General features: G+C 40.5%; 1 protein-coding gene across 2 annotated transcripts; it reads left to right on the forward strand.

Moving 5' to 3' along the window:
- Positions 1 to 95,946: 95,946 nt before the first annotated feature.
- On the forward strand, positions 95,947 to 220,893 carry ANKRD28 (ankyrin repeat domain 28). 2 transcript variants are annotated; one of them, XM_065397814.1, is made up of 28 exons: positions 95,947 to 96,072; positions 97,243 to 97,326; positions 125,287 to 125,365; positions 150,780 to 150,850; positions 155,750 to 155,950; positions 156,731 to 156,818; positions 162,623 to 162,765; positions 165,282 to 165,494; positions 170,760 to 170,838; positions 172,653 to 172,767; positions 173,216 to 173,298; positions 175,258 to 175,321; positions 178,520 to 178,588; positions 180,940 to 181,080; positions 185,181 to 185,292; positions 186,587 to 186,613; positions 188,393 to 188,467; positions 191,909 to 192,110; positions 194,346 to 194,433; positions 194,961 to 195,078; positions 195,733 to 195,952; positions 203,247 to 203,334; positions 203,430 to 203,513; positions 204,087 to 204,232; positions 204,449 to 204,531; positions 204,712 to 204,794; positions 212,576 to 212,667; positions 220,400 to 220,893. In XM_065397814.1, the coding sequence occupies exons 1-28, from the start codon at positions 95,947 to 95,949 to the stop codon at positions 220,684 to 220,686; spliced, it is 3,261 nt and encodes a 1,086-aa protein (XP_065253886.1). In that variant the 3' UTR covers positions 220,687 to 220,893. The 2 variants fall into 2 exon arrangements, with proteins under 2 accessions (XP_065253886.1, XP_065253887.1); XM_065397815.1 differs by having other exon boundaries at positions 95,947 to 96,063.
- The last annotated feature ends 17,354 nt before the right edge of the window (positions 220,894 to 238,247 follow it).

Genomic DNA, 238,247 nt, shown 5'->3' on the forward strand with positions numbered 1-238,247 from the left:
TGCAATTTATTATACCTGCTTGAAAGTAACTGAAAAAGCCACTTAATTTGTCTATTTAAACTTTATTTTGTTTCTATACAATCACTTTTATCTAATTTCAAAATATCAAACAATATATTGAAGGACTGTAAATAAAATAACAGCTGAACTGCAGTGAAATATTTCCAGTTACACAAGCCATTTCCATTGTGATTTAGAATGTCCCCAGAATTCTGATATGGATAGATTTATTGGGTTTATTCTTGCCCATTTTAAAAAACACATATACCTATAGCTTCTGCACTTTTTCTCCTACCAGTAACATTTCCTTGTGCTGAGGCATGAGCACTCTCCTTGCAACTGCCATTTAAGGGACTATAGCTTGCACTGGAATCAATGCAAACTCTGCCAGAGTAATGAGAATCAAAATGAAGCTCTCTAACGAATATTTCTAAACAAATCTTATTTAATAGCAAGGAGCTGAAGCCAAATATAATCGTACTTTTAATTTTTCAAGCAAGAGCTAGAATATATACATATATTCGCATTATCCAAATGTTATAAGCCAATAATATCAGTAGTTAAACCATTTTCCTCATAATTTCAATATTTGTGTTATTTACATCAATTATTACTTCTTAATGTTTTATATAGGAAGTTAAAACTTGATAGCTGTACATACACCAGGATATTTAAAAGACCAAATTAAACAAAAGTATGTTTAATTATATTTCAAGTTTGATAATGGAATTATTTGGGGAAGAATAAATCAGAAAGTTTTCTAGACAGGGCTGACGCTACCCTGGAGTGGCCTTGCACACAAAAATAAACAAACAAACAAAAATCCAAAAGCTGAGCAGCAGGCATTGCTGTGTGATGCCCCCTGAAAGTTGGTGCATAGGTGACCACGTTGCTTGCCCACCCTGCTGAAAACTGGCCCTGTTTCTACAGATCACCAACAACCACCCCAAATGGAAACTTCATTTCTAAATAATAATACTTTATGATTATATAGCACCCATTCAGATGAGGAGCTCAAAGTACTTTGTAAATATTAAATATCACAGCACATCTGTGAAATAAATAAGAATCATTAGCCTACTTTTAAAGATGAGGAAATTGAGATATAAAGAACGTATTTCCCAAATTCACACACTGAATCAGTGGCAGAGTTGAGAACAGAAGCCAGGTGTGCTGGATTCCAGTCCCCTGCTCTAATCAGTAGATGAACTGCCACCCATTAACAGCAACATTAATACCAAATATTTGTAGTATTTCACAAACACTGTTTGGTTGGCAAGAATCCCTTTCTTGCCAACCAAACTGGCTGGTAGGATGGAAAAAACACATAAACAGATTATTATTTTGTAAACAGTAAACAAATGGCTAAAGATTTCATAGGTTTTTATTGATCTTATAAAAAGGAGGGTTTGCTGCAATTGTGAAGCCCTACAAAGAGCCCAAAGAACTGCAAGCAGAATCCTTTGTACAATGGAGACTTCAAAGCAGTCATGAGATTTCCATGAGACTGTTATGGCTGTGTCTGAAGAACTGATGAAGGGGCTTTCAAAATACTGTATAATCAGTTTTGGAACTGTAACAGTCCTGATAGGATTTAATTAAAAGAATTCCTGAGGCATAATTCTCCAGACATACAATATGTTATAGAATTATTAGCCCAGAGCCAGGGGACAGTCACTGTACTTTCATAGAGACAGTATGTCTATGGTATGCTACTGAGACGCTTCTAAGGGGCTGATGGAAAGAGTCTAAACTCAGATGAGTGGTTCACATTGCTGCATAATTTATATGAACATATATTATTGCACAGCTGATATTAAAATCTGGACTTGAGACTTTGGTCTATAGTGCTGCCTTGAGGGCTGTATACCACTGCCCTCTACTAAAATTTAAGTCACTGCTTCTTATGTATGTGTTAGCTCAATTGATTAGCTAGCTAGTGGATTTACTTCTTCAGCCTACTGGACAGGGGCGGGATATGTGTTTTGGAGCTATAAGTCCTTCAGGGTATGTTTACACTGCACACTAAGCCTGGGTCTGTGGAACCCAGGCTTGTGGACTTGGTATTTTCAAGCCTGTGCTTTAGCATACACGCTGCATTTTAAATCTGGATTTACAATTGCTGGACCCGGGTCTCACACCTGTGCTAACGCGTCCATATTGCACTACATAGACCTTCTGACTTGGTCTGTGGTTTCAGCTGCATCCACACTGCAAAATGAAAGGGCTTGGGTCACAGTGAGACTCGGACTCTACCTCCGCCACGCAGGATTTTAGGAACTGGGTCCTGAGTGCATCCTGACTTGAGTAAGACTAATTTGTGTGTGGACGGAAGGGGGTCTTGGGCTCAAACCTGAGTCAGAGCCCAGGCTTAACATGCTTTGTAGACATACCCACAAAACATTTATCTAAGCTGTGACTCAAAGGCTACTTGGGGCCTTTAAGGGTGACTATATGAAGAAAATTTGCATCTGATTACAAATAGAAAATGTTCCCTCAGCCACATCCTCTGATTTCTAATTAGAAATGTTTGAATCAGCTTGCTTCCCTTCCGGTCAGTAGGAGCCCCAGGGTGAGCAAACTAGGAGCCTGACTGGTTCTGCCTGAGCCTAGGGGAGTGCCTGGCAAAGAATGGCTCCTCTCCCCCATGAAGCTAATCTGGACAGCCCAGGAGAGAGAATAAAGAAGAGAAAGTGAGAACCAGCATCCTCTCATGGCTTCATGTTTCTCTGCACCAGCCCAGGTGAGAGCAGAGCTTTCACAAGCTGGCTATTGGTCCCCCAATGAGATAATTGGAGTCCAGAACACTCCAGCCACTCCCCCTTCCCACTCTGGACACACCTGCTGCACTAGGGGCTGTAGGCAGGAAGGTGTGGGAGCTGGATATCTTGGCTCTGCACCTATTGGAGCCTTCCCCACTTTAGGGACTCTTCAGCAGGAAACTTGGGGGAATTTTCCATTCCCTTTGCTTCACCTCAGCAGTGCAAAGGGAGCAGACCAGGGCGAAGAATCTGCTCCAAATTATTGACTGTGGCCTTCTTGACCTTTTGAAATAATATGCTAGGCCTCAGGCTGTGAAAATATCGAACACCACTATCGTACAGTGAATTTGAATGTAGCCTCCATGTGATCTTATGCATGATGATGCAGCATTGTTAGAGAGCCTCTCTAGGACTACAAGAAATGCAGTCCCCTTGCAGCTTCATTAACGTAATTGGAATCAGCACTTATATGGATTTACCACGACCGAAGTTGTTTCAAAGGGATTGATTATGTGCTGTGTCCCTTGGAGCAGTATTTCAGGCTGAGGTCCCACTGGGATATAGGCAGATTTGAACAAAAACCTGAAATAGCCCTAAAATATGTATTGCTGTGGTGGTGCTTCTACATGAGGAAGGGCTGTGTTATCTTAAATATGATTTACGCACAACCAGCGTATTAATGTATCAGCGCTCTACTGCAGTTTCCCTTCATCTTCTAAGAAGTTTGTTCCTTTCTAAGGAACTGAAGAGAACTTCAGTATATTTTGTTTATTCTGTTGCTTTCACAAAAAATGTTTCTGATTTTGTGGTTTTTGGAATAGAGAGGTAGCGTTCTTACTGCAGTGAATTGAATGGCTATTTTAACAGAAATTTTCTTGGATTTTAAAAAATATTGCTCACCATTTTGCAACAAATTTCAAGACTGCCAGATGCTCCACTACTGCCGAGATGCCCTTAGTGTGAGATTAGAGTATAGGGATCAAGGTGATCTTAGGCCACCTCTGTGACGGTGTATGATCCTTGGGTTGCTTAGCATCAAGGACAGTCTCATCATTCACAGCAGCTTGAAAGTCTCTTTAAATTGCACATTTCCAATAGTCCCTGGAGGTTGTTCTCACAGCTTGAGATTGCGGTGTATGGGAATATCCCAGCTGCACTCCCTTTCCCCTGAACATGCCCCTTAAACTGGGGACTCCACATCACTGGTGGATTTCTTTATATAGGAAGAATTTTCCAATGATTGGGCAACTTTGCACTGTGAGGCAAGTGCAACGCTGCTGTAAGAGACTGAAAAATCTGATCCCCTTTTCTTAAAGAGACTTTTAAATGGTTTGTTTTATGTAACATGGAATAGCAGAAATATTGAACATTTTGATTGTGCTACGGGTTCCCCAGTATGTGTCTTTACAAACACACATCTACCGTCAAGCAAAGGGGCATTGCAGCTGTGACATTAGTGCTGGATTTTAGAAAGACAAGGTGGGTGAGGTAATATCTTTTATTGTACCAAACTGTGTTAGTGAAGGAGACAAGATTTTGAACTTACACAGAGCTCTTCCTCAGGTCACGGGTCTGGATTTGTCTCATGCTGATGGGCTCTCTTACTGCCTTTATTTCAACTTATCCTTGATCTGGAAGAATATGCATATTTTCACCAGTGCAGCTACATCTGTAGCTAAAACCCCAGTGTAGATACGGCCTTAGAGCAGCACCAAGGCCTTTCCAATTTACACTTGAATTGTAACAGCTAATTTAGATTGCATCATTTTGTATGTATAGTTGGGATTATGTTTTCCAATGTGCATTACTTTGCATTTATCAACATTGAATTTCATTTGCCATTTTGTTGCACAGTCACCCAGTTTTGTGAGATCCCCTTGTAACTCCTCATAGTCTAGTTTGGATTTAACTATCCTGAGTAATTTTGTATTGTCTGCACATTTTGCCATCTCACTGTTTACCCTTTCTACAGATCATTTAGGAATATGTTGAACAGCACTGGTCCCAGTACAGATCCCGGGAGGACACCAATATTTACTTCTCTTCATTCTGAAAACTGACCGTGTATTCCTACCCTTTGTTTCCTGTCTTTTAGCCAGTTACTGATCCATGAGAGGACCTTCCCTCTTATCCCATGACTGCTTGCTTTGCTTAAGAGCCTTTGGTGAAGGACCTTGTCAAAGATTTTCTTAAAGTCCAAGTACAGTATCTCCACTGATAACCCTTGTCCACATGTTTGTTGACCCCTCAAAGAATTCAAATAGGTTGGTGAGGCATAATTTCCCTTTACAAAAGCCATGTTGACTCTTCCCAAACATATCTCATTCATCTATGTGTCTGATAATTCTGTGCTTTACTGTAGTTTCAACCAATTTGCCTGGTACTGAAGTTAGGCTTACTGGCTTTTAATTATCAGGATCACCTCTGGAGCTTTTTTTTTTTTAAATTGGTGTCACATTAGCTATCCTCCAGTCATCTGGTACTGATGATGATTTAAGTGACAGGTTATATACCAAAGTTAGTAGTTCTGCAATTTCATATTTCAGTTCTTTCAGAACTCTTGGGTCAATACCATCCGGACTGGTGACTTATTACTAAGGCTACGTTTTAGTCACGGGTATTTTTAGTAAAAATCATGGACAGGTCACAGGCAGTAAACAAAAATTCACGGCCCGTGACCTGTCCATGACTTTTACTATATACCCCTGACTAAAATTTGTGGGGGGGGGGGCAGCTCAGGGAAGTGGCCTGGGGGGGGGTGCCATAGGTGCTGGGGGGGAGCACGGCCTGGGAAGGGTGCTGTGCGTACAGGAGGGTGCAGCCAGGGGGGTTCCGCGGGTCCTGCGGGGAAGGGGAGGTGGAGGATTGGCGAGGCTGGGGTAGGTTCCCTACCCGGCTCCTGAGAAGTAGCGACCTCCAGCTCCACACCCCAATCACCAGTCTTGAGCCCCCCCAAACCCAAACTCCTGCTGCTGGGGGGGGCGGTCCTGAGACTGCCCCAGCAGCAGCCAGTGCAGCTGGCTCTGGGGCTGCCCAAGTTGCTCAGGTGCCAGCCGCACGGGCCACAGCAGAAGTCACAGAGGTCACAGAAAGTCACAGGGAGCTTTACTTATTACTATTTCATTTATCAATTTATTCCAAAATTGCCTCTCTTGACACCTCAATCTTGGACAGTTCCTCAGATTTGTCACCTAAAAAGAATGGCTCAGCTGTGGGAGTCTTGCCGTGGTATGTCATCTGCACGGGTAACCCAGGAAAAAAGGCGAGAAATGATTTTTTGCTGTTGCTTTCATGGGGGGGAGCTGACGACATGTACCCAGAACCACCAGCGACAATGTTTTTGCCCCATCAGGCATTGGGAGCTCAACCCAGAATTCCAATGGGCGGCAGAGATTGCGGGAACTGTGGGATAGCTACCCACAGTGCAACGCTCCGAAAGTCGACGCTAGCCTCGGTACTGTGGACGCACTCCGCCAACTTAATGGTCTTAAGTGGGGACACACATAATCGACTGTATCAAATCGATGTCTAAAAAATCGACTTAATTGACCTAATTTCGTAGCGTAGACATACCCTTCCTCTCATCCTCTGCAGTGAAGACCGATGCAAAGAATTCATTTAGCTCCTCCGCAATGGCCTTATCTTCCTTTAGTGCTCCGTTAGCACCTTGTTGTCCAGTGGCCTTCCTGATTGTTTGGCAGCTTTCTGCTTCTTATGTACTTTAAAAAATGTTTGCTGTTAGTTTTTGAGACTTTTTCTAGTTGATCTTCAAATTCTTTTTTGGCCTGCCTAATTATACTTTTACACTTGATTTGCTAGAGCTTATGCTCCTTTCTATTTTCCTCATTACAATTTGACTTCCAGTTTTTAAAGGATGCTTTTTTGGTCTCTAATCGCTGCTTCTACTTTGTTGTTTAGCCATGATGGCACTCTTTTGGTTCTCTTAGTGTGTTTTTTTTATTTTGGGGTATACATTTAATTTGAGCCTTTATTATGGTTTTTTATATCAAAGTGTTTGTTCTGACATGAACAGAACATTAGTTGTCTCCAACTTTTTACATTGTTTCAGTAGGAAGAGAAACTGTCTACAAGGCTCACAAAAAGTACACTAAAACAATTAAACTGCTTTTTTGTTTGTTTTGGTTAAACGTTTGGGGCTAAACTCTGCTCTCAGTAACATGGGGGTAAATCCGGAGGACAGAATTTTGCCCTTAAACTTTTTCACCATTGCCTCCCAATGGCACAAACATCATCACAACACGTTCAAAGTATCTGTTTTGCTACTGGCACATACATCATCAGCCCCTAGTATGAGGGCAAAGTTATAGTGGTCTAAGCTAAAGTGTGAATTTAAACCAATATAGTTACATCAATATAATCCCATACGGACACTCTTATTCCAGTATAAGAGGGCATTTCTTTGGTTTAGCTCATGTTCCTTGGGAAGGGATTTAAACTAAACCAAAAAAGTCATTTTTATACTGGAATAAGAGTGTCTGTATGGGTTTATTAGAGAGACAAGGTGGGTGAGGTAATATCTTTTATTGGACCAACTTCTGTTGGTGAGAGATACAAGCTTACTCACCAGTAGAAGTTGGTCCAATAAAAGATATTACCTCACCCACCTGGGACTGACACAACTACAACAACACTGCACACAACATATGAGTTTATATCAGTTCAAGTATACCGGTATAATTATACTGGTATAAGTAATAAAACTTTCCTATGTATAACAGCCCTAAGTTAGAGCATCCTCAGAGCTGATCTGATGTCTCCAGGATCCCTAAAGCCCAAGGGGTAGCTGTTCCGGTAGCCACAGTATAGACATGTTCTAGCCCCATTTTTAGCTACACACTTCTATACTGGTGGATAGGAAAGGGTTAATGTAGAGCACGTATATCAATTCTACACCATCTGGAATTTCCCTTAGCTGCTATCTTTATGTCCCATTTGCTCTGGTGAATCAGAACAAAAAGACTGGAAGAACTGCAGTATTGCCAACGCCATGTCTTCAAAAATCATAAAGTTATTTCAAAATAATAAATGTAAGGTTCTTTTTATTGCCTACTGGTCTGTTAGCCTTTAGGCTACACTAAATTCATGTTTTCAGGCTTTTCTCTGCAAACATGAGGAAAAGAAATTTGTTTTTTGTTAATTGAAGGCTGAGCTGCAATGTAACCTGGGGCTTTAAAAACAAACCAACCCACCCCTATATCGTGAGACTTGTGATAAAATCATGAAAGTTGGCAATACTGGAACCTGGCCCCATGTTTATAAATGAAGCTATAAAAGCACCTAAAGGAGACTAATTTTAATAGGACTATATGGAAAAAAAAATCCATTTGGAGCAATGAGAACTAAATGAAAATTGGTCTTAGCTATCAGGTCTTAGCTAATTATTTCACACATTCTAAGGCCTTCTGCAAGCAGGCTGGAAAGCCCAATGAAAGAGTTAAATCTACCAGCTATAAAAAGCATAAATATTTTTACATAAAAATACCATTCTTAACACATGCTAAGTATGCATTACTGATTTATCAATTTGGGGGGGAAATATAAAAGACTATGCTGCTTTTTGAAACTTTAGAGCTATCCCACTTGATACGTTGCATTTTAAAAAAACGAGGAGTCCGGTGGCACCTTAAAGACTAACAGATTTATTTGGGCATAAGCTTTCGTGGGTAAAAAACCCACTTCTTTAGATGCATCCGAAGAGAGGTAGCTGTGTTTTTGTTGTCGTTGTTTTTGTGGATACAGACTAGCATGGCTACCCCTCTGATACAGTTGGATTTTAATACACTTAGGGCTTGTCTACATTACCTGCTGGATCAACGGGCAGCGATCGATCCAGCGGGGGTCGAGTTATCGCGTCTAGTCTAGATGCAATAAATCGACTACCAAGCGCTCTCCTGTCGACTCCAGTACTCCACCAGGACGAGAGGCACAGGCGGAGTCGATGGGAGAGCATCAGCCATCAACTTACTGCAGTGAAGACACCGCAGTAAGTAGATCTAAGTACGTCAACTTCAGCTACGTTATTCACGTAGCTGAAGTTGCATAACTTAGATCAATTCCCCCCCATCCCCAGTGTAGACCGGGCCTTATATGTGCATTGGACAAGAGAATAGCTAGCCTTTTTAACTGGTAGTTTAGAGAAAGGTATTCATATTATACCATACTGTAATACAGCAGAAGACATAAAATGGGTGAAATTTGCCTCTGTGTAGACAGCCATCAGAAGGCCTAGGCACCACTTAAGCCTGTTCAGAGGCGAATTTCACCCAACCTGCATATTCTCCTCCCTGCACCCTACAGGGTAACTTTCTCTTTCCTAGCAGAAATCCTTTTGGATAATAGTTGTATGTAACTGTATAAGGAATTCCAATTTGTACATTTTTGTTATCTTGGAACTTTTAAAGTCAGTTCTTTTCTGTGGTTTATAGGCATTCCTGCTACATTGTGCAAACCACAGCTCTGACACTATTTGCATGTGATTGGATAAGCCTTTTCAATCATGCCCCCGACCTAGAATTCTGAGCAGAGTTAATCTTATTCCTTTTCCTTGGAGGCTGAAGGTTACTTTCCCTCTTGTGTGACAGAGTCCATGAACTTCCTTTACAAAACAATTTGGGTGAAATCCTGGCCCCATTGAAGTCAATGGTAAAACTCCCACTGACTTCAATGGGACCCGGATTTCATCCTGTAAAACTGGCTGAATCTTATTAAAGAACACTTTTTTAGAAACAGAGAAAGAAAAATCATATCAAAACTAGGGCTGTCAATTGATTAAAAAAATTAATCGTGTAATTAAAAAAAATAATCGTGATTAATTGCACTGTTAAACAATAATAGAATGCCATTTATTTAAATATTTTTGGATGTTTTCTACATTTTCAAATGTGAGAACAGGCATTCACATGGCACTCTTGTAGCCACCGTCACAAGATATTTACGTGCCAGATGTGCTAAAGATTCATATGTCCCTTCATGCTTCAACCACCATTCCAGAAGGCATGCGTCCATGCTGAGGATGGGTTCTGCTCGATAATGATCCAAAGCAGTGTGGACCGACGCATGTTCACGTTCATCGTCTGAGTCAGATGCCACCAGCAGAAAGTTGATTTTCTTTTTTGGTGGTTCGAGTTCTGTAGTTTCCGCATTGGAGTGCTGCTCTTTTAAGACTTCTGAAAGCATGCTCCACAGCTCATCCCTCTCAGATTTTGGAAGGCACTTCAGATTCTTAAATCTTGGGTTGAGTGCTGTAGCTATCTTTAGAAATCTCACATTGGTACCTTCTTTGCGTTTTGTGAAATCTGCAGTGAAAGTGTTCTTAAAATGCACAACATGTGCTGGGTCGAGATTGCTATAACATGAAATATATGGCTGAATGTGGGTAAAACAGAGCAGGGGACGTACAATTCTCCCCCAAGGAGTTCAGTCACAAATTTAATTAAAACGAATTATTTTTTTAACGAGTGTCATCTGCATGGAAGCATGTCCTCTGGAATGGTGGCCAAAGCATGAATGGGCATTACGACTGTTTAGCATATCTGGCATGTAATGCCGGCTAGAAAAGTGCCATGCAAATGCCTGTTCTTACTTTCTGATGACATTGTAACTAAGAAGAGCGCAGCATTATCTCCCGTAAATGTAAAGAAACTTGTTTGTCTTAGTGATTGGCTGAACAAGAAGTAGGACTGAGTGGATTTATAGGCTCAGAAGTTTAACATACACCTCTACCCCGATATAACGCTGTCCTCGGGAGCCAAAAAATCTTACTGCATTATAGGTGAAACCGTGTTATATCGAACTTGCTTTGCTCCACCGGAGTGCGCAGCCCCGCCCCTCCGCCCCGGAGCACTGCTTTACCGTGTTATATCCGAATTCGTGTTATATCGGGGTAGAGGTGTAGTTTTGTTTTTGAATGCAGTTATTTAACAAAAAAAATCTACATTTGTAAGTTGCACTTTCACAACAAAGAGATTGCACTACAATACTTGTATGAGGTGAACTGAAAAATACTATTTCTTTTGTTTATCTTTTACAGTGCAAATTAGTTGAAAGCATGTCCTGCCTTTTAATTCATCTAAACAGGTACAAACGTATAGATAAGAAAGGAAAAATCAGAAAATAACCTGATCACATCTTTTAGCCTTCTGTTTCAGTCCTTCATAGTCTAGCAATGTCTAATCCTGGCTTTCTCGCTGTCCAGAACTGCATCAGCCTGGCAGTTTTTGAGATCTAATTACCTCCCTCTGCTGGACAACATCCCCAACGTGCCCCTCAGCTACTAGGTAAAGGTGTAACCTTGCAGTACTATATTGACAAAGGAGTTTGCAGACACTTCTTATCTTAGGAAATATATTAACCTCCTTTTTCCTCAGCAAACAGTGTGGTTTCTGTCTTCTGTCTTCTCCAAGGATAATTTCAAAAGCTTCTTTGAACTTGTTGAGGTGTCTGCTAATTATGCACATCTGGTCTTAGCTTAGTCATTGCTCAGAGTAAAGATAAATTTGTGTTACTATTATTATTTTATAGTTATGTTATTGTAACATTAAGAGACCTTAGAATGGGCACTGTATATAGACAAATATGAATACATGCTCCTTGACCTGCAGAGTTTACAGTGTAAGAAGTCAAGTAACCTGCTGTATGAAAGGTTTTGGGGAAAGTATTCAATCAAATATATATATTTATAGACATATTGTACATATATTTGTAACTTTTAATTATTATAAATCAAGTGTCAACTACCCCTTTCTGCTCCTGTATAGCGTGATATATTTTTGTTTGTTTCAGCCTTAAATTAGGCCGTAAGTAATTCTTGATATCTCATCCCAAATTAGCTTTCTCTTCCCCGAGTGTGACCGTCTTTTCTGGCTGAAATCCTTTTTGGATGTTAATTTAGTTTCCATTTACTTGACTCATGAGGCCCGAATCCCCACTACCTTACACGCTGTTTAGTTATATATACCTGTAAAAAAGTGATGAAAACTCTCTGCTCTCTTTTTTTACTGGTTCCGACCAACTCAATAAAGAGTGGATGTAATATGCTTCTATTCTGATAGAACAATGCTTTAGACTTTCTTTGTAAAGATGTAAATGACTGCATCAGGTACCAAGTGAAAGGTTTTGTTTTGTTTTGTTTTAAGTCTAATGGATGTTTATTGTGAATTCTCAGATTCCAGGGGCTGAATGCATAGACTCTTTAACAAAGGCTTCCTTTATTTAAAAGGTGAATTAGTTATTGAAGTTAAACAAACAAAAAACAAAAGGTGAAATTCTGTGCTATGCCTCTAAGAGGCACAGCTTAAAATTCACAGCCCAGTGGGAGGAGGATCTAAAAATGTCTTTTGGAGGAGCCAGTCTCACCAGTTTCTAGAATTGCTCTGTCTAGTCTAGCAGTTCTCATTACTACTCTGACACTATTCTGTTTCCAGACAATATTAACTGCATTAATTAAAATAGCTGCAGTTTAGAAAATTAGTTGCAACAATGTATCATATCTTGTCTCTTCCCAGGCATTTATGGATGAAAAAAACACAGTGTCTCACCTGGAGTGCAGATTTGTCCTTGTCCACAACCCAGTGGCTGCAGTTCACTGTTCCCGGCCAATGGGAGCTGCGGGAAGCGGCGGCCAGCGCGTCCTTGCAGCCCATGCTGCTTCCCACAGCTCCCATTGGCCAGGAACAGCGAACCACGGCCACTGGGAGCTGCGGGTGGCCGTGCCTGAGGACGGTCAATGTAAACAAACTGTCTCACGGCCCGCCAGTGGAGTATCCTGGCAGGCTGTGTGCGGCCCACAGATTGTACACCACTGCTCTAGGTCATCACATCCATGTCTAAATCTTAACAATTCCCTCTGCATAACATCTCTAAGATACAGCCTTTCCTTTCCATCCACCATCATAGCTAAAACTCACATCCAGGCTCTCATCATTCCACATCTCAATTACTGCACCATCCTTTTGTTTGGCTTTGACAAATGCAATCTTGCTCTACTCATATCCATACAGAATACTGCTGCAAAGATAATTTCCTAGCACTGTTGTTCTGAAAATGTCTCCCCTTTCTGCTTCCCTCCACTGGCTCCCCCTTCTCTAGTGCATCAGACATAAGCTACTTGTCCTCATGGGCGGCATCGCGCATAGGCTGGGGAAGGCTATGCCTCCGCAAACAGCCCGGCGTGGCTCTGCCCACAGTCCTCCCTGAAGCCCTGCTTGCCCTTCCCCCTTGGCCCCAGCCCAGGCAGGCTGCTCCTCTTCAGGGAAGTCTGCTGGGGCTGGGGCTAGGGCGATTGGGACTTGGGGTGGCTGGGGCTGCCCAGCACAGGGGGGCCCTGGGTTCTGGGGCTGCACCACCCGGCACTGGGGTGCAGTGGACTGGAGGGGGACTGGAGGCGCTGGGGCTGCCTGCCCTGTGCTTGGGGGGAATGGGGAGGGGCATGCCGTGCGCCCACCCTGTGCTCGGGGGCTGGGGCGGGCCATGTGCTGCCCACCCGCCCTGCACTCGGAGGCCGGGGGGGCACATGCCACCCACCCACCATGCACTCAGGGGCAGGGGCTGCGCGCCGCCGACCCTGTGCTCGCGGGCCACTGCGCACCACCCACCCAGCACTCTGGGACTGGGGTGGGAGGGGGGCTAGTGGCCACAGGGAAGGGGGGGCTCCGGTGGTGGAAGGAGGGTGGGTCCTCGGGTGGGGCTGGCTAGGGGAGGCTAGTCGGCAATTCACCCATCACCCATGCTTGTCCTCATTTTCCAAATCCTTCATGGCCTACTCCAGCCTACCTAACATCTTTCATTCACTATTGAGAAGCCAACTCTCGCCTCTGATTGGCCCAAAATACTGGTCTCCATCACCCACTTATAAAAATCTGAAACAAGCACCTTCATGCTTTCTCCCATGCTTTCCCTCACACTTGGGAGAAGCTCCCCATAAATATCTGCAAAGGCACTTCATTACCCTCCTTCAAATCCCTTCTTCATACTCTCCTTTGCTGTGATGCCTACAAAAAAATTGACAATAGACCATGGCCTATTACCACAACCAATATTGTCTCATTGTTTTCTTGTACTTCCCCATTCATCAGTCTGTATCCACTAGTTGTTGCTAGTCTCATACTTAGATTGTAAGCTCTCTTGGGCAGGGACCATATTTTTTGTTCTATGTTTGTACAGCACCTAGCACCGTGGAGTTCTGGTCCATGACTAAGGGGCTACAGTAATACAACTAATAATAATAATTAATAAAGAAGTCAAAACTGTGTGCACAGTCCAATGCCATACCAAACATTATAGCGGTAAGATTTTTTTACATTTCCTTAATCATACTTCAAATAAGATGAGGCTGCTATATAGTACTGTTTACACAACAGGGCTTATGGGTGATCAAGTCTTTCCACAGATTAATTTTTCACAGTGTGTTGATTTTATAACCTACTATTACAACAAGAGAATGTCTATTATTAAAAGATAGAATTTGATTATATCACATAAATCTTGAAGCCTGTACATTCAGATTTGGTATATCGTACAAACCTGAGAAGTATGGACTTTTAGAGAACAAATGCATTTTAAAGCATTTTCAAGGTGCGGTCATGTTCTGCTGTGTGTGTGTGTGTGTGTGTGTGTGTGTGTGTGTTTTTTCCTATAAGTCCTGGCCAATAGCTTGTAAGTAACCACTGTCAAAATATGTGCTAGGGACTGGTTCCAGCTTTTCAGTTTCATTATGCTATCTCCGTATATATACGTTTAAATTTAGCCAAGTTACCTTATGGCAATGTAGAACACTACATCCAGTACTTTAGGGAATATTTTGTGTTAACATCTGCAGTAAATTATTTTAATTACACTCATTCCTATGCTGTCAGATTCATAAGTCATTTTCTGAAAGTATGTTATTTTCATTTTTTTAAAAAGTTACAAAATATATAAAACATCATGCTAAAAATGTGTGTTGATCTAAACACGACTGAACAAATTCGTAGGATGTCCTACAGTTACCTACAAAATAGAGAACAATTTTATATTGCAAAGGGGTCCTAACTTCTGCAAAAAATACACAAGATGGAGCTTTTTTCTGGTGTACTAGAATAATACTGCCATAACTTGCATTTTATGTGTTAGGGCTCTTATCTTTCTTACAGAAGTTAATATATGGCTTAGTGTTGTATTGTTGTAGACTCTCTGAGGCAGGAACTATCATTCTTTTTATAATTGTGCAGTGCCCAGCATAACGAGACTCCAATCCTGGGCACTGCTGTAATATTTATTTATTTAAATTCATATATAATAGATGGGGACCTACATAGCTAGAGGCACCTATCGTATGCTCTGTGCACCTAGCCCATAGATTAAACCACACAAAGTAAAAAAATCACTGACCAGGAATTTAACCACTATTCTATTCTATATAGGGTTTTATACCTCACTCATCACTATAACCATGTCTCAGCCCAACCCCTCAAAGTCTAAGAAAATATGGGCTTTGTAGCATGCCCAGTAAGTGAACAAACCCAGGCTCTGGCAGACCAAGGTGGGACTCAAATTCCAAAATCAAGGACCCTTCACAGAGAACACACTGCCAGCAACTCCCTCTCATTTAGGGCTCGATCTTGTGCCCATTGAGTCAATGATCTTCGCTGATCTCAACTGTGATATTGGGTCACTAGGGGAGAGGTGAGATTATCATTTATTAAATCATAATTAATAGTAAATTTTTTGATATTTAGAAAAGTTCTTCCTGTATCTCTTGGCTCTATGGTCAAAACAAAGGGTAAAGTCAGTACAAGTGAAATGCATCTGACTAAAGTTTCTGTAGCCAATTTTGAATGACAAGGATGACAAGCCTTTCTAATTGAATTCCTTTTCTTGTTAATATTTCATACAAGTGAAAACACCTTAGTGGGAGAATGAAGAAAACAAGATAAAAACAGGAATAAGGTTGTCTATTAAGATGCAAAGATAAATACAAACTATTTGCTTCGTTCTCGCTTCTTTGAGTTACAGTTTTTCACCGTCATGGAAATGCTTTTCATCTTCCCTGAAATTCATCACAATTGCACTCAGTTGACAAATATATTCATCACAGAGGTGTATATACAAGAGATTCCTGTCTTCTGCCTCAAGCTCTTTATCTCTTAAGATGATAAAAGTATTTATCTGAGAAGAGTTTACATATATCTATGTGGCTCTAGGCATACATAAATTATTAAAGGTATTCATAAATATTTCTAATCAGAGAAAAGTCAGATTTTTAAAAAGGTGAATTTCCTTTATGAGATTGTATTTCAGTTAACAGCAGCAAGAAATTAACATAAAATGTGAGGAAATTACATTTTTCAAGAAATGTGTTTCTAAGCTGTGCTCAGATAATGTTCTCATTTTAGGAGGTAAAATATGAAAGAGGAAACAAAAAGTTTACTTACCTTTTTCTCATAGGTAGATTTCCAATTCCACTACTGAAGTGTAGTAATACTTACAGAACCAGTCCATTGGGTGCTTGCATTTCATGTGTGGGAAGTGAAGTGGCCCTCGGCAGTAGCGATTTCAGCAACCTGTAAATATATTTTAAAAAATAAAAAGTTGTAACCAAATTTCTCAGTATGAGGCCATTCAGCTGTGTATTTTGTATAACATAAGGTTTTGTTCATCTTTACACCATTCCTTTACAACATGAGACATCTGTCCACATTTCCACTGCATTTGTTACTACAGTAGCTAGGTGACAAATTGACCTTCATTTCTTCCTGTTAGTAATACTGTATTACAATTATATAGGGGCTAATTTTCAGGGGGGCTGAGCACCTGCAGCTCCTGTACACAACTGGAGTTCTGGGTACTCACCCCCTCTAAAAATTAGGCTCACATCCCAAAGGATCCCGAAGTGCTTTATAAACTAATTTACAAACTATAAATAGGAATCACTTCGTCCACAACTGAAATCAAGCCACCTCTAAAGCAAAATACAAAAAGTACGCAATAGTGCATATGCAGCTGAATCTGCAGGTGAAATTTACTTGGCCATAAAGTGTTTTAACACAGGGGTTCTCAACCTTTTTCTTGCTGAGGCCCCCCTCAACTTTGAGGGAAATGGTGCACAGAAGGTGCCAAATTCTAACAGCTATTATGTCTTAGGCCTGGTCTACACTAGGAAATTAGGTCAGCATACCTACATTACTTGGGGATGTGACAAATCCACACCCCTAAGTGACGCATTATACCAACCTAATCCCCAGTGTAGCCAGGAGAATTTTGCCATCAACCTAGTTACTGCTTCTTGGGGAGCTGGAGAACCTACACTGAGTGGAGAAGCCCTCCTATGGGCATAGGTAGTGTCTTCACTGAAGTACTACTGTGGCGCAGCTGTAACACTTTGAGTGTAGACAAGCTCTAAGATGTCCTCCCCGCCACCCAGTAAGCTCAATGGCTTGTTTTCACTCTGGTAATTATTAATTGTATTCCTAGGAATAATTTTGATTTTACAGCTAGTTAGTAGTAAATATATATGGTAGCGTAAAAAATCTTTTATCAAAGTCCTAAATGGGATTTTCAACTTTTTCTAGTGTGCACTAGCTTTCCAGATTTGTTCAATGCTGAAAAACAGCACAAAGCATTATGGATGACATTCTCCCTGTGCTGAAGGCTAGCAGAATGTTTATGTATCCCTTACATCCCTTGTAGACCCTAATGAGATCGTGTGCTGGCCTTCACTGAACAAGAGTGAATTTCACACTATGGAGAAAAAACATTATCTGTAACTTAAACCAGAAAAGTAAACAAAATTTCTACCAAGAAAGTTCAAACTAGAACAAAGTTACTTTTGTAAAACAATCTGGCCCTATTGTCACATATGCCTTTTACTGTTGGAACTGCCAGTAACCTGGTAGTATTTGCTTTGTTCAGCTTGTATTTCAAACATCCAACACCATCTTCTGCACCAAAATGCAGATGATGCCATTGTTCATCGCTGATTTCTTTCTCTGTCTTCTCACTTTTCTCTCACCTTTATTGGAAAGAGGAATTTCCTTGTAGATGGTGCAAGACTATGGAGTGACTATCAAGGGAACTCATGCCTGTGTGGCCCTCAGGGTTGTCCTCGCTTGCTCTAGGGGTTGAACTGGCCCCTTGAATAAGGAAGGCATAAGCCACCACCTTCTGTCCCTGTACCAGGGCAGGGATGAAACTGGCCCGAAGAGCACCTACATTCTATTTTGAGAGGCACTTTAGATGATAGACTAGGTCAGATAGATGACGCCATTATGGTATCAATTATGGTTCCATTACAACTAGAAACTATGAAGGTCAAATGATTCAAAAACAAATTGGTAGAGCCAGAGTTACAAAACTTGTGTTGGATTTTGACAGACAAAGTATTTCAAAGCACTATGAAAACCTTGTGATGACGCTATTATAAAATGAGAATGATTTACACTCGAAGACTAGATTCCTGACAATGCCAGTATAGCATTGCAGTGATGTATGCACCCCTGTGATATGAGATTATAAAGTTTCATTGATTTCAGATCCATTCTACTCTGTGCAAAAATGAAATCAGTCCTGCCTAGATACAGGAAGATAGTCTAGTGGTTGGAACAGGGCACTAGAAATCTGGTCTTGTTATATTGTATTCCTAGCTCTGTCAGTGACACACCTTATGTAAGTCACTTAGCCTTTCTGTGCTTGTTTACTCATCTAAAAAGTATAAAAATAATAAATACCTATTTTGCAGGTTTTTGCCAGGTGTAAGTAATGTTTATGCAGTGCTTTAAAATCCTTTGAAAAGATGCATTTTTATCAACAAATGAAACCAATCACAAAAACTGTTAAAATAATATGGGCATAGGTAGTGTCTTCACTGAAGTGCTACAAACTCACAAAATATCTCAGACATGAGGCTTCTACAGAATCTTTATACATTCAGTCCCCTTATGTCTTTCAATTGCAGCACATATGGTCCTGTTTCAAAAACAATGGATAATGTTACATATCATGGGGTAAGATTTCAGCATGGGGATTTAACATTAATATGAAGGGGAGCCATGTAGTCAGATCCTTGCGCACACGGCTAAAAGTGTGCCCTTAGGTGTGCTGCATTGCTATTTACAAAATTGGTTATATAAGGGTGTTGTGGAATTTTCTAAATTTGTGGATTCAAAAATCTTAATGTTATCAGTGCCACTGTTTCTTATTTTATATATACTTCAAATCCAAAGCACTTTCAAAATCCTGTTAAGGTTGCTAAGAGACAACAGTATAGTTATCTACCATATCATTTACAAAACCAAAGCACTTAAAAATAAAAAATAGAATATAGTTTAGGCTGACCTAAATTGTATGATGTCTGCATAACAAACAAGAAACGCTTATTTCCTCACAACCACCTTAACTCTGATCTATGCAATTTTGAGATTTTATATGTATTTTTTCTAGGGTTTTTTTATTTGAGAATCAAAACATTTTATTCTTAAGTGATACTGTCAAGTGGGAAACATTAATGTATTTATCAAATTCTATATTTTTGTTAAAGTACTAAGACTTATTTCTTGAAACTATTGTTTATCGAATTTAATAAGAAAAGTGTATAACATTATTAATGAAAAATATGTAAGATGGATAGACCTGCATTTGAAGTTGATCTACATGTCAATTTGTATTTTGTCTGTGTGCATATAATATGTATATAATGCCACAATCCTGCAAACACTTATGCATGTCCCATTAACTACACATTTACTTAAATTTAAGCATATAGGTGTTTCCAGGATCAGTTTTGTAATTTTTATGTTTAGTTTTGTAAAGACTTTTGTGTTGTGTTTATATTTTGTGTTTACTGATGAAAGAAATGCAATAATTTTAGTACCTATGCTGACTCTCTGCCCAACGGTGAATTTCATGTATCGTGAAATAACTTTTTTCCATTTAGGAAGAGAACCCTCTTCCTCATATGCCTTTTTGTATGCATATTCCCATCTGAATGTTTTGTTAGAACCTGAAAACCTCTCTCTCTTTCCCCTTTTATTAGACGTATTCAGAGAGATTTGCAATGCTTCCTAAATACCCGTTTTAGTGCCACTTTCCTATGGGTTAAGAAGTTACATTACATAAAACCTACATGCATTCACTAGGTGAACTGGTCAGATAATATGGACTCAAGTGACACACAGTTCTATCTATCCTTCACCACATACAACCACACCAATATCACCCTGATGGCCCAGTGCTTGCATGAGATCAGCTTCTGGATGAAGAAAAGGTGTCTGAAGCTGAACCTGAGTAAGACAGAGCTGATGGGGTGGGAAGAGGAAAGCATTGTAAAGAGTTTACAGCCATAGAGCAGTCTCCTTTAGTTGAAGGTACACATCCACAATTGGTCAACTACTCTGTCTGTAGTTTAGGAATACTCTTGGATTCCTCATTGACACTGTCATGCTTGTCTAGGAAACTTCATCTCTTCCTGATGGATGATGATCTGGCCTCTGTTATTCACGCCCTTGTCCAGGGTAGATTGATTTAATTCAAAGTGATTTAAATCAGTAAGTAGAAAACCTTGATTTAAATCTATTTTAATCTTGTTTTGCATTTGTTTAGTTTTGTAGTTATTTTCCTAAAGAAAGGTGGATTGTCATTGATTGGTAACCATTAAAGCACGTTGATTTGCGACTAAATATAATCTTTACACAATTTTTTTATGTCAGAAAATGGTGAATAATATTTAATTACTAGACGATTAATAATTTTTAACTCATGATTTGTGTCAAGCTGCATTTGGATGGATATTAGTAATCACTTAAAATGCACAAAACAGCTTTTCAAATTTGTTTATTAGTTAAATAAGACTACTTTAAATGTGCTGGACAAATAAGATCAAAAAGCTTATCAAAATATCTTCTGCATTTAAAACTAACTTATTTTTATTAAATAAAGTATATGTAGTTAGTGAATTGAATTGATTTTTCTGGTAGTGATGTCCTTCAAGATTAGAACTAGTAGAGCTCATCTTTCCACACCTCATTTTAATCATAGATGGCAAGAAGAAAACAAGCTATACTGCTTTTTCAACTCCTGACTGGTTTATCAACTTTGAAAAAAATAATAATTGAACTGAACTAACTGGATAAATTGAAATGAAGAAAACATTTTCTCTGCACCTGCAGAACCAGCTATTGCTTTCAAAAGCTGGTTTAGCACTTCAACAAACTCTGATTCCAGGTACTTAGCCAGTGATTTCCACAAGTTTCATGGTTTGACTGCCTTTAAAACTTTGGCAGCAAACATGTACTGCTTGACTATGATTTTTTAATTTAACTGAAATTACTTTAATAGATTATAGTAAGTTTGGGCTTTACTATAGGTTGTCATAATTTCAAATTCAATTTTAGATCGACTTTTAAAAAAAACAAACGTAACTTTAATCAGAAAAATCCATTTTAAATAAAAATCATTTTTAAAAATTATTGTTTTTTACCCACTGTGCCTTTATCACTTCTTGGCTGGCTACAGCAATGAAATATACCAGGTCATGATGCCTTCAGCTCTTAGAAAACTCCAGCTAGTACAGAATGTTGTAGCGTGTCTCCTCAGGAACATAGGCTATTGCAAAAACATCTGACTTGTCCTCCATTCCCTATACTGGCTTCTGGTAGAATTTTAAATCAAGTTCAAAGTCTCTCTGCCCTTATCTTTAAGGCACTCAGTGGCCTGGGCTCAGGATATCTAAGGGCTCGCCTACACGGTGCCTTAGTGTATACCATCTGGGATGTAAATTCTACTGCCCACCAGAGTGTCATGCACTAACTGGCATGGGTGGACCTTGCTGATGTGCACTAAAATTTCCTTAGTGTACATTACTGTAGTGTAGTCCTATTTCAAGCAGCACTCTCTTTACTGCCTAAAGTACTGGGATGAAGACTCTGGTTGATAACTATGCTTATCTAGGGTGATCAGATCACAGAGGTGAAATATCGGGACGCGGGGGGGGGGGAAGGGGGCGGAGTCAAAAAATAAAAAAGCTGGTGGGGAGGGAAAAAAAAAAGCACGAACAAGCGGGAAGCACCTAGGCTGGCGCCGGCCACACGCAGATGTAAACAGCGGCCCCCGGGTCCCGGGACGCAACAACCCCCGCCCGGAGCCCGAGGACTGACACCCCGATGCCGCGGAGATGGGCACGGACAGGGGGAGCGCCCCCGCCAGGTTCCTGCACGGAGACTGGCCTGGGCTGGCCGCGGGCGCACCAGCGTGGGGCAGCCCCTTCCCTGGCGGGCTCCAGCTCCCCGCGGGCCCGGGAGTGAGGAGCTGTAGTGATCTTCGCGCCACTGGGCTACACCCCGCTGGAGAAGCGGGACCTTGCCACGGCCCCCAGGCCGCGACTCGCCCAAGCACCACGGGACGGGATCTCCTCACCTAAGGTCGCACACCCAACCAGGCACGCACTGCTCCCCCGAAGTCAGACAGACTCACAGATTCTAATTATCCCCAGCACCGCGGCGGAGCCGCCGCCCGACTGGCCCTTCCAGCCGCTCCTCCGCCTCTCCCTCGCTGCGTGTCAGGCAGAGGCATGCGCCTGGCACCCGGCGCCAACTACACCCCTCCGGGGCCGGAGCGCATGTGGCGGAGGTGAAACCCCGAGGAACCGGAGTCCCCACTCGGGCAGCTGCTGCCCCCCCAACCCCCACCCATGGGCACGTAGGGAGCCGGTTCCCCAGGCCGGACCCAGGGCTGCCCTCCTGCAGGTACCGCCCCGCCCTCCTGCCTGCGCTCGGGCCAGGGCCAGGCCGGACTCACCCCGCCGTACCCGGGCCTCCTCCCTCCAGCGCTTGCCTGGGAGGGAGGAGGAATGCGGTGTGCTTTGGAAAGAGGTGGGGATTTGGGGAGGGATCCAATGGGGCAGTGAGGGGGTGGGGCCAGGGCGGGGATTTGGGGAGCTATCCAATGGGTGAAGGAGGGGGTGGAGTTGGGGCGAGGGAGGGGGCGCGAGCCGGAGTGGAGGGCAAAAATTGCTTGTTTGTCCAGTGTCCCGACCAAACATTGGTTGGGACGTGGGACAAACGAGCAAATATTGGGATAGTCCCGATAAAATCGGGACGTCTGGTCACCCTATGCTTATCTGGCATAATGGAACTAGCTATAATAAGAACATAGCTCTTCTGTGTGTGAGAGAAAGAGAACATTTCTCAGGAGCTGGTCTGAGAGCGTGGAATGAACTCCCCTGGGAACTAAGGACTATCACAAACCTTTCCACCTTCCTTGCTAAGTGAATGGCTCCTTTCTTTGACCTTCTTTAACATAAATACATAGCAACATATATATTAAAAATAACCAGCTCCTAAAAATAGCCCCTTTTTGGTATGTGTATGTCTGTGGCCCCTGGAAGATAAGCATCATATCAGAGACCTAACATATCTTAACATAGGACTCTGCAAAATCTAGAACTGACCCGAGCATTCAGAGTTAATAACAAAGCTATTTGTTCATGCTTGTGCCTAGAGGCTCTTCCCTCTAAAACCTTACCAAATCAGGACATTCCACTGCATGTACTTCTCCCTTTGGGGAGAGGATGAGAGTAGTAACACGTGACATATGTTAATCAAGATGCTGAGTTACAATGGTGATGAGTGCAGTTTAAGTAGCACCTTCTCACTTCAGTGACCACCTGGAGCTCAGCTGTATTGGGCTAAATGGGGCCACTGGTGGAGTGAGATGCTGTTGAGTATAAATAAAGGGCTTGGTATCTGACCCTAAATGAATCCCAAGTTAGAATTTGGTTGTTTTCAATAAAAGTTTCACAAAGTAGTTCTGGTTTCTTCCCACATTACTTAACTTCTCTGACAGTCTCTGGAAAAATATCTTCCATATCTTCTGAAACTTTGCCTTAAAATCCAGGCAACATAAACAGTTCCCCTCTCCACCCCAGACATAGAGGAGACTCCAATTGGCCTCATGACAGCACCTTGGTTGCCACCTCCACACTCCAAACCTCACTCTATGACAAGTAAGGTGCCCATATTAACCAAAGTAAAATTGGGACACTCTGTGGGGCTGGCCTGAGGTGCCTTACATCTAGGGTGACCAGATGTCCCGATTTTATAGGGACAGTCCTGATATTTGGGGCTTTTTCTTATATAGGCTCCTATTACCCCCCACCCCCATCCTGATTTTTCACACTTGCTGTCTGGTCACCCTACTGACATCACAGTTCACCTGCACCTCCGCACAGGGCTGTCCCCAGCCACCTGGTATTGCTGCTCGCTCCAGCCCCATGCGACAGGGATTGGGGCTGACCACCTGATCCCTGCACTGCCCTGGGCTGACTGCTTGAGCCCCGCTGCTCAGTACTTCATGTCACCACTGGCCTCCCCAAATGTTTTGCTGCACCCCGCCAAGGGGGGCACAACTCACTTTCTTGGCAAAACTGGGCATTTGTTCCGTTTGCTCTTGGCGACTGATCAGAGCCACGTGCAACTGGCAAGAGCAAAGGGGACAAATGGCCATTCTTGCCAAAAAAAGTCAGGGTTTAAAAAAGGGGACTGTCCTGCCCAAATGGTCACCCTAATGACAAACCTCACGCCTGCCAGGTGCCAGACGGGCTAGTACAGGAGCTCACGGTCACTGGGGCAGCCGGAGGCTGGGTCCCAGTTCCCATGCGAGTCACTGCTCGGGGGGAGGGAGATGAACCCGCATCTGGTGGCAGCAGCGACAAGCCCGGCGCCTTCGGGGTTTTCTCCCCAGGCGGTGGAGGGGCAGAAGGGGGGATAATTGCAGTTACTGATACAGGCTCAGCCCCTCCCCCCGCTCCCGCCCGTCACCCTCTCTCCTGCCCACCTCCGTGTCTTCGCCTCCCGCCCTGTGCCCCGAACCTGCCTCGCCCACCCCCGCTGCTGCTCCTGGCCAATCACACGCTAGCTTCCCCTGCCCGGCCAATCGGCGCTGCCCTTACTCTGCCCCGACCCTTGCTCCCGGCCCAATAAGCGCCGCCCTTGATGGTGAGTGACGGTGGCGGGGGTGGTGGCTGGGGAGCGGCTTTGATGCCGTCCGAGTCTAATTCCGGAAGCTGCCTCTGAGAACGGGGCGGGGCAGAAGGGGGCGGGGCAGGAGGGGGACTTCCCCCCCCTCCTCATCCCCGCGCGCGCGTTTCCTCAAGGCCCACGGCTTCCCCCTCGGCGCCCGGCGCGGAGCCCGGGCTGGGCTGGGCGGGGCGCGGGGAGTGGCCTGCGCACGGGCTGATCGGCCCCTGGGAGGAGGCGGGGCAGCCGGAGTCAGTTGGCGGCCGGAGGCGGCGGCTGGTCGGTGCGGCGGCCTCGCCATGGTTTTCCTTAAACTCCGCGAGCAGGTGGGTGTGAAGCGGCGGCTGCTGCCTCCCTCCTCCATTCCCGGCCCGGGCGCGCCCCCTCCGTGTGCGGGTGTGACAGGCTCCGGGGGAGGCCCCGTGGCTGCGGCGGGGAGGGGGCCGCCGTGCCCTGTGTGCACGGCCGGGCTCAGTGCCCGCCGCTCCGCGCTGGGGGCCCATGTGCTCGGTGCGGGCGAGTCTCTGTTACCCTGCGGCGTATCTGTGAGGGGAGCGAGCGGACTCGGCGCTGCTTGTCCCCGCCCCCCGTCTTCTCCCGGGTAACTGGCCCAGGCCGAACAGGTGGCGGCGGGTGTCTGCCCCTGCCCGCCCACATGCCCAGCCGCCCTCCTTCCCGGCCACACGCCCGTTGGCCACCCTGTGAGGTGTGAGAGTGTCTAAGGGGATTAAATAACACGCTGACGTGTGACTGCCTTTCACCAGGATCACTTTAAAAAGATACCTGCCTTGCTCTCTCCGGCTCGTGTGTCCCTGACACTTGAAGTCTGCCCTGTTTTAATGGCGTGGTTCTATTCCTGATCATCCGAACCATTCAGTTTCTGTAAAATGCTTTGGAGAAGGAAGGTATTATGTTAGTGGCGAGCATTGACATTGGTCTGGCGCTGTGTCTAAATCTTGCCTGCTTCCCATGTAACACTTCCAAGATTCGGTCTGTCTTCTCAAGCTGTACAGCTAAAGCTCTGGTTCAGGCCTTCATTTCTTTCCTTGACTTCAGCAAACTCCTCCTTGCTGGCCTTGACAAATCTCATCTTGTTCCATGTACCCAAGTAAAATGCTGCTACAAAGATAACTTTCCTGGCTTGTTGCTTTAACCACATTACAGACCTTTGTGTCCCTTCACTGGCTCTCTCTTCTCCACCCCATCAAACACAAACTACTTGTCTTCACTTCTGAGGCCCTCTCTGGCTTACCTCTCTTTTCTTATACAGTAGGAAGATGCTGACCTCCCACCTATGTTCTGCAAATAGTGCCAGTTTTGATTTAGGATGTTTGTGTTTTCTACCATGCTGCCTTTTGTGCATCAGTCGTCTCAATACAAAATCCACAAAGCCCACTATATTGTCCGCCTTAAAACAGTCTGCTGTGATGCCTACAAAAAAAACTTGGCAGTGGTGAAGCAGCTGGTTTGCTGTGGACCACTGCTTATCATGCTAACCAGTATCTCATCATTACATTGCACTCTCTGTATATTTGTATCCATGTCCATCATGTTTTACACTTAGATTGTAAGCTCTTTCAGGCAGGGGCCCTCTGTGTGTTTGTACAGTGCCTACCAAGATGGGGCTGAGGCTACTGAATTATAAATAATAGTCTTGATTGTTGTCAGTAAGTTAACAAAAACTCAGTTTTAATGGAAGACCTGAAATTTTATTAGTAAGTCTTATAAGACCTCAAATACATTTAATATTCTCAATAGTTATTTTGGGCTTTAATTTTATGATCACTTTATATTGATTTCTTTTAACTAAGCAGAGAAGAGGAGGCCGATTTGTACATATTTGTGACATGTAAGCACTTCATACTAGAGATTCCACGCTGTCAGGTGTACATGTACAGTATGAATAGGGCCCTACCAAATTCATGGCCATGGAAAAACGCCTCACAAAACGTGAAATTTGGTTCCCTCCCCGTGAAATCGGGTCTTGTGTGATTTTTATCCTATATTGTACAGATTTCATGGGGGGGACACCAATGTTTCTCAAAGTGGGGGTCCTGACCCAAAAGGGAGTTGCAGGAGGGTCACAAGGTTATTTTAGGGGGTCATGGTATTGTCACCCTTACTTCTGTGCTGACTTCAGAACTGGGCGGCATACCATACCATGCTGTCCATACTTCTACGCTGTTGCTGGCAGTGGCTCTGCCTTCAGAGTTGGGCTCCTGGCCAGCAGCCACCTTCTCCAGCTGCTCAGCTCTGAAGGCAGTGCCACCGCCAGCAGCAGCGCAGAAGTAAGAGTAGCAGTACCACACCCCCTCTACAATAACCTTGTGACCCTCCTGACAACAACTTTTTGCATCCGGACCCCTACAATTACAACACCATGAAATTTCAGATTTAAATAGGTGAAATCATGAAATTTACCATTTTAAAAATCCTCTGACAGTGAAATTGACCAAAATGGACCATGAATTTGCTAGGGCCCTAAGTATGAAATAATTTCTGGAGTAATAATCACATCAGTGCAATAGCATGCAAATATCTCTTTGAATTTCATCACTGTGCAGCAGGACAAAATAGCAGTGTGGTTGGAGTCTGGCCTTTGGGTACTACCATAATTCGAATAATAATTAATTTGGAGAAATGAAACAGATTTATAGGAATGTCAGTTTGCATAGATATTTTGGTATGAAAGTATACTTTCATTCCAAAGAGCGAGGGATAGAAGCATCTTTTGAAGAAAAGATGTTGTTAAAAAGATATATTAATATTTGGAGTTGTGTAGTGTTTAACAATTGAGTGCCAGTTGTCGTTGAAATCAGTGCATGAAAATGTGAAAGATGCTGCATGTTGCTATGGCGTGTAATTTTTTAAGCCCATTTATTGAGTTGCATGCATAATTGTTAAATAATAGAAAATTTGTTTTCTTTTTATAGTAAGAATAACCTTTGGATACACTGCTACTTAGCAAAATGAAGATTTATGAGATGAAAGATCTTGCTCTCTTCCCAGCTGGTGGCATGATGCTCTCACCTTGCTACTCAAACAGTCATCTTTTGGATTGGTCTCAGTGATCTGCTGTGATAGCATCTCACATGCCTCATTTAGAGTTTGTGATGCTCTACCAGTTAGGTGCCCCATTAAAGTGTGTTAGGTTTTTTGTTTTAAATTGGTATTGACCAGCCCCACCTGAAAAATTAATGCATATTTTTGGGGGGATAGTGTTTGGAGGAAGAAGTTATTCTAGGGTACCAAATTAATAGAAGTGTCAAATGCTGCATCATTTCTAGTATTGGCTGCCGAGCTGTAAACTCCAGCATTCAGTAACTGTAAATTGTGGTTATAATTAAATCTGTTATGTATGAAGTTATTATTTATGTATATATGTATTTATGAGTCTTGTACTTTCACAAGGAAGAGTACTGACTAGCTTTATTTTATCAAATTAATATTATGCTAATGGAACTACATAGATCATAGTGCTGGTAATAGGTACCTAAAGTGAAGAACTGAATATCCTGACTAGTTCTGTTAGTAGCAGTCAAACTAAAGGTCTTCTCTAGCATTCATTAAAATAAATGCCAATTCTGTTAACTTCAATGGGTGTTGGGTCAAGTCTTTAGTTGCTATCTGTCTTTTCTTTGTTCTATGAGAAACACATTGATTTCAGTCTAGTTTCTAGTTTCTACTGGACATCTGTCTAGATTAGTTAGTGCAACCTTGTCAACTTTAACAGAAATTATTCCTTACTCTAAGTTTTTCAATCCTTAATGTAGTTTATTCTTCTCCATCAGTGATCCTTCCTTAGAGGCCTTAGGTATATTTGTAGTAGAATGGCAAAATGTTTGTAGTGTTGATAATCTTGTAACTCTTGTGGATAGAGAACTTCAGTTTCTAGAGTATCACATCTGCACCTCCTACAAATACTAAAACAATTGTCTAACAAACTTGTTTTGGACTGAAACTTTTCTTCTTTAATCCTAATGTGGAACTCTTCTTGCTGGGTCAGCACTGACCCATCGTTCCAGACCAGGGGCACTATGCTAGAGGAGATAGTATCTTTTGAATGAGATGTGAAAATGGTGTCCCCAATCTTCTGCTCATTTTAAAAAACAAACAAACTAACCTTCATAAGAATAGAGATGTTCATCTTCATTATCCTGGCAGAAGACCATTTTGATATGTAAATTAGTTATGTTAACTTATGACAAATTTATATTGAAGTTATTTGTGTGCTGTTAGAGGTTCTGTGTTTTATTCCAGTGATGGCGTCATGTCATTGGTGGGCAAAGTGATTGCCATGGATTGTTGTACAATCCAATTAATAAAATATTAGATAAATGCAAAGTCATTCTCATTCGTTCAGCAGAGATTGGTAACTTTCCCTAGGCAATGCAGCTAGAAATGTGACTTGCTTCTTTGGACATCAGCCTATTGTGTAAATGTTGCAGAGCACTTCTGATACTCTTCTTAGGTTGATTTCTGTTGGGGTTAATTTAGGTTTCACATATGACAATCTTGAGTTGTGTTAAGCTTTCAGACGATCTAGAAGGGATGTATGTTAACTCTGTAACTGTCACTCTATTCTCCAGCAGAGCTAACAATAGAAAGGAAAGGGGTTACAGGATGAAGGGAACAGTAGTAAGGTTACATAAACCAACAGTGCACACGTTTTTATTGTTCCTTATCATTTAAACATGTTTAGTTTCGGTTTCTGGGCCACTGTCCTAGCTACTATTAGTTACAGCAGAAGTGGGTCTTGAGGACACATTTGGAGGAGGAAAGGGTTGTGAAGTCATCCAGTGTGTAATATGGCAACACTTGTGGTCAGAAATCCCTCCTTCAGGATATTTGTTGAACTCACGGTGAAATCCTGGCCCCATCGAAGTCAATGGCAAGACTCCCACTGACTACGGGGGGAGGGGAGAGCGAGGATTTCACCTATAGAGTCAAACTGGGCTGTGCAGTTCTAGCTGACTCAGCTGTGGTGTCTCATAGGGCCAGAATTTGGTCCAAAATGCTTCTTCATGGCAGTTTTAGAGATGTAATAGTTTAGGCTCAGATCCTGCATGTGATGAATGTAGTGCACTTTTGAACTGTGTAAATGTTTTTCTATTACAACCAAGCAAATGATGAGAAAACAACTTGATGTTTAACTTGCATAGCAGAGTATCTGCAAATCATTGTGGAAAGTAGATCCTTTCAGTATATTGAGTCCTTTCTTAGTTCCAGGCTGCTTGACTAGGGGGGAGGGGCTTCTGTACAAATTTATGCTGTACTTTACGCACCTTGGTGGGTGGCATCCTAAACACATCTGGCACCAGTCAGTGTTCTGTTTTTTTGTGCCCATCGCTATCCTGTGCCCATCACTCTGGTGCGAGAGTGCCACATTTTCTGGAAGAAGCTAGAACGGCTTAACAATTTTCGAGGGTAATGGAAGGCAGATATGAATACCAACCCTCCACTTGTAATGAAGGTGACAATGCTACAGACTGCATTTACTTGTAGTTGCAGTTTACTCTGCGTTCTGGTATGCCTCGATTAATGAATAAAACTTCTTTGTTAATCTTCGTAACTCTTTTTAGTTGTCTGAGAGAATATTTTGAGTTGTGGACTTGGTATCTTGAAAGCCAAATAGTGGGGTGGTTTTTTTTTTTTTTTTTTTGTCTCCTTTTGAGTTCAGTCATAGAAGTATTAGGAAACCATTGATACATTGAGCAAGTAAGCAAGAGTTTACTTGTTCTATGAACTAAATTTTACAAAATTCTAAACATTAAGGTCTTGTGCATGCACCAGAATGTTTTGTCAAGTATTGCTTATTCTAAACAGGTAGATGATTTTTAATTTCAGAAGACCTGCAAGACCATACTTTCCACAATAGTCTGTTACATGCCTGTCAGTACATTTAATTTCAGTACACTTTTTTTTTTTTTTAACTGAAACTTGGAGACCTCTTCCATCAAAATCTATAGCCACTCATCCTGTTCTATTCTAGCAACAGGCTACTTGTGGCAAAACTCATTGAACACTGCTTCATTGTAACTGTTAAAGACCTGGCTCCTCCTTTAAGACATCAGTATTTAATTGATCCACATCCTGGGGTTTTTTCTTCCCCCAGCGAAGGGGAGAAGGTTAAGACCTGTGATAGTGGCCATTGAAGGCCATCTGTGCACTGCATACTTGCCAACATATATTTTACTTTTCTGTTGGACTACTCATTAGGCTATGTTTAGGATGCATTATTTCCCAGAAATCAGACTCTGCTTAATGGAGTAAGGCAGAGAATAAGAAGTGGCTGCATGAGGCTATTAGGTTGACCACTTATCTCAAAAGTGAGCGCCCTGATTTTTTTATTGCTCATTTATATCTTTCTCTTCGCGAAGATGGATCTTATTCATTTGGCAGTTAAACAAATGTTTGCAGTGTCCTCGTGAACAGTGAATGCTTACATGGTTGCTATTTTCATTACTGCTAGTGTTAAACTTTATTTTTGGCATGAATTCTAAAAAGGATTAACATCCAAACTAGTTCCTTATTGGACGAGAAGATAAATTGTCTCACTGCGATGGGGGAGGGGGAGGAGAGGAACTGTTGTTCTGAGGGGGGCAATGGAAATACCAGTTTTCGCTCTTACTTTAAACCCTGTGCAAATGTCAAATTTTGGAGAATTCATGTCTCTTCCTATTAGATTTAAGAGGTTGTAGTTGGGTTAAAAAATTATCTAAAATACCAAGCAGCAACAAAAACTAACAACCCCCCTTCCAGTCTCTTAAGAACTTTTTTTGGTTGCTTTAAAAAAAAAAAAAAACCCAACCCAATCCCCCATACTTAAAACTTGCATCTAAACTACATTAGACATCAAAAACAATATCCAAATATTTTCCTTTCTTAGTATTTTCCTCAGACTTTCTGATAATTGTTGCCCTTGGGTTCAGAATCCATGTGCATTGACCAGATGATGTCCGGGCTCAGGTAGCTCAAAGAACGTTTCTCTTTATGGAAGAGATAGCTGATCCAGCCCAGTACACAGAGCTCAGGATTGCTTCCACTCCATGGTCCTTACATATAAAGCTATTAAGGAGTGCCTAGTGTCACAGGTTTTTACTGTCTTTGAGTAAATGGACCCCAACGGGAAAGGGGGAGGATTTTGAGAGCCTGACTTGGAAACAAGACCTTCTCCTCAGATAAGAAGAGAGATTAAAAAAAAAACAAAAACTGAACAAACCCTAAACAAAAGCCCTGGGCCTGCAGTCTAATCTGCAGAGCAGATCCTGTTGACCTCACTGAGGTCATAAGGGTCCATTTGTGCAGATCCATTTGAAGGTTTGCAGGTGGTGTTAGTAGCCAAGGATCTGGAAACAAAATAAGGCGAACCAAACCGTGCCTATCATGCAATAAAAAGCTAACTTCATAAAAGCTTGTAGAAAAATTGCCAGTATCTGCTGGAGTCTGAAAGTCACTGTGAACTTTGAACTAGCAAACTGTCCCTCCTTCCTGTACGGATATTGACATCCCCAAAACTGTTAGTCTGTTAATTGACCAGACTGGGGAAGAAATGCATCTACTCTTTTACTGCACTCCTTGTATATCTTCCACTTTCTCATCTCTTTCAACATTTGGCCACAGTCTTTTTCCTCATCCACTGGAATTTTGTGAAGCCAAACTACTACTGGATATGATCAGTTTTACTGTTCCTACCAACTTCTTTCTACTATATTTCTTTTATTTTCCTCTTGCTTTTATTCCTGTCTTTCCTATTTCTGGAACTTGAGTGGGAGACTGAAGCTGCCTTAGTTACAGTGGCTAACCGCTTTTTAAAGTTATTTATGATGTTTGTGTTTACATAACTTACAGTATAATACAAATCATACTACTAAATTATTTGGCATATTAAAACTGCAAATCTAAATAAAGCAGCTCCTCATCTTTGAGTGCAACCGATATCCTACTGTATATATTGTAAGACTAATAGACTTCAAGGCCAGAAGGGACCATCAAGATATCTAGTCTAACTTCCTTCACATCACAGATTACAGAACCTCATCCATCCACTTCGGCAATAGGCCCAAAACCTCTGTCTGAGTTACTGAAGTCTTCAAATCTTGTTAAAGACTTCAAGTTATAGAGAATTTACCCTTCACCCTAGTTCAAACCAGCAAGTGACCTATGCCCCACGTGGCTGAGGCAAGCAAAATTTACCCAGAGTCTGTGCCAGTTTGACCTGTGTGAAAATGTCTTCCTGACTCCAAATATGGTGATCAGTTAGACCCCGATTATGTAGGTGAGACCCACCAGCCAGACACCTGGGAAATAATCCCCTGTAGTATCTCAGAGCTCTCTGCATATAGTGTCCCATCTCTGGCCGTTTTAGAGATATTTGCAAATAGCAGTTGTGGATGGGCTATGTGCCATTGTGGACACCCTTCTCATACTGTGCCCTCCATAAACTTATCAAGCTCTTTCTTAAAAGCAGGTTTTTAGCCCCCACTACTCCCTTTGGAAGGCTGTTGCAGAACTTAACTCCTCTGATAGTTAGAAATGTTTGTCTAATTTCAACCCAAAACTTGTTGATGGCTAGTTTAAATCCATTTGTTCTTGTGCCAATATTAACCCTTAACTTAAATAACTCCTCTTCCTCCCTGGTGTTTATTCCTCTTATGTATGTATAGAAGGCAATCATATCTTCCCTCAGCCTTCGTTTTGTTAGGCTAAACAAAGCTCATTAAGTCTCCTTTTGTAAGGCAGGTTCTCCATTCTTCTGATCATCCTGGTAGCTCTTCTCTCTACCTGTACCAATTTGAATTAATCTTTCTTAAACTGCAGAGACCAGAGTTGCACACAGTATTCCAGATGAGTGCCTTATATGGTGCCTTGTACAGTGGGAACAACACTTCCCTATAGGGTGGATAAAAATCAATGATTTAAAAAAAAAAAATTGGATTTTTTTATTTAAATCAGATTTTTTTGATAAAATGCTTTTTGAGGAAAAATCCTATCTAAAGATGGTTTTAATTAAGATACATTATAGCTCAAAGATATCTCATCATGAAATAGGGGTTATAAATTCTGATTCTATAGTATAAAACAATATATTCATGTTAATGTTTAAGAAAAAGTTTGTAAATGAGTTCCAATAGTTCATGGATTAGGGACCCAATCTCATGAGGTTCCAGGGGTTTCTGTATAGATTATTTAGGTTAATCTTTCTATCTACCAAATTTGACTCCGTGCTCAGTCTAGAAGATACCATCAGAGATGCTTAGTTTTTCAGTTCTCAGATTGTATATTTGTGTCTCCAGAGATAACATGCTTGTTAACAGCAAAAATGTTTTTAAATAAATAAAATGTAGAGGTGATAAATAACAGACCTCAACCCTATTGTCCCTCTGCAAATTTGTGTACACAGAGTCAATCCCTTACCTCTATCTAGAAGTGCAAAGTTTCAAAAAGTTCAACGAACAGAAGGTTGTTGGGGGCGGAATAGATCTGGACAAGGAAAAAGTCTGGAGATAAATGTGAGAATGGAGGGACAGGCAGAGAAACAAAAGTGAAACTGTTTGAGCAGCATATTCCAGAAGTCTTGAGGTCTTTCTGAGTGTAGCCTTCATTGATTTGAGATCTACCATACCGGTCTCTCACTAGAAGGGAAAACCTATAATGGCAGCAGGCGGTAAAAGAGACCCCGTTTGGGAATAGTTTAATGAAGTTCCTCTAACTGTGGGTAAGACTGGCATGTGTGCAAAATGCAAACAGTGCAACAAAGAAATGCAAGGCCTGGTTTCCCTAATGGAACAACATCATGAGAAGTATTCCTTCTCAGGAGGAAGCTGCGTTGAAGATGATGAAAGGAACATGTCTGAACAAGCAGGATCTTCAGGTTGGTAAACTTTTTTATTTCATACTTCTTTCTTAAGGACTGCCTGTCTTCCTTCTGGACTGTTCTTGAATTCTCATGTCTGAGCAAAAGATAGAGTAACAACTATATGGTACTATCATTTTAGATGCAGTTGTGATTTAAAAAAAAAAAAAAGCTGAAATAGGCAGATCTTCCTTTTACAATTTCACCTTTAAAGTAGTACTGAGTGTCAGTGAATGCAATGAGTAATATTAAATGAGCAGTATGGTAATAATAATTAAATAACTGCATTGACTTATTTTGTTTAGGAGAATCCATCCTCAACATACAGGATTCTGAAGATTATCCACCTTCAAGATCACCATCATTTTCTATAGTTTCAGAGTTATCTGCCAATGATAGTGTTTCAGTCACATAGCCCCAGTATATCACCTGTAGCAAAAAATAAAAAAAATAAAATCTCCATCATCCAGAAACAACCATAGATCAGTTTGTGATGAGAACCAGCAGATTAAAAAAGAGGTAGTTGATGGAAAAAATTGCCCGGTTTGTTTATGCAACAAACTCTCCTTTTTGTATGATTGAGAATCCACACTTCATTAACATGGTTCAGTCACTAAGACCAGGATACAATCCATCCAACAGAGCAGATGTCGTAGGCAAATTGCTGGATAAAGTGAGAGAAATTGAGCAGTGTGCAAAAGGTCTAGAGGGTAAAATTGTTAACCTGAGTCTTGATGGGTGGAGTAGTGTCCACAATGATCCTGTTGTATGTGCTTGTGTGACAACAGAAGAAGGGAATGTCTTCCTTACAGAAACAATTGATACATCAGGAAATGCACACACAGCAGAATACTTACAAAAAGTAGCAGTAAAAGCTATAAGAAACTGTGAAGAAAAATTCAAATGCTTAGTATGCAGCTTGGTCACAGACAATGCTGCGAATGTATCCAAGATGAGAAGAAATGATTTAGAAGAGAGTGAAGAGAGTCCCAAGCTAATAACATACGGTTGCAGTGCTCATTTGATGCACCTCCTAGCCAAAGACTTCAGTGTTCCAGAAATAAAGGCTAATGTTGAAATTGCAAAATACTTCCATAACAACCACTTTGCAGCAGCTGCTCTGAAAAAAGTGGGAGGAACCAAGCTAACTCTCCCACAAGACGTGCGATGGAACTCAGAAGTGGACTGTTTTGAGCACTATATCAAGAACTGGCCTAATCTGATGACAGTTTGTGAACAAAATCGTGAAAAAATAGATGGCACTGTCATAGCCAAAGTTCTCAACATTGGGCTTAAGAGAAATGTTGAAGACGTGCCAAGTACCCTGAAGCCTATTTCTGTAGCCTTGAACAAAATGCAGGGAAATAGCTGTTTTATTGCTGACGCTGTTGAAATTTGGAAGGAACTGAGTGAGATCTTTAAAAAGAGAAATATGCAATGACAGAGTTAAATAACAAGTATTAAGAAAACGAATGGGACAAGCACTATCTCCAGCTCATTTTCTTGCAAATATTCTCAATACTCAGTACCAGGATTAAACCTTAACTGCTGAAGAAGAGGAGTTGGCTATGACATGGACATCCAGCAATCATCCCTCCATAATGCCAACTGTAATAAACTTCAGAGCTAAGGGTGAACCATTCAAGAAATATGTTTGCTGGTGATGTTTTAAAGAGAGTCACACCAGTGAACTGGTGGAAGTCACTTAAGCATTTGGATTTAGAGACTGTTGAAGTGATAATCTCACTTTTAACAGCAGTATCTTCTTCTGACGGTGTAAAAAGAATATTTTCTTCCTTTGGACTAATTCATTCCAAATTGAGAAATCGTTTGGGACCTGAAAAAGCAGGAAAGCTTGTTTTTCTTTTCCAGGTTATGAACGAACAGGAAAATGAAGGTGAAGACGACTGAGTTAGCCTCAGAAGCCAATATTTTAAGTTTCTCATGTTGACCTGGCTGACATAGGCGATTTAATTTTTTTAATTCATTTAACAATTTGAGTTAAAAACAATTTTAACAAAAACAAACCTAATTTTAAAAAACTTGAATGTTTAACTAAATTCAAAAATTCATATGCTTGTTTTGTTAAAATATTATATGTTTGCTGTTGAAGAAAAAAATCCAGAATACATAACGTTGTTGTTTTAGTTAAATAAAACAATTTAAATGTCTGTCTGGTGATGTTCTCCTCCTAATACAGCATGGCAAGAAAATCCTCCAAATATTAATGATTAACCTGTTGAATTGGAGATAGTTCACCTCCCAATGACTTCATAAATATCTGCTTCAGTTACCTTTGGTAAATGAAATAACCAAACAATCATTCATTTTCTGATATAGCTGTTTAATCTGAAAATTTTTCAAAATAAATCACTTAAAAAATGTATAGTGTGTACCTTCTAAAAATGAAACCTACATCTATCTCTGAGTTGTGAAGAATATGTAATAAGGTTCTAACAACCAACAAGAATGCACTTTTATGTACAAATCCATGATTAAATTGAGTCTTCCTGTCTAGTGATTTAAATCAATTTGATTTAAATCAAATCCACCCTGCTTTCCTATCTCTATTGGAAACGCCTCACCTAATGCATCCTAGGATTGCATTAGTCTTTTTCATGACAGCATCGCACTGGTGGCTCATAGTCATCCTGTGATTGACCAATACACCCAGGTCTTTCCCCTCCTCTATTGCTTCCAACTAGTAAATCTGCAGTTTATAGCAAATATTTGTTAGTCCCTAAATGCATGATTTGCACTATTACATTTCATTCAATTTCTGTTACTCCACTATTCAGGGTCATCCAGATCTTGTATAATACTCTGGTCCTCCTCTGTATTGGCAGTACTTCCCAACTTTTTGTCATCTGCAAATTTTATTAGAGTACTCCCACTTTTTGTGCCAATATCATTAATGCAAATGTTAAATAAGATTGGACCCAAGACCAATCCTCCATGAACTCCACTAGTAACCGCCCTTCAGCCAGACAATTCTCCTTTCGATATGACCTGTTGTAGTTTCCCCTTTTAATCATTTCCTTACCCACCTTTGGATTAATCCCTGTCTTCTCCAATTTAACTAACAATTTCCAGACCTAGGTGGAACAATAGCTGATGCTTTGCTGAAATCAAGGTAGATTAGGTCTACTGTATTTCCTTTTTCTAAAACATTGGTTATCTTCCCAAAGAAAGATCAGGTTGGTCTGGCAAAATCTACCTTTTGTAAACCATGTTATATTATCCCAGTTACTGTTTACCTCCATGTATTTAATTACTCTCTCTCTCAAAATTTGCTCTAAGATCTTGTGTACAATTGAAGTCAATTTAACAGGCCTGTAGTTGCCTGGGTCAGGCTTTTTTCCTTTCTTATATTAGCAATTTTTCAGTCATCTAGGGTATGACACCCCCACCCACCCCGAATTTAAAGATTCATTAAAAAATCTTGCTATTGGATTTGCAATTTCATATGCCAATTCCTTTAATATTCTTGGAAGATGATTATCTGGGGCACCTGATTTGGTCCCATGATTTTGGCTTCCATGTTGAATGTAATTTCTGAGGGTTGCCAACTCTGACTGAAGCTATTCTGGGAAATATTTTTTCCCCAACATGATATATTGTGATTTTCTTAAAATATCCTATTAAAATCTCCTGGATTGCTTTCAATTGTCACTGGGAGATGGATGCTGATTTCGGTAGTCTCCAGGCCAATCCTGGAGGGTTGGCAACCCTATAATTTCTATTTCCATATCCTTGTTCCTATTAGCCATCCTGCCACTGCCCCCAAGTTCTTATTAAAAACTGAGGCAAAGTATTCATTTAGGTGTTGGGCCAAAGCTAGAATATCTTTAATCTCTACCCCATCTGCAGTGCTTAGTGGTTCCACCACTTCGTTTTCTTTTTATTTATATGGGTGTAAGAGTTCTCTCTCTCTAAGTGCATCTGAGAGCCAAGTTCTACCCTAGGTTTCAGAGATGTGATTTCATTGAAGCCAATCACTTTTGATTTAAATGGAATTTCATGGATGTAACAGAGGGCAGAATTTGGTTTATAGTATGTGTCCAGATCTGCTGGAGGAAATTTTGTTTTAATCTCAGTGCATACAATGGTGCATTGTGTCCAGTCAAGGTGTCGGAGTCCATAATGCCCAGATGTTTTATATATCCTTTTAAAAGGCTTTTTTGATGGAAATGTTGATCAGTGGTTGCCTAATGCAGCGATAATATAAATCTGCCAATGTATATAAGGAGGACTAATTTGAGTGAGTGTTAATGTGTCTGTCTCTGTTCTATGTGTAAGGTTTTTAAGTCTAGATGACCTATATTTCAGAACTACTTGAGTTCATAGATTTAAGGAAATCCAAAGGTTTCAGAATTCCTTGAAATCTAGTATCTTATCTTTTCCCAGGCAACTAAATTACTAATAAACTATGCTGAATTTACTGGGAAACATTTAATCTCTGGTGTTCCTAACTTTTTAAGTGTTATGCCTCCCGCTTGCTACCCCATGAGAGAAGTGAAGATTTTAACTGCATATTAGGAGTTTAACAGACTACTTGGCACAAGATAGGCCAAAGTTTTCATATCCTGGCACTTTCTTACTGGATAGGAAGAGGAAGCATGCAGCCTTTGGACATCCCAGGACTATTCAACCAGATTAGTGCTCTTCTGGTACAGGAAAGTAGCTGTTGTGGTGGAAGGAGACAATGGAGAGAATAATTTTCCCCCCTGATAAATACTAAAGTTTAAAGTGTGGTGAGGGAAGTAATCATTAGCAGGAAGATGTATGGGAGCCTAGGACATATCTCCTTGTCAGCTACCCTCATACTGCTTTTACTCAAATTTAATTATTTATTTTTGTGGAGTACCTAGCTGTAATGATAGGCATATTGGTCTCTAGAGGTATCCAATCTAGGTAGAAACTACTAATTCCTGTTACAGTTTACACAAACATTCATTTACCTCTGCCTTCAGAGGTATATTTTCACATGAACAAAGAACTTGCCTTGCCATGTGAGAACACTGTTTCTGAAAGGAGAAAGGTAGACATGGCTTTTCACAAGCGCTCTTAAAATTCTTCAGGAAATGTGTTTGAAACTTTAGTAGTGACCCTATTTTTAGAATGTTGTTTTTAATTTTTTTTTTTTTAAAGTTAGAATGGGTTCAAGGCTGAGTAAGGAAGTGTCTCAACTTTTTTGCCTGGTAGCTAATCTGTTACTATTTGGTACTAATGTGTTTTTTGTTTTGGTTGTGGATTGTTTTTAATTGTCAGGGCACCTAATGTCTAATATGTTTCTTGTGTGTTTGTGTTTTCAATCTAAATATTTAGCTTTAAACTAATGGAGGAAAACTCCAAAACAATAATAGCACTTTACATTTGCAACACACCTACCACTTTTCAGGGTCTTTCCCCCCCCCCCCCCCCCCATTGTCCCCATACTACCATTCAAAGCCAGTTTCCTCTCAGCACCTTCTGGGTAGGGGCTTGGAGTCTTTCCTTGGACTGGGTACTCATGTCCATTATCTCAGTCCCATTTTTGGCTTCCTTTTTGATCTGAAGACAGTTGCCTTCTGTTTGAAGAGGCCTAAGAGTGCCCAAACAAGCTATCACATGGAGTTCAGGTTGTCTTTATGGAAATAAAGCTTTTTTTTTTTTTTTTTAGTACAAACTATAAAATGTTAAATATACTTTTAAACTAATATGACTAAGCAGTCAGAGTATTACCTATGGCATGGGAGGGAAAAATCTGTCCAATTCTCAGTTCAAAAACCTGTCATTTCTGCCTCTGTGTCTCAGCAATTCTCTCTCTGGCCCAAGGAGAATCTTTGTGCCTTCTAGGATAGCTGGGTTGCTTTGTTTTCCTATTACCATTGTTTAAATTTGTATTCAGGTTAATACCTGGAGGCTCCAGTTCCATTATACCACATGTATGAAAAGATAGTGGTCCCCCGCCCACCCAGAGTTTACAGTATCTTTCCCGGGTAGTTTGGGCCTGCCACATCATCTTCTCAATCCATCGTAGGTATGGACAATAAATCTTGTAGTCTTTGACTTCCCCTTTGTAGTTGTTGATACATAGTCATAACTCCAAGAACACACAGAAGCTGTGCCTGTTATACCTGGTGAATTCTGATATTTTTGTGTAGCTGAACATGTGTATATTTTTACCTATGCACACCTTTACTTAGTAACTTTCTGTTCCCACCAGTAAGTTATTTATAAAGAAATAACAAATTCTCAACTGTAATACAAAATGAAAATTGGATGTAGCTATCTTTCTCTGCTATACAAATATTAAATACTGTAGGGGAACACAGATAATTGGACATCAGTCTCTAAGGAGAGGTGGCAGTTTCTGGTAATTTGCAGAAAATGTATTTAACCTCAGCTCGAAAGGAAGCAGGAATATCAAATCATATATGGGCTAGTTTATGCTTCATGTCCGTATAGCATCCATTGTTGTTAAAAGGACACCAATTGAATTGCTCTTGTGTGCAAATGTTTTATTTGCTTAACATGTATTTCATTGAATCCCAATAAATTAGAGGTTTTTGTAGAGGGAGAAAAATCTTTTTTTTTTTTTTTTTTTTTGCAGTTTTGACTTGATCCAAAAGTCAATTAGTCTTTAAAATGGACTTTGGATTAGGGCCTTTGAATATCTGATAATACTTTAAATGTTTGGAAACGAGAATGTGATTATCAAACAACAAAAATCAGTTGGAGGATTGCAGGGTAGGTGTAGTACAGAGGTCCCCAAACTGAGGTGTGCCCCTCTTGGGGGGCGTGGAGGAATGTTTGTGGGGGGCGTGGCTGAGGCCTGGGCCAGCCCCTCTGGGGGGGCGGGGAGGGAGTGCCACCCAGCTCGGCTCCTGGCCCCACTCATACCCCCAGCTGTGGCCCCAGCCTGTCTGTCTCTCCCCACTCCCCCCGGAGCTGCCCTGGGGAGGAGGGGGGGCAAACACAGTTAAGGGGGGGTGTGACCCTGAAAAGTTTGGGGACCACTGGTGTACTACAATGAGTAGATTTCAAGATGAGTTGCTTTAATGAGCTCCATGCACATTGAGAGTAGTTGCCCCTGAAAAAGCAGGCATGATAAAGCTGCAGCTTGGCAATCTCTCAATGAATATAGTAGAACCTCACTGTTATGAACACCTCAGGAATGGTGGCCGTTTGTAACGCTGAACAAAACATTATCAAAAATTTACAACTGGACATTGACTTAATACAGCTTTGAAACTTTACTATGCAGAAGAAAAATGCTGGTTTTAACCATCTTAATTTAAATGATGAAACAAGCACAAACAGTTTCCTTATCTTGTCAAATAGTTTTTTAAATTTTCAATTTTTTAAAAGTAGTTTCCGTTTAACACAGTACTGTACTGTATTTGCCTTTTTTTGTCTCTGCTGCTGCCTGATTGCATACTTGCAGTTCCAAATGAGGTCTTTGATTGACCGGTCAGTTTATAACTCTGGTGTTTGTAACTCCTGAGGTTGTACTGTGCAAGTGTTGGCATAACACTGGTATTCAATCAAAGTTACCCTCTTTTCAGAATGCCTTCTCCTTATAGATATGCTGAAGTGAAGAACAAAGAATAAGAAGGGTCAAAAATGAAGATGTGAAAGGTGCAGTGATTGAGTGTGATTATTAATACATACTGTAAAACAGAAGCTGACAAATGGACACTGATAACTAACTATAGTTATAGAGAAGGAAAAGCTGGGTTAACAGCTTTATTTGGGTAAGGGATTATTTTGGGCGATGTGAGTTGGAAAAGGTGGTTTTGCATAAAATAGACTTGCCTACAATATCTAACTAAAAGAAAATCCTGAACACTTGAAAATCTAACAGAATAGCAAAATCTGGAGTAGCTTACTGGTCTGAAGAAAGTGACAACAGTAGAAAAGAGTCTGTAAAAGTATACGACTATGAGAATCCATGGACTACCTATTTTGGCTATTCATGTTTGAGGAATTAATCTCCGCATATTAAATGACATACATATGGTGATAAATGATATGCTACTCCTAATATTGTATTAATTTCTTTTACAAGATGCAGTATGCTTTGTGGTGTTTCTAACAGTGTTGCAAAAAAGTCAAGTCAGTTCTAAGATAAAAAATAAGATGTTTGAAGCGCATTTTCAGCAGGTGGGTTTAGTTGTTTGTGTGCATGTGGGAATATTCAACATGGGGTAGCACAAGGGAAGTGTCTAAAGAACATGGTAAATACCCTCTCCCCCCCTCTTGCCCCCCCCCCGCCCAAAAAGGTAAACAGGTTGGCAAACCAGGCCATGATAATATGGTCTTTGGGAAGTTTCAAAACTAGAGCTGCAATTTTGGTGAATGATAGAGATTGTAGTCCTATTTCTTATCCAGAAAAGTCTATTCATAGCAGACTTCCTGAAATTATGGAGAGTCAAGGTAGAGGTTGTTTGCAGTAGTTGAAAGGGAGATGACCAACACAAGAATAAGGATTTAAGAAGAGGCATTGTTATTTTAATGGTGACAAACTGTCATTGTTGGAAAAAGAAGGGTGAAATGGAAATTCTCTTTAGCGTTGAAAGCAAAGTTTAAGGTCCGAATTAAGGGCTTTGGCATTGACAGCAGAAGACACGTCCATCAGTTCTCTGTACTTGGGGGAGGGAAAACGAAGTGACACAGAGGGTGCTCGAACACTGGTTAGAGAGAAAGCTACAGAGCATTGCCATTACTGTGGAGTGGGCTTGTACCCCAGAGGAACTTCCCACTGCACAGCATGGCTGCTTGTGCTGTGTGGTGGGGCCAGGATTTGGGCATTAGGCACTTCACACTTTTCTTGTTTCAAACTTTGTTTGCAGATTGAGTTAAACAGTCCTGCATTAATTCACGTTTAGTTCACATCTAGAGGGTCATCAACAATCGATAAAGGTAGGCTTTGCTGGCAGAACTGGATTTTTATATTTTTATAATTTTGACAGTTGCTTAAAAATAGATGTAGATATTTATTTTGTTAATTTTTATGGATTTAAATTTTTAGTTGGGGGGGATATTATGGGGGGGGTGTCATTTAATGACTTGATGTTGAGATTGAAAAAGTTACAAGCTATAACTGTTAAAACACAAACTGTCAACATCACTTCAGTTTGATTTAAGATTTTTCTTTATATGTTTTAAGTTCTCAAGTAGGATTTTCTTTGCCTATATGTAAATGTAGATTATTGTTGATGGAAATAATTTTTGTCAGTTGATGTATGTACAGTGAAATTGTTCACTGACATTTATTGATAAAAATCTAATCCTTCCAAGCCTAAATAAAGGCAGTACACTTTTAAAAAAAAGTAAGCTTAAATTTGGCAGAAATTGGTATGTAAGCTCCCATTTGCCAAGGAAAATTTTTTATTTATTTTTGTCAAACCCTGCCCTTATCCTTGTTGTCTGGACCATTTTAAGTGAAACCTAACTATTTGGAGGCTACTTTTAAAATATTTGTTAAGGGATAAACAATTGCGTGTACATGAGAGTACATACTATTATTCTATAGGTTCTTGAGTGTCTTCCCTCTTACACTTATTTGCCTAGTATTTCAGCTGGACTCAGGTGCTTTTTGTTCTGCTTGTTATACTGCTCATTACAACTACTCTCGGTCTCTTTATGATAATTCCCATAGTTATCTGCAGTACTGAAGCTCTGTGGTCACTAAAGAAAGCAAATCGAGCGTAGTGCTGATGTGACATAATCATGCCTCGATTTGTTCTTTCACTATACCATTTTCTACCCGAGTAGAATTGGTTTTGTAACAAGTGCTGAACTTTGTTTTATATACAAGTTGAACATTTTGTCTTTGAGAAACCTGGACTCTATCAACACTTGCTGCCCTCCCCATCTTGTTTTATGTATTATGTATGTATATATTTATTGTTGAAAGTTTCTTAATTCTCAATATAGGCAGAGTTGGTCTTAAAATTTGATTAACCTCTTTGTGTCTGGTCCAAGAATGTGTGAGGTTCTGCTATTTAGAACTTAGTAAACTTTCAGTAAGGCATTTTCTTTCTTTTTTTCTTTTTCTTTTGTCCTGCGAAGAATGCTTTTTTCTTATCAAAAACATATCCAGGAGAACATGCTAGAGTTGTCTTCTGATACCAGGACAGTCATCAAACTAATTAGGTATTCATATCATGCTTATCACTCATATTTGAGCTGGCAATCATTGGCTAAGCCTTTAGGAGGATGCAGCTTCATCTGTAGCTCAGCATTTCTGCCTCTAGAGTTGCTGGCAGGCAGTCTTTCAAAGCTTGCATTTTTTTGCAGGGATAATTCCTGTAAATCATGACACAATTATATTAATGCCTAATCAGTGATACTGCTCTTGAAACTGGTATTTTTCGGTGGGAGTGAGGAATTGGATTCCATTTAGTTTTTTTCTCAAAGGCATGTCTTTGTCTCCTAGTAGCAGTATGAAGGTTGATGAGACAAAGAAAATGAGTGTGAAATCACAATGTTGCAGTTCATGTGAGTGTTTTCAGGTTCTCCAAGTCTACTCAGAGAGAGAGCACAGTTTTGCTCCCCCCATCTTTAAGTGTGCTCTTCAAAGGGCTTTTTATTATAGGAAAACTTAGGTGGCATCCTCTTCCATAAAAGAAGAGCATTAAGAAGATAAACGCTGTTTTATTTACTTGCCTTAATAGTAAAGAAATGACTGCAATGTGTTTAATTCCTTCTGAATAATCATAGCTTATTAGAACAATTATTGAAAATTTTACTATTGTTTCTACTGGAATATTGTTGAGAAAAAATCAGTTTTGTTAATTCTCTTTCCATTGCTTTAGAACAAAATTCATTAATGTGTCAACCATTTTCCATTAAAGACACTATCAGGCAACTTGGTCCCACACTCTGTTTTGTTTTTATAAGTATATATTATTGTAAAACAATATGAATAGGAATGTTCTTATGGATTTTAACTAGTGTTTTCACTTTTTCTTGAAAATTTTCTTCTACAATGCTTGTAACTCTAATATTGTATCATTGGTAATGCACGAGAACCTAAAAATAACTGATAGGCCATTATCATTACTCTTAGCACTTAGGTATATCTCCATATATTTAATATTTATCTCATAGAACTGGAAGGGACCCCGAAAGGTCATCGAGTCCAGCCCCCTGCCTTCACAAGCAGGACCAAGGCCTGATTTTGCCCCAGATCTCTAAGTGGCCCCCTCAAGGATTGAACTCACAACCGTGGGTTTAGCAGGCCAGTGCTTAAACCACTGAGCTATTCCTCCCCTCATTGCTTGGACAAACAATATTTGTGAAATGGAAACAACTTATATTTTGGTCTTTCTCACTGATTACTGTGAACCTACATGCCAGTCTCATCAAACTCATACTATGCTCTGAAACCTCACCAGCATTCTTTTTCTTTCTCACCTTAAGCGATTGTGGCTGATAAAACTGAATTTGCTGTATTCAAAGATGCAAAAGTTAAAAATATAGTAATACAAGTTTGAATGTTTACATTTTATAAATGCTACTTCAGACTACATTTGAAATAAGGATACATAGTCAATATTCATAACTTTAGGTAAAAAAAGATACATGCTTGCAAATAGGATAATCATATTCAGCAAATCATAACTTTTCCAATGACCCCTTACATGACCCATCTTGTACAAAATGCATCATAATTATGCCATAATTATATCATATATAAAATAATATTACTAGTTTGAGTATGAAGGGTAGTGTCACAGAGTGTTCTCTCCATCTGGCCTCAGATCAAGGCCAGGATGTTCCCCTGGACATTGGTCAATCCACATGGGAGCAAATTACATTGGACAAATGGTTGCTGGAGGTTAGAAGAGTGGGGTACTCCATCCTCCCTTCCCCATCCCTCTTCAGGGACCCCTATCACAAGTTCTTTCTAAGGCAGGAAGCTGAATCCCTTCTGCACATAGGAGCCATAAAAACAGTTTCAGTTTAGCACAGAGGGAGAGACATGTACACCAACTGTTTCCTGGTCCCGAAAAAGAATAGGGGATGGAGATCTGCTTCAGATCTAAGACTCCAAAAATTTAGGCTGGTGACTCTTGCAGCTATAATTCTATAGTTGGACAGGCGGATTGGTTTTCGGGTCCCAACCTTCAGGACACCTGTTTCCATATCACAATTCATCTGTCTCACAAGTGATTCAAGCTTGTTTTGATACGTCAGGATCACTACCAGTAGTAAACACCCATTCGGTGTCTCTTCTACTTTTTTTTTTTTTGGAAGGTGTTAGGGGATGCAGCTTATGCAGTTACCTCCTACACCTGGGGGTATTTCCATATTTGACAATTGGCTATTCAAGGGCCAGTCTTACAAGGTTCTCTCTGCAGTACGGATAGCTCTGTTCCTGTTCTGTGAGCTAGGGTTCCATCTCAACATTGAGAAATCTACTTTAACCCTGATACAACAGATTGAGTTTATTAGGGGCGTTCTTAAATGCAATATCAGCCAGGGCTTACCCTCCTACTTGTAAGTTTCTTGATGCTAACAGGTCTAATCTCAACAAGTCAAATCAGCCCACGGACTTCCATAGGAAATTGTCTTCAACAGCTTAGACAAATGGCAGCGGGTACCTTTGTGACACATTATGCCAGGCTATACCGTCAGTGTTTCCAGGGCTGGCTCAGAACTATTTATGCTACAAACTGTCTGAACAAGCTGGTGTCAGTCCCATGTCAAGTATGAGATTCTCTTAATTGGTCAAAAGACCCAGACTAGGTTTGTGTGGGAATTCCATTCATTCTACCTTCTCCTCCCATCACCATAATGACAGATGCATCCCTGATAGGCCGGGGAGCGAATTTATGGCCTACACAACTCAGGGCAAATGGACCAAGAGGCACGACTGCACTTCATCCGTTTCCTTGAGAAATGCCTGAATCTGTTTCCTACCCTTAATCAGAAACAAGTCCATAAAGAACTTGAAAATGTAGTGTTCATGTTCTATATCAACTGACAAGGAAGGGCCAGATCATCTTCTCTTTGTGCTGAAGTGATAAAGCGCTGGAGCTGGCGCCTAAACAGCAGAGATTAGGATACAATTGGCTATCTTCCAGGGGTACAGAATCCAACTTCAGCAGGTACTTCTCCCAGGACTGTGAATGGGAATTGGACCCTCAGATACTCAAACAAATCTTTCTGATTTGGAGAGTTCTGGAAATAGACCTCTTTGCCACTGTTACCAACAAGAAAGTGTAAATGTTTTTGTTTGGGTGGGGTGTTAGACCCTCTCACTGGGAGACCCCTTTCTTGTTCCGTGGACAAGAAGTCTTCTATATGCATCTCCTCCGATGCTCCTGATTCTGAGGATAGTAAACAAAGTCAAGCATGACAAGGGCAAAATCATATTAGTAGTTCTGACATGCCCCAGACAGACCTGGTAGCCTTACCTAATTCACCTAGCTGTTTGACAGGCAATCACTCTTCCATCCATTCCTCATTTCCTGTCTCAAGATGTCGGTTGGATGTTTCACCCCAACCTGAGGATCCTTCTTTGTCTCAAAGCATGGTTTCTAAGTGGCTCATGGGAATAGAGACTTACTGTTCTGAGGAGGTACAACAGGTATTATTGAACAGTAGACAAGAGTTCATGAGATATACTTTTCCTTCACAAATGGAAGAGGTTCATCATTTGGTGTGATCAGAGATGTTTTCTACCTGCTCACTCATCCATCTTGACAGTTTTGGACTACCTTCTTGAGTTTTAAAAAACTAGGATATCTATGAGTTGTATCAGGGTACGCCTAGCAGCTATTATAGCCTTTCATTCCCCTGTTCAGGGACTCTCAGTTTTTGCTCATCCCACAACTCTGAGTTTCTTGAAGGACTGTGGAACCTTTCCCTCAAGTTAAGGAACCCACTCCAACTCGAGAGATGAACCTAATACTTAAATGCCTTAAAAATCCTCGATTTTTGAGCCAGTGGCTACGTCTTAACTCATTAACTTATCTATGAAGATGGAGTGGAGATTAAGGATAATCTAGGCATGGCACAATATCTAAATGAATATTTTGCGTCGGTGTTTAATAAGGCTAATGAAGGGCCTAGGAATAGAGGGAGCGAGACAGAGGGGAATAAAGGAGGGGCGATTGCAATTACAGTATCAGAGGTGGAAGCCAAACTTGACCAGCTAAATGGGACTAAATCGGGCGGACCGGATGATCTCCATCCTAGAATATTGAAGGAGCTGGCGCGAGAAATTGCAAGCCCCTTGGCGATAATTTTTAATAAATCTGTAAACTCGGGGGTGGTACCGATGGACTGGAAAATAGCTAATGTGGTTCCTATTTTTAAGAAGGGGAAAAAAAGTGACCCGGGTAACTACAGGCCTGTTAGTTTAACTTCTGTAGTATGCAAGGTCTTGGAAAAATTTTGAAGGAAAAAGTAGTTAAGGACCTTGAGGTGAATGGCAATTGGGACAAATTACAACATGGGTTTACGAAAGGCAGATCGTGCCAAACCAACTTGATCTCCTTCTTTGAGAAAGTAACAGACCTTCTAGATAAAGGAAATGCGGTGGATCTAATTTACCTCGATTTTAGTAAAGCGTTTGATACTGTGCCGCACGAGGAATTATTGGTTAAATTGGAAAAGATGGGGATCGATATGAAATTCCAGAGGTGGATAAAGAACTGGTTAAAGGGGAGACTGCAGCGGGTAGTACTGAAAGGTGAACTGTCGGGTTGGAGGGAGGTCACCAGTGGGGTTCCTCAAGGTTCGGTTTTGGGTCCGATTTTATTCAATCTATTCGTTACTGACCTCGGAACCGAATGTAGGAGTGGGCTGATAAAGTTTGCGGATGACACAAAGTTGGGAGGTATTGCCAATTCGGAGAAGGATCGGGATATTCTGCAGGGAGACTTGGATGACCTTGTAAATTGGAGTAACAATAATAGGATGAAATTTAATAGTGAGAAGTGTAAGGTAATGCATTTAGGGATGACTAATAAAAATTTTAGTTATAAGTTAGGGACGCATAGGTTGGAAGTGACGGAGGAGGAGAAGGACCTCGGAGTCCTGGTTGATCGCAGGATGACTATGAGTCGGCAATGTGACGTGGCTGTGAAAAAAGCTAATGCAATTTTGGGATGCGTTAGGCGAGGTATTTCTAGTAGGGACAGGGAGGTGCTGCTTCCGTTATACAAGGCGCTGGTGAGACCTCATTTGGAGTACTGTGTGCAGTTCTGGTCTCCTATGTTTAAAAAGGATGAACTCAAACTGGAACGGGTACAGAGAAGGGCCACTAGGATGATCCGAGGAATGGAAAACCTTTCCTATGAAAGGAGACTCGAGGAGCTCGGTTTGTTTAGCCTAACCAAAAGAAGGCTGAGGGGGGATATGATTGCTCTCTTTAAATATATCAAAGGGATTAATACCAAGGAGGGAGAGGAATTATTTCAGCTCAGTAGTAATGTGGACACGAGAACGAATGGATATAAACTGGCCGTGGGGAAGTTTAGGCTTGAAATTAGACAAAGGTTTCTAACCGTCAGAGGGGTGAAATTTTGGAACAGCCTTCCGAGGGAAACGGTGGGGGCGAAAGACCTTTCTGGCTTCAAGATTAGGCTTGATAAGTTTATGGAGGGAATGGTTTGAAGGGATAACGTGATTTTAGTCAATTAGGCATTAACGTGCCATCGCGGGTAAAATGAGGGTCCGGCTGTAGAATCTTGCCTGTATGCTCGGGGTTCTGCTGATCGCCATATTTGGGGTCGGGAAGGAATTTTCCTCCAGGGTAGATTGGCAGAGGCCCTGGAGGTTTTTCGCCTTCCTCCGCAGCATAGGGCAGGGGTCGCAGGCTGGAAGATTCTGTTGTGGGTGGGTCAGCTTTTGTGGCCTGCATCATGCGGGAGGTCAGACTAGATGACCATATTGGTCCCTTCTGACCTTAAAGTCTATGAGTCTGAGTCTTTCTGGTGGCTATCCTCTCTGCCTGAAGGACTGATGAAATAGGTGCTCAAAAGGCGGGACTTCCATTTACTTATTCGATGACAAAGTTTTCTTACATCCACGTTCTCATTTGTCGTCTGAATTTCAAATTAACCAAGTCCTCTACCTTCCGGTCACTTTTTCTAAAACCTCATCAGTCCAGCGGAATGCTGCTTTACGCACCTTGGTTGTTAGGAGGACATTGTCCTTTTATCTGGACAGAACCAGGTCATTTAGGAACTCACTCAAGCTGTGTCCATTTGTGGATAGATCTAAAGATTTGTCAGGTGCCACCCAAAGACTCTCAAGGGGGATTTGATAGTATGATATAACAATGAATCTGCTGACATTCACCCTCCTCCTATAGTGTTGGGCCATTCCACAAGATCTCTACTTCTATGGCATTGTTCAAATGCATTCCTGTTCTGGACAGTTGCAAGGCAGCAATTTGGATTTCAACTCGCATCTTTTCCAGACATTACGTGGTAATCCAGTCTTCAAGCTTGGATGCTGCTTTCGGGAATGCAGTCTTATCAGTCTAGGATGTGATTCCAAAGCCCCCTTCTCCAGCTAGGTGCTGCTTGGTAGTCACTAGAGATGGAGCACCCATGGGGACAGTACTTGAGGAAGAGGTACTTACCCTGTGCAGTAACGGGAGTTTTTTTGAGATGTTGACCCATGGGTGTTCCACTACCTGCCCTCCTTCCCCTCTGCTTCAGTGTTTCCATTGAGACTTTGTGGTGGAGAAGGAACTGAGGGTGGTTTGATTGCGCAGCCCTATAGAGCCTCGATGCAGGGTAAGAGGATGTGTAGGGCGCATGCAGGGGTTGAATGGGCACTTCTACCAAAAATCTCTGATCAAAGGGCATGAGGTATAAGTGCAGCTGAAGTGGAGCACCCATGGGGGAGGGGAGCACATCTTGAACTCCAGTTACTGCATAGGGTGAGTAATCTCTCCTTATCTGATAACTCAGGCTCAGTTTATTTAAAAAATAAAGCGGGGTGGAGGGGTGGAGCTCTTTCCCAGGGTTTCAAAACTAGTACAGCTGTGTGTGTGTGGTAAATGATGCTTTAAAAATTGTAAAAATAAAAAAATCAAAAAGGGGTATAAAGTCTATACCTTGGAAAATCTTTGTAAAAGGTGGAATGTTTTAACTTGCTGAATGATCCAATAAAAAGAAACTTTACAGTGGGTTTTAGATTGGGGAAGCACAGTGACTTAATGAAAAGGCACTGTTACTGTCTTCATTCTCCATGAAACAATAGATTGTTTGGTTCGGCATAGTAGGTGCTGTTCTATTGTAGCTTTATTATGTCTTAATTTTATGTCTTTTGTAGAAACCTGAATTGTGTTTTTACTCGTAAGTATTTTGGATACAAAGCAAACATTAAAACTGATAGCTAGGGGGGAGAGAAATTGAGTTAGAGGTAAGGGAAGAAAGAGTCATGGTAGAAACAGCAAATATGGTGTTCCTGGCCAGCTTAATGGCAAATAGATTCCCTATTCTGTGTGGGAAGTACCAGGACTGAAGCAGAGAACTGTAAAAGAGTACAGTAACATGAGGAACTTGGATTCCTCCACCTCAGAGCCAGGTGAAGCACATATTACCCTCCTTAACTGCATTTATGGAGCACTGGTTTGTGATTCTTCTTCAGCACCAGAAAGGCCTTGGGATCAGGTAGTAGTGGTTATTCCCCTTTCCGTGTGCTTCCATTTCATGACACCAAGGAAATAGTGTGGAAATTCTGGGAGACACCTGGTGCCCACTCTGCCTTCTCCAACACAATGTTTTGTTTTGATTAGCTCCCCCGGACACTAATAGTATACCAGCAACCTGAATTGTAATAGCGATTGCAATTCTGTTGAGAGAAGTTCCAGACAAAATAGAAGCTACTGACTCTTGTTTTAACTGAGAAGATTTGGATGAGGCTCTGCAGTAGTTGTGTGGTGAAAACTGCCCCTCATGAAAAGTTGAAGAAATCTTTTCTCTTTCCCATTCCAGGTTTTTGATCTCCCTGTGGATTTTAGTTCCAGATACCTACCAGAAGAAATCTCCCACAAACAGAAGTAATCTAGCAGCATCTACTCCAGAAGTAAACTGGTGGGGAGTCTGTTAGGGGGAAGTAGGCCTCCCTTTTCCTTCTTATGGTGCAGGCTTTGGATGTCTTCTTAGCAATGGGGGCACATCAGAGGACCAATGTGTACTTCCATTGATCTCATTAGGATACTTCATAGACTTAGATCTTTTTTCAGATATGTAGATTCATCCTTTAACCTCTCCCTCTCTTGCCCGAAGAAGAGGCTGTAGGGTCAAGTGCTGTGCTTTCTTCTGAATGTCAAAGCATTAACAAAGGTTCCATAGCAGGAGTGTTTTGCAGGAATCCACTCTTAGCTGTCAGTAATGCCAAATGTCATCAGGTCTCTGTCTAGTGTTCGATCTTAAATGGCTTAACTCCTTTGTGTAGCCTTCAGAAAAGTCAGATAGACAGATATCATAGCTGTAGAACCAGGAGACTTTCTTGTAATCCATGGACTTCTGACTTCTGAGACATTTACTTTCATGTTTCCATTGTGCACATTCATTAAAAATACCTCTGCTTTGCTCTGGGCCAAGAACGATTTCAGTACATTGTCAGCATTACCTTAGTCTGCAGGGACTTTACAAAAACTATGATTGAGGTAGTAGAGCCTCTCTTTTGTCTGAAATTTTGAATATTCTTTACATTGATGACTGCTTTTAAGGCTCCATTGTATGACAGCAAGGAATCCAGAAGCCTGTGTCCCTAGTAACTGCCCCAAGGCTTGTAGTTAATTTCAGGAAAAGTATATTAGTCCTTTGAGAATTGTCCCCTTGGAGGGCAGTCTGACCTAATTCTTGACATAATGCCTCCTTCAGAGAAGTCCTACTGACCAGGAAATGGGCAGAAAGACTTTACTTAGTTCTTTTAGCCCAGTCGTTTTCAGCCTTGTCCATACTGGGGCTGTCCTGATTCCCTTCCTGTTTATCAATATGGGAAGCGCAAAGTGCTGACACTTTGTTCAATGAAAAAAATCATTTAGAGCAAACCAGTTGTGATGCTTCCCAGGGGTACCTGTGCTGAGTCACATCGCTACCACCTGCCCTTAGCATGAGGAAGCCGTATCTGTGCCTGCTGTGGGTCAGCTCGCTAACTCCATTGGCCACAGGCAACACAAGTACTCCCCTCTAGTCCTCACAGGGCTCGCTGTTACTTTAACAGTTAGAGATTGGCACACATGAAGACTCAAGCTCTCTGAGCGTCTCCGTGGAATGTCCAGCCCCATGTTCACTAGGTGCTCGTAATGTTCAGACTCATTGTTTGCAAAGAAACAGTACCCCAGCTTCTCAATTCCAGCTCAGATCACCACTCCACATAACATGCAGCACTTAGATATGTTCATAGTGAAATCAAGTATAACTTTATATAACAAAGCATAGACATTCAAGTAATAGCAAATAGAAGTATTGGAAACCGGTGGTTACATATAAAAGCATAACATGCATTCTAGTGCCTAGACTTATTTAACTAGGTACTCTTGTGTCTCATAGAGTAGTTCTCATCCAAAATCCTTGTAGCACTTCATAGCCAGGCTGTCTGACTTTCCTTTCATGAGACAAGTATGATGTCAGCTTGCTTTCTCAGTGAAGGACACCCGGATGTTTTCTTGCATCCCAAGATATACCAGAACAATCCTTTGTCTTTACGTATAAACAGGACTCCATCTGACATTCATTTCATCTTGTGGATTTCCTTTCTTGTAGATTTCACAATCTCCTATTTCGGGTGGGGGTCAATATGCAAGTAGGTATACACTGAGGCATGCAATATGTAAACAACCAGACAGGGAGATAGGTGTCTGTTACCTCCTGGATGACAGGAATCTTTTTGAGGTGTGCCTTAACTTCAATATAGTTTTCAGTATAAATACATAACTCCTTAAATATTATCCATACATACATTTCACAGTGATTCTGATGACTAGTGGGCTACTGGCTTTCGATAGAGACCTCACATGCTTCGGTGAACTCCTTATGCATATATCCGACCTGGAGAAAACCCTCTGCCAGTTGTCATCATGGGGTCCCCTGGTTCACACTGGTGTTGGTAAGTGAAATATTCAGCAAGGACAGCCTATGTCTTCCTGAGTTCAAACAAGTGGTATAAAGTTGTCATGTGAAAACCAATCAACTTTGGTGTGGAAGAAAAGTTGCTGTTGTTGAATGCCCAGTTATTCACAAGTTAGTGGAAAGATGTGTGTGTATTGGTGGGTTTATTTCTAATTAAGTTCACAGATTTGTGTCATCAAGTAACTCTTTCAGTTCCACCACATCATCTTTACCACCAAAGCTTGCTAGTGAGTTAAACAGTGTGCCCAAATAGCTTTGGGGTGAAAGAGTCTAATCATGAGGCCACTCTGTTTTCTGGTCGTAGTTGTTTTTTGCTAATGGGGCCCAAAGCTAATACAACACTATCAGCCGAACCCAGTTACAAGAACTGATTGCTGGAGAGCCTCAAAGACTATTTTTACTTTCCTAAGTCAGTGGAAAGCAAAATGGGAAGTCCTCAATATGGATCTTTTCCCACTCATACTGGACAAATGTTTCACTTTTTGCAAAACTTTAAACTGTAGTTTCATTCAGCTTGTACTGAGAAGTACTGGCTTTCCTTATAAACAACTGATCCTGAACATCTGCCACCATAGTATGAATTCATTTAGCTGATTGTGTGAGTGGAGTGGGGAATTGCCTTAACTTGACCTGGCAGCAGCAGCAGCTCCCAGCACAACATTAACACCATCCAACATATGGAATGCAATCAGTGTTTCCCCAATTATGAGGTTTGGCAGCTTTTCTACTTGCAGTGATGCCAAGTATGATGGCCAGAGGGCTTTTATGTTTCAGTATTGCCATTTATTAAAACAGTGTTCTGATTTTTAAATTCATAAGCTTTTGCATGAAGAATTCAGTGGATTTCTTTTTTCAAGATGGTTGATCTCCAAATTGCTCAGTACTTCCTCTGTTTTAATGGCCACATACATGTTCCTGAATCCTTTGTCAGCTACTGCAACAACTTGTTTGAAATACTGTAGCAGCTGAGAAGCATTCAGTTGTGTGTGTTTTGGTTTGAGTCTTCCAGCGAGGAGAGTCAGGCTCAAGAGGTAGATTCAGAGAAGAGGGAAAGAAGGGAAGAACGGTCGTGAGTGTTCTCCTCCTTGGCTTCACAAAATATCTTATGCACTGTAATAGTTTAATTTCCCCTTGGAGGTGGGCGGGAGGGGGGAATGCAGGAGGTAACTGCAGGCTGGTCCCTGCAGGGCAGGAAGACCGAACAAAATGTTTGGTGCCTAGATGCAGTAAAATGGCAAACTTCATGGCAGATATACTGAACTTTTCAACATACTGGAACAATTCTGTTTGTGGCTATAGAATCAAAGTCAACAGGCCTAGAGATGAATGGGACAAGTCATACTTCCTAGACCTATTGTCTTGGACTGACTGCAGAATCAGGCAGGCATCACTGCGTTGGTTTATACTCAGTTTACATTTTTAAGGTTATTTTTGTAACCATAAAGGCTATAAATATAACTTCCTTTTTTCACCCTTTTGTTTTGGAAAAAGAGCATGGTTGTGACCCACAGGTTGAGAAACACCTGTTCTACCTCAGTCATAGCACAGTGGAGATTTATAAGACCGATTTGTCCTGACTCCAGTTGCCAGTCTCTCTCAGATGTTGGGGGGGGGGGGGGAATCCAGTGATTTTTCTTCAGAGATGCCCCTGCAGAAGTTGCAGGTACCAGTCATCATCACTGCTGCAGGCCTCTGGGGTAGAGGGACCACCCGGTGATCGTTCTGTCATATGGCCAACAGGAAATCAGTGTTAAACCTCAGTGTCGCTGTGCTTTAAGCAGTGTAGCTGCCCCCCATGGTCCCCACTAGCATTCCAAACATAAGAGGAAAACCAGGGGGCGCTGATAACATTGGAAAACGTGGTTGTGTGATATCTTTATATCTGTTAGAAATTGGTCGTGGGAGCTGTGATTCTGACTGGGCAGAATGCCTTCCAAATCAATCCACACTTGGCCTGAATGTTCAATCTGAAGGCAGGCTGGCTAAGGGGAAGATCTCTTATCTTGGGTGTAACTCCTGTTCCCCCAGAAGACTTCCAGAGAGTCTGAAAAATTGGAGGATGCCATCACAGACCTGTTTGCCTGAGCCAAGACTCATCAGGCTTTCCAGGTTTTGTTGCTGATAAGAAGATAGTGCCTGGAGGACCATTGTCTTTTCTATTCTTTGGGGGAACTCCGTCATGTATATGTCGTCTTCCATATCCTTTATCCATGTTCCTTCAAGATGTGAGCAGAAAGGGCAACAATGATTTTGATTGCCTCAGATTGTTCCTCTGGTCATGCTACTCTGAGGTTCTGACTTGAGCAGTTTGAGAAGATGATGAGAACGTCTCATCCTCAACTTCCTGTCTCTTGGTATAGTGACTCATGAGTCCCTCATTTAAATTCTGTATATAGGGCTGACATGTGGGAGGAAGTCCCTAATTCACTGTGATTTGCCATATATGGCAATCTCCGCCCTTCTGAAGTCTAGAAAGGCTCTGTTAGTTGGAGCCTATCACCATTCTTGGGAAATAGATCAATGGTTCCTGCTCCTTCTAGCCTCTGAGTGTAGGCAAGGAAGAGTTGGCGGGCCCTAGAGCATCAACAGGAAGCATACTTTGACTCGTTCTCTTCTACCTTCCTCCTCCTATACATTTCTGCCTACAAGGCTGTTCAGAAGCAGTGGGTAAGGTATAGAAATACTTCTTCGCTGGGTAGCCCATTATTTCCTAGCCCTGTGCAAAGGCCTTTCCCAGTTTTCAGTTGCTTCCTGGCATCAGGGAGTGAGCTCCAGCTCTTCCCCTTCCCCCTCTTGCTCCTGTTGGTTGCATTGTGAAGAGGTCTAGATAATTAAGGGGGTTACCTCAGTTATGGCCCTCCTCCTCCACAGCTTTTGTCTCCCCCTGATTCTATGGAGGGAAATGCTCTTATGGTCCACAAATTGAACATCAGCTGTGATTCTGTGCCACTGGTAAAAACCCTGTTGCAGAACATGTGGAAGAGCATGAATGGGACCACCCCTCAGAGCATTTTATGAGTGATGTCCTCCTCATGTTAGTGTATGAGGCAAAAAACAGTGAAACTGAAAAATAATTGTGGATTTTTATAGTAATTTTTTTAGCTATTTTCAACTATAGTGAGTACAAAATCTTCAGATATACTTTTTTCAAGTTGACAGTGTGCCTTTAACATTTTTACATATGTTTGAGTTTAATTCCTTAGATTTCTGGTGTAATATATAGTACTTAATTAAAAGATGACTTTTAAAGATGTGCAAATTTATGGTGCTAGTTGAATGATGATTATCAAGAAACCAAAAATAGTTTGCTTCTCAAATTTGTTTATACATATGCTTTTCTCTAGACAATGACTTTCACTGGACTATCATTGTCAAGGCTGCTTCCCCACTTTGAACTTTAGGGTACAAATGTGGGGGCCTGCATGAAAACTTCTAAGCTTAACTACCAGCTTAGATCTGGTCCGCTGCCACCATCCCAAAGCTAATTCCCTTCCCTGGGTAGCCTTGAGAGACATTCACCAATTCCCTGGTGAATACAGATCCAAACCCCTTGGATCTTAAAACAAGGAAAACTTAACCATCCCCCCTCCTTCCTTTCACCAACTCCTGGTGAATACAGATCCAACCCCCTTGGATCTAAAAACAAGGAAAAATCAATCAGGTTCTTAAAAAGAAGGCTTTTAATAAAAGAAAAAGGTAAAAATCATCTCTGTAAAATCAGGATGGAAAATAACTTTACAGGGTAATCAAACTTAAAGAGCTCAGAGGATTCCCCTCTAGCCTCAGGTTCAAAGTACAGCAAACAGAGATAAACACTCTAGTAAAAGGTACATTTACAAGTTGAGAAAACAAAGTAAAACTAACACGTCTTGCCTGGCTATTTACTTACAAGTTTGAAATATGAGAGACTTGTTAGAAAGATGTGGAGAACTTGGATTGATGTCTGGTCCCTCTCAGTCCCAAGAGCGAACAACCCCCAAAACCAAGAGCACAAACAAAAGCCTTTTCCCCCCCCCAAGATTTGAAAGTATCTTGTCCCCTTATTGGTCCTTTGGGTCAGGTGTCAGCCAGGTTACCCGAGCTTCTTAACCCTTTACAGGTAAAAGGATTTTGGAGTCTCTGGCCAGGAGGGATTTTATAGTACTGTACACAGGAGAGATGTTACCCTTCCCTTTATAGTTATGACAATCATTAACTACCTTTTCCACATTTAGTGTACTAGTAATACAGACATGAATAAACATAGCTGGAATGTAAACAAAGGGAATCTAAGTAAAGAGATGAGAGGAATTGAGGGCAAAATTTTAATAAATATTGAAAAACAAGAAGGATTTTGTTTCATGGGGCTTGGGAGTAGACCGAGGACATCATGGAGGAACATTCAGTACTTTTAAGTCAGTTCTTACAAAAGAGAAAGTAGATTAACTTGGAAAAATTGCTTTCTATTACATAGAATACAAAGAGTGAAAAGGTAATGTAACTTTTACAGCCCTTTAACCTCTCTAATATATATGTCAAACTAATATGGTGTATGTTGACCTGAAATCTATTTTGTTTAAAAATACTCTTATTGCAATTTAACATTCACTCACTAATCTGTTTTCTTAGAGTACCCATCACCATATACTCCTGAGGGCATTCTGTGCCAAAAAATTAAAAATTCTGTACCAAAAAAATTAAAATTCTTCACACTATTTTAAAAATTCTGCAAATGTTATTTGTCAATTAAATGTGGAGGCTCCAGCGTGGTATTGGGGAGCACAGATCACTGGGCAGCTCCCCCCGCCCCCGGGACATGGACTCAGTGGTGAGGCTGCATCCTACCCTGACACAATGCAAGGACTGGGCCTGTCCCAGAAACATCACAGGTGTAGGAGGCAGGCTCAGCAAGGCAGGATCCAAACGTGGAGGGGCTTAGTGTGGGGGGATCCAGGTGTGGGTTGAGAGGATTTTGTGTGGGGCAATCTGAGTGCAGGCGACTCAGTGAGGGATCCAGGTGCGGAGGAGATCTGGATGCACAGGGGCTTGTTGTGGGGTTCTGGGTGCAGTGGTAATGAAACTCTGCAGGGGGCTCCAGGTGAAGATGGTTGGGGCTCAGCATGGGGGGGGGTCTAGATGTGGGGGGATAGAGCTTGTCAGAGGGGTCTGGGGGTAGGGCTCAGTGGGGTGGTGATCCAAGTGCAACTGGGGCTCAGTGGTGTGGGGATCTAGGTCCGGGTGGCTTGTAGGGGTGGTCCAGGTGGAGGGGGAGTGTGGGGCTCATCATGGGGGGTTCTGAGTGGAGGGGGATGAGGCTTGGCGGGAGAGTTTGGGTGTGAGGGGGGGTCTGGATGCACAGGGGTTGGGTGGATGGGGAGCAGCTCCCTGTAAAGGAGTCCCTCCCCCTGCAGCTGAAGAGTGATGGGCACAGGAAGTGGGGGGAGGGGCGGGAAGAGTTTGCAGATCTTCCTGCAGCCGGGGGAGAAATCTGGAGTTGGGTCTGACCTGGCCTTGGATGCTATGCAGGGGAAGAGGAAGTCCCGTCCTCCCCAGCCTAGCCTGGACTAGTAGCTGAGCTCGGTGCAGGGTAGGAACCACCAGCCAGGTCTTCCCCAGTCCCGCCTCCTGCCCCACAGTAATTTATCTTTCTGCTGGCTGCCCTGGGCACCGGAAACATACTGCTGGGGAGGGTTGCATGACCGCTCTTGTAGCTTTCCTTTGCTTCCCAGTCAGAAAGTCATTTTTCTGTGGGGAAGCAAAGAAATCTGCGGAGGACATACATTCTGCGCATGCGCAGTGCCACAGAATTCCCCCAGGAGTAACCATAGCATCTGAGCACTATTAATACATTCAGTGGAATGATTAGATAAAGACAGCAAACATTCTAAACAATCAAATGAATACACCATAATTTATTCATCAGAACTCATTTGTAAGATCATTTCATGCAATATTGATATGCCTACACTAGGGCAGGAAAACTGCATGGAAAAAACCTTTAGTGATTTTTATTTTAAATTGGTAACATTTATATTGCTAACACTTTTCTCAAAGCTGGGTGCAAATGTAAAATAATCCCCACAACAACCCTGGTAAGATGGGTAGGTATCTTCAGTTTGCAGATGATCATAGTATCATAAAACTGGAAGGGACCTCGAGAGGTCATCTAGTCCAGTCCCCTGCACTCAGGATAGAACTATGTATTATCTAGACCAGGGGTAGGCAACCTATGGCACGTGTGCCGAAGGCGGCACCCGAGCTGATTTTTCAGTGGCACTCACACTGCCTGGGTCCTGGCCACCGGTCCAGGGGGCTCTGCATTTTAATTTAATTTTAAATGAAGCTTCTTAAACATTTTAAAAACCTTTATTTACATACAACAATAGTTTAGTTATATATTATAGACTTATAGAAAGAGACCTTCTAAAAACGTTAAAATGTATTACTGGCACGCAAAACCTTAAATTAGAGTGAATAAATGACAGGTTTCAGAGTAGCAGCCGTGTTAGTCTGTATCCGCAAAAATAACAGGAGTACTTGTGGCACCTTAGAGACTAACAAATTTATTAGAGCATAAGCTTTCGTGGGCTACAACCCACTTCTTCGGATATGCATCCGAAGAAGTGGGTTGTAGCCCACGAAAGCTTATGCTCTAATAAATTTGTTAGTCTCTAAGGTGCCACAAGTACTCCTGTTATTTTTAGTGAATAAATGAAGACTCGGCATACCACTTATGAAAAGTTGCTGACCCCTGATCTAGACCATCCATGACAGGTGTTTGTCCAACCTGCTTTTAAAAATCCCCAATGATGGAGATTCCACAACCCCCCTAGGCAATTTATTCCAGTGCTTAATTACTCTGACAGGAACTTTTTCCTAATGTCCAACCTAAACTGCCTTTGCTGCAATTTAAGCCCATTGCTTCTTGTCCTATCCTCAGAAGTAAAGAAGAACAATTTTTCTCCCTCCTCCTTGTAACAACCTTTTATGTACTTGTAAACTGTTATCATGTCCCCTCTCAGTCTAAACAAACCCAATTTTTTCAATCTTCCCTCATAGGTCATGTTTTCTAGACCGTTAATTTTTGTTGCTCTTCTCTGGACTTTCTCCAGTTTGTCCACATCTTTCCTGAAATATGGCGCCCACAACTGGACACAATACTCCAGTTGAGGCCTAATCAGCGTGGAGTAGAATGGAAGAATTACTTCTCGTGTCTTGCTTACAGTACTCCTGCTAATACATCCCAGAATGATGTTTGCTTTTTCTGCAACAGCGTTACACAGTTGACTCATATTTAGCTTGTGATCCGCTATGACCCCGAGATCCCTTTCTGCAGTACTCCTTCCTAGACAGTCATTTCCCATTTTGTATGTGTGCAACTGATTGTTCCTTCCTATGTGGAGTACTTTGCATTTATCCTTATTGAGTTTCATCCTATTTACTTCATACCATTTCTCCAGTTTGTCCAGATCATTTTGATTCTTAATTCTATCCTCCAAAGTACTTGCAACCCCTCCCAGCTTGGTATCGTCCGCAAACTTTATAAGTGTACTCTCTATGCCATTATCTAAATAATTGATGAAGATATTGAACGGAACTGGACCCAGAACCAATCCCTGCGGGACCCCACTCGTTATGCCTTTCCAGCATGACTTTGAACCACTGATAATTACTTTCTGGGAATGATTTTCCTGCCAGTTATGCACCCACCTTATAGTAGCTCCATCTAGGTTGTATTTCTAGGTTGTATCTCCCTAGTTTGTTTATGAGGAAACTGAGGTATACAGAAGTGAGATGTCTTGTCTTGTCCAAGGCTATTCAGGAATTAGTGGGAAAACAAGGATTAAACTCAAAGGTGTATAACTCGAAGTACTGTGCTCTGTCAAAGGATACATCTGCACAGTAAATATTGGTGTGATTGTAGTGTGGATAGCTAGCTAGTAATAGTAGTGAAGAGATGGCACCATAGGATTCAATATAGCCTAGCAACCCAAGTACGTGTCCAGGGTTCTTGTCAGGCTTGTACTCAGGTTGTCTCATGCCACCACTTGTTCACTACTATTGTTATCCAGATTGGCTAGATTAAAGTTTTAGATCACACGCTCATTTGCTCTTTAGATGTACCCCAAGTGTAACAATCAGGAAAAATCAGGTTCTTGTCATTCTGATGCAGATTTTGTAGCATTTTTTGTAGATTCAGAACTTAGAAACTCTGATTTGAGGGGTATGGTTTCTAGCAACCAAGAAGGTTGGACTTGTATATGCTCAACTCTCAAGATGCATCTTTCTATGGAATATTTCAGATATAACTTTCACCAGAGCAAAAGCAACTTATTTTGGTTATCCCCCTCCCCTTTAATCGTGGTTTGTATAACGCTTTGTCTATTTAAAAATGCTGAACTAGCTATCACTCTGGTATTACATTTTGAGTAAAAAAAAAAAAAAAAACAAACAAAAAAAACCCCAACATCATAAAATTAACATAGCACATGTTAAATGGATTAAAAGCTGGCTAACTGATAAGCCTGAAAATGTGATTGTTAACTGGGAATCATCAAGCAGGTGTTTCCAGTGGGGTCCTGCAGGGATCAGTTGTTGGCTATTTAACATTTTTATCAGTGACTTGGAAGAAAATATGAAATCATCATTGATAAAGTTTACACTTCATCACAAAAATTGCCAGAGTGGTAAATAATGAAGAGAACAAGTCACTGATAAAGTGATCTGGGATGCTGGGTAAACTGGGCATAAGCAAACAATGTGTTTTAATATGACTAAATTTATACATCTAGGAACAAAGAATGTTGGCCATATTTACAGGATGGGGGACTCTATCCTGGGAAGCAGTGACTCCAAAAAAAGATTTGGGGATCATAGTGGATAATCCAATGAATATGAGCTACCAGTGTGATGCTGTCACCAAAAGTCCTAATGCGACCTGTGGATGCATGAACAGGGGAATTTTGAGTAGGAGTAGGTAGGTTGTTATCTTTTCATGTTGAACTAATGCGACTGCTGCTGGAATATTGTGCCCTGTTCTGGTGTCTGTAGTTCAAGAAGGATGGGAGAGGGTTCAGAGAAGAGCCACAAGAATGATTAAAGTATTAGAAAATATGCCTTATAGGGATGGACTCAAGGATAGACTCTATCTATTTGGTTTTACACTTCTTTTTGTTAAGTGTGACTTCGATTGGTCTGTTAGTATCTACATGGGAAACAAAAATTTGATAATGGGCTCTTCAGTCTATCAGAGAAAGATACAACACAATCCAATTGTTGAAGCTAGACAAATTCAGGCTGTAAATAAAGCATGCATTTTTAACAGTGAGAATAAATAGCCATTGGAACAATTTACCAAAGGTCACAGTGGATTCTCCATGATTGGCAATTTTTAAATCCAGATTGGATGTTTTTCTAAAAGATATGCACGAAGAATTATTTTAGGGGACGTTCTGTGAACTCTATACAGGTCAGATTAGACAACAATGGTCCCTTCTGGCCTTGGCATCTATGAAAGGTGGTGAAGATGTCACAGTTTCAGGGTAACTACACTTATTCCTCCTCCTGCGCTCCCTTGAGTGCACCCACTTAAAGGTTTCTGGCTCCCAGCCATCATCTCTTTTGGGTGGAGATCTGTCTCTCTCTCTCCCTCCTGACCGGGGGTTTAAGGCTGTACTGATCCCTGATCCACACCGTGATATCCTCAGTAAGGCAGTCTGCCTAAAAAGGTCAGCACCTGCACTTTGCTTTCTCTCTAAAGGCTACAAGCAGTATAATTGCCAGCAATTACAAGCTACCACACAGTTCTTTCTAAGCAAGCACATTTATTCTTCAGATAAAACCATTAAAGAGGAAAAGATATAAAAAATCCTGTGTGCATGCTAAAACTCACCAGAGGTTACCTATCAATCTTATGGGGCCTTAATAGGCCAAAGTCTTTCCAACCCTTCCACAAAGATTGGGTCCCACCTGGGCCAGACAGTCCTATCGATCTTCTGGATGAGGAAGAAGAGCCCCGAGTCATTTTAAAACTCAGACTGTTTATCCAAAAGTCCTTTCTTTGTCTCTTGGTCTCTGGAGAATCCAGTTTAAATTAATGACCTCTCTGGGGCTATATAATATATAACTAAACTATTGCTTACCCCGTTATAGACTTATAGAAAGAGACCTTTTTAAAACGTTAAAATGTATTACTGGCACGTGAAACCTTTAAATTAGAGTGAATAAATGAAGACTCGGCACACCACTTCTGAAAGGTTGCCGACTCCTGGTGTACAGTGACATGATCTTTTATTTACCTGGAATATTCAGTTAAAGTGCTGTCTCGAAGATAACCGGGTATTTAATTAGTAATTATAGTTCAAATAACTTCTGTTTAGGTCACTTTCTACCTCAGCATCACTACTTATGTGTGTGCAACTATAACTGCGGATGATAGCAATATTAATCAGTCTGCAATGGCTTTAAATCTAATTATGTCAGGTAATTTTGTAGTACTATTGATTAGCTAGTAGTATTTTACTATTAATTGTAAATTTGTATAGTAAGGACTTTAGCAGTCTGTTAATGTAGATAGTTCTTATTTCTAAATTGCACCTCCTCTCCCTGCACACTTAATGCTTCCGTAATGCTTTGAAGGGAATATCATGTTGCTTTGTGTTCTCAGTTCCAGCTATCTGCCAGGCTATATTGTGAAAGTGAGTGCAGATGGTACATGACTCGTTTATACTTGTCCTTTGTAGACTGGATATTTAACACTGTATCTTCATGCCTGCAGCCCTTGTTTTTAGTAAAGAAAGAGGCAAATGTATTTTCTTTAATAATTCAAGTGCTTTTTAGCTGACCTTTATTTTAAATTGTGCATGTATTTGGCTTTTCTAACAGAACGTGACAAGTGGCTAACTTTCAAAATAGAAATTGTAGGGCAGATTTCTTTGGTAATGTGTATTTTCTCTCTAAAAGTGACCTGTCCAGAGTCAGCAAAAATTCTACATCTTTCAAACATACAGTTCTAAATGTTGAAGGGTAAAGATATTCAACAGATAACTCATTTAAAAAAACTGCAGCACTTCCTTCAAAAAGGAGGGGAGAAACCCAACAAAAATCAAATGCACAAATAAAAATGGAGAATGGCTAGGCAGCAGTACCGCAGAAAAGGATCTGGGGGGTATAGCTGTTGCAAAAAAGGCAAATATAATTCTGGGATGTAATAACAGGAGTGCTGTATGTAAGACTTGGAAGGCAGTCATTCCACTCTGCATGGCATTGGAGAGCCCTCAGCTTTATTGTGTCCAGTTTTAGATACCATACTTGAAGAAAGATACGAACAAATTAGAGAGATTCCAGAGGAGAGGAACAAAATTGAGAGGTTTAAAAAACATGATCTATGATGAATGGTTGAAGGAATTGGGCATGTTAATTTCAGGGAAAAGAAAGCTGAGGTGGGACAAGTCTTCAAACATGTTAAGGGCTATTATAAAAAGGGTGGTGATCAGTTGTTTCCAAATCCACCAAAGGTAGGACAAGAAATAATGGTCTTAATCTGCAGCCAGAGAGAGAACTGGTTTTCATACTGTGTTGGGAATGGTCTGGTGAATAGGGCACGAGACTGGGGCGTCAGAAGACCTGGATTTTATTCCTGGCTCTGCGCCTGACTTTCTATGCGACCTTGGCCAAATCACTTCATCTTTGTGACTTTCTCTTCTCCCCCCCCCCTTATCTATTTATATTGTAAACTCTTTTGGGCAAGGACCCCTTTTATACACTGTGCCTAGCACGATGGAGCTCCAGTCTTGATTGGGGCCTAAGTCAGTGGGTCTCAAACTTCTCATGCCGTGACCCTCTCTATGCTCCAGCAGAGTTCTCTGATTGGTGCAGTGTCACCTACATAGTGTATGCTGGTGGGTTGTAATAAGTGAAGTCCAAATTGCTAGACATCAGGGATCCTGAAAAAAAAGTTCACATTTAACAAAGACAAAAGGGTCATTACTGTAAACAGTATTGTACAATGCTGCTGATTTTTTTTTAGATTTTGTAACTATTAACTTAGTCTCTAAAATTACCTTAGTTTTAGTTAGAATAAATATTGAAAATGCATATTTGAAACCTTTATCTTACAATATAAATATTAAAAAATAATCTTTAAAGCCCCTCCCCAGTTTCTGGACATTCTGTAGTGTGTGAGCACCCGGCTTTCTTTACACCAATTCCCACAGCGGACAAATTTCTAAAAGTAGTAACTCGTGCACTCAACATCTGCTTTCAGTAGGTTTTACCGTTCCCGTACTTTTATTGACATTATACTGTGGAAGCCTGGGTGGACCTTGTGTACTGAACCATGCTGCATGTGGTGAACCCTGGGCCATTCTTCTGAATCACTGGATTTTCTAGTACAACAGTGTAAGATCGTAGTGATTTTGAATCTGTACCAAAATAGCAGGTATGTTGGACTTTTTCAAAAAGTTTCTTGTCTATATGCTTTACCAAAAATGCTAAATTGGAAAACTGTCTAATCCATGAGATAAGGTCTTGGAGTCTTAATCTTGTATAAATCTTTTGGAACAGTGGGCAGTCAAGAATGCTATAAAGAACCTTTCCCCAGAATTTTGATTCAAATAAAATGAAAATTGCACTAGCATTGCATATATAGATTGGCAGAGCACTGGTTTTCTTCTTGGTCGATGCCATATCTTGTCATGAGGTTACAGAAACTATTCTGGGACGGTGAACCGCGGCCAGTGGGAGCCGCGATCAGCCGAACCTGTGGAGGCGGCAGGTAAACAAACTGGCCCGGCCCGCCAGGGTTCTTACCCGGGTGAGCCGCGTGCCAAAGGTTGCCGATCCCTGGTCTAGCCTATAACGGGGGTTCTCAACCTTTTTCTTTGAGTCCCTCCCACAACATGCTATAAAGAATCCAGGGCCCAGCGGGGGAGGAGAGGAATGGGGGCATGCGCCTTGGGCATACGTGTAGTTTGACTTGTATTCGGGGGGGGGGAGGGGCCTGTAGGGCTTGATCCAGCTCTGCATGTGGGGTCTGGGAAGAGAGCACCATCTCTACCCCCTGACTCACCTCAGAAGGCCACCCACCCTGTCTGGGTTGTGGGGGATTGGGTGCAACCAAAAATTATAACTCGGGGGGGAAGGGGAGCTCAGCTCAAAAATTTTGAAAACAGTTCAGGGTGTAGGGAGAGAGGTAGCTAGAGGCTGTGTGCGGACAGGCGGGTAGCTCAGGGCTAGGGATTTTAACCGATTTAAGCATTAGTCTTACTGGTTAACCTGCCTTAATTGTTAAACCCCGGGCCGGCCAGCCCCAGTGGCCCTGCACCAGCTAGCCCGCCGACCCCAGCAGCCCCGTGCCAGCCGGAGCGGCCGCGGCCCCAAACGTGTTGGCCAAAGTTGCCCCTTTAATCAGTTAACCATTTCAATGAAATATTTTTTTTAATCGTTTAAACCAGGACTGGGCAAACTTTTTGGCCCGAGGGCCACATCTGGGGCCAGAAATGAGGAGTTCAGGGTGCAGGAGGGGGCTCCGGGATGGGGTGGGGTGAGGGCTCCAGCTGGGGGTGCAGGCTCTGAGGTGGGCCTAGGGATGACTATTTTTGAGTGTAGGAGGGTGCTCTGGGCTGGGACCAAGGGGTTTGGAGGGCAGGAGGGGGATCAGGGTTGGGGCAAGGAGTTGGGTGCAGGAAGGGGTGCAGGCTTCGGCAGGGGGTGCGGGCTCAAGCGGCTCCCGGAAGCAGCGGCCATGTCCCCACTCCAGCTCCTATGAGTAGCAGTGTCCAGGCAGCTCTGCACGCCAGGCATGTAGGAGCAGGGCCATGCCGCCGCTTCTGGGAGCGGCGTGGAGCGGCTCCTGACCCTGCTCCCCGGCTGGAGTGCTGGAGCGGGGCAAGTCCCAGACCCTGTTCCTCAGCGGGAGCTCGAGGCCCGGCTTTAAACGGCTGGCGGGCTGTAGTTTGCCCACCCCTGGTTTAAATGTTTAACTTTTTAAACAATATTTACATCCCTACTCAGGGTGCAGGGAGAGGAGTAGCTAGGAGTTCTGTCCCGGGAGGGCTCCCCTCCGGTTGCTGTTCCCTGAGGGCTCTGCGAACCACGAGCCGGGTCCCCCCCACCCGGGCAGCTCTTAGTGGCTGCATAAGCAAAGGGGTCTGGGAGCTGAGGAGCAGCTTCAATCCCGGGCACCAACAGCAGCAGGAGACAAGGGAATGCAGCAGCTGTCTATTTCATGGCACCAGCCAGAGCAGTAGTTTCCCTGTACTCCCCAGTTCTGGCTTCCTGCCTCCAAGCTGGCCAGGGGGTGGGGAGAGGAGGTGGTGTGTGGGTGGAACTGCCCCCAGGACTGCCCTGCTCTTGCACTTCAGTTTGGAGGGGGCAATGCCTCCATTTCCCCCCCCCCCAACTCCTCCCAGGGGATCGGGGCTTCAGGACCGCGGCTCCTGGCTTTTTCCCCGCGGGGGTCGCTGGGGTTCGGGCTCTGGGTTTCAGCTGTGGGGCCCAGCGGTTCCCCTGAAAGGGCTCGCAGACCCTCAGGAGGCCTCGGACCCCCAGCTGAGAACCTCTGACCTATAACATTTCAATATTATTTTTCCAAAAAATAATTTTAACTTAGTGTTGAAGACATAATCGTAGAAATATGCATAAACACACTTTTTAACTAATTTGCTATTTCCCCATAACCATTCAACACCTGTATACAAAAGTGTTTACTTCAAATTAAATAAATTAATTGCACAGACTTCTGAAAGCGTGTATAAAGATAGCTAGCAAATCTGATACAAAGGCACCTTACATTAGAGAGAGTTTAAAGGCATGTACATATGTGATGTGCTATAAAGGTTTTATTAGCATAGATTTGATGGAGAGCTTGTTATAATTTGTGATATCAAACCTTAAGTGTCACTGGGTAAAGATTTAATATGGCAAGTGGAAGTTTCAGTTCCTGCTTTTGTGTGTTTGACACTTGAGGGATGAAAAATATTTGGCAGTTTTAAATTTATTTATATCAACAGGTAATTTAGAATGTTAGAAGTAGCTCTGGCAGAGATTGGGCAGAGTGCAGGTGGTGATGCAAAATAAAGCTATTTATCACATGGTTACAGAAATAAAACTTTATTCCATGGATTGCATGACAGGATGACTGTACGCAGATAGGATTATATTTAGGTATGTCATATGGCTAACAATTCTGTTATATTTTCTAGCTAGAGTAGAACAAATTTATTTAAAACAATAAATAAATAGCAGTTCACGTTTAATACACTTTGCTATTACCTTTTCTTCCCGCTTTAGTAACACTGTCATACATTTCTTGGATGTAATGATTGAACAGAGATGTAAGAAATTCAATACTAGATTATTTAGACAGTTAACGGCTAGAAATAACTTATTGGAGGTTGGGAGTTCTCATTGTCACTGACTGTAACACTACCTTTACAATCAAATGATTAGAATACATGGAATTGCATTTGATGGGTAATGCAGGGAACAATTCTAGGAAATGGTAGAGAGATACTGTAATAGAAGTTGAAACAGATAAATTGCAGAACTGGGAATGGTAAAATCATTATCGTGTAATTGGGCCGAATTGTTAAAGGAACATGATGTGGATCAACAATAATACTACTTAACTATGGGACTGTTTATACTCTGTTTAGTACAAAACTGAAGATAATTAACTGGGCTCCAGTTTTATTTTTGTCTGCTTGGGGAACTCTATCTTACTCTTACAAGACCAGTGTTAAGAAAAACATACTGGGACTTCAGGTATTGGTACTGCTCTGCCAAAGTGTTTCCAGATCTCTGAGATCATGAGAGATTTAATTTTGAAATATCCTTATTACCCTTTGGCTTTTCTTGCCCTTTTTATTTTTTTATTAAACACTTCAATTCCAACACAATATCAGCAGCTGATATTTCTTGAACAGCTAAAGTTAGAGATTGAAAGATTTCCAACAGTACAACAAACAGCATACAGCAAAGGTTTCTAGCTCCAGCAGTTCTTGAGATTGCCTTTATGATTTTAAGACAGCTATGAAGTAAGAGGGGAAGCAAGACAGTAAACAAAATGTTTTGTTTATAAAGATCTGGTATCTTGCTAATTGCCAAGTCACTTAGCCTCTGCCTCAGTTCCCCATCTGTAAACTTTAGAGTGCACAGAACTATTTTGATCTATTTGAAATCCTTTCAGACAAATAAATGTTTCAAAGGTAGAATCAAGACTGTTTCAGCATATTGGATATGTCAGTATGCGAGGCTGCTCTTTTCTCTTTTGTCATTTGCCTTATAAGCTGTAAAGGTGATTTTAAAGGTTTTTACTTAGTGCTGCTTATGTTGGAGGCAGATGAAACTGAAAGCCAACATGAGGGAAGATCAGAGTTGATCTGTAAGTAAACTTGACCCTTGTATCTCATGTATCTTTTCCCACAGAAATTCAGCAACATTAAATCTTTAAGCATCTATCTGTTGATGATTGTGCAATGGTTACAAAGATTTCTTTCCAATTATCTTTACATTATAGAGGATTGCAGGATGTTCACGAATTGATTTTGTGGTTTCTTTCTCAAATATTTGGTTTTCTTTGGTTTGGTGCCACCAAGTGACAAAAGTGTGTACTGCCACTTTTAATTAGCAATGCATAATTTTGACCAAACTTACTTTCTGTAACGTGATGGCACATGATGTCTGTTATGACACAATACTGGCTTTGTGCTCTGTATACTTGCATTGTGAAATATATCACTGATAAATTAGAAGTAGAAATCTGTGGAATCACTCCTTTAAAATTTATGGAAATCCGCAGGATAGAGGAGTTATCAAGACAAGGATTGTTTACATCTGTCCTACTCTTTCTTACAAGGAAAATAATTTTAAACATTTATTTTAAATCATTTAAAATATTTTTTAATTTTTTTAAATTGGAGCAAATTTTCCATGAAGTAACATAAAATCATTTATGCTGGAAGGACAGGCAGTGCCCACACAGGAGGAATTGACTTCATGCTGTCAGAAAACTTTTCAGTTCTTTGAAAACATATAGGTCACACACAATGAATATTAAACCAAAGGAAAGGGATGAGAAACATGGCCAGTAGCTATCGTAGAAGTATATATACCTGCAACAATGCAGAAGACCGTATCATAAACCAACTTTACAATAGAATTCAAGCAGAGATTTCCTGGACCCCATGTAGAGATCTTTTTGCTCATGATGGGAGACTTTAATACCAAGATTAGGAGTCTAATACAGACTGGGAGAACATCATGGGGACAGAAGGAGTAGGATTAAGAAATGACCGAGGCTATAGATTGCTTCAATTCTGTACTATCAGTAATTTGTTTATAATGAACACGATACTTCAACACAGATGAGTTAATAAAGAAGCATGGATTTCTAATGATGGTACTACCAAAAAACATGATTGACTTCATCTTGTAGGACAATGTCGGGAAATAAGTGTATTAGACTGCAGGATCTACAGAAGCTTGATCTGACTCGACAGTTGGGCAGAGATCACTGCAGTCAGGATCAGACTTAATACATTAAAACATGTGTGTGGGGGTGTAGTGTTGAAGCTTTGAAAATACAGACACAGTGGTAACCATTTAGAACATCATTGGTGGCTGTTTTGTCCCCCTCTTGAATCTAGAGGACATAACAGTAGAACAACTCTGGGCACAAGCGAAGGATGATATTCATGCCAGGAGCAAGGAAGTTTTAGGGAAGAGGTTATATGCAAAAAGGAAAGACTGGGTGACACCAGAGATTTAAAACCTATCAAGAAGAAGAAAGGAAGACTATCCAGAACATTTTGAAAGCTAAAGATTGTTTTGAGTGGAAGAACAAATATGGACAGCTCAGCGAGGAATGAAAAAGAATGGTTTCAAAGGCTAAGAGAGACTGGCTTGCGAGAGACGGCAAAGAGCTGGAACAACGCTTTCAAAAAAAGTAATTCAAGAGGGCTTTTTCAGAAATTCAGATGCCTTCTTTGATAGTAAAGATCAAAAATCAAGAAACAGAGGCTAAACTAGTAATTATTGCGTAGGCATCAAACAAGTAAACCATTTCTGCTACCTTGGTTCCATCATAAAATGACAACTGCTATACAGAAGACCTCAACAAGCAGATAGCTACTGCCAGCAGAAGAGTTGAGTGCCACGCTCATGATGCAGTATATCATGGGCCGCCGTCCCTACACCCTCTCAGTTCCTTCTTACCGCACATGGTGGTTAGTATGAGCGCCTCTCTCCTTTGCTTTGCAAGTGGTTAGCGGTTGCTCTCGCCTCGTTAAGAGTTCTTCAGCCTTCGGGCTTTGTAAATAGTTTTCATTGTTTCTTTCTGGTTAGATAGTTGTAGTTAGTTAATAGTTAGAGTCCCCAGTGGTCAAACCTCGAATGGACGGGTAACAGGCCTATGCCTGTTAGTGATCCCCACAGCAGCTGTCTCAAGTGCTAGGGCGAATCACATGTCAAGGAGAAATGCCGTATCTGTAAGAACTTCTGGCCACAAGCTCAGAAATAGTGGGATATTAGACTTCGAGCCTTTCTCATGGAGTCCGCCCTTCGCCCGGCATCTGAGCCCTCCCGCCAGGAATCGGCAAGTACTTTGGCGTCAGTGCCTAGTGCACCCCCGGCACCGGGCTCTGCTTGGCACCGATCAATTTCCCCAGAGCCTAAGAAGAAGGCCCAGAAGCACAGCTCCCCCGCACCACTCAAAAATGCCCAAGGGTCTTCAGAAAAGGGACCTGGTTCGGCCCACCCGGCCATCCCGGAGCTGTGAGTGCACACCTCTCCAGCTGAAACTCGGAGCCACTCGAAAGATCCACCACCAACTCGGGAGTGGTTTAGGACCCAAGTCCTCATCTGCACCGGCACCTGCCCAGGCCTCCCCGGCGCAAAGAGAGCAGAGACCTCCGCCAACACCGTATGCGCAGCAGGAAGCGGCAAAGGCTCCCCAGGAGGGCAAGCCAGCCACTGTGACCTCGGGGGAGGGGGGGGGAAGTAGGGCGACGTTGATCCTCTGAAACAAAACAGCGCTCCCCACCCCAGTGTTGCAAATCCCCGGAGCAGCACCCCAGACCCTCCGGTGCTTACCCCCATGGTCGCTGGCACCGCGTTCATGGTCACCGCTACCCAGGTGAGGTTCGCCTAGAGATCGACATCAGTCTCTGTACTACTGGCACCGCTCGCCTTCTTACTGGTCTACATCGTCATCATATCACTGTTCCCCATCATCTGCCACGTGGGAACGATCCCCATCCAGGCTCTGGTCTCCTAGAAATCGCTACTGTTTGCCCCGGTACCGTTACCGATCATCCCGCTCTAGTCACCGATCTCCGACGGCGACTGTCAGCAGACACACTCAGGCATCGACGACTCCTCTGTGGTCGCCGGAAGGGGATTCCTCCGGCACGGAGGCCCGGTTTAGCCCCCCGCCGAGATCCAACCGGCGTGATTGTGGTCCTGACACCACATCAGCCGTGACATTGCAGCAAGGGCACCAAGGACAGTGGCCAGCCCAGGGGCCTTATTGGGGCTCATGGGAAATGCCGGTCATGGCTATGCCCATTCCCAGCGATTTTTCGGCTGCTGCCTCGGAGCAACAGCAGACGGCACTGGCTGCGCCAGCGGAACTGGTGATACCAATGGCACCGGGCTTGGTGCGTGCCAATTGCTCAGAGGCCAGAGTTGAAGAGGGGGTACCCACCCCTAAACCTCCCTCCCCTGGAGGGGAAGAAGCCACAGATCCTCCTCCAGTAACCCAGTTATACTCGTTGTCCTCAGACGAGGGGGTGGTGGGTCCTTCGAGAGCTAGCCCGCCCACTGACTTCAAGGAGCATCAGGCTCTGCTCTAGAGAGTCGCAGACAATCTGGGCTTAGAGGTGGAGGAGATGGCTGAGCAGACTGACTCACAGTTCAATGTCCTCTCTGCTTCCACGTAGCCCGCGTCGCTTTGCCAGTCCACGAAGGGGTCTTAAACATTGCCAAGGTCTTGTGGCAAACTCCCTCGTCTATCCCTCCCACTTCAAAGAGGGCAGAGAAATAATACGAGGCGAGCAGGAAGAAGAAGGGTGACGCCAGCTGGAGCTACTGTCCCTTCTTACAGAACCCTGGCAGGGCTGTTAAGAAAAAATTGTCTTAACTTCAAAACAATCAAATGTCTAACAGTCTGTTAAAATTAAAAGAGGAAGCTCTGTTTCTTTCCTAGTAAACAGAGAAACAAATCAGCCTTCAGGGTGTAAATAAAGGCAATACTATCTTTTACAGCCAAGATGACTAAAACACTTTTAAATGACAGCTTTGATACTAAAAACAGTGGAAATAATATAAATTCTTTGGTTTGGATTGCCCCAGTAGTTGGGTTCCTGCTGAATGCATGGTACCTTTCTTCATCTTAGTTTCAACCTTCATAGACACGTGGAAGTGAAATTTGAAAAGCAGCAAAAATAAACTTATATACAAAAAAAACTTCCAAGGCTTAGCGTAGCATGATTTGGAAACGTGTTTTAACATAGATTCCCATCTGCAGTACAAAGTGGAAGCACGTCTTAACTTGCATCGAGAAATAATGAAGTTATAAGAGTTTCATAACATGGCAACTTCCTAGGGTACAGATTGCCAAAATTGCTGTGCTATGCCTAGAATGTGATGGGATAAATCCAAATAATCATACAGTACTATCTACACTGAAATCTTATAGTATGGCTGCTGAAACAAAAATAACTACTTGGAAGAATACTTTAACGAAATTGAAAGATGTCCAAGATCTCGTTACTCTTACCACATTAAAAAGCAGCAACAGTTAACTTGCTTGTTGTGCCCATACAGGATATGAATACATAAAATCGATCTTCGGTTCAACATACTAATTTTCTGATTCGTTTTCAATCCTTGCATTTAGAATGTCAAAAAGGTACTTTGGAAACAGTCAAAGGCTATATTGTGTATAGTCTTACATTGTGATGAATTCAAGCAAGCAAGCAAACAAAAAACCTAGGAGGAATATGGCTGACAGATTCCCTTACCGGAAATCTTAGGAAGCCTCCATTTTGATCCACTATATTGCAAAAAATAAACTTTTTAATGGAAACTTTCTCATTGACTGTACCATTTAGCTAGGAGATTAATAGAATTGCAACCTTTCGTTGATCCTTCTCCCCTCCCTTATTTTAAACTTTCAAGGATTGGCTATCTCCATTCTTCAGGTGGTAAACTTGAACATTAGTGCATCTCAGTGCTCATGTTTCTTGTTGCTATTTGAAACATAGGCATGCTTAATTAAACTACAAGTACGTAAGTTTAACACAGCAATTTCAAAGTTGTGGGCAGGGAGTTTAACACCAGAAGGGACCACCAGATGTTCTAATTTGATCTCCTGTATATCAAAGACCACTAAACATAATATAGCAAAGCCTAACCACCAGAATTAGACCAAAGTAATAAAGTATTAAAGCTCTGTTGGCTGAACTATTGTGTGCCACACATGGAGAACAGGAGGGACCAAGGTGCACCAATCTCCAGGCCCCTGCAATGGCAGGGAAATCAGTTTAACTACATGGTCCCCTAGAAAACCGATTTTTTTTTCTGGGTAAAGGGGAAAAAGGGTTAGGATTTTTATCATTCATATCATATCATTTTGCTTCTGTATTGGAGAGAATTCACAACGTAGTGCCCACTGTGAGAACACACGAAGAAAACAACAAGGAGCTTTCTGGCTTTTTAGCAGTTTTTTTTTTCTGCCAGTTTGCTTGCTTGGTTGCTTCTCTCCTCTCCCCAACAGCGTGCAATCCAGAGTCAAGATGCAGGTACATAAGAGGGAAAGAAAATATTTGGACTTGTACACTGCATAATGCAGGTGTCATGTGGGGGGAAAATAGTATTTGATCATGTAACTAAAGATTGTCATAATGAATACACAGAAGGAGCAGAATTCTTGCATTTCATAAGAACATAATGGCCATACTGTGTCGGACCAATGGTCCATCTAGCCCTAGTATCCTATCTTCTGACAGTGGTCAGTGCCAGATGCTTCAGGAAGAATGAACAAAGGAGGGCAATTATTGAGTGATGTTGTCCAGTCCCAACTTCTGGCTTCTGCAACTTGACTTTGCATCCTTAAAGTTTTAATAGTTTTTAATGTAGTTAAATAAAAAGTTGGCTGATGTACTATAATTAAATAGAACTGACACTTTTTGCACTGTATTGCGCCACTGAGAGGTTATCATGGGATGTCAGTTAGAACAAGAGGCATTCATTTAATGTAAATCCAATTTATAAACTATCAGAACTTTAACTTTTCCTGAGTCTCTTTTGGGTGTGTTCCTACTGTATCTTGGATTAAGATTCACCATATATCCTGCATCACTGAAGTTCCCAAGAGCCTTTGCTTTGTACCTCCAACTTCAAAACTGCACATCATAGCTATCCTCCCTCTGCTTGAAATGGCACTGGACTTTCTTTGGAGTCCATTGGCATTGTTGCTCAGAGTGGTGACTCTTGAATGGATCATTCCTGTCCATTATAGGTTGTGATCCTTTTTGGTCATCTGCTTTTGAGATCTCCTCAAACAGTTTATTGTAGTGGTTGTCCACAAGAGCTGCCTGCCCTGTTGCTACTCCCCATATGGCGAAGAGATCAAGGATCTCTCCACCGCTCCATTCAGCTTCTCAAGGCATGTTGTAGGGCTAGTATAGTAATATCGCTGCAATGCTGATTTATTAGAACCCAGGAGCAAATGGGTCTGTCCTGCGTCTGTGCCAATTTTTAAACAGTGATGAGGAAGTCCAATCAACTCTGGAGCAGTGGAGGGTATACGGAAGGGTCAGTCATGGATCCCTGCTAAGTAGTGTGGGTTATCAGTTGGAGGATTGCTCAAGTAGTGCACAGCAGCATTGTGGGCACATGAACAGCAGTCTGCACTAACTCATTTTGCACTGAATTTAGTATACTTTTGAAGAGCACTCCCAGAATTCACACCAAACAGTGAGTTAGTGTGCTTTAAGGGTTTACATCAGAGGAGGGCAAACTACGGCCTGCGGGCTGGATCCAGCCTGTCAGGGCTTTCAGTCGGGCCCGCGGGATTGTCAGCCCCATGGTACAGTGGGGCTCAGGCAGGCTCCCTGCCTGCCCTGGACCCGCGCCGCTCCCGGAAGCGGCTGGCACCACATATCTGTGGCCCTGGGGGAGGGGTGGAGGCAGAGGGTTCCGTGCGCTGCCCTCGCCTGCAGGTACCACCCTCCGCAGCTCCCCTTGCCCGGGAATGGGGAAACCGCAGTCAATGGGAGCTTTAGGGGTGGTACCCACAGGTGAGGGCAGCATGTGGCGGAGCTGCCTGCCCCACCCCATCCCCAGGGGCCACTGCCGGACATGCTGGCCACTTCCAGGAACGATGCGGGGCCAGGGCAGGCAGGGAGCCTGCTTTAGCCCCGCTGTGCGCTGCTGCCACCCTGGAGCTGCTCGAGGTAAGCGGCGCTGGGCTGGAGCCCGCACTCTGCGCCCCAATCTCCTGCCCTGAACCCCCTCCTGCACCCTGCACCCCTTGCCCTGAGCCTGTTCCTGCACACCGCACCCCCTCCCACACTCCCTCCTGCACCACAACCCCATGCCCCAGCCCTACATTCATGGCCCTGCATACAATTTCCCCACCCAGATGTGGCCCTCGGGCAAAAAAGTTTTCCCACCCCTGGTTTACATCATGCATATTCAAGCATTTTCAATCCGCATTAATGTGAGTTAGTACAGACTAAACTTCCTGTGTAAACAAGCCCTGAGTATGCTGGTTCACCTCTCTCCTGCTAGCCTGGGAAAAACAAATTAAGACTGAGTCAAATTTATCTCCTGTCCATGAGTGCAGAACATTACCATTAGATCAGCATGCTGATTCATTTTAGTGCTCTCTTTATGCACTGAAGGCTTTATGGAGCATAAGGAATTGGCAGGTGAGAAAATATGCCTTCATAAGATGAATGCAGAGCTACTGTCAGCAAAATGTAAAATTACTTCATTAAAACACAGCTTATACCCATTTTCTCTTAATTCGCCCAGGTCACCTTCCCATCCCACCACTAAAATAATTCATTTTCAAAAATTATAATTTATGTATTCACTGAAATGAACTTAACAAAACTGTAGGCGTGGCCATTGCCCTGAAGACCTTACTATCTAAAATCAAAACACAAGAGTGAGCAAACAGTGGCAAGAGAATACCAGGATTACAAAAATTAGGTCATGTAGTATCTTAGGTATGACATGCATACATCTTGACTGTTTTGGTGGGTATATATATCTACACATTTTAAAAAAGTCATATTTTCTAAAAAAAAATGTGGGATTTATGCTAATTCTGATTAGGTGGGAAGAAAATGAACTAATAGATTGAAGTGAGTGATGGGGTAGGAAAGAACAGTGACTGCAGAAGATGGGGTGGGAGAAGGAGAGAGGTGAAATTATGTTTGGGGGAATACTAGTAAGGACCCAGAGAACTAAACAGGATATTGTGAGATGGGAGAAATAACCGATTGCATTCTAGATTATGAAAAATAGAAGCAGCAGTGAGTCAGTAGTTAGGTGGAGTCTCTAGGTACCTGGTGGATTCAGGTGCTTGAGTGGTACTCTGTAGAAGGAGTAGAGCAACAAGAAAGTTCTAAGATTCGGAAGCTGGTGGCAGCTGCTACTACCACCTCTGGGATAGGTGGTGGGTGGTTGTTGTGGGTTTTTTTTTTTTTTTTTGTGGATGGGGTGGGGTTGGGCTGATGGGAAAGCTTTAAAATCCTGTCCTCACATTGGAAATAATGTTTTGGGTTTTGTTTTGTCTGTCTCAGAACTTGCATACGTTTATACTACTTAAACCTGAAACACGCTGAAAATTAATGAAGTGGTCTTTCCTTCAATCCATTAGATCCATGATATTTATAAAAATGTATATCAAATGCAATTTCTTTAAGATTTCAGATTCATGTGCTAACAGCTACACTCTAACATGTAATTCAGCTGTTGGCTACCACACTTTTTATTAGATGTGCAGTTGAACAGTTTAAATTTGTGTTTATAGGGGTCTTTTTTTGTTTTGTTTAAAAAAATTCATGATATTTAAAGTGTAGGTGAGTAGAGTTTGTAGGAGAGTTGCATGGAGAATTAGGCATGGGGGATGTAAATTATCTTGTGGTCTGTAGTAGTGGTACTTTGTTTTCTTCAGCTGTTAATTACCTATCGGGCCAGAGATCACAGCTTGAAAATTGGGTTTTTGTATTAAACAAGCATACCCATTAAGAGCAATATTCAGTAGGATCACATTTTTTTTGGTTATGTGAAATATACCTTAATTTCCATAAGTGGCCATTAGGATGGATTAAGGATAAGTAGGGATTTTTACTGCAATATCTTTCTGTTCAAGTTATACGAGTGCAAACTAGAATGAAAAGCCACCAAAAATATAGTCAAGTTGAAGTAATTGAAGATTCAAAAACTTAGTTTTGTCAGTAGGTTACTAGAAGTGTAGTATTTACACTTCAGCTACTTGCAACAAATCGTTGTGGAATTATCAACTTTTTCTGTTTGCTACTACATTCAGTGTCTGGAAATATTTGCTAGGTTTACTTATATGGAGTTCTGTTTTAGTTCCCCAAGGGGGCAGCAGATTGTCTGAATTCTGTGTCGTTCTTTTGTCCTGCCTGGTGAAATTTGCAGCAGCCAAAATGGTCAGTGCAGAGCTTACTAGCTCACAACAATGTGGGATCCATAATATAGCAGACATATATTTAAGTGATTTCCATACAATCATTCAGGTATCCCATGTCACTTTTCTGATTTTAGTGCCTGTTCCACTTTCCATTTCTTCTTGTACTTCATTTTGAGTATATTCTGTAGCATGCTGGATACAGATCTGCAGACTGGATTTATAGGGTCTGGGATAAGGGGCCCAGCAATACTCTGTCCCATTTTCCCCCCCTCCCCAGCTCCCCCTGCCAAGTGAAAGCAGGTGTGTGCAGGCAGGATCTTATTCATTGTACCTCTCAAAGACTGAGGGCCAGGATGACTTTCTTGTGGGGGTAGCCAGAGTCAGCTTGGTATTGGTAACCAGAATGGTTTGAGAATGGGGATGTTTGGTTTCTGGAAGGGAACATGGATGTGGGGGTGGCACTAGCTCCCTTAGTCCCTTTGCTCCTGTTAGCCCGTGGCCCTGTCCGGTCCTCGCATTCTGTTCTTTGTTAGTTCCTGTCCTCCTCCTTCCCCAGAGCTCCTCATCTACCCTGCCTGTGTGGCAGTGATGCTGCCAGTGCCCCTTTCCCTCTCCACTGCTACATGTGGCTGAGAACCAGCAGGGGGAGTAGAGAGCAGACAGAGAAGGAAGTCTGGTGATAAACAATATGAACTACAGGTCAAACCTTTTTTCTCAAAGATCAGCTGAATGTAGATAAATATAAACACTGAAAATTAGTAAAAATAGAAACTAGAATCTCCATGTATACTTCAGTTAGGCTTTCACTCTGCTTATGTTCTTAAACACTGAAGCATGTGCTTAACTTTACACGTGAGTTGAACCATTGACTTCAATGCAATTACTCATGTGCATAAGCCTGTAGGATCTGGGGTGTGAACATTTAGAAGTCCACGATTTAAGGGATTTCTCTTTTCATATTGGTTAATCTTTGTTAGTCTTTTATGCGCTAGCCAGTGCTTTGAAAATGTTGTTATTCAAGAATCCTACTAAATAAAATGTCAGATCAATATTTACTCAAATGTTTATGAAAGATATTTTTGAAACCCATGAATTGAATGAAATGCCTCAATTAAAATTGTCACATTGTCTGTTCGTTACAACTATGCAGGTCAGCCAGTGGATTAGTGTAATACGAAATAAATTAACTCCTGCTCTAATTTGTAAAACAAGGCTTAAAATATTGAATGATAACCATTAAAAGTACTCTTTGTATGTAACAAACACACAATTTTCTAATTGAAATCCAAGCCTGATAATAATGAATTGAAAGCCATTATTCTGACAGTCTGAGAGGATATAAACCCGGAATTGTAGGGAGAGTTTAGAGAATTGAGATACTGATGTTTCCTTTCAAAATTGATTTTATTTTCTTGTCTTTTATGTCCTGGTGTCCTTTGTTTCTCAACTATAGTACAATTAAAAATAATAAAACCTTTTTGACAATTGGTGCGATTTTAAAAAGGACACTTAGGTTTTTACAGTTACACACATGAAATTATTGTGGTAGCACATGCGAATGGAGTACATTGTGGTGGGGAGCTCTACCATTTTGTGAACACAATATCCTGATTCTTCACAGGGCTACTGTCACTATAATTGCATATATACTTGTGTTCATTCTGGAGAATCAAGCTCTAAAAGTTTTGTTGTCTGTACAGTGACAAAATATATAACAGTAAATAAAATAATGAAGTTGCTAATTCATAGAGGTTGTAAGTAGAATTTCTGCTGTGTGTAATGCTCCCTTTAAGTGGCTTTTTAAAATGGTCCGTGTACTCATGCTCTGTGTATCCATTTAATTTTTCTAATACCCCCCTCCCCGTTCCCCTCCCAAGTGAATCATATCCACTTATCCACTCTGTCAGGAAATGTTCTTTTCCAAGTCAGCAAGAAACCTTCAAGAGAGGGTTGGTGGAGTTTTTTGAACTACAAGGCTGGTCCACTGGGAATTGAAAGATTTCCTTTGTCTGCATTCATATTCACTCAGCATGCTGGAAAAAAATTTCCCACAGAAATGGCCTTTTTTTTTTGAGGAGGGAGGGTATGCAGGCCCACACATGCAACGCTACCTAGATCCCCAACTCCCTAGAAATTCTGTCTAGACAGTATTTCTGAGGAGTGCGGAGCTATAGAAATGACTTTGAAGAAACTATGTTCATTTAACACTTGTATAATTTTTTTTTTTTTTATTGTTGCGGTGAGCTAGTATTGTAGGTGTAGCACACTTGCCACAAAGTCCAACCTCCAGAAGGTAATGAAAGCTTTCTTCCTACAGAGATTTTCTAATTAGCAACGTTAGTTTCTTTAGGAATAGCTTTATGGGATCTTCAGATAAGGAGGGTGCTGTTTGGAATTACGAAATATTGGAGAAAGATAACGGATTGCTGGCACAATCCAACAAAAGAGTGGGAAAAAAGTTTGCCAGGCTGTAGAGAGGGCTATTTAGGGGCCCTTAAGGAAGATCTAAGCAAAATAAATAGTTTTTTTTCTTGGCAGCAAAGTAAGTGTATCCAATTGATAGAAATGCTTGCTAAAGAGGGACCAGTTTAAAGTTTCTTGCTTTGGGCAGCACTCTGTGACCATTTATTGGAATGTCTCATACATACTGAATTTATTTCAATGTCTGACCAGTCTTTCTTTAAAGAAAATAAAATACACTACATTAAACAGTTACACAAATTTTCTTCTCTGATCCTTACTATGCAAAAAAGGGAGACCAGGCATTAATAACTTGCGGGAAAGGGCTATCATTAAATCTTGGTGATGGGATGTACACTTCTCCCAAATATGGAATAAACTTTGATCTTGGTATGGTGTTTGAAGTATCTAGAGAAAAGACGCTGGCTTTTCCATCCCACTCATTAATTTTTGGGGGGTGGGGGTGCCCTCCACTCCACTCTGCAGCTTCAGAAATCTCGGATAAGCTCCCTCATCCTATAGTGGCTTATATTGACTGAGCTTCCTTCTCCTGTGTGTCCACCTGCTGTTGCCAGTAAGGATCCAATGGGACTCCTTCCCAGATGTCACGGGAATGAGGGCTCCTGAGGGATCCTAAGATCCTCCAAGAAACTTAGGATAACCCCCTCAAACAGACAGACAAAATCAACCCTGCTTTGAATGCATGTGAGGTGATTAATAATCCTTGCTCTAACTACTTTTGCAAAGTGAGTTGGGGTAGAGCATGTGCATCAAGGTTGACAATATAGATATACAAGAGAGAGAAAAAATACAAAGGGTTGGTATCCATAGCAATGGTAATATAGTTCTCTCGCTAATTTGAGGTATTTCCTGTTACTGATATGTATAGGAACAGAAAATACTCCATGCGAGTAAAAGCTGATCTAAGGTTACTATGGATACCATAAGTTTGTTTTTCCTGACTGTGCATATAGTTTAAATTATGGCGTTGTATTAATGTAGTGTATGGATGGCATTTATCTTTAACCCGGGGTGGCCAACCTGTGCCTGAGAATTTACCAATGTGCATTGCCAAAGAGCCACAGTAAAACGTCTGCAGCCTCCCGTCAGCCCCCCGCCCCAGTGTCTGCCACCCTCCAGCAGCACCGCCAATCAACACCTAACCCTCCATCCCTGCGCCTCCTGCCTGCCATGATCGGCTGTTTTGTGGTGTGCAGGAGGCTCGGGGGGTGGGGGGAAGGAGGAGCAAGGGTGCAGCAGACTTAGGGGAAGGGGCGGGAGCCTTGGGGGAAGGAATGGAGTGGGGCCGGGGCCTGGGGCAGAGCCAGGGGTTGAGCAGTGAGCACCCCTGTAGCACATTGGAAAGTTGGTGCCTGTCGCTCCAGCCCTGGAGTTGGCGCATATGCAAGGAACTGCATAGTAACCTCTGAGAACTCTGGAGCCACAGGTTGGCCACCCCTGATTTAACCCATTACACTTTCTCCAAGGAAGAGTTTGATTAGAACAGTCATTCACAAAACATTAATAGGAAGAGTGACTTGATATTTTTCTGGAGACCATGAATAAAAAAAAATCTTGCTGATCATGGGAAGAATCTGGCAGTGCACATCTACTTCAGGTTTTCTCTTCACAAAAATCTCTCTAAGTAGGCAGTAGTTTGGTTTTGCGTTCTACTTTCTGTAACTTAGATTTCTGCATCCACTTAGTATTTCATACTGTTTTTATTGGAAAATTTGAGATTGCTGTTGGCTTTTAAAAATTTGCCCAACAGGAAGGATTTCCATGATTACACAGGCATGGAAAATGATTGCAAGAGAGTATTCTTTTGCTACTGATGAGGATCAAAGAGCTGTAATTTTGAATTTGAAAGTTTTTATGCAGCCTTGGGACAAGAGATTCACAGCTATATCTCTTTAACATTTGAAGTGGGGTAGTTTCAACTCCACCCCGTCCACTTTTGTTTGTTTTTGAGGAAACTTTCCCATGTATTTACAGTATTGTAGGAATTGAATGGTTACGCTGAAAGCTAGATCTACTGTTTAGCAAATCTTTACTGACAATTTCTTGAATAATAACAGCAGTGTTTTACTTTGAAAAAGTGGATGATTCTGGAAATGCCCATAGCTCATGAGTCATCACTGAAGATTTTAAATAGTTGAATGCAGTGTTTGTCCTCCACCCTTCCAGAATGACATGAATCATATTTTAGTGTTTCCCAAATAGTTTAAATGGAAATGTATATTCCTGACTTAAGCTTTGAAATGTTGGTATATACTCCTACTCCTGCTGTTGTACACATTAGAATTCCATAGGAATTTTAAACAGACTTGGATTGTAAAGGCAAACATTTTGTAACCCTAGCAACTTATTTTAACCACAAAGATTTTTCCTCCTGCTTTTTGATGTGACAAACCTATAATAATCTGTTACTGATTGGCACAACTGATTTTAGTGTTTTTTTTTTTTTAAATATAACTCTTTACACGTAACCTAGAATTCAGTTGCAAGAATCACTTTATTATTGTAATAAATTTATAAAGGCTAATATACTGAAAGTGTGCATATGAATAAATTATTTTCCTATCTTTTTAGAAGGCAGTTTTGTTTAGTTCATGTGAAGAATAATAATAATAATAAAAAAAAAAAAACCCTCCAACCTGAAAGCCTCTGGTCAGTCCTCAGTCCCATTATCTCCTGGTTGTATGGTGTAGACATAGCCTAAATCACTACCATGGTAAGTTGACCTACGCTACACAACTCCAGCTACGTGAATAATGTAACTGGAGTCGACGTACCTTAGGTCGAATTACCGCGGGGGGTCGATGGAAGAAACTTTCCCGTTGGCTTACCTTATTCTGATCGTTGGGGGTAGAGTACAGGGGTCGATTGGAGAGCGATCTGCTGTTGATTTGGCGGGTCTTCACTAGACCCACTAAATGGACCGCTGGTGGGTCGATCTCAGAGTGTTGATCCCAGCCGTAGTGTAGACATAGCCTTAGGCCTGGTCTGCACTGGGGGGAGGAATCAATCTAAGTTACGCAACTTCACCTGCGTGAATAATGTAGCTGAAGTCAATGTACTTAGACCTACTCACCGCGGTGTCTTCACTGCGGTGAGTCGACTGCTGCCGCTCCCCCGTCGATTCTGCCTGCTCCTCTCACGGAGGTGGAGTACAGGAGTCGACGGGAGAGCGTTTGGGGATCGATTTATCGCATCTAGCCTAGACGTGATAAATCGATCCCCGCTGGATTGATCGCTGCCCGCCGATCCGGCGGGTAGTGTAGACCAGGGGTCGGCAACGTTCGGCACGCGGCTCGCCAGGGTAAGCACCCTGGTGGGCCGGGCCAGTTTATTTACCTGCTGACGCGGCAGGTTCGGCCGATCGCGGCCCCCACTCGCCGCGGTTCGCCGTCCCGGGCCAATGGGGGCGGCGGGAAGTGGCGCGGGCCAAGGGATGTGCTGGCCCAGCCTGCCAGGGTGCTTACCCTGGCGAGCCGCGTGCCGAACGTTGCCGACCCCTTGTGTAGACATACCCGTAAATACATTTGTATAAAATGTAACCACTTCTGTCTCAAATTAAAACTATCCCAAAAAACTCCCAGAAGAAAATGTGGGATATGCCTCAGCAAGGGCAAATATGGTACAACTAGGAAAAGATTACATTTTTCTTTGTCATAAGAGCCACAGATCCACTGCAGTGGTACATCAGTCTGTCTGCAGCTTGGGAATAGGAACAGAACTATTATCAATCATTGGCAGTGGAGGGAATGCCCTGCCTCTGGAAGTTCCCTCCAGTTTTTTCTGCTTTCATGGTGTCCCGCAGCTCAGGCAGATCTTGCTGGAGAGCTTTCCTGAGGAAAATACTAAACTTTTTTTCAGATTGATGACTAACATTTTAGTTTAATAGTGTTGTCTTTCTAACTCCCATTCATGTCCCAGGATTGCATTCGGGGGTGGTTGTCTGCTCATATCTGCTTCCCCTTTTGATGTGTTTGCAGGGTTCATGGAGAAAGTTAGGCAAAGGAAAGGGTCTGTGACTCCTGCTTCATTGACGTCATCAAATGTCTTGACAGGGAGTTCAGCCAGCTCTGTGGGCAGAGTTCAGTGTTCTCCCTGGGCAGCAAAGGAGGGCAGGCAGGACTAAAAAAACTGCCTCCAGGGGCAAGCCTCTTCCCCTCCCCTATCTCCACAAGTAGAGTAGGCAAAAAGGCACAATGCTAGTTAGAAGAAGATGCTTGAGTCCCTAGAGCACATGCCAATAGCCACTCTCCTGACTGCAAAGTTGAGCTGCTTAATCTCCAAGGGGGAAACAGATCTGTCTGGCCCATGGGGGTCCCATGCAGAAGAGAGTGAGACAGATTCTGTGGAGTCTGTTGTTGAGCCTCAAGCCAGGACGGTGAGACCCCCAACAAGGACCCATGTTGGGGAGAGGAGACAGTAAGCCTAGATTATTTTAGAAAGTGGTGGGTAATGGGCACTGGAAATATTTTCGGAGCAATCTCTGAACCCAGTTTTGCTTCCCTCCTCTGAAGCAGGATTATAGGGACAGACTTCCAAAAGGGAAATAAATGAAATCAGTGCTGTTTCCCCACCTCATATTCAGAGTACAGCATAGCAGGTCAATGCAGAAAAGACCAGACTACAGTCATGTGCTGTCTTCTTTGTGTGAATGTATGTGCACAAAAGGAGTTCTTTCCCCTCAGGGAAGGAAAGCAAGCTGTCCTAATCTGAGTTATGCGGTTTTATACATATGTAAAGATGGAAAAAAGATCAGCCTCTTTCAGGGAGTGTCTTGAGCACTGTTACATTGTGTTAGGAGCTCGGCAGCTGTCCTGGTCAAGCTATATCTGTACATTCCTCCTTATGCTCCTTGGGAAGATGTAATAAGGGGATGGGGTTTCCTGGCACACCTAAAAGCTTGGGAAAGTATTTGGCTGTTGGAACCAGCTGCTGCTGCTGTTTGCCATATCCTAACATCCATGATACTGTTCCGAGCGTGTGCTGCAGGTGACCAAGGCTGTCCACTGCCACATCCTCAGCATGGAGTGAGGAGAGGGACAGCAGCCCACATGGAAGAACAAGCAGGCAATAAAGGCCTCTTAGCCCACCACTTCTTAGACCCCCTTGGTCTCCATTTAATAAAATCAGGTCTCTCAATTTGCATTCATCCAAATTCTATCCGAGGTAGATATCAGATTGGTAGTATGTAGTGGGTAGGAATTCAAAGTTAACACAATCCTTATTTAGGAAAGTAGAAATTACTGTGGAAGTTGTCTGAACTGGAGGGAACTTCAGGGATCTGGATGTTCCCCTGTTACTAGTGCCTGGTTTTGTCCCCAAGCTGCAAAAGGCTGACAGGTAAGTGCAGTACTTGTAAATAACTATCATGGTGCTGTCATGCATTTGCTGTAAAGGTCAGAATACGTATGAGACTTGTGCAAACCATACCCCCCCCACCCCCTTTTCCTTCATACAGTGCTCTTGTGAATTATGGTTCATTTTGTTAGCCAGGCTTGTCCACTAACAGCTATGTGAATCACAGCAGTAAAGTCCACTATATTTATTGTTTTATTAATAATGATATTATGCTGGGGATTGTGAGGAACCTTGTTGATGCGGATGGATGTAACATCTTCTGTTCAGGCTAAATGAGGGAACACTTAAATGCCCCTTTGTTCCGCAAAAAACAAACAAACAAAAAACCCCTCACCGGAATGCCGCCCCTGGAATTGTGCCGCCCCAAGCACGTGCTTGATTTGCTGGTGCCTAGAGCCGGTCCTGCCCACCACCCAAAGAGTGGGCAAGTAGGGAGCTGGGCAAAACAGGTGGAAGCTTGGCTCATCTCCCCAATACCCCCTTATCTTTTCCTGCACCCCATTGTGACACACAGACAAGCCAGAGTAGCAACAGAAGGGAGGGGTCCAGTAACTTACTGTTGGCCTATACAAACCCCTTCCCCCATTCTGCCTCATTCCCCCAGGAGCGAGGAGGAAGCGGGAGGAACTGTGACTCAGAAGAGTGTCTGAGTCACAATGCCTCCTGGGGTGGTGTGGGTTAAGCTCATGGCTATGTCTGAACTCAAGATCTAGTTCTAAGTATGTGTTATGTACTCGCAATAGGTTGTAAAACTATTGGTTAGTATTGTTTTTGAACAGTCTTTTCTTTAGATGTTGACCTAATTTGTTGCAGGCTTCAAGCTTCTATTCTTGAGCTTTGTTCAGTGGAATTTTCTCTTTTTAAAATCACTTGCTGGAAATAATTAACTACATTAAGTGCCAAATACTGCAGCAATACAGGACAGAACTAGCTTGAAGAGATTGAGAGTTTACACAGCAGTGTAGGGGATTTAGCCACACATCTTCCATTAACATCAATATACCAAGAAGAACAAAAGGCTTGGAGTTATAAAATAAAATTTAAAAGGGTATAGGGATGGTGGGGAATAACATAAAATCAGGACTAACCTGGAAAATGACAAATGGGCTGAATGAATACTGAAAATGGCAAAAGTTTGAGATGGTGGCATGGAAATAGTTGAGTAGGAGATATCTAGGCTTAGGAGCCACCTTTATGTATAAGTGGGTAAAGTCCAGCTCTCTGTGACCACCTTTTTCCCCTTGTTTCCTTCTCTGACCTGCTACACCTCATGGAACTGTTAGAAAAGTAAGCTAAAGGGTGAGGCACTTGGGAGCAAATGGTAAGGTGTTCTTGGCAGCAGGCCTTCACTTCTACCACCAGAAATGTAATTGACTGACTAAAATATTAAAAGCATCTTTATCATCTGGCCTTTTCAGTGACTCCTGGCTCTTCTCTCTCACGTTTAAGTCTACTTGAAAGGTGTTTCTGAGCGTTGTTCTCTTTAAAAGTTGTAGAGTTGTGGGTGTCATGAGGTGCAGTGTATGGTGTGTAGGTACTAGTGTCACCTACCTTTTAGTATAAGTACTTAGAGGATCTGTGGCACTCTTTTTTTTTCTAATATTAAGTGCTCAACTCCCAGAGTTGATAGAGAAGCTGCAGTGTACTTCCAAACATGAAATAAAAGTAATGTTTTCACTACCTGTTTCATAGACTGCCAGTTAAATACAATGTAAAATAAGATGTCTCCCAGCTACTTGAACATACATGCTTAATTTCTCACTCTGTTGGCTGTTACTGAATCTCTACCACTATTCAGAAGAAACTGCGACCAAACTATCTACTTGATCTTATTTGGCTAGCGAGAGGGTACCGCATAGCCCATTGCTGTAGCCCAGGGGGAGGCAACCTATGGCAAGGCGGCATGCGAGCTGATTTTCAGTGGCACTCGCACTGCCTGGGTTCTGGCCACCGGTCCGGGGGGCTCTGCATTTTAATTTAATTTTTAAATGAAGCTTCTTAAACATTTTAAAAACCTTATTTACTTTATATACAACAATAGTTTAGTTATATATTATAGACTTGTAGAAAGAGATCTTCTAAAAACAGTAAGATGTATTACTGGCACGCGAAACCTTAAAGTAGAGTGAATAAATGAAGACTTGGCACACCACTTCTGAAAGGTTGCCGACCCCTGCTGTAGCCATTTATCCCCCTAAAATATAACGTGCTTCAGTATTGATATCCTACCATTGCAGCACTCACTCTGGCTGGTAAGTTGAAAAGCCCTGCTTTCTTGTGGGACAATTAATAATTGCCTGAGAAAGAGGAAGGTGGTGTTTGCACTGTAATGATGGTAGCCCCTTTCCTAAGTCAGTTCAGGAATGCGCTGCTTCTCCCTTTTGAGAAGAAAGTTCAGAGAGCAAATAGAGAGGTCTCCCAGTCTGCTATTAGTGCAGCACAACCAGAATACACTTTACTACTTTTTAACAGGAAAAAAACAACCCCTTGAATTTGTGTATACAGTTCGTGACAGTTCCCACCGGGCCTGGAAAACATGGAGAGAGGCTAAGGGTTAAAGTCTTGATCTTTTGATCTGTTTTTTATAGGAGTGTAAACTTATGCATCTAGTACTCAGAGTATATTTTGTAATGTAACCATGGTATTTCCTAGGTATTTGTAAAGCAAAGGAGTCCCTCTGCAGCCCATTTTAAATTTCAAAATGAGTAGGTTGGTTTAGAGTACATTTGAAATTACTTAAGAAATTATTTGAATCAAAAATAGGTGAATTTTGTTTTAAAAAACAAAGAAATTACTATTATGTTTTAGTATTCAGGTTGACCCAATCTGGTATGTAGTAATTTAGTAGATCTATTTGTATTTTCAGTCCAGATCAGATATCTTAAGAGGGATATAAAATAACAATTGTGCTGCTGGTTCATTATAAGAAAAAGTCAAAATGTTCTTGGGGAGTTCATTGTCCCCTATGTGTAGTGGTGTAGTTGTTAAATGGCAAATTTATGGTGCGTTTTTGACCCCTTATGTATATGGGTTAAATAGCCACTGAAATTAATACAATATTGATCTTTTTTTTTATTTAAACAAAGCTGTGGCTAGATGTGATGTAATTGCATTTTAACTCTTTGCAGTTTGAACATGGTAACACTTCCGTTCTAAAAATTAGCTTACAGTAAATGTGTTCAAGAAAAAATATGGTGAATTGCCATACCAACTTTACATAAATATTTTATGGGCGAAATTTCCAAAATAATTGTCAGAATTTATCCAGACACTTTTTATTAATCTCTTTTGTAGTTATAGTTAAATCACTGTGCCCAATCTCAACACTTCCATTTTTTTGTTACAAGTATGAAGCGTTATATTCCTCATAGTAAATATATTCATTGGACTTCTTGTTGTATTCTTGACATAGCTAGATAGTTCATGAATTGCAAAGATAATAAGTAGGAAATTCCCAAATCCGAGGGAATCCATCTAGCTAGCATATCAAATTATAATTTATAATTGTAATTTGCAATAAAACAATACACCTCTACCCCAATATAACGCTGTCCTCGGGAGCCAAAAATCTTACTGCGTTATAGGTGAAACTGCGTTATATTGAACTTGCTTTGATCCACTGGAGTGCGCAGCCCCGTCCCCCCAGAGCGCTGCTTTACCGCGTTACATCCGAATTCATGTTGTATCGGGTCGCGTTATATCGGGGTAGAGGTGTACTTATCTTTTTTCTTCATATTTCTCCTTAAATATTTGTGTATCTTTGAAGACTTCTTATTTCCACACAACATATGGATCCAGTATACTAATGGCTAGTTATAATCTCATTATGAAGGTGGGAAGAAAGGAGGAAAACATTCCTTGATATTGACTACTACCAACCTCTGCCCTGTATTCATCCCCCAGAACAGTACATTGGTGGGGTGGGGAAGCTACTTTACAGTATGTAGTGGTCTTGTTTTTTCTAAGGTAAGTTTTGGTCATGTATGCAAGCTATTGTCAATTTCTGAAGAGAGTATTCATAAATGGAAGGCAAATATTTTTCATATATGCAGTGTATTAGAAAACCTTTCAGTGGGTATCGCATCTTGGAAGAGCTGCTGACATCACATGGAAATCTTTGTTACACGTAGAAATAATTTTTTACATGTTTACATTTTCGGTCTCTTCCCTTGTTCTTAAAGAACATCTGTATGAAATGTACCTGAGCCGTGTTCTTTAAACCCTCTGTCATCCTGCATTCTGTGGACAGTTGTGACCCCTCCCACCGCCAAGTAGACAGACTAGTGAAATAGATAAGCTTGACAGAACACACAATCCTTCCTTTTATTCAACTGTCCTTAGTTTTGACTTTCCCAAAAATCTCAGATGGAATTATAACTAACTATATAGAGAAATAAAAAAGGCTTTACAAAGGTGGGAAAGCATTATTATTCAAATGCTAGAAATGAGAAAATTTAGGTACAAAGCTTATGTATTGCCACAGAGTCACACAGTGAACAAGACATCTGGGTTAAATTATGCCAGTCCTGACCTCTAACCAATAGACTACATAATCTACAAAAATGCTTTAAAATATGCTCCACCCTCAATTTTCCAGGACGTGTCCTGGACTGGTACATAGGACTTCAGAGTAAGAATACTTTAATAAAGAGGCCTCAGATAAGAACATAAGAATAGCCATACTTGGTCAGACTAATGGTCCATTTAGCCCAGTATCCTGCTTCTGACTGTGACCAATGCCAGATACTTCAAAGGGAAAGAACAGAAGAGGGCAATCACCAAGTGATCCACCCCCTGTTGTCTATTCCCTGCATCTGACAGTCAGAGTCCTTAGGGACACCCAGAGCATGTGGGTTCATCCCTGATCACCTGGACTAATAGCCATTGATTGACCTATCTTCCAGGAACTTATCTAATTCTTTTTTGAACCCGGTTATATTTTTGGCCTTCACAATCTACCCCGGCAGTGAGTTCCACAGGTTGACTGTACATTGTGTGAAGTACTTCCTTATGTTTGTTTTAAACCTGCTGCCTATTAAATTAATTGGGTGACCCCTACTTCTTGTGTTATGTGAAGGGGTAAATAACACTTCCTTATTCACTTTCTGCATACCATTCATGATTTTATAGCTCTGTTTCATATCCCTCCTTAGTCATCACTTTTCCAAGCTGAACAGTCTCAGTCTTTTTAATCTTTCCTCATATGGAAGCTATTCCATACCCTTAATCATTTTTGTTGCTCTTCTCTGTACTTTTTCCATTTCTAATATAGCATTTTTGAGACAGGGCAATCAGAACTGCATGTGGTATTCAAGATGTGGGTGTACCAAAGATTTATATAGTGGCATTATATTTTCTGTTTCCTAATGGTTCCTAATATTCTGTTAGCTTTTTTGACTGCTGCTGCACATTGAACTGATGTTTTCAGAGAACTATTGATGATGCCTCCAAGATCTTTCTTGTGTGTTAACTGCTAGGTTAGACCCCATCATTTTGGATTGTGTTTTCCAATGTGCATTACTTTGCATTTTCAACATCGAATTTCATCTGCCATTTTGTTGCCCAGTCACCTAGATCATTCAACCTGTTCTCCTTTTATAGATTGTGAATTGATCAGTGATTGACAGCCATCAAAAAATCTTTATATTGTCTAGTAGGAACAAAAAAACACCATTTGCTTAACAGAAGCATTTCCAACAGTTTATAGCACATGATGCAGTTGTATAATATGCCCACAGACCAGTATAGTTACTTTAAGCAAATTTAGGTCAAAATATAAATTCAGCTTGTTGGAGGACTGTGAGATTAATGAAGGCTACGTTATGCTTTGAGTCATTTTTCAAACTTCTATGATTTTGTGTGTGTGTGTGTGTTTATCTAGTAGCAAAAGTAATGTTTATGGTAAATAATGGTTAGTTATCTTTAAAGTAACTAACTATTAAAAGCTAGTTTTATATCTTAGTTTGTAAGGGATTTCTGTTTAAAATACTCTTTTTTTTTTTGTCTTCAGAGAGTTAAATGAGGACTGCTCTGTTGTTCTGTACAGTAACATGTGAAAGCAGTTAGAATGTTGGAATTGTTTACTTGCCTAAATTGTCAGTCAGCAGAGCCAGTACACCAGATTCCTTTGTGGCTTTTAGTGGAAAATGTTAAACACTCACTCTTTCGTCAATTATAGAATTTTTACGTGTGAGCTGAATTAGTCACAAAACTGGCACAAACATTCTAACTGTGATGGCTGCCCAAAAGGCACTATTTATTTATTTATTTGCTAGAGGAAGTCTCATCCAGAGCAGTAGCTCAGTTCTCTGGTAAGTGTAACATGTGAGCATTACTAGGCATTTTATCCTGCAGGTCTGCAGTCTGTGCTCTTTAGACTATTGCTCAGTTCGAATGCTGCTGTGGATGTGAACTGTGCTCTGTTAATATGTTCTATAATGACTAATTCAGGCAGAAGGATTTCAAAGCTTTGCAAGAGCATCTTCTGAACGAACACACAATCTAAAAATCAGCGACAGAAAATTGATATATAGTATTTAACCCTGGAGGAAAATCAGGTTGGCACAGAGACAGACATTCGCATAAAGAAGTTGGCTCAAAGAAGATGCACAGAGTCTCATTTTTTTCCACAGTCTGAATGAAGACTACAACGGAAGCTGTATTCACATGGTGATCAAAAGAAACACTTGAGTGATGAACTGCTGTTGCAGGAAAAGTCTAAGGCAGTAATTCGAGCTCTTCGTGCCTTAGTAGCTAGCTTGTTTTGCGGAAGCATTCTTCCTTAACAGCATTTCTGCATAGTGGGCTCCCCGTTGGAGCAGCACAGCAACTGCCTGATGGAGGAAAAATGAATGCTCTGCATTGCTTGTATCACTGATGGAGTAAAACTATCTACGTTTCTGTCATTTGGGAAATCTGGATTAAACAGGCAATATTATTATTCCAGGAGTCCCATTGTCCCTTGTGGTCTGACTCATTGCATGTAAATATACTGCAGCTCTGCTGTACATTGCAGAGATTTTTATTACATAGGGAAGAATTGTCAACCTTGGAATATCATGTTGTGAATCATTGCTGAAAAATAGATTGTGTGAAGTATTCCTGACATTAAGACAAATGAAGTTCCAAAATTGCAGAATAAGCTCCTGAAACATTTAGGACAGTGGTGTTTATTTTCAGTCATCGGAAAGCCCAGCACTGTAAATTGGAGACTGACCTTGCAAGACTGGCTATAGCTGTGATCATCTCTGTCAGAGCAATTGTTCCTTGTTTCATTCTATACAGAATGGTGTCATGTAACCTACAACAATGATTTCACTGTGTGGATAAAGTTATTCTGTAGAAGTAGCAATATTAACAAAGGCAGATTTTCTGGTAAAAGGACATACTATAGATATTTACGATATTGAAATTTCTACCATAACCTAGTTAGAGCTGAGAATAGTTTTAGTACATTTTCCACAAATTCACTGTTGTAGTACAGGAGGATGAAACCTTGTTTTTTAAAAAAAGTATATATATATTTTTAAAAAATAGCATTGTTTGAACATCTCAGGGTGTTAAATGAAATTATAGTGGAAAAAAAGTCCTTTTTTAAACTTTAAAACACCAGCAATAGTGTTAACAAGTTATGTTTGTGAGTGTATACTTGGGAGGTAAAAGTACTTTCTGTGCTGTCCCAGCTGTGGTTACTACTGTGTTGTTCTGAATACAGTTTTTTTTTCAAACGGATCGAATGAGTCGAGTGTGTATTGTTGTTTTGGAGGAGGTTGAAGATGATTCTCCCACATTTTTTTCCAAACTACCTCAGGAAAACACATCTGTACGTCCTTCACCTTCTGGAAATGTGTTGGTAAGATATGTCCTCTGTAATAGTGCTGCAAAGGTCTAGTGATGCTTATCATAAGATTTACATGACTAAGCAAAGTAGCACCTGGGTTACTTTATATGTTGAATGAATAGTTCTTTAGTGAAGTCAAAACCACCTATGTTAAGCACCATGATATTTAAAACTTAGTGATGGAATTAAAACTTGTAAGGGCTCCCTTTTTTGTGTGTAACAATATTTTTGAAGCAGAGTTAACAAATCTCAACTTTGTAGCTAGTTTTATGATAGTACAGTTTTTCCAGCGAGCTTGACAAAATGACATTTGCAGTAAACATTTTCTCTGCTACTTGTCATTGGTTTATCTGTTCAGTACCACTTTAGAAACTGATGTAACCTTTATAATGTGATGATAAGCTGTGTGTATTTTGAGAATTGGTATAGTATCCAGGGTATCTCAAGCAATATCAGTTGCACACTAAAATAAAAAGTTATCAGTCAGATTACAGATGTAATGTAGTTGTGCATTCATGTTATCACTTACCAGAAGCACTGAAGAAAATTGCTTTCTTGAAAACAAAAATTATTTTACTTTGTCATGTAATTTGCTGCTTTACTTAGATCATGATATCCTATCACAGAAGTTTGTGATGATTAGGAAATCCAGTTATATTTAGTAATGCCTGTGTGTATGTGTGCATTTGTTTCCATATCATTCAAATATACTCTGCTTCCTTATTCTTCTTCAAACACATGAGAACTTTTTAATTTTACTAATTTACTAATGTAAAATGAGTTTTACATATATTTTGAATAGTATATAATGTATCCTAGACTACCTGATCTTACTTTGCCACAGGAATTTATTTTAGAAGTCTTTTTTTTTTTAACCATTAGTTAAAAACCTAGAAAAATCTAGAAAACTTTTTTTAATCCAGTGGTTCATTAGTTTGTGTACAAGTTTGTAAAGTATATTGCGGGTGGGGGGAGGGAGGGAGGGAAAGGCAGTTAATTGACTTCCTTCAGGCCAAGTTTTGCAATATTACAATAGTTTTTTTTTTTTTTTTTTTCATTTTGCTACCCGGAACACCTTCCTTAGTCTTGATTTGGTATATGACCATTATGTTGTCATAAAAAAAATACATGTAGGAGTAATGCATGGAATGTATGTTTGTTTTTAAATACTACTACTTTCTTTTGTTTCAGCCACCGCTGGTTCAAGCTATTTTTAATGGGGACCCTGATGAAGTTCGAGCATTAATATTTAAGAAAGAAGATGTTAACTTTCAGGTAAAGAGAAACGTGCCCTTTAGCTTTGAGACTAAATTAATTTCATTTTGGTACAGCTCCAACTCTTTAATGTTCTTATCACTTCAAAATAGTGCTTATTTGCAGATATTTATGAATGTTTTGACTGTTACATAAAACATAACTACATAGATCATGATCCTAATCTCCTTATTTAGACAAATTTCACCTTGAATTTAATAGCTTTGGCTTTGGAAGCACTGCAGTATGAAGGGTTTAAATGTAAAAATGGTCCTGTGGGAGAGAAGGAAATGAAATTCACTTTGTCTGGATTTTTGTACTAAATTTATTTAAAGAAAAAATAATTAATTCTATTTCTTACTCTGTGAACTTTTAGACTTCCAATTTCCAGTTTCACTGCACAAAAATAACCACAAAGCTTGTTTACATTAAAGCATTAAAGTTGACTAGAAAATAGGAATATTTTAGGTCTGTGATGTTTTGTGGAGTCTGTCTATTCATTTTTAATCAAAGGATGCACAAAAGTCAACATATAAGTACAGTAAATAATTGAGAAAATGTACAGACAACTTTATTTAGGCAGAGAACATGATCTTGGGAGGATTTTAAAATACAAATCCTAAAAACAAATCATAAAATCATAGAATATCAGGGTTGGAAGGGACCTCAGGAGGTCATCTAGTCCAACCCCCTGCTCAAATCAGGACCTAATCCCAACTAAATCATCCCAGCCAGGGCTTTGTCAAGCCTGACCTTAAAAACCTCTAAGGAAGGAGATTCCACCACCTCCCTAGGTAACCCATTCCAAATATGTTTATGCATTCATTTAAAATTGGAAGCCCTTGTTCTTTTGTTTTATAACCCTGCAGTGTTGCAAACCCAAACAGATTTTTTGTTTGTTATATTGAAATGAAGTTGACTTGTCCAGTTTCATTATTTGAGTGAAATACAAAAGTTAAAACCACATAACTGGTGAAAGTAAAGTACATCTTCAACTATTAATAATTTAAGGTGCAAGACATCAGTAAGGAATTTCATGTAACATACAATTTTTAACTTAATAGTGTCCCATTTGAAGATGAGCCTTAATAATCTGCTACTATCACTTTGCTTTTAAAAAACACTTACAATTTGCACATGTAAGGTCTTCATGCAGCAATTTCTTTCCTCCCATTTGTAACTTTCCAAATTGGTCCTAAAGTGATTAGTTGTCCTAAAGCGTTAATACTGACCACTAGATCCAACATAGTTGGATGCTATCCAGTGAAACACCAAAAAATTACTGTTTATAATTACAAAATTGGGAATATATAGAGTCTAAAACAAAAGCTTATTCAAAGATATATATTTAGACATTTGAAAGCATTTTGCATGAGATTATGGGGCCGATCCAGTTCTCATTAAAGTATGTGAGTATCTCCATTGACTTCATGGACCTTAGATTGTGTCCTGTGTGAATAAATACTGTGTGACTTGTCGGTCTGAAAGTGTTGTTTTACAAGGTTAAATTTAATGAGATTTAGTAATTTCCTATATGAAGTTGCAAAAAAAATTGACTTTGGGTGAGAGAGATCAGTTGTTTATCCACTTTTCTTTTGTTTTTGTTTTTTACTTTGCACACTGTGATTGATACCTTTGTAAGCCTTCCTGTTGCAGTACTTCAGCTCTCTGATATCATTTCAGATTCTTATGTGATGCTCACTTTTATAGAAGTTGCACCTGATAGTTTTAAAAGAGGATGCTTTTTTATGGATACCAAAGTAGTTCATATGTTTCAGAAGGAAGCTTGGTTCATGTGATGTGATATATAACTTAATATGCTTATAAATTTTTTAAAAAGTTGATTCTTTTCATATGTGCACTTTGACCACATCTTGTACATTCTTTATTATTTTAAAAACCTGATTAGTATTTAAGTTAGTCACTTTACTCATGCTTTTCAGTACATAAATAAAACTTAATTTTTATAAATTTGGTTCTTGTAAACAAGTTTTATTAGTAGAAGTTGGCTTTTTAATTAAATTATTTTCCATTTCTTTTACTTGAAGCAAAAGCGTCTATTAGTTTTCAGCATGTGTGCAATGTCTTTCCAGCACAACCTCTTGTCAGTCAAATGGAATCAGTTCACAAACATGGATAAACAGATGCACGATCCAATTAGGTCGGGGGTCATATAATTGTTAAAGAATTTATTGGAAGAGAGATACTTTTGACTGATAAGCAGTTATGTTGGAAAAAAACAGGAAAAAACAAAATACTCATAACTCGTGTTTAAATCCTTAGATTTTAATGCTTTATTGTTTTTGAGGCAATCTTGGAGGGAAACATGTTTTAGGCATATCATGTCTTTGCCTATTCATATGTAAAGATGTGCTTAGAAACATAGGCTTTGGCAGACATGCTCTTCTCCGCAGAGCAGCTTCCCAGTCAACCTCTCTAATGTAGACAGGTACTTATCACCCTCAGTGCCTCCTCCTTCAGTGCTGGCCCTGCTACCGTTGGGGAGGTGGGAAGTACAGTTTTCTTAACAGTATGTTCACGTGCAGCCCTTACCACAGCCTGTTTTCCAGTTGCTTACAAACACACATCCTCTCTTCTTCCCCCCCCCCCCTTTTTTTTTTTTTTTTTTTTTGAGGGAACTGAGGAAGCCTGTTTGGTGAATAGTTTAGTTCTTGGTTTTTGTTCTTTATTTTTACCTGGCTGACACAGGCTATTTATGAGATGGCTAGGATCCTTAGTGTCCCAACCATCCCCTCACAATCTAAATTTCCATCTTAATTATATGCCATCATTGGCAGTGGGAAGGAAAAGGTGGAGAAAATGCAGTTTTCATGATTTGACAATAAAGATAAGAGTTGCATTAGACTATTTAACTGTTGAGAATTATATTGGGAAACAATGACAAACAATGTGTGTATGTTTCTCCATGTCACCATCCAGAAACTTCAGCAGTGGTCTAGGGAATTCCTTATTCATGGTCCATAATGCCTCTTGCTGCTTTTCTGAGCAACTATTATTGTGCAGTCAGTATTCTTATAGTTGGAGGATAGTATCCTTTTGTGGGTGGTGGGTTATTTATCATCTTATTTTTCTGTGGGTTGTAGTTCTGTCTCTGAGCTGAATTTATCAAATTAACTTTTCATCTCATATGGAGCCATCTGACAAAGTCAAGAAGGATGTTGCATGAGCATTTTTGATGTAGTGTCTTGGGGGACATTTTTTCTCTGATCACTCAGTTTCATGTATCTTTTAAGATCATTGTGGATGTTTATATAAAATATTTCATATTCTAATAGTCTGACAATGTTTTTGTAGTTTTGTGGCATCTGTTTATTTTATTGACGCAAAGTGAGATATATCTATGTAGAATAATGTTTGACTTCTTAAAACTAAGTGGTGATTGTTACCACAATATCAATATTAAATGCCTAAAGATCATGACCAGGCTGGGCCCTATTGTGTATTTGACAAACATAATAAAATACAAGTATCAGAGGGGTAGCCGTGTTAGTCTGTCTCCACAAAAACAACGTGGAGTCCAGTGGCACCTTAAAGACTAACAGATTTAGTGGATGAAGATGAAGTGGGGTTTTTTACCCACAAAAGCTTATGCCCAAATAAAGCTGTTAGTCTTTAAGGTGCCACCGGATTCCTCATTATAATAAAAGACAATCCCTAGATTGTGTGTTTTCCAGTCAGACTGGCCCAAAAAATTGAGTGAATCCTTTTTAAACTGTCAAAATTTAATATTTAGCGTTCATGCTACTAGATAGGGAAATCTGGTTATAGGGTATGAAATAAACTTAAAATTGATTCCCTAATGTGTAAAACCTATTACATATAACAAAATGTCCAAAAATAGCACCAAATGCCTTTTGACAACAAAATAAATACTCTATTGTAAGGCTGTCACTCTTTCTTAGTTTATCCTCTAGTGTCAAGGTGCCATACAAGAAGAATTCTCAGGTTAGAGGTGGTCTTTCATATTATGAGCTGCTGTGCATAACAGTGAGATAACAAGATAGCAAATTTTAGTTATGTTCCGGAAAAAGGCTGTTATGAACTGATATTGGATGCCTTATCTTGAGTCTTAATATCAGTTTAGACTAACAAACTTTGTATTATTGTCAGCACTAGAATTGTAACATAGCAGTGAAAGAGCAACTATAATTTCTCAAACTGGTCTGTGACTTGCAAAAAGGTCAATAAAGGTTTTCAGTGGAGGTTTGGAGAGTGCATTGTTGCAAACAATGCAATTTGAGAATGCAGATTGTTGTTGAACTCAGTAGAATTTTTCATATTCTCACTATGCACAATCTAATTGGTGTTCATGGTAACAAATGCTGCTACAGTTATGGTTACATCCAGAGTTGCCATTAAAATCCTGATTACACTTGCTCTCTTAGGAGGGCTGAACCTTTCATACTTGGTCTCAGCCCAAGGATAAACGTCTAATCTCTTCCAGAACACGTCTACAGTCTTAATATGCCATTTACTTGTTTAGGCAGCCACTAAATCCAAAATAGCTCCCCTTCTGCAAAACTCCTAATCTTTGCAAGAGTGGTATTCCTGTGCTGACATGCATATACCAATGTTCAAACCTACCTGTGTGTGACACAATTAACATGTATGACAAATTACTGAAATGTGGCACACCGGTGTATTGTTGTACATTGTGTCTTTGACAGCTTATGGTGGTTTTAAACTATAAAAACCTCTTTCTAAAGATGTTTTCTCATTGTGTGAATTAAACCAGTTTCAATAAAACTGGAAAAACAAATACCTTCATGTGTCACCATAAGGACATGGGTTGCCAGTAGGATTTGAACTCTGGACTATAAGACCTCTCCCATTTGAGTAAAGGAGTAACTATTTTTCTATATATGGAGCACACACTATTGGATGAATTGGCATGTGCTTTACCAGCAGATTAGTTATTTGCTAGACAGCAGTAAGATGTTGGTGATACCAAATCATGTATTTTGTTTTTGGATTTGGGAATGGGTGTGATGTATTAGTGGCAAGAGTTGTGGGTGTAGACAAGATAATACTGCTGTATTAGAGATGTGGATTCTCTTCCCAGCTCTGCCTAAAGTGGATTTGTGAAATCTCTCAGTTGGCTTACTTATAAAATGGGTGATACTGGACTGCCTTCTAGGGTAGCGTATTGTCTTGCTAAATATATTTCTGTGCACTTCAGTGCCCTTTTTTAAAGGAGGGAAGGGCTGGTCAGTGGTTAGGGCACTGGCCTAGGACTTGGTTGACTTGGGTTCAAATCCTTGTTCCATCCCTGCTTGTCACCTTGGGAAAAATCACTTAGTCTCTCTGCGTCATACTTCCCCATCCGTAAAATGACTTTAGTAACCTCACAACCCCTGTGAGGATAAATAAATTAAAGGTTATGAGATGCTCAAACACTACAGCAATGGGGGTTGTATAAATACCTAAGACAGAAATAAACAGCACTTAAAAAAAATGCTCAGATACTATGGTACTGGGTGGCAGTATATAACCTAAAATAGATGAAACAGCAATAGAAATGAGTTGAACTCATGTTCACCTGGTTGCCATCTCCGTGCACTAACCCTAGGATATGAGATTTGGTTAGGGAGTGTCTCCCCTTCTTGCAGAATGTTACTCGTACTTGCCCATACAGTAGAACAGGCAAGCCAGAAAAGCAGAACATTTTGGTATACTTGAGAACTCTGAACACATAGATAAATATGCATGTTGAATATTTTTGCTTTGAGATGCATTTTTAGAATATTGTAATATATTGGCAATTATTGAATGACTTGATAGTCAGTTGCTGGATAATTCAATGCATGTCTGCTACGCTAACATGCGGTGGGGGTGCAATCTTAGACTTTAGTTCTAACAAGTTGTGTAGTACTATATCCTTAATGTAAACTTAATTTTTCACTTTTAATATAGTGTAGCATGTCATGCAAGGAAAAGGGTTTTAAGAATTGATCATTTTATGTTCAGTAGCCTTTTTTGCTTTGTAACTAATTATTTATATCAAATGGATATAAATCACATGATCTGCATGGTTCTGTGCACATAGGTTTTTCTTTTTTCAATAAAACATAATTTTATTATAGCTTAATACAAAAAAGTTAACTGAATTTGCATATTAGTTGCTGAGTGAAATATTTTGGGTTTCTGAGTTACTCATTGTAAGCAATGAATAGTTTTTTGTAGTTTACAAAAGCACTATTGTGAGAGCTTACCAGCTGCTGTCTTAAATGGATTAGATCAGTCAGATCAGTTTTAATTAACATTAAATTAATTTAAAATGGTATTTGCACACAACAGCCTGTCTACACTAGGGTGCGCTACATTGCTAACACTGATGGAGCTGAACTGGTGCTAGCAACAGTGAGAAATTTTTGTAGACAGCTTATGTAGTGTTCAGCCACGATTTCTGAAAGGGAACTAAACATGATTTTGTTCTGCTTGTCTACAGTTGCAATCAAACCATTTCAGCACCAGTTCAGCTGTACCTTTTGTCAGTGATGGGTAGACTTTTTGGTAGACACAGCCATGGGTATAACAAGTCTTCTCTCTGCCTATACTAGCAAGAATAACTTGTTTGTTTAGGGCACTACCAAATTTCCAGTCCATTTTGGTAAATTTCACGGTCACAGGATTTTAAAAATCTTAAATTTCACAGTTTCAGATATTTAAATCTGAAATTTCATGGTGTTATAACTGTGGGGGTCCCGACCCAAATGGAGGTCGTGGGGGAGTCGCAAGGCTATTGTAGGGGGTTGCTGTATTGCCAGCCTTACTTCTGTGCTGCTGTTGGTGGCGGTGCTGCCTTCAGAGCTTCCTGCAGCTGGGGGAGGTTCCTGGAGGTGAGTCTGACCTGGCCCCAGGGATGGCCTGTGAAGCGGAAGAGGAAGTCTCATCCCTCCCCAACCTGGCCAGGACTCGTAGCTACAGCTCGGTCCCCAGTCCAGTCCATCCCCAGCTCCAGGCCCAGCACTCGGTTTGTGACCCCTTATCACAGCGCACTGGGGTGTCGCCCACTCGTAAGGCTGGCCATGCCCCCCGCCCCAAAATGATCCTAAAGAATACCTGAAAAACCTGTAAATTCTGTCCTGTTGAGTACATACTCTAATCTGTCTGTCTTAAAGTGGTTATAGTCACTGTATAAAACTGGGGTAATTTCTCTTTTTAAAGAGCAAAATAGCCTGTCCTTTGAGCCATTGACCTGTATTGTGTTTCAATGGCAGATGATTTTTTAATGCATAAATACATTGTAATCACTATAAACGTAAATAAGCTAATAACCTAAAAGCAAAACTTTGGCCCAGTTTTGTTTTGGAATAGCCCACTGTTTAAATGTCTGAAAAACCAAAAAAAGTAAGAAACAAAACCCGAAAAACAAAAAACCCACAAGTGAATAGTATTCTGATTCTAAAAAATCAACAGTAGTTGCAAAAAACATTTAAGTTTTGGAATAAGTGATCTTTATGTAATTTACCTATAATGTTTATATGTAAACATACAAATATTTACCTGACTGTGAATATGCTCACTTTGGCACAAAAATGTTTAGAACTCCAAACAGATTTTAAGTGCTGTACCACCTTTTCCATAAAATGTTAATAGTGTTTATTAAATGCAGTTGGTATTATTTTTCAAACTATTTTTGATTGGTTTTTATTTGGGAAAAATGGTCAACTTAACGCATAACTCTCTTTTGCTAACCTGCCAAAAAATTATTTAGTAAAACTGCTTCATTCATAGAAATTTTGTATAAAGATGTTTACATAATTGAGAGTCCATTTATCTTTTCCAAGTTTGGAAAAAGAGTGGATTTGCAGCAGATACTGTGCTTGGGAAAGGACTTCGTATTTATTTGCGTGGTTGAAAATACTGGGATTAACTCTCCTTAAGCAGAAGATATCTTGATCTATGTTTTTAAATGATTCAGTGCTTGGTACCAGTTGTAATAAAACAGTTGCATCCTTCGTTGGATTGAGTACTGTAGTGACCTTTTGTGTGCGTGGGTTTTCTAAGAAATATCATGAAAATTAAGTGCTGGCGATCAAACGTATTGTAACAAAGGGCACTAATTAAAATCTCAGATCAGGCTTTTTAAAGAGCTCTGTGCTTGTTATATATAAAAGAATTTAATTGGAATTTCATGTTGCTGTTTCAAGGCATCCATTACATATTACACCAAATGTAACCTACAGTACAATGGACTATTAAGTATGAATGGAAGCATAGAAGGTTCGCTTGCAACAAAGCATACTGGGGGAGCAGGAGTTTTTACTTGCATTAATTCAAATCACGGAATAGAAATAGTAGGCAAAACTGTAGCCAGATGTTCTCTGCAGCAATAGGAGTGAGGGGGCTATGCTGAAATCTTGTAAACAAATGAACTTAATGGTTATTAGGAAAAATTCCTTTATGTAGAGAAGGGCTAATGCAGTATTAAAAATTTGAATATATCTAGTACAACATTTAAACCAAAACAATCCAATATTTGTGAATAAATGTAAATTGGAATAACATGTCATGAAAAATATACTGTAGATAAGGCAAATTACATTTTTCCAGGTGTGCCTGAAGTTGGCTGGCATGAAATGTGCTATGGAAATAATGTCAAGTGTATAAAATGGTCACACAAACACTGATGAAGCTTTTGGCATGAACAGTACTTCATCCACTTACGGCAGTTGGTTTGAATTTAATAAACTTGCTATTCACCTTCCTAGAGGTACTGTTCAGGCATGCACAGATATCTCATAAATGATTTTATTTGGAGAAAGGAAGTGAGTTTTTTTATTTTTTAATGGCTGTCTGCCGGAGGCGTGCGTTTGTTATAAGGAAATATCAGTAATTACATTCTCCAAAATTGCAACAAAAACACACCTTTTTCAAGTGTGGCTTTCATGCATAACATCTCTCAAATTAATGTAAGTTATTGTTACTGAAACCTCAAGCTGTTTTATTTAAATGCAAATTTAAAATTGATCATTCTCTTTTGTAGTCTTCCAACACTTCCTGATTCCAGGCAGGGGTTCGCTGTTGACACTAGAATGGATAGAAGACTTCAAGGGCTGCTAGCTCTACAAATGCCATGGTGAAGGAGAGTCAGGAGAAATTTCCAAGAATGTAGAGTTCGAGGAGTCTGCCTGTGGCTGATTAGGGTGGGTAGGGTCAGGATTTTCTTGGCAGGAGTCATCGAGAAAGGAAATGGGGGAAGAGAACTGCTCTTACTCAGAATGTGAGAATAACTATGGATGGGTGCTACCCCATCCTTGCTGCTGCCTTTTGTTCTTTTTTTTCTCTCTTCCTGTCCAGTCTGGTAGTATTAATACTGCTAATTACTATTTGTAATGCTGCAGCACCTAGAAACCACAGTTAAGAATACTTGTGTCAGGTGCTATACAAACGTAAATAAAACAATCCCCACTCCAAAGAGTTCATATTCTTGTATAATGAAAGGTACCATAAAGGGAGGACATAGACAAAAGGAAAATATGTGGATGGAAGGATGAGATAATAAATTGAACCATTATGCATAGTAAACCATCTTAGCTCACCACTTTCTTAGACTTTATCAGGTGCAGTGCTTTGTAGGCAGCATGGCAGGTACTTGCTTTCCCCAAACTCCTCCTGGGCCAGGGTCACCCTGACTCTGTCTACCAAAGACCTTCCATGGACTCCCCTCTCCCTTCCCAGAAAATGCCCTATCTCAGATCATATACCTCGTACAGCTAGACAGTGTTCTGAAGTGAACCTTGAAGTGTTCTGAAGTGAACCTGCTGCCCCTGTCTGGATCCATGAATTGATGGAATCCTGCAAAAGAAGAGCACTATGAGGTAAAATATGACTTTTAAAATATATTTTTTTAAAACAAAACCCAGTCTTGGCTAGGTAGGGGTATATGTGTATGTGGTGGGGATTTTTGATGTCAATGATACTAAATTGTTCCCACCCCTCATAACACAAACTATGCTTTGAAGTCATTCTAGGAGAGGAAAGGAAAAAGACTTTGGTCCACAATGTGAAATCCCCCAAGGTACAAACTGAACTGTTGAACAGTAGTGTCCCCTTAACTCTCTAGCCTGGGGTGCTTTTTACATGGCTTTACTGCCAGAACAGCCAACCATGACCTGCTAATGCAGCCTTCAGCATGCAGATTCACTCCCAGCTAAATACATGAACACTCTGATGATCACTCATGAGAGACCCTACAAATTCTTAGTCCTATATATTCCCTCAGAAATGTGTCTCTTGTACTGTCCAGCATGCTACTGAGCAATGCAAGGTCATAGAAAGTATGTCATTTCATCAAAGGAAAATGATAATGCACCAACCTTATTATCCCCTATGGAGTTTACTAGACACTTTAATCCAAATACACACTGGTTAAGATAAAACAAGTTTATTAACCTCCTAAGATTTTAATTGATTACAAGTGATAATGCATAAAAGTCAAGATTGGTTACAAAAGAAATAGGTATTAGCTTGCATATTACTCTTAACTTAACAAGCGAAGTATCCTTAAAAGCACCTTGTCTCACCATATGCTGCTGTAAATTTCAAAGGCTGGGTCTCTGTTCAGCCTGGGATCACTCCCCCTTAGTTCAGTTCTTTGAGAGTTGTTGATGTCATGAGCGGAGAGGTTGAAGTAAAGTGTTTTCCTCCCCCTTTTGTAACTCAGTTTCTTGTGCTAGAAACATCTTTGTTTAGTCATGGTGACACGTAGTTCATTGTGGATGTGAGGTTTGAAATGTTCCTGTGATGCAATGTAAACTTCTTGTTTACATCTTCCCGTTGCTGAAGAATGGCCACCTATGCCGGTGATCACTCTTTAACACCTGTCTGGGGTGCTAGTGTGTCTTTGTCTCTGAAAAAGTGGGTTGGCCCTTCTAACTCTGGCACATGTTACATACAATATTGATACACCTGTTTTACCAGGAAAATAATGTTCTTCAAGGAGTGTCCCTGTGGGTGCTCCATTTTAGGTGTCTTGGTGCCCTGTGCTTGTAATCAGAGATTTGTAGTAGCAGTGCCCCGGTTGGCTGCACACACATGGCAGCCGTCTCGTGCCGTTCCGAGTGGCTACCTAGCATGTGCAGCCAACTGACCTCCAGTTCCTTCTCTACTGCCCTGGACTTGAGTCAGAGCGACAGCAGCGCCCCTTCAACTCTATAGATAGTTCATATTCCTTCCTTTTCTTGTATTCCCCTCTATTCTAGTTAACTTCAGTTATTACTTTTAATTTTTTCCATATTAAAAAACAAAAACAAAAAATGTTTAGGGTAGTTTTCCCCCTCCGCCAATGACTGCTTATAAATGGGCTACCCTGTTCTTCTCCAGAGCTGGACCTTCCTCAGGCATGCCTGGTTCCCCGGGATTTAAACACTGCCTGACCTGCTGGCTATCGATATCTGTTTCAGACAGCCACACTCAGTGCATCTGCTGTCTCGGAGAGACCCATATTCCTCAAAAGTGTCCTCCATTGTAACAATCTGATTGCCAGGACACTAAAGGCCAGGGACCGCCAACTTAAATGACTCATGATGGAGAAATCCCTCAGGCCCGCCCCCGACCCAGAGTCCAGGCTGCCTCCTGACCAACGGTTGCCAGCAGCAGCTTCAAACAAGGGCTCCACTACCAAGACTGCTTCCAAGGACCCTGTCCCTAAAAAGGCGACCGAACACCAGTCTCAGTCATCGTGATCTAAAGCCAAGCTCCCTAGCTCGGCACCAACCATGCCAAAGAACATCTCGGCACCGATCACGGTAATGGCACCACTTGCTGCACGTACGCAGCTCAGCAAGACCTTAGCGTTGACAGTTCTGACCCTCTCCTCTCAGATTGCACTGCCATCGCCAGCACCGAGTTTCCGGTACTGCAACTTTTCACTAAACAGGCAGACCTGGCAGTTTCTTCTATGCCAGGGACCCCCCTATTCGGTACCAACGGTACCCCAGCGAGGCCCGGACCGAGCTTGATCATCAACCCAGGGGCCTCAGCGCCACCTCTCTCCAGTGATGATGATGAGGACAGCGACCCAGAACTGTACACCCCTTGCATCACCAGCCACTGGTAGACACACGAGCTTGGCAGCCCCAGTCCTGGCTGCCACTTCCTATGGCATGGGGGATAGGTGGATAGCATGTGTAAATACTTTTTAAAACAACACAAAATTAGGCTATGAAACTCATTATCTCAAAATATTATTAAGCTTTAGCAGGATTTAAAGAAGAGTTTGAACACTTCACGGGGTTATGAGAACATCCAGAGTTACATTGGTAAGATTAAAATAAAGAGGAAAATATGTTTTTGGAAGATGTCAATTTTCATGCTTCATGAGCTAAGATAACTTCTAACTGAGGGGGGTTAGGAAGAAGCTTTCCATAGAGGCAGGCTATTGTACAATTTCCCATGGCACGGTTTCTTACCGGTTTCTTCTGAAGCATCTGGTATTGGCGTCTACTGGAGGTAGGATACTGGACAATTATGGACTACTAGTTTGATCCAGTAAGAGAGTGAGCAATATGCAACATAGGAACTAGGAGGATTCAGTCCTGTAGGTCTGAAATCTGATTACATGAACTTTGAGGGCTTAGGAGCCCTATTAGTTATTCAAGGGAGAACTAGGCACCCACAACAAGTTTAAACCGCAAAGAATACCTACTGGTTTCTGAAGAAAAAATTGGGTTAATAGTATAGTTATTACAGTAGTCTCCTTTTAATAAAGTTGTGGACTTCCTACTTATTTTCATTGGATAGCTTGGGCTGCTTATTAAAGTGTATCCTCTATAATGAATAATTAGATATCCTATTTCCTTCTTTATGTGATTCTGGAAATAAGTTGTCTTTTTGCCTCACTAAAATTTAGATACGTAGTGTCGGTCTCCAGGCAGAGGAGTTTTTAGGATACTGAAATACAGAACTGTGTAGCCATCTTATTGACTCTCTTAATTCTTTAATTGCAAAAAGGTTATTTGTACTTGCACAAATATGCTGAATAGATTATCTCCAATGTATTAAAGTTAACCGTAAGAGTTTATCAGCTCTATTTTAGGATTTTGTATAGCTCTAATTTATAATAATATCTAAGAGTTGCCAAGGTAAATTACATTGATGACCTAGCAAGGTTCCTAGTGAACTTTATTGTGTCTTCTGTCTTTGCTGATTATAGAAAGCTCTGCTTTAGGTAGTGTTTTTTGTTCCCTCTGAAACTTCTTGATTATAAATTTAGGGTTGACTTCCTTGTGGGATTAAGCAGTAGAAGAAGCTGGGATACAAAGGACAAAATTCCTTTCCATACCTCTCAAATATAATAGCAAGGGAAGTAAAGAATACTCCACAAGCTTTTTTAGTGACATTTTCCTCAAAATTTAACTAGTGTACAGTAAATATCTTCCTCTTTAAGATTTTGTTTAAGATTATGGGACAGACTATGGTTTCTAGACTTCCTCTGCCTTTTGAGATTTGAGTACCACAAAGCAGCCTTATGTTTTACTCAGTTTTGGAAAATGACTCTTTATCCTTATTAAGGCCTGGTCTACACTAGGAACTTCAGTATGGCTACGCCTCTCTGGAGTATGAAAAGTTAACACAGCAATACCAACCTAATCTACGGTGTAGATCAGCACTAAGTCAATGGAAGAATTCTTCCATCAACGTTTTTCGGGGAAGTGGACTACCTATGCTGATGGGAGAAGCCCTTCTGTTGGCATTAGTAGAGTCTACACTGAAGTGCTACAGGAATGTAGCTGCACTGTGTTAAGTATAGACAAGCCCAAAGTAATTCGTACCATTTTAAAAGCTACATCAGACTTGGTGTTCAGTGTTTCCCCTCTTAAAACTTTTCTTTTGGCCAAAGCCCAAACCAGCTGATTAGTTGGGTTCTCTTCTCTCTTCTGCCACCGACTCTTTGTAACTTTGGGTAAGTCACTAAGTTATGTTCCTTTATTTATAAAATGGACACAATATTTCCTCTCAGGAATAACTTTGAGATGCATGAACTCCAGTATCATCTTTCATGTGTGCTGATATCTTCTTGAATTCCTCACACTCCGGTTTTTGGACTGGATCTTGTCATGAGGATGGCCTTGGTAGCACCAATGGGCCTTATGGCTATGATAGAGCTCAGACCTCAGTCTCATACTATTCAGTCTTTGTAGCTTTCAACATTGTTGATCGCAAGTCACTGCTGAATCACTTACATGGCCTAGTGGAATTACAACACTTCTTTCTTTAACAGGGCCCAGAGGCTGGTTACAGGCAACTCCTTCTCTTCCCAATGTATATGTCTGGTGGGGATCTGTCCTGTTCTCAGTATTCATATCAGTAAATTCTGAGAGCCTGCCTGCTGATTCTTTTTTTTGAAGCACCCCCAGGCACTTTGTTGTTGGCACCCCACTGTATCTTTCCTTTACAACAAACTTTATAGAAAATATAAAAAAATTGCAGTGCCTACAGAAGAGAAGTTTCTGGATGAAGAATGCTGAAACAACCGAAGTAATATGGATGTGATATTGATGGGTACTGGCCTTTCCTTCTATGGAAAGCATCTGTCCTCTTATTCCTCCTTCAGCTTACTAGGAAGCTGTCCTTTTTTGACAAGGATATAACCACAGTGATACATATTTTTATCACCTCCAGGCTAGATTACTGTTGTTCACTATGTCTAGGGTTGAAGGTGGAAGCAAAAGCTCCAGCTTCTGCAGAACATGGTGGTCTGCTCCTTACTAGAATGAGCTGTCAAGAACACGTGGCACCGGTTCTATGTGCTCTCCAAAGGCTCCCAATTTCTTTGTGGTACCAAATCCAGGTTTTGGTCATAATCTACAAAACTAACAGTTCTCAGCCTAGCTGTATTATAGACTGCTTCTTCATCCATGACCTGAGCCAGAGGTTTAAGGAGCCATGAAAAAATTGGATTAAAATTTTAATTTTTTAGTAAAAATATTTTTGGAAGATTTGGTACTTGAGCATACTAGTATATTTTTGACAGTTTGGAGAATGTCTGTCAATGTATGAATTCCTTTTTGCTTTATGAATAACATTTATGATTGGAACTTTCAGTGTGGATTGGAACTTGCATTTTGTAGGAGGAGCAGATTGTGTCTGGAAAGCGGGGTATCAGCCATGAATGGTTATATCCTGGTGGGACAGTGGGGTTCCTACTAGCAGAGCTATTGACTTTTAACAACTTTCTGCCCCACAAGTTGAGGGGAGGAGGGAGATTTGGAGCGTGGAACATCCTGAGTGAAACAACAGAGTTGTTGGTTTGCTTTTGTTTAAGTGTCAAACTGCTTTTATAAATGACATTCTTAAGCAAGGGAACCATTCTAACACCAGAAACAGAAGACAAAGCTGGAAGAGATGGGGAGGAGATGCTCTGGTTTACCCCAAAGACACTGTCCAAGGGCTAAGGAGTCGGATGGCCATGGGGTTGGGAGGTGGAAGGTTGTGTTCAAATGTTTTTGTCTAGATCTGTAATGATCCTGTACTATCAGAGTCAGGTGTTCCTTGGCAAAGTTCCTTTGTAAAGTCTTTGTTCCTGAAGAGTTGCCTGTAAACCAGAGTGCCCATTGAATGGGAAATTTTGGAGGACTGTGCATCGGTGACGGGTAATTTGCAAAGTCTTGGCACTGATATTGGGATTTAGGGTGGTTGAATTGCAAAGTCACACATCCCAAGGAAGGGTTTCAGACAGGGAGTTGTACCTAGAGCTTCAGAGCTAGAGATAGTGTCTGGACTCTGCTCAGAACCAGCTGGCTTGGATGCTCATGGGATCCTAAGGGTGGGTCAGATTTAATATAATCTAGCGACCGTCCATTAGGGGGACTTGGCCAGGGCTGTGACAAAGCATGTATCTATTAGACACTATACATGTTTTTTGGAATTTTTGCCCTTTTTTGCCTTTTTTTTAAGGAGCCTTGTCTTCTTTCCCTTCCCCTTCATCCACAAGATAATATCCATTTCCTCCCTAAATTTACCTCTTCAATTTTGTTTGTTTGGATAAAACATTTTACTGAATAAGATATAGTTATCTATGATACTGATCTTTAATTCACTTGTAACTTTATGGGGGGGAGGATTGCTTAGCAGTGCTTTATTTTTATCAACATACTGCGGGTGCCTGATCATAAGTCCCTCCTCCTTTTCACAAGTGTTAGGTAATGACAGATTTCTCCTCTCTTTGGATTCTTCTACCTGCTGTGCCAAAGGAATACTCCAGATAAAAGAATATGCTTTCTGAAGTGTTAGAAGCACTTTTTGGGGAGTTTTAACATTAGCTTGGGTACAGCTTGTTTGCTGGTTTTTTTGCATTGGAGTCATAGAAGTGTCGGACTGGAAGGGACCACAGTAGGTCATCTAGTTCTAATCCAGCCCCCTGCACTGAAGGCAGGACTACGTAATAACTAGACCATTTCTGACAGGTGTTTGTCTAATCTGTTCTTAAAAACCTCCAATGATGGAAATTCCACAACCTTCCTAGGTAATTTATTCTTAACTACCCTGACAGTTAAGAAGTTTTTCCTGATGTCCAACCTAAACCTCCCTTGCTGCAATTTAAGCCCATTACTTCTTGTCCTATCCTCAAAGATTAATGAGAATTTTTTCACCCCCTTCCTTGTAACGAGGTACCTTTTACAGGTACTGAAAACTGTTATCATATCCCTCCTCAGTCTTCTCTTCCCCAGACATTACAAGTTTTTTCAATCTTTCCTCAAAAGTCATGTTTTCTAGAGCTTTAATCATTTTTGTTGCTCTCCTCTGGACTTTTTCCAATGTGTCCACATCTTTCCTGAAATGTGGCGTCCAGAACTGGATGCAATACTCCAGTTGAGGCCTTATTGTAGAGTGGAAGAATTACTTCCCGTGTATTGTTTACAACATTCTCTTGGTAAATCCCAGAATATTTGCTTTTTTAGCAACAGTGTTACACTGTTGACTCATATTTAGCTTGTGATCCAGTATGACCCCCAGATCCCGTTCTGCAATACTCCTTCCCAGGCAATCATTTCCCATTTTGTATTTGTGTAATTGATTGTTCCTTCCAAAGTGAAGTCCTTTGCGTTTGTCCTTATTGAATTTCATCCTGCTTACTTCAGACCATTTTCCAGTTTGAATTGTAATCCTATCCTCCAGAGCACTTGCAACCCCTCCCAATTTAGTATAGTCTGCAAACTTTAAGTGTAAACTCTATGCCATTATTTAAATAATTGATAAAGATGTTGAATAGAACCGCACCCAGGACCGATCCCTGTGGGACCCCACTCTATATGCCCTTCCAGTTTGACTGTGAACCATTGATAACTACTCTGGAATGATTTTCCAACCAGTTATGCATCTATCTTATAGTAGGCTATATTTCCCTAGTTTGTTTATGAGAAGGTAATGTGAAACTATATTAAAAAGCCTTGCTATAATCAAGATATACCACATCTACTGCTTCTCCCTTATCCACAAGGCTTGTTACCCTGTCAAAGAAGCTATTAGGTTGGTTTGACATGATTTGTTCTTGACAAATCTATGTTGATTGTTCTGTAGCACCTTATTATCTTCTAGGTGTTTGCAAATAGATTACTTAATTATTTGCTCCATTATCTTTCCCGGTAAGCTATTGGTCTGTAATTCCCCGGGTTGTCCTTATTCCCCTTTTTAACTATTGGCATTAATTTGCCCTGTTTCAGGCCTCTGGAATCTCTCCGGTCTTCCATGAGTTTTTGAAGTTAAATGCTAATGGCTCAGATATCTCCTCAGTCAGTTCCTTGAGTATTCTAGGATGTATTTAATCAAGCCCTGCTGACTTGAAGACATCTAACTTTTCTAAGTAATATTTAATTTGTTCTTTCCCTATTTTAGCCTCAGATCCTACCCCATTTACACTGGTATTCACTATCTTAGGAATCTGATGGCTACTCACCTTTTTGGTGAAAACTGAAACAAAAAAAGACATTTAGCACTTCTACCCCTTTACACATTTTCTGTTGTTGTCTTGTCCTTGATCTTCCTCTTGCTTCAAATGTATTTGTAGAATGCTTTGTTATCCTTTATATCTCTAGTTTAATCTCATTTTGTGCCGTGAGTTTCAGATCTGAAAGATTGAAGATCTCCTGGTTAAGCCAGGGTGGTATCTTGCCATAGTTCCTATTTTTCCTATGCAGTGGGATAGCCTGATGTTTGAGGGTTTAGCCTTACGTTTGAGGGTTTTTTATTGCTCTCTCATAATGTATGCTCTTATATCAGCCATATAACTTTTCTCATCTGATATTCTCTCACTTTCATTAGCCATACTAGCCAGGATTATATCTTTGTTTTTTGCAGTGTTTAAGGTACATGGAACCAGTGCAAAGGCCTGCTACTGGAATGACCTTGCTCATTCTCAGAAGAATATGAGCTAGGTCTGCTGAACTTACGCAGCTGTAGAACTCATTTTAAATAAGAGAACTGTAATATTTTTGTAGTTTATGCATGGCAAAAAGTGTGTTTCACTTTAGGAAGTTGAAAGATACTTTAACAAAACAAAATCCCTCGTCCTACCCACAGACCATCTTCCTTTAGTGAGATGCCAGTGTCTAATAAAGGGTAGATGTACAATAGTTTCAGCTCTGGCAGTAGTCAGTGCAATTAAAAAAAAAATTAAAAAAAATTGGGCCCTTGACAACAAAAACAGATTTTCTGGACAAAGGTGTCACTGGCCTGAAAATAATTTGGTGGATTTAAACTAGGATGGAGGTCTACATACCTTACCTAGTGTGGTGTGCTCTCTTAATGGAATGGAAACAGTAACTGTATTGTACTGTTTTTCCACTATTCATATTTTCCTTTTATTCATGTCTGCATATATTCCCCATAGATTTCAGAGCAAGACGACATATTTAGGATCCTCTATTCTAGTCTCTGCACAAGTACAGGCAGTTTTATGTAATGGAATGTCTCTGACATCCATGCCTTCATTATGAAAATCCCATGAGTATTATATTCACAAACTATATAACAGAATTTTTTTTTAATCTTGTGTTCTTACTAGAGGCATATTTCATAAATGTATTATTTGCCACCAACTTTTTCTATTAAACCTGATTTTTTTCTGCTATAAGTTGCAGCTAAGCATTTCAAACCATTAATTGTATTATTTAAAAAAGACCAAAGTGAAGTTTGTTTCTAGGTGTTAATATATCTGCTTTCCACATCTGTTTTGAAAATATGAGAGTTCCATTTGGAATGATGTTGAATAAAATATTATTGACAGTTTGGTATTTTGAGATGTAGTCTGGGCCATCAGGATTACTGTATTTAATGCTGTGCAAGGTAACAGTCCTAAAATGCTTGTGGGGGTGAGGGGAGAAATCTTGCTAAGGAATCTTGGACTTATAAGATCAAGATCAAAAGATGTGGAGGGCAATTATCTTTCTCCATTTCATGTAATAACAAAAAACCCTCTAAGATGCCCAAATTCTCATTATGGAATGGTTTCCGTCCTGCAGATTTATAGGCATGTGCTTAACTTTACTCACCTGAGGAGTCCCATTCAATTCAATGGTGCTGTTCATGTGGGCAAAGTTAAACTTGTGCATAAACTGTTTTCAGGATGGCATCTAGGATGGGAATATTCGATGAACTGTACTCGCACTATGTAAAAGCCTGATCAGATAGGACTGCCAAAATGGTAGCAATATTACAGAATGTGCAGGGAGCATAAAGGTGAAAATGCATTGGCAGAAAGTGTTAACATAAGCCATTTTAAGAAAACAATCTGACTTATTTGGAGTTTTGAAAAAATTGAATCAAAGAGAATTCTTTTTGAGGGTTAGTCCTTCCAGAAGTTAACGGGTGCACAGAGCTGTTATCTTTCTGAAGGATGGGTTCCAAAATACTGAGAGAGAAATGTGAAAACCCTGCTTGCTGTGCAGACCTGTAAGAATGAGTAAATAAGGAACCAATGCAGAAGCTATGCCAAGAAACGGTGCGGAGTCTATTTATAGCTCTTGGCCTTTAGGAGTTATATAAGCTCTATAGCAAAGTGTAAAATTAAAGTCTTTTTCCTTGTAAAGAAAGTTATACTTTCTGGAATTGGGTGATTTGTATCCTGGGCAAACAGGACTAATATCTTTTCTATAACCTGAGTGAGGGGTGGAAATTCTGCCCAGAACAGGATAGAACAGGTCATACGGGGGGGGGGGGGGGGGGGGGGGGGAGGGGCACAGTATGTGAAAGAAAATGTAGAATCAAATGAAGTACCGGTCTCAGTCCAGGTGGATTGCCCTCGACGCTGACCAGACTGGCTGGCTGGGTTCCGTCCGTTCGGGACTCGTGGCACCGCTCGTCCTCAAGGAGCGAATATCGATTGGACCGTGGCAGGCGTCGCCATCGGTCCTCGTCTCGGAGAGGGTACCGCAGTCGGTCATGGCATGGTTGTCGACGCCGTTCCCGCTTGGACTCCCGCCCCAAGTCTCCGCCAAGACACCGCAGCCCCGGGCGTTGATCGCCGGTGTCTCGCTGTCGCGGGTCCGCCCATCGAGCCCGTTCGCGGAGCAGCTATTTCCATCGGTACCGGTCCTCCACGTAGAGATGGCAGTCCCGTGGCCATCGTAGATCCTGGCACCTCTGCTCCTCCCGGTCCAGAGACAGCAGCGAATCTTACGCCAGCCTGGTCTCCCTTCGCAGCCGTCCTTTGATGGGACGGGCTGGACAGCCGGCCCCGCCGCTGGTGCCACAGCAGGTGCAGTGGCACCGAGCATCGTGGCCGGCCGAATGGTACCAGTGGGCACTGTGGCCTCCAGCGCAGCACCCGGTGGGAGCTCGCTCAATGGCCGGAGCTTCGGAAGCACCGTCTGCCTTCCTCTCCAGACCCCCCGAGAAAGGAGTCGGTGGGACGTATGTCCTCTGCACCGTGCCCGGAGTCCGACCAGGTGGTGGACCCTCCAGTGCCGGCCGACACCCAGAGAACCGCACCGGCCTCTTCGCCCCGCCCGGAGGAGGTGATTGCGGCCCCGCCCCCATCCGTCCTGCAGGAGGACTTTAGGGCCCACCAAGAACTCTTAAAGAAGGTGGCAGCAAGCCTACACCTCCAGGCAGAGGAGATGGAGGAGCCCTCGGACTCCCTGTTTAACGTGTTGTCCCTATCGGCACCGGGTAGGGTGTCTTTGCTCTTCCATGAAGGGGTGGCTAAGATTTCAAATGCCCTGTGGCAAACACCGGCCTCGTTGGCCCCATCTCTAAAAAGACAGAACGCAAGTAGTTTGTACCCACTAAGGGGTATGAGTGCTTGTATACCCACCCGGCGCCCAACTCTTTGGTGGTCGAGTCGGTCAACCGTAGGGAACGGCAGGGTCAGCCAGCCCCGACCCCAAAGAACAAAGACTCTCGGAGACTGGACTCTTTCGGAAGCAACATTTATTCATCTTTGAGCTTCCAGTTACGAATGGCGAACCATCAGGCTCTCCTGGGCCGGTACAAATTCAGTCTGTGGGGCTCCCTGCTTAAGTTTGAGGACTCCCTCCGGCAGCACAATAGGAAGGAGTTTAAGGCACTAGTGGAGGAAGGGGCAGTGGCCGCTAAGGCATCCCTGCAGGCAGCCTCAGATGCTGCGGACACAGCCACACGATCAATGGCCTCCGTGGTGTCCATGAGACAGGTGTCATGGCTCCTGCTCTCAGGGCTGTCCAGCGAGGCGCAGTCTTCCATGCAGGATCTCCCGTTTGATGGGAAAGCTCTGTTTGCGGAGGAAACAGATACAAGGCTGCATGGAATGAAAGACTCCCGCACGACCCTCCAGACTCTGGTCCTCTATGTCCCAGCTCCGGCAAAACCTAAATTAAAGCCGCAGCACACTCCCACCCAGGCCGCCCTCCTGAAGTACGAGGCCGCCCATAAGAAGCAGCGGGCCTATAAGAGATGCCCTCAGAGGCAGTCTTGGCCTGCCCCCAGCCTGGGTCCTCTAAGGGCAAGCAGGCGGGGAAAAGGCGTTTTTGGCGGGACGCTTGGGGGCACCCCGGCAGTTCTCATCAGGGATCCGCCCCCAATGAAGCTTCCCGTCTCCAACCAGTTGTGTGCTTTCCTCCCGGAATGGTAGTGGCTGAACTCGGACCGATGGGTCCTCAACACATTTCCCGGGGTTACACCCTCCAGTTTTTTTCCTCCCCGCCCAACCACCCCCATCCCTCCTGGGGGGATTCCTTGCACGATGCTCTGCTCGAGCAGGAGGTGGGGCAGCTCCTAGGACTAGGAGCAATAGAGGCGGTGCCCAAGGAGTTCATGGGCAAGGGGTATTACTCCCGTTATTTCCTCATCCCGAAGGCCAAAGGGATGCTCAGGCCCATCCTCCGATGTCCACCATGGTCCTCTGAACCAGTACATGGTGAAGCTGAAGTTCCGCATGGTCTCCCTGGCCGCCTTCATCCCCTCCCTGGATTCCAGGAACTGGTACTCTGCCCTCGATCTACAGGACGTGTACTTCCACATCCACATATTCGAAGGGCACAGACCCTTCCTCCGTTTCGTGGTGGGACAGAATCGTTACCAATTCACGGTCCTCCCATTTGGTCTGTCCACTGCCCCCAGGGTGTTTACAAAATGCATGTCCGTGGTAGCGGCCTACCTCCGACGTTGGGGGGTCCAGATATTACCCTAACTGGATGATTGGCTTGTCAAGGGCACCTCCTGTTCGCAGGTGAGGGATCACGTGGTGCTCCTCCTGTCCATGTGCACTGCCTTGGGTCTGTTGGTAAACAACACCAAGACCACATTAGTCCCGGTCCAATGCATAGAGTTTATCGGGGTGCTCCTGGACTCAGAGTCGGCCAGGGCGTCTCTCCTGCCAGACAGATTCGAGACCCTGAAAGAGCTCATTGAGTCAGTCGCAAGGTTCCCGGTGACAATAGCCAGGGTTTGCCTGCAACTGTTGGGTCACATGTCGGCGTGCACGTATGTGGTCCGTCATGCCAGACTCAGGATGAGGCCCCTCCAGCTCTGGTTGGCCTCGAAGTTCTCCCAGACCACAGACAGGATGGATAAGGTCCTCACTGTGCCGGACTCTGTGATCGCCTTACTACGGTGGCGGTCCGCCTGAAACAACATGCTCGTTCAGGGACAGGGCCCCATCGTTGGAGTTGGTGTCCGATGCGTCGGACCTGGGTTGGGGGACCCATGTGGGGAACTTTCAGACCCAGGGTCTGTGGTCGGCTCAAGACCTGACCCTACATATAAATGTCAAGGAACTCAAGGCGGTGTGGCTGGCGTGTATTGCCTTCTGCTCGCACCTGGAGGGCAAGATAGTCAGGGTCCTCACAGACAACACGGCCTTGATGTTCTATATCAACAGGCAAGGTGGGGCCCGATCCTCTGCCCTCTGCCGCGAAGCCCTCAGGCTATGGGACTTCTGCATAGCCCACGACCTCCACCTGAAGGCCTTCCACCTACTGGGTGCCTGGAACGAGAGGGCGGATTGCTTGAGCAGGGACTTTTCTTCGCAACACGAGTGGTCCCTCCACCCAGAAGTGGCCTACCGGCTCTTCTGAAGGTGGGGAACTCCCCAGGTGGACCTATTCGCGGCTCGGCAGAACCGACGATGCCCCTGGTTCTGCTTCTGGGGGGGCCTGGGGAGGGGCGCTAGCTCTGATGCCTTTCTCCTGTCCTGGTCAGGCCAGCTTCTCTATGTCTTTCCCCCGTTCCTTCTGAAGTTTGGGATACTATATGTTAGCTGAAAAGGATATAGTAAAAGTTCTCTGCCCCTTTTCTGCATGAAACTGTTTTATTTATACAGATGCTAATGACGAGGAGTCTGTTAGATAGAAAGGCATTGGGAAATATCTGATGCTTGGCCTACTTCACATAAAGAAGAAAAATTTCTAAAATTTGAACAGTTCATTTACTCACAAATGTTCTTTGCGCAAACGTTTTCCACTTAAGGTTCAATTTCTACCTTTTAAAAAATTGTATAAAGATAGTTACCATATACATTAAAATAAAATGTTTACCAGCTGACTGAATACTTGTAACAGATACTCCACTCCTCCAAATAAAGTTTTATTTTGGGTATGAAACGATATAACTTTAATTACATTGATGTGACTGGCATATGTTTAGTTTGAGCCTCTGTTATGGTGTTTTTAAATAGCTTCCACGCAGCTTGCAGGCATTTCACTCACATTTAACTAGCTTCCCCATTTTTTTGTAATTCCTCTTTTTGGAGTTAAAATAGGATAAAGAGGAATTTATGAACAAAGGCTTAGTGGGAAGAAGGTTGGATTCATACTTTAACAAATGTTGCAGTTCAAAATGTTCAGATTTAGTAGATGCTTGATTATTTGGAGGGTGAATGGAAGGTGATTGTTATATTTCAGTAACGTTCAGAAGCTGCAATCAGAATTGGGGGATTGTGCTAAGGCACTGTATTAACATGTTGGAAGACAGGGTCCCTTCTCTAAGGAGCTGTCAACTTTGACGTCATAAAAATGGCTGCTATTGTTGCATGTTACTTCTCAGAAAATGCATTGGCACAAATAGGTAAAACTCATAGGGCACTTTATACTTTAAAATACATATAACTCTTAAGCCACTATGTGTAATTAGTTTTTGGAGTTGTCCAGCGTCAAGATGGTGATCCTATCCAAGTCAGCAAAATGGTTAAAACCCCCTACTTAAGGTAGATTGAAACAGAAGGGGGAGCTCCCACTGCACCAGCCAATGATGAAGGGGAGCTGTGGAAGAGCTCTCCTTAAGGTTCTGCAGAAGAGAAGGGAGGGCATGGAGCTTGAAGACTTGAAGATTTATTCCTTGGCTTAGTGCCCCACACCCTTTCATCAGTCCTAGCTCATGCAGGAAACATTGGTAATATACACAAATAGGTTTTTGAGCATCATACTCAATATAGACTTCTGCACACCATATTTGAATAGAAGAATGGGATGAGCATTATAAATCCAGTCTACCACAATAATTTATTTAAGGGACAGGCCAACTAAACATCATAGGATATTTTGAGGATTTTTAGAAACCTGTTTTCCTTAATTTATATTACTAACAATACTTTAGATCGGGGTGGGCAAACTACAGCCCACGGGCCACATCCGGCCTGTCAGACCATTTAATCCAGCCCTCAGCTCCCGCCGGAGAGCGGGGTCGGGGGCTTCCCCTGCTCCACACAACTCTCAGGAAGCAGCCGGCATGACTCCCCTCCGCCTCCTACATAGTACACGGAGGCGTGGCCAGGCAGCTCGGAGCACTGCCCCATCCACAGGCACCACCCCTGCAATTCCCATTGGCCGTGGTTCCTGTAATCTTCTATGCACAGTTCTAATTGTGCATTAGTGAACAACAGTTAATCTTTCTGTTTTTCATCTAAGCTCATGTTTGAAATGAATTTTTACGGTATTGCTTAATCCCATTAAAACGCAAAAACATATAAATGTTTGGATGGATTTAATAATTATTGATAAGATTCAAAATCATGAGTTAGGATTAAAAATGTGAATTTGCCCTAAAAATCACATTTAAACCCACAATTTGGGTTCTTTTTATTTAGAGTTCATGTTTTCAACCTTTTCTCCACAACTCTGAAGACTAGAAACTTTTCTTAATGGAACCTAAGATTCTTACTTAGTAACATGACTCCAAGAGCTGGGTCTTTAAGAAAACACAAGTCTTGTTGTATTTGGTGTTTGTTTGTGTAGATAATCAAGAGCCAGTTTCCTAGTGGCCCATCTTTGTCCTGTTTGGTCCTGAATTAAAGTGGGTAGAATTTGACATTAGTTACTTTTTGATAGGATTAGGTGATCATTCAACTCAATGCTTTTTGAATTTCAAGCATATCATACTCCCTAATAGCATGTGTTTAAAATAGTTTAATCCACTCATTTAAGTTAAAATTCTTTCTTTGTAGATTTATAAACCTGATGTATAATGAATGTTGTTCTCCATTTTTCTGTTTCACCTCTCTAACAATAAGCCAAATTATGACAACTCTGTCACATTACTTGTGTGTTCCTATTTTGAAATGTTGTTACCTTTTATTTCAGAATAAATATTTAAACAAGGCAAATCATAGATTCCTCATTCAAGGTTATGTCAATGCTAGGTTTGAAATTCAGTAGCAGTCAGTTTTCAATTATCCAAGAGGAGAAAAAAAACAAGAGTAGAAACCTTTATTTTTCTATTGCTATAATTGCTGGATAAATTCTGGAACTTTCTAAATTCATTTTCTCTTTTGGGTGGAGATCAAGCATGAGAGAGTAGTTTGTTACTTTTAATTTTCCTTAAAAAAAAGAAAAAAAAAAGAAGAAAAATATAAGGCACTTTTAGAATAGGTGTCTTCTCAGCCATGTAACTATATCATTGCTACTGAACTGCCATAATCCCACATTTGAGTGCATTTGAAGCTAACTGCCAAGTAACTTCAACTACTTTAGGGAATTTTGAGATGCTGACTTTTATCTTTGAGTAATAAACACTAAAATGTGCCGCCCCCCTCCATGCACTGCAGCTCTGAAAGTACCTTGGGGGTTGGAGAACGAGATGAGAAATTGCTTTGGGGATTTACTTAAATCTGAAAACAGAATGTATTTGAAAACAAGCAAAAAAAAAAAATGTTGGTGGTTTAAAAAAAAAAAAAAATTGAAAATGCAGGTCTGTATGCCAGTGTTCATTAACCTGAAATCCATGAGTAAAGCTACCTTTTGTTGCGTGAGTGAAAAAAGTGTGTGTTTGTTTTTTTTAAATGGTAAAGTGATAGATAGTATGGCAACATTAAATTTAATAAACACATTTTAGTGGCCACTATAAGCAAACAATGTTCTTTCTGCAATCTGCTAGAAATGTTTTGGTACATTCCCCTAGAGGGAAAAACAAAGAATTTCCACTTGCTTTTAAAGCATGTTTAGGGCTTCACTGAAAAATTCCAAGAATCCAAACGTAGTTTGTGTGTAACTTGTTCCAAAGCTCAACACATTTCAAGAAGATGAACCTAAATGCTGTTCTGAAAGCGTGGGTTTTTTTTGTTTTTTTTAAAGCTAATTCTGCTACAGCATGCTGTACAGAAGCAATTTGTTAGGTTTTAATTTCCTGCGGTTAGCCTTTAACAGTCAACATAATGAGAAAATGATCTTTCACCATTTTCACTGTGAACTCGTACGCATAAACTAATTCCAGTATTTGCCAGATTTGGGAAATATTCTGTGCTAGCCTTCTGAAAGTCAGTGTTATCTTCTTCTGTTCAGTCCAACTCAGCTGTCCTCTTTAATTTCTCACATGTGGATTCTAAACACTGTCTTCAAAAGGATATTAGCCTGAGACCACCCAGAAATACCTAACTCCCACTTGTCTCCTGCACTTTTCATCTTTTCTATATCTGTGAGATCAATTTGTCAATTACATCCACATCTCGGGCTTTTCTGTGCATATATGCAGTAAGCAAAAAGCTGGTGAAAATTTGAATTTCATGTTTTCTGCTGATCTTATTTTTTCATGTCCAACATCCAAGTTTTGCATTTTCCATTAAATTTGTGACCGTAATGAAAATATTACAGCCTGGTTTCATGAGTTACCCTTTAACTTGTCACATAAAACATAGATCACACCTGTTGATACTCATGGTATTAACATTCTCTGAGCTGCTTAGGAAATCCTCTCTTTTACATTCCTCCAAACTTTTCCCCCTCCCAAAGAAACAAATGGATTTTGCTTTAATTTATGGCCTGATCCTGAGGTGTGCCAAGTACCTGGGAATTGGCATCTTTCAGGATCATGCCCTGAATGACTGTACAGAGCTATCATAATTGCTTAGTGAGAGCATGTTTGTTACAGACTACATAAGTGTAATAACTCAGTGATTCTTTGGTTTAATATCTCTGCTTCCTAAAATATAAAATGTACAGTATTTGGGAGATGGAATTTTATTCTTTAACTTTTTCATGAATCATACAGAATGCTAAAACAGATGTCTTTATTTAAAAAAACACCCTTTTTTCCCCCCTCTTACCACAGGATAATGAAAAGAGGACCCCTTTACATGCTGCTGCCTATCTGGGAGATGCAGAAATTATTGAACTACTTATTTTATCTGGTATGTTCTGTTCATGTTAATGAAAAAAATTCTGTGCACAAATATGTTAAATGTACTTTTAGTTTGCATAATGTTATCAGGCTGTTTAATGTGCTAAGAATTCAGTTGAAATTTGGGGATTTTTGTACTTAAACTTTATTTTAGACTCCTTAATTCAAACCACTGTTTTAATAATTTTCAGTTATTATAAAAAGTACCTTCTAGTGGTAAACTTTCTCAGTGATGTCTGCTATTTATTAGTAGTTTATGACCAAATTCAGTTAGTTTAAAAGTCTGGACTGAGCTGTATTTAAAGGAGTATACTTAATATCTAAATGTTGGCATACATTTTTTACTATAGTGAATTTAGAAAAATGACTAGATGTTAACATTGAAAATGGCATTCAAAAGTGCTGATATTTCTACAGATTAAGAAGAACATTATTTTTCTAGTTATCTTTTGCTAACTCATATACACACAAGATTTTTAGGACCTGATAAGAATGAAATAGGAATGTAAAAATCATTTTTCATGTTTACTACTTCACTTGCAATACAGAATGCAAGTAGTGAGGCAGTATGTTCTAGTGGTTAAACCAGGAGATCAGAGTTATTATTCCAGCTCTGCAATTGATTCGCTGTGACCTTGAACAAGTCCTTAATAATCTGTGTTACCTCACCATGGTGGTTTATTCATGATTATAAAGTGCTTTGAGATCCTGCAGTAGAAGAAATTACAGAATTATAAAGTACAGTAGAATCTCTTTAATCTGCACTTCACTAAACAATATACCTTATCTGCTCAAAAACTTCAGATCTTTTCCCACATCTCAGCTTTAAAAGTAATAGAATTTACTTTAGTGAGGTGTGTTATAGGAGAGCTGGTAGCACTTCCCATTTTAAGATCCTATTTTCTGTTGCTTATAACTTTGCAGAACTTCAGTCATTTTGATTGAAAACTTCCATGCTAAATGTCTGCCTGAGGCTGATTTTTTTGGGGAACATAGAGGTTTAGCCATTTGAGACCAAGATTAGAGAAAAGTATGTTATTTTGCCCATGTTAAAAATTGATGACTTTTTCTTTGAGAGGCTTGAAATGCACCCCAAGCTTTGCACTAGGGACTTGAAATTTGAAAGGGGGGGTGGCCTTTGTTACTGTCAGGGATGTGCCTTTTGCCATACATGTGAAAAATTTGGCCAATAAGCCTTTCAGAAACCAGAGTTCACACATACTCAGCAGAGACTTGGTAGAGCTTCACAGTTTTCTGAAGATTCCATCCATAATGGGCATGTTCCAGCCCAGGGCTGCCAGGCTAAGAGGACTTTCTTTGCAATTTCAGTTTCCAGCTGCTTGGGGCTGTGCCAGGTCCAGGCACCAGAACTGAGAGCAGCCAGCCTATTTCTCAGCTATCTGTGCCCTCCCGCTCAGTGCAAGTAGCATGAAGGAGGAAGCTGCATTATTTGAATGCAAAAGGAAAAAGAACCTGACCTGGAGGGCTGGATGCGGGGAGTAGACTGGGACAGGGAGCCTGGTGGCAGGGTCCATCTCAGGCTGGCTTGATAAGGAGACTTGTACTGAGAGATGGTGGGAAACAGGGAGGTGGGTGGGTGGGGAGCAGACTGAGAGCCAGTTGATGGAGGGGAGACTGAGACTGGATGAGGAACGGAAAGGGAAAACTGGGACTGGCTGGGCAAAGAGCTGGGGGTGACATGGGACACCAAGATTAGATGGGGAGCTCTGAGAAGATGGAAACTGGGGGCCAGTGGGGATGGGGCTACAATTGGAGGCCAGAGGGAAGACCGATCAGACAAGGAGGTGAGGGGAAACTGGGAATGGCTAGGTAAGGAAATGGGGAGTAGGATGAAATGCCTGAGTGGAGACTAGGACTAGCTAGGTGAGGAGAATAGGACTTGGATGAGGAGACAGTTGAGAGAGAGAGAGAGAGAGACAGACAGACAGAACTGAGGCAGGGACAAGTTGGAGGGAATGGAGCAGAAGGGGTCAATCTTGTGGGAATGGGCAGAAGAGTCTGGGTCCTCTAGTGCCCACTGCCCTCCAGAGCCTGGCATGGAGCCCATGGTTCCTGAGTCTCGCCATTCCTCTACCAAGTGTTTCACAGATATTTGCTGACAGTAAAGTATCTCATCTGCCTCTAATGTTGGTCCATGTAGAGGATGACAATCTACTATTGTTACCAGTTATTCTGCTAAAGCAGCAGAGGTCTGTGTAGATCTAAACCTTCCAACCTTGCTAATGACCCATGTGGATGTCAATATGACAACACATAATGGACTTCCTATTTTTTTTCAGTTTGCTTTTTTTAAAACCCAGGAAATTACGTGCACAAACTATGGTAAGAGAACATTATTAGGCTTGCAAAGTCAAGCACTTGAAAGATAGGAAATGCATAGGCAACCTTAATTCTGGCATCTGTAATTTGGCCCCATTGTGCATCTGCATTATGATAGTCTTTAATTACATGTCACATACTGTTCTTTCCCACAGGACTTGTACTTCCTTCAGTGCCCAGGCTGGACCTGCTCTGAGGATTGACCAGGGTTGTGTAGTGAAGGAGACTGTAGTCTATAGGACCCCGCCACATTTTTTGCAGAAGTTGGAAGGTTGAATAGTGAATGAGGCAGGGGATTGCAGGAAGAGATAGGAGAGTCTGGTTAAGGCAGTTGAATACTGTCCTGGGGAAATGGAGCCTATCTCTGTGCCTGTGTGAAGATAGGGAAGTTGCTTAAAAATCTAACTTTTGGACAAGTGGTCAGTAATTCCTCATTTCATGGGTGTCTGTCTTAAGAACCTGCAGTTTGACTTGCAGCAATGCTGAGGACTCTCAGCTGCAACTGAAATCAATGGGTACTATATAGTATAATGTTAAGTACTCTGAAAAACCATGTCGTAGGTGTCTCAAATTGGGCACCCAAAATCAGTGGATACTTTTGACCTTAATGTCTCTGTGCCTCAGTTCTCTGTCCCTAAAATAGGGATTCTTAACCTCCACTGTATGGGGGGGGGGGGGGGGGAGATAGCTCAGTGGTTTGAGTATTGGCCTGCTAAACCCAGGGTTGTGAGTTCAATCCTTGAGGGGGCCACTTAGGGATCTGGGGCAAAATCAGTACTTGGTCCTGCTAGTGAAGGCAGGGGGCTGGACTCGATGACCTTTCAAGGTCCCTTCCAGTTCTAGGAGATAGGATATCTCCATTAATTAAAATTAAAAAAAAAAATTTATTAATGTTTGTGAAACACTCACATAAATTAATGATGAGCACCATAGAGAAAAGCCCATGAGGAAAGTATTAATTCTTTCTTCAGAGCATGGTTTGAGTAGTGTGCAGTAAATAAGGCCTAGAGTGTTAGATTCAACAATGAGGAGGAAACAAAATATTGAATAGCTGCTCGTTAAGTGAGCAGTATTTATTCTGAATGAAGGAGTCCTGTGGAAAAAATAGTATGTGATGATGTAATTAAAGACTGTATAATAATGCATATGCACAAAGGGGCTGAATAAAGACCATCTTAATTCTTGCATTTTCTAGCTTTTGAGTGCTTTATTTTGTAACCTTCATATTTTTTGATGTGTAATAAATATACCGTAGTACATTTTGAAGTTCTATAAATTAAAAACCAATCTACAATTATCATACTATATGAACAAAGTAAATTGCAAGGAATTTTCCTTGCTTTGCTATTGTTTCTCTTCAAGCCTGGTCTAAAGCCCATTTAAGTCAATGGGAGTCTTTCCACTGATATCAGTGGGCATTTGATCAGATCCTTACTCGTCGGTTTCCCAATCCTGCCAACAGTTAAAGCATGCATGTAACTACATAGAAGTAGTTCTGTTAAGTTCAATGGGACTATACACTTCCATAACTGTTTTTTTGGATTGAAGCCTAACCCACAAAATTTTGTAATTACTAGAGTTTTCTAGTTCTTAGTGTAAATTATATTGGCTCTACTGTCACATTATGTTATAGATGCTGCAGAAGTATGGTACTGTTAAATTCCTTTACTTCCCACCCACCCCCCAAAAAACAACCAAAAACAAGCGCACCACATACACCACACAAACACTAAAATGTCTTTTTAAAAAAAAAAAAAAAAAGAAAAATCCTGGGAGTGAAATTTTTTTTTTTTTTAGAAAACAGTTGGTTTTGGAAAGTGTGTGATTTTTTTTTCTCACTTGTTTGTATAATTTGAGATTTTTTTTTTCTGTGCCAAATTTCTCTAAGTGTAAGTACGTTACAAGATCCATATTCATTCTCAGTGCATAACTGAGTCTTCCCTTAGCTCAAAGTTTCAAACTTTTAGCTTTTAGCATTAGTATACATGTCTTGAACATTCTGCATTTGGGTGTTGAACACTAGGACACTTGTTCTGAGTAAACATCTGCCTGCAGTCTTTGTTGCTGCTGTGGCTTGTCTTGGTTTTCAAGCCTGTAGGATGGAAGAGGCCTGAAATCGACAATGTCGGATACAAATTTCCAGCAGAGAGAAAATATTCCTCCCATGACTTCCAGCTTACTTCCTGACAACCGTATTTCCTTTCCTCCTGAAACAATACCTCTCAGAACTCTTGAAAGTAAGCTAGTCCCTAAAGGATTCACCCACTTTGTCATCAGATGATGTCTGCCTACCTGTTGATGAACAGCCAGCATGTCATAATCCTCAAATTCTATTTGGTCTAAAAAGAATTAACTAACATCTCTAGCAAACATCTGTAAATTTGTAGAGAGACTGGGTAGGTGAAATAGCAATGATGAAATATGAAACAGCAACAACACATTAAAGGCACATGATGGTTTCATCACATTACAACCAAGAATGTTAGGCATTGAACCAACCAGCCTCCAGTGTCTTCCCAACTGACTCAACGCTGGTTCATTTGGCGTGGCTATCTGCACTGTGTGCCAGACTCCATACCAGCCTGCCTGCTTTGTGTTTGCTCCAGCAAAAGCTGGTTGGAGAAGACCTCGCAGACAGCCTCATACATGCTGGAGCCATCTCAGCCTTAATATAGATCAGGCTAGAACATTGGCAGGAGACTGGGCTCTCTCGAAATGGGTGATTGGAAGTATCCACTGTGTTCTCCATGAGCAGGAGAATTAATGAATGAATGAGTAGGTGAAAAGAGATCTATTGTGAATAATCTTAATAAGAATTATTTGAGAATCTTCTGCATATTCCCACTCATAGGCTATGCTGGCTGATGCAACTTAAAGTCATAGAATTTAAAGCTGGAAGGGATCACCAAATCAGACATTGGAACCTTCTTGTGGCAGTGCCCACTAAAGTGCTTGCATGTCCCTCTGACCGCTCCCCTCAGAGTTTCTGAATATTCTGAGGGATGAGGCTGTAAAAGGGTGCATGGTGCTCAGTTCCTAGCAACCTCACCAGCAAATGGACATGAACTTCTCTGGATCCCTCAGATCTGCCACTTTCTCTCAAAAATTTTTAGTGTCTTACGTAATATTTTACTCTTGGTGTAGTTGGTATAATAAGGAAAAGAATAGTTTGTTTAGGCTAGTTCTTCTTAGATTAGTTAAGTAGCTGTTAGGCTTGGTTCTCTCTCAGTTTCATGGTGGATTCAAAGGCAAAGAGACGTAGTTTTAAGAGCTATGAATCATGTCAAATGGTCTTTCCAGCATCAGACACCAATGTCAGGTGTTTAGCATGTTTTGATGAGGGCTACTGTCCTTTGAGGTGTCCGAGGTTTTCTGTCTGCATTATGTTCATTCTGAGGCTGGTCTGAGAGCACTCCTGATATAAGAAGCTTTGGCAGCGAAGCCACTCAGCTCTGATACCTCTAAGGGATCCAAGCACAAGCTCAGAGAAAGAATATTATGATGAAAGCTCCAGTTTGTGCTCTAGGATAGAGTTCCATGACTGCCTCAGTCAGTTTCCAAGACATCAGATCCAACACTAAGAGCCCCATAGGATCTGTTGGCCAAGTTCTGAGAAAAGCCATTGGATCAGTCTGCTTCAGTTCTGGAAAAGGCAAAGAACTAAAAGGTTCCTGCTAGCAGTGCCAAGTCCCAGTCAGGAAATTAGTCTGATCAGTCAACAGGTCCTGAACCAAATGCTAGGAGTGCTGACCATGCATAAATCTTATCTAATTGATCCAAAGACTGGATCAGATCCAAAGATAGACTTGGAACCAGCAACAATTTCTTCATCGCTAATTTATGCAGCTCCATCAGTTTCACTGTTAGCCGAAATAAGTCACATGGATCCCGTGCTGTATCTGTGAGGCTTGATATCTAAAGGAGGAAAGACGAAACATCTCTCAATTATCCTTCTCTGATCTCACTCCTGAAAAATGAAAGAGATTGAATGAAGTATCTGTTTTCCTGAGAGACTTCCTTACCTCTGCCCAAAACACCTTCAAGCCCAGCCAGTAAAGTGGTCTTGCCTTTCACTATGTTGCATTTGCCAGGTTCTCTGTTTTTTCCAAGGTCAGATCTGCAATCCAGAGATGAACAGGATTGGGCTAAGTTTTCAGAAGTCCTTCCTAGATTTCATCCTCAAAAAAGAGAGAGTATTTCTAGATATGGAGCATATAGACCTCCTTAACCTCCAGGTTATGATATGGTATTAGAATAAGAGTACTGCAGCAACTGGCAAATTCCACCATGGGTGGCGTAGCCATATTGGCAGCCACCTAAACACCGTAGAGAGACTCGATAGCATCATTGGCATAAGAACTCCCTTCTCTTTTGAGATCAGGAAAAAACTTGCCCATCAAATCCGAGCTTCACGTTCTCCCACCATAGTGCCTGACCCTCTGTTGGAGGAAGATGAGGAGCCTGTGCTTCAGATGGAGTACCAGAAATTAGAGCCAAACGTAGAAACTGGTTTTTCATCACATGAAAATGTTGGAGTAGCTTCAGCTTCCTCTCTCTCTGAGGATTCTTTACAGTTTCACAAGCTTGTAGACAGGATGGCAATGACTTTGAAACTCCCATTTGTAATACCAGAGGAAATCTATCCATTATTTGACATTCTGGTTGCCCCATTGGAGGTTACTCTTCTAATATTAGATTGACTATTGCAGGCTGCAGTAGTCAGTGCAGTTGGTAAGGAAGTGTTATTCTGCTTCACTTGGAAAAAGAGTAACAGATTGTGCGGCAATGATGTTGCAGCATCAATATCACTTATAGGAAAAGATTTCTGTATTTGCTTCTGGAAAAGCAATTACTCAACGTAAATTGACTAACATGTTAATAACTGAAGGTCAGACTATAATGAAGCGGGTCCTCAGCATCAAAAGAAGCTCTCCAATCAATCAGCTAGGGCGGTAGCATCTACTTCTTTGTTTAAAAGTCGTATGGTCTTTTTCTTTCTATCCAGAAACTGTGTTGAAGATTGGAAGATCTTCCTTTGGAAGGAAATCAATTATTTAGTAATAAGATGAAATGTTGGTCTGTGGCATGCTCTTTAGGTGCCTTTCCACCTGTGAGAAGGAGGACCTCTGGTCCTATATTCTGATACCATAGACCATTTATCCACCATCATCTTTTGTCTTTATTCTCAGGGACGTCACTTTCAGCAACAACAACCCAGACCTGTGCAAATGCACCAGAAGAAAATCTTAAAACCATGAATGAAGTGAAAGCAGCCTTCAGTTTCAACTCCAGGTACAAATGGCAGGCCTCAAATTTGACACCAGGACCAGGAGCTTCAAATTAACCTGCACCTACCCTATCTTTGAGAACAGACAATTTTGCTATGTCAACAAATGGAAGTCCATAACATCAGACACAAGGATTCTGGAGATAAACTGAGTTGTATTAACATCTTCTGTTGAGACCCTACCTTCACCAAACCCCTCTCCTTTCTGTGTTCAGGGGCCCCTCTCATGAGACTATGTTAAGATCAGGGATTTAATCCTTGTTATAAGTGGGAGCAATAAAGAAGGTTCCAAGGGAATTTAGAGATCAGGGCTTATACTCCAGATGTTTCTTCATACCAAAGAAAGGAAGAAGGTTTGATCTGATATTAAATCTAAGGAAGTTCAGGGTCTTCGTTAGGAAATTCTGCTTCTGTATGTTGGCACTAGCATGTTTCATAACCTCCTTTTCCACCCTACATGAATGGTCAGTAAAGAAAGTGGTGATAGGTGACCTCTTCAGCCAGTGGTGGTTTCCAGACATTGATCTGTTGGTCACTAGATATATGAAGTGTCTCCAGTTCTGCTCGAGAACAGCCAGGGACAGTCTGTCCATATCAGATATTTTTTCCTCCTGAACTGGAACCCCTAATCCTCCCATTAATTTAGAAGGTGATCAGAAAAAGAAGACGTGATGGGGCCAGAATAATCTTAGTGATTCCAGCATGGCTAAGGCAACAATGACATGCAGACCTCTTGCAACTTCTCAAGAAGTCCACGGGCTTTTTCCAGTGTTCACAGATTTGCTGTCCCAACAAGAGTGCAGGAATTACTGCTTTGACCTTCTGTTGCTGCAGTTGACTGCAGGGGTTTATGGGACTTTTGTGCACCTTGGAAAAATCTTGCTCTTTAGAGGTTCAACAGGTATTACTTAACTCCAGATAACAGTTGAGTAGAAAATGCTTTGACCTCAAGTGGACTGATTTGTTAAGTGGATGCATGAAAACCTGGCACCAACTCAATATCTTCTGGAACATTTACTCCAATTAAAAGTTTCAGGTCTTTTGATAACCTCTGTAAAATTCCACTTAGCAGCTATATCAGTGTACTGTGTGCTTGTAGATAATCTGTCTTTTTACACAACATAGTTGAGAAATTTATGAACGGGCTTGCTAATATAAATCCACCATTGAAAGACCCAGTTCTGTTATGGAATCTCAGTTTAGTTCTAATGCAAGTCAAGTCTCCATCTGAGTCTACAGCAGAATGCTCTCTTTTTTCCATGTTGGCTATTAAAACTGCTTTTATAATAATGATAATGTTAGCTAGGTGACAGTGAGCTGCCTGCCCTCATGGCAGATCCTCCTCATGAAAATTGATGAATCGTCCTAACCCCAAATTCTTACCTAAATACGACTTCTATATTTATCAAACAATAAATTTACCAGTTTACGTAGAACTCAGTCATAGGATGCGTCAAGGTTACATATGTTAGACACTGAGGCCTCTAGCCTGCTGTCTGAGGAATTTTGCAAGTCCCTCAATCCCTTTGTCTATTAAAAATAACCATAAAGATCAAGCTGTCTCATCACAAACATTATCTAGATGGATTGAGACAGGATATGGAGGAAAACTATAGACCAGTATCTCCTTTTCTCTCTCTCTCTCTCTCTCTGGGGTTTAGGTGATCCTCCACTATGCAATGGCTACCCCCTAGCATACCTTGGCCACATTCTGATCACTCAGATCTGTAAGGCTGCTACATGGAGCTTGATACACACGTTTACAAAACACGCAGACCTAGTCCAGAGCAGATGCTTAGCTTTGAAATGTAATACTTCAATCCCTGTTCAGCTACTACCCTGAGTCCCACCTTCTGTTGATGAGGTACTGTTCACCAATCTATTTTATGAGTAAGAGTATGCACAGGACACTCAAAGAAATTGAAGGTTACTTACCTGTAACTGCAGTTCTTTGAGATGGACTTTACATATTAACACTCCCTGCCCGCCTTCCCTTCTTCCTTGGAGTCCTCATAAATCTTGACTCTACGTCAATGGTAGAAAGAATTGAGGTGGCAAAGGGTACTTATATAGTTTTGCCCTCAAAGTTCAAGAGTGCTGTGGAGAGAAGTAGGAGGAGTGTGTGAGTTCTTGAAATGTGCAGTGCTATGAGAACGTTTTACCACCTATGTTGGGTTGGCTGGTGCAGCTTATGAGCGTAAAGATGCAAAGTCCATCTCAAAGAACTCTGGATTACAGGTAGGTAATCTTCATTTATTGGTAAGTGATTTATTTTAAAGTGCATAATATGAAATAATCTCTGGTTGTATTTTAAAGTAACTGTAGATGTTATACGTCAAAATAATGTATTGGAGGTGGGATATACTTTTTCATATAACTCAAAGAATCATAATGTCATTTCTTATCAGTTGTATTACTATAAGTCTGTATTCTGATGTCTTGACATAGAACCATAAATGCATCTGTTCACACAGAGTAATTTCATTCTATATAACTATAGTAGCCATGTAAATACATCACAGAAAATTAATGTGACTTAAGTTATACTAACAAAATGAATTTGCTTAAAAAAACCCCTTTCCCCTCTAAAAGAAGTCTGTTTGTGGGTAAGGATTAAACCTTCTATCAGGTAAGTGCTGTGGGGCTAACTGAATTTTTTTTTACCATTTCATTTGTCTTATTACTGAAAGTTTCTTATCTGTGATATTATTTTACTGCATGTGATATTTGGCAAACCTAATTTAGTTATGTGTGTTACATTCTTGGAATATCTTTTTAAGGACATTACTTTGCTCTCTGGGGACCTGTGCAAAAATCACACTCGTCTCACCTAGCAACTTTTTAAAGACTTGAAAGAGAGCTACTTGCTATTGATGACAGATGGTGTTGTGGCTGATGTTAATGGAGGCAGGGTGGTTGTCTAGCCTTTTAGTACTTCCATGGCTCTGGAACTGTAGGAATGAAGAGAAATGTCAGTTTTGAGTGGGATGAAGCTGGGAGGTTTTAGAAAGGTTGTTGCATCTCCCCTGTCCTCTAAAATCTGTATAGTGTTGGAGAGCCACCACTGCATATACTCAAAACATCATGGGAGTGGAGTGAATGAGGCTTCTGCCATATTCCCTCTCATTATTTCCTAGTAGAAAGGGTTTCATGCAGTGGTCCTATTGCATAGATACTATCTGGTAAACCACCTACCCCCCCACCCCCCAACTCATAATCATCACCTTCTGTGCATAGTTGCCTAAAAGCCTGTGGTAATTACAGTAGTTGCATATGTAGAAAAAGTGATTAATGTATTCTGAATTCTTTTTATTAGCGTTTAGCACAGGGAAATGCGGTGCTAAGTCACATTGCTACCAAGTGCTCTGCAGACCACAGTTAAGAACTTTTGCTAGAGTTTTATTGCTCCTCCTTCCTGTTCTTTGGCGGGGGTAAAAGAGGAGGGGATGGGAACATGACTTGATCTCTTTCCAGAAGTGATGAAAGTAACTATTTCAATTCAATGGCAATCAGTGGAGAAGAGATAAATTTGTCAAGTGCATAACCGGCTTTCTGCAAGGATAGGCAGTATTACCTAGAGCAGGGGTCGGTAACTTACCGATTTTTGATGGCACATGGGGCGGGCTGAGCCGCTCAGCCCACCGCCGCTCTGGGATTCCCGCTGCTGGCCCCTTGCCAGCCGGGGTCCCCCCGCCGCAGCCCCACTCAGCACCCGCGGCTGGCAGGGGGTTGAGACCCTGGCTGGCAGGAGCTAGCGGCCAAAACCCCAGAGGGTGGCTGGCAGAGCCGCTTAGTCGCTACTCTGGGGTTCCGGCTCCTGGCCCCTTGCCAGCCGGGGTCCCCCCCGACCTTGCGCAGGCCCCCTGCCAGACAGGGTCCAGGCCTCTGGCCCTGCTCAGGCCTACCAGCCGCCAGCTCCACTCACCTCAGCTGCCGATCTGGGGTTCCAGCCGCTGACCTCCTGCCAGCCGGGTCAGTATCTCCAGCCTGTGCGGGTTGCACACAAGGCAAGAGGGGGTACAGCTCAGCACCCCCATCTTAAAATTGCTTAGATCAGACCACACTGCGTTTGACCTTGTGCCTGCCTTCTATCGCCATTTTTTTCCCCACTGAGAGTTGAAGGGAACATTTGACAAAATGGCAGCTCCTAAGAAAGCGAAGCTAGACGTCCGATCATTTCAGCCTGCTTGGACAGACGCATTTGGATTTATTGAAAAGAAGGACCGTGCTATTTGTGCTTTCTGTTATGAAGTGTTGTTTGTCGCACATCAAGTGTTCGACATTTTGAAACGAAGCACGAGAAAACCTTTCTTGACAAAGCAGACAAGACTGAATCAATCAAAAAGGCAGTAGCAGCCTATGAGAAGCAAAGCAGTGTTTTTAAAAGCTTAAGTGTAAGTAAAAATCAAGCTACAGAAGGAAGTTACAAGATTGCACAGTGCATTGCAAAAAACGGAAAGCTGTTTACAGATGCAGAATATATAAAAAGTTTTTCTCAGCAGTTCGGAGATTTTGTTCAACGATTTGCCAAATAAAGATACAATCACATCTAGAATAAAAGAACTGCCCATCTCTGCCAGAACAGTTGAGAGACGCATAAATGAAATGGCAGAAAACATTAAGGAAAAGCAGACGACTGCATTGAAAGACACAGCAGTGTTTAGTGTTGCAGTTGATGAGAGCGTGGATATAAACGACGTTCCACGTTTGGCAGTTGTTGCAAGATATTGTGCTTCCGATGAAATCCAAGAGGAAGTTTGTTGCCTAAAACCCCTGCATGGCACAACAAACGGGGAAGATATACTGGAAAGTTTTGTAAACCATTTTGAAGAACGAGGAGTTGACATCAGAAAAATATTTTGTGTGACAACAGATGGTGCTCTTGCCATGGTCGGAAAACAGAAGGGATTTATAAAGTTACTTGGAGATCAAATTGGCCACCCGACAGTCAAATTTCACTGCATCATCCATCAAGAAAACCTGTGTGCTAAAATTTCTAATTCAGAGCTTAATAATGTGATGAATACAGTGGTGCGAATTGTGAATTTCCTTGTTGCTCGATCTGCTTTGACTCTCAGACAATTTCAAGCACTGCTAGAAGAGATGGATAGTGCTTATAACGACATCCCACTTCACAGCAACATTCGGTGGCTAAGTCGTGGCAAGGTTTTGGTGCGCTTTGTAAACTGTTTTGATGCAATCAAGGCCTTTTTGTCGGGGAAAAAAAACAAAACTACCCCGAACTGGATGATGACAAATGGCTGTGTAAGCTCATATTTGTAACTGATATCACTGCTCACCTAAACAAACTCAACCTCTGTCTCTAGGGTGCAGGGCAAATAGTTTTGGATCTTTATGAAGCCTGGAAAGCATTTGTTGTGAAACTAGCAGTTTTTTCCAGGGATATTCAAACTTCTACTTTCCGCTACTTCCAACTCATAAAAGAGCTATCGACATGTTGCACTGTCGATGTTGATGAGATTGGAAAGTACATGCAAAAACTGGAATCAGAATTTTCTGACAGATTTCAAGATTTCCAGCGATTTGGCCCAATGCTTTCTTTTCTAATTAAACCTGAAAAGTTCAATGAAAGCGACTTGGATTTGTCTGTATTTCAGTGGATGGGTGTTGAAGATTTTGAAATGCAACTCATTCAGTTAAAAAGCTCAGAATTGTGGACATCAAAGTTTGTGGATCTGCGGAGCGCCCTTGAAGCTACAAAGAGAGATCATGGGGCCTCTATTCTGACCTGCTGGACATCCCTGCCAGTGAAATTTAACTGTTTGAAGAAAATTGCGTTTGCAATGCTTTCAGCATTTGGATCCACATACCTGTGTGAACAGGTATTTTCACACATGAAATCTGTCCTCTGTCCCTCTCAGAGCCAGTTAACAAGTGATCACTCAGAAGCCTGTGTGCAGCTTAAAGTATCCAAATACGTGCCAGACATTGGAAAACCCAGCAAGGAAAAGCAAGGGCAAGGATCACACTAAACTGATAAGATCTGCATTTTAATTTAATTTTAAATAAAGCTTCTGAAACATTTTGAAAACCTTGTTTACTTTACATAACCAAACTACTGTTATATATTATTATAGACGTAGAGAGAGAGCTTCTAAAAAATGTTAAAATGTATTACTGGCACGCGAAGCCTTAAATTAGTGTGTATAAATGAAGACTCGGCACACCACTGCTGAAAGGTTGCCGACCCCTGACCTAGAGGGTAGAGCACTGAACTGGGACTCAGAATACCTGGGTTTTATTCCCACCTCTGCTACTAGCCTGCTGGATGACGTTGGGCAAGTTCTTTGCCTCTGTGTCATTATCTTCATTTTACAGATGACCTCCTTTCTAAAGTGCTTCCCCCAAACCCAGTGAGCTTCAGTACTACACATTCTGAGAAATTCTGGCTGCCATCTTAAGAGTCTACAGAGTCCTCTGCTTTGATAAAGATGTCTCTTCAAGAAAAAAACAAAAAATCACTGGCAAATTCTCAGATAGGAACTTATCCTAGCCCAAGCTGTCTATTTCCCTCAGTGACTCAGACCGGGGTTCCTCTTAACCAAACTTTTTTTTTAACTTAAATTTCTGCAAAGATTTATTTCCTTCCTGAAAGGAAGTTAAAGAAACTGACAACTTCTAGGCAGGATTTGGACTTCCCACAAAAATGATCTTCTACCTGCACCCTACCTCAAGATCCATTCAGTTCCCAAAAGACTGAATTTAGCTGCCTGGAGTTTGAGAAAAAAGCATTTATCAATTCATTAATATTGTGATAGTTCCCAGAATGTGCTAGGCATTGTATAGACACATTCCCTGCCCTTAGGAGCTTAAAGTCTAAAAATACAGACTATAAAGCAAAGGGATTCAACATTACAAGCAAAATGATCTGGGTGAAGGTGGGCAAGTGTCTTGTCAGTTCTATTGCCTTGGGTTTTTAAAATTTGTCTCCAACTAATATGCCTACAATGAAATAATTTATTCGTTGCATGACAGAAATGACTCTTCAGAAGGGATTTAATGAGAAGGGTAGCAGACCAGCCCAGGGAAGGGTATTTTAGCTTGGGGGGAAAGGGGGGCAGCCTGCATGAAAGAAGGCAAAGAGATTCTTGTGGGATAAATGGACGTATGGCTCATCAAGACTACTGTCAGTTGCAGGGCAGGCGGTTCAATGAGGTAAGAGACATGGTCAAATACATAGGGGGTGTAAAATTTCATAGGTCTTTGGAAATAGAGATGAGAAGATTTGCTGAGGTGGAAAATGTGTGTCCATAGAGAGATTCCTGAAGAATTCACAAATCTTTGGGCCACCTAAATGTTGAATAGATTGAGGTGGGATGAAGTTGGGATTGTGTATGACCATGGAGGAGGTTGCAGTAATCCAATAGGAAAGAATTATGACACTGACAAGAGTTTTTCTGGATGGAAAGCATATTGATTTCTATTACAACACAGAACAAAGTCTACAGTGCTCACTTTATATTATTATTTTTTATTACAAATATTTGCACTGTAAAAATGATAAAATAAATAGTATTTTTCAATTCACCTCATACAAGTACTGTAGTGCAATCTCTTTATCGTGAAAGTGTAACTTAAAAATGTACTTTTTTTGTTACGTAACTACACTCAAAAACAAAACAATGTAAAACTGTAGTGCCTACAAGTCCTACTTCTTGTTCAGCCAATTGCTAAGACAAACAAGTTTGTTTACATTTACGGGAGATACTGCTGCCTGCTTCTTATTTACAATGTCACCTGAAAGTGAGATCAGGCATTCGCATGGCACTTCTGTAGCCGGCATTACAAGGTATTTACATGCCAGATATGCTAAACATTCGTATGCCCCTTCATGTTTCTATGCTCATGATGCTCGTTAAAAAAATTGTATATCTCCTGTTCTGTTTTACCCCTTATCTGCCATATATTTCATGTTATAGCAGTCTCGGATGATGACCCAGCACATGTTTGTTTTAAGAACACTTTCACAGCAGATCTGACAAAATGCAAAGAAGGTACCAATGTGAGATTTCTAAAGATAGGTACAGCACTTGACCCAAGGTTTAAGAATCTGAAGTGCCATCCAGAATCTGAGAGGGACGAGGTGTGGAGCATGCTTTCAGAAGTCTTAAAAGAGCCACACTCAGATGCAGAAACTACGGAATCTGAACCACTAAAAAAGAAAATCAACCTTCTGCTGGTGGCATCTGACTCAGATGATGAAAATGAACATGCATCAGTAAGCTCTCCTTTGGATCGTTATCGAGCAGAACTTGTGATCAGCATGGACGCATGTCCTCTGGAATGGTGGTTGTCCCTTCATGCTTCATATGAATCTTTAGTGCATTTGGCACGTAAATATCTTGTGACGCCGGCTACAACAGTGCCATGCTAACGCCTGTTCTCACTTTCACGTGACATTGTAAACAAGAACCGGGCAGCACTATCTCCTGCAAATTGTAACTAAACTTGTTTGTTTGAGCGATTGGCCGAGGTAAGACTGAGTGGACTTGTAGGCTCTAAAGTTGTGCATTGTTTTATTTTTGAATGCAGTTATTGTTTTGAACATAATTCTACATTTGTAAGTTCCACTTTCATGATAAAGAGATTGTACTACAGTACTTGTATTAGGTGAATTGAAAAATACTATTTCTTTTGTTTTTTACTGTGCAAATATTTGTAATCAGAAATAAATATAAAGTGAGCACTGTATACTTTTTATTCTGTATTGTAATTGAAATCAATATATTTGAAAAATGTAGAAAACATCTAAAAATAATTAAATAAGTGGTACTGTATTATTGTTTAACAGCGCGATTAATCGCGATTAATTTTTTTTTTTTTTTTTTTAGACGCTTGACAGCCCTAGCTTAAAGTAAGTTCCACTGTGTTATCTTTGAAACATTTTACCATGCAATACAGTACACATCTGTCTGGCCGAAATCTAAACACTGTGCAAAGATAGTTACCCAGATCTGCAGGCATTTTTTAGTTTCTGAAGTTTTTGCAGAATGGCTTTGAGTAAGTCTCATGGTAATATTTTTGAAAACCTATTTTTCTGCCTTAGCAGACACATTTTATATGTGCTATATAAACAAGCCTGAGATCTGGGTGAAATATATCTTTTTAATTTAAAAAAGAACTAACAGAGGGAGGACCTTTCAGAACTTCTGAAAGTAATCTTGAATAAGTCACAAGAGTCAGCCAAGGCACCTGATAACTGAAGAAAAGTCATTGTGCCTACATTTTGAGAAGGAGGAAGAACAATGGAACTATTAGCCCTGTGTGCACAGTTAGCCTATTTTGCAGGAAAAAATCTGTCACACTGGCTACTTACTCACTGGCAAGTGGAACTTTCCTAATGTATTGCCTCATCCTTGCTTGTCTTTTTAGAGTTCCTCTCTGGGGAGACAGCCCTAAATTAAGTTTTATGAGTTCTGTGATTTTCCTTTTAAAAACTTGGGTTCAGATTCAGCTATAGTGTAACTCATTTAATGGAGTTATACCAGCATTACAATTGGCTCCAAGTCTCAGCATAGCCTAATGCATACCTTTAAGCATTACGCATATGGCCACTGGCTGTGCAGACTAATTTTATTAAAGATTCCAGGACTAAAGAGATCAGTGTACTATTCCTTCAATATGAAACTTTGCAGGCGGCATACTCTGAGAACTCTATGTACACGTGACCGGTATTAAAATGTGGCTCTTCTCAAAACAATGACTGTAAAAATAGCCTAGTTGGATTTATATTTTTCTCAACTGTGCTAGACGTTCTAAATTTCTGAGTAAAAAAAAATAGCTTGGTAACTACCAGTCTTGTATATTCAACTTTGCTAAGATTCTTTTCTGGTTTGTGCATCGCCTTTAACAAAGATTCTGAAGGCCAAACAAATTCTGGTCTCAATTATGCCTGTTCAGTGAATTTATCAGATGTAACTGTGGGCAAGTTTGCTTGAAGGGAGGAACTTGATTGGCAGTTCTGCTGATCAGGGTACCCTGGATAGAATACCAGGGTGGAATTCAGCTCGTTCCACCACAGGAGTGTAGTCTTGCAGTGTCAACAGGAACAAAAGCAGTATAAAATTGTCAATAGAGTAAATAGATATGACTGAATGCACATAAGGAACAGCTCTGTTCAGTATAAAAGTGCCATTTTTATGTAGTCAGTCTTCAGTATAGGACCATATTTTAAGCTCAAGCTAAGAAAGTGGCCGCTTGGGCCTTGCATCCCATGCAAAGTCTTCAATCCTTTGGCCTGAAAACTCTTTTTGTACTGTGTAAGAATTAGTGTTCTATAAGTGGTATTTAGATTGAAGAAATTTTATCACGAGTATAAAAACAGCTTAAATGAATACATTGATGTTCAGTAAAGCTGATACTGATGGCTTCCTTAGTTCATTACCGATAAAGGGAATAAAATAATACTAGTAGTAATAAATGCTGAGAGATTGTACCGGCCAGTTATTTAAGTACACTTTGTAGAAGAGTTAGCCCATCTCCAGTGAGAACTATAACAAAAGAAGGATTAGTGTCAATGTAACTAATAAAACATCATGGGATGTGGTTTGTGCTGCATTTTGCCTTCAGCATGCAAACTGAGGCATGATGCACAGCCAAGCCCATTCAGAGTTGAAGAAATGAGTTCGGTAACATGTACCATGAAATGCAGTATTATAGCAGTAGTATAATTATTATTAACTAGCTTCAGTGAGAATTTCATTTAAGAGAGCTGGCAGTTGCCTATATGAAAAGGCAATCTTATCTATTCTTCCTTATACAAGTCAATCTGATATTTAGGTCCCCTTCTGAGAAACAGGCTTTGATATTCTTTTGTCACAGTATCTACAGCATTTTTTGTATTGTTTACTTAAAAGGAACAGCTGTCTGGCCTGTGTCTAATTGGTATTACATTTTTAGTTTTCCCTTTGTCATGTGAAAGAAAAAGTGTAGCAGTTTTTCCCCACTACATCAAAACTGTCTTTCATAGTGCCCTGATGCTTTAAGCAATACTTAACAGGAATTCTTTAGCTGTTTCTTTTTTGGACAGTTAGGCATCCACTTCAGACATGAAGAGCACTTACAAATGTATTTTTTTTCCTCTCAAATCTGGTTTGCTGTCAAGTGGGTGACATTTTTTGTAGAATATCTGTTTGAAATATCCTCTAAATTTTTTTCTTCTCAATATATCATCCCTATTGTCCTCTGATGTGATCTCAGGCTTTTTTAGGTATAGAATATACAGACCCTAACCCTTAAGTTTATGAAAACCTGAAATGATGAGTTTGTGAAACTATCAAAGTTGTATTGTTATTCAGACAGACTAGTCACTTTAGATCGTGACCTTTGAATAGCAGAAACAGAATAGCAAAAATACGTCATTGTTATTAGGTTAAATTCACTATTAACATCTCCTGGTCTCTCTGATGCACTTCTTCTAGGCTTCAAGCCAGCACCCCTTTTGTATTTCACACTTTCTCACATGAGATGCTGTGTGGCAGTCACCTGTGTCTCAATCTTGACCACCTTAGGTCTGACTTGGGCTCAGAACCTGTATTTCTACTCCCTATGGGGCAATGACTGTGGTAATTCGTGACCAAAGAGCTTCCTTAAAGCAAAGTATCCTTTATTTAAAATCATTTCAGAGAAAATATATCTCAAAACCAGTAAAACATACTGTATGCATATCTAGTTCTTCTTTAAGGCTTGCCATTCTCTGGGTCTGGGAGGCCCAACTCCTCCACAAAGCATTTTCTGTGCCAGCCTGTCCGCCTACACTTGCTCACAAATAAACCCTGGCCCCCTTTTCAACCTTTGAGAGGTCTTCTAACTGTTCAGTCTTCATTTCATCTCTAATTCCTAGGCTAGTTTTATAGTGTGTTGGAGACAAGATACAGGATCTTTGAAGCTATCTGGTCCCCATTGTCTTCCTAGTGTGTAGCTAGGTATTTTTATCTGGGAATCTATTTTATTGCCTTCCTGTATAATTCACAATGAATTCAAACATTATAGTAAACATCCACTAACATGTTAGATCAGTGTATTCACACAGGAAAGTCTTATAACCCAATACAGACTAACCTCCCCTCACTGAGAGGGGACACAGCAGTTTTCAAGTACATAAAAGGTTGTTACAAGGAGGAGGGAGAAAAATTGTTCTTAACCTCTGAGGATAGGACAAGAAGCAGTGGGCTTAAATTGCAGCAAGGGTGGTTTAGGTTGGACATTAGAAAAAACTTCCTAACTGTCAAAGTGGTTAAGCACTGGAATAAATTGCCTAGGGAGGTTGTGAAATCTTCATCATTGGGGATTTTTAAGAGCAGGTTGGACAAACACCTGTCAGGGATGGTATAGATAATACTTAATTGTGCCTTGAGTGCAGGGGACTGGACTAGATGATCTCTCGAGATCCCTTCCGATTCTATGATTTAATAGATATAAGTAAAGTTAGTGTTTGTGGCAGGTGGGGGGAGACGATGCGAGGCTGCACTTTATAAGATAGATTAGGCACCTGCTTTGAGGCAAATAACTCTGAAGTACTCCAGGCAAGAATGGTTCCAGCATGCGGAAATATAGTTAGAGGCCTAAGGAGAGCTGAGGTGCTCCAGTCTTCAGAGAGCTTTGTGTAATGCTTCCAAAGACAAAATATTCCAATACATCCACTAAAGACTTTTCATGAGTGTTGACTCAGCCAGCTCTAAAATGAAGACAAGAGAAAAGAACATAGATTAACTATCCCCAGGTACTAAGAATGCATGAAGTTATTGAGTTAGATGAGGAATTCAGCACTCCAAGATAAGCTAGGCAATTGTGTGCTGTACCCATTACTTACTACATTTATAATTGTCTCCATGTGTTCTCTCATCTTTAGTAGCTGCTGATTGTCTCCTGTCTTATACTTAGATTTTAAGCTTTTGGGGGCATGGATCATCTCTTCATGTGTTTACAATGCCTAGCATAATGAGGTCCTGGGCCCTGAATAAGGCCTGTAGGTGCTGCCACAATGATTAATGATAATAAATACAGAGACTGTAGAAGAACAAATGCCAAGACAGTGATTCTGTCAACAGAGTATTGCAGCTGTCAGTGCACCAAGTGCTAAAGGAATATCAGCACTTATGAGGCTAATGATCCAGAATGCATTGAAATCAGCCTCCATGACTGAGGCCATAGAGGCTAAAATCTTCAAAGAAAACTAATTCTATGAGGAACCACTCCAGAACCCCAAGGAAGCCAAGGGAATGAGGAGAAATCAGTCACAGGATGTAGAAATGATAGAAAGTGTTCAGTTTTCAAACTGAAGCAGAAGTCTGTAGCTTCATTGAAGTCTGAAACTGCATGACTAAATAACTGCATTTCCAACTGACAGCGCTTTATAGCTAAGCATGGACAGAAAGGAATGGCAATGGCCTGAGACACCAGGGCAGTTGGTTCGAGAATAAGATTGGGCAGCCCATGTCTCCAAAGCACCTGAACTCTTTGAGAGCTAGGGGAGTTCTGGCCTATCTCATGCATCAAGCTGAGATCCAAGGATCCAGTCAATGGTAACTCAATTTTTTTCGTCGTCCTTACGCTAAAGGGCAAAGTGTTTTTCAACTCCAGTTTGATGGACCAGTTACTTTGACTGCTGATGGAAAAGGGTCATGTTCTTAGTGCAGACAGGGCTAAAATCTCTTTCCTTCTCTCTTCAATCTGTATTTCTTTCCTTCTTTCATTTTTCCTTCCATTTTCTTGCTTCCAGTTTTTTTTTTAAATTTTCCTTTGTTCATTTACTGCGCTGTCTTTCTTTTGCTATTTGCAGAGTCAGTAGAACACTGCACATGGAATTGCTGGAGGGGGAAAATTACCAACAGGATAGTAGCTCTTCTGTATTTTAGGCTCTTGCTTGTATCTTATTGTCTGCCAGTCACAATGGGTGGCCCGGGCAGGGGTTGGAGGGCAACTGGAAGCATGACAGGTATGCTTATGCTTGGTAGGACACAGACAATTTATGGTCCTAATTATTGCTCAGGCTCAAATCTTCCTTTTTTGGGGAGTTAATTACTGGGAAGGTTATTGTAAGACAATTCCAGCAACATTTGGAGTCCTCAGATGTATTTGATTTTAGCTCTGGGTATAGACTAGTATGGAGATTTAGTCTGGGTTGATGGTGTTTGGGTGATAGACAAAAGTAAGATCTACTTCCTGATTCTTTAGATGTGTTAGAAATTTTTCTCTCTCAAGGGAAAAAAAATATTTCTAAATACCACCCATTCTCTTACACAAGCTTTTCAACAATTATTTTAATGGATGAATCTGTTCTATATAGGTTTTTATACCACACTTATTCCCATAGTATGTGAGTACCTCTCAGTAGTGTGTTAAACAATGAGATTTCACATCTGTCATGTGGTGTTTGTTCTCTCCTCCTCTTTCCCAGCTGGAGAAACTTCAGTGGACTGCCTTGTTTTGGTAGGGTTTTTTATTTCTTAAATATCTGTTGCTATGTGGTTTATATTAGAGAAGGCATGGTCAAAGAAATGAGCCTTGCACTTGGAGCGGAAAGTGGTGAGGTTTGTGATGGTCCTTGGTTCTGGGGGGAGTTCATTGCAGTTTTGGACCACCCCGGAGAAGGTTCTGTCTCCCATATGGCCAAGCTTTACTCTAAATGTTGAGAATTCTATTGTGACAGAGGAGCAAAGTTGTTGACCATGGGTTTTGTCCTACAGCTTTAGACAATCTTTTAGGTATCCAGGGCCCAGGCCATGGGAGCACTTTGAAGTTAAGGAACGAGACCTTGAACTTGATTCAAAATTCTATGGCAAATGAGTATAGAGCACAGAGGACAGGTTTTGATGTGCTCGTGGTAGCCCATGTTGTTGAGGAGGTAAGCTACTAGTTGGAGTTTCCTAAATGCTAAAGGTTTCGTGCTCAGGTATATCTCTTTGCTGTAGTCCAGCTGAGAGGTGGCAAAGGCATGAATAATTGAGGTCAGGTCTTTGTCCGACAGGATGGGATGGAGTCTCCCAGCCAATCAGAGATGGTAGAAGGCATTGCTTGCTGGCGTTGCAATGTGACAGCTCAGCATCGGTGAGGAATCAAGGAGGACTCCTAGACTATGGACTGAGTTGACCTATTGTGGATGTGAACCTTCACTCTAAGGAGACTACACTGTGGTTGCAAACTCTTCAAAATACTTTCTTCTGACCACCAGCGTCACCTCTGTTTTGCTGAGCTTCGGCTTCAGCCAGCTATTCGTCATCCATGAGTTGATCTCATCCAAACACTGGGCCATCTGGATTGTAGTGGTGTGGTCGTGTGTGATGAAGGATCGATAGAGCTGTGTTATCTGCATATTGCTGGCACTGGAGTACATGTCCAGTGACAAGTTCACTGACAAGTTCACCTAGTGATTGCATGAGAGGACCGGAGAGAGAATTGATCCTTGTAGAACTTCACATGAGGGTTCTAGCAGTGAAAGTGCAGTTTTCCATTTCTACTCTTTTTGGGTGCATACCTCCGGGAAGGACTCAAACCATTTTAGCACATTATTCAGGATTCCTGCCACACTTCTCAGGCGAGACAGCCGTATCTCATGGTTAACAGTGGATGTCTGTCCTCTATCCATTTATAGGAGGGGATCATTCATCAGTGCCAGTTCTGTGTCTTGGCCTGAATCTAGGTTGTGCTGGATCTAGAATGTCGCCATCAGTTAGATGAGTTTGTAGCTGGCTTGCTGCTAGCTTCTCTGAGTTTGCTCAGGAATGGGAGGTTTGACTGTGGGTAGTTTTCTTCAGTGTTGGTTGGACTATTGCATAGCTGTGTCTGTTCCCTCTCGCCTCCTCCACCATCCCCGCAACATATCACCCCTCTCTTTTCAGACACATATCACTGTTTGAAGGAAGCCATTATAAAACAAATTAAAATTCCTTGCAGGGTAACATTTTACCCCACTACAGACCTTTCATGCTTGTGCATTCTTTGATGCACATGATGTAAAACAAATGAATTATTTTCTAGGATTAGTTGTGTTTAGCTCTGAGCACCAAGTATTTAGTATTAAAGTCGTCTGGTTTGCTGATTTTCTGTGATAATAGAAGTACAGTTTATTAGTTAGGTTAGCTGGTCTTTACTGAACTGTCTTCCAGTTGTATAAATATTGTTTTTGCAGTACAGCATATTGCACAAAACAATTTTGCAATTAGAAATATTGCTATGTCAAGAAACAGGAAAACACATTGTTAAAAAATACATTCAGGAAATATATTACTCAAAGGAGTTCATGTTCACTTAATGGAGGAAACTGACAGCAGAGACTGTTTATAAGCCCACGTAGACAATAGTGTGAATTGTATTTTCAGTAGCTTCCATAGTTATTAATGAGTAGTGGAGGGGGTTTTAAGCATATGAATGCAGTTATAAATAAATAGAAAAGTTTAAATTTAAGAAATGTTGGTTGTTTTAATAAGTGATTGACTTCTAGGTTTCTCTGTGATAGTGGTTTGTTTAAGCCAACTGTCTAATTATTTGCAAGTTTAAAATCAAAATTCATGTGCACTAAAAGAATATGGTGCACACTGTAGCTGATTTTTTTGTAACGAGGCACATGATTTACATGCCGGTTTATCAGAAAGCAGTGTTGGTCTTTAAATTGCTGAAAGAAGAGATATTACTTATCAACAAGGTGTAATTTTCTCCTGAGTTGGCCAAATGTTGTAATACTAGATTATTGTGTCCCAATTATGCTTTCCCCAAACATCAATTTCTCAATAAATGGCTTGCCTTTCTTGATAATTTAAGAGGTGTATGCTCATCTTAGTATATAGAGATTTATCATTAACATTTGGATTCCAAAGCTGGTAAAAAAAAAATTGTCAAAACACTTTTTTTTGACAAAAAATGGTGGTTGAGTTAAATGGAAATTTTCATTAAAAAATTCATTTTACAAGTGAAGACCCTTTGATAAAAGTAAACTCTTTATTTCATTGAAACTCTTGCTGAGGGAAGGAATGATTTCCCAATTGACTGTAGTAGTTTTTGACTATCATTTTGTTTTACTTAAAAACCGAGGGTCAAGCCCAAAATGGGCCTAAAAAAAACAAAACAAAAAAACACATTTAGGGATTTCTAGGGTATTGCTTAGCTGATAGGAGGGAATATTCTCTCTGGCTGAGGAGGCAGGATCATTGCAATCCAACTGCTGAAGAGAGGCACGCTTTCCAGTAGTTGTAGGACAGGAGTAAGCAGCTTCAGGGTGTCCTGAAGCCAACTGGGTGGGCCTAGTGGAAAGGATCAAATATTGCTCTTCTCTCCCTCATGCACTCCAGTTCCCAAAGGGGACAGCGAGCACTACCCCATCTGTTGACAGCAGGGAAGCAGACAAATCTGCCCAACCACAAAGGGGAAAGGGGGATCATGAATCTTCTTTCCCTCATCTGCTCTCAGAATACCATTAAGTTTTGTGTGTTGTGGGTGCTTGGCTTTGTGTTGCATGAAGACCGGGATACCCAGTGCTTCTTTTTCCTGCCACAGCAGCCCTTTGAAGTACCATTGGGAAAATAGATTTCACTAGTTAGATAACTGATTAAATACACTGCACTATTAGTGAACAAGGAATTCGGAATTCCATCTGTGCATCAAAGGGAGAATCCTATAACTCAAAGCCCATAGAGAAAAGTGTTATTTTTCTTAGCATCCTCCTGCATTAACTAGCCTAGCATATAATGTTGTAGTAACTTTGTACAGTAATTTGTCTATTGGAACACTTAGATTTTGTGTGAATACACTGTCAATTAATTTTATTTATTTTTTGTTACAGGAGCTAGAGTTAATGCCAAAGACAGCAAGTGGTTGACTCCCTTACACAGAGCTGTTGCATCATGTAGTGAGGTATGAAATAAACACTTTTATTTTTTTTTATTTTTTAGAACAGTTCCATGTAAAATAAAATACAGCATCTCAGACTACCTATTATTTCTTACTCAATTTTCTTATAGAATGAAACTACTGAAAATGCTTAGAGAGCCCAGGATGTTTGCAACAGATTTTTTTTAATTTAAGAAAAAAAAAGGGGGGGGGGCATAACTTTATAATTCCAATTGTAGAATACAGAAAAAAAATTGCAAAAATAATATGCTCTTAGAAGTTTTCATTAAAAGAATCTAGAATAAGTACAGGTAGTTTGTTTTTATTATTTTAATACAAAAGGAACCCAGAAATCCTTATACATGGAAATAATAAATCATGAATGCCATTCCCATGACAGGGAATATTTCTGAATTCAGAACATAAAGTCCATGATTCCTTTGGGGTGAGATAACCGAAGTGGTTCAGTATAAGGGGAAAATACTCTAGAAACGAAATAGGGTTTGTTTTCACCTATACGGCACAATTTTGTAGTGTTTTTTGTTTGTTTGTTTCATTTTTAATAGGCAAGCATTTCCATAGTTTCTTTATTGAAAACATTGAAAAAATCGTACTAGCAGCTGTAAGCGTTTTAACATACATAAAGTATTTAGTTTGGGCTTGTAGGTTTAAGTTTCATCAGAAACATTCAAATGTACAGAATAGAGCAGAGCAAGCTGCTAAGAAAATTATATCTGGCATTTTGTTTTGTCATAGAAAATCAAGGTTTTTGAAGCATGTATCAATATGTTGCTAAATATAGAAATATCGTAGGAAGAAAAATTAAGAGGTGCATTTATATCATTGTTCAGATATTGTTTTCTCTCTGAGTTTCAAACTGGCATTAACTGTCATAAAAGAAGAGTCATAAAATTAGCTCAGTAAAAATGCTGAAGGTTAGGATTGAGATACATTGTTGCTAGAGTCATGTGGGAGAATTTCACAGAACCTGCCTACGCAGAGTTCTGTACCTGCCTACGCAGAGTTCTGTACCTGAGTCATATCAGTACTATTATTGCTTTATTTTTATTAGAGAGAGAGAGAGAGAGAGAATGAAATGAGATGGTTTTGGTTTTGCAGAGTCTCAGGCATCAGACTTTGGATCTAAAACCATCCATTTTAGATTTTGCTTTTGGGCCAAATAGTAGCATTTAGCCACTAGCCTAAGTAAGTAGTAATGTGGAGCTGTTGTCCCATAAGGAACTTGGGCACAATTCTTCTATGAATGGCTTGGTGCATAGGCTACACTATCCTTTAGGGTAATGCAGTATGCTACCCTGAGGGAGCCTCACTGAAGCAGCAGTCCCTGCACTCTCCTGAGCATTGGGACTACAATAACTCCTCACTTAACGTTGTAGTTATGTTCTTGAAAAATGCGACTTTAAGTGAAACGATGTTAAGCTAATCCAATTTCCCCCTAATGTAAATAGGGGGGTTAGGTTCCAGGGCAGTTTCCCCTACTCTGCAAGCACCAGGGGTGGGGGGCTCAACCCTCAGCCCGCCCACTCCACCCCTTCCCCCAAGCCCCCACTCTTGACCCGCCTCTTCTTCCCCCTCCCACCTCCTTTCCCTTTACATCGCACGCTGCATCCTGGCTCCTCCCCCCTCCCTCCCCTACCTTCTAAACCCTGCAAGCCAGCTGATTGCCACGTTCGGGAGGCAGGGGAGGGAGGGGGAGCCTGCGTGCCGAGTCCTCGCTCCTCCCCCCCCCCTGCCTGGGGCAATCAGCTGGCTTGCGGCGTTTAGGAGGGAGGGGGAAGGAGCGAGGACTTGGCGCAGGCTCCCCTTTCCTCCCCCCCCGCCTCCTGCCCAGGGCAATCAGCTGGCTTGTGGCATTCGGGAGGCAGGGGAGGGAGGGGGAGCCTGCGCGTTGAGTCCTCGCTCCTCCCCCCCGCCTCCAAAACGCTGCAAGCCAGCTGATTGCCACGGGCAGGAGGCGGGGGGAGAAGGGGGAAGGCGCTGATCCGTGGGGTCTGCCAGTGGGTGGGAGGCGCTGGGAGAAAGCAGGCAGACAAACAACGTAAGAGTGGAGCATTGCACAACTTTAAATGAGTATGTTCCCTAATTGATCAGCAACGAAACAATGTTAAGCGGGACGACTTTAAGTGAGGAGTTACTGTATAGTTGTTTCTGCCCCTTGTGTGGGGGATGGGATGCTCTTTGCGTGCTTTCTCCTTCCTTTCCTCCTCATCTGTGAATACCCTCACTAGGATCTGTCACAATTTGGCTAATGATTTTTTGGATCTATGGAACATTTTTACTTTTAAAAAGTTTCCTCTGCTCAGTTATCATTCCTAAAATAAGAATATTATTTTTTCATTTGTATAAGTCTTGCCTTGCTTCTAGGGCTGCGAGTATAATAAAATGAAAACTGTAAATCACATTAGCATAGCATTAACATAACCGTAGCATATAAGAACTTGCGGTGAACTGCTTTTATTATGGCAGAACTATATATAAATCTGGAGATTGGGACCTATCCTTCCCCAACCTTCAAAGGGTACCACTTCTCTCCCACACAATGGACCAAGCCAGAGGTCTGCCCCACAGGACCTTTTTAACTTCTACAACTACCTCCCCCACTTCTTTCTCCCCACAAGGAACTGGACTCCAGCAGGACTTCATTTTGACCCAACCCCCGCGTGCCTTAGATATGCAAAAGCTTCAGCTAATACACTGTAAAGCAGTCTGTTTCTATAGCAACACAGGTCACCTGTCGCTCATTTCTTTGTAGTGGCTCCCCATTGAATATAGTCCAACTTAAGTCCTCTGTCCTGATATTCAAAGCCTTCCATGGGCTTGTCTTAGCTACCTGAGAGAGCACTCTCCCTCTGTGACCATGACCACCTATAACAACAACATTGTATCAAAACAATGAATCTGTCAGCCAACTCTGGGAGGGTGTGTGGAAGACACAGTGACTGGATCTAAACTATGGAATTTACTCCTGCAAGAGATAAGTGACCACAGAACTAATTACTTTTAAATGCAAAATTTATTTATTCTTAGTTTTCCCTAGAGTTTCTATACACGCACAACATCCAACTAAACAAATCTTATACACTAATCAAATTTATTTATCCTAGAGATTGGAATGGAAGAAAGAGAACTTGTTAGTGTTGTTTCTACTTTTACATATTTGGGAGGCACTTAAATATTAGGATGATGGAAGACCTTATAAATAGATGGATGGGAACACATACTAGCACACCCTGCAGCTGGGAGTAGCACAGAGATGCTCCCTCTTGAGGTGGTTACTGACTGGTTTCTGGGGCGGAGTGTAGTTGTTCAAGCTCTTGTGTACAGTAGCTAAGGAAGCCCTATGATTAAATCCTGGTTTTGGTATAATCCAGCAGGACTATCCCCCCAAATGAGGGCAGACCCAATTAAACAAGAACATCTGGTCACCCTAAATATCTTGAATATATTTGGTGACTTTGTTTTCAAACTTTTTTTTTCTTGAACATATTTCAGCTTAGACTTTTAGTCTTCAGAATCTGAATTTGCACTCCTTTTGTGTGCTGGTGTGTTTCTCTTCCCCCCCCCCCCAAAAAAAGTTAAGCAGATTCATTTAATTTGAAAATACATCACTGCACATACACATACTAACCATACGCTAAGACCAGAGCAATTTTTTACAGTAAAATTAGCGTTTCCTTTGACAGTTTGTGCCCAACCAATACCAGAGCTCTTCTAGTATTTATTTCCTGATTCTTGTAGTGGTTTCATTGATATTAGTCTCAAAGGAGCCAAAGACTTGATATATAATCAGTTTTTTCCTAGTAAACCATTAAATACATTTTGGGTCCATATCCATTTCGCTATTTCAAGTATTTTCTAGGTTGCTCTTACATTTTTTGTTTATTGAGAGGAGAAGAAATTAAATATATAGTTTAGGATAACTTTTGACAGGTTCTTCTAATGGAATAAATACATGGAATGTAGTGTTACTATTTCCGCTCCACCCATGATTCACAGCGATGTCTAGGTATTGCAGCCCAGACGTGTATGCGGAACATTGCTCTGTAATTTAAGACGCCTGCAATATTTAGCCTTAGTAGAATGTTTTAAGTTCAGAGTGGTAACCTTGTTTTTGCACTCTTTTTTCATTTGACTAAAGGAACAATCAGAACAATTAATGAATTGTGGAAAACTCTGTGGACTTAATGAAAAAATGAAGTATTGCATCTACATCTTAATATTTGTATTGACAAGCTGTTTTCCTTTGTGTGCAATTGTGTGCATATGTTATTAACAAGACTGTTTTTGGTTTTACTTTCTGTAGGAATGTAAAAGGAACGGTATAAAAGTTTGCAGTTTAAACTTGATTTTATAAAGGAGAATGAAACTTCTTACTTACAAAATTACTGTGGTATAGAACTCTAAAGCAGCAGGATTGTCACTTTGGCACCATTAAAAATTATATTCCTTTTGCAGATGTCTGTTTATAATATGATAGTATTATAAACAGGCAGATGTGTAAAAAGTATGGTTATTAAACTCTCCATATCTATAATATACCATTTGCAGCTATTTTTATTCTTTGAAAAAAGGTGTCTAACAATTGGTAGTAAAATATTTTAAGTACAGTAGTGCCTCACTAATGCATACTAATAGAGGGAGTCTTGAGCATTATTGATCTTGTGATGGGGAATTCCACCAGTGTCAAATGCCAATTGTAAGTGCCTTAGCTGTGTTTGAGGGATCTATAACCATCCCAGAATCTTGCTGGGCTTGAGAATAAACTTTTAACCTGAAAATACATGTGAATGCAGTTTATCAAAGTGTGAATTAGTGAGATTCTGTTGTACTTTACATGGAGTTGCTAAGTATATTCTTTTAGTTCTTTGGTAATGTAATTTATTTTATTGCAAATATTTTCAGGATGCTGTTCAGGTGTTGTTAAAGCATTCCGCAGATGTCAATGCCCGTGACAAAAACTGGCAGACACCCCTACATATAGCAGCTGCAAATAAAGCTGTTAAATGTGCTGAAGCTTTGGTGCCTCTTCTAAGTAATGTAAATGTGTCAGATCGAGCAGGTAGAACAGCATTACATCATGCAGCCTTCAGTGGACATGCTGAGGTATGGATTATTTTCCAGATCTTGTTTCTTAGCCCGCTTGCCTCCCACCAAAGCTCTGATTATTTGTTATTTGCATGCGTGTACATGATCTGGTAATGGTAAAATGTACACTAAAATGTACACTAAAGTACATTTACAGTTTTAACATCCCTATACTAAAGCCCTGAAGAATACTGTTCCAGTGGTGAGGTATGGCCTTCTTACTAGCCTTTAGGAATGCTTTTTTTCTAGTTTCTGCATTCCCCCAGAAAAAATCAACCTTTTATTTATAGTCTGGGTTCTGCTAAAATCATAAACTTAAATTGTAAATTAATTTCTAGTGACTGAAGCCATAGTGTAAGTTATCCATTTTCAGCAATTTGTATGGAAATGAAAGGTTTTTAATACGTAAATTTGTTGGGTGATTAAATACATAGATTTTTAACTAACTTTTTTTAGTTTTAATAAACAGTATGTATGTAGTAGATACAGTACATATAGTATGCCATGGTTGTTAAACAGTTGCATAAAATAGGTAATCTGAAATATTTTGGTTGTCACTTGATATATAATTTAGAGGACCCCATGATCACAACATTGTCACCAATGTGGGCATCCAGTGTACTTAAATGCACAAAATATCAGAAGTGATGTAAATGGAATGGTGGTTTTAAAAGATTTAAAAATTTGGTTTCATTTCACCCAAGATTTATTCTTTGCTTTCATTATTATGCCACATTCTATGCATAGTTTTATATTCTGAGCAGAGGTATTTTACTTATTTTTCTTTCTTCACCCTAGATGGTGAGTTTGTTATTGTCTAGAGGTGCCAATATTAATGCATTTGACAAGAAAGACAGACGAGCTATACATTGGGGAGCATATATGGGTATGTACACCTTTGCAACTGATTCTCTGTGCATTAGGGAGAAAGTCAGTCACTTCATTTTATTGAATTTATATACTTTAATTTCTAGGCAAGAACATTTAGTCAAGGTTACTTAGTAGGTGATTACAAGGAATGTATCTATACATCTCATATAAAATTTGTAATAGGATACAGCAAACTGTTTTTTTTTTATGAATGCTTTTGTGGCAGAAAAAAATGACATGCTAATTTATTTTAAGAAAGGAAAGTAAAACAGTTTCCCCCCTAAACATTAACACTTTTTGGTTTAATGTGGATTCCTGATTGAAAATTTGTGCACTAATGCCCCATGTCTACTAAGAGGAAAGATCGGCGTACGAGGAAACTGAATAGAGATAAATATAATTCTCCATCACTCATAAGTGGTGGTTATAGAGTCATAGAAATGTGACTGGAAGGGACCTTGAGAAGTCATCTGTTCCAGCCCACTCTACTGAGGCAGAATCAAGTGAACCTAGACCTTCCCTGACAGGTGTTGTCCAACGTGTTCTTAAAAAAATCTCCAAAGATGGGGATCTACAACTTCCCTTGGATGCCTAGTCCAGAATTTCACTACCCTTATAGTTAAAAACCTTTTTCCTAATATCTATCCTAAATCTCCCTTCTGCAGATTAGGCCCATTACGTCTTGTTCTCCCTTCAATGGACATGGAGAAAGATTGATTACTGTCCTCTTTAGAACAGCCGTTAACCTATTTGAAGACTGTTACAGGTCACCCCTCAGGTTTTCTTCTCAAGACTAAACATGCTCAGTCTTTAACCTTTCCTCATAGGTCAGGTTTTCTAAACCTTCTACCATTTTTGTTGCTCTCTACTGAACTCTCTCCAATTTATCCACATCTTTTCTAAAGTGTGCCACCCTGAATTGGACACATTAGTCCAGCTGAGGCCTGACCTGTGCCAAGTAGAGCAGGACAGTTGCCTCTCATGTCTTACATATGATACTCCTGTTAATACATCCAAGAAAGATAATAGCTTTTTTTTGCAACTGCATCACATTGTCTCATTCAATTTGCGATGTGCTGTAATTCCCAGATCCTTTTCAGCAATTCCAATGCCTAGTCAGTTGTTCTCCATTTTGTGTATGTACATTTAATTTTTTCCTTAAGTGTAGCACTTTGCACTTGTCTTTACTGAATTTCATTTTGTTGATTTCCGACCAATTCTCTATTTTGTCAAGACCATTTTGCATTTTAATCCTGTTCTCCAAGTGCTTGCATTTCCTCCCAGCTTGGCATCATCCACGAATTTTATAAGCATGCTTTCCACTCCATTATCCAAATCATTAATGAAAATATTGATAGTACTGGGCCTGCAACTGACCTCTGTGAGACCTCCAGTTTGATAGATAACCATTGAGAACTACTCTTTGAATATGGTCTTTCAATCAGTTGTGTACCCATCTTATAGTAATTTAATCTAGGCCACATTTCCAAGTTTGCTTATGAGAATGTCATGTGGGACTATGTCAAAAGCCTTACTAAAAATATGATGTTTTCTAGTAAAGTATCAGAAGCGGACTCAAAAAGGAAGAAGAATAGCCTTTAAGATAGCTGTATTTCTGGTTGATTGGCTCCCTGCTTGGGTTTTGTTTCGTTTTGTTTATTTAACAGGGAAATGGACCAAGAATAAAACGTCAAATTATTGCACTTCCACTTTTATTGCAGGATTTCAGCCTCTTTTTCCCAATCATTGTCTTGCCTCTGATGATGAAGTTGTCCACGATGGGTTGGTTATCACGTCAGAATGATATAGGTTTCCTTTATGTAGAATTCCTTCCATTAGCCCTGTATGTAGAACTTTGCTGTTTATAATAAGTATGGGAATTATTTTCTTCAGCTTGTCTGTAGTCATGGTTCCTCACCTCCAGCTTCATTCAAGAAGTGAAAAGATTAAAAGAAAAGCAGATAAGAGCCTTGACTAAATAACTCAGTTATACTTCTAAATAAGTCATAGGCAGCTACTGATGCACTTTTCAGTAACAACCAGTTTTCTTTGACTTCTGAGCAGGTGCAACACATTTTTTTCCTCACATGTCTTTTCTACTTGTGGCATCTGTGTACTTACAAAATACTTTCTGTTGACATCAAAAAAGTTGTAATTTCTTATGACTTGGTACCAGCTGTAATTGCTTTCAGTTCTCCTTTCTTTTATCTCAGTAGGGCTGTATTAGTTCTCACTGAAGAATTTATGGTAGTGGCCACAGCTCCGAACAGTAACAGATATCTATTTCCAGGAAATTGGCTAGAAGCAGGTGTCACTTCAGAATGGAAATTATGTGATAAACATACCGTATTAAGTCAGCATTGGTTAACCTGAGTTTAATTCTCAATTGCAGGAAAAAGTTAATTGATGCCATTCCATAGTCTTGACTATTCAGTGGTGCAGTTTGACTTTCAAAAATAATAGTTTATCCAGCCCAGGAGAGAAGAGTGAAAATAGAAAAATTGATATTATGTGCTCTGCAAGTATAGGAATTCGTCAGATGAGATATAAACCAAGATCCATTTGTAATCATTAGAGATCTCTCAGCACTCTAGAGTAGTAGTTTTGCATTAATGTGCTGATCAAATTCAATTCTGGGTAGTTTACAATTTGTCTAACTGTTTCCCTACTCCCAGTTACTCCTAAACATTTGTGCAGTGTTCAATCTATAGCACTGTTAATGGCAGTTGCACTTCATCATGAGTGCAGGGGACTAGATGACCTCTCAAGGTCCCTTTCAGTCCTATGATTCTATATCTTGATAGAGAATTAACGATGTTAAGCAATATATTATATAATGACTTACATTGTTTAATCATTAACATTTCTGTTTTTCAAAATTATTTAAACAAAACCTTAATGTCTTTTTATTTTTAACAATTCATATTAACTTCTTTGTGGTGGGAGGGGAACTGAATACTTTCTGATGTGGGGGAGTTAAAAGTCTCAGGACAACAGAAAGAAATAAAAGCCATGGGGTCCGGGGGGGAAGGGGAGAGAGCAAAATCATTGTTGGTCAGTGCCTCTGCAGTGCACTGACCTCTCAAGGTCCCTTTCAGTCCTACGATTCTATATCTTGATAGAGAATTAACGATGTTAAGCAATATATTATATAATGACTTACATTGTTTAATCATTAACATTTTTTTAATTAAGTTGGGTTCCTTGAGTTAGTTAACTCCATTTGAAACATCATTTAAACTGCATCTATGCTAGGTGCTAACCTCTCTAAAATTATATTTGCTGGTCAAAATCTAACATGATTTTAAAGATATTAAACTGCATATATATTAGATGCTAAGTAATGTTTTAAATGGGGTTAAAAATTGATTTTACCCCTCACCCCCTTTACTCTAGATAAGGCCTTAGAGGAGTAAAACTTCCCCTGTCTGTTACTGCAGAAGCATTGTTAGCCCAGGCCTTTGCTAAGGTACTGTTTGCTCTTTCAGTGTTGCTTTTATCTGAAGAGAGTTTTGTCAGGACAGTATTCCCAAATCCTGACTTGAAACAGAAAGTAGAGACAGGAGCTGGAAACATTGAAAATACAATTTTCAAATCGTTTACTCAATCTATTAATAATAATAATAATTGGTGGGGGGAGGGGTCATGGTACATATGTTTCTGTTTAAATATAAAGAAGTCAGAATAGATATCTGCCCAATAAATAAAACTCCTAAATTTGTATGGATCGAGGAAGAGTTGTTAAATAACTTTATAAAGCACTGCAAGCATGCTTGGTGCTGAGGTCTGTAAAGTCTTTTGTAGTTTACAAAGTAGAAAATGCATATTTGAGAAGAAGAAAAAAAAACTTAAATGGATGGTCACCTGATAGATCAGAATGGTTGTAAAAGTGATCTAGTCACAAATAATTGGATTTCTTGTCCTAGAAATTGCTTCACTTATACAAGTAAGAATATCAATAATCCAATTTGCAGAAATCTGTGTTTGAAGCCTGTTTTAAATTAGTCTTTCATCCTTGAAATCAGGGGATTGGAGCCATCCAGTACTAGTGTAAAATATGTACATCATGCTGGGAAATCCATACTCATAGTGCCAAAGAGTAAAACAGAACAAGATCACAGACTTTCTTCTGTAGGGGGGAGGCTTATGGCAGCTAGAAAGTTGCTGACACTTCCCAGTGAATTAAGCAGTGTTAATACCATTACTCATTGTTTGAAGCCATGCTGAAATCAGACTTCAACTGTTGATAATCACTTCAGCCAAGAAGTTGATGTGTGTGACTGTTATTGATCCAGTGTTCTTAGAGATAAATATTTAAGATCTGATTTATCCTGCCTGCAGAAGTACTTTTGAGGGAATGAAATTCAGTGTTTGTGATGCCACAGCTATGTATGGACAAGCATTATCGGGGTTGTAATGAGGACACGTACATTTTGTGGTGTGTGCTCACCCAGCTGGAAAAACAAATGCTTTCTCTTGTTCAGCTAAGCTACATTCTATCTACCAATTTTAGCACATGCTACTTTTATAGAAACGTAATAGGATACTTTATCCCTGGAGCATATCACTTGTCTAATTTTCATTTTTTAAATAGATTTGGGGACAGCGGAGAGGGAGGGATAAAATTAACTTCTTAATTTTTTTTTAAGAAATCAGTTCATATACAGTGGACCTGATTCTCACTTAAGCTATGTCTAGACTATGGTTTATGATGGCATAACTTATGTCACTCATTCATGAATAAAACACCCTCCTAAGCAACATAAGTTACACCAACATAAATTAAGTTATAACAACCTAACTCCCAGTGTAGACAGTGCTATGTTGATGGGGAGGGCTTCTCTCATCAACATAGTTACCGCCTCTCGTGGAGCTGGATTATCATCCTATGCCAATGGGAGAAGCCCTTCCATCAGCGTAGGTAGTGTCTTCACTGAAGCGCTACAGCGCCGCAGATGCATTGGTACAGCTATGCTGCTGCAGCCTTTTAAGCATAGGCAAGCCTTTATTTTAAAAAATGACCTGGGGAATTAGGAGCGTATGTCCCATTGACTTTCAATGAGACTTAAGCTTATGAATTCTTAAGTCGCTTTTGAAAATGGAACTTGGGTTTCTAAATCACTTTGGGTAAAGTTTTCAAAAAATAACATATCTGTAAAGGAAAAATCATTTAAATTTTTTATATTACAAAGTCTAGAAATGTTTTCTTAAAAAGAGACTTATCTTTCTGCTTGTTTCTACTTTAAAAACTTCAGGAATATGAAGTCTTTTCACGATTCATGCAGGAGGCCTTAAGAAATTAAATGGAAGTTTTCTCAGTCTTCAGTTTGAAGGAGCAAGGTTCTGAGCTTTTCTTTCAAATCTTTGACAGAAGTTTGGGTTAGATAGGTATTAAATCAGATAAGCAAAAGTTTTAAATAGCTTACTAAAAATCCCTTCCCCTCTCAGTTGGATTTGAGAGCTAATGGGCTGATGTACGGTTTTAAGTCCTCCAAAAAATCCTTCAGCAAAAACAGAAGACAAGATCTGATATTTTTTATATAAAACAAAAATCAAGGCTAGAGAGATTGTTTGGAGTAGGAGAAAATACATGGAGAAAATATTTTAGACTGCCTTTATAAATCGTAAGGAAATGAGGTAGGGAAAGAATATGGTTCTTTGCTTCTTTTAAATGAGGAGAGTCTGTACTGGATTTTTCACCTTTAAAAGTTGATCAAGTGCAGCTAATAATAAATTGGTATTATTTTTGTAAAAGTCAGAGCACAATTGATAAATCAAGTTGCGTCTTAATATTATTTGTTTATTCTTTTATTTGCCCAGGTCACATTGAAGTTGTGAAATTACTTGTGACCCATGGAGCTGAAGTGACATGCAAAGACAAGAAATCATATACACCCCTACATGCTGCAGCATCTAGTGGAATGATCAGCGTAGTCAAATATCTTCTAGATCTTGGCGTTGATGTAAGTAAACATGTTGCCAAAGGCAAATAACATAAGAAAAATCTAAACTATTACTGATCAGGAATATAGTGGCGCAGAGAATGCTCCTTTCTTCATGATCAAGAATAATGGTAGTAAGAGTACTTCACAAGGTCTTCACTCATTTATTTATTGATTACAGGACTTCACTTCCTAGGCTCAAGTTTCTTCTACAGATTTTCACTTAAGGGTAAACTTGTCCTTAAATGGTTTCATTATCTTCCAGGAGGGAAGGAATGATCCTATGTTTAAGGCACTAGACTGGGACTCGGGAGATTGGAGTTCTGTTGCTAGCTCTGATGTACACTTTTTCTGTGACCTTGAGGAAGTCACTTAATCTCTTGTTTCAGTTCCCCATCTGTAAAGTGGGGATAAAGCTTCCTTATCTCACAGGAGTTTTGAGGGTAAATCATTAACGATTGTGAAGTACTCTGATACTACACTAATGATGGTCATATAAGTACCTAGTTATAAAAATGTATTAACAAAAATATTGTCAGTATTTTTGAGATGATAAAAAGAAATTTATTAAACTGAATTGTAAGCCTATTGGAGTTTCACCTTTTGAGTCACCTTACAATCTTGCACAGAGTGGCCATTGCTTCTGAAGTTGTAGTTTGAAAACTATGATGTTTCTTTATATAATGTAACTTGGAGCTCAATTTGCACATTAATGCGGTATTAGCTTCTCGTATGTTAGGAGCTAAGACAAATATTTCCAAACTTAGGTGCCTAAAATCCATATTTAGGCACCTTAATATGTGGCCTGATTTTCAGAAGTATTTGGCACCCAAAATTCCTATTAAATTCAGTAGGCCCCGCAGACATTCAGTACCATGGAACAACAGGCCACTTATTTAGATGACTAGATCTAGGCACCTAAGTGTCTACATTTAATTACTCCTGGGGGGATTCTGTGCCCCAATATTAAAAAATCTGCACACAGTATTTTTAAATTCTGCATATTTTACACTCTCACACCAGTTTGTTATTTTGGTAATTTATTTCAAAATAGTATTTTTGAAATACAGGAGGTCCTGCTGTTGGCAGCTGGGCTCCGGCTGTCACATTCTGCGTGAAAAAATAAAATTCTGTGAGGAACATTAATTCTGCGCAAATTCTGCATCGTGCAATGGTGCAGAATTCCAGCAGGAGTAAAATTTTAGTTTTAAGTCCCTAATGTTCATTTTGGGATAGCAGTTCTGCTGTTTAAATACTCAACCATCCTCTGTGAGGTTCTTGTCCATTAAAAGGGATCTGCAAAAACAATTTGCAGAAGATAAAAAAACATTCTTCACTTTTAACTGGAGTTGTCAGAGCATGTTGCCTCTGCAGACCAACACTCACCCACTTTTCTGCTTTGTTTTTCTAGATTATTACTATGTATTTGGAACTGGCAGTAAGGAATTGAGGGAGGTGGAGTCACTGGAACTTGTCTATCAGTAATGTGATAACTTTTGAACACTGCATCCACTCAATTCCAAAATTTCAGGGAATGTTTTAGGCATCAGTGAACAAACCCTATTGATTTTGGTGAAAATTGGGGGAGGAGGGGAAGAGGGAAATGGGGGCACCTGGAGCCCTTTCCATTCATCTAGCACACCCAGGAGCTTTAGCCACTTCTGTAGTTGTCTATAGATTAAAGAACTGATTGATGGTAGCCATTAACATAGTCCAGCATAATGTGTGGACATGGGGCATTCACAGAGCCCTGGCATTGGGGATGAATTGGTGGCACACAGAACCCTTGGTGGGCTTATGAGAGACTGGATGACCCTGGCAGTGGGGAGAATGAGGGACCTTGGTATGGGAGAAAGTGATGCATAGAGATGCACACAGAGACCCTGGCATGTGGCAGAAGAGTGAATGTGGAGAAGAAACGATGAGGGCACACCGCCACTGGCATGAGAGGTAGGTTGCAGAGAGCCCCTGAAATAGAAGGGGATGGCAGTGTGGCACACAGGCATCTTGAGGAGGGGCTAAGGAATGCAAGGAGACTCTGTTGCGTGCAATGGGGTGTGCCTACAAAAGCAAGAAAGTGTGAGACCCTCCAGTATACAATCTTGATGTTTAGATCAAGGGAAGGGTGTGTACTTGCCATCAATGTCTCTGCATTATAGGAGCTTTTGGGGCTCATAGAATCAAGGTACATGATCCCAACAATGTGGATCTGCTGTGGTAATAAACTTGGAGAATTCTATTTACAAGTGGCAGAATACCTTCATTTCACACAACTATTCCTTTCACACTACCAAACACTTTAATTATCTCCTCTCAGAGAGGTTAAAAAGTATTCCATTCTAAAGTTTTTTGGTCAAGGAAATCTAGTCCAGAACACATTTAATGTTTTGTGGTATTCCAGAATGCAATGAAGACATCCTGTATAACAACAAAAGATGTTCTGTTGTACTTAGTTAAATACTGTTGCATGATGGCATAAAAGAAATTTGGTAGAATTTCACAGTATCTTAACTAATCGTCTTGTTTTTTCCCATCAGATGAATGAACCAAATGCCTACGGAAATACACCTCTTCATGTAGCTTGCTACAATGGACAAGATGTTGTAGTAAATGAACTTATAGACTGTGGTGCTAATGTAAATCAGATGAATGAGAGAGGTTTTACACCTTTGCACTTTGCTGCTGCATCAACACATGGAGCATTGTGTTTAGAACTTTTGGTCTGTAATGGAGCAGATGTAAATATGAAGGTAAGGAAATGAATCTAAAGGTGGATTCAATAAGTTGTAACATACAATACATCTGTCTTTATATCAGATACAATATTTTAAATTACAAGGTTTAATATATTTTTATTACAATAGTACCTATATGCCCATGTCAGGATTGTGGAACCTTGTTGTGCTAGGGGTTCTACAGACAACGAGTGTATGACAGTCCTTGCCCCCAAAGAACTTACAGTCGAATTTAAGATGAAACACAAACAGTGGATATACAATCTGAAGGAATAAGGGAGGAAAGATGAGGGAGACAATGAAAGAACATGCATTTAGGTGGGCCCACTAAATAAGATAATTGTCAGAAATCCGTATTGGCCATTATCTGTTAGAAGTATCCCATATGCATAACAGTAAAAGTGGGTTTTGAGAAGAAATAGTTTTAGAAGCTATTTCTGAGAGTACTCCATAAATAAGAACCAGTGTGGAAGAAATCACACAAGTGTTTGTGGGAGAAATATACACAGGCAAACGAGGCTGGCATCATTAGTAGAACGGTGAAGGGCAACAGAAGATTCTAGAGTCAATAAATAGGGATGGGTTGAGTTGTGAAGGGCCTTAAAGGTAAGGAGCCAAAACTTGTACTTGATGGAGACCTAGCCAGTAGGAGGACTCAGATTGCTGGCTGACATGGTCAGCATATTAGTGGCCCCAAATGGACTGAGAGAAAAAATGTACTCCTGGCCATAATTCTATGGCTGTAGGACTTGCCATAGAATCCACCTCTGTTGCAGAATTTAATATTTCCTTTGACTTATAAAATTTAAATTTCTAAGCCTTATGGTTGAAAAATAAGTTTGAATATAGAAAAATGCTGTGAGGTCTTCCTAAGTCTGCAAACTAAGAGCCTGAAACAGCTAACTATTTTAGCATGAGGCTCACTCAAGTCTGATGATGACAGTTGTCCTCATAAACATTCAGGTAACGTGCCTGTCCATTGTTGTTGATGTGTGGCTGGCTATTGAGGTAGAGACAAGGGGAAATCGGTTTTTTCTGGAACTAAGAGTCCAAAACCCTTCCCCCCTCTTTCCTTCCCCCCTCCCCAGAAAAAAAGAAATCTGGTTATCTCTGCTCCTGCCCACAAATGGCAGGAATTGAAGAGATACATCCCGCCAAAAACAGCAACTACCTCCAAAATCCTGTACTGCCTCCCGTGCCTTTCCATATATCAAAAGCGCTAATTGGTCCCATTCCTTGCTACCAAAATGCCTAGCATGAGGACTAAGGGGAGCAGGTTCTATGGAGAAGCAAGAAGTGGCTTATTGATAGATATGCCAGAGGTCTTCACAGTTAGCTACAGCCCCTGATGTCTGGGGCAGAGGACATCTGATCCACATAAGTTTCTAGATTTATTTTAAATAAATGAGGTTAACAAAAGCAATAAAAATAAATGTATGAACAAATTATATTAAAATAATGTGGGAAGCCAGCAAATCCTGGTCAGCTTTCAGCCCCAAGAATAACCTGGCACATTCAATCTCAAAGCCAACTGATGATCATATTCCAGCCAAATGGGTGATATAGGAAGGGTCAGAACATTCCCAGGTTGAAAACCAATATTTAGACTACAACTCTGATGCCCATCATCTCTTTCTTTCCACCCTCCTAAACATAGGGTTCATCTTTGAGTGATAGTCCCTATTGTATTCCACTGGGGGTTTACGCATGTGCACCATGCACCCAGAGTCAGAGAGTTTGAAAGTAGCGTCTGTTAGTCTTTGCATGCACCTTGACTCGCCTTGTGCTTCCGTCCGAGGCAATAAATGGCGGGAAGGACCGACTGCATCTCCAGTTCCTTCTCACAGCTGAAGATCTGGGTCGGAACCTTCATCGTCCTTGTCTGATGCAGTTGTAAAAAGCATAGTTGTAAATAGTTTTAACAGTAGTTTTACTAGTTTTATTTCTTTCTTGGTTTTAGTAATTAATAGTTTTAATGTTAGTTTAGAGTAGACTTTAGGGACTTCTCTGCTGCCCCGTGTGGGTACTCGATTATGCCCAGAGCTCCAGGGTACAAACTCTGCGCCTCCTGCATGCGATCCTTATCGATCAACGATGACCACCAACACTGCCTCTACTGCCTGGGAGAAGCTCACATCATGACTAATTCAGCGAGGAGTGAGCCTCCCACTACTATGTCCGATTCCAGTGCCAGCAGAACCACCCCTGCTGACCCGATAGCGGGGTTTATTTGGGAGATTAGGATGCAGTCCCATAAGCATGGGACTAAATCTTTCTCGAAATCAACATTCCCTCCACCAGCTCGGCCCAAGGGGATGGAATGCATTCCAAGTCCCACAGGCACAAGAAGATGACCCATAAACAATGGGATCCAGCAGTTCCAAGCAATGAACCGTTGGTACCGCCATCTCCAGCACTCCAAAACCACAAGACTCTTCTGTGCCGGGGAAGATCTCAGCGCTGGTACCAATGACTGGAAAAGAGAGAGTGCCCCTCACACCAAGGAGATCCGGATCCGTGCTGCATCCCAGAACATTTTTGCTTTGCCGGATCCATTTGTGGGGAAGGGTATATATGAGCTTACAAGAGAAGTTTAAGGGCCTTTTTACACTGGTATAAATGCAGTGTAATTGCATTAAAATTAATGGAGTTATTATGGGTTTATATTAATGTAACTAAGATTGGTATTTCTCTCCTGCTTTGCCGGTGGTTATTTAATTAAAATGGGAATTCTCTTCTTTTTTTTTTTTTTTTAGATACACTTTTGCAGGGAAGGAAGGAGATTGACTTAGTAGTAGCTTTACTTTGCAGAGGTGGTTGTAGTAGTGTGAACTTTTCAGTAATAGAGTATTCCAGCTCTGCTCAGTCAGTTCTGGTTTTCAAATATTGAGTAAAATGGTTGTTCCCTGGTTTAGGGCCAAATACCGACTTTAGATTCCTTGCTTTCCCTAAGGATTATTCCTTTAGTTAAAATAGTAGGATTTTATAGTGTTGTGGTTTTTGCTTCTTTACACTACTCTTATTCAGTAGAGTTTATTGTAAAACTTTTCAGCAATATGTATAGAGGATTTCAGCTGTGCTCAATTTTTTATTTTCAAATATAATCTTGATTTTTGGCTTTTAATGCTAAAGTTCAAAATATTTGTAGTTTTTGGCAACTGTCATAAAAATACAATATTCTATTTATAATCACAAATATCTTACTTTGTAAGTTTAGATATCTACTATAATTCTCTCCGCTGTCACTTACTTCCATGATTTTTAGAGATGTAGAGGGGGCATAGGTGGGTATCTGAGATAGGAGGAGGATGCATGTGTGCGTATGCTGTGGACCTTGATGAGTGGGTGTTCTGGAGACTCTGAAATGTCCACTCCAGAGTCTTGTTGGCTTCACCTCTGGGAAGAAAGCATACAACAGATTAGTGAGCAGCAGAAATTTTAGACTTTTGATATGTTTCCCCCGTCATCTGTTTTCCACGGGAGAGGGAAAATATAGGCTGTTTTGGCAGGTACAAAATTGTCAATATCCATATAGTAATTTAGATCTTTAAAGCCTAGTGACTACTGCTCAACACTATTCCTTTCCTGCAACATCCAGTCTAAAAAGAGTATAGCAAACTCAAATAATGATTTTGCACATGTAGAAGTATATTATGGGATGTATAAGGATGTATTAATTGTATTTGAACTAATATCAGCTGGATTCTTGAAAAGAAATGGTCTCAGTGGTCTGAGTAGACTTGATATATCTAATTTTAAGTGAAACCATGTTTAGGCATGTATGGTTGACCACTTGAGACTACATGGTGTTCTGGGCTCTTTTTTGCTGTGTAATAACAGTGGCTTCTCCTAGAGATTTGTGTTTTTGGAAAATAAGTATTTTATAGACCTATATTGCCTGATAGTACATTATACAAGAGACCTGTGTTTTAATCTTCTATTATCTCACTTCATTGAGCTTCAGTGAATGCAACCACAAATAACCATTAGCCTACAGCTATTTTACCATAGGCTATGATCATGTCAGATCTCATATGCTTAGCAAGGGGAGGCTTGATCAGTACTTAGATGGAAGACTTCCAAGGAAGAAAGGAAATATTTGAAAGGCTCATATTTTTGGTGCAGTGGACTGATGCTGCTGTTCATTGCCTAAGGAATCTGTTCTGTGTATACTTCTTCCCAACTTATTTATTTTAGAATATTTAAAAAAGCAGAAAAAAACAAACAAAAAACACTCACGAAGGAAATAATATATTCCTGAAATCTTACCTGTATGTTCTGGTTCTGAATTGAATTGCACACCATCAAGATATTTAGTGGGGAAGTTCCCACAGCAAGTTTAACTTTGTCCCCTTGCAATAGGGAATTTTGTGTTCATTCTACTGTATGCCGTTAATTAACATGTTGTGTATGTGCACCTAAGGGAATAGAAAATGGTATAGTTTTTATATGGTAATATGATGGTTGCAATTTAGTGTCACATTGCCTAGTATTGTGTGTGTGTGTGTGGGTGGGTGGGTGTGTGTAACATTTTTTGTGTGCATTTAGATTTTTCATTAACCTATAATGAGCTAACTATGGACTAAATTTCATAGGAGAGACCGTTTATGAATGTATTTAGATAGTGCTGTTAAAAACTAGAATCCCCTCCTGTGTTAAAGTTGACCTAATTTCAGGGTACCTTTTCTGGGTGAGTGGTTAATTGTACTTTTCATATGTGTGTCAAATGTACAGTATCCTCTATGGTTGAATAGTTTACCTTAAGGATTACTTGTGGTTTGTGATGAATTACTTATGAGTTTCATTTTGAAGTAACATCAAAGAAACAGATGAATATTTTAATGTCCGTCTTCTAACATATTTTGTAATGTTCTGTAATAAGGTTCTCTTATTCAGTCTGAATACAAGTCAGTTCTTTAAAAGAACCTTTTTTTTTTTTGGCTTTAGATTTAGGGAAGAAGTAAATGTAGTTCTTGGTGCTAAGATTATCTGCTGCCACTATCATCTTGATTGTCCTAAAGGCATAATTCTGAGTGAGTGTGCATCATTGAGTTGTCAGATAGAGCTGGAGAAGGGATTAACAAGAACAGGATAACAGCAGTGTTGAATAGCCTGCAGTGTCATCCTGGTTTGTTACTACCAGCAACTGTTTTTTATAGTAGTGTGGAGAGGGAATTGAAGGGGCTGGTGGAAAAGGATCACTTCTCCTTGGTGATTTTGGTATATAAATATAGCTTGCTGTGGGTTGATGTTTTTTTTTTTTGTTTGTTTTATTTCCAGAGTAAAGATGGGAAAACACCATTGCATATGACAGCAATCCATGGTAGATTTTCAAGATCACAAACCATCATCCAGAATGGTAAAAAGAAAAAAAGTATTTATATATATATATTGAAATGTTAATGACATTTTCACATTCTTGTTTTGCTATGGCCAGTATTTCAGTTAGTGAGGTTTTTATACTCTGATGAGATGCATATAGACTCTACCCATCTATATCTTCACTTTAAAGATGGAAAAGCAAGGGTATTTGTATTATTGTCCCTTTTCTACAGCATTGAGTTACAGAAACAATTTGCCCTCTACAGTAATGGTTCTCAAACTTTTGTACTGGTGACCCCTTTCACACAGTTAGCCTCTGTGTGCAACCCCACCCCTTTATAAATTAAAAATACTTTTAAAATATTTAACACTATTATAAATGCTGGAGGCGTAGCAGGGCTTGGGGGTGGAGGCTGACAGCTTGCAACCCCCCACATAATAACCTCGCAACCCCCTGAGGGGTTACGACCCCCAGTTTGAGAACCCCTGCTCTACAGATACATGACAAGAGACCTGCATTTACTTGCTGTCCATTATACTCCTGCTGGAATTCCGCACCACTGCAGAATGCAGAATTTGCATAGAAGTAATGTTCCCTGCAGAATTTTATTTTTTCACACAGAATTTGAGATCTCCACCAAAATGCTTCCTTTTTCCGGTTTTGTGTGTTTCAAATGTATTACAATGGAACCACGAGTATCCAGTCTAATTGGGACCAGAGCCAGATTGGATAACCAAAAATCCAGATAAACTGGAGAATGGGCAGTGGGCAGGGTTGCCACCCATCTGGGTTTTACCCAGACAGTCCGGTTTTTGGCTTCTCTGTCCAAGTGCCATTTAGGGTTGCCAGGTGCCTGGTTTTTGACCAGAAAGTCCAGTCTAAAAGGGGACCTGGCAACCCTCGGGCACCCAAACCAAAAGTCTGGTTACTGTGGGATGGAGGGTGCGGGGGGTTGTGCTGAGCAAGTGATGCGCGGGGCCTCGAGGGAAGAGGTGTAGCAGGGGCAGGGCCTGGGAAGGGGGGCCTCAGGAGTCCAGTTATTAGCAATTAGAAAGGTGGCAACCCTAACCAAAAGTCTGGTTATCGTGGGCTGGGGTGAGACTCCAGATTATTAACCCATGCCAGCCCCTGCTCTGTTGGGGCTGCCTGTTATGTACAGGCAGGCTCCCTGAGACGATTTCGCGAGCAATGGGGGTGGGGTCTTGGGGGGAGGAGGTGTGAGCAATGGGGGTGGGGCCTTGGAGGGAGGAGGGGTGAGCGATGGGGGCAGGGCTCGGGGGTCTGGTTACCAGCAGCTAGAAAGGTGGCAAACCCTAGTGGCGGGTGATCCAGGTGTCAGCCCTTAGCGGCTGGTGGTTTGGTTAATAAGGAGAGCCAGATAATGGAGGTTAAACAAGGTTCTGTTGTATTTAATTTCACTGAAACAAGATAACTGTCAACAAAAATACCTCAAATTCTGTATTAATATGCCTATAAGGAATCTGTTTGTCAAAAAACATTTTCTGAATCTTTTTGGTTGTCTGTATTGTTACAGTCATACTTTCTGGCAGGTATTTTGAAATAAATTACCAAAGTAATTGAAACTGGCGTGATTATATAGTGTTATTTTGACAAATAAAAATTTGCAGAATTTTAAAATATTGTGCACAAAATTTTTAATTTTTTGGCGCAAAATTCCCTAGGAGTACCATTAGTACTCAGTACCACTAAAACATTTTAAATTTTTAAACCAAAAAACCACTCACTCTCGTTACTTGTACTTTAAACTTACTAATCTTTAACACCATTTTGCTAACAAACATATGTGCATGTACCGTTTATTTGCATTCACACTAACTTTTATATTGTAGGAGCTGAAATAGACTGTGAAGATAGGAATGGAAATACTCCTTTGCACATCGCAGCTAGATATGGTCATGAGCTACTAATCAACACTCTAATTACAAGTGGTGCTGACACTGCAAAGTAAGTAACTAACTTGGATATAGGCTAAAATAGTTCAGAAATGCATTAATTAGAAAGCCAGAGTAGTGTATTGTTTCACATTACTTTCTTAGCTCTTTAAATGTTCTGAGATTAGAAATGCATTCAGTCATATTCTTTGCAGATACTGTATCTTGTTATAGTGTCACATCTCATTGTAGTTTAAACAAAAATCAGAAAAGAAATAGTGGACTGTGTTGCCAATTTGTACTTCAATATAATAGTTGAAATATGCAAACCAAAACCTCATACATTTTAACTGACTGTCACTCTGAATGCATTATTTTTAGATTGAAAGTAAGCTTCTTAATATATTAAGAGATTTACTCAGATCTAATCATTCTAATTAGATTTTGTTGGTGAAACCCTATACATGTGCAATTTAGCATGCAGTCTTCTTTTATTGTAATGAGACTATGATGTATCTTAGGAGAGGTGTACATGGGATGTTTCCTCTCCATTTGGCAGCATTAAGTGGATTTTCAGACTGTTGCAGAAAGCTCCTTTCATCAGGTAGGATACTCTTTTAAAAATGTGTTGTGGTTACTACATATACATTAACCTTTTAGTATTTTCAGTTATATTTCACAATATTTAAGCCCTTTTTCAATAGTACATAGAAATAATCAGTTAGCTTGTTTATAGCTGAGGATTGTGCTGGCTAGTCTGAGCTACCTTGCATAGTTAAAGATGGAGCAAGCTTTCTGTGGTAAGCCTAAATTTGAAAACTTGTAAAACTTTGCCAGAACTGAAGCAATATGCCTGAAATTTCAAAAGTGTGGTCTTGTGCACATATTTTCTGGAGGGATTGAGACAAACTAGACAAGTAGTTTAGGAACTATAGTGGTTCAAAACATGAGGTGATGATATCACTTTAACATCTTCTTAACTTGTCCCTCAAACTCCAAATTGTCATGATTCCAGTACAACTTTGCTTAGAACAGTGGTGTTCAACCTGTGGCTCTACAGGCTCTAACCTCTAGGCCCTGAGGGCAACTGCATTAAGAAGAATGTTTGTGTTTGATTATGAATTAAAAACATGTTCCCTGAGCAGCACTCTGCGACTTTCAAACTGAAGTGTTTAATCAGCCCCCTCACTATGAAGAAACAGTACAGGGTATTGCTTCACCTGTGACCCCAGGATCAGCTCTGCTGTGAGCTGGGATTATGCTAAACAGTGTCCGTCCCTTTTCAGCTGAATACCTACTGCATGGCAAGGAAGGGAAGACATACTAATTTTGGCTGCTCCATAGTCTGCTTCCCTGATGAGATATGGAAGCTCCAGGGAGCTCAAAAGGGAAGCTTGACTGTCTCTGTCTTGAGCCTAGGAGAGTGATTAGCAAAAGGAGGGCTCCCTTCCACACCACAGGGAAGTAGGGAAGCCCAGGAGAAGGGGGAAAAGGAAGAGATGCTGAGGAACTATCATTTAGGCTTCTTGATTCTCTTCTCCAGCACTGGTTAGAGCATCTTGCTGTAATTTGCACCAGCTGACAACTGTCTGTTAGGTACCATGTGACAGCTGGAGGATAGGCAAAGCTCAGCATGCTCCAGCCACTTCCCCTTTCTGTCACAGTGCAAAGTTGTACTAGATGTGCACCTACAGGAGACTTCTCCGTGTCAAGGTAATCTCCATCAGAGGATTTGCAGATGATTTCCATTGTGTATGTTAGTTGCACAAAGGGATGTGGACCAGCACACACAATCTAAAGCATCAGTCATGGTTGCTTGACCATTTAAAAATTTTATATGTGCAGCACTCAGTCTGAAAAGATTGGACACCAGTAGCCTAGAAACTCCTTTTTAATAAGTTGTTGTTGGTGAAGATTGATATCTTTGACTAGTGTATTTTTTGTGGGGAGGGAGGTGAAATTAGTTGATTCATATATTAAGAACCCTTCTGGAATCTGAATTCATCCACCACAGGGATGCAAACCTTGCAAAGTCCGTTTGTCCCTATATGGATGACCATTTTGGAGACAGTGGTGTCAGGCAAGGTATTTATTAGTGTGACGAGATGGATTGTTCAGTGAACAGAACTGAGAAATACTTTGTACTTTGGGTGAAGCCTCCTAGGGGGTTAATGGGAGGGAGAGTGTGAAATAGGAGCAATGGAGAGGCAGCCCATATTAGTAATCTAGAGACCACTTCTCAAATCAGATCACTAACTAGCTTTATGTGTCCTCTCCATGCGAGATGGGACACATATGTAGGGTCCATCCAGTTTGGGCTGAAGAAAGAGGGGAAGCATAGTGTGGGGGAAAATTTGGGGAGAACTGGAATTCATCCCTGTATAGTTCACTAATTCCAGTCACTAAGAAATTCTTACATTAAGGAAAAAATTTGTTTCAATATTTACTATTGTAAATAACATAAACGTACTTGATGGCATTACAGCCTAATTACTGAAGGGCAGTTTGGTGAAGGGGTTGAATTACATATATGGTTTCACAGTATACTAACTTATTTTTGTAGGCTTTGACATAGACACCCCAGATGATTTTGGCAGGACCTGCCTTCATGCAGCTGCAGCTGGAGGGTAGGTAGAAGCTCTGCCTTCACTTTTAATTTTTTTCTTATATCATTGATCCTGACATTTCCTCCTTTTCCCCCCAAGGAGCTTTGTAAGTGTGAACATAATTTCAAGATGGCTTCTTTCTACAAGCTTTAAAAAGGCATAAACTGCAATTTCTACTCAGTCATCAATCTTTTATTGTAATGACCAAACGCAATCAGTTATTCCTGGGGGAATTCCGCATCAGTGCGCATGCGTAGAATTCATGTACCCCCCAGATTTCTTTGCTTCCCCACAGAAAAATGACTTCTAATGGGGAAACAAAGGGAAGCCGCAAGAGTGGTCACACGCCCCTCCCCTGGCAGTGTACGCAGGTTAGTTCTGGGGCTTGGAGCAGCCAGTAGAGATGTAAATCACCTGGGGGATGGGCAGGGGTGTGTGTGTGTGTGAGTGAGAGAGTGAGACAGACACTCTGTCCGTCTTGCTCCCTATTGCAGCATGTTCAGCGTGGAGGGGCAGGGCTTTGGGATGTTTCTGAGGAGGTAGGCGTGGGACAGGCTCTGTCCCTTCAGGCAGAGCAGAATGCAGCAGCCTGCCTGCTTAGTGAATTGTTCCCATTGTCTTTGTGAATTCCCCCAGGAGTATAAAACAGGTGTAAAAGTTTTAAGGCTCCTTTACATTGCCAGAGTGGTGTAAAGGACAGTATGGCCTTATAAATGCTTATGTTGCTTTCGTGATTAGAACGGGTCTAACTTTTTGGACTGAAAGAATTTCCTATCAAAATGTGCTCCATGAACTGTTTGCTAATTCCTTTTCTGGAGATGGTCAGTAGCCAATATAAATTATGAGGTTTGATTTCCCCAGTCCTCACTTGCTCTTCAGTTGCCTGATGTAACACTGAGCATATGGCTTTATATATTTGTTGACTATTAGGAAAGGGGGTTTGGGGATTTCCTCCAATGCTCCCCGCTTCCATTCTCCATCCATTATCTTGTAGTTTAAATAAATTACGGAAATAATTGAAACCAAAGTGATTATATTGCATTATTTTGATAAATAAAATATGCGGAATTTTAAAATATTGTGTGCAGAATTTTAAATTTTTTGGTGAAGAATTCCCCCAGGAGTAATCAGTGTTTATCCCAGGTTCAGGATTGGCTCAGAATGGATTAATTTTACTTGCATGTTTTACTACTTATCAAAAGTACAGACCATGTTATTTAGGGCAATCATTTACCAGAGCCCTATGTTAGGAGCACTTCAGAGACACATGGTGAAGGCGTACAGTGCCACCACCTCACCTGCTTTCTTTCACTTATCCCCTTTCCATCGAGTTGCTCACAGTGGGGCATAGGGGCTGTAATTCTGGCCAGCCCTTTGAAATAGGCTATGCAGAGTTGGGGGAGGGCTCCGTACTGCCTTTCCCCAGGCACAGTTATGTATGAGCTAGATACAACTTTACCTTCTGTGTGTGTATATCTTTATAGTATATGCTATTCGTTGTATTTATAAACATCTGGATATTAGATTACTTTTTTCAACAAATGCAGGGGGCTAACTTATTTTTGATTATTCACGAAGAAAAAATGTTTTAAATGTTTTTACTAGCATGTGAGGGAAGCTGAGGATAGCATGAATGTGCACACAGACAGTATCAGGGGGTAGCCGTGTTAGTCTGTATCTACAAAAACAACAAGGAGTCCGGTAGAACCTTAAAGACTAACAGATTTATTTGGACATAAGCTTCCATGTATAAAAAACCATGCATCTGAAGAAATGAGGTTTTTTACCCACAAAAGCTTATGCCCAAATAAATCTGTTAGTCTTTAAGGTGCCACCGGACTCCTTGTTGTTTTCACACAGACAGTAAGAGCCTGGGAAACCTGTATGTTTAGCATATCCCTGCACATAGATTTGTCAATAGTAAAGCTAAATTTTCATGCAGTGCCAACTGGAGTTCAGTTAACCAGAAGCAAGGACATTTTGATCAATAGTGCTCATGGATGGATTGTGATGTGAAGAATTCAGACCATAGAAGAACTAGTATTTGACTAGCGTTGTTTCTCTAGGTGGGCATCTTAAGGAGTGCATGTAAACATATAGACCTTGATTCCGCAGACACTTCATGCATGTGACTAAAGCACAATATTAGTCCCATTAACTTTGAGGCCACCCATTAATAAAGCCAAACATGTGCACAAGTATTGGGAGGATCAGTTTATTAGTTACTATAAAATTAGTGTACAGAGTAGCTATTCAACATTGCCTAGAAAAATTGGGCAATAGATTGTTGTACACTCTCAAGTGCACACAGCTTTCAAGAAATCAGATGGCCAATGCTGCATGCACATATCATTTTAAAGTCATATAATAAAACCAAGGGTACTTTTTAGGGGGGGGGGGGTTGGTGGCTGTTTACTGGTAGAGCCCTGCAAATTGGTGGATATCTGCAGATGCAGATTTCCGTGAACCATTTTTGCGATCATGAGTGGATGTAGATCCACATTTTATATCTAAAGCCCAGCAAATCTGCAGATATCCCGTGTATCGTTTTTGCAGATACTATTTTTTTATCCGCGTAGGGCTCTATTTACTGGTATAAAATATCCTTGGAATAAAAATTACTCACTTGTGATGTTACCTCACTCTCATCCTCACATTTAGGCTTCATATCATAATCTTAGTAATTTTCCTCTCTCTCTGAACAATGTTTACAGCTATCGCCATCAATAGTTTTTTTAGATAGTGTTCTTCATAATGCAGTATCAAAGATAGCATATGCATTGCAAACTTTGTTTTTCCTGGCACTTATTAAAAGGCTTTAAAACAAACAAAAATGTATAAGTAAAAACTTGCCACGGGCTGAATCTTGGCAAAAAAAAACTCTTAGCATGTATTCATTTTTTCTGTTACGTTTCCATCAAATTAGAAGTGTATTTACTACTTTAGGACAATGCTCTTGTTGATTTCAAAAGGCACACTGCATAAACATCAACATTCCTACATTTGGACCAAGGACAGTTTATGGTCCTTAATATTTTCTTCAACAACTTTAAAATCTATTTTTGGTGGTGTTTTGTATGCAAAATATAGTTTGATTCATTATCAGTAAAAAATATTGTTGTGTGATAAATAACTGTGCAGCAATTACGATAGTTTGTAAAGGGCACTGTGTGCTTGAAAATAATTTAATTTGCAATCAATGTTGCATTAATTTAATAGGAATTTGGAGTGCCTAAACCTTCTGCTCAACACTGGTGCAGACTTCAACAAAAAGGACAAATTTGGGAGGTAGGACACAACATTCTAAGTTTGTGGATTTTAGAACTTTATTAAAACATGCACATAAGTAGCACAATGATTCTGTGTGAAGGAGCCCATATTCCTTCACAATACATTCCTTTTGGAGTGATTGTATTCATAATAAATTGTTGGAACCCCATCCAAGTACTACAACCAATTTAGTCTAAGCATCTTATTGAAAGTTTATAATTATAGAAAAGTCACAAGATTTGATTTGTTACATTCTGTTACATAGTTGTTTTGTGTATTTTTTTTTCTTTCAAATTGTCCAATTGATCTCATATGTTACTGTAACTTTAATAAAGATGTTTTTGGTGGAAGGTGCATCCTGATGGGTTTAAATGGCTCTCAACCTGTAGATTTACTGGTATCTCCTCATTAGCCCACCTGTCAAGGCTATAAATGCTCTTCATCAACCTGTTCGCGTTGCCATTTCTGAACATTTTGCAATCTTCTGTATTTTTTAAAGCCAAATCTAAATTCTTTTAATAAAATAACTTTCCTTTTTACCTCCATCCATCCCTTCTTCATATAGCTTTCTCTCGCTTTTGCTCTCACTCATGCTTTTACTTTCTTCAAATAACTATTGCTAGCGCCAGATTGTTATTTAAGTGCAGACAGTGTGGTTAGTGCTTATGCAAGATACTAATTAAAGACAGCCAAAGAGATTACAGTCAGAAAGACTGACAACTAAGAAGAGATGCTCTGGAAGAACCAGAGGCAAGAATTTATCATAATTTAAAAATATTGTTCGTAGCATCAGTGGTTTAGTGGAAATGGTCCCTCAGTCCTTGGTTGAGTGACAGGAGTAGGACTCCAGCAGAAGTATCTGACTATGAATCGTGTCTCCTTTTGAAGTCCTACTTGCACCCTTGGCTGAGGATAGAAGGGTTAATTGTAGTAGTTTTCCCTGTGGAAGCTGCACTTAAATTTTTGTTGGGCTGCTGATTATATTTGGACCAGGAATGAGATTATTTGACGTTCTTATTTATCGTGGAGAGATGAAGAAAAGATCTGTGAGGAAAGAGATTTAAAAAAAAAAGAGGTATGATAGGTAGGGAGGAGATAAAGGGGATCAGAGTAGTGTAGTAACTTTAAAAAAACAAGATGTAGGGCAAAATTTTCAAAGCACCTAAGTCCCTTGTCAACAGTGACTTAGGGCTGGTCTACATTGTGGGGGTGGGGTTGGGGGGGTGTCTGACGTAAGATACGCAACTTCAGCTACACTATTAGCGTAGCTGAAGTCGACGTATCTTATTTCGACTTACCTTGGGTCCTCGCGGCGCGGGATCAATGGCCGCGGCTCCCCCGTCGGCGGGTAGTCTGGACGTACCCTTAGGCTACTAAGTCACTTTTGAAAATGGAACTGAGGGCATGTCTACACTAAAAAGTAGTGGTGTGCACTGATACTGAAAGTGCCGCTTTGTAACTCTCCCATGTGGATGCTGCAGACATGAACTTAAAGATCCAAAGTTCACACTCTTTGAAGAAGTCTGTTAGTGCAAAGTTGGAACCTTTGAATTCGTGTCCACATGGGGAACTGTGGTGCACACTGCTATTCACAATCCCTCTGTCCAAATTGCGGGGCAGTGTAAACATGCCCTTAGACCCCTCAGTCACTTGGGGTAAAATTTTCAAAAGCACCTAAGTCATTGACTTCTGAAAATTGTTTATATACTATATTATGTTTGGTAAGGGTTTTTCCCCCTAGACTGAGTAATTCATCAATACTATATTTTCAAATGAAATTCAAATTTCAAGTTTCTTTAAAATCAAATGCATATTTTAAAAAAATCATTATTTGTTTTATTTTCTAAACAAGCATATATTTTTGGTACATTAAGACAGGATAAAACAAATAGACACTCTGTAGGACTCCACATTAGACCTCAGTTCTGTCCTCAAAACCCTACTGAGGACTCCACACAAAACTACTTTAGATGTTCTGCAGGAAGGGTTAAATTTCACCCTAAATAAACAGTTGAATTTTGTTCTGGTCTTTCTTGGTGGTTTTGCACTATGGATGATCAGATTTGCTCATGTTTTGTCAGTGAATGGCCTAAAATTAAGTTGTTTGAACAAACAGATGTTTCAATAATTCTTTCTTTCATTTTCCTGTGCATGTATGTATACCTCTCAACACACACAAGCTGTCCATGTATTGGCTGACAAATATGTACCCTGGACTGCTATTACACTTTTTAAAATGATTTTTACTGAACCGTGTAATATTTACATATATTAGAACTGAATTATTTAATTTAAAATTTTATTTTATTTTGCATTTTTGTCATTAATCTGTTGCATGTCTTTCTCTTGTATTTGAATGTATACTAAAGAACTCCACTTCATTATGCTGCTGCCAATTGTAATTACCAGTGCCTGTTTGCCCTTGTGGGATCTGGAGCTAGTGTGAATGACCTTGATGAGAGGGGTTGTACACCATTGCACTATGCAGCTGCATCAGACACAGATGGCAAGTAAGTGTCATGTCTTATACAAAATGGTGAATATTTAAAGACTTCAGAGCTGTGTATTTTGTTTGCTTACTTTCTGTAATCATATATGCCAAATGTAATATTTCTATTTCTTTGAAGATGGCTAAATGGTATGATTATTGGGCTGTTAATAATATAAGAAATACTTTGGTTTAAACATGTGTTTTCCCCCCTCCTCCCATTACAGCAAGGTGTATTGTAATCTTTTGGATTTTAATGTTGAAGTCTTAATGGGCTGTGGATTAAATTCCTGCTCTGCACAAAATAAATGTGATTTGGGTCTTGGCGGCTTGAGACTTCCTGATAACTATACTAGAGGAGGCGTTTTTTCTAAAAATTCTAATATTTAAGCTCTAGAGGACTGGAGGCAATATGTTTTAAGTGATAGGTCCTTGACTCTGCCATTTGTTTCCCTTGCTGGATCACCAGACTTAATATTGTAAGACCAGTCTGAGTTATCCTTGTCCTGAGGTGGGCTGAATGTAAAATATTTATTTAAATACATAAACATTTTAACATGTAGCAGTAACAAACAAAAAGAGAGAGGGTGTGATGGTAACAGTGAGAGGAACATGTGATACAGAATAGCTGTGCATAACTTGTTAGGCTTTTTTGAAGTGTTAATAAAGAGTAGATGATACCAGTAATCGCTACTGGCCATTTGAGTAGCCATTAAAGTATATGTACCCCTTCCATGTAAAGTCTAGGTTTTTTTATTGTTTACCTGCTACTTCTCTGTTAGTTATGTAATCCCACTTCCTGCTGGCAGTTGTTGAAGGGTATTTACTTTAATTATCACTTGGAATCTTGGAGCTTGGAATGATTTCACAGTTGCTCTCAAAGGGCTTGTCTACATTACCCGCTGGATCGACGGGCAGCAATCAATCCAGTGGAGGTCGATTTATCGTGTGTAGTGTAGACGCGATAAATCAACTGCCGACCGCTCTCCCATCGACTCTGGTACTCCACCAGGGCGAGAGGCGCAGGCGGAGTCGACGGGAAAGCATCAGCCATCGACTTGCCGCAGTGAAGAAACCGCCCTAAGTAGATCTAAGAACGTCGACTTCAGCTACATTATTCACGTAGCTGAAGTTGCGTAACTTAGATCGATCCCCACTCCTCCCCCCCCGCAGTGTAGACCAGGCCAAGGACATCAATGCCTCAGTACCAGAGTGAGTCTTCAGGTTACATTATTTTGCCAGCTGTCTTGCAGAGGCTAGAGGATGAATTATGATAGTAATATTTCAGTGCCTTTGGGAAATAACACAAAGAATGATCTCCAAAAATCCCTGAAATATTATTGTTCTGATGAACAGTTGGCTCTTTTGAAGACAGACTGCCAAGTAGTATAACCTGAGAAGCAGCTTTTTGAGTGGATGCAGCAGCATGCTTAAGATCAGTTGGGAAACAAGTTCTGTCCGGCTCACATTCAAACAGAGATTAATAATAATAATAGTAATAATAAAAACAAATAAAACTAGAAATTAATATTGGGCTGGAATATAAGTGCTGGAGACAATGTCAGGTAAGTGATCTATATAGAATCTCTGGAACATTTGTGTGGTTTTTCATAAAGTTTGTGCAGATGTTTCCAGAGATGACTTTCTGGAACAATGGCATTCTTCCTAAAAGACCTTCTCCCCATTTATAAAAGGAATTTTGATCACAGGATGACCGTGAGCTGCCATGAAAATGCCATGTGATGCAGCCGTGAAAAAGGCTAGGATGCATCAGGCAAGGTATTTCCACTAGAGACAGGGAAGTGTTAGTATCATTTTACAAGGCACTGGTGAGACCTCATCTGGAATACTATGTGCAATTCTGGTCTCCCATGTTTAAGAAAGATGAATTCAAACTGGAACCAGGAGCAGAAAAGAGTTTCTAGGATGATCTGAGGAATGGAAAACATACTTATGAGAGGAGATTCAAAGAGCTTGGCTTGTTTAGCCTAATTGAAAGAGGGCTGAGGGGAAATATGATTGCTCTCTATACATACATAAGAGGAATAAATACCAAGGAGAGAGAGGAGTTATTTAAGTTAAATGCCAATGTTGACACAAGAACAGATGGATATAAACTGGCCATCAACATGTTCAGGCTTGAAATTATACAAAGGTTTCTAACCATCAGAGGAGTGAAGTTCTGGAACAGCTTTCCAAGGGAAGCAGTGGGGGCAAAAAAAATCTAACTGGCTTCAAGACTGAGTTTGATAAATTTATGGAGGAGATGGTATGATGATGTTGCCTACAATGGCAAGTAGCTGATCTGCAACTGCTAGCAGCAAATATCTCCAACGGCTGGTGATGGGTCACTAGATGGGGAGGGCTCTGAGTTACTACAGAGAATTCTTTTCCAGGTTTCTGGCTGGTGGGTCTTGCCCACATGCTCGGTGTAACTGATCACCATATTTGGGGTTGGGAAGGAATTTTCTCCTGGGTCAGATTGGCAGAGACCCTACGGGTTTTTTTGCTTTCCTCTGTACCGTGGGGTACGGGTCACTTGCAGGCTTAAACGATTATAAATGGTGGATTCTCTAACATAACTTTAGTCTTCAGTAACTCATCCATAGGTTAGGAGTCTATTACAGGAGTCTGTGGGTGAGGTTCTGTGGCCTCAATGTGCAAGCGGTCAGATTAGATGATTATGATGGTCCCTTCTGACCTTAAAGTCTGAGTCTATGACCTTGTCTACACTAGAACTTACTTTGGTATAATTTATGTCGCTAAGCGGTGTGAATAATCCACACCGCTGAGTGACGTAAGTTATACCAGCCAAAGTGCCAGTGTAGACAGTGCTATGTCAGTGGGAGAGGTTCTCCTGCCAATTACTGCCTCTTGTGGGAAGTGGAATATTTAAGTGACGGGAGAGTTCTCTCCCATCAGCTTAGAGCACAAGCGCTATAGCAGCACAGCTGCATCAGTGTAGCTGCACTGCTGTAAGTGCTGTCGTGTTAAATGTAGTCTATCTCCGGAGTATGTTTAACAAATACTTGTATTCCTGGGACTCAAACTAGCAAGCCTTAGGTCTGTATCAGATAAATTAGTTGAAAAAAATGACAGTTATAAAACAATAGGGATAAGCTTTTGTAAAGGAAAGTCCTGCTTCTCCAGCTTTTTTAGAGATATTTGACAGTCATCAAGCTAGCAAATAAATGAGAGAGGTAGACATAATTTAATATGGACTTAGTGTTGTGGATGAGGTATACCACATGTTGTGATAGGCATGTGTAGGATCCAGGGATCTTGAAAGGTGTGTTAGTTGTTGTTGGAGCATTTAGTGCACTATGTGGGTAAACCAGACAATCACTATGCTTTCAAATAAACTCACACAGGAAAATGATAACAGACAAAAACACCCCATCACCTCTCGGTGAACACTTTTCACAATGCAGTCACTCTATATCTGACCTATCAGTCCTCATCCTCAAAGGAAACCTGCACAACACTTTCAAAAGACAACCCTGGGAGCTTAAATTCATTACTTTGCTAGACACTAAAAAAGTCACGGACTGAACAGAGACCTTGGATTTATGGCTTAATACATGATCTGTAACCCACTAACCTCCTCTTTTTCATCTTATGACTGCTGAGGTATTAACAGATCACTCTACCTTGAATGGTCCCTTACAATCCATGCAAACTACGGTATTTATGCTAAATGATCTGCTGCACCTTGCATTTTGCTGTGACGTACCATTCCCAGACCTGAACAAGAAATTTTACTTGGGATATATCAACCTTCATGCAACAAGGCATAAGCCAGCCGTTGGCTGTCTGGGGTTAGGAAGACATTGTCTCCCTAGCTATATATATATATATATATATAAAAAAATATATATAATTTCTGTTATGATGGTCTTGCATCCTCCTCTACATCTTCTGGTACTGCTCTCTGTCCTTCTGAATACTAGGATACATGGATCACTGTTTGATGTAGTAAGGCATGGCAATTTGATGCTCCTATTTGTTGCATATAATAAAATTGAACTTTTTTGTATTTTCAAGGCAAGTACTAGTTTACCAATTAGTGAAAAGCTGAATTTTAATATTATTAATATGGTTGTCATTTGTCACTTCACACAGGTGCCTGGAATACTTACTAAGAAATGATGCAAATCCAGGGATCCGAGACAAACAAGGATATAATGCAGTTCATTATTCTGCTGCTTATGGTCATCGCTTGTGTCTTGAACTGGTAAAAAAACAAACCAAAAAAACCCAACTTACTATGAAATAGTTACTGTCTACTTGTAGAGTTTTTCTAAGTTAGGTTGCTGGCCTGGAATTTAAGACCCAGGTTTAATTCCCTACTCCTGTAACCTTCCACACATGTTGCACAAGTCACTGAGTGTCTCTCTGTCTGTTCCCCAATTGTGAAGTGGGGATAACAGTACTACTTTACCTCACCGGAGTGTTGTGAGGATAAAAACATTAAAGATTATGACGCACTTGCATACTGTGGTAATGGGGGCCATGTAAATAACTTAGAGACAGAATCAAATGGTTGAAAGGATTATTGTTCTAGATCGGGGTGGGCAAACTGTTTGGCATGAGAGCAACATTGGGGTTGCAAAACTGTATGGAGGGCTGGGTAGGAAGGCTGTGCCTCCCCAAACAGCCTGGCCCCCACCCCCTATCTGCCCCCTCCCACTTCCCATCCCATGACTACCCCCCTCAGAACCCCTGACCCATCCAACCCCACCCTGCTCCTTGTCCCCTGACTGCCCCCTTCAAACCCCCCACCCCATCAACCCCCCCTGCTCCCTGTCCCCTGATTGCCCCGACCCCTATCCACATCCCTGCCCCTTGACAGGCCCCCCTGGACTCCCACTCTTATCCAACCCCCCCATTTCCCCCCCCCCGAACCTCCGCCCCACCCAACCGCTCCCTGTCCCCTGACTGCCCCCCCGGGACCCCCGGCCCCTTATTCAACCCCCCAGCCCCGACCCCCTTACCATGCCACTCAGAGCAGCATGTCTGGCAGCCGTGCCGCCCGGCCGGAGCTAGACACACTGCTGCTCTGCTTGGGGAGCTCAAGGGCTGGGCAGGACGGTCCCGCAGGCTGTATTTTGCCCACCTCTGTTCTAGATAGTGGGATAACACCGAATATTTTTTGTTTAAAAAACTATCATTTTTCTTCTGTTAGCTAATGTATTAAAACCACTGAGATGTGTTAACTGATTTAATATGAGCTTGTGTGGATTAAAAACTAGCATAATACATTTTAGCTGAGAGAGATTTACATATTTGAAAGTGAAGGACCTAATTTTGAAATATTTTGATCATAATATTGCAGTGACTAATGGCTACATAATAAATTTAAATAACAGCTTCACAGTAGATTTTGATCAGCACTTGGCACAAAAGTGTACGATTTGACATTTGTTTTATATCTTCCATGTTTAGAGTTAGTACTTATATGAAAATTACACTTGTATTTTCAATTTTTTCAAGACTGTTGAACTAAAAATTTTTTTTTTAAATTTCAGATTGCAAGTGAAACTCCCCTAGATGTTGTAAGTGTGTACACTTTATCATCATTCAAGTATTGTATAGCACAATGGAGCATTCTGTCTCAGAATGCTATTGCTTATCCTGGTGTGTCCAACTGTGTGCTTTCCAGTGAACAGACATGCATTTTATTATACTACTACTACTACTACTTATTATTACTTATTGTATTACTATAGCACCTATGAGCCTTAGTCATGGACCAAGAACCTGTTGTGCTAGGTGCTGTACAAACAGGACAAAAGACAGTCCCTCCCCCCAAGAGGCTTACAATCTCAGTACTTGCAATTCAGAAAATATTATATTTGTATTTAAAAATTGCCTAAATACAATTACTTTTCAAGTACAGTGGAATTTCAGTGGCTGGAACCATTCTTTCTAACAAACTGATAAATCCCTGTCTGTTAATTCAGTTATCCAGATGTATTGAATGGTTTCCAAGCATTTTGAATAGTTGGGATTCTGCTGTATTTATAGAATCCTAGAACTGGAAGGGACCTCGAGAGGTCATCTAGTCCAGTCACCTGCACTCAAGGCAGGATTATGTATTATCTAGACCATCCCTGACAGGTGTTTGTCCAACCTGCTCTTAAAAATCCCCAATGATGGAGATTCCACAGCCTCCCTAGGTAATTTATTCCAGTGCTTAACCACTCTGACAATTAAGAAGTTTTTCCTAATGTCTAACCTAAACCTCCCTTGCTGCAATTTAAGCCCATTGCTTCTTGTCCTATCCTCAGAGGTTAAGAACAGTTTTTCTCCCTCCTCCTTGTAACAACCTTTTATGTACTTGAAAACTGTTGTCCCCTCTCGGTCTTCTCTTCTCCAGACTGAACAAACCCAGTTTTTCCAATCTTTCCTCATAGATCATGTTTTCTAGACCTTCAATCATTTTTGTTGCTCTTCTCTGGACTTTCTCCAATTTGTCCACATCTTTCCTGAAATGTCGCACCCAGAACTGGATACAATACTTTAGTTGAGGCCTAATCAGTGTAGCGTAGAGTAGAGCGGAAGAATTACTTCTCGTGTCTTGCTTACAACACTCCTGCTAATATATCCCAGAATGATGTTTGCTTTTTTTGCAACAGCGTTACACTGTTGACTCATTTAGCTTGTGATCCACTATGACCCCCAGATCCCTTTCCGCAGTACTCCTTCCTAGGCAGTCATTTCCCATTTTGTATTAACTGCAGTCCTGAAAAAGAATCTGCATTAATACACCAAGCAAATTTTGAATGGGCCACCACAGGAGAAAACACAGGGATTTTTTTAACTCATTTTATAATACTATATGTGCCTTGATTCACCTCTTCCTTTTCATGTAAATTTGTGGTTTTCCTCTCCTTCCCCTTGCTGCTGAGGATTACTTCCATCAGGCTTTCCGTGTCTATTTTCTTCGTTGCTTTTCCTTCTCCTTCCTTACCATATGTTCCCCACCTATCCAGTGTTCCTTACTGATAAGCTGTTTGTTTGCTTTTATTTAAAAAAGAAAATACCTTATTTGGGAAGAATTTCTTATTTGAATAGTTCAATCTGAAGCCAAATGAAACACCTGCTAGTTGGGCTGGGGAGATGCAGGAAGAGTGTTGCCTTTACAGCCCAAAGCCTTTAAAAGATTGAAATAGTCATTTATACAATACTTGGGGGGCGGAGGGAATACCATGTCTGTGGAATTTTGTGTATTTTAATCTGTAAGTGGTGAGGGATAGCAATTCCCATACTGCTGTTGGAGAGTGTTTTAAAACAGTTTTGTTGCATTTAATCTAAATGTATATTTCTTCTAGCTAATGGAAACATCAGGTACTGACCTGCTGAATGATTCCGACAACAGAGCACCAATTAGTCCATTGCACTTAGCTGTAAGTATTTTGTTCGCTATTGATTGTTGGGCTACTGAATCATATAGATCTGTGCACAACAATTTTTTGACTGATACAAGATAGTTTTGATTCATGCGATAGGTTTATTTGCAGGCAATAACAATAGTTTACAATTCTTAATATACACGCTCTCTTACGTGAGTTGCATAAGATTTTGTGTATCAATTGTAAATGTGCTCTTAAAGAAACAGTCAGCATCAAATCTGTTCAGTATTAAAAAAAAGAAAAAGTTAAAACTGGTTTCAAGTACTGTAACTGCTGCTGAGTCCCCCTACCATTTTTTTTATTATTTAGAGCCACCTTTTCCTATTTTAAAAAATGTTTTTCTCTCCCCTGTTGTTCATGAAAGACATTCACAAATTATCAGGGAACTGACTACACAGGGAAAACGGTGAAACTGGTCATATAAAAGTGCAGTGAAATGCCAAGTAAGCAAGCTTGAATAAAATATTTTTTCTCTAATCATAGGTTAAAATAATCAAAAAGTGCCCCCTTTTAAATAAGTGTAAAACAAATGTTAAAAATTGATGGTGCACAGGTATGACACAACACGTGTTTTTGATACACAGGACCAAAAGAAATGATGGGACATCAGTAAGGTGACTTCTAAAATTAGCAATAGAAAAAAAAGGGGGGACTAGGCCTGAAATTACATGAGGACACTGGCTTGTGACAGAGTGCTGAAACCTGACAGGTGAGTCCGCACTCAGCTCTCTTAGCCTCAATTAGTTTCCCCAGTGATGGCTAATTGAACAATTAGCTAATCAGAAGGATTGGCTAGGGATGTCAGAAACTAATTAGCCCTCAGCTAGCTATAAAAGCTGATGAAGGCCGAGAAGGAAGTGTTACAAAGGGGATGAGGACAGGGCTAGCTGAGTGTAGAAGGAAAGCGCTTCCAAGAGGGAGATCTCTTTTCCTCCTAGGGCCCTAGAAAAGAAGGGCTGAAAGATGTAGAGGCTTAAAACTGTGGTGTTACACTGTACTGGTGTGGGTGGAAGGCTTAGAATAAAATACAGCTTGAACACTAAAAGAAAACAGGTCTGAGCAGTTTCTGGAATACTGAGAATGGGGACAGTGTGTTGCCCCCTTATAGGTTAAACACCCAAGGAGGTATGAAGGACCCCTGACAACTCAAATAAACACAGTTGATTTTTATTTTTATTTTTTTTGTAATAGCTTGGACCAGCACTTGAAGTTGTTCATTGTTCTCACAGCTGTACCATGGCATTTGACACATTATCATGACAGGTCTACACGGTAGATTTCCCACAGTTATCAATTCTAGTCTTATTGCATCACTTTCCAAATCTTCTCCATTCTGCCAACAACCACCACCTGGTCTGTCTTTATTTATTTATTTTTTCTTACAGGGAATTTCCTGTAGCTGTGTTGGTCTCAGGATATCAGAGACAGGAAGTGGGTGGGGTAATATTTTTTATTGGACCAACTTCTGTTGGTGAGAGAAACAAGCTTTGGAGCCACACACAGCTCTTCTTCAGATCTGGAAAAGGTACTCTGAGCATCACAGCTAAATGCAAGGTGTGGAACAGATTGTTTAGCATAAGCAGTTAGCACATAATATAAGGGACCATTCAAGGTAGAGTGGTCCATTAACACCTCTGCAGGTGGCTAGTAGGTGTTAGTGGGCCACACTACCCTTGCATTTAGCTGTGAGGCTGGGAGTACCTTTCCCAGACCTGAAGGAGATTTCTATGGGGCTCAAAAGCTTGTCTCTTCAACAGAAGTTGGTCCAATAAAATAGGAGTTCCAAAAAGAGATACACGAGACATCTCTGGGAGACTTGCGGGAGAAATTGTATAATAGTTTATTTATTATTTTATTTATTGCATTCTCATAATAGGCTATTCAGATGAAGCTTTGAAACTGAGAATTTGTTATAAAATACAGTAATTAACTTACTTCAAGATGTACCGGTGAGAACACAGATGTTGACATAGAGAGCCCACACCTCCAACCACTGTACAGTGCGGGTTGAGTTGCTCAGCATCTGTCCAATTTGACTGAGCTCAGAACTTAATCAGGGTTTTTTTTTGGTTGTATATGTCGCACTATAACTATATCTGTACGTAACAGTGAAATATGGGTAGATGGCTAAAGAAAGGTAGTATTAAGAAGAACACACACAGTGTCAATGATGAGAAGGGTAGTGTTCATGGGCAGCTGGTAGATCTGAAAGGAGATACACAAATAAGAAAAGTTTGGGAACCTCTGCAATAAGTTATTACCTCACCCACTTTGTCTCAGGGAATTTCCTGTCATTCCAGTTTTAGCATGTTCTTTTGAAGGGGAAAAAAAGTATTACATAAATATAAAATATAAAATCTACAAAAAATTTTTAAAATAAAAAGTTGATTCTATATTACAATAAACTAACTTTTTTTGTCTTTATGTAATCACTTAGACCCTGATCTTGCCAGGAGCTCCCCATGGGTGCAGGAGTTCATCCACTCAGAGCTTCTTGTAGAATTGGGTCCTTATTCTGTCATGTGAAAATGTTCTGTGTTTTGTATAAAAGACTAAATGCAGTGGTTATGTATTAATCATCCTTTAATTTTTACACAAGATGATTTACAGGGCTGTGGTATATAAAGTCTTGAAAAGATAAAATCTGAAAAAAACATAATATAGGATAAAGAATTGATCTGTGTATCTATTGACCTCATTCCATTTAATACACTGCACTTGAAATGCTTTAACTTCTGTTTTTACTGCTCTACCATATTATTTGTAAACATTTTGCCCTATTAAAGGGCCACTGCCAATGACAATTTTAAAAAGAGCAGTTTTTGATACATCACTTCGTTTGTCCTGCCTTTAAAAAAAAAAAAATAAATAAATAAAATAGAAAATCATTTTTTTAAATGAGTTTTTCCTATATGCCTTCTACCTTTAAGATCCTATGGGCATCCTGAGCGCAACAACACTGAACATAGTTGTGGCCCACCTGTTTTCCCACTTCTTTTTAAGTATATGAGCACATCTGCCTCTTCAGTTTCAGCTTTGCTGCTGCTGTTACAAATAAATGCCCTCTGCAGAGGGTAATGAAGAGTCTGCATGTGAGCCCCCAACTGGAGCAATGCATAAGAGTCATGCCCCTGATCGTAAAGCAGTGAAGTTCACTGCACCTAAAGAGTTATCAAATATACAAAGTAAACAAACTGGAAAAATGACACACTTTTTTTCTAATTTCTTCCAATTACTGATTAAAAATAAATAAATTAAATACAAATAGGTACAGATTGTTCAGTTGAAAGTATGTTTTTAACATTGGTTACAAAACGACTGATTTTTACTTAAAACAGCAGATATTCTTCTAAATGCTTTTGTTACACACTATTTTAATAATGTCTTTTTCTGATGTAAATGAAACACTACTGCACTGTGTTAATATTCCCTTAGGCCTATCATGGTCACCATCAAGCTCTGGAAGTACTGGTGCAGTCTTTGTTGGACCTTGATGTGAGGAACAATAATGGAAGGACACCATTGGATCTTGCAGCTTTTAAGGGACATGTGGAGTGTGTGGATGTACTTATTAATCAGGGAGCATCAATCTTAGTGAAAGACTATGTTGTAAAGAGAACTCCAATACATGCTGCAGGTATGTTGTGCTGAACACAAATGCATGGGTTTGGGGTTTATATTATTTTGTTCATGTAATAATGCACAGCAGTCTGTTATTTCTGTGGCATTATCAGAGTAGATTACGTCTTAAATTATGTTCTGCACTTTGGAGGATGAGGAAGAGCATGAGGTAGTGGGAGTGCCTTAGCTTAGTGAGAGAGAGAGAGAAAATGCCTTAGTTAGATGTCTTCCTTGGGCTCTGGAGGAGTTTAGTACCTCTGCCATCCATTAAATCAGGGGTGGGCAAACTATGGCCTGTGGGCCGGATCCAACCCGCCAGCCATTTTAATCCGGCGCTCCAGCCTGGGAACAGGGTCAGGGGCCTCTCCACGCGGCTCCTGGAAGCAGCAGCATGTCCTCCCTCCGGCTCCTATGCGTAGGGGCAGCCTGGGGGCTCTGCGAAGGAGCCGGAGAAGGGACATGCCACTGCTTCCGGGAGCCGCTTGAGGTAAGTGCCCCCCAGAGCCTGCACCCCAGCTGGAGCCCTCACCTCCCTTTCTCCCCCTCCTCCCCCCCCGTGCCCCAACCCCCTGCCCCAGCCCTGATCCCCCTCCCGCCCTCCAAACCCTTCGGTCCCAGCCCGGAGCACCCTCCTGCACCCCAAACCCCTCATCGCCAGTCCCACCCCAGAGCCCGCAGCCAGAGCTGCACCCCTTCCCACCCCAACCCCCCACCCCAGCCTGGAACCCCCTCCCACACCCTGAACTCCTCATTTCTGGCCCCACCCTGGAGCCCACACCCCCCCAACCAGAGCCCTCACCCCTTCCCGCACCTCAACCCCAATTTTGTGAGCATTCATGGCCCGCCATACAATTTCTATTCCCAGATGTGGCCCTTGGGCCAAAAAGTTTGCCTATCCCTGCATTAAATGGATGCAGTGTGCATTTCCCTCCATGCCAAACAGCTGTGCTGTGTAGGATGTTTGTGGGTGAATGACATGGTCATGGCCCTGCCATTTGTAGGACATTGTAGTGTTGAGATATGTTGTGTAACTTACCTCTCATAATTTGTGGATGGCATCAAACAGTGCTCTGCTTTTAATCTGTATCTTGGAGAGCTCTGGCAGTTTTGTGAGAAGAGAAGTTTCATGGTTTTTACTCAGTGCTTTAAGGATTAAGTGACTGAACTCTTACTGAGTTTTTGAAAAAATTAATGTTGATGATTTTTAATCCTTTCTCTCCCTCTCTCACTTCTCCCTGTGGTTTCCCCCCCCCCCCCAAGATGTCGTTTAAGGGATACTTAGTTATTCATTCCTTTCTTGTCTTTTTGCAAGTGAACTTTACTTTTTTTTTTTTTTTTTTTTTAAGTTGCCAATGGCATAGTAGTAAATGTCATTTAAAACGTCTTGGTAAAAAGAGCAGTCCATAAACAATATTAGATCGCCATAAGAGAGAGACACTTTTTTTTTTCTCCTTGAACACTAGTTTTATTCTTCTGTTTGTTTTCTCCCTCCTTTCAGCTTCCATTAGCACCATTCTCAGATTTGCCGGACAGGTCGTTGCTGAGCAACCTGAGGTGTATCCTACTTCCAGAGGCTCAGTGCAGTAGCCCAGGAAGCAAACTTTATCTCTCAAGAACTCCTTTTAAATACAGTTTCCCTAACTTTCCTCTTCTTGGCTTATCCCTCCTACTAATTGTGTAACTGTTCTCCCGCCCCTCTCTTCAGTGTGATCTCTCTTCCCATCCCTTACAAATACACACACAATATATTAGCATTAAAATCTATGTGTGGTAGGTTAGACAAGGACTCACTTGCTTTAAATAAATAATTGTGTTAATGAGTATGTATAAAGAATGAAAGTGAAGCATTATTTCTTGTTAAACTAACATAGGCATGAACTGTTCCTATAGTTATGGTTAATATTCTCATCCTTATTTACATACAAAAGAAGATAGTCATTAACAATGGCACATATCTTGAAACCATCACATTCTGTTCAGTTGTAATATAGTTCTATGGATTTTGAATATTTAATTATGTTAAAAACATGTTTGAGTATTGGATATAAGGTCAAAGATTTCCTGTTTTCAAATTAAGTTATAAATGCTGACCCCATTATGGCCAATGAGTGCTTGTATTAATGGTTCTAGTAGAAGCTGATATCTTCATTTTGTTAATACTATTTATTACAAAATACATCTTCATTTTGTTAATACTCATACCCAAGGATGATAAACATGATATGCTGATTGTTTTTGTAACATTTTACAGCTACAAATGGTCATTCAGAATGCTTGCGATTGTTGATAGGCAATGCAGAACCACAGAATGCAGTGGACATTCAAGATGGAAGTGGACAGTAAGTTTAAGAAGTCCATATTCTGATTTTTCACAAGATGTTGCATCCTTAATTTACATTATAGTTTCTGGCCCCCATAGCGCAAAAAAAAAGTCATCATTTTCCATTGGTGATTTTTTGTTTGTTTTTTTAAATGGAGGGACAATATCCTAACTAGGATTAATGTAGTTTGTGTCTCTGAGTACCACAGATGTAAATTTCACAGAATTTTGATCCTCATTCCACAGGGAACAAAGTAATCTTAATTTGTTCACTAAACACTGAGAAAATAGGCTCTAGTGATGTAATTAGCTTTTTTATGTTACACTCTTGGAAATAGGTTTACCTTCTTATGTCTAAACAAAATGTAAACTAATCACAAAAGCAGTACTGATAAAGTGCTGTTCGCTAATGGATCAGTTGTTGAAGAGCTTTCTCTAGGAGAACAAAAGTTGTTTCTGGAGTTTTAAGTATGTTAGCTGACCACTAGACTATTAAAGTGTAACCTGCATGGAAACTTTTTCTTACTCTTTTGTCTCACTGTTCAGGACTCCTCTGATGCTGTCTGTTCTCAATGGGCACACAGACTGCGTTTATTCATTGCTTAACAAAGGAGCAAACGTAGATGCCAAAGATAAATGGGGAAGAACTGCATTACATAGAGGGGTAAGAAAATATTTCCCTTTTGCCATTTCCAAAAAAGTGTGCATCGATTTTAAATACAAATTGAGAATGTCTGCAGTTTGCATCATTGCTGAATTTGATTCTTTTTTTTTTTTTTTTTAATTCCACTAACATTAGTGTTCTACTGTGCTTGGTTGGTCTTCTCTTTTATTGCATTTGAGTGGTTAGATTTTTGCCCTTTTGCACTTTACCTTCAGTGTTCTTTGTACCTTCTGATTCACTTCAACTTGCAGAAGCACATTAGCTAGAACATTCCAAGGTATCATTTTTGTTGGGGGTGAGGGAGAGTATTGGAGAGAGGAAGAAAATAACTCCTTTTTTTGTGTTTTCTATGTACAAGATGCCAAATGTTTCTTTAAAGTCCATGCCAGATACTACAATTAAGGAGGCCCTGGGGATTAGCATATCACTTTAGGCCATCGCAAAAGAAAAACGTACCCTATCACTAAGCTAATAATTATTGAATTTTTCTTTGCAATGCCCACTTACTTAAGTAAAAATGACTGGGCTTATTTTGTAGTAGCCTGCTCACAATATTGTATGTTAAGGCAATAACAGATTTTTTTTCTTCGGGGGTGGGGGGTGTGCGTGCGTGTGTGTGTGCGCGCACATGCATATTGTATCTTTCTTTTCCAGGCAGTTACTGGGCATGAGGAGTGTGTGGAAGCATTGCTTCAACATGGTGCTAAGTCCTTGCTACGAGACTGCCGAGGGCGAACACCTATACACTTATCAGCTGCATGTGGACATACTGGTGTTCTAGGAGCTCTCTTGCAGTCAGCAACATCTGTGGATGCGGTACCGGCCATAGCAGACAATCATGGATATACATCACTGCACTGGGCCTGTTATAATGGTAAGTACAATGGTAAAGTGGTCTTAAATACAAAGCCTTCGGGGCAGGAATCTGTATGTAGGTGTAGATCCTAGCTCAGTGGAACCCCAATATTGATAAGAGCATCTAAGCAATACCATAATATAAATATTAATAATAAAAATGTGAGACAGATGGAGCACTATTCATAAAGCAAACTAAAGACACTGGAGTCTTTTATTGTTGTTAATTCTAAAAAGTGAATAAGCTTTCTGGGCAGATTTGTTGCATTTATTTTTCCATTCATTCCAAAGCAGTGTACTTAGCACTTTCTTGCAAGAGAGATGGACTTTATCTCTCTAGTGCTCCAAACATTCTCTGTCTTGCAATCTTAAGCATAATCAGAAGTAAGAAGGCAGAACTCTTACAAAGCTAGCAGATATAAGGTAACTGAGGAGCAAACAGATCAAGGGGGAAAGTTCAGAAACAAAATAGTGAACTAATCCACTTTGACATTTCAATATATTTTGCAACACCAGACTTCAGGAGTCCTTTTATTAGTGACCACAACTTTCTGTTTAAAACTCATTAGCTGCTATTTATTTATTATAGAGGCACTGGTCACAACTCTATATTTAAGGTTGAGTTCCATTTTGTACTTAAAGTAGGGATTTGTATTATTATAGTGCCTCCTAGAGTCCTCAGTCAGTATTGGGCCCCAGTGAGGGAGGCATTATACAATCATACAGAATCACAGAACCTGCACCAAAGAGGTCACAATCTAATTAAGATAAGACAAGACACAAGTAGATGCAACAAACAAGCAGAAGGAACAGAGAAAAGGAGGATGAAGGAAATTTATACCAACTTGTGTGTGCATTTGCCATGTACCTATGTACCTATTCCTGCTGCAAGTGAAATAGATGGTGGCTTCTGTTGTTATTTTTTAGTAGAGGACTTGTCTAAACAAAGACTTAATTTGCGGCAAGCTGGAGTGTAAATTTACCCTGCACTAGACTGCTGCACACTCAGTACCCATGTGGACACTGCTTCCATGCACTAAAAGTTCCTTAGTGTGCTTTAAATCACCCCTCTTTGAACCAGGAGTGTATTAAAATGCACTAGGGAATTTATAATGTGCGGCGGCAGGGCAGTGCAGGATAGATTCACACCCTAACTTTCTGCGAACTAAATATTCATATAGACAAGCCCAGAGAAGCAGAATTCGCATGATTCAGTATTTTCAGAACTCCTATCTTTGAATTGTACTCCTAGATAAGTAGATTCCGCCTTTCTTTTTCTTTGCCCATCATTTCCTGTTGTTATTGTACCCTGCCAGGTGAAGATTCTGAATGATCAGTTAGCTCATCCTGGGGTATGGTTTTGTAATAGTTGCTACATTTTTCATTTTTTGTATGACTCAATATATTACTTATCTGAGTGTTTATTAAACAGTTTAGTACTCAACCATGTATGCAAACATTTGTGTAGCTGTATATCTTCCTACTTGATACTCTGATTTTAAAAGTGCAAGAAACAGGACAGAAAAACAAGTAAGAAAAAGAAAAAAACTACCTTGCTGAAGATCCCTGTCACTTCTCCCCTTCCCAGACCCACACTGAGTTTTGAGTTTGTTTTGGAAGTAATATGTAAAACTGTTAGTGATTAGACATTTAAAAAACACTTTTGTGGGTGTGGTGTGTTTGTTGTTTGTATATACGTGTTATATGGGGGGGGGAAATTAAATTAGAACCAATTTACAAGCTAGGCTTTATAAGGTTTAGACTCTTTCTAGCTGTTAAGCAGATACAGGGCATGTTTAATCATACAGTAACCTGTTCTTTTATTCAGATTATCTTGTGGGGGAAAGGTATCTATCATCCACAAAAACACAAATCATTACATATCCAGTTTTCAGATATGCAAAATAGGTAACTCTGGACACAAACACATGATTTGTATGTATATCAAAAAAAAATTGACCTAAGTATATCTCTTAATATTTACATCACTCCTATCCATCTGTCCATCCATCCATCCACAGTAGAACCTCAGAGTAACGAACGCCTCAGGTATGGAGGTTATTTATAACTCTGAACAAAACATTTTGGTTGTTCTTTACAAAGTTTACAACTAAACATTGACTTAATACAGCTTTAAAATTTTACTATGCAGAAGAAAATGCTGCTTTTAACCGTCTTAATTTAAATGAAACAAGCACAGAAACAATTTCCTTACCTTGTCAAATTTTTTTTTTAAACTTTCCCTGTATATTAGTATCAGAGGGGTAGCCGTGTTAGTCTGAATCTGTAAAAAGCAACAGAGGGTCCTGTGGCACCTTTAAGACTAACATTCTGTTAATCTTAAAGGTGCCACAGGACCCTCTGTTGCTTTTGTATATTAGTAGTTTACGTTTAACACAGTACTGTACTGTATTTGCTTTTTTTTTATTTTTATTTTTTTGTCTCTGCTGCTGCCTGTTTGCAAACTTCTGGTTCCAAAGGAGGTGTGTGGTTGACTGGTCAGTTCGTAACTCTGGTGTTTGTAACTCTGAGGGTACTACTGTACTAACTGTGACAAATCTTCATTATAGGAAAGGCTCTCAACTCTTGTGAATCACTGAATATATACCATTCTGTTGACATATATTTGAGTCTTTGGCCTGATCTACACTGCGGGGGGTGGAGGGGATCGATCTAAGTTACACAACTTCAGCTACGTACTTAGATCTTCACTGTGGTGAGTCGACTGCTGCCGCTCCCCCGTCGACTCTGCCTGTGCCTCTCGCGGTGGTGGAATACAGGAGTCAATAGGAGAGCGCTCGGGGGTCGATTATCGCGTTTAGACTAGACGCGTTAAATCGACCCCCGCTGGATCGATCGCTGCCCACCAATCCGGCAGGTAGTGTAGCCATACCCTTAGTTTCTAAATATTATGAAACAGAACCCTTCAGGCAACATTTAATGGGAGCAGGTTCAAGCCAATAATTGAATAATTTTTAAATAAGTTGAATTTATTTGTATAGTAACTCCAATATCTAATATGATATACTGTCTTTCTGTGCTTATTTCTGTGTTTTAATATGTACTTTTTAAAAAGTAGTAAAAATGTTGAAAAATAAAAGAGAAAATTTGGATAGGATAGCACTGTTGAAGCAGAAATGGTGCCACTTATCCCAAGAAATTATTTTAATTAGGAAGTAGTTTAATCAGAATAAAATAATTCCACATTAACTCATCTTGAAGTATTTCACTGATATCATAAGATCCTTCTGCCTCAGATCAAACCACATGTACAAGTACAGTATTTGAAGAACAAAAGCCATCAGGAAGGGTCATAGCATTTCCCCTTCCTTTTGCTTGCTGCCTCAGTACATTCTGGAGGGTGAGAGGTTCACTCAGAGCTTTTGCTTAATGACACAGCCACAACCTAATCTTCACAGGTAATTAAGGTTCTCATTTACTTCATTTTCTGCCTTGCTGCAAAATGTTAATCAGAGAAGTAAGAGCTTAAAGCTCATTTTCCTAATTAGTGCTAAGGGAATAGCAATACAGTCTATACTTATAGGCAAAGCTACAGACTATATCTCTAAGACTAATTTTATTGAATAGAATAAGAATAAACTAAAATTACCAGATGTGCAAAACTAAATTTGTGAATGCTTGATGAGTAAGGCTGTTTTAGTTGTGGGTATTTTTAGTAAAAGTCACAGGCAGTAAACAAAAATTCACGGCCCGTGACCTGTCCATGACTTTTACTATATATCCCTCACCGAAACTTGGGGGAGGGAGGGCTGCCTGGGGGTGCTGTGGATGCTGGGCGGGCGGCCCAGGACCCCCACTAGTGCTGGTGGGGCATGTGGCCCAGGAACCCCACTGGTGCTGGGGAGGGGGAGGCGCGGCCCGGGACCCCCGTTGGTGCTTGGGGGGGGGGGAGGTACCTGTCTCCGCCCATCCACCCCCGCAACAGCAGAAGAGTTTGGGTGTGGGAGGGGGCAGGGAGTTGGGGCACAGGACAGGGTGAGGCAGGCTCTGGGAGGTGCTGTGGCGCTCCCCGGAAGTGGCGACATCCCCCTCGCTCAGCTCCTAGGCGAAGGTGTGTCCAGGCCTCGGGCCAGGCACACCAGCAGGCTGCAGAAGTCATGGAGGTCACAGAATCCGTGACCTCCGTGATAAACTCGCAGCCTTATTGATGAGTGATCCACTGTGAATTTGACCACAGTGTCTCAGTGCAACAGAAAAATTGGATGTTTTCATTCCATAACTATCTAGCCTTTAGTTTCATGTCAAACTACTGTGAGATGAGATGAGAACATGCAATCGCTAGTCTAGCTAGAACTACTTCCTGCAAAAAATAAAATTAAAGTAATATGTATTGTTTATGTTTGTCTAATTTAAATAAAATCAATTAGTCAACACTTAAGTTTTAGAGAGAAGGAAGTCTACCTTCCATTTCTGCATACTCTCAGTTTTACATCTGTTCATGACGTATGCAGTCTCGTTATCTGTATCTTGAAAAATAAAAAAATGTACTTACTTTCTAAACTGCAGTTTCTTTAAAGTTGTCAAAATTGCAGAGATGGCTGTAGACAAAAAAATTCTAAGAAATTTAGTTAAAATCGGTCTTACTACGCAAATCTTTTACTACAAATATTAAAAATAAAAATAAAAATCCAAGGAGTTTTATGTGGAGGAGGAAAAGTTTAGGTAGGATTACTAACTCTGAGACTGTTTTTGTCAAGCTGTTGAAGCAAGAAGTAATAAATACATTTTCCTTGGTGTATTTTGCAAAGGGTGCATTGGAGTTGAATTTTGACTGACTACTATGTACCCATGCTCTTACTTCTGTGGGAGTTTAGTCGCTAAAAAAGAGAGGTGACAACAGCAATGGAAACAAATGAAATGGGTTGAGTTAAACCTGCTTCTCCAGGGTGGGCATTTGTGTTAGAATGTGAGCTTTGATCTTGTAGTGAACTCTGCAGTCTATTTGAACAACAGCTTTCTTAGTATATACAGCCTGCTATGTACTAATACGTGATTGACAATAAGCAAATTAAACATGTTTGGTTGTAAGATTTCAAAGCATTTTTTTTTTTTTTTAAATTTGTGGTTAAGTAATGGATCTGATGATGATTTGGGGACAAGTGTAAGCATATTTTTTGTTTTGGCCAATGAGTAATGTGGGCTAGATTTTATATATCTTTCTTTTTGTCTTTGCCAAAAAGGATCCTTGAACATATGGTACTAAACTCCAGAAACACAATGCAATGGCATCCAAGATTGGCTTCTTTATTTAGAATCTTTATTTAGAATCTTTAAAAGCTTTCTTTTTATGGTGCAGTAATTGACAAACATTGGTTTACAATATCTTTGATGCAGGAAATAAGTCAAGGAACAAAATATCCTTCTACAAATTGAGGCAGATCCTGAAAATATTTAATGTTTTCCTTTGCTTTTGTTATGTGATTGGAAAGCTCTGATTAACAGTAAATAGGAAGATGAAAATTGCGGTTGTGCTTGAGTGGAGAAAACTAAGTTGTTTGGTGTAGCCTTATCTATAGTTACAGGTTATTTTAAATAATTACCCACTCCAGTCTGAGGGCTTATACCCAATCTGTGAGAGTTCAGCTCCAAAATCAAGTACAGAGGAGAGGTTATCAATAAACGAGGGACCATGGTGCACAACAGGGACAACAGTCTCTTTTTGTAATAATTACTTTGTATTGGCCAACCAAACAACAATATACACACAGCAGTTTGGTAGAGGAGAGAGAGAGAACAATACGGAACATCTAGCATTTGCTTTACTTACACCATCCCTTGTGGAGAAACTCAAAGTGTCAGTCGTCATCCTCATTGTTGTCATTCTCACCATCATTATCATCAGCACCAGTGGTGGTCAGCCTGGGATCTCCTCACGCACGCAGGCCTGGATTAATCTTTTATAATGTGTTTCGCTGACACCCACTTGGTTCATGCATATTGATGAAGGCTTCAACCTCTTTTCCTTATTTGAATTCCACATCCTACTACCTTTGGTGTGATCCAGTTTTCTTAGGCTAACTTGTTAGTTCCCCTTATACTTGTTAACATGTATGTCTCTCGGTTACCATGCTGGTGGTTAGGACTTTGCTGACGCTTTGTTTGAAAAATCCCTAAAATACTCAGACCGGGTTTAACTGGTACATTGCCACGTATATTTCCTACATTTCAGCAGTTGACTGTTTCATCTTATGATATAGGGTCAGTCATTGGCTGACATGAGTAACTAACCAGTCTTTAGGCCTGAGGCCTTGTTTGACTAAGGTAAATATTTTACAAGCCTGAGGCTGTAGGCCCTGTGTTACAACATTAATCCGTACTTACATTTCACCTCTGTATTCTAAATATGCATGATATCATTTATTCTTGGTATTTGTCTGAAGAATCAGTGAGAGAATTTCCAATATGACACACAGAGGCTTATCAGCATTGTCATCCACATCAGTTTCAGTGGCATTATTTATGACCAAACTCCAGGAAAAACTCCACTAGAACGATGTCCCTTTCAGAGAGAGATGAAACACTGCAATCTAAAGTTTTTTCAGTTGGGTGAGGATGCAGGAGAGACCATTGTCCCCGCAACATAGTTCAAATAGAGCAAATAGTTCAGGAGAGAAGAAAATTACCAAAATCAAACAAGAGGCAGATGTTTTCTTGCTGTATTTATATAAAAGGAGCTTACACCTAAGAGAGAACTTTAAAAGTTAGAATAAATATCACTGTGTATACAGGGAATATATACTGGGATAATTCATTACAGTGAATAATATAGAAGCAAGAACATATTTGTTTATAATTTTACAGTTTAAATTATTTTAAAGTTTGGGTCATGATTATCTTTCAGCCCATGTTGTGGATGTACTCAATTTGTGACTCCACGTTATTCAGCAGTTCAGTGGGGGGAAAAGCAAACCCCAAAAAATCTCTTTCCACTAGAGAGAGGAGTACAGTGGAAGAAAATCTTCCAACTGGACTAAGTGGTTAGTCTATTGAATGAACTGTAAAGCTACTATATTATAAGAACTAAATTAGCTAAACATTCTTCATGTGCCCCAGCCAATGCATCATGACTTCAAAGGTCATAAAACTCCTGCAGTACTGGGTCTAGTATTCTGATTGTACTTGTGGCTTCTAGACTCCTGAAAATGCACCATGTTTTTGTTAATCCCCAGATACGGCCACATCTAAAGTAATTCAAGTGTGCATTTAAGACTTTCAAATGAAATGTCATTTAATTTACCTTAGCTGTGTTTGTTGTTTGTTTTGTTTTTAATATCTGATTTTAAAACTTTTAGGTCATGACAGCTGTGTAGAGCTTCTTTTGGAACAGGAAGTTTTCCAGAAAATGGAAGGAAATTCTTTCAGCCCATTGCATTGTGCTGTGTAAGGAAGTTCAAGATTACTGTAAAGATTTCATTACAATATTTAACAAAAGCTCAATCATTCTCTAAGTAACAGCCTGTTTAATTTTTTAATAGCATAAATGACAATGAAGGTGCTGCTGAAATGTTAATCGATACATTGGGTGCTGGCATTGTAAATTCAACAGATGCAAAAGGAAGGTAGGAATATAATAACTGCACTTAGGAAACAGTGGACTGCAAACAGTAATCTCCTTGCTTTTGTGTCATAGCCTTAATGTTTTTTAAACTTATTTGGCATATTTGTTTTCTTTTCTATATAAAGGCATTTTTTGGTTATATACTGACAATGTTGTTGGGGATTTTTAAAAACCATATATTGTGTTAATAGAGCTGAATTGTTTTTTTTATTGTGTAGGAGAGTTTGAGCATTTTTATAATTGTATAAAAATTTGTACAATATAAATCTTTATGCCTATTAACTATATTTTAGTATTTTGTCCATCTTATTTTTTAAGTCATCCTTGTCCATATTTTGGACTTACTGGCTGCTAAATATTCATTTTAAATTTGAGGCCAATTATTTTTAAAAACTGAAAAATGATCTTATAATAGCAACTGTGACCACTCTAACAATAATGGCCTTAGTGTATTTTTATGTAGTGGCTGCCCACAGTGATACAATTGCAGGATCACAGCCAAAGTTTGCACCTGTGAATAAAGCATTATGTACGTTTCCTGGATGTAAGCCCATTTCCTCTTGATTTCTTTTAGAACCCCCCTTCATGCAGCAGCTTTTACAGATCATGTGGAGTGTTTACAGCTTCTACTCAGTCATAATGCTCAAGTAAATGCTGTAGATTCTTCTGGAAAGACTCCTCTAATGATGGCTGCTGAAAATGGACAAACTAACACCGTTGGTAAAGAGAGAGCTTAAATATCTTCTACTTTAACTTTTAAAAATGTACAGTAATATTCTACTAAAGACGTTGTTGTTTTAAAATAACATATATTATGCATTCACACGTTTATTAGAAGTGTATTATTTTAGGTTTTAATCTTCATTTTATAAAGTGGAAAATAGATAATTCCTTTAGAAACACTTTTTAGTTAATGCAAACTTTTATTTCCTTCAGAGGTGCTGGTTAGCAGTGCTAAGGCTGATCTGACCTTGCAAGATAGCAGTAAAAACACAGCACTCCATTTGGCTTGCAGCAAGGTGTGTGTCAGTTTCTATTTGAGCTCTGTTTTGCATGTTTGTTTGTTAATGAAAAACTATTTTTTAAAATATGATCTTTGTCTAACTCTGTAAAATCTCCAGAAACTACTTCAAAAAGACATACAAAACAATTTCTTCAATGAGTGTGTTATCTGACAAACACGTTTCCTGTATATTTAGGGTCATGAAACTAGTGCCTTGTTAATACTGGAGAAAATTACGGATAGAAACCTCATCAATGCCACCAATGCAGCCTTGCAAACGTATGTATGGCCACTGAACAATATTTTACAGTTGGATTTTCAATATATTTCTGCTGTTAGTAAAGCTAATAATTATATAAATATTTTTAAGTGTTCAGGTTTCCATCTGAATAAGAGAAAGGGATGCTGGAAAAATCTTAGGTCATCATGGCTCAAAGAATTCTACCAGGAATGACACTAATCCTGAGATGATCTGGAGGACAGTAGTCTTGTGGCGTTAATTCTTTATAAGCACTATTCAGCTTTTTCTATTAAAAATTAAATAGTAGTTAATTCCAATGATTGTTACAAATGTCTGATTTGCTGTTTAAAAAAAAAAAGCAGGTGAGTTAACTAATTATGAAAATGCTAGCTGGAGAGTACTTTTTGTTTACTTTTATTAAAACAATGTGGCAATCTGGTATTTTCTAGCTAACATTACGTCTAAAAACTTTTATCTCAGAACTCTATTTTTTGAGCCCAGTTATAGGGAAATTCAAATGTAAGAAGCATTTCGTACTATAAAACTGTGAAATGTATTTGGAACTGGGATGGAGGATTTTAATAACTGATTCTTCTGTTTTTATTTTCTCTTAAAAAGTGATATTGGCAGCCTAGAACACCTACCCACATGGATTTCTAAAATCTTTTAATTAGGCCTTAACAATCAGAGGAAAACATAAAAATTTATCAGGGCTGCTAAACGACTCTTGGATGTTTTAGCATTAGCAACCTGTCTTGTTCCTGCTCCCCTGTTGGAATCTCTCTCATCCAATTGTTGCTCAAGGGATTTCCTTACAGTATCACCTTCTGTCAATTAGGGGCTGCTTTGTTTTGGGAATTAGACAGCTAGGCTCCTGCTCTTGCTGCTCACCATATTGGATCTTAAGCAGCATGGAACACACTAAGCAAGAAGAAGAATGTAGCTGAGGCAATGGCTGGTTGCCCTGGCGCATGGCTAATGAGAGGCCGAAAGAGGTGGAGAGAAAACAAGCTGGGAGACAAAAGGGGGAACAAAGGAAGATAAAGAGAATGGGGACACACTAAGGAGGGTGGAGACAGTCTCTTCTAACTTCTTCCAAACAACCTGAATCAACCGTACGGCTCATGTGGATCTCCAGGGAAAATCAGTGACCTTTTACTCACTGGCAAGAAGTGTCATGCACTGAGCTGCACAAAACTTGAATAATTTTAATGTTTAAAATATTTTACTGGTATGGAAGCTTATTTTACAATCCGTTATACTGAGTTCTTAAACCAAGTGCATCACAAATTATGTAAAGTTTTTTTAGCAAGATGAATGCTGGCAGAAGTAGGCCCAAATTGTAAATAACTTTTTCAAATGGATTTCAGTTTATTCATGGTGTTAAATGCTTCTTGCTTCTTGAGCTTTAATATTTTGAGCTACAGACAATAGGTGCAATTCTTCTTCAAGTAGTGTCCCTATAGATGCTCCTCTTCAGATGCACATATGCCTCTCAAGCCCTTGATCGGAGATTTTCAGTTAGCAATGTCCGTTCAGCCCACACTGTTGTCAGGTCCATCTCCATAGTGTTGGTGGTGGTGTGCAGGGCATCTTGGCTCTATCCCTTGGGATTTCTGAGAAATAGAGAACACCGTGGAGGGACCTCCCCCTCAATGGTTGTAAGCTGTTCTTGGAAACCACAGATGAGTCCTGGCATACTCTAAAGGAGTCTAGGGCTACTTGCATCTGAAGAAGTGAGGTTCTTACCCACGAAAGCTTATGCTCCCAATACTTCTGTTAGTCTTAAAGGTGCCACAGGACTCTCTGTTGCTTTTTACAGATTCAGACTAACACGGCTACCCCTCTGATACTAGGGCTACTTTATAATCCTTGGGTATATATACACCTACAAATAAGACAAGGTTTAGTATGTCCCAGACTGCCCACATGCTATTCAGTTTTCCGGGTTCGTAGGTCCACTAACACCTCCTCTCCCCCCCCCCCCCCCGCCCCCCGAAAGAGACAGATTTCGGAGAGAGAGGGCCTCCCAACCGTTCTCCATGATCACCCAGTCATCTCCAAAGCAACAGGTTTGATGGGTTGGTCAAGGGTTCACATCCTCCTGCACCTCTGGATTTACAGCTGCATCCATTAGCCCACCTCCTGCCTTTAGAGACCACCTTGCCTAGTTCTAGCATGCTGGGAGATGGATCACTACAGACAACTGGGTCATAGAGGTCATAAAATGGATGGTATACCTTAATGTTATGTCCCTCCCTCCCTTTGACACCCCCCCCCCATCCCTCTTCAAGGACCGCTCTTGCAAGCTTTTATTGAGACAAGAAGTGAACTGTCTCTTTCAGTTAGGAGCAATAAAGCCAGTTCCTCTTCCTCACAGGGGCTAGTGATTTTACTCTAAGTGTTTCCTTGTGCCAAGGATCTTATTTAGATCTAAGACTTCTAAGCAAGTTTGTAAAGTCTCAAAAGTTCAGAATGTGTGACTCTAGCAGCTATGATTTCTTCATTAGAGAAAGGGGTTTGGTTTTCAGCCCTCAACGTACAAGATGCATATTTCCGTATAACAATATACCCATCACCCAGGAAATACCTATATTTCACTATAGACTAGGATCATTTCCAATACTGAGTGCTTTCCTTCAGTGTTTCCTTGGCCCCAAGGTTGTTCTCAAAAGTCCTGTGGTTGCTTACCTCTGACAAGAAGCGATCCAATTCTTCCCATACCTTGACAACCGGCTACTCAAGGACCGTTCCTACGAAGCAGTGCTGTCTTCTACCCAGATGGTCCTTGCTGTGGTCCAGAGTTGGGTCTGTAGCTGAATGTAAAAAAGTCCACATCTAACCCCTGTACAGAAGATACAGTTTTTAGGGGCATATTTGGACTCATTGACAGCCAGAGCCCATCTTCCTTTAGACAGCTTCTTAACTTTGTCATGTCTGAATGGGCAGTTCAGGGGAGCCCTTGGACCACAATAAGGAATGGACTTCAGGTCCTGGGACATGTGGCAACTTGCACCTTTTTGACAAATCACACAAGGCTACCTTTCCATTGCTTCCAGAGTTGGCTCAAAGCAGCATATTCTCCAATCAAACACATCTTGGACAGACAGTTGATGGTTCCTCTGCAAGTGAGGGACTCCTTAGACTGGTGGAAGGATCAACTCAATGTCTATGAAGGTGTTCCTTTCTGTTGCCCAGCCCCATCAGTGACTTTAACAACAGATACATCACTGTTGGGATGGGGAGCCTTCCTCAATACCCTCACAACTCAGGCCACGTGAACAACTCAAAAAATCACCCTCATACTCCTCCCCATGCAGCAAAGTCGTGAAACTGTGGAATTGGCACATAGCTCATCAGATCCAAATTTCACCAGTCTACCTCCCAGGTATTCAGAACACCACAGCTGATGTCCTCAGCAGACACTTCTCACAGGATTAGGAATGGAAGCTAGATACCCAAGGTCTCCACAGAATATTCCTAAAATGGGGACTGCCAGAAGTGGATCTCTTTGCCACCTCCAGGAACAGGAAGTGTGCTGTTTTCTGCTCAAGAGGGTGTCTGGGCCACCACTCCTAGGGAGACGCCTTTTTTCTATCTTGGAAGAAGGGTCTGTATGCATTTCCTCAAACACTGCTACTACTGATGGTGATGAACAAGATCAGACAGGGCAGAACCAACGTGGCCAAAACAAGCTTGGTACCCTTACCTGCTTCACATATGTGTCCAACTGTTGTCTTGGCTCCCAGCTATTCCTCATCTACTGTCACATGATACAGGTTGTATGCTACATCCCAACCTAGCAATTCTCCGCCTCAGGGCATGGCTCCTTGATGGGTCGTAGAGAATCCTCCTGCTCTATAGAAGTACAACAGGCACTACTGAATACTAAAGAAAGATCAACCTGCAGTACTTACCTGCAGAAATGGAAGAGAGTCTTCCATTGGTATTGTTGTTGCCTCTTGCCTGATTTGGTGCCACTTTGTCATCTTTGATTATCTGTTGGAGCTAAAGAAATCAAGTTATCAGTTAGTTCGATTAAGGTCCATTGGCCACAGTATTAGCCTTTCATTCTCCAGTAGAAGGGTTCTCCAAATTTGGTCATCCAGTATCATCTATTTATTTATTAAGGGTTTTGGAGAATCTCTGTCTGCAGATTAGAAACCCTATCCTGACTTGGGACCTCAACCTGGTACTCAGTTACCTTATGAGACCTCCATTCGAACTAATGGCAACCTGTTCTGTGTTGCATTTATGTATGAAGACGGCCTTGTTAGTAGCCATCACATTGGCCTGTAGGGTCGGGAAGATTGGAGACTTGATGGCAGATTCCTCCCCATCCCCTTTCACAGTGTTCTTTAGGGACAAGGTCTCTTTATATCCACACCCTACATTCTTACCTAAGCTTCTATCGGAGTTCCCCCTTAGCAGTCCATTCATCTACCAGTGTTTTCCCCAAAGTCACATAGTTCTTTCTCTGCAGGAATCTTGTTTACATACCTTGGATGTTACAAGGGCATTGGCTTTCTACTTCGATAGGACCAAGCAATTTAGGAAATCCATCTAAGCTCTTCATTTCCTTCATGGATGGATCCACGGGGTCCTCAGTCTCTACACCGAGATTATCAAGATGCATATGTGGATGTATTACTTGTCATGATGTTGCAGGCATTCATCCACTTCCCCCACTACCACCACCACCACCACCACCGAAAGGGTGATAACACATTCAACTAGATCTTAGGCAACATCTACAGCATTATTGAAGAATGTAGCAATATCTGAATTATATAGGGCCACTACATGTACATTTTTGAAACATTATGTCCTGATCCATGTTGCCAGATCCAATGCAGCACTTGGTTCTGCAGTACTGTCTTCAGTTCTGGACTCTATTCTAAAGCTCCCTCCTCCATCTGGGAATACTGCTTGGAAGCCATCTGAAGTGGAGCACCCATAGACACACTACTCACTTGGTGCAGTAATTGCAGTTCTTCGAGACGTGTGTCCCTATAGGTGCTCTCCTTCCCCTCTGCTTCAGACTGTTCCTTAAAGGACATTTAGGTGGAGAAGGAGCGGAGGGTGGTTTGCCCAGGCACCCCATACAGCCTCGGTATTAAACATGAGGAAGCATTAAGGCATATGTGTGGGCCAGATGGACACTAACTGAATATCTCCAACCAAGGGCTCGAGAGGTACATGTGCATGTGAAGTGGAGCCATCCCTTAGGGGACAAATGAAGAAACACAGTTACTGCACAAAGTGTGTAACCTCTTCTTTCCCTTCTGCCTGCACACTATGAGCTTTATTTCTGTGTGGTGAGATTAATTTGGGGATTTTTACAAACTTCATAATAAATGAAAGTCAATATAGAACTGAAGTGATCTACCAAAGTTATTGGGTATACTGTGTGCCCTGTTGTGGTTTCTTTTTAAAATCAATTAGATAAATTTAGATTACCACTCCTCTTCGACTGATGCTTTAAAAGAGGATGCATTTATAATGTTTGAGGTAAATCTGTCCGCTTTGCCTGATGGATGTGCCTTAAAAATTTAAAGTTACATTTAATAGTTGAAGGTTTTGAGTAAATAATGAAATCATTGTGCTGTGTGTTCTTTTTGCCATTTCGTGCCTTGTATTGTGAGGAAATTATTCTATCTGCAGAGACAGTTGGAGATCTTAGATTAACTTCTGGCTTTCAGAAACCAATCTAAAAGAAAGGCATTAGTATTTCAACCTAAGTTCCCTCTAAGCTCAGGGTACCAAAGGCCGTGCAGAGGTAGGGAGTAGGGTGGGGAGCAAGTTACTTGGGGCATACAAGGCTGCGGCGGGGGAGAGGCGCTTCTCCCACGGCCCCAGTCCTGGAGCTGCTGTGGCGGGGGAGAGGTGCTTCCCCACTGCTGCAATGCATTCACTTTAACTAGTTTCACAGTAAGTAAGTCAGGTTAAAACTTGGCTCTTAAGACTACCACAATCCTGGGAAAGGGTACTGGGGTTACTAATGGTTAAAAGATTAGAACCTATTTAAAATCGCTAATTACAAAGAAAAGAACTGAGAGTGCAAAAGAGTGTACGCAGCAAGGTTTATATGGTTTTGTATCACTGGCTGCAGTTTAATTGCAACTACTATTGCCACTTTTTACCAGCACAGAGAGTATGTGTACTTTAAATGACTACTTCTAATGCAAAGCTTTCAACTATAACAAACAATATCATCAAATAGTATAGCACAAAAATCTGTGGTACCTTAAATTTGGTTGGGAATGTACTCTGTCTTAAAGATTTCTATTAAATAATCAAGCAAAATTCCATATACCATCACGGACCAAAGGCATGCAACAAGCCAGTAAAAAAACATTTGGGGATGGGGAGGGGAGAAACTGAGAATTTCTGCACAATTTTATTCCTGTTTGTCAAAATTTCAAGAGAAAAGGAGTTCCAAATTTTTGTGTGCAAAATTTTGACCAGCTGTAGTAAAAACCTATTGCCAGGTTTACACTACCCTGAAAAGTAATTTAGCTCCCTCTGCTGGTTTTACGTCAGCAATGCTCTGTCCCTGAGCACATCCTGACATCAAAAGTATGAATGCCCAATCAAACAAGCTGTTAACAGAGAACCTTTGATAAAATGTAGCTTCATTAGGAAGAGCAGGTGATAGCACACAGCTGTGTTTTCAAATAGAAGAAGAAAGATTTGGTAGGATAAGCTAGTTTAAAGTAACAGCAAATATTATGAACTTCTATACAGATATCTTTAAAGACTTAAAAAGCAAACACCAGTGTTGTCTGGGTTATTTTTTTTTTTTTTTTTTTAATGATCATCTTCAGTGTGGGAGGTATGACAGAGTTCTTTTAAAATTATAATTACTCCCATTTGTGTTAGTAGACCTGCATTTGAGGAAGTAAAGATTAAAGTTTCTGGATGGGATTTCCAGAAGCACTTGGTGTTTGCTCACCTCTCCTTCACTGGAGTCAATGGGAGAACTTCAGTGGGAGCAGAGTTAAGCCAATGCTGACTGCTTTTGAAAAATATCCCACTCTACATAACCAAGGTATGCTGACTCAGCACCTCACGTGCAAACCACTTGAATTCAAGTGGTAGGGCCTGCACCCCAACCCTCTGCCCCAGCCCTGAGCCCCTCCCCACACTCCGAACCCCTCCATCCTGCCCCCATACCTCCCAATCTCCATATTGGTGAACATAACAAAATTAATTCTGCACATGGATGTAAAAAATTAGAGGGAACATTGATTTCAACTATTTTATATAATAGACTATGACTAGCATCCTGCTAGTGGTACTCTAATAAAAGACTATTGCCAGCGACCTGCATAATTCCTCCGATGTGCTGCAATCTACTTTCAGATTGCAGTGAAAGATTAGCTATTTTAATTATGGACACAACTAGCTGCTATAATAACACTGAAGTGGAAAGGGGAACATTTGTTGCCACCCTTTTAACAAGTTCTTTTTAATATTTTTGTTATAATAAGGCATGCCAGATTAAGAGTTATTCCCTCACAATGTCATGTCATAAAAAGGAACTAGTTTTACTAGTACATACTTTTTGTTGCAGAAATGTTCTTTGCTGTTCAGAGGAATGAGTATGCAGCTTTAAATTTTTCCTTTACTTTTAAATAGAGGAAAATAATTTTATTTTTCTTTAATTTTTACATTCTATAAGAAGTTAAGGAACAGAAGAAATAAAGGATATATACATAGTGTGGTTGTCAATATAGATGGGCACTTCATTCCTAAAATATTATTTCGTATCTTGTTTGGAGGCTTAGCCTATAACCAGGTTTGTTTGTCTTCACAGACCTCTGCATGTTGCTGCTCGAAATGGATTAACAGTTGTAGTTCAAGAACTTTTAGGCAAGGGAGCAAGTGTACTTGCTGTAGATGAAAATGGTAAGAATAAAATTTACCTTGTTTTCTAGTAAGGAACAGTAGTTTATGCTCCTGGTTTGGAAAGTGGTAAACTTTCTTAAGTTTTATACTGGTTATATGATGGAATGCCTTCTTCTAAGAATGGGACATGTGGATGCTGGGTCAGGTTAGCCAAGCAGGAGAAATGGAAGAGCCTGATTATGTTTGGAACATTAATGCAGGTTATCAAACGCAAATAGTTGATTCCACATTGCAGTCTGATTATATCAGGTGTAAATACAATTGTTTTAGCAATATTGGAAACAATCATAAGAGCACAGTGTCAGAGTATACTCTTACTTTTGGACATTAGTGACTTGGGTTTAATAGGCATGCACTAAAATCTTTTGAGTATACATTTCTAAAAGTAAGTATGTGCCACAGATCCCAGGTTTTGGGTCTCACGCGTCTGGCTTGTAAGAGCTTTGCAGTACATAGAAGCAAGGAAACATAACTGCCTCATCTCAAAGGTGAAATCGTGCACTTTGTAGGGGCATAATGGAATTTAACTCCATCAACTGTCACTTCCTTTTCTCCTATCTGAAAAGCTCTGTAGTCCTTGTTCTGTTTTATTTCCTAGCAAGGAAAGTGATTGAGTGGTTGCTGCTTTTTTCAGCAGAAATGCCTGTGAAATTTATAGTTCCAATCACTTTTTACGCTTTTTCTCTTTCTCTTGTAACTTCCCATTATGTTTCTGATATTTCACTGCTTGATCTATCTGAAACATTATTTATCATAGGTAGTGGTTGCCACATCAGTAGTCCTCTAAAATGAAGAGAGATTAGAAGGGTAAAATATTTTGGGGGGGATTTTTTTAGTTTGTGTAGCTTGTGAATTTGACAGAACTATTTGTCTGATCAGTTTCACTGTTTCCCCTATGTAGTCAGTCAGTCCCCCTGTTTGTGTGGATCTTTCACACTGCAACAGGGGAGAGAGAAACATTTTAGTAAAAATCACAGAATTGTCAGAGGGACTCAGAAGAAAGTGTAGCAAGTGAACTTTTTTAACTTGAACTTTTAATTTCAAATTGAAAGGACCTGTTGGTTTTATCTAATTTAATTATCATTTGGGTTTCTGGTTTTTCTTTATAGCAATAGTTTAATTTCTTTGTTTTCAGCAGCCCTGGATGTTCATTATGAATACAATCTGGCTTTTTCTTTGGCATGGCCATGTCAGCTTAGGATCTGAGATAGCAAAATGATGATGCTTTTAGTTAACAGAGCACAAGTTTCAAGACTGGCTTGTCCTTTTATAAGGGATTGGTAAATCCAGTTCAGGAAAATGGAAGTCACGATAGGCTTGGTGGGAAGGAGAAAACAGAAAGCATTCATTACTACTGCAGCCTTTTCTTTACCTTAGTACAAAAGGTGTGTCATGGGAACAACAAAAACCTTTGCAGGCGTGAGATCTAGAATTCTTGGCATGGTGACTGTTTTATCAATGTAAGTGGATCATTACATGGACTTCATGCAAAAACTGCTGGAATATCTTCTATGCTGGCCTGTCTAGGTTACAGGTATCTTCCCTGTGTTAATTTAATAGAAATTTGGCTTTTTATGAATATGGAAAAGAATAGACCAACTTCAGTTTAGCCCTCCATGTTCCAATTTATGAGAGAATTGTTGCATTTAAAACTCTGTTAAAAATCTTCTTAGTAATAACCTCCAGTATCATAGGCAATCAATATCCTTAGCTGATAAAACCTCTTTCTGAGCCACTAGATTCTTGTGACCTCGTGTTTTAATTTTAAACTTTTATTCCTAGCTTCAATTTAATCTCTTAGGATTAAATTCACTTGATATAACTGATTGTATTAAGTTTTAGGTAAGAGTCACGGTGGAAATTAATCCTAAATTCCATCTGTTACCACTTTAATCATTCAGTAATTTTCTTCTGCTGTCTGTCTTTGTGAAGCTCTTTGTCACCAAGTAAATTTGAAAAGCTTTATTGAATTTTATTAAATCAGGCAAGTGCTACCCAGCCATAAGTTTATCGAGTTTTTTCCTTCATTTGGCACCAGAACATTAAGTAAGTTTTGGTCTAAGAAAACCTTCAAAAATTGTTCACAAGACTACATAACTTTAGCTAAACTGCCTTTAACTTGTCATATAAAAGGTGCCTTTGATCAATAGTATATGAGTGATAGCAGCCAGTCTCAGACTTCAGGTGTGCAGAGCATCTACATGAGTTTTCTACTTCTGCTAAACATCATTTTCTGGACTCTGTATTTTCTACAATGATTCATTGTCATGTCAGTGCTGCAAAACCTGGTTATGTCACAGCTCTTCCCATGCTCTGGTTAAATTTGTTTAGAATGCCTCTATGGGTATGCTTGAGGCATGGTAGCTCTCTCTCAATCCTCTCTCAATAATCCTTTTTATTGATGAGTAGAATATGAATAATGTGTCTTTTTCCCCTCAGAGTGGGAGGAATCTTGTTTGGTTCATTTTTTTTGAGCTTATTGTATTCAGCTCTGTCTTAACTTGTAGTACTGGAGCTTTTAAAATCTCTAAGGGGAGGCAGTGTTGCCGAGTGGATAGAACACTGGACTGAGTTCTATTCCTCTGCCTGCCACTGGTGGTTTGCTGGGTGATGTCACCTCCCGGTGCCTCAGTTTCCCTATCTGTAAAATGTGGGTAATGATATTTGTCACCTTTGTAAAGCACTTAGAGATCTATGGCTGAAAAGTGCTATATAAGAACTGGTGGTTGAGGGCACAGATGTCCATTATCCCTTCTTGAGACAAGCAGTCATCTCATCTTTTAGGTATATTTAAACATAGAATGTGTTAGAGATCTCTCCCAGGTGGTGCGAGACAGACGCTCAATCCCGATTATAAATAGTACTTTTAGAGTAATTATTAAATGTAAATAATTTGTTTAATCTTCAGACTGGCCTGTAGTTTTATTTTTTCAGCATTTAATCTGGGATGTCCAGATAACACTGGTCAACAGGTCATTAACAAGTAGCATGTCTTAAAAATTTCAACAATAAAAAGCAATTGTATTTCTTTCTTCTTTGCATTAATTTCACCATAGCGCACAAATAGTAGAAATAGTGACACACATGGTCAGTTTATACAAATCTGTTTTACTTGTCACCTTCACAAGAGATCTGCAGCATTGATAAATGTTATCTGGAGTTCTGTGCATTGAGTATCAATAGTGAGCCTTTTTCTGTTCTGCCCTATCTGCCTGAAATGCCCTCTTCATCCCAGTACAGCAGTCTCTAAAAGCCCTTTCCTTTGAATCCTCCTCAAAATGCACATCTCCTGTAAAGACTGTCATTGTTCACTTTAACCTGTAGATGCTATGATTTGTTGTAAACGCTAAAAACAAAATCTGCTGCACTGTTGAACATCCCTGTCACATGGTCAGCTGGTGCTTTTTGAACTCTAATTATCTGACTTTTTTCTTAGATTGAATGCTCCTTGGGGCAGGAACTGTCTTACGCTGTTCTGTACAGTGTCAAGCACAATGTCTATACTCAGCAAATAAATAATAATTTTAATACAAGCTCTTCTTCCCCCCATTTGCTGTTCTTCCTTAATATTGTCCCATGTAAATACAATATTATTTTATGTGACAAGTTGTTAGAGTTGTCTGTGCAGTTACCTAATGTACAACACCAGTTGAACAGACAACAACAATTGTTGAGGTTTCCTTAAAAAGCTTGAGCAACTGGATCTACTTTTACAACAAAAACAATTCCTTAGCACGTAGAGTATATGCTGATGAAATAAAAATTGCCTCTTTGATGACACCTTGTTACAGTATGGACCTGTTTACGCGTGGATGTCGGGGCAGGGCCTCGGGCGGAAGGGGCAGGGCTAGGGGTCAGCATCCCCCAGCCAGCCCTTCCAGGCCGCCTGTTCCGCGCCGCCCGGGTTCCTGTGGCACTTTAAAGGGCCCGGGACTCCGGATGCGCTGCTGCAGTAGCGGTGTCTGGAACCCCAGGCCCTTTTAAATCGCCGGCCCCGGGGCAGTTGCTCCCTTTGGCGCCCCGCCCGTCCACGGCCGAGGGGGGGCAAAAGGTGCAGGGACCTTAAAGCGCTGCAGGGTCCTTTGCCGGGGCAGCGCTTTAACATTGCTGCGCCCTCCCCCACCCACCCCCGTTGGCAGCCCAGCGCTGCCGCAGCAAAGGACCATCCTTAAAGTGCTGCGGCGGCAGCATTTAACGTCTCTGCCCTTTTTGCTTCCCCCGTCGGCGGCACTGCTAGTAGGGTCCCTACCAGCAGAGCCGCCGACGGGGGCGGTCAGCAACGTTAAAGCACTGCCACAGCAAAGGACCGTCCTTAAAGCTTTAATGTTGCTGCCCCTTCCTCCTCTTCCCCCCACCCCCCGTTGGCGGTAATGACATACAACACGTTTCCGCTCCGCACTTCCTGTCGATTTCTATGTCAGTGAGTTAGTGAGCAAATCTATAGCGCTACATAGCAAGTTCCTGTACTGTGTGTTAACGAGTCTCGCCTGTTAATAGGTAGCACTGGGAGGCAAAATCACAATAACAATCCGGTGCCCCAGATAATCATCTTCCAAGAATATTAAAGGAATTGGCATATGAAATTGCAAATCCAATAGCAAGATTTTTTAATGAATCTTTAAACTCGGGGGTCATACCCTAGATGACTGAAAAATTGCTAATATAAGAAAGGAATAAGCCTGACCCAGGCAACTACAGGTCTGTTAGATTGACTTCAATTGTACACAAGATCTTAGAGCACATTTTGAAAGAGAGTAATTAAATACATGGAGGTAAACAGTAACTGGGATAACCTAAAACATGGTTTACAAAAGGTAGATTTTGCCAGACCAACCTGATCTTTGAGAAGATAACCAATTTTTTAGAAAAAGGAAATACAGTAGACCTAATCTACCTTGATTTCAGCAAAGCATCAGATATTGTTCCACCTAGGTCTGGAAATTGTTAGTTAAATTGGAGAAGACGGGGATTAATCCAAAGGTGGGTAAGGAAACGATTAAATGGGGAGACTACAACATGTCATATCTAAAGGAGAACTGTCTGGCTGAAGGGCGGTTACTAGTGGAGTTCCTGGAGGATTGCTCTTGGGCCCAATCTTATTTAACATTTGCATTAATGATCTTGGCACAAAAAGTGGGAGTATGCTAATAAAATTTGCAGATGACACAAAGTTGGGAAGTACTGCCAATACAGAGGAGGACCAGAGTATCATACAAGATCTGGATGACCTTGAAAAGTGGAGTAATAGAAATTGAATGAAATGTAATCGTGCAAGTCATGCGCTTAGGGACTAACAAATATTTGCTATAAACTGGAGATTTACTAGTTGGAAGCAATAGAGGAGGGGAAAGACCTGGGTGTATTGGGCAATCACAGGATGACTATGAGCCACCAGTGCGATGCTGTCATTAAAAAGGCTAATGCAATCCTAGGATGCATTAGGTGAGGCGTTTCCAATAGAGATCGGGAAACAGGGTGGATTTGATTTAAATCAAATTGATTTAAATCAAATTGATTTAAATCACTAGCCAGGAAGACTTGATTTAATCATGGATTTGTACATAAAAGTGCATTCTTGTTGGCTGTTAGAACCTTATTACATATTCTTCACAACTCAGAGATAGATGTAGGTTTCATTTTTAGAAGGTACACACTATACATTTTTAAAGTGATTTATTTTGAAAAATTTTCAGATTAAACACTTTGCATGCATGCCTGTCTTACCCACAGGTAGAGGAACTTCCTTAAAATATTCCCAAATGGGGTCTCTTTTACGGCCTGCTGCCATTATAAGTTTTCCCTTCTAGTGAGAAAATGGTATGGTAGATCTCAAATCAATGAAGGCTGCACCCAGAAAGACCTCAAGACTTCTGGAATATGCTGCTCAAACAGTTTCACTTTTGTTTCTACTGCCTGTCCCTCCCTTCTCACATTTATCTCCAGACTTCTTCTCCTTGTCCAGATCTATTCCGCCCCCAACAATCTTCTATTCATTTAACTTTTTGAAACTGCACTTTTAGAGAGAGATAAGGGATTGTCTCTGTGTACACAAATTTGCAGGGGGACAATAGGATTGAGGTCTGTCACTTCTCACCTCTATATATTATTTATTTAAAAACATTTTTGCTGTTAACAAGCATGTTATCTCTGGAGACACAAATCCACAGTTTGAGAACTGCAAAACTAAGCATCTCTGATGGTATCTTCTAGACTGAGTCCCATTGTGTAGATAGAAAGATTAACCTAAATAATCTATACAGAAGCCCGTGGAACTCCATAAGATTAGGTCCATAATCCATGAACTACTGGAATTTATTTACAAAACTTTTCTTAAACATTACATTAATATATTGTCTCATGCTATAGAATTAGAATTTATAACCCCTATTCCATGATAAAATATCTTTGAGCTATAATGTTAGATAGGTTTTTTCCTCAAAATACATTTTATAAAAAAAATCCAATTCTAATAAAAATCAGATTTAAAAAAAAAAAAAAAAAATTTTTTAAATCCGATTTTTATCCACAATGCGATTGATGGACATGTCCTCCATGAATCAATTTTCACTTGTTTTTTATTTTTTTTTGGATAAACACTAATAAATTCCTAGGAAATCTTAAAATAAAAACCGAAAACAAAGTGCCTTGTGGATGCTATATCCACAAGAAGTTCCATTCATTGAGATACTGCTGACTTGGGACCAAAATTGGAGCTCCACACTCCTTAAGGTCATAACCTACATGGTGGGGTAATGCACACTATGGGGTTTAAATTCTAAAGCATACTAAGATGTGGTGCATTTATTGGTCCATGTAGACCCTACTGGTACAGCACACTAGGGAACCTTGAGTGTGCAACGTAATGCTGTTTGAAACAGTACTAAGTTGAAGCAAGGAGACTGCAAGTCCTAACCCACTAATGCAGTTGACATTTCTTCAATATTTTGTGGATTTCTTAGTTTATCTCTTTCATATCTCCTTATTTTATATTGCTATTTAGTAACAAAACATAGATTGCTTAAATTATACCAGTACAAAAATTGTTTAACATCTCACTTTCACTGGTCACCCTAATGTTTTGCCAACTTGCCTTGGGGCAAATATTTCAGTAAGACTGCTTATTCTGAAATGAACAGCTGTGCAGATATTCCTTATCCTGGAGCTTTACATGTTTGCAATTGTTTTTTATAATGGCTATTTAAAATACCTATAGATTTCCTGCAGAATTAATTATTGGTTGCAGTTAGTTAACTGGAACAAGAATTACCTGTCTTCATTCAGTTAACTTCCTGGCTGCTTGAAATCCCAGTTTTTCTCCCTGACCCCAAAATTCCTAACTTTGCCTAATAAATCAATCAAATCCTACCCTCTCAAATCTTCTGATTTCCCAGGGTTTTATCTTTCTTCCTGATCATCAGCCCTGCCGCCTGTATGGTATACTGTAACCTGTTTAGCTAAGGGGTGTGTGTGTGTGTGTGTGTATATGTATGTGTGTATATGTATATATATAGCGAGAGAGACTATAATCAGCAGGTAAACATTGTAATACTTTAACAGCAAAACTTTACAAGAATAAATGATATTGTAATTTTAAATTGTTTAATTTTATGTTCCTTTTTAAACAGAACTAAGCAATTTAAATGTTTTTACAGCTGTCTGATTGAATGCTCTTGAAGAATTTGTACACTTCCTATTTTTTAAACAAAGGTTTTGATTTTATTTTGATTTCTAGGTTACACACCAGCTTTGGCCTGTGCTCCCAATAAGGATGTGGCTGATTGTCTAGCTCTCATTTTGGCCACGATGATGCCTGTTTCATCAAGCAGCACTTTACCTTCCCTTACATTCAATGCCATTAATCATTACACCAACACCTCAAAAACTGTCACGTTTGACTCCTTGCCAATCATGAGGAGTGAACATAGCTCTTATTGTAGTTTCAACAACATTGGCAGGGAAGATGGCTACCCATATACAGAAGAGGATGAGCTTAATGACTCAGATTCTGAGACCTATTAAGAAGCTTCATCTGGAGGTCTGAAGAGTGAGCCCAGTCATCTGAAGGTCAGAATTGTGCTTTTGGAAAAAAAGCAGTCCGTGTTTGATTACAAGAGGACAGACCTACGAGAAGATTTTGGGGTGCATATGAAATTTTTAATTGTGGGTGCATATGAAAGATCTGTGTGAGACACTAGGAGGATTTTAAAGAGCAGGTTTTGCAAAAGAAGCATAAATTCTTGAAAAATACTTGGAATCTACAGCAAAAAAAATTAAGAATGTCAAAATTGTTTTATTTAATTGTACATTACCATTTTGTTTGTGGTGCCAGGAGTAACTTCTCCAGACTGCACCCTAGTCTGTGTAAATGAACAACACTATTGTACAACAAAAAGGACATTTGATTTAACTATAATCAATAAAACTAAAACCATTTTGAAGGCAATAAATGAGTTTGGTACAGTAGGCATTGTGTGTGCAGCAAATTGCCAAAGGACCAAATAACTTAAAGATTTTTTTAATTAAATACCTTTTTGTGGAAACTGGAATAGGTTAAATGAGATGTTGTCTTAACCAAACCTTAATTATTTCTGGGAATGAAGCTTAGATTTGGTTTTAAATGTTGATTTTTTTTTTATAATCTAAAAGCCTTCCGACACTATTAAATGTACCATGAAAGAAAGCAGATGTATCTTTCAGTTTTGTTTTTTCTTTTAGATTAAACAAAAATGAACTTGTCATACTTTTATAAAGCTTAAAAAAAACCAGCTAACAAGGTGCAGTCAGGGTGAAACATGTACAGTGTAATAAACAAGGGGAGGGGTGGGAGGGAAGCAGTAATTGTTGCACAGTTTTAGATTTTTTAACTTCTGGGTTTTAAATTGAGATATTTTTATTTAAATACATGAAGGGTAATTTACTGAGAAAATGAAACTGCATAAAAATTTAAATGTAATCTCCTGACACCCTGTTGTGGCTGAAAGTTCTTAGTGAATGGATTTATCAACAATTCACCCACTTATTTACATCATAAAGTTTGTAAGTGAGATTAAGTCTGTGCCTCCATATTGTATTTCTTTTAAATCCTGGAGTTCTGAGTGGGGGGGAAGGTGAATTTAAAAGAAAGTTTCCCTGTTATCAAAAGGTACAATGTTGGATCTTCGGGAAGAAATATCTGTGGTGTTCTCTATTTAAAAAATCAATAGAAGATGCAGGCCCCTGTAGTGTAGTACAAACTTGCCCTCAGTCTTTTTATAACAGACTACTGTTTAAAAAAAAAAAAAAAAAAATTAAGCGCCTGAAAAATGGAAGACTGAAGTTTGTCTGTTAAATGAGTATTTAGTTTATTGGGTTCTGCTTTAACTATAACTATTACTTTTAAAGTTCAATTGCTTACGCACATGCAAGGGATTCTTGCATGTCCAGGTAAAATACAAATAAACTGAATCCCAATTACCTTTTATCCTTTTTGTATTGTGAAACTGGAAACCTTAATGCCATTGTAAATTATCAGCTGGTTTTCTGAACATAAAGTGTGGAAAAACAGGACAGTATTTTGATCTATTTGATAATTTTGTGGGTTTTTTGAAGAATTAATGAGCATGTACATAGAAATAGTGATTGCTTGAATACTGTATTTACCTGCACTCTTTCAGTACATCAAGATTCCTGTATATTTTACAGAGTATAATAAAACCCAGATGTGAGTTGTATTTAATGAATAATTTATTTGTATCTGTGTACCATACTTAAGCAGTAATTACAAAGATTCTTTTGTTGAATAACTATTAGAATTTATAAAATTTATTTTACAAAGGCTTTGCTGTCCTTTTAATTCCAAAGTGCATGTAAATAATTCAGATTTACAATCACTTTACAAGGAAGACCTAGGTGATGTTTAATTACTGTTTAGAATCTAGGTTGCCTTGTAAGCATCACCTTTCTTGTTAGGAGTTCATAAATATTGATTAATGGCAGAAACAGCATATTGCATATATGATCCTTCCACACTAGAGAGAGTTGGGGAGTCCATGCTTTTTCTATACCACACTGTGCTCTGAATCTTCTTTGGAGTTCTTTATTGTTTAGCCACACTTTTGATTCACTACATCTAATCAGTATCTTATCAGTAATCTGGTAATTTCTATGATGATCTGATTTGAACCAGCTGGGACAAGGTTTTCCCCACACTGCAAAGAAGAGTATTGACTTAGGTCACATGCTTGTTGTCTGAAAGGTAACATCTGTGATATTTCAGTTACTAGTGCTTTTCAGTTTTTGCTGCTCCCTCAGAACTGTGAGATGGTCTTACTGAATGCAGCTGAAATCTGTACTAGCAAATGTTTCTGCTCTTAACTCTTCAAGATGTGATAATTTTATCTCAAGATGGTCTGTTGCCTTGGCCTGTGTGGGTCCTCCATCCCGCCCCCCCAGAGAAAAAGGACAGTAATTTATAGGATGGCTGACAATTACCTAATTTGAAATGTTCCTAGGTTGAACACTAGGTCACTTAGGGCAGGCCATCGGTCCCCCAAAGAAGCCTATTGATTTAAATGCATTGCTAACTTTGTTCTATTTTTAAAAAGGCACTAAAAAGAAAAGAAATAAACATCAAAACAACGCTCACCAACCTCTTCGCATGATCCATTGCAGCTTATGGTTGGAGGAAGCAGCCTGTGTCTGTTTTGCTCCTTAGAATGATATTCTTTTTAACTAATGTTCTTTGGGAGCTTGCCATTTTTGTGACTAAGCTGCCTCTGCCCTTAATGCTGTTAAATAATTTTTTTAATCTTTATATGAGTTTAGAATTGCAGTGAGCCACTAATATGAACATAAGAATGGCTATCGTGGGTCAGACCAAAGGTCCACCTAGCCCAGTATCCTGTTTTTCTGACAGTGGCTGGTCCCAGATGCTTGAGGGAATGAACAGCCAGAGCAATTCTCAAGTGATCCATCCTGTGTCATCCAGTCCCAGCTTCTGGCAGTCAGAGGTTTTGGGACACCCAGAGCGATGGGGTTGTGTCCCTGACCATCTTGGCTAATAGCCACTGATGGACCTATCCCCCATGAACTTATCCAATTCTTTTTTGAATCAGTGATACTTTTTTGGGCCTTCACAACATCCCCTGGCAATGAATTCCACAGGTTGACTGTGCGTTGTGTGAAGAAGTACTTCCTTTTGTTTGTTTTAAACCTGCTGCCTATTAATTTCATTGGGTGACCCCTGTGTTTTGTGTTATGTGAAGGGTAAATAAAACTTCCTTATTCACTTACTCTACACCTTTCATGATTGTATACACCTTTACCATATCCCCCCTTAGTTGTCCCTTTTCTAAGATGAACAGTCCGTTTTTTAACTCTCCTCGTATAAAAGCTGGTCCATTCCCCTAATCATTTTTGTTGCACTTCTCTGTACTTTTTAAAATTCTAATATATCTGTTTTGAGATGGGGTTATCAGAATTGTACGCAGTATTCATGGTGTGGGCATACCATGTATTTTTATAGTGTCGTGTTTTCTGTCTTATCTATCCCTTTCCTAATGGCTCCTAACAGTCTGTGAGCTTTTTTTGACAGTCGCTGCACATTGAGCAGATATTTTCAGAGAACTGTCCATGATGATAGCAAACTTCCTTGAATAGTAACAGTTAATTTAGACTCCATTATTTTGTAAGTAGAGTTGCAATTATGTTTTCCAGTGACAAACTCCCAGTATAACTTGAACTGCTGTAGCCAACTGTTAATGTGTCCACAGATTTTTTTTTTTTTTTTTGAGTTGCACCCATCTGGCCTAAATCTCATTTTCACAAAGGCCCCTTTTAACCACTCTGATCATGTAAAAGGGCTTTATGGGTGCGTTAGTATACATGAGCATCAAATCAGGCCCACTGTTTACAAGAATACGGTCTTATTCCAAAAAGTGTGTGTGTGTGTAGTAATAATAATAAAAAAAAAAAAAGGCATGCAAATGTGTTTAAAGAATAGGTTGCTATGGTTAATGACTCATTGAAATGGCATGAAATAGAAGGTTCCACATTTATATATAACAGATTAAACAAGCTTGCCTGTGGATGTTCTTTTTCAAACTTCTAGAATCACAGAAATGTAGGGCTGAAAGGGACCTCGAGAAGTCGTCCAGTCCAGCCACCTGTGATGAGGCAGGACCAAGTAAACCTGGACTCACACTGGCAGTTGTGGGGATTCTCTACTCCTTAACTACCCCTATAGTTAGAAAGTTTTTCCTGATATCTAACCTAAATCTCCCTAGTTGCAGATTAAGACCATTACTTCTTGTCCTACCTTCAGTGGACATGGAGAACAGTCGATTGCAGGCCTCTCTATAACAGCCCTTAACATATTTGAAGACTGTTTTTTATCAGATCCCCGCCTCAGTGCTCTTTTCTCAAGACTAAATTATGTTTGAGTCAAACTTATTTCGAAAGTTCATAGTCTGAATGGAGACTTTTAAATTAAATGCTTAATTTGTAATGAATAAGGTGCTGGGGTTTAAGAAATTTTTTTACTTTCATAACTGATGTGGCAAGCCCGGAGGTGCCCGGGCTATGAACTACCAAGCCCAGAGGTGGCGGGGCTCAGCCCTGGCACACCCTGCCACAAATTAAGCAATTCTTTCCAGAAAAGAACATTGCAGGCTGTGTCTTGTTAGTATAATTTCTCAATGTACAGATTAGTGGTACATGATTATTACAACACGCTTTACCCAAGAAGCCTTCTGGGATTATCACCAAGGCTAGTCTGAATTCTGTTTTATCAATGGACCATTCAACTGCTCAAATACATTTGCCTTGCTAAGAAGAGGGAACAGGATGATATGCCTTAACCACAGCAGCCTAATGAGCCGTTGGCTCAGGGGAACTTTGACTTTAGAACAGTGGTTCCCAAACTTTAACAGCCCGTGAACCCCTTTCACTACATTGTGAAATCTCATGAACCCCCTCCTAAAAATGAATATTTCCAGGGATTTAAGTTTGAATTTCCTCAGTGTGATGGATGCGCTTGCTTTGCTCTGCATAGCTCTTGGAAGTCCTGAACCACTGCCGGCTCCCCCACTGACAGGGGCGGAACTCGGGCTGCCGGCCCCACTCTTCCTGGGGCTTGGGCTGCCAGCCCCGCGCGGAGCGCTGGGGTTCGGACTGCAGGCTCCCCTGCTGATGGGGGCAAGGCTCCAGCTGCCAGCCCAAACTGGCCTGTCCCGCTCTCCCTGGGGCTCGGGCTGTCTGCCCTGCAACCGGGTCCCACCTGCTGCCTCCAATGCCCAGGGTCCTCTGGCCACCATTAGTGAAATTTTTCTGACGAACCCCCTGTAAAGTTCTGCAAACCCCACTTTGGGAACCACTGCTTTAGAGTGATGCTGCATTTGACAAACGAAATTGTCACCCACAGACTGTTGTGTGTGGACTGTACAAAGCAATCCTTACATGCATAATCTCATTAAAATCAATAAATCTGTTCTCGTGGGTATGGCTTAAGATCTGGCCCTTTATTTGTTTTTTTTTCTGTCGTTTTCCGCTTCCCTCCACTCAAAATTTTTTACTTCAAAACTCAGAATTGTATGAATAGAATTAGAATTCTCTCACACACACTCCCACACCCTTTAACAAAGGTATATTTCCTGGTTACGCTGTACCTCTGAGAATTCTGCTTGTGTGGATTATCTCCCTAACTCTTATCATCCCTTCATTAAAATTATGAAGCTAGATTTTTATCTTAAGCACCATCATTAAAATTCATGACTCGAGACTTTTGCCTATAGCTGTACACCCACCTCTGATAAGAGTTGAACAAAAATTACCAAGAATCACAAAGTGTAACTACAGTGCACCAACACAAATGACCAGAGGCTGAACTCTGGGTGAGAGTTTATATTCCCCAAGAAGTCATGAGGGTTCTTTTTTTCTTGTGTTAAAAAAAAAAATTTTCAAAATAAAAGGTGGGGAACCAGAATGAGTTTACAGTAGTTGTCTCTAGCTTGGGCTTTGTTTGCCAAGGTCAAAGCCTCTTTGCTGTTATTACACCATATGTGGAATTTGCACCCAAAATACAAAACACTGTGATTTTTGGTGAAGTTTATTCTGTCTAAGCTTTTCAAAACTGACTTGATGTGGTAGGTACTACCATTTTTGGGTCCCCAATTTTGGATCAGGCCTGATCTCCAGAGGATGGATGCTTTTTCTGAAAATTAGGCTCTTTTCAAGTGTCTCATGTTCAGGACCTAAAATTAATAGTCATTTTTGAGAAATCTTGGCTCTCCTCCTTTGACTTTTGTCCTTTGTCATGGGTAGCTATGGCCATGGCCAAATTGGAGATTTATGAATGACTCTGGCAGTATAGGAACCCAAGTCACATGGGTATCTCGGCAGACTCCTTTTCCTTTCCCCTTCACATCTAGGCTGTTTCCAAATCTTGCTTCTGCTTACACCACAATGTTGCTAAGATCCAACCTTTTCTCTGTCTACCCAGCCGGAACGCAAGGCTCTTATTGTGCCCCCAGTACACAAATACAAACACTGCTCTGGCACAGCTGCCAGCCATGATGCCCTCTGTCTGCATCCCCTATAACTACCTCTGCACTTTGTTCTGTGCCTAATGTGTAGCCTGGAAGATTCTCCCTGAGCAGGTCCACCAAGCTCATTACCTTCCTGCCTTCAAATTCTCTACAAGACCAACTTCAGAAATTAGCCAATTAATGGCTAAGTAACTGGGAATAGTTATAAAACACACACCTCTATATAGACACAAAACTATCAAAATATGTCCAAACACAGCCTTGACCACTTTGTTTTATATTGTCCCATTTCATCTACCTTTTGTATGTGAATTTGGGGGGTGGGCGGAGGTAACCTGTAAGTTTTTCAGAGTAGGGATTTGCCTTTTGTTTATACAACACTAAACACATTTTTGGGTGCATACGTAGGCACAAAAGAATAGCCAATCCGTACTGTCAGGCTGGCTATGGATCTTAATGGCCCAGTGGTCTTTTCCTTTATGCCAGCTCCTAAGTAGCTGTGCAGGGTGGAGCTGTGAACCTGTGGGAAGAAGCTGAACAGTGCTGCCATATTATTTTGATATTCTGATCACAATAATGAGAAAATATTGCTTTCCAAAGTCGTCAGGAACCTGTTGCAAAAGCAGTTAGTCAAACACAATGAAATACCAGCTTTTCAGATAGTTCTCTTGTTCTCAAATTCATCAGCCCAATAATTGTTTTCAAATGTAAATACCCTGCCTGTCTTATCCCAGAAACCCTAGCAGTTTGGATGGAATGTATAATGCAATAAAGCAAAACACAAATTTCTTGTTCCAATCATAGAAAAAAATTTATTGAAACACTTCTTTAGAACTAGTATTTTTGACAGAACAGTGGTAGCATTCTGTTATCAGAGTTTCTTTATTGGGAGAGGATTTCTTTTCCTGGGTTTGACCTCTCTATTAATTAATGGGCAAGTGGAATTGGGGATAACATTGTAGTTGAAATGGAGAATGCACAAAGGATTGCTCTTATGTGTGCAGCTGTGCTAAGTCTAACTTCCTATGTATAATCATAGATCATTTTTGACAATGCTGGAGGTCATGGTCTCCTACATTGACTATCCGATTCCTTGGTTGGCTTGGTGAGTTACATGTTAAAGTCTAAACCTGCAATTCTGCATGAAGTGAGTCTTAGATCTATTAAAATTTGACAGACCTAGAGACTTGTGTGCCCTTTTTCTCTGTAGATCTGGTACAATGCTGGGAATGGCTGTGCAAGCATTCCCACTAGTCTGCCTTAACCCTGAACTATCAGGACTATATTTATTTTATTTAAAGAGCTAAGAAGGTGCTTACGTGTAAGAACCACTTTTTCTGCTGTAGCTGGCTACAAGAGTGCCGGAGATGTGGTGGTTTTTGTGATGTGGACATCTGCCATTACATTTAAGACCAACTCATTTCACATAAAAAGCAACAGAGGGTCCTGTGGCACCTTTAAGACTAACAGAAGTATTAGTCTTAAAGGTGCCACAGGACCCTCTGTTGCTTTTTACAGATTCAGACTAACACGGCTACCCCTCTGATACTTGACACTCATTTTCACATATTGTCATCACACAGACATGGATGGCAACAACTTTTACCCACTATCAGTTTTGGCTGGATTTGAACCAGTAATCCAAACGGGAGTCTCATATATATATTTAATTAGCCATCCAACCTTTCTTCTCCCACTCTGTCCCTACCCCGAAGGTCTGGGTTTAAGCTGATATCTATTTTAATATCAAAAGACACAAGCTAATAAATATTAAAATAGAAAGTGAGTTCAAAACTGGATACATTTTTTCTATGCTCCTTGTGCCTGCCTTGATTAATGATGACCTTTGAATGACTAAGCAGCACCACTAAGCCTACCTGCTATCTCTTTATTTATTTTATTCTAGTTTTTGAAACCTTTGCCTTACATGATTAATTTAAATTCCCAAATAATAGCTATTCCAACTGGTGATACTTCCCCTCTTGTATTCCTATTGACGATATGTTGCTTTAACTGTCTGATCCCATAAGTTGTGTTCCAGAAATACATGCTACAATTGGGCAATAATGATCTCAAGTCAGGATTCAAAAACAATGTTAATCTACAGCCAGTATTTTGTGCAAAATCAGATAGAAAAGGAATTCATTAAACAGGGCTGTCTTTTACAAGCTGACAACAAAGGTCTTAAATATCATGGAATAATTCTTAACCACATATAAAAAATGTAAAGCTAATTTATTAAAGAAATTGACAGCAGATCTTTTAACTGTGAGAGCAATCAACTTTCAAACATTTAAATACAAGATACTGTATATTTATTTGAAATAGTTGTTCTAAATTTAACTCTGTAAATAATGATGATGATAAGATGGGCTTTCCTAATCTTGAACTCTACTATGGGACCAAATGTTTTTTTCCATTGCTTGGGGGTAGTATCAGGTTCTCTCCTTTGGCTGGAGGAACTGAATAGTAATAACACCCATGCTGGTCATCTGAACTACAGCTCTCTCCATGCCTGAGGGGGAGAGGATGACGACAATTCCTAGTCTAAAATTTCAGTCTAGGAAAGAGCATCCCCTCCCTCTGCAGTTTATGTAAGGGCCTGATGTTGCTGATGATGATTTAGAAAACAATTCAGAAAGTCAACTTTTTAAAGCAAATTTGAGGCTGCCTTTCTGTATGTGACAGGAGTAGTAAAGGACAAAAATCCTTCCGCTGGGGTATTTTTTGGCTTCAGAATTTACCTTTAAAATATTGTGGAGTGAGAGGGAAGAAGATTAAAGACTGTACCTTCATGAAGATATGAATTAACTACCTTGGGATGAGAGTGCAGACTCTCAAAACAATCTCCTAGAATTCTGGGTCTGACAGCGACTAAACTGAAGTGGTTCAAGCTTTCAGTGTATTCTGGTTCATTTTATGTGATGCAGAAGGGAGCTGCTGACAGTCTAGGCTTGCTTTTATTTCTTAGCAATTTCAAACTCTGGTTGAGAGAGAAATCCTTGAAGCACTTGGGTATGTCATTATAAAGACAGTAGTCTTAACAATATGCAGCCTCATGGGCGCTTCCGGTTATATTAGTATCAATGCAGTGTCATTAAATAGTCTTTTTAAAAAAAAATGAGTAGCCATCTTACATTCTCACCATTTTTCTCCATTAAAGCTTGAATGGAAGTACCAAATGAGTTGCTGTGCAGATTAAAGCAAGTGCAATAAAAAAAATTCACAAGTTGGCTCTCAAATGGTGAAGTGTGTGGAGTTTTATTCTCTAGGCAATTGAGAATGAATTGAATTAGTTAAACAAGATTTCCTAATTATCTCAAGATTCAAGCCAATAAGGACAACTAAGTGAATTTCCCTTATTGGTCAGGTGCTAGAGACAGGCAACGCTCTTATTTATTCCTAAAAAAACATGACAGAGCGAAGTCTGAGGGTGAAGTTACGTTTTAGATCTAGTAACAGTTTAAACAAACCAATGAGATCTGCTAGGGATCTGAAACATCAATCTCTGAAGGGCAACATCTTCATGATGGTTTTAACAAATGTCCCTGTTGTGGGCATTTGACATGCTATGGACACAGACTATTCAAAGACTTGTACTGATTTTATAAATGTTAAGTGTATCTTTATGGGCTGGCTAATTATTGAATTTCTGGCTCAGCGAGAGCGCTAAATGATTCTTCTGACAGGGACTAAAACCAATGAGGGGTAATTAATGCACATCCCTAATGCAGGTAACCAGTCTCTGGCAGTTTCATCCCCTGGGGAAATCACTTGCTCTGGCTTGGCCTGGTTCAAGAAGCCTAAGAACATAAAGGACTTTTCAGAAAGTATAAAGTAAACACCCTGAACTAAGGAGATAGGTAACTGGCATTCAAGCCAAGAATTAACCCTGTCATTGCCCCTGAGAGAACAGGACTGCAGGTGCTGAATTAGTCAGACTTACTGAGCTAATCACAGTGAATTGCAAGAGTCTGCAGCCTGAGTCCCTGGTCAGGAGGGAGAGCATTGCAGGGTTCCGTTCTGAGAAAGATAACGGCTAGAGGCTTGAAACCGAATAGTGGGGTGCTCTCAAGGAGGCTATGAAGTGGTCAGCGGTGCAGTTACCTTGGGAAATTTGGCAGGGCTGAGCAGGGATACATCAATTAGATTTTTTTTATTACATTTTAAAACTGTTCAGTATTCTTAGTTGCTTGACACATAAAATGTGGCTTTTCTCACTCTTAAAGGTGATGAAAATTGATTGAGATATTCAGAAATAATGTTTAGTTTAAATCCTAAATTTAAAATCTTTTTTTTAAAAGTAGTGAACATTCCCAGAGAAGTTTGGGAAAATTGGCAAATGTTTCCAAATTGATGTTGGTATAGCCCCACATATTTGAGAAAATACAGTAAGACTTCTTTTAGCATGGTTCATTATATAGCATATCAGAGTTTATTTCCCATTATACTAAGGAATGTTATAGATTTGGTTCTTTTCTATATAAGTTCCTATGCTGTGCTAATCATTGTAGTATATGAAGCGTCATGACTAACATCTGTCACATCCTCTCCTACATGGATTTGTGTGTATGTAGGTGGACTGTTTTATTTTGGAATTTATAATGGTAATAAATTAATATAAAATACACACACATGCCCACAAACTGCTATATGTTTGTTAGAGAAGGCAAGGCGAAAGAAATGGGACTTCCACTTGGAGCAGAAGGTGGTGAGATTTTTGATGGTCCTTAGTTCCTGGGGGAGTTCATTACATTCTTGGGCTGACCCCTGAGAAAGTTCCATCGCCTGTACAACTGAGCTTTACCTATACCCCAGAGAGTTCCATTGAGCCAGAAGCGCAGAGTTGCTGACCATGGTCTTCATCCTAGGGATTTGGTCTGTCTTTTAGATACCTTCGGCCCAGGTCGTGGAGTGCCTTGAAGGATCAAGACATTGAATTGAATATTATGTGATATTCTATAAGAAGCCAGAATACGGAGGGGAGGACAGATTTGATATGTTTAACACCTGTGTTGCTGGGGGGATGCACTGCAGCTTCCTATATTAGTGGGTGTTTCCTAAGCACTGAAGGCTTCATGGCCAGGTATATCGCACTGCTGTAGTCCAGGCAAGAAGTGACAGAGGGATGAATAACTGAAGCCAGGTCATCAATTGCCAGGATGGGATGGAGTGTCTCAGCCAACCAGAAATAGTAGAAAGTGTTATTTGTGGATGCTGCTATATATGAGAGCTTAGCATCAGTGAGGAATCTGGGAGAACTCCTAAATTATGGATTGAATTCACCATCGTGGGTGTGTATCTTCAACCAAAGGAGATTAAACCGAGGCTGCAGACTCTTTAGAATACACCTCTATCCCGATATGACGTGACTTGATATAACATGAATTCTGATATAACGCGGTAAAGCAGTGCTCCAGGGTGGCAGGGTTGCGCACTCTGGCGGATCAAAGCAAGTTCAATATAACGCGGTTTCACCTATAACGCGGTAAGATTTTTTTGGCTCCCGAGGACAGCGTTATATCGAGGTAGAGGTGTACTTTCCTGTGCCCACCAGCATATCCTCTGTTATGCTTGGGTTCAGCTTCAACCAGCTGCTGTTCATCCCATGAGTTTATCCTGTCTAAGCACTGGGCCATCTTGATGGTAGTGGTATTCTGATATGTGGTAAAGAATAGTAGAGCTGTGTCTCATCTGCATGCTGCTGGCACTAGAGTCTCTATTGTCTGACCAGTTCAGGTTAGGTGACAATAGAAACTTACTGAGAGGGAGATGAATCTTTTAGTAATTAGAACAGTGGGACTGGGAGAGTTCCAAGTTGACTACTGGTTCTTCCCATGTCTACCACTTACAATGCTGTATGATCTTATGCCTTGTCTTCATTACTAAAAAGGTACATTCTTTACCTCATGGTGACTAACATATGTAAGCTACCCTGAGTTTAAAACACAGTGAAGACAAGGCACTTTAATTTTACTATGCGGTAAATTCACAAAGGTCAATCAATGCCTGGAGGGGACATAGGGCTGTTTATTTTGCAGTGAAACTAAAGTGCCTGGTCTTCACTATAATTTTTTTTTTTTTTAAACCTTGGGATACCTCCTGTGTGTTAGCTATCCTAAGGTAAAAAAGTACACTTTTTAAGCAGCAAAGCCAAGGCCTTAAGACAACTTACATAACATCTTGTGTCTCAAGTTTCTCAATTGGGTATAATGCTACTTACCTACCTAACATGGGTGCTGAGACTTAATTCAGTGTTTGTAAAGTGTTCTGAAATTATTGGATAGAAAGACACAAGTGTGCAACACTATTAACTGAGCTAAAATTGTAACATGTTTTTGCTGATACTTTACTGCATCCAGTGAAACTAGATATGAAATGTGTGATTATTTGAGGAAACACACTTTATCTCAGGCCGAAAAGAAGACTTGATTCAAAGTTACTGGTTTTTTAGCCCTTAAGGCTGGGATTCTCCCCACATTCATTCTTTTTTTTAGATTTCATCGTTACAGCATAAAAATGAATTGTTCCTGTGTTCTACACAAACAGCTGTGCATACTCAGCATGTGGGTATAGTTTAGGAAGCACAAAAAGATGTGGCTTTTACCTTATTTCTCATTTCTGAGCATGTCAAACAAATCCTTGGTGTAAGAGCTTTTTTAAGTAACCCATGTTATGTCTAATGAGGTAGACACTTCCATGGCAAATAGATGTTACAGGAAAAACAATTCTGTTGTGTAGCTATCATCTGTACTGTACTGGATCTCTGTGTGTACAGCCTGAAGGAGACTGCAAGAGATTGGGGAGTAAGGGATTCCACATAATTACCACAGAGATGTGCAAAGCCTGAGATGCAAACTCCCATTTTTCTTGAGACCATCACCCTTTTTGAAACCCTGATATGGAGTCTTTCAAAGCGTAGGATCCTCATTTATCCTCTCTAATTCCTCCAATACACGTACACGCTTTAATTGCCAGGCTAGTGCTATCATATATCTAGCCAAAATCCAGATGGCTTGTCTTATGCTCACTAATAAGATGAGAATCAAGTGGCACACGGTATTCAACTCTCCTTGTGTGAGCACACACATCTCAGTACTTCCTTGACATGACCAAATCAAGTCTGGGAATCACTAGTCTCTTGTTAGACTTGTGTGCTCCATCCATCTCCTTAGCCACTCATCTAATAAAGGTAAAGTGAGCAACTGTCATGCTACTGCACCAGCATCCATCAGACCAAATCTGCAGGTCAACCATTCAACGATAACAGAAATGAAGTAATAAAAACCAATAAAGTAATGAAATAATATGCAGTCTGTGGATAAAGGTTATTTTCTCATAGTCAAACTCAAAGAATTAATCTGATCTTTTAGTACACCTGGGAAAATGAGATGTGAATTCAGCAGTGATTCCACTAGGAATTATGTAAAGCCAACTTGCTACAAAATAAGGGTAGAATTCCAATAAGGGAGTTCTTGTTGATATGAAACTAGGGTTTAACTAATGTCACCAGACACTTGATGAAAGTCACAGGCTCATATGTACAGTTTTACTGCTTCATAAACAGGTCCGTCGCATCTTGCGCGCATTTAACATGAGCGAATTCAGCTTTACGCGGTCGGCAAAAACAAAAAACAAAAAAATAATAATTTAAATACTGTTCCTGTAGTGCTGGCGATTCCGCCCGTCATTACACTCAATGTAATTTTGACTATACGCGGTTTTTGCTTTACGCGCTGACCGCGGAACGTAACCCCAGCGTAAGATATGACAGACTTGTAGCTTTCCTGTTTTTCCTCTATTCAATTCCTTTTCTCTGTTTCTCTCTTCTGTAACATCTTTCCCCCTCAAGCTGCTTTGCCTTTTTCCTTCCTCTCTACTCCTGGAGTCTCTGAACCAAAATAGGACATAGTGGTGTGTGCTGGACGCTGTAGTTAACAGCTTTTGCTTTTAAAATGTACCCTCTTGACTGAGCACAGTATGATACTAAAAAGATCTAACTCTCCTCGATTGTGAGTAGAGCGCAAATGATCAAATACTATGCTCAATCAAGCAAAGACCAGTTTGATTTGAATTCGAAGATCCACCAACTTTGAAGGACACTAAGAATGCACTTATGGAAATAGCAAAGGCAGCTGGAGCTGATGAAATCCCAGCTGGCGTGCTGAAACAAGGTGGTCCTACACTCTAAAAAGCTTTACTAGACTTATTTTCTTTCTGCTGGGAAAAAGAGGTTTTAACCCGGCTTTCAAAGATGCCAAAATAGTTACAATCTACAAGCGTAAAGGGGCCAAACAGACATTGCGGCAATTATTGTGGCATTTCACTCCTCTCCATCGCTGGTAAGATCCTTGGTAAGTTGTTGCTGAAAAGGCTTCAGGTTATTGCACATGATGTACTCGCTGAATCCCAGTGTGATTTTCGTTCATCACGCAGCACTGCCAATGTGATATTTACAGGAGAAAGCTGCTGAACAACAAATGTCCCTGTACGTTGCCTTTGTCGACCTTAGTAAGAATCAAACGCTCTGCTGTCTGGTGCCTTCTTGCAAAGTTTGGCTGCCCAGACAAACTAATCAACCTTATACGCTGCTTCCATGACAATATGCAGGCCCATGTATCAGTGGGTGCTGACTCATCTGATCCCTTTCTGTAGTCCATGGGATTAAAGAGGGCTGTGAGCTTTCCCCTACATTATTTACTTTGTTCTTGGCTGGAGTACTAGAAGTTGCTGCACATACTTACCACTACAGGTGTCACTTTAACAACATGATTCATGGGCAGACTTCTAAACCTCCACCGAATCAAGGCTAAAAGCAAATCCCAGCAAAGTGAAATAAAGGATCTACTGTATGCAGATGACTCAGCATTTGTTGCCCTTTCTGAAAATGACCTACAACATTGGCTGAATTCCTTTGCCCATGCTTTATCCCTTTATGGCTTTTGTATTAATGTAAAGAAAACAGAAATCCTGTATCAACCATTTCCTGGCAGAAACCCATTACTTCCATCACCAATAGACATAAAATTGAACAGCTGCCAATTAAACAATGTCAAGTCCTTCTGCTACCTAGGTAGCAGAGTTACCGACGACACCAGCATTGATAAAGAACGTTCAGCATGCTTAGAATCTTCTGCCTCAGCTTTCAGTCATCTACAAAAAAGACTTTGGACAAGACGGGGGGAGGGGTCAAAGTGTCCACAAAGTGCCAAGTTTACAATGTTGTTGTGCTCCCTTGTCTTCTATACTCGTTAGAGACTCATCACCATATCCAAAAACTGCCTCCAATGACGTTGTGATGTTGCACACTATATGATTTTAGAAAATTATGCTAATGAGTGTGAATATAATGTAATTGAAATATGCTTCATGCAAAAGGTCTCTTGTAAGGTATCATTACAAAGCTGATAAGCTACTGAATGTGTTCATCCTATTTGTATGAATGAATAATTCTTGTACCTGAAACTAGAAATATGGAATAAAACTCTGAGGGCCTATTGTAATTATGCAAAGTGTGGGCCATTAATGGCGGTTTGGAATCTTGATGACTCCCATTAACCAGGACAATTGACTGTAGATGGCTCTGTTTTACTTGTAAGTCTTCCTGTATACCTGTGTGCTGGCAAGTGGGTAATGAAGTCTTTCAGTGACATGTGATCATGTCACCTGAACTGGAATCCATCTTTAACCTGGTGTTTTTCCATTTAGAAGGAGGGATGGGAACCCAGAGAGGGACAAAGGATTCCCGCCTTATGCAAAAGATATATAAGTGGGTGGAACAGAACAAAGGGGGCAGCCATCATGAGAAATCCCCTAGCTCCCACCTGAGCTGGAACAAGGGCTGTACCAGGGAAAAGGATTGTACCCAGACTAGGCAGGCGTCCAGTCTGTGAAAAAAACTTATTGAAACATCTCTGAGGGTGAGATTTTATCTGTATTCAGTTTTCTTATTGTATTAGACATAGACTTGCGTGTTCTATTTTATTTTGCTTGGTAATTCACTTTGTTCTGTCTGTTACTACTTGGAACCACTTAAATGCTACTTTCTGTATTTAATAAAATCACTTTTTCCTTATTAACCCAGAGTATGTATTAATACCTGGAAGGGGGGGGGCAGGCGGGCAAACAGCTGTGCATATCTCTCTATCAGTGTTACAGCGGGCGACCAATTTATGAGTTTACCCTGTATAAGCTTTATACAGGGTAAAATGATTTATTTGGGGTTTGGACCCCATTTGGAGTTGGGCATCTGAGTGTTAAAGATAGGAACACTTCTTAAGTTGCTTTCAGTTAAGTCTGCAGCTTTGGGGCACATGGTTCAGACCCTGGATCAGTGTTGGAGCAGACTGGTATGTCTGGCTCAACAAGACAGGGTGCTGGAGTACCAAGCTGGCAGGGAAAGCAGGGGCAGTAGTAGTCTTGGCACATCAGTTGGCAGCCCCAAGGGGGTTTCTGTGATCACAGACTACACCTATGCAGCATAACGGGAATCAAATGGTCTGACAAAATCACCAACAATGAAGTACTACGGGTGGCAGCCATGCTAGCATGGAAGCAAATGACCTGGGTTGACCAAGTCATATGTATGGATAACAATTGACTGCCTAAGAGAGTTCTGTATAGTGAATTTAAAATAGGCAGTATGAAGTTTGGTCACTCCACTACAAGGACTGCATCAAGCAGCACATAGTCTGCTGGATTGGACTTAATGACCTGAGAGGATACGACCCATGACAGGTGAGCTTGGCACTCTACAACGAAGGAAACAGGGCGTGCAACAGAATATCGTTGCGCCAACTCGGCCGACAGTAGGAAGGAACGTAGACACCAAGTAACCTGGCGTGTTTCCTGAACCCTACATGTGGAAACTGATTTCGTCATAGTCGTACTTGAATATGAGTGACAGCCATTACTTTTTATATTTTATAGAAAACAATTTTAAACGCTGCAGTAGCCATCAGCAAACATTAAGACATCTAAAGCAGTTGCTTTTTATAACAGGGTTTACTTTTTATGCATCATGCTGTGGGCATTTTTTAGTCGTCTTCATCTAGATTG

This window comes from Emys orbicularis, chromosome 2 (assembly GCF_028017835.1).
Source record: "Emys orbicularis isolate rEmyOrb1 chromosome 2, rEmyOrb1.hap1, whole genome shotgun sequence".
NCBI classification, from domain to species: Eukaryota; Metazoa; Chordata; order Testudines; family Emydidae; genus Emys; species Emys orbicularis.

What these genes read in the sequence shown, in the direction of transcription:
- ANKRD28 (XM_065397814.1), top strand. Translation starts at nt 95,947, where the DNA reads ATGAGTCGAGTGTGTATTGTTGTTTTGGAGGAGGTTGAAGATGATTCT. An exon ending in AAGAAGATGTTAACTTTCAG is followed by an intron (nt 97,327 to 125,286) that starts GTAAAGAGAAAC and finishes CTCTTACCACAG; the next exon opens with GATAATGAAAAGAGGACCCC. An exon ending in TGGACAAACTAACACCGTTG is followed by an intron (nt 204,233 to 204,448) that starts GTAAAGAGAGAG and finishes TATTTCCTTCAG; the next exon opens with AGGTGCTGGTTAGCAGTGCT.